Source organism: Boleophthalmus pectinirostris, unplaced genomic scaffold (genome assembly GCF_026225935.1).
Source record: "Boleophthalmus pectinirostris isolate CB_2022bp ecotype Guang Dong unplaced genomic scaffold, ASM2622593v1 HiC_scaffold_16, whole genome shotgun sequence".
Lineage (NCBI taxonomy): Eukaryota > Metazoa > Chordata > Actinopteri > Gobiiformes > Gobiidae > Boleophthalmus > Boleophthalmus pectinirostris.
Window position 1 is genome coordinate 27,846,935 of NW_026571095.1, and position 212,500 is coordinate 28,059,434.

General features: G+C 37.5%; 4 protein-coding genes across 6 annotated transcripts in view; 3 read left to right on the forward strand and 1 right to left on the reverse strand.

The window, feature by feature from the left end:
- Positions 1 to 21,868: 21,868 nt before the first annotated feature.
- LOC110174895 (cathepsin Z) lies at positions 21,869 to 42,832 on the forward strand. Its single transcript, XM_020941012.2, has 6 exons — positions 21,869 to 22,011; positions 23,920 to 24,083; positions 27,280 to 27,459; positions 34,945 to 35,095; positions 36,818 to 36,980; positions 38,431 to 42,832. The coding sequence occupies exons 1-6, from the start codon at positions 21,881 to 21,883 to the stop codon at positions 38,542 to 38,544; spliced, it is 903 nt and encodes a 300-aa protein (XP_020796671.1). The 5' UTR covers positions 21,869 to 21,880; the 3' UTR covers positions 38,545 to 42,832.
- Positions 42,833 to 47,603: 4,771 nt separating this feature from the next.
- Positions 47,604 to 79,544, forward strand: mppe1 (metallophosphoesterase 1). Of its 2 annotated transcripts, none has more exons than XM_055151884.1 (9): positions 47,604 to 48,172; positions 48,249 to 48,357; positions 55,313 to 55,416; positions 61,515 to 61,595; positions 64,426 to 64,534; positions 67,083 to 67,175; positions 69,515 to 69,637; positions 71,972 to 72,112; positions 73,000 to 74,347. In XM_055151884.1, the coding sequence occupies exons 1-9, from the start codon at positions 47,913 to 47,915 to the stop codon at positions 73,006 to 73,008; spliced, it is 1,029 nt and encodes a 342-aa protein (XP_055007859.1). In that variant the 5' UTR covers positions 47,604 to 47,912; the 3' UTR covers positions 73,009 to 74,347. The 2 variants fall into 2 exon arrangements, with proteins under 2 accessions (XP_055007859.1, XP_020796689.1); XM_020941030.2 differs by having other exon boundaries at positions 47,605 to 48,172; positions 74,204 to 79,544.
- Positions 79,545 to 84,028: 4,484 nt separating this feature from the next.
- On the reverse strand, positions 84,029 to 204,829 carry LOC110174910 (guanine nucleotide-binding protein G(olf) subunit alpha). 2 transcript variants are annotated; one of them, XM_055151825.1, is made up of 12 exons: positions 204,174 to 204,829; positions 182,758 to 182,830; positions 181,327 to 181,381; positions 180,940 to 181,059; positions 159,575 to 159,672; positions 98,572 to 98,626; positions 97,299 to 97,372; positions 94,826 to 94,884; positions 92,294 to 92,414; positions 88,423 to 88,553; positions 88,283 to 88,350; positions 84,029 to 86,191 (listed from the first exon to the last, which is right to left on the reverse strand). In XM_055151825.1, exons 1-12 carry the CDS (start codon positions 204,613 to 204,615, stop codon positions 86,045 to 86,047), a joined length of 1,443 nt encoding a protein of 480 aa, XP_055007800.1. In that variant the 5' UTR covers positions 204,616 to 204,829; the 3' UTR covers positions 84,029 to 86,044. The 2 variants fall into 2 exon arrangements, with proteins under 2 accessions (XP_055007800.1, XP_055007801.1); XM_055151826.1 differs by lacking the exon at positions 204,174 to 204,829 and adding an exon at positions 183,142 to 183,903.
- Positions 204,830 to 210,983: 6,154 nt separating this feature from the next.
- Positions 210,984 to 212,500, forward strand: part of LOC110174911 (serine/threonine-protein kinase MAK-like) — a 16,062-nt gene continuing 14,545 nt past the window's right edge. The window contains exons 1-2 of the mRNA XM_055151368.1: positions 210,984 to 211,050; positions 211,126 to 211,320. Coding sequence (XP_055007343.1) covers positions 211,220 to 211,320 — 101 coding nt within the window. The 5' untranslated portion in view covers positions 210,984 to 211,050; positions 211,126 to 211,219. The remainder of the gene's footprint in view (positions 211,051 to 211,125; positions 211,321 to 212,500) is intronic.

Below are 212,500 nucleotides of genomic sequence, written 5' to 3' on the forward strand. Positions count from 1 at the left end.
CCAATTGCTGCTATTTAGTCGTGACGTATGTAATGCACCAAATCCCGTAGGAGGAAGCACAATAACGTCTTTTCCCTTGAAAAAATCAAACATTCTCTTTGTTCCGGCTTTAAATCCTTGATCTCTGGAATTGTTGCCAACACAGAATGTATGTCTTCGTCTACATCCATCTTGACCTCTTTGTTTACTGTTGTGCTGTACCATAAAAGGGACCCAGACAGACGCTTGAGTTTGACGTCATGGCTTCACAGCTCTTCACTGATTGGCTGGTGCATGGTCTACAACTTCCAGGGTCCTTGCAAACCGTTTAGTGTGTTCCAATTCCTGACCTAATCTCTGGATCTCGATCCTATCCCTATACATTTGGCTAAAGGTCCTATATTGCACAAAAAGTGATTCTTGTGAACTTTAAACCATGATAAAATGTTGTTATCTCCTCAAAAACAGACTTGAAGTTGTGTTTTGTTTAATTCACACATTTAAGTAACACTTTATTATTCGACTATCTGCATCTTCAAAGCTCAAAATGCTCTTGTCCACCTAATCTATTCTTCTGAAATTATCCAAATGATTCTAGCAGAGGTGGGACCAAGTCATTGTTTTGCAAGTCTCAAGTCTTTGTCGAGTCCAAGTCGAGTCTTGAGTCACTGGCCTATAAGTCCAAGTCAAGTCCAAGTCATCTGCTTTGAGCTTCAAGTCATTTCAAGTCTTTAAACTAAAATACCAAATATAGCTTAGATTTTTGCAATTTATACGAATTTTAACATAAATTGTACTTTAAAAAATCATATTATATTTATATTTGAGTATTTATAGAGTATATAAGAGTTGTAGAAACGTAAATTTTTCCTTTTTAAATGTTTTGACAAGATCTCAATCAGTGCTTCAAAAGTGCTTCTCACATCTTCTCAAGTCACAGGCCCCAAGTCACTGATCTTCAAGTCCAAATCGAGTCCCAAGTCTTTGTCCATTTTATGAAGTCAAGTCTCAAGTCCTAAAAATAGTGACTCAAGTCTGATTTGAGTCCAAGTCCTCAACTCTGGATGCTGGTGGAGATGTATGAAGTTTAAAAACACAGTGGAGCACTTCCTCTACAGACCCTTTAGTACCATAACAGAGATACATTTCCAATATTCTGTAAATTATTTTGACTGGCTCGCGTCGTCATCCAAACATTTAGACTGTCTTTTGTTTCTCAGACCGCTGCTTTTATAACTCAAAAAGAAACCTCCTCCAGCGTGGAAAAACATTAGCTCAAAACCGTCTTGAAATCATTTTTATAAACCCACGGTGATTGTATTTGATTCTGTTTGGGTTCAGAGTTGGACGGCGATCTGAAGCGCTGAGACGTGAGCTCTTAAAGTGAAAGTCACGTCGGCGCGGCAGAGTTTGGCTGGAAAACACATCGGAGCGTTTGACCCCAGCTCTGCGTGAACTTTGACCTCTGACTGCACCAGCCCGAACGCGTTACACGGTCTGAGGTGTGCCGTGTCATTTTTTTTACAATGTTTTTTTTTATTTTTATTGAGACGTTTTTAAGATGGAAAACAGCAGCAAATTTTAAATAAGTTGCTATAAAACTATTTTCTAATCTGTGTTATAAAGTTGTTTCCTCGTCTCAAACAAACCTGGAGTTTTGTTTTGTTTCATTCACACATTTAACACAAACATTCTACATATTTACGCTGAATTCTTCTCTCAGACTGAACTTGTTGTTTTCTGATCCAAAGACACGGAAGCCGAGAGGGGTCACACCAAACGCAAACGCCGCAACAAATACAAATGCGACGACACAACAAAAAGCCACAACAAACCAAAAAAAAGCCACAACACATCAATAACGGAAATGACCGCGGGACTCTGTTTTAATTCAAATGCCGCAACAAATACAAACGCCACAAACGCAAATGCAGCAACACATTAAAAAGCCACAACACATCAAAAAGCCACAACAGAAGTGACCGTGGGACTCTATTTTCCGACAGACCGATCAAGCGGCAAGTGAAGAAGAACTACTACATGAAAAGTAAAGGAACGGAGAAGTTGGAAACATAAGTGAAAGTAATTTACTGTTTTATCATTTTTCGTTTCACGTTGTAGTTCTTCTTCTTCACTTGCCCACTTGATCGGTCCGTCAGAAAATAGTCCCGCGGTCACTTCCACTGTGACTTTTTAATGTGTTGTGGCTTTTTAATGTGTTGCTGCGTTTGCATTTGTGTTGTGGCGTTTGTATTTGTTGCGGCGTTTGCATTAAAATAGAGTCCCGCGGTCATTTTCCATTGTGGCTTTTTTTGGTGTGTTGTGGCTTTTTGTTGTTTCGTCGCATTTGTATTTGTTGCGGCGTTTGTTGTGACCCCTCTCGGCTTCCGTAAGCAGCAGCCGAAACACGTCAACAAGGTAAATACACTTTATTGCATTGTCTTTAAACAGAACCCAAGAACTTAAAGCCAGCTATTTTTGCCTAATGGTAGTGCCGCTTCTGCCTGGAAAAAAACAGAGTGAGAAATAGGCTGCGAAAGAGAGAAAAAAGACGATCAAGAGAAACGCAGCAAAGGTGTAAGGAAAGGACGTCAAACTTAAAGAAACGCTACTTAACTACCGCTGGTGATGCATTGGCAAACTCAGTACAAGATTTTAGTCAAAGTACATTGTGTCCTGATGTTTTACTGTTATTGTTGAGATAGTAATCTGTGAGACGACATTTTAAATATAAGATTTCTAAACAATTTCAGACAATCGGCCCCATCTTTACGCGTCTCAGATTTTTCCGATTTAGGATTCTGAAATGAGATGCTGTTTATGCTTGGAGAGACAATGAGCAAAACCGATTAAATTGTCTTTTCTATAAACAAAATGGAAGTACTTTTCACTCCCGCAAAGTGTTGTTTCGGTTTTATCTGGGGCTATTTACGACCATTGTTAAGTGCATTTTAAAGCAGGCCTGGGGACTGCTGAGCTCATATCTACAATGCAAAAGAACACTGGCCAAGCTGAAGCCAAATTACTACCATCTGAAAATAAGCAGGAATCAATGTTTATGTTGGTTTTACTGACATTATTGGCACATTGGTGATATATTAAAGCATTAGGAACAGAACAATGGGATTTTGGCTCCAACAAAGAAAATATATTGACCTTAAAGAGGGGTTTCATGCAAAATCGACTTTTTGGAGCTTTCTATCGTGTTATACAGTTGTTCCCTCATAAAAAAAATATTCTCGAGGAGGTTTTATATGTCTTCCCTGTATGTTTGAGTAATCTAGAGATCTCTCCTTGGTCCTTTTCAAACCCTCCTTATGTTTACGCTGCGAAAAACAAAATCTAGTCAAGTTCAGATGACTTGAATTAAGAAAGTTTTATCAGAATTTGAGTAAATTTCACTTGACGAGTAAAATGATCTGCCATTGGAATAAGACTTTTTGTAATTAAAATATGAAAATACATCTTTGTTACACTTTAAAAAAAAGAAAAACAACTACTTTTTGGACTTAAAATAAGAAACAAAACTGACTGTTGCTTGAATTAAGAAAAACACACTTATTCCATTGGTGGATAATTTTACTTGTCAAGTTAAATTTACTCAAATAAAGTTAAATGTTCTTAGTTTAAGTCATTTTAACTAACCTAGATATTGTTTTTTTTTTCCAGTGTAGCTGTACGATCCTGTGCAAGGCCTGCATCACTCATGTCATTTTTTGTGAATATTGTGTTTTAATACTTACTGTATCTCCAGAACCAGAGCCCGGACCACTCCCCCCCAGAACCAGACCACCACCCCCTCACTCCCCAGAACCAGAGCCCGGACCACCCCCTCACTCCCCCAGAACCAGAGACCGGACCACCCCCCCACTCCCCAGAACCAGAGACCGGACCACTCCCCACTCCTTTAGAACCAGAACTAGAGCCCAGACCACACCCCACTACTCCAGAACCAGAGCCTGTGACCACCCCGCGGTCCTCCGGAACCAGAGCTCGGACCACCCCCTCACTCCTCCAGAACCAAAGACCGGACCACCCCCTCACTCCTCCTCCAGAACCAGAACCACTCCCCTCACTCCTCCTCCTCCAGAGAGCTCTCACCAGACCACCACTCCCTCACTCCTTCAGAACCAGAACCCCAGAACCAGAACCCAGACCACACTCCACTCCTCCAGAACCAGAGCCCAAATCCCGGACCACCCCCCCACTCCTCCAGAACCAGAGCTCGGACCTGATAGAAGTGTAATACTCCTCTTAAAAATACACTTTATTCTGGGTACATTTGTCTTCTGCATTTGACCCATCCTTTAATGCTGCTGGGGCAACCTGTCAGGAGCAGTGTCCATCTCCAGATCTTGAGCTAGTCCTGGTTACCTCCGCCAAGGAGGTTATGTTTTTGCCGGCGTTTGTCTGTTTGTTTGTTTGTTTGTTTGTCTGTTAGCAACATAACTCAAAAAGTTATGGACCGATTTTGATGAAATTTTCAGGATTTGTTGGAAATGTGAAAAGGAAGAACCGATTTCATTTTGGGGGTGATCCGGAAGAAATCCTGGATTCTGGATCACTTTGAAATTTTAGTTAACATTGTGGTAAATGGGGCCAAAAATTTTGTTTCTCAATATCTCGGTTAATTATTGACCAAACCCCATGAAATTTGACTCAGGGATGGACAATGGGATCCTCTTTCATATTCCAAAGGCTGATCCGGATCTGATCCAGAAGACTGATTTTATCGCAATTTATATAAAAAATGGGGGTAGTCCTTGGCGGAGGTCTGCGCTCTCTGAGTGCTTTTCTAGTTATTAGTCTGTTTACATCTCCAAAGCTCAAAATGCTCTGTTCTACCTTGTGATGTCATGTAGTGGTAGGTTTCACGTTAACTTTTTACCTTTAATTCAGTAGAGATTCGCAATTAAAGGGCTGAAATCATCCAAATGATTCTATTTTCTGTTTTGAGAGAAGAACTAAGCATAAATATGCAGGATTTATGCATTAAACGTGTGTGAATGAAACAGAACACAACTCCAGGTCTGTTTGTGGTGAGGAAATAACATTAAAAAATAGATTAATAAAACAGCATAATACAGGACCAACAGTTATAGTAATAGTAAGTAGTAATAGTAGTAGTAGTAGCATGTACAAAGCCGTCTCCAGATTTACAGTCAATAATGATCAATACAGTCCCCACGTTGGAGTAGTTTCAGCTGTTTGAAGTGTGATCCTCCTCGCTTCACTCTTAAGTAACACATGTCTTTGATTTATTATTCACCTTAATCCTGAGAGCGCAGTATTGATGCTTAAAGGGGAGGACGAAGAGGAGGAGGAGGAGGACACATGGAGGCAGCAGCACAGTGGTACAGTTCAGCAGACGTGACTTGGACGCCGCGACTCCCCAAAGAACTGATCTGCCTTTAGTTTGACTTGGCGGCGGTTGACATGGCAACAAAACAACTAATTTCAGCACGGGAAAAAGACTGTGTGTGTATAATGTACAAGTTGAAAGATTAAATCTAGTGTAGTCATTTCAAAGACTTGGTGGATTTATTGACATTGTTGGAGTGAAAGAATGGAAAACTTTTCTATTTTTGCATCCAGATACACAACATTTCTGTATAAATATATCTTTAAAGGGTTTATATTATGCATCTATTTGATCTACGTTAGAAACTTTTAGTGTTGTAGTACTTGAGACTGGTCTTGGTCTCGAGACCGGCCTCTGGACCGTTTTTTCAGGGTTTTGGTCCCGTCTCGGACTCGATCGCTTTTGGACTCGGTCCTGTGTCGGTCTTGAAGACGCTTAAACTTGGTCTTGTGTCGGTCTTTTGTCGGTCTTATGTCGGTCTTATGTCGATCTTGTGTCGGTCTTGCGTCGGTCTTGTGTTGGTCTTGAAGGCGCTTGGACTCGGTCTTGTCTTGGTCTTGAAGATGCTTAGATTTGGTCTTGTGTCGCTCTTATGTCGGTCTTGTGTCGGTCTTGAAGGCGCTTGGACTTGGTCTTGTGTCGGGCTTATGTCGGTCTTGTGTTGGTCTTGAAGACGCTTGGACTCGGTCTTGTGTCGGTCTTGAAGAGGCTTGGACTTGGTCTTGTCTCGGTCTTGAAGGCACTTGGACTTGGTCTTGTGTTGGTCTTGTGTCAGTCTTGAAGAGGCTTGGACTTGGTCTTGTGTCGGTCTTGAAGACGCTTGGTATATAGTATATGTTCCAGAATAACTGTAAAATACAAATAAATGTTGAAAATTACAAAGACAGTCTTGATGGGCTCTGGTCTCGGTCTTGTCTTGGTCTCGACCTTTAAAAGTCTTGGTCTTGTCTCAGTCTCTGGACCCTGTGGTCTGGGACTGGTCTTGGTCTCGATTAGTGCGGTCTTAACTACAGCACTAGAAACTACGTCAGAAGCTTTTGTCACTTGTAGACTCACTCGCAGTGGGTTAAACTTTTCACAATTCTCAGAGGCCAGAGCGGAGTTTTGTCGTCATGGTAGTACTAACATCAACTAGCATGCTCACACACACTTCCTGATTATCTCAGCCCTGGAATTGCAAATCTGTACTTTTTTTTTGAGCTAAAAATAAAGGATTACTCAAACACGTGTGTCCAGGTCTGTTTTTGAAGAGGCAACAACATTATAACATGACTTAAAGCTCACAAGAGTCACTTTTGCGTAATACAGGACCTTTAATCTATTGCCACTTTTATCGTATTTATTTATTTATCTATTGTGATCTAAATTTAGCTCCAGAACACTCTCTCTCTCTCTCTCTCTCTCTGTCTCTCTCTGTCTCTCTCTCTCTGTCTCTCTCTCTCTCCTCTCGTGTCCCGGCCGTACCTCCCTCTGAGTCTGCAGAGGAAAAGGAAACTCAATGAGATTAAACTGCAGATTGGCCTGTTATTGATTGAAATGCACTCTGCCCATGTGTTTGGCCTGGACTCTCTCTCTCTTTCGCTCTCTTTCTCTCTCTTTCCCTCTCTCTCTCTCTCCCTCTCTCTTTCCCTCATTCTTTCCCTCTCTCTTTCTCTCTCGCTCTCACTTTCTCTCTCTTTCTCTCTCTCCCTCTTACTCTCTTTTCTCCCCTCTCCCTCTCTCTCTTTTTCTCTCTCTTTTTTCTCCCCTCATCCACCTTTCTCTCTCTTTCTCGCACTCTCTGTCCCTCTTTCTCTCTCCCTCTCTTTTCTCCCCTCACCCCAATCCCTCTCTCTCCCCCTCTCTCTTTTCTCTTCTCACCCCCCCTCTCTCTTTCTCTCTCTCTCCCTCTCTCTCTTTTCTCCCCTCACCCCCCTCTCTCTCTTTCTTTCTCCCTCTCTCCCTTTTTCTCTCTCCCCCTCTCTCTCTTTCTCTTTCTCTCTCTCACACTTACTCTCTCTTTTCTCCCCTCATCCCTCTCTCTCTTTTTCTCTCTCTTTTTTCTCCCCTCATCCACCTTTCTCTCTCTTTCTCGCACTCTCTCTCCCTCTCTTTTCTCCCCTCACTCCAACCCCTCTCTGTCCCCTCTCTCTTTTCTTGTCTCATCTCGCCTCTCTCTTTCTCTCTCTCTCTTTCTCCCTCTCTTTCTCTCTCTCCTGCCCTCTCTCTCTTTTCTCCCCTCACCCCCTCTCTCTCTTTCTCTCTCTCTCTCTCCCTCTCTCCCTTTTTCTCTCTCCCCCTCTCTCTCTTTCTCTTTCTCTCTCTCACTCTTACGCTCTCTTTTCTCCCCTCATCCTTCTCTCTCTTTTTCTCTCTTTTTTCTCCCCTCATCCCTCTTTCTGTCTTTCTTGCACTCTCTCACTCTCTCCCTCTCTTTTCTTCCCTCATCCCAACCTGTCTCTCTCTCTCTCTCTCTCTCTCTCTCTCTCTCTCTCTTTTCTCTCCTCATCCTCCCTTTCTCTCTTACCCTCTCTCTCTTTTCTCCCTCCCTTCCTCTTTTTTCTCCTCTCACCACCCCTCTGTCTCTCCCTCCCTCTCTCTCCTCTCATCTCTCTCTGTCACTCTAGCTCATCCCTCTCTCTCTCTCTCTCTCTTTGTTACATCACTCCTCTTTCTCCTCTTATTTATCTGTCCCCATTTCTCTCCTCCTCTCTCACGCACTTTCTCATCTCTATCCCACCCTCTCGCTCTCCTCCTCCTCCTCTTCCTATCTCATCTCCTCTCTCTCTATCTCAATCTCATCTGGTTTCTCTCCTCTTTTTTCTCTTTCTCTCCTCCTCCTCTTCCTCTCTCCTCATCTCTCACACATTTTCTCTGCGCTCTCTTTTCTCTCTCTGTCTTGATCTCATCTCTCTTTCCTCTTCTTTCTCACTCTCTCTCTCTGTTTCAATCTCATCTCGTCTCTCTCTCCTCTTCTTTCACTCTCTGTCTTCTCGCTCGCTGTTTTAATCTCTTCTTGTCTCTCTCTACTCGTCTTTCGCTCACTCTCTCTCTATCTGTCTCTATCTCAATCTCATCTCATCTCTCTCTCTCTCTGTGTGTTTCAATCTCATCTCCTCTCTTTTTCCTCTTCTTTCTCTCTCTTTCTCTCTCCCCTCCTCTTCCTTTTTCTCTCTCCTTGTCTCTAACACATTTTCTCATCTCTTTCCCACCCTCTCTCTCTCCTCTTCCTCTTCCTATCTCATGTCCTCTCTCTCTTTTCTCTCTCTGTCAAAATCTCATCTCGTTTCTCTCCTCTTCTTTCTCTCTCCTCCTCTTCCTCTCTCTCTCCTCATCTCCTCTCTCTCTCTCTTTGTTTGCGCTCTCTTTTCACTCTCTGTCTCAATCTCATCTTGTCTCTCTTTTGTCTTTCTTCTCACTCTCTCGCTCTCTTTCTCACTCTCTCTCTGTCTCAATCTCATCTAGTCTCTCTCTCTTCTCTCTCTCTTTGCTTCAATCTCATCTAGTCTCTCTCTCTTCTCTCTCTCTCTGCTTCAATCTCATCTAATCTCTTCTTCTTTCACTCTCTCTCTCTCTGTGTGTGTTTCAATCTCATCTCGTCTCTTTTTCCTCTTTTTTTCTCTCTCTAATCTCTGTTTGTCTCAACCTCTCCTCGTCTCTTTCTCCTCTTCTTTCTCTCTCTCTCCTCTCATCTCACACACATTTTCTCATCTCTGTCTCATCTCGTCGCTCTCTCTTTCTTTGTTTGCGCTCTCTTTTCTCTCTCTGTCTCGATCTCATCTTGTCTCTCTCTCCTCTTCTCACTCTCTTTCTCACTCTCTCGCTCTCTGTCTCAATCTTATCTCTCTTTTGTCTTCTTTCTCACTCTTTCTCACTCTCTGTCTCAATCTCATATTGTCTCTCCTCTTCTTTATCTGTTTTTCTCTCTCTATCTCTCTCTGTCTCAATCTCATCTCATCTCTCTCTCTCCTCTTCTTTCGCTCTCTCTCTTCTCTCTCTCTGTGTTAATCTCTTCTCATCTCTCCAGTCTTTTTGTGTGTCTCAATCTCATCTTGTCTCTCTCTCCTCTTCTCTCTCTCTCTGTGCGTGTGTTTCAATCCCATCTCCTCTCTTTTTCCTCTTCACTCTCTCTCTCTTTCTCTCTCTAATCTCTGTTTGTCTCAGTCTCTCCTCGTCTCTTTCTCCTCTTCTTTCTTTGTCTCTCCTCCTTTTTCTCTCTCCTCATCCCTCACACATTTTCTCATCTCCTCTCTCTCTTTCTTCTGTTTCCTCTTCTCTCTCTTGCTGTAGAGGGAGCGACTTAGCACCGAGAGCATTTCCACAACACCATGTTACGTGTTAGTAGCGAATACCCCATAGACGTGTAATACTCCTTACACCAAACAGACTCGTGTGAACTTTAAACTCTTGTTATAATGTCGAGAAAACAGCGTAACACGAGCTCTGTAAAACAAACTAAACCCCTCGTTATAATCGTGGGTTTTGACTTGTTTAATCCAGATTTGGTCCAGGACTGTGCTGTGATATTTCCTCGGAGTTTGAGACATCTGCGAGGTGTTTACTGCAGTCTGTGGTGGATTCTGGACTTCCTGGTAAACACGAGTAAACAGGAGGGCAGCTTGGTTTACACTGTTGAGACTGGGACCCGGCATGTTTGCAATTCACGGCTTTAAAAAGTGTTTCATGGAAGATTTAAACACATAATATTATTCCAGCTCGGTAAACTGTCTTTCGGTTTGGTTTAATTGTGTTTCGTTACAATTTCGTGCTTTGTTTTTGTTACTTATTTAGAATTTCGTGGGTTCGTGTGGCGCTATTTTCTGGTCTGTGTTATGATGTTGTGTTTTTGTTTCATTCACACATACTCCACACGGCTATATAATTTGGATGATTTCAGTCTTGGAGTTGCCAAATTCTACCGAACAAAAGGAAACTTGAAAACTAACACTTTTAGAGTTGTAGACAGACCAATAATAAAGGGTTACTCAAAACATAACTCCGGGTCTGTTGTTGAGGAGGTAAAAAGATTCTAACTTAAATCTTAAAAGAGCAATAACATTTTTTTTGGAAAAGTTGTATTGCTGACTACTTCTTTAATTAGAATACAAAATTGGACTTTGGTGTAAAAGTTTCATTGTGTACCAGAAATTGTTTGTTTGTTTATTGTTTTGTCTGGAGTGTCCCAAGATGGCACACTGCAAAAAACAAAATCTAGCCAAGTTAAGATGACTTGAATTAAGAAAATTTTATCATGGTTTGAGTAAATTTACAAGTAAAATTATCTTAGCCAGGCTGGCACCACCTAGTGTCTCCGTTCAATTTCATTTTTCTATAGCGACTAGATCAGGAATCGGAATATACTAGACGGTTTGCAAGAAATCCAGAAGTTGTAGACCGCACACCGGCCAATCAGTGAAGAGCTGTGAAGCCATGACGTCAAACTCAAGCGTCTGTCTGGGTCCCTTTTGTGGAACAGCACAACAGTAAACAGTAAACATTCTGTGTTGGCAACGATTCCCGTGATCGAGGATTTAAAGCTGGAATAAAGAGAATTTTTGGTGAATTTTATCAAGGGGAAGATGTTATTGCCCTTCTTCCTACGGGATTCAGTGCGTTACAAACATCACAACCAAATAGCAGTGACTGGTTAAATAAAAAAAGTTCCTGCCTACCGTCGAGCGAACAAATCCTAATGCTGCAAGGTCAGACGGTTTCCACGAAGTGAAACCGGTTGATGAATCAGGTAAAAATTATCTGCCATTGGAATAAGACTTTTTGTACTTAAAATATGAAAATACATCTTGCTACACATAAAATAAGAAAAACAACAACTTTTTGCACTTAAAATAAGAAACAAAATTGAATGTTGCTTGAATTAAGAAAAACACACTTGTTCCATTGGTAGAAAATTTTACTTGTCAAGTTGAATCCACTCAAAGTAAAATTTTAAGTAATTTAAAAAGTTACCTATATGTTGTTTTTTCCAGTGTAGACTTTATCAGCCATCTCCATTACCATCTGTTTAGGGACTGCAGATGAAAAATAGCCTCTCTGGCTAATTCAGGTACGTTTAAAGAAATGTGGATTAATGTACACTGTCCCTGCTAAATAAACCAAATAATTAAAATCAAAGTAGATTTTTAAAGACTTGCAGTAAAAAGTACTGCTTAAGGTAATATGGGCCTATTCAACTAGAAGCCTGAGGGCCAAAAAAGTTTGATTTGAGGACCTCGGGGTCATAAACAGGTATTCACACTTCAAACTCTACCCCTACAGCTGTAATCAGGGCAGTTCTGTGTGATGTCACCAACTACTTGACCTCACATTAGCCTCTTAAAGCTGCACTGTGTAACTTTTCTGGTGGAAAAGGAGGGCCCGTCAAATGCTTTTCTTCAAGGAGATGTTATTACTTTGTCTGGAATGTTTCACAGTGTGGCGTTAAACCTTTCTATTTTCAAGGAAACCAAACCAGACCAAGTTACAGGTCAGATCTGTGGAGAGGCGACCCCACTCACTGTCAGAATGTTGTTTTTCTATGTATTTTTGAGCTATAAAACCACCTGTAATTGAATAAATGTGAAGTAGAGCTGTTTAATGTCACACTGTGGAACATTCCAGCTAGAGCAATGACATTTCCATAGAAACAAGCAATCAAAAAGCTACGCAATGCACTTTAAAAGCAGCACAAATTTAGATTTAGACGTTTAAACCAGTTTGGAGCCAAAAAAAATGACCAGGAACTAACGATAAAGCTATTAAAACAACATAAACACAACTTAGCAGCGAAAAAAAGTTTATTAGCATTTCGTTTCTCTTCTGTTTTGCTCACAGCTTGTTAATATCACTCACGATACGGAGAAATGAACTCACTCCCCTGCGGTCATCAATACCCAACAAAGTTAAATCCATTTTAAGAGTGGATAATGCTATAATTTTATCATACATCAATTTCAGTAGCAGTTAGCTCACTTCCAGGAGTCCTACACAAACCCTTTCACTATAATTGGACATTACAAGACAGAGGACCACATTAGTACCCTTAATACACTGTTTTATTGTTACAGATTATAGGCTAGCAGGGAGATGTTTGCCGTTAGCCGCTAGCCGTCGACGCCACATAGGCTAGCTGTACATTAGGTTAGCATTAGCATTGGCGCGTTATGTTGTTTATACAGGAAGTGCTTTTAAAGGCAGTGACAGAGGGTTCACATTAGGCTGAAGGCTCTCCGCGCTGTACACACATGTATTATTAATTTTCTGAGCTTTTAGCAACAAGGTGAAAAGGTTAAAGATGTTTGTTAATTTACTAGCGTCATATAAATGCAAGATTGAGCCATAAAATATTTAAAAAGAAGCACTGTGTAACTTTTGGAGGTACGCGCGGCTGTTTAGAACGGCTAATTGTCGGAGTAGAAGCATAAACATTATTTTTAAGCGTCCCACTACTTTAACTTTTTGTTTTTTTTCATTGTTGGAGCGGGATTTTACTATTTTTCAAACATTCTGCTTTTCCGACATGAATAATATATATACTTTTTTGTCATTCACTTTTTATTGGATTTTCATCTTGTATAAGGACACACATTAAATATAGACAACAGTAAAACAGTAAGAACAAAACAAAACAAGACAGTGGGGGTAGATATACAGACATAACTACGTCATACAACGTCGGGTCTTTTTGTCGTTACATACCTCAACCATTTTGACCAATAGGCGAGTTTCATTGTTGACAAAAGCGCGCGTTGCATGCTGGGAATTATTTTGGTCGGCAGCAAGAAACACTAATTCAACATGACGGACGGAGCGAGAAAGTAAAGGGTATTGATCCCGGTTATTTATCCACTCTAACGGCAGAGGACCCAAGACAATTTGACCAGAAATTGGTCATAAGCATCGATGGACGCCAAATCACACTTTTCAACCCCTACAAAGCCTGGACCAAACCAAATTTCTGGTCGGAATCGCCAACTACCTGGACAAATATTCACTTTTCACAGAAAAGATGAAAGTCTACAAGAGTCTCGATGTGTTGTTGAACTTGTTGGAGTCCACGGTTTGCTCAGATCTTCTATGTTTGTTCTGCGAATGTTTGAAAGCCATTTAATTCGCCGTTAGCAGTTCTTTTCACTCGGAATACGAAAAAGACATTTTCCTTCTTCCATGCTTCTATTTGTGCATCCGATAATGCAGCAGGAATTTTGAAACTCGCCGATAGATTTCAAATATATCACTCTGTAGCTTCAGCTTAAATGTAATCCTTTCCATTTAAAAAAAAATTATATATCAAGTCAGTCCATTAATTTATTGTAGGTGTTTCCTGTCTAAGCCGTCTTCGAGTTATTCCTTTTTTGGCAGCCACCAGTAAAACTCTCATTAAGTATAAATCTGCTTTAGAAAGCTGCAATAAAACTAAATCTCCAGAATACATTATTTTAAAATTATATTGTATCTTCCTTTTAAAGACCACCTCCAGTACCCCATGAACTTGTCTCCAAAATGAAGCCACAGTGGGACAACTCAAAAAAATATGAAAATGGTTAGCTTGTACTTGACCACATAATCTCCAGCAGCAGGTTTGTTCAGATTGACATGAATAATATTAAACTGACAGCCTATTATAATTTGCGCTTCCGGAGGCTACGTTTATATGATGACGGTCTGAACAGAAGACGCAAAAGTGGCATCGTGTCTTCACTTTATATTCCGCGTTTAGACGAGCGTTTTCAGGAGGAAATCTGCGTGCATATGGTGACGCAAAAGTGTGTGGAATTTGATTGTGTATGCATGCCAGGCGGCTGGGTGGTGACGTAAATGCATATGCGACGTGAGCAGATCTGACCAGAGTTTTGCATCTTGGACAGTGTAGATGGAAACACTACGGTGGAGTGTATTCAGCTTTTCCGCTCTGGAGGGTGGTTTCAGATTTTTGCGTTTTTAAGCCCCAAAAACGCTGTCACCGTCTAAGCGAAAGGCACTTCTGATAAAATATTTTGTCGTTTTTACCCGCAAGGGTTCTCGTGTAAACCCTAAGTTAAGGCCCTAAGTTACCAGAACTTACTTAACGAGAGTTGATGAACTTAAAAGTCACATATTTGTTATTAGTTATTATTAGTTGTTATTAGTTAATATGACTCATACTTTTCTGTTAAGGCAACTCAGTTATTTTCATTTATTATGACTTAATAATAAAATACAGTAAAATTATGTATATGTACACTACTGGTCAAAAGTTTTACAACACCTTAATTTTTCCAGTTGTTTATTGCAATTCAGGTTGTGCAAGTCCAGTGAAGAGCTTGAAATGGTTTAAAGGTAAGAACTGAACAGAGGTTAAAAAAAGAAAAAAGATACAAAACACAAGTCCAAGCTCTGCCAAAACTACCTCAGGGAAAAAAGAACATGATGGTAAAGCGTGAAAACATGAAGTGTCCAGCACAGTCTCCAGACTTAAACTCCATCGAGCTGGTTTGGGATGAACTGGACAGAAAACTAAAAGCCAAGCAACAAGTGCCACTTGTTTATTGGAACTTCTGCAACAGACTTGGGAAGAACTTTCTGAAGAATATTTGATTTCTTTTGTAAAAGAATGTGTGTTCAGCTGTTCTATTTGCCAAAGGTGGACACTTTCATGAATCAAAAGTTTAGTAGCAGTACAGTAAACAGTAAAAAACTGGAAAAAGTGTGGTGTTCTAAAACGTTTGACCAGTAGTGTATGTCAGTGTATATATATATATAACTAATAACAATACACATAATAAAATAAAATAATACATTTAATTCCATGTGCATTTTAGACCATTTGCCTCAAATTATGTTGGGAAATTGCAATTTATTTGTTATGATAGATTTTAGTACTTATTTGGTGAAGTGCTTTGAAATTGTATTGTATTTAACATGTACTGTATAAACTTTAAGTTTATTTTTTTAAATCATCCCTATTTGAAACAATAGAAATAACAGGACTTTATCATTCCCAGCATTTAAATACTTCTAATACTTCTACTAAGTTGTACCTCATCTATGTTTTTGAGTTATGCTCACTTATACCCTCAAGAGCTCCCTTTAAAAAAAATAAATAAATAAAAAAGTTAAAATTATTCAAAAAGAAGAACCTGTTACAGCAACTTGACATAATTAAGCTGGTAGGACTATTTCTAAAACTTTGAGTATACACAACTTTATCTATTTATTTTGAACATTAGGGTTTACAGTGCACATATCATAAGACGTTTGTGCACTTGATCAGAGAATACTTCGGCCACAGCGGATATCAGAGAGTGGGAAAATGTCCTAAACGATCGCCATGGAAAACAGTCATGCATTTTAAAAAAAGAGTGTAGACCAACTTTCGGGAAAATATCTAATCTAAGAGCAGTGAGAGACGCGCCTGTATAGACTACTGCAACTCTCAAAATATATATATATGACGTGTCCGAAAACCGGCACGTCTAAATAGAGACATGTCGTAATGAAGGGATTTCGGAATAGGCGGCGGACCTCGTTTTGGGATTTGTCATTGCCACTGTCTCTGCTTGGAATGTTCCACAGTGTGACATTAAACAGCTCAACCTTACATTTATTCAATTACAGGTGGTTTTAGATCTCAACAACACCTAGAAAAACAAGATCTGACCTGTAACTTGGTCTGGTTTCGTCTCCGTGAAAATAGAAAAGTTTAACGCCACAGTGTAAAATATTCCAGTCTAAGCAATAACGTCTCCATGGAGAAGAGTATCTGACGGACCCTCTATTGGAAAAGTTACACAATGCATCTTTAAAGGTAACTCCTGTGAGCTTTAAGCCATGTCCTAATGTTGTTACCTCCTCAAAAACAGACCTGGAGTTGTGTTTTGTTCCATTCACATTTTGTTTGAGTAATCCTTTATCAGTCTGTTTACATCTCCAAAGCTCAAAATGCTCTGTTCCACCTTGTGATGTCATGAAGAGGTCATTTGGAAGTTAACAGCTACCAAGTTATTCCAGTGAAGGTGAAACAGAACTATGCAGGGTTTGTGTGTTAAACATGTGTGAATGAAACAAAATGCAACTCCAGGTCTGCTCAGAAAAATAGTCAAATTTGTGTATCTTGTTTTGATACTAGTTTTAGTATTGATTAGTATCTGATTTTTGATAGATCTACTTTTGACAAACTTACGGCAAACAAACAAATGCACTATAGACTGGCAATACCAGAGGTGGGACCAAGTCATCGTTTTGCAAGTCTCAAGTAAGTCTCAAGTCTTTGACCTCAAGTCCGAGTCAAGTACCAAGTCAAATACAGGCAAGTCCAAGTTGAGTCTCGAGTCACTGGCCCATAAGTCCAAGTCAAGTCCAGGTCTTCTGTTTTGAGCTTCAAGTAATTTAAACCAAAGCACCAAATTTTGCTTAGATTTTTGCAATTTATATGAATTTTAAGATAAATTTTAGTTATAAAGTCATAGTATATTTATATATGAGTATTTATAGAGTTTATAAGAAATGTAGAAATGAAAATGTTTCCTTTTTAAATGTCTTGACAAGATCTTAGTGTGAACCATTACAGTCAGAATAGAAAAAAATTCACATTTAAAAGTGCTTCTCAAGTCTTCTCAAGTCACAGGCCTCAAGTCTGAGTCAAGTCCCAAGTCACTGACCTTCAAGTCCAAGTCGAGTCCCAAGTCTTAGTCCATTTTATCAAAGTCTGACTCGAGTCCAAGTCACGACTTGCAAGTCCTCACCTCTGGGCAATACTAATAAATAATTATTTAAAACTGCAAGTCCCATAATTGCTTAAAGCCACAGTCTGTAACTTAGTGTCAAAATGATAAAATAAAAGTTTTTTTATTTGGTTGTGTTTATTGCAGTGACAAACATGTGGTCTTATTCTGAGCAGACTTACAAAACTCTTACAACCAAAATGAAACCCTGGACCAAGTTTTATCCAAAGCAAAATCCTTAAACAGACAAGACTTCTTCAAACGAAAAAAGTAAAAACACATCTATAAATCAGTTTTTCTCTCTGCAATACAGCAACTTTACAAACAATATAAAACACAATATTAATCAAGTCTGGGCCAGTTTCCAGACTGACCCAGCACTTTCCAAGGAGCCTCATCTTTTTGCAGTGACAAGAACCCCTCCCTGAAAAAAACAACTGGTTATAAATGACCTGCCTGGCAAAAATCAACACAAACATTCTTCCCCCAACCCAGAGACTCAAACCCAAACCCTCCTCGAACTTCTGCAGCCGCACCACCCGGGCAGCCACACTCCCAGACCCCGTGGTGTAAGGACATTTCACCATCCAAGACACAAAACCACAATTACCCAAGAGCACAACATCTGAAATCCTCTGGTGCAACATCAAACTTCTTAAAGACATGTTCTCGGAGGTCATGACCAAAACTATGAGGAGATGGACTAAAAACTCTGTGTCAAACGATGGAAACCACAAACTCCCAAGGTCTGAATGAGGACACTGAGTTTTCTGTCTTTCTCTAAGAGGTCATTGTGTACTGCTTATGTACTATTGGACGTATTTACTGTATTTATACTGTTTAACCTTCTAAGAAACTCTTGCATGGCATGCTTTATTGATTTAATTTTCTTATTTGGGCTGATTGGGATCTGGTAAGTGCAAAAACAAAGAATTATATTTTTTATAATATTTTGATATTTATATGTCCACATATGATATATCAAACATTCATTTTATGTTTTAATCATTTTGATGGAACACAATAAAGTCACAATAAAGTAATTAAGTTTTTATTTATATAGAAAGCTTTTCACAGACATGTCGCAAAGACACTTTACAGATCATTATTCATTCACTCCACACTCGGTGGGGGTAAGTTACTATTGTAGCCACAGCTGCCCTGGGGTAAACTGACAGAAGCGTGGCTCCCAATCTGCACCATTGGCCCCTCCGACCATCACCATTACTCATGCACACACCACTTTCATACTAAGCAATGTGGATGCCTTGCCTAAGGACACAACATCAGATTTTATGACTGGCTCCCCACTGTGACTCCTGATTTTCCCAGTGTCTCCCATCCAAGTACTGACCAGGCCCAGTCCTGCTGAGCTTCTGAGATCTGACGGGATCAGGCTTTGACAAGCCGGAATGGCCACGTAAATAGTTTTTGCAAATCATTCAATTAAGTTAACAGTTAAAAACATTCTAGCTCAATATATAGCTGTTAGTCTTAACGGGGAGCCACCTCTTACTGTATACACTGATGTCAAATAGAAGACAGAACTACGAGTAACAAGCAAGAGTTTATTCTTTTGCTGTTCTTTTTTGTGATAGGAAGATCTCTCAACTGCACATGACTTCCTCACGTGATGATGTTTTTTCTTTTTTTTATATTCAAGGCCCCCTGGTGACTTTTTAAACTCTTTATATCTGCCCTGAAGAAAACCACTCCCATCTAACCGTCTAAACGCATCAGCATGTCCGATTTGCCTAAATAAACAACTTTTACTGCACGTCAGAATGATTCAGATCTCCTACTGTTCTCTTCTTACAAACTATTTATTTGGACTGATTTAGTTCAGGGGTCACCAAACTTTTTTCTCTGGATTCTAGTTTGGGTTCTGATTTAGATTCTAGTTTAGGTCCTGGTTTGAGTCCTGGTTTAGATTCTAGTTTGGGTTCTGGTTTATTTGCCAAAAAGTAATTTAAAAAAAAAAAAAGGCCATGACAACTCTTATTGCCTCATGGGTTCAAGTGGTGGGGGCAGAGGGGCTGAGGGGCCGGTCAAAGGGGCGTGGAGGTCCGGAGTCAGCCCGCGGGCCTTAGTTTGATGACCCCCTGATTTAGTTTGTTAATTAGTTATTGCAAGTTTATTTTCCTTTTTTTTTCTTGAGTTGCAAATCTTCCAACATTATGTGACGTACAAAAGCCCATTTTATTTCCAATCCACTTTGCATTTTCTTGAAACTTAATTAAACGAGAAATAGGAAAGACGCATGACAAGTTTGAAGTAGTTTCCTGTTTACATCGCTTTTTGCTTGTACACTTAGCAGCCGAACCTTAATTTGAAGTCCAATTATCCATCAAATAAGCAGTGATTTATGCTGTCTCCAGTTGCGGGTTCATCATTTGGCTAATGCAAGTCTAATCTCATTCTAGTTTAAGTCATTAAAAGCACAAACAGCAGCGCGGCCAATACAAACACAAGCTTTAGTCCAGGTCTCTTAGTTGTAACCTTGTTTGAGCCGTGCATTATCAGAGCGTATAAACATTAGCCCGGTCATAATGAGATTGGTACTAAGTATGTTATTGAGAAGTTTCCCGCTGACACTGCCCCGTCAGCAGCTCCGCACCTTTAGTTTACACGGAAGTTAGACATCGATCAGAGTTTATTAACCAACAGAGGGCGCTGCCAAAGAGGAGAGAAGTTATTATGAAGTTAAATATAGAAACGTAATACATGACTCTAATATTTCAGCATTAAGTTTGACCATTTTCTCAACTTAAAGAGCCCATATTACGCTATTTACTACACTATTTTCTGATCTCTCTTCCACCTTGTGATGTCATGTGGTAATACAGGAAGTTCTCCACTGTGTTTTTAAACTCGAAACACCATCACTAGAATTATTTGGATAATTTCAGCCCAGGTGTAGTGGACCAAACAGAAAGGCAAAGACGAGGTATGAAAATAAGTTTAAATTTAAGATGCAATTTAACAAAGGCTTAAATTAGGTAAATCATTAACAAAAAGACTGCTGCCCCCACAACCCGGCCCCGGATAAGCGGAAGAAAATTAATAGATGGATTAACAAAAAGCCGGGCCCAACTGGAGTGACTTAAAAAAAAAATCAAAAACTGAAAAATCAAACTGAACAGGACAAAACTAACCCAACCAGACAAAAAACAGGGGTGTTTAATTAAATATATGAGGGCCAGCTAAAACTGAACACAAGAGAGACGAATTACACGAAATAATTAACCAAAACTACTAACTTAATCAAAGCAACAAAAAGGCAAATAAGTATAATACAGAAAATAATAAGTGACAATAAAGTAATCTTCAACAACAATAGACAAATGAACTTACACAAACTAAATTGTGCTCCCCTCCCCTTTGTTGATTCGTGGATGGTCTCTGACAAGGGTCCTCCACCTGGCTGCTCAAACAAAACAAAAAAAGAACAAGCGTAAGTGATAATTCAGACTTATATTAACTAAAATGTGTGCATCCAAATTAGAATATAAGTCTGAATAAAGGAATTAAATTATGTGCGCTGTAATTAACTTAATGTACATGAAATGAACTAATATGGATACTGCTGGAATTGTTGATCTCTACAGGTAAAACGAGCTGAACTGAAAACCACAGCTTCATGACATCACAAGGTGGAATACAGCATTTTGAGCTTTGGAGATGCAGACAGACTAATAATAAAGTGTTACTCAGACATGTGTGAATGAAACAAAACACAGCTCCAGGTCTGTTTTTGATTAGGTAACAATATTATAACATGACTAAAAGCTCACAAGAGTCAATGTTCCTTAATACAGGACCTTTAAACAGTATTCACTTTTTACATTTTACATTTTACTGAATGCCTAGCAACAATAAGGCATAAAGGGAATTCCCATTTTTCAATTCTGACTTTAAAGAGAGGGTATTATGTACAATTAAAGGGACAATCTGAAATTTCCTAGTTAGCCAGAGTGTTGGAGACGTGTGGAAACCTGTGCTCCCACATGACGGTTCAATTCAACTCAGTTCAATACACTGTGCAGTAGTTTCATTAGCTGATTGTTGCACTCTGAAGAGGGAGTAAATTTAACACGGAGAATAAAAGGAGACAGTATCAAAAACGTAACTGAATTTTATTAAACATGTTAATATGTTGTTTTCAGTTAATACTGTCAGCCTTTTCAATGGTAGGCTCATAGTTGTTCTCAAGATGTGTGAAAAATCCCTTAATCATCCAGGTAGAATCCACTTTGTCCAGCTGACAAATTGAATTTCTCCTTTGCCATATTTCAAAACAATGTGGAGATATAAGTCCGTTCACATGGACACATGTTTTTAATGCTTTTCAGTGCAATTAAAAAAACTAAAAATAAAAGTCTATTTTTAGGGCAAAATGTTACTCAGTAGAGTTATATATAGCAGGTAATTGATAAAACCTGTACATTTAGAATATAAAGTAATTTACACACTTTTGGCAACAACAATGAATGTTAAAAATGAGCAAAGGTTACACTAAATACATGGCTGTATGGCGTAGGCTTTTTTTATTTTGATTATCATAGTTACTAGCAATGAAAATATTAAATAAATAGGCTATGACTAACATTAAAAAAAAAAAAAAAAAAAAAAAAAAAACTGTGCATGACTGGACAATTATTTATATAGTTTTTGTGGAGTATATTGTACGACTAGACAATTATTTATATATTTTAGTTGCGTATATTGTACGACTAGACAGTTATTTATATATTTTTGTTGCGTATTTTGTGCATTTTGGCTCCTCTAACTAACTCTGACTGTGCTAAGTGTTGTCCAGCAGAGGGCGCTGTGACTCCTCATGACCACACACAGATCCAACATGGCGGCGCTGTTTACTCTCTGCCCGCTGCTCATTTGTTTATTCTTATATTTTAAGGAAATTACAGCTTTGAAACTTTTGACTGAGCCTTGTTACAAACCCATTCAAGACGACAGACCGGATTTTGTGAGGTAGGAAGCGGAAAACTGCATGATTTTCGAGAATAAGGGGTTTTATTGGTGCATTGTTATGTTTTTGAGATGATGAGAAACGATAATAGAAATATGAGCTGTGCAGGATTGAACTGTCATATAAAAGTAAACAAATCGTGTCATTAATTATATTTTAGCTACATTTTGACTCATTTAATTTAACTTAATTATTCAGAAGACACACATTTATAACTTTAACTTGTGACGTCTCTTTAAAACTATTTCCAAATGATCTTATCTCACTGGAGGGAATAGTTATCGTTAAAGGAGTTTTATGTATTTTTTTATTATTTATTTTAAATTCTATAAACATTACCTATCTGTTTAAATCAGATATAGCTTTTACTGATAACAACTGTAACACAGATTTTTAGTGGTGTGCAAAAATATCGAAATGTCAGTATATCGTTTGTTGATTAATTGTTTAATCTGATGATACAGTATCGATATCGTGGGCTGCTGTATCGATATATCTCCAAGAGTATTTTTTAGCATATTTTACTAAATTATTTTGTTACAGCGCTACAGTTTTGTTTGTTAAGAGGAAGAAAACTCATTTATGTGACACATTCAAAATATTCACTGTTTTTTGATGATTGTGTTTCATATTAACTTTGCACAAGAAGTGGTTTAACAAAGACTTTTAGTATCACAGCCATGATTTAGCCCTTAAAATATATTGTATTCAACCGAAAGTGCACTGTATCGAGATATGTATTGTATCAGCAACTTAATGATAACCAGCCCTTCTGATTTTGTTCCTAATTACAAAATAATTGGAGATGATGGTCAAGTTGTTTATTGTATTTTGGTGTTTTGGTTCTCAAGACCAATCAGAAGGCTCTCTCTTATTTGGGTTGCCAGTTTCAGTGCTGAAATCCAGTTGGTTTAAACCTAAAATGCCTCTCTTTGAGCTAAATGGTCACTCACTGCCTAAACCCCAGAACCTGCAGCCAGTCATGGATCAGTGCTAGTGCAGCCTCTCCAGCTCAGGGAGGGAATTCTGGAGGTTCTGAGCTTTCACATGAGGCCTGTCCAGATACTAACTATGAGAAAGGTGGTTGCAGGTGTCCTCTATCTGCAGGGCAAGGCAGTGGCAACACAGGTTCAGTTGTGATTGTAAGATGGTTAGTAACAGGCTCCATACTGTTCTTTCTTAATTTACTACTTCTACAAAACAATGTATTCTGGCCTTGGAGGATATTGAACAGTAAAACTTGAGCTGTAGGTAGGGTGACCATATTTCTGTTTGTGAAAACCCGGACACCTTACCAGGAGTGGGGGGGTGGGGCCTCGACATTGAGCTACACTCACCACTCTCACCTCACAACCTGTGCACATGGCCTCCCATTTGTCCTGACCATGTTGGAAAATGGAGAATTTTTTGTACAAGTCATTGTTAAATACACATTTGCGCTGTTTGTATCTACTCGCTCGTTCTGAGTTCACAGAGAGCTACAAGAGCCGCTCAATTTAATGGCCCCAATGAACAGTAATATGAAAATCCGGACATTTCCATCACTTTAAAAAAAAAAACAAAAAAAAAAAAAAACAGACACCCAGGACAGGATGCAAAAAACGGTCATGTACATGGAAAAACAGACGTTTGGTCACCCTAGCTGTTGAATAACTAACTTCTATTGTCAATTAAGAGTTCATTCTACTATGTATTTGTTGCAGCTCAGACCTTTTAATGATACTGTCTATTTAAAAATGGTTTACTGGGATTATCTTGCTTTATGTCAGTGGCTTTATGTTATCGTGACAGACCTAATATAATGCTCCAAAAAATCTTGCATAATACCCCCTCTTTAATAAGATGTCTAATCATTTCCCCTCTTTTCTCCTGAGATCTTTAACTCTATTGTTCTCTTCTGCTTCCTACAGGACCCACAGCCGCCCTCATGAGCTCCTGGCCCCTTCAGACCTGCCTGAGTCCTGGGACTGGAGAAACATCAAAGGAAAAAACTTTGTGAGTGTGACCAGGAACCAGCACATCCCCCAGTACTGTGGCTCCTGCTGGGCCATGGGGGCCACCAGCGCGCTCGCAGGTACTGTCTAATGTCTGCACGCTGAAATGTGTGGGAGAAATAAGGCACATTTTCTTCTTAAAGAGGGTGTATTGGGGTTTCTGCTGTTGATGTTGATGATGAAAAAACAAGCGCAGAGGCACGGAGATCGTTCTTACAGTATCTTTAATGGTGTTACAGCAGAATTCACAGCATCAGGGTGACGAACAATCAAAAAATGTTAGTGAGTCTTATGTATGTTTATGTATATTATTTATTTTTGGCAAGTAGAGATTTACATTTGTATACAATGGAACATATAACATAAGAGAAATCATAATAGAAATGAAAACAACCACAACAAAATATTGCCCAGAAAGGAGTGGGAAGAAGATAAAACATATTTAATCCCACCCCCACTCTTCTAATCTAACACAATGAGCTTTCTTTTGCATTTTTCAGACATTTTTAATTAAATTATATGATCTATTTAAAAGTGCGGACAAAGAGTAACTGTTATAGCTTGGTAGTATAACATAAGCATACCAATAATCTACAAGCATCTAGCTGAGGTTTCTGAGAAGTCTGAGAGTCTATAAAACCTTTGTATAGTCCAGTTATAACAGGGTAGCCGCAGGGTCTTAAAAGTCTTAAAAAGGTCTTAAAGTTCAAATTCTGTTGTCCAAACAATCAGTACAATGGAGGAAGATGTTGGATGGATCATGGGGAAGTGTAGGTTTAATCCAGTGGCTCTTAGATTCTAGATATAGTACCGTAGTTCACAGGTGTCAAACATACGGCCCGGGGGCCAGATCCGGCCCTCCGAGACCTTTTAATGTGACCCTCAGCTGATTTTCTACTAAAATATTTGTATTATATTTTCTATTAAAATATTGGTAATTTTCTGTGGTGTTTATCATAACAGTGTCTCCAGCGTCTCTGTACGTGGCCCCTCCCACCAGAGCAGCACAAATGAAGACTTGTCTCTTTCCAAACGCTCTTAAAGGACGATCGTTTTGACTGTTGACCGTGACACCCTCATCAGCAAAAAGAAAAGTGGAGCCGAGTGCAGGATTTTCCAAGAAAAATTGACTTATTCCTATTTGCAAACAAGTTCATGTTAAAACTTTGTGTTGAAATTGTATTTTTCAGGTTGTTCATAATGTTATAATATTTTGTAAAAGAAAGAGTTCATCAATTAAAAAAGATTTCTGTAATAGATTTGTGTTTCTCTGCACAAATATTTGAACTTATTGTTATTTTTGTGGTGTGTATGACATGAGTTTTCTGATCCGGCCCCTTTTGGGATCAAAGTAGGTTGGATAGGGCCCCCGGACCAAAATGAGTTTGACACTCCTGCCGTAGTTGGTTGGTCATTATTAGAACTGGATCTGGGATTTTTCGCCCGCATAATGAGTGCGATGTTGGTCTTAATTTTCATTTAAGTGGTCTTAAAAAGGTCTTTAAATGTTAAAATGTGTTTTTTTATCTGATACATAAGTCTTGGAAAGTCCTTTTAGCTGATACATAATTCTGGGAAAATCACGGAGCACCTGCAGTTTGTATCATTCAAGGCCACTGAAGAGAACATTTTGCACTTTAAATGTAGCGAGCATTTAGTATGAAATGAGTACAATAAGATTATTGTTCACACTACCATAACATTGAGTAATCCCTCAACTCTCCTTACAGCCCACAACCCTGCATCACCCAAGCTCCCGCACGCAATTTTCTACAAGCATCATACAAAACGATACACTACAACTTGACAGACCTGGTGCAATGTGCAGTAGTTTCATTAACGGGCTGCACGCTGACTGTGTGGTGTTAGCACTCTAAAGGGGAAGTGATGCAGAGAGCAAAAAGGTGCAAAGGGAGGAGGGACTCAAGAGTGTAAAAACAAAATGCCATTTTCAAAATTTCAATAATAAGTAACGTGGTGATGTAAATATGTTATGTGTTAGCAGTTAATACTCCATCTTTAATGAAAAGCTGCAGTAGTGGTTCTGTAGAGATAATAAATAATTTTGTGCAAAATTAGCGCAACATTTAAAACGTACAGATGATACAGAGGTTTGAATGATTTTTTTAAATAATATTCTCTTATTTAAAATATACATACCTAGTAATGCTGCTCGATTATGGAAAAAAATCATTATCACGATTATTTTGTCAATATTGAAATCACGATTATTCAAACAATTATTTTTTAGTTACATGGTGCATTTATTCAGCATCTTAAAAAAACACTTTTGTTATTGATAATTTACACAAAACTTTCAAAGTGACAATAAATATAGGCTACAAATATGAACCTTAGAACACTTTTGCGATGTATGAAACATAAAATAAATAAAATATACTTTGAACATGAAATAAAGCTTAGAAAAACATAAACGTATCCAAAATAAACTATATATCCAGCTGTTCTACAATCTCTACAAAAAAAAAAAAAAAACTTATTTATATAAACAAATCCCAAAATAAACTAATCCTAAAATAAACACAAATACTAATCGCGATCAAAATTCAATTAATTGCACATCCTTAATACCTAGAGTTTTGTTTTGTTGCATTCACAGCCTCTTTGTGTAATTCTGCTTTGTAAGTTTTATTTTGTTTTATTTTTTTATAAGGACAGTACTATTAATACTATTCCACCATCACACACCCTTTGTATATTTGGGAAAACACATTAACAAGGCAATCAGAATAACAGAAGAAGGGATGGAGAAAAGTAAATGGTAAATGGCTACACTCTCCTGCCCTCTGCTGGTTTATATGTTTTATTGCACAACTAAAGAATTTAAAGAGGGGAATTACACTTCTGTGAGGTATTAACGACTAACACAAAACATATTTAGATCACCATGTTAACTTTTGTTGGTTTGAAAATGTTATATTCACTGAAAACAACTTTTTTATGGTTTAATTATTTTTTGGTTTTGATGCTCTGTTTGGAGTCTCTCTCTGTCTCTTTAAGTCTCTGGTCTCATATGAAATAAATAAATAAAGACAATAAAGAGGGTTCAAATAGGATCTGTGAGAGATTGCTACATTACTCAGACACGATGCATGAATGATTCAGAAAAACACTTCAGGCATGTTTTAGACGAGGGAACAATGTTTTAACACTGTATAAATATTGCTAGACATCTTAATGAAGACTAGCAACTACTCTCCACCCTAAAAGTTCATAGTGCAGCTTTAAGTGTTTTGTGTTGTTGTTTTCTTGCAGACCGTATAAACATCAAGCGCGGTGGCTCGTGGCCGTCGGCGTACCTGTCTGTGCAGAATGTGATCGACTGCGGACATGCCGGGTCCTGTTTTGGAGGAGACCATCTCAGGGTGTACGCTTACGCCCACCGCAGAGGAATCCCAGACGAAACCTGCAACAACTACCAGGCCAAAAACCAAAGTAAGGACTGGGGTCGTCAAAAGTATCGAAAATCTGATCGAAACTAGTTTGAGCATGTATCGATTCTAAAAAAAAGTCACATTCACAGGATAGAAATGAATGTTTAGAATGATCTTGAGCTGTATCAGAACAAGTTTAAGAGCGCACAGACTAGTACACGCCCATTACACAGATATAAGGCCACATGGGAATATAAAAGAAAGTATGATTTGATAGGGATGTAACAATAAACGAAATATTGTGATATCGTATCGTCAGAAGTCTCACAATAATACCATGGGCTGTCACAATATAAAGAATTACAAAATCCTTTGCTTAAACGCATAGTTTTATAGTAGCAATTGCAAATAAACATCGGGAACTACATATCCCATGATTCATTTCAGTGCAGACAACATGAAGAAATATGTTTTTTTGAATTCTTGAGATTATTACAGTAATAATTCACACCTAATTTTTGTCAGGATATTTTAAAAGCAGAAAAGCGTCCTGTCTACAATTATATCAGCCTCTCCAAAATATTGGAATAAATATCGTACTGTGAGATGCATATTGTGATAATATCGTGCTGTGAGATTTGGATATCGTTACATCCCTAGTATTTAATCATAAAACATAAAACAATAAGTCATTTTAAAAATTATAATTGTGGTATCGAAAATCAGTTTTGAGGAGCAGAGTCTATTTCTTAAAATCAAGTCATCAAAATCCAGTTTGAAATTTTAATATCGTAACAATGTTTCACAATAATAATAATACATTGGTTTTATATAGAGCTTTTCATGGTAACACAAAGATGTTTCACAATAAAGTAACATTAAAACAAGGACAGGACAAACAGTAATGAGGAGCAGTCGTGTGTGGGGGCTGTAGGCTGTGAGGAAAAGGTGAGTTTTGAGCAGTTTTTTGAAGGTTTAGTTTAGTGAGTCTGAGGCTGGCGCTGGCATCACCTAGTGCCTCTGCTCAATTTAATTTCTCTCCAGTGACAAGGTCAGGAATCAGAATATACTAAATGGTTTGTGAAAACCCCAGAAGTGGGAGTCCAGGCACCAGCCAATCAGCCCCGTTAACATATGTCACGACCAAATATCAGCGATTGGTTAAATAAAAAAAGTACCCACCTACCGTCGAGCGAACGAATCCTAATGCTGCGAGATCAGACGGTTTCAGCTAATGAATCAGCCTAGGTGGAACCTGCACATTACAATGAAAACGTTTTTGCTTTTTGTGTGTTTTTCCACAATATGGCATTTAAATCTATCTGTATCTGTTTTAACCTACTTTAGCCTAGCGTCACCTGCTTCTCTATGGAGATATGTTTAATGCCATACTGTCGAACATTCCGGGCAAAGAAATACCCTCTTCTACCCTTTTACAACATTTTAAACCATACTTTGGGACATTATTCATGTAGATATTTTTATTGCCATACTGCAGGTGATTAGAGCCAAAAGAACAACATTTCTATTGAGTCAAGCAGGTGGAAAATCCGGGCTATATTTTTGTCTAGAAAGTTCCACAGGGGGGCTTTAAATAGCTTGTACCTTCAACATACAGCTGTTTGTGTTTCCTTTGAGGACTTATCCGTGCTTTATCCCTAAGAGCAGAGCAGCCATTCTTCCTCTTATTGTGACAGAGGCCCAGGGCAAAAGCAGCATCAGCTCTCTCTCTGTTCTCTCTTCCTCTCTGTCTGCCTCTTCCTGTTTCTCTGTCTTTCTGTCTCTCTGTGTCTCTCTCTCTCTTATTATCTCTGTCTCTCTCTGATTATCTCTGTCTCTCTCTGATTATCTCTGTCTTTTTCTCTGTCTGTCTGTCTCTCTTTTTCTCTGTGTGACTCTCTGTGTCTCTGTCTCTCTGTCTGTCTTCCTGTCTCTTTCTGTCTCTCTCTCTGTTTCTTTCTCTCTGTCTCTTTCTCTCTGTCTGTCTGTAGTTCTCTCTCTCTATCCCTTTCTCTCTGTCTGTCTCTCTTTCTATCTCTCTCTCTATCTCTCTTTCTGTGTCTCTGTGTGTGTGAGTGTCTGTTTGTCTCTCTCTAATTATCTCTATCATTCTCTCTCTCTCTCTTTCTCTCTGTCTGTCTCTCTGATTCTCTCTCTTTTTCTCTGTCTCTCTTTCTCTCTGTCTCTCTCTTTATCTCTGTGTGTCTCTCTCTGTGTCTGTCTGTTTCTTTCTCTGTCTGTCTGTCTTTCTGTCTCTGTCTGTCTCTCTCTGATTCTCTCTGTCTCTCTTTCTCTCTGCGTGACTCTCTGTGTCGGTCTCTCTGTCTGTCTCTCTCTCTTTCTCTGTCTGTTTGTCTGTCTCTCTCTTTGTTTCTCTATCTATCTGTCTCTCTTTGTCTGGCTCTCTCTCTGTGTCTCTCTGTGTCTGTCTGTCTCTTTCTTTCTGTCTGTTTCTTTCTCTCTCTCTGTCTCTTTCTGTCTGTCTTTCTCTCTCTGTCTCTTTCTTTTTTTTCTGTCTGTCTGTCTCTTTCTCTTTGTCTCTCTTTCTGTCTCTCTCGTTCTCTCCGTGTGTCTTTGTGTCTTTCTGCCTGTCTCTCTTTGTCGCTCTCTCTGTCTCTCTCATTCTGTCTTTCTTTCTTTTTTCTCTCTCTGTCTGTCTGTCTGTCTGTATGTCTCTCTCTCTCTCTCTCTCTCTCTCTCTCTCTCTCTCTCTCTCTCTCTCTCTCTCTCTCTCTCTCTCTCTCTCTCTCTCTCTATATATATATATATATATATATATATATATATATATATATATATATTTGTCTATCTCTCTGTCTCTCTTTCTTTCTTGTCTGTCTTTCTCTCTGTCTGTCTCTCTGTGTCTTTCTGTCTGTTTGTCTGTCTCTGTGTGTGTCTGTTAGTCTCTCTCTTTCTCTCTGTCTCTTTTTCTCAGTCTCTTTCTGTCTCTCTCTTTCTGTTTTGTCTCTTTCTGCCTGTCTTTCTCTCTCTCTTTTTCTCTGTGTCTGTCTGTATATCTCTGTCTTTTTGTCTGTCTCTCTGTCTCTTTCTGTTTCTCTATTTCTCTCTTTCTGTCTGTCTGTCTCTCTCTGTTTCTCTCTCTCTGCGTCTGTCTCCATCTCCCACTCTTTCAATGATTCATCTTTTTGTGTTTGTCTGTGGGTTTTTTTTTGTGGTTTTTTTTTTTTTTTTTTTCCAGAAGCTTTATTCACCAGCGCTGCCTTTGAGAGTATCCGTCCGTCACATAAACAGGCCTTGTGTTGGAGAAAAGTCATCTCAAGGACAATGGAGAGAAGCCGGTGTCACTTCAGATTATCTTATACACCACATGACACACGGCCGGGGTGGGCGAGAAGCTTCTGTCCAAGGCTTTCAAAATGCTCGCTGATACTGATACTTCTGCTGATGTATTCGACTTTCCCCCCGGGGTTGTGACGCTAACTGGAGGCTCTGCTCTGTCTGAGGCGTTTTAAAACTTTAATCTGAGCTTCATTTTAACACAGTCTGACCAGAAAGAGCTGACTTGGTTGGAAATACTGGTTGGAAGTCCCTCTTAAATAAAATTACAGTCACTAATAGGGGGGTGCAAAAATTTCGGAATATCGATATATCGTATCGTTTAATGTGATGATACAGTATTGATATCGTGGGATACTGTATCGATATATCACCAAGAGTATTTTTAGGTGTGTTTTACTAAATTATTTTGTTACAGAGCTACAGTTTTGTTGCTTGTGGAGTGAAAGGAATCTCATTTATGCAACACATTTGACATTTTTAGTGTTTTGATGATTAAAATGTTTGTGTTTCATATGAACTTTGCACAAGAAATTATTTAACAAAGCCTTTTAGTATCACAGCCATGATTTGGCCTTTATTTTTTATTGAACCGTATCGAATCGATTTGAAATATATCATATTGAATCAAAAGTGCACTGTATCGAGATATGTGATATCATGGCCTATATATTGAGGTATGTATCGTATCGGCAACTTCTTAATGATACCCAGCCCTAGTCACTAACATTATTCACCAGTTTTTCAATCATTCTCATCTTTAAAAATAAAAAAATCAAACACTTAAACACCTAAACAGGACCGTGAACTGTTAATTTGAACACAGCCTCTTGAAAATGTGCTGTTTAAATCCATTTTGTATCTGTTTTTTGCGTCTTCAGACAATCCTAAAACCTTTTAACAGTGTTTGCATTGCGTCTCCATGGCAACTGATGAACATTCCACCATACACATACATCTAGAGCACCCCCAGTGTGTTGTCACTAGGGCTGGGTATCATTAAGAAGTTGCCGATACGATACATATCTCGATACGTAGGCCACGATACGATACATATCTCGATACAGTGAACTTTCAATTCGATATGATATATTTCAAATCGATTCGATACGGTTCAATAAAAAATAAAGGTTAAATCATGGCTGTGATACTAAAAGTGTTTGTTAAATCACTTCTTGTGCAAAGTTCATATGAAACACAAACATTTTAATCCCCAAAACAGAGTCAAAATGTCAAATGTGTCACATAAATGAGTTTCCACAAGCAACAAAACTGAAGCTATGTACCAAAATAATTTAGTAAACCACGTAAAAATACTCTTGGTGATATATCGATACAGTAACCCATGATATCGATACTGTATCATCACATTAAACGATACGATATATCGATATTCCGATATTTTTTGCACACCCCTAGTTGTCACTGCAAACTATCAATAGCGATGAACAATTTAACACAGTATTTTTATTTTTTCCCACAAAAATCCAATCCAATCCAACTTTATTTGTATAGCACATTTCACCAAGACAAGCTTGCGAAAGTGCTTGACAGAGTAAGCACAATATAAATTAAAACATTAAATAAAATAAAGCATAAAATAAATAAATAAGCAAGTCAATAAAAAACATAAAAAATACTAAAATAGCAAATCAATCAATAAAACAACAATCAGAGGACCACACAATTCTCACGCCGCGTTAAAAGTCAGTGAGTAAAAGTGTGTTTTTAAACTAGACTTAAATAAGATGCTTCTGGATTTTACTCGTTTCTCGTAACCCAAAACATGCACAAGAGGTACAATCCTGCAGTCAAGGTGGGCCTAAATGGGTCAAATGCAGCGGGCGAATTTTCTTACAGGGACAAAAAAGTGTATCTTAAAGATCCAAAATTATACAAAAAATTTTAGAATGCATTTACCTCGTCAAAAACAAACCTGGAATTGTGTTTTGTTTCATTCACACATGTTTGAGTAACTCTTTATTAGTCTTCTGTCTACATAAAAAAGCTCAAAATGCTCTGTTCTTTTTTTTGTTCTGGTTTTATTTTTTTTTAGGATTTCTGAAAAGATAAACATTGGTAAAACAACATTGAACACGACACTGAGTGCAAAAAATTAGACAAATGACATCCTACATTCCCCTATGAGTCCCATTTTGTCAAAGAGGTCCATTTTCAAATTAAATCCAAACGTTATTTTTTCCATTTTTCGAAATTTAAATTATAATTTCTGATGAGTCTTTGATTGATGGTGCAGTTTGTGTCATCCGTTTTGTGTAATGGCCTTTTTTTCCTGCCACTAAAATTACGCTCCAGAGAAATCCATTGATTGTTTTGAGTTTTGGGGCCCAAGTCCATAATTTTGAGGACGAGTGGGATGGTCATATTAAAGACAGTTTGCAGTGTGAAGTGTAGAGATAATTATTCTTATTTTGTTTCATTTAATATTTACTTAAAATGCATGGTTTTTGGTCATTTTGGTCATGCTTTATGGTTAACATGATTATTTGTTGATTATTTGCTTAAGAATAATTTGATCCATTTGCATTTTTCTTTCAATTAATTATTGCTAATGTTAATAAAATTTACTTCAGTAATGGTCTATGGCTCCTTATTTAAGGTGAGTACAGGTGGACAGTGTTGGGGAGTAACAGATTACATGTACCGGAGTTACATAATCAGAGTACAAATTATGAGTAACTGTATTCAGTTTGGTAATTCCACTCATTGCCGGGCACTAAACCAGGTCTAAACCAGGTCTAAACCAGGTCTAAACCAGGTCTAAACCAGGTCTAAACTAGGTCTAAACCAGTTCCAAACCAGGTTTAAACTAGGTCTAAACTAGGTCTAAACTAGGTCTAAACCAGGACTAAAACCAGGACTAAAACCAGAACTAAAACCAGAACTAAAACCAGGACTAAACCAGGACTAAACCAGGTCTAAATCAGGTCTTGAACAGGATTTAACAGGACTAAACCATGCATTCTATCAATAATATTTTTCATACCGTCAAGGAAAGTCTGGGCTTTTTTATTGTCTTTTAGCAGAAAAAATATCTTATGTGAAGATTTCCTCGTCTTTGCTTCTCTACAGCAAATCAAGTAATCCAAAGTATTCAGATTACGTTACTCACTTTTAGTAATTTAATGGATTACGTTACAAACTACATTCTGGGGTGTGTAATCTGTAATCTGTAGGGGAATACATTTTAAAAATAACCTTCCCAACACTGCAGGTGGACCATTAGCCAGGTTGGCACCACCTAGTGCCTCCGCTCAATTTCATTTCTCTCCAGCGACTAGGTCAGGAATTGGAATACACTAGACGGTTTGAAAGAACCACGGAAGTGCGAGTTCGGGCACCAGCCAATCAGCGAAGAGCCATACATTCAGTGTTGTCAATGATTCCCAAGATCAAGCATTTAAAGCCGCAATAAAGAGAATGGTTGGTGAATTTTATTAAGGGGAAAGACTTTATTGCCCTTCTTCCTACAGGATTTGGTTTCCATGAAGTGAAACCGTCTGATAAATCAGGCTACTGATTAGGGACCATTAGTAGGGACCATTCTCAAATACAAAGTTGTTATTGTTCTTCTTCCTACGGGATTTGGATTTGAAAAGCTTAATATTCCAGTTATCCCCGTTAGCGGCGCATTACATACGTCACGACCAAATAGCAGCGATTAGTTAAATGATAAAAAGTACCCGCCAACCGTCGAGCGAAAGAATTCTAACACTGCGAGGTCAGACAGTTTCTAAGAAGTGAAACCGGCCAATGAATCAGGCTAGGTGTACCATGGGAGTGGAGCCAAACAGTTTTTGACCTCCTGTCACCAACCTGTTAAAGTTCCCCTTTTTATATGTTTTGTATGTCGTCAATTATGTGAATACTCAAGAGTTTTTAACTGCACTTGGATCGCTCTCTGTAGATTCTTTCACTTTTGAAGCATTTTAAAAGGTAGAATGGGGTGCACAAAGCATCAGTCTGGCTTCATAAATGTTTGGACCTTACAGCCACGTTTTACCTTTAGTTCAGGAGAGATCAGCAAATCCAGGGTTGAATTATCCAAATGACTCTAGTGAAGATGTGTGGAGTTCAGTTTAAAACATGGTCGAGCACTTGAGTGTGAAACAAAACACAACTCCAGGTCGGTTTGTGATGAGGAAACAACATTATAACATAGACCAGAGCGTAATAGAGTCCCTTTAACCATAACCTCATCACTTCCTTTTCTCGTTTGTTGTTTCAGAGTGTGAGGAGTTCAACCAGTGCGGCACCTGCTCCAACTTCCAGTCCTGCGCAGTGGTGAAAAACTACACGGCGTGGAGAGTGGGAGACTATGGAGAAGTTTCAGGACGAGACCAAATGAAAGCCGAGATCTTTGCCAACGGGCCCATAAGGTACAGAGACCCGTCCTCCTACAGCCGCGGCACCGTTTAAGACAGACCGCCCACACGCTACTGAACAACTGTTAGTCACCTGAATGTATTACCTTCATGCATATGCTAAAAAGTCTCCAACGAAACACAACAGCGCGACATCAGACCAAAGGCAGTTCAGATTTATAGCAAGTCCTCATAGTGCAGTGAGAGTGAATTCAGAAATACGATTTTGTGTAAGATGCTGATTATATTATAGTAGACTCTATACTGAATACCAGGACTAAACCAGAACTGAACCAGGACTAAAACAGGACTAAGCCAGGTTTAAACCAGGACTAAACCAAGACAAAACCAGGACTGAGCCAGAACTGAACCAGGACTAAAACAGGACTAAACCAGGTTTAAACCAAGACAAAATCAAGACTGAACCAGGTCTAAACCAGGACTAAACCAGAATTGAACCAGGACTAAAACAGGACTAAACCAAGATAAAACCAGAATTGAACCAGGACTAAACCAGAATTGAACAGGACTAAAACAGGAATGAACAGGACTAAAACAGGCTAAACCAGGACTAAAGGAGGACTAAAGGATGACTAAACCAAGACAAAACCAGGACTGAACCAGAACTGAACCAGGACTAAACCAGGACTAAACCAGGTCTAAACCAGGTCTAAACCAGGTCTAAACCAAGACTAAACCAGTACTGAACCAGGTCTAAACCAGGTCTAAACCAGGTCTAAACCAGGACTAAACCAGTACTGAACCAGGTCTAAACCAAGACTAAACCAGAACTAAACCAGAACTAAACCAGGACTAAACCAGGTCTAAACCAGGTCTAAAGGTCTAAACCAAGTCTAAACCAAGACAAACCAGGACTAAACCAGGACTAAAGCAGGTCTAAACCAAGTCTAAACCAAGACTAAACCAGAACTAAACCAGGACTAAACCAGGTCTAAACCAGGTCTAAACCAAGTCTAAACCAAGACAAACCAGGACTAAACCAGGACTAAAGCAGGTCTAAACCAGGTCTAAACCAAGACAAAACCAGGACTGAACCAGGTCTAAACCAGAACTGAACCAGGACTAAAACAGGACTGAAACAGGTCTAAAACATGACAAAACCAGGACTAAACCAGGTCTAAACCAGGTCTAAATCAGGTCTAAACCAAGACTAAACAAGAACTGAACGAGGACTGAGTGTCGGGACAGGCCTGTTGCACCCGCGTAGACCGTCGGGTGACCGCAGGCGAAAGGATCAGCACAGAACTCCGCGCATTTTTATGTTCTTGATTGGTGATACAGTTGGATTTTGGTACAAATACAAAAAATATTTGCTGCTCACTCAAACCTCATTGAGCTCTGTAATTTTCCAACTTAGAAGTCATTAAGCTCATCACCAAATACCCAAAGAAATGCATAAAACTAGTGAGTACATAACTCTCACATCCACTCGGAAGTTTGAGTTTGTAGTCATTTCAAATCAAACATATATTTTAAAGGGTCCATGATGTTACACTATTTTCTGATCTGTTGTCATGCTGTTTCCTCATCACAAACAGATCATATATAATGTAGGACCTTTAAGGAAAATAAACAATTCTAACCAGGTATCGGCCATGAAAAAAACATATCATTCTATTTCTACTGACACTCAAATGATCGTTACTAATGATTGATGATTGATGCTTTAACTTCCTTTTACAGTTAATTTCTAAATGTGTTTTTTTTTTCTTGCAGTTGTGCGTTGATGGCCACTGATGGTCTGGAGCTGTACTCGGGGGGCGTGTTCTCTGAGTTCCACCCTCTGTCTCTGCCCAATCACATCGTGTCCGTGGCCGGGTGGGGCGTGGCCAACGGGACAGAGTACTGGGTCGTGCGTAACTCGTGGGGAGAGTTCTGGGTAAGGCAGGCTTACATAAAGTCTGTAATGGTCTCTTTAAAGGTTTACTGTGTAACTTTTCTGCTGGAGGGTCTGCCACCTGCGTGTGTCCATGGAGATGTTGTGAAAAGCAGGTGATGTCCTGATGCCAACAGGACAAGTTACTGACCAGATTTATGAAGGGGAGTTAACAGTAAGAATGTGTGTTTTTCACTGTATTTGTTAGTAATAAAATAGATGCAATATAGATAAATGCCATACTGTGGAACATTCCATACAAAACAAGAACATCTCCATGGATACAAGCAAGACCTCACCAAAACAGTTTTGTAGTGCACCTTTACAGGGACTGAAACACAATTTGAAACAATTATTGTAAACTAGGTTGCTTGTAAGTACATGCTGTGACACTGGATACAAACATTGTTTAAAGGAATAAAATATTTGGTGTTAACTGTATTTAACTGTAGCTTACATCTACTACTGCATTACTGAAAAACTCTGCTCTAACTCTACTTAGTCTGTTACTTTCTCAAACGCCAACACAAAATCTACATGTATTGGAGGGCACATTAGTGTTGTCACATACTGATTCCAGTATAAAGATGATACACAAATTGCTCATCACGTACAGGTCACGCAGGCGACGCTAAGTGTTTTCTGCCTTGCGGGGGAATGGGCGCTGACACACTAACAACAGTTATTATATATAATGTTATAACAATGTTCAAGATGAATGGGCACACAAACAACAGGTGTGAACACTGAGCAGTGTTTAGTGTGATGGAAGCACAGACCAGAGTGAACGCTGAACAGTGTCCAACATGCTCCAAGTCTACAGGCACTAGAATTCCTACGGGCCTAACTCGATCCATATCAATCACGTAGCCCAACTTTAAACAGATGATTCTGCTCCAACTGAGCTTCTACATGTGAAATAAATTAATAATTAAATTAATTGCCTATGGACCTATAGGTATAAACTTTACGCATTATCTTAGGGAAGCAATTCATATCCCTTTAAAATGTGTGCCTTGTTTACAAGCAAAAACAAAGTCCAGAAGAACAAAACATGGATAACTTACAGTTTAGAGCCACGAGAGAAGGAAAAAAATCCATTTATATCCACAATAGCACGTCTTCTGAGTCATGTGCACTGAGAATTTCCTCAATCTGTTATTTAATTCCATTAGGTCCATAAACTTTATATTCCACTCCAGAATTTACACAAACAGACTATAGAAGAACATTTTATCTACAAATTGAGGAGATTATCCTGCAAACGGGGCAGACAGGCTGTCTGTGCTTTTATAACTTTGGTTGAGTGCCGTGTGCCCAGAGTTGAAGTCTCCAGCCGCTCGGACACTGCGCTGAAGAGCCCCGTGTGACTGTTTAGGAGTTTTAGGAGTTTAGGAGCACAGTATTATATTGCCTTTCCTGTATCTCAAACCCGTTGTGTTTTTTTTTACAGGGGGAACATGGATGGGCACGGATAGTCACCAGCGCTTACAAAGGAGGGAAAGGAAACTGGTTCAACTTGGGCATTGAAAAGAACTGTGCTTACGGAGATCCCATAGTACCATAAAAATACAGACAGAGATAAAGACTGGAGTTTATTCCAAGTCCCAGTGAGCTTTTCTCATTTTCAAGCAACATATCAAAACAAAAGAGCCGACTTAAAACCACTGAAGTACAAGGATAAATATTTTTAAAGAAGAAACTGCTTTTTATGGTATTGACACATGTACAGTTGTTCGTTTTAAACCAAGTTGGAACCAAGCACTAAATCCACTTTTTGACTAAACTGCATATGGTGTTTGAATAGCATTTATCCACTCTTTATAGTTATTGTTTTTGTCAAATTTACTGCAATTTAGGTCAATTTGCAGCTTTCTGGTCAAAAATGTCTAAAGCTAAGTTTGTGCTCCTTTCAGTGTTCTCTATAATATTCAGTAGTTGGTGACATTACACAGAACTACCCTGAGTACAGCCAGGTTTTTCTCATTACAAACACCACGGGAGGAGTTTAAAGTGTGGATTCCCGTTAGACCAATCACAGAGTTCTTCATAGCCCAGACCCCGCTCGTTCTCTCCCTTCGGTCTTTTCTTTAGTCCGTCCAGGTGCTGCTCAGTCTGAAATGTGGTTGTGGGAGGAGTTTTGGTGTTTATTCCGTATTCTACTGAACGTCCGTAGTCGATAAACCCGAGTTTGTTCTCTCGACATCTTTTTGTGAATGCGTTCCATTGCAACAGTCGGGGAAAATATGGATGCCTGAGAAAGTTTAATGCAACGTCACGAGCTTCGACTAATAAATTAAGGCCGTGTCAGTTCAGATCTGTTACCTAACTTTAGCTGTCGGCGACTTAATTATGACAGCTTGACTTTTACATGCTTCGAAAAAACAATCTACTGTCAAATAATGTGAAAGAAAGTCTAAATGCCACTGCAAAGTTTTTAGAAGACACTTTCTCTACACATATATAAACTTAATATATCAAAATGACAAAAAGATCATTCTCCACGTTTACTGTGTGCGCTGACATTTTTTGCTGTGACGTAAATCCAACCGACTCGAGGCCTGAGTTTATGTTTCTGAACCTTGATTTGATTGGCCGTTCCATTGCACTTTCTCGACGTGGAGATCGTTTTTTTCCAAGTCGCGAGCACAGTAAAAAGCAGCATTAGTCACACGTTAAATTGCAATATAGATCTGTGAGTCATTCATATTTATTAGTTTATTTATAGGGACAGTGTTAAATGGAGTAGGTCAACTCAATACATAGAAGTCACGTACAGTATTACTTATTTATATTTGTCAAAAAGCTTATGATGCCCACACAGTTCCGGTAAATGGGAATTGGGACTAAACTAGTGAAAAAACTCAACCAAACCAACCAGAACTAAGCAAGACTGGACTGAACAGGGCCAAGTCAAGTCCACATGAGGACTAAATAAACTCAAACCAAAGCCAAATCAGTGTAAATGTGTCCAGAATTTAGATTTACCTGAATACCTGATTTTTATTGTCTTCAAAACATGAAAAAATGTGCTAGTTTATTTTTTTTATTTTGATTGACTTGCCTTCCTAGCATTATAATTATGTTAACAGCACATCAGCGTTGCTTCCTGGTTCGCAGACAATAAAAATACTCTGTAATTAGATGTGGACAAATCTGTGTATCATTCGTTCATTCGATTTTCAATATAAAACCAAAAATAAGAAAGTGAAAAAAACAGCTGTTTTCTTCATTATTTGTCTCCAAACCTAAAATAAGAAAACAGATAACGATTAGTTTTTTTCATTTTTCAATTTTGTATTTAAATGAATAACGGAAAAAACGGATAATGTCCATTTCCCGTTTTCGTGACTTAAACTGCGATGCCGGACTGAATCAGGACTAAACCAGGACTAAAACAGGACTAAAACAGGACTACAACAGGACTAAACCATGACTAAAACAGGTCTAAAACAGGACTAAACCAGGACTAAAACAGGTATAACCAGGACTAAACTAGGACTAAAACAGGACTAAAACAGGACTAAAACAGGTATAAACCAGGACTACAACAGGATTACAACAGGACTAAAACAGGAAGGACTAAAACAGGACTAAAACAGGTATAAACCAGGACTAAAACAGGACTAAAACAGGAAGGACTAAACCAGGACTAAAACAGGACTAAACCAGGACTAAAACAGGACTAAACCAGGAAGGACTAAAACAGGACTAAAACAGGAAGGACTAAACCAGGACTAAAACAGGACTAAAACAGGACTAAAACAGGAAGGACTAAACAGGACTAAAACAGGACTAAAACAGGAAGGACTAAAACAGGAGTAAAACAGGAAGGACTAAAACAGGAAGGACTAAAACAAGATTAAGACAGGACTAAACCAGGACTAAAACAGGACTAAAACAGGACTAAAACAGGTAGAAACCCGGACTAAAACAGGACTAAAACAAGACTAATACAGGACTAAAACAGGAAGGACTAAAACAGGACTAAAACAAGACTAATACAGGACTAAAACAGGACTAAAACAGGACTAAAACAAGACTAATACAGGACTAAAACAGGACTGAACAGGTCTAAACCAGCTCTCTGTAAATGGGAAATGGACGTTATCTGTTTTTTCCATTATTCATTTAAACACAAAATCAAAAACTGACAAAACTAATTGTTATCAGTTTTTTATTTTGGTTTTGGAGACAAATAATGATGAAAATTGTTGTTTTTTCATTTTCTTATTTTTGGTTTTATATTGAAAAAAACGAATGAACGAACGACACACGGATTCAGACGGCACACAGTGGTTTTATTTTGACCCCACCAGCTGCTTTTATAACATAACTGCTCTTCTTAGGCAAGACACATTTACATCTAGAAACAGCCCCATAAATGCCATGTAAATACCACATATTATTGTTTATTGTTCGCTGTTGTTACTCGTATTATAGCCTGAACCAAACTGTACTCGAGTAATGTTACTTTAAAATAATATTACTCAAGTAGAAGCACAAAGTAGTGGTCCAAGAAATGTTTTAAGTAAAGTACTATTCAAATAAGAGTAATTTAAAGAGTAAAACTTTGACGTTGATACAATCTGATGGACAAAACATGCACAAAATCAGATATTTCCAGTTTTTTATTTATTATCAAAGGAAAAACATAAAAATGAGCCAAACTAAATCATATCTGAAGGAGCCGCTGCAAGAAACACAAATGTTTAAATCATTTCTTATTGTCACATAAAGCTTTTGTCACTTTAGATTTATTTACAGTGGGAAAAGGTACCACAATATTGTTATTTCAATAAAAATACGACTCAAGTAGGAGTAAAATTACATATGCTGCTAGAAAGTTACTCAAGCAAATGTATCTGAGTGTAACTGAGCTGCAGTTTTTGGCGTCACATTTTGCGTCAAAGTGTTTTCAGAAAATCTATAATCTTATTTAAATGACAGGAGAAGACTCATTTACATTCAGCCACACCTGTGTTCTGTTTGAGGAGAGACTATCTCTGAGAAACGCTGCTAAAACGAGGATTTGACCAAGAAACTAGAAGGTTTTATTGTATCCGTGGGTTTCATTTAAAGTTACAAATTAGGGTTGTTGCTTTAGTAATTAACACTTTAAAGAGGCTGTATTACAATTTCATTTGATTTATGTTTTAATGTTGTTTCCTCATCAAAAACAAACCTGGACTTGTGTTTTGTTTTATTCACATGTTTAACTCACAAACCCGGCACATTAAACTGCGTTCTCAAACTTAAAGCACTCAGTTACGCAAGAAGAGCTCCACTGTGTTTTTAAACTCCATACATCTTCACTAGAATCATGTCAATTTTCAGCCCTGGAAATGCCCATTTTTTTTAAGATACAGATATTGTTTTACCTTTGTTGAAACGTCTTCACTCCTTGGTACACCAGAAAATATTGAAGACTTTCTCTAGCAATCTCATCTAAACAAAAAGTAAAAAAAAATCTGTATTTAAAATGTAACAACTTAAGGTTATTCTAGTGTATTGTAGATTAAATCTGATTAATTGAGGTTTCATTGAGGAATTGAGGCTTCAAAACTACCCCTCTGGAGATGTAGACCGTCTAATAATAACTACTCAAACGTGTGAATGAAATAAAACACAACTTCAGGTATGATTCTGAACACGTCTGAAAGTACAGGAGTCAATTTTGTGTAATATAAAACCTTTAAAACAAAATCTTACATCTTTTGAATGGAGAATCGTCTTAAAATTGTCACAGGAAGCTGAGACAAATGAATATCAGACAGAGATATTATGTGCCATGTAAAATACAGTCACTTTGTTGAAGATTTTATGATTGCAAATAAAACATGTTATAATAGAAATCAGAGTTTTTTGTGTGTGTTTTCTTTTTCTCTTCCAAACCATGAGTCAGAAACTTACGAACCTTTAACCCTTTTTTTGTTTCCTTATTGTTCTCTAATCATTATTTGCTGATTTGCCACTCCTAAAAAAGGCCCCATGACAAAGAACCAAGTGTCTGCAATATTGGACGTGTCTCATTTCTCATTCTTTGTCTCCACCTCCTTGATTCCTCTCCTTAATTCTGTAGGAAATGGGCGAGGAAATCCTGCCCACAGAAGAGATAATGCGAGGAAAGAGGATCTAAACGCCTCACTGAGACCAATAAAGTTGATTATTTTCTCTGACGTTTGTTCCTGAAGTCTCCCTCAAGTTTACTCCTTCACTACGGTTTCTCCACTTAAGATGACACGTTTGATTGGCAGCTGAAAAATAGAGGATCGGCCCCTCCTGTGGACACTGCCGAATCCATTGTGTAGTAAAACAAATCAAGTACAGAGCAGTGGCTGTGCACTGGTGGCTGGGAAAACGGGTAGATCGGACCAATGATGCCGTTAAATACAGGAGAATTTCGAGAGGGTAGTCTAAATGAAAAGGGGAAACACGTAGGTTAACGTGACCAGATTTTCAAAAACCAAAACCGGCCCCCCCTTTCTGTGATTGGTAATAATAAAATTGTAAAACGAGTGCATGATTAAAGGAAAATTGTGATGCACTTGGCCAATTCATGACTAACTTGTGTCAGTGTAGTCACATTTTCTTTATGTTTTGGTGATTTTTAAGCAGCTTTTCTGTATTTTACCTAAACAAATGACAATTTATGCTTCTCTTTGCTGTAGCAGGGATCAAATTGGTCAAAAATATTGACACCAGGGACATGTCTTGTATAAAACTGAGACAAATCTAGTCTGACTCATCAGCCAGTTTCACTTAATCTGACCTTGCAGCATTAGGATTCGTTCGCTCACTTTTTTATCTAACAAATCGCTGATATTTGGTCATGACGTATGTAATGCGCCAAATCCCGTAGGAAGAAGGGCAATAATGTCTTTCCCCTTAAAGGTTGTATGGAGTTTCAAATTGTCAATGAAAGTTTAAAATACCATGACAAAGATGCAGCAGCTTTGTAATTATGATGACAAAAAAATAAATAAAAGAATGAAAATCTATCAACTGTGGACATAGTGAGGCCAGATAAACATCAGCCAATAGACAACAAGGCTCCCTCTTTATCTATTGGCTGTTAGGTTGTCAATCAAACTCCCACCATTTCTAGTGTAACTGACTCGCCGGCGCGCGGGGATTATGTGGTTTATGCAGCGGTTCTTAGAGGCTTTTTTCCAACTGTCGCTTCCTCGCAATTCGCACAAACTTTGTTCCGATTGCAGATGAGAATCCACGACCAGTTCGCCGCAAAAGAAAGTCAATTTTTGAGGTCGCTGAAAGAAGAAGAGAAGGGGAAAAGGAGCAAAACCAAAAAGAGGTGATTCTTGGAGATTCCTTCCAGCGATGGCGCGACTGAAGCAGACGAAGGGTCTACGTAGGGACGCGTCGGTTGCTAAATTACTTATTATTAAATTATAACAGCTAAATTATTTCTAGACAGGTCACTTCAACAGTAATTCTGAATGGCTGTAAACAAGCGTGATTTCTAGAGTAAGGAGGCGGGAGGAGGTGTTTTTACTGAGGGAGCTGTGGAGGAGAAAGGTGGTGTCATGTATGCATAAGGACTGTCGCTGTATTTCTCTTCCCTTAAACATTCTCTTTGTTCCGGCTTTAAATCCTCAATCTCGGGAATCGTTGCCAACACAGAATGTGTTTTCATCTACATCCATCTTGACCGTTTTGTTTACTGTTGTGCTGTACCACAAAAGGGACCCAGACAGGCGCTTGAGTTTGACGTCATGGCTTCACAGCTCATCTCTGATTGGCCGGTGCGCGGTCTACAACTTCAGGGGCTCTTGCAAACGGTCAAGTGTATTCCGATTCCTGACCTAGTTGCGGGAGAGAAATGAAATTGAGCGGAGGCACTAGGTGGCACCAGCCTGGCTAAGACAAATCAATGTTTTTTATAAATTTGATGGTATAAGGGACACAGGGCTCAAAACTGGGACTGTCCCGGGTACATAGACACGTCTGGTCACCCTAAACTAGGTCTAAAAGCTCAAAAAGTCGATGTTACACGATAGGTCCACTTTAACACCACAGGTCAAGTAATGTTTTTGTTCTTTTTCTGCAAAATGATCTGAATTATTGCAACATTAACTTAATTCCGCACAATAGATGAAGCAAAGCAATGACATTTCCATGGAGACAAGCGGGCGTACTCTCCACCAAGAAAAGTTCCATAGTGCACCTTTTAAAAAATACAATAATTTGATCATATGACTCTTTTGTCTGTCCTTTCTAGCATTCCCACATTCCCCTTTCACTTATTTTCTATGGACCAACGCCAGAACCAGCCCTCCACCCAAACGCACGTTATCTGTTTTAAGCTGCACACGAGGTTCTCTTTAACTATCTGTCAGAGCAACTTCCTCATTCCCTCGGGTCAACTCTTGCTCCGCTGACGTAGCAAATTTCTGAGGCATGCCGGGTGTCTCAGGTCAAATCCAAGACAAAAACTCCATAGAAACGTCTCCTTGTGCTGAGTGAATAAGCGGAATGCGCACGGACCAAGCTGTGCGCAAAGCCACAAGTCTGGAAGTAACCGTAGTCGTAAGCCATATTTAGCCCCAGTTTGTTGCCTCTTCGCGGGGATAGTCTGTCAGCAGTCTCGGGGTGATTAGATTTCGGCTCCTAATCATTTAATCTTATTTGAAGGAGCTTATTCCTGGCGCGTTTCCCACTATGTTGGTTAGAGTGAGCAGATTTTTTTGCAAAAATATTCAGATATATTGTTATTTATTACTGATAAACGCCCAAAATAAAACTAAGAAATGTAATAATTCCCCCAGTTAAATCCCCTCTCAGCTGCACAGAGGCATAAACACGTGTCAGTTTGACTAAGGTGAACAGGAAGTCAAGGCCGATGCGCTTTCAAAATAAAATGGTCATGGGTCGTAATAGAAAAATGGAGATGAACATTATGCCATTACATTGTCGGTGGATATATGTGTGATTAATACAGCTTATAAAATTAGAGAAAGGATATCCATAGATCTGTTTTTCATGTTTGATTTAATGTCGGTGTAATTATGCTGCAGTACAACCAACAGCGCTTGGCACTTCTCAGTTTTTTCTGGTACCAGGACTTAAATTATACCTCATTTTTGGTACTAGCGCCTGAGGGATACTTTTCATCATCATATAGACCAGGGGTATACATATTTTATGATGCAACCCACAGCCCATCTCCTAAAATGTGCATTCAGTGCCAGCGAAAGGCAAAAGTGAGGACTGCGGCGTGACGACCGTAGTTTTGTGAGGATTCATGTGGTTCAGAGGGACGTAGTCAAGGCAGGGGGCAATTGTTGTCAAGGCGGCGCCCTAACTATAAAGCGATGCGGGAAACACTGCCACCCCACCCCAGTCACTTGTGAATATTAATGAGCTGAGCCTTCCTTGTAGCCGAGCCACACAAATTGCATGAATTTACTCGTCCATAACCCTGCACTGAACAGAACGTCCCATATCGAAACAGTTCAGCACGAATACATGTACCATTGCACCCCTAATATTTTCTCCTGTTTACTGATTTAGTCCTGGTTTAGACTTTGCTGGTGAAGCCTTTTTGTATTTTGTGTTATTTCCAGGACCGACTTGGCTTCAAAACAAGACGTATTCTTTAAGTAACAATTTTAGGTTTTTCAGTGCCAGTAGTCCTCAAACCTTTTATTCGGTAAACTGGTACCCAACCCAAGACCCAGCTAGAAGACTTTTTTAGGAATTTTGGAAGTAGTTTGAAATTCCAGCTATCTCCGATAATATTGTACATGTTTTTAGTTGATTTGGAAACCAGCCAGACAAACAAACTCTACAAAGACAGGTGTCATCAGGAATCAAACCAGGGACCTGCTAGTCACTCAGGTACACTTTTTATTTTTTCTACAGCCGATACAACTTAAATTTACCTTGAAACTGTGGCAATCAGTTTGTTATAGCAGTGTCAATAAATGTGTTTTTTTTTTTTGTCTTCAAAACATGTTTTTTTAATAATAATAATAATAATAATAATAATAATAAATTAATTACACATAATAATTAAAAAATATTAAAAATTATTATTATTATTATTATTATATATTATTATTATTATTATTATTTAATAATAATAATAATAATAATAATAATAATAATGTGTTTTTGTTTTTTTTTTGCTTGTCTTGCCTTGCCTTGCTAGCATCATAATTACAGTAATCATTTTGAAGTCTTTGTTTTGCAAGTTTCAAATAAGTCTCAAGTCTTTGACCTCAAGTCTGGATTAAGTCTGAAGTCAAATACAGCCAAGTCCAAGTCGAGTCTCGAGTCACTGGCCCCATAAGTCAAGTCCAAGTCGTCTGCTTTGAGCTTCAAGTCATTTTTTTATATAAGAGTCGTAGAAATTAATTTATTTAAACAGTGGGAAGAGGAACCATGAGAACTGTTACTTCAATAAAAATATGACTAGAAGTAGAAGTAAAATTATATTGCTAAAAAAACTTAAATTTACCTTGAAACCCTTGCATTCAGTTTACTTTACCAGTGTCAATTATTGTCCATTTTGAGTTTTATTTTTAAACAACCGTGCACCGGAAACTCAGTGCGTATTGATCGGTATTGACTTTTGTGCGCGCAGCTCCGATTGTGAAACGCTCCGTCTCTTTGCAGCTGCACATCTTTCACTCTCCACCACCAACCCCACACGGCACGCGGAGGAGACTTGTCGCTTCCATTTCCCACAAGTCAATTCGCTTCTCGCCACTTTTTACGCGCTCCTCTTTTTACGCGCCATCATGAGCATCCCTCGGCGGCACCGCTAGAGCCCCGGCACCCGAGACGACCACCACGGAGAGAGAGAATAGGAGGAGGTAGCGGAGGAGGAGGCTGCGGGGACAGGGGGAAGATGCCTCATGGCTCGCCCCATCCTCGGCATCACCAGTCGCGGGCACTAACGCAGCCAGCATGCCGCGGTTCGGAGCCACATGGACGGTCGCCCTGCTGCTCGTAGTGGTACTTGGAGGAACCTTTCTTTTCTGCGAGTATCTTATTTACTTCCCCACCATCTTCCAGTGCTCGTGGCCCGTCGTGAGCCATGGCCGCGGGGGAAACGACGTGGACGGTCCCCGGGGAGGCGATGCGTCCGAACCGGTGCGAGCCATGGTGCTGTCCGATACCCACCTCCTAGGGGCCGTAGGCGGGCACTGGTTTGACAAGCTCCGGAGGTAAAAAATTGCAATGTTTTTATGTGGTTTTACGCGCTGTCAACACTCACTGTAACTCGCTATTGTTGTTGTTTAGAGAATGGCAGATGGAAAGAGCATTTCAAACAGCTTTGTGGCTATTAAAACCAGAAATCGTGTTCATTCTTGGTGACATCTTCGACGAAGGCAAGTGGAGCTCGCAAAAGGTAAATATCAAACCCAAAAATGTAAGAAAACCTAGCATGGATTGGCTGAATGCTGCCTTTGTGTCTGTGGCGAGGATGAGGAGGAGAATAATGATGAAGATAGGCGCAAAGACATGTATTTTAGCTTAAAAAACAAACCCAACCACGCGCTGCCATCCACTCCATCGTGGCACTGCAGTTGTAGGCTACCATCCGCGTACACAAACATGCCTGCATCATGTCAGAACAAAAGAAACAAGATGGAAGGGCAAAAAATTTATACAGAAATCCCACTGACCAACCCGGGCTTTCAATACCTTCTTTGTTTCCAGAACTGGCGAGGCAGATTACAATACATGGACTTCAAATGCAACATCTTGTATTTATAGTACATCTTGTTGCCATGTGATCCCACCTATAGTCTGGCATCACTTGATATGCAGAGAGGGTTGTCATGCCAGTCATATGCACAGGCTGTCCACATTCGGTTCAGTTTTCATCATAAAATGCGTCTAAACGTCACATTTAAACGTGGATAGCTTCGTGATTCTGTTACTGCTGAGGCAACCCTCCACTTCCTTCTTCCTTTGTTTACTGGTGAAATGTCACATTCGCTTTGCCGTGTACATAGTGTTAAGCTGTTTACATATAGAAGCTGTCTAAAGGGTAAGAGATGCTATTATTTCTGGTTAGTGTTGCACCGCTCTGTCTACCTAGTCTTTTGTTTTTCCACCTTATACCTATACATATATGAAACTGTATCATTAGGCTATTTAAACAAAAGTAAACACCATTTTTCTTTGGGTATTGGGTTGCCAAAAGTATCAAAAATCAGATTCTAATCAATTCTGAAACTAGACACTTATTTGAGCAGGTGTTGATACTAAAAAGTCACATTTACAGCACAGAAATGAGCCTTTCCTGAAGCTTTAGAATGATTTTGAGCTGTATTAGAACAAGTATAAAAGCACAAAGACTTGACTTCCTATTGTCTAAAGAAAGAGTGTTTTTTTATTATCATCATGGTATAGAATCTGTATTTAGTATCGATTAAATCAAGCTTGAAATCTTAATATTGTGACAAAACTAGTCCATGTCATAATACAGTTCCTATTATTTTATACAAATCACAATTATTTCAATATTATGTTTGCTTAAAACTACACCGCGTAACATTTTAGTAAAAAATTATTCATATTTTTGTAGAAATATAAACCCTTTTTCAGTATTTATTGCATTAAAAAACACTGAAAAACATCCATACTGTGAGCAGGCTTGCATCTCCACAAACCTGACTCTTATTTGGTCTCCTATGGCTATAAAACTCCACAATATGTCATAAAACACATCTATTTCTATGGACAAAGTAGTGTAGGTTTTAACTTTCTTTCAATTTCCCGTTGACGCGCCTCTTTCCGAAAGTTACACGGTGTCGCTTTAAGATTTTTAGGACATTATTCATATTATATAGCCGGTATGTTTAGTCATAACCATGTAGTTGCCCTTACAATGACGTTATAATTAAAGTTACAAAACCAGTCGAACGAGGTTGTCCAGAAATCTGCTTCCTCTTTCACACGGACTATCAAAGTGAATTAACAATGTGATTTTTTTAGGACTACATTTTACGCAAATCCGCACATCAGCGTTATGTTAAATAGCAAAGTAAACAGTGTATTTACATTGACAGTTTGCCTATAGTTTATTGGCAGCTGTTTATGGTTATAATTTGCGATAAATACACTTAAATTAGACTTTTTATTTATTATATCTATACATAAATATCAAACTGTCTATAATGGAGTGTTGTCATGATGCAAATATTTCTCGACACGCTTTCTTTAGACAATAGAATGTGATTTTCAGCATTAAATCATAGTAGTTTCTTTTATTTTTTCATGTGGTCTTGGGTTTATACTAGTCTATGTGCTCTTATACTTGTTCTGATACAGTTTTAAGTGTAAAAATTAACTCCAAGTAGCTGTAGTTATTTTAGTAAATCCTCCATCTGCTTTCCAAACTAGTATTTTAAATATTTATGTACATAAGATTAAATCACAGGTGTATTTCTTAAGATGCACAAGTCATGTTTCACAGCGTTGTTCATATGAAAGGCTGAGGTGTTCTCATAGTGACTGTTTCGACCAATCAGAGCGGAGACAGTGAACGAGGGCCGTGATTGGACGATACAGAGACATGGGGTAACACTAGATGCGTGGTGTACATTTTACAAGGGAATGAGTTTGATAAAGGAATACAGTGTAAAAATGTAAGCTTTCACTGCTCAATTTTAGTACAGTTTGAAATGAACCAAATAAAATACAAGATAATAAGAATTAAGCAGATATGACTGAATCTCAGTTTAACCAGGACAAAACTGGGACTAAACTCAGGAACTAGGGCTGTCAAAAGTATCAAAAATAAGATACTAATCGATGCTAAAACTAGTATTGAAACTAAATACTAATTTGAGCAGATATCAGTACTAAAAAAGTCGCATTCACAGGACAGAAGTGAACCTTTCCTGAACTTTAGAATGATTTTGAGCTGTATTTGTACAAATATAAGAGGACGTAGACTAGTATACGCCCATGGACCACTATGGAACCTACCTGGATTACACAGATATAAAACCACACGTTAATATATAAGAAAAAACTATTATCTAATGTTGAAAATCACATTATATTGTCTAAAGAGAGGGTGTTTTTTTATTTTCATTGTGGTACCATAATCAGTTTCTATTATCAAGTATCCTATTCCTTATTGTCAAAATCAAGTTTGAAATTTTAGTATCGTGACAACACTAATCCCGGAACCAAACCTAGACTAAACCAGGACTAAACCAGGACCAGAACAAGACTAAACCAAGGACTACATCAGAGCTAAACAGGCACAGAAAATTATTTAGTCATAAAATGCTTATTATAATATTTATTACACTTCATTACATTTCACTGTTTTTAAAATGTTTACAAATGAGATTTTAATAGCAAATTAGACATGAATACTGACAGATTAAAAAGCAATTAAAACTAATATGTCCTAACAATACAATGGCCAGAAGTACAGTAAGTAAAAAAAAAAATTAAAAAAATCTTCAAAATGTAAAGGTGCACTATGTATCTTTTCAGGTGTGGGTATGACACTTTGTCTTCATGGAGATGTTAATGCTTTATCTGGCATAACATGGCTAAACTACGGTGATTGTATTTTTTTCAATAATAGGTGGTTTTTTTAATTGTTGAGCAGGGTCGCCTCTTTACAGATCTTACATGTAACTTGACCTGGTGGGGTTTCTTGCTTTTATCCAAAGTTGTATTGGCACGTCAAGTTGTAGTTGAGTGAATGTAATGAAATTCTATTGTTTTTTAGTATACTTTTATTAGCCTGATTCATCAACCGATATCACTTCGTAGAAACCGTCTGAACTCGCAGTGTTAGAATTTGTTCGCTCGACAGTAGGCGGGTACTTTTTATCATTTAACCAATCGCTGCTATTTGGTCGTGACGTATGTAATGCGCCTCTAACGGGGATAACTGGTATAGTAAAGGTTGTATGGAGGATTTTTTTTTTGTTTCAAATTGTCATTGAAAGTTTAAAATACCATTACAGAGACACAGCAGCCTTGAAATTATGATGACCAACAAAGAAAAGAATGAAAATCTATGAACTGTGGATGTAGTGAGGCCAGATAAACATCAGCCAATAGAAAACGAGGCTCCCTCTTTATCTATTGGCTGTTAGGTTGTCAATCAAACTCCCTACGTTTCTAGTGTAACTGACTCGCCGGCGTGCGGGGATTACGTGGTTTATGCAGCGGTTCTTAGAGGTTTTTTCAAACTGTCGCTTCCTCGCATTTCGCACAAAGTTTGTTGAGATGGCAGACGAGAATCCACGACCAGTTCGCCGCAAAAGAACGTCTGGTTTTTGAAGTCGCTGAAAGAAGAAGAGAAGGGGAAAAGGAGCGAAGACAAACTGAGGTGATTCTTGGAGATCTCTTCCAGCGATGGCGCGGCTGAAGCAGACGAAGGGTCTAAAAACTGATGCATCGGTCGCTAAATTATTTCTAGACAGGAAACTTCAACAGTAATTCTGAACGCACACTGGCTGTAAACAAGCGTGATTTCTAGAGTAAAGAGGCAGGAGGAGATGTTTCTACTGAGGGAGCTGTGGAGGAAGAAGGTGGTGCACAACATTTGAAAAAGGACTGTCACTGTATTTCACTTCCCTTAAAAAATCCTCTATACAACCTTTAAGCTTTTCCCAAATCCCATAGGAAGAAGGGCAATAATGTCTTTACCCTTGATAAAATTCACAAACATTCTCTTTCTTCCGGCTTTAAATCCTTGATCTCTGGAATCGTTGACAACACTGAATATATGTCTCTTCGCTGATTGTCTGGTGCCTGAACTTGCACTTCTGTGTTTTTTGTGAACCGTCTATTGTATTCTGATTCCTGACCTAGTCACTGGAGAGAAATGAAACTGAGCGGAGGCACTAGGTGGCACCAGCCTGGCTATACTTTTGTATGAGTTAATCACATTTCTATCAAATTAATCAACACATGCATGGGGACAAGCAGGAAGTTCACCTGCCACCACAAAAATGTACTCATATACAATAACAATTCATTACATTCACTCAGCTACAACTAGAGATGTGTCAATACAGTGTTCTTTAGCTTCAATACCAATATCAATACTTTGGCTTTAAGTAGTTCTTGATACCCAATATTAACCGATACCAGAGTAGAGACTGAGAATGGTGTTTTTTTTAGTAGAAAATGGATCCAGTTGTGTTATGTAACTGTGATTTATCCTGCAAGTAACTACTGAAGTACTCAAGGGACTAATATCTGATCCAGGATCGGCCCCGATATCGATACCAGTATCAGTAACCACAGCCCATCCCTCCTCTTTTAAGTACAAACCATATCTATTAGTTCATTAAGTATGGAGAGCTTGTAATAGCATTATTCAGTCTGGATTAAAGCTTTGAATTTTGCACATTTCGTGACACGTTTTTCAAAAGTGTCACTCTCTTTAGCTTGATAGAAATGCCTTCAGAAACTAATTAGCGTTGACGAGCGGGGGGAGGGGGGGGTGAGCTATGTCGCTAATTAAAGGAGCACGAGGGAAGCACAAACACTGTAAAAAAAATAAATAAATAACGACTCTGATTTAATCACCAGTCTCCGAGGTGCAGCCAGAGAGAGACACGCAGGTGCACAATTCTATGTAGTGATCGAAGAGTGTCCCAGATGAGCACCCGTAGAGGCCCCGTGTAACCCGCGGAGACGGTTATAATGAGACACCGTAGAGAGATAGCTGTACTAGCTGAGGGATGTTTATTCTACGCTAAGGTTGGACTATTTTGTAAGAAGTGATTTCTTGTGGCTCGCATTTTAATTTGCGATTCGATTTGCGAGATTTAGCTCACAGTGCACATTTGAAACAAGTCCAACAGCATTAACATTCAAGACAAGACTGAGATATGAGCTGTTAAACTAATACAAGAAGCTCATGCAGGGTTAGCAGCTTCTATAAATATGAAAATAAGACCAGTTGGAGACATATAGATTTGTTTGCCTATCCCTAAATCAAATTAAAGAGGCCAAATTACACTATTTTTCTGATCTATGCTATAATGTTGTTTCCTCTTCACAAACATAAGTGGAGTTGTGTTTTGTTTTGTTTCATTCACACATATTTAACACTCTCATATCCTGCATGAGGCTGTATTCTTCTCTCAAAGAAAAGCGAGTGCTCCCTGCTTCCTGCTCAAACAATGTATGTGTGTGTGTATTAGGGCAGGGTATCATTAAGAAGTTGCCGATACGATACATACTGCGATACATAGGCCACGATACGATACATATCTCAATACAGTGCACTTTCGATTCACTACAATATGTTTCAAATCGATTCGATATGGTTCAGTAAAAAATAAAGGCTAAATCATGGCTGTGACACTAAAAGTCTTTGTTAAACCACTTCTTGTGCAAAGTTCATATGAAACACAAACATTTTAATCATCAAAACAGTGAAAATGTCAAATGTGTCGCATAAATGAGTTGCATTCCACTAAACAAGCAACAAACTGTAGCCTGATTCATCCTCACAGCGTTAGGATGCGTTCGCTCGACGGTAGGCGGGTACTTTTTAGCATTTAATCAGTTGCTGCTATTTGGTCGTGACGCATGTAATGTGCAGCTATCGGGGCTAACTGGTATATTAAGCTTTTCCCAAATCCCATAGGAAGAAGGGTAATAACGTCTTTCTCCTTGATAAAATTCACCAAACATTCTCTTTGTTCGGGCTTTAAATCCTCGATCTCGGGAATCGTTGCCAGAATATATGACTCTTCGCTAACTGACTGGTGACCGAACGCACACTTCCGGGGTTTTTGCAAACTGTCTAATGTATTTTGATTCCTGACCTAGTCTATGGAGAGAAATTAAATTAAGCGGAGGCACTAGGTGGCGCCAGCCTGGCTAACAAAACTGTAGACCTGTAACAAAATAATTTAGTAAAATAAACCAAAAAATACTCTTGGTGATATATCGATACATCAGCCCACGATATCAATACTGTATCATCACATCAAACGATATGATATATATTGATATTTTCATATTTTTGCACACCCGTACTGTGTATCTGTATGTATATGTAAGATTCTCCATGGAAATGACAATGCTTTGCCTAAAATGTTCCACAGTATGATATTAAATGTATCTATCTTGTCCAGATTCAATTACAGTGAAAAACATGCTTTTTTTACTGTGCTAGTTTCCATGAACGTAGATCAATTTAATTTAATACTGTGGAGCGTTCCAGGCAAAGCAGTGATATGTCTCATTTAAAAAATGCAGATCTCACTAATTGCAACACAAAATGTTGTAGCATACATAATGAGAAATAAAGAGATAAAGATATATTGCCTAATCTGTCCTCTGTGTGTCTCCTTTAGCACTGGGAGGACGATGTGCGCCGTTTCCACAGGATGTTCAGACACTCCCCGGACACTGAGCTTGTGGTGCTGGTCGGAAATCACGATATCGGATTTCACTACGAGTAAGACTCACCCCGACAAAGTAACTCAGACTTAAGTAAGACTGAACCTGACTATCTAACACAGACTTATCCCAACCATAACTAACTCAGACTTTTCCTAACTCAGACTTATCCTAACCATAGCCACCCCAGAATAACTAACCCAGATTTATCTTAAACATAATTAACCCAGACTTATCTGAATAATAACTAACCCAGACGTATCCTAACTCAGACCTAACCTAACCATAATTAACCCAGACTTATCCTAATCCAGACTTATCCTAACCATAACTAACTCAGACTTATCCTAACCATAATTAACCCAGACTTATCTTAAACATAATTAACCCAGAGTTATCCTAACCCAGACTTACCCTAACCATAACTAACTCAGACTTATCCTAACCATAATTAACCCAGAGTTATCCTAACCCAGACTTATCCTAACCATAATTAACCCAGACTTATCCTAACCCAGACTTACCCTAACCATAACTAACTCAGACTTATCCTAACCATAATTAACCCAGAGTTATCCTAACCCAGACTTATCTTAAACATAATTAACCCAGACTTATCCTAACCCAGACTTACCCTAACCATAACTAACTCAGACTTATCCTAACCAAAACTAACCCGGACTTATTCTAACCATAATTAACTCAGACGTATCCTAACCCAGACTTATCTGAACCATAACTAACCCAGACTTATCCTAACCATAACTAACCCAGACTTATCCTAACTAAACTAAACTAAACTATAGACTTGGTTGGTTGACATATCAGTACGATATTTGGACTTTTTTGCATATTTTAGCACGTTTCTTATGACACACTGCTGAGAAGTGTCCTTTTAAATCCAAGTGTTGTCTCCAAATCATTAGTATTACCAACACAACAATAAGTACCATCAAGTCTTAAAATAACACATAAAACTAGTTCTCCTCTGAGCAGCTGCTTAAGAATTCTCTCCCCCTAAAATCCCATCTGAATGAAACCTGAGCGTGATACCAGAGTGAGTAAAAGCTCTGCTGCGCTGTGCTGTGGAGCTGTAAATAAAAGAAACAGACTTTGGCCGAGTTGTGTAACTGTTGATTATGGCATTACTTACGAATGCTGATAAGTGACGCACAAAAATTCAAATCAGACATTTTCTATTATTACTGGTACCACTTAGAAATATAATTATGAAGTAACAGCGGTGTGAAAGAAGTGTCCTTATTTTATTTTATTATTATTTTAAACAGTTTCCTCATCTCCAAAATGTCTACACAACGTTTTCCATATCACATTTTATAATTGGGATTTCAATTATCACGATATTTAAATACAAAAAGTGAAAATAAAACTAATATGGATGCTTCTTCTGTCCCTAAAAACTAATCTAATCTACATGCCACAGAATATTGCTGATAAAATACATTTCGTTTATCCATACTTTCTCTATATGTTAATTTTGTAGTAATTTAGAGTAATTGTGATTATAATTTTTGCCATATTTGTGCAGCGCTGTCACTATGTTAGAGAGTTTATTGGCAGAGGGCAGTACATGATTAAAGGACAGACAATTTAACTAAATGCTAAGAAACCAAACTACAATTATAGCCTACAGATCATGTTCAGTATTTTTATGAAAGATGGGATTTTTCGTTGCCATTGCAGACACAGTTGGTCAATAAACTGACGATATTTTTGGGATGATATTAAGACTGATTTTGGTGATTTAGTGGCTTATGTAATTTAAACTTACCTCAAATTCCCCCCAGGCCCTTGTTTACCATCATATTAAAGTATTAATATAAAGTTTTGTGTGTACTTTTAGGCAGCAAATCGACCAAAACAAAATATCTGAGTGATATTTAAAAGTGCACCGTGGAACTTTTTGGCTGGGGATCTGTCACCTGCTTGTTCCTGTGGATGTGTCATTGCTCTGCATGAAATGTTCCACAGTATGACATTAAACAGCTCTATTTTACAGGTGGTTTTATAGCTCAAAAATATCAAAATTTCCACAGATCTGACCTGTAACTTGGTCTGGTTTGGTCTCCATGAAGATAGAAAGGTTTAATGGCGTACTGTGAAACATTCCAGAGAAAAATATTTAATGCACCCTCCACCAGAAAAGTTACATAATGTAGATTAAGGCCAATAGGTGCTGTGCAAATTTTTATTATTTTTTTGTTAATTTATGTATTTAAAAAAAATAGATAATAGAATAAAAAGACATCAACAGTGTCACAACATCAAACATACAAGAAATGAATGAAAAGGAGCAGAAAGAAGAGTAATCTTAAAAATCTTTTAAAAATTACAAGTATCAGGTCGATATATCAGCCAAAACATGTGAGTCTATCTCCAATGTTTAGTGCTTTTAAGAGAGGTAACAAATACGAGTTCACACTTCACTCTGATTGGTTAAATCCACCTGTCACTCACTCATTAAGCACTTTAAAAGTGCACTTAGTAACTTCTGTTGGAGGTTTTGCCACCTGCTTGTGTGTTATTAAACATCTATCTCCGTGGAGACAAGCAGGTGACTCCACCATGCCAAGTTACAGGTCAGATCTGTGGAGAGGCAAGCTCATTCACAATCAGGGCTGAGAACGCTTGTGGGTAAAAACGACAAAATATTTTATCGGAAGTGCCTTTCGTTTAGACGGTGACGGCGTTTTTGGGGCTTAAATCTCTGAAACCACCCTCCAGAGTGGAAAAGTTGAATACGCTCCGCTGTAGTGTTTCCGTCTACACTGCCCAAGACGCAAAACTCTGGTCAGATCTGCTCACGTCGTGCATGCGTTTACGTCACATAGCGTCACACTTTTGCGGCACCGTATGCACGCAGATTTCCTCCTGAAAACGCTCGTCTAATCGCGGAATAAAAAGTGAAGACGCGACGCCACTTTTGCTTCTTCTGTTCAGACCGGCATCATATAAACGTAGCATGTTTTCCAAGCCAATAAAACACCTGTAACTGAGCAAATACAAGATAAGCTTAATGCCATATGGTGGAACATTCCAGACACCTTTAAACATAATTACTGAATGGTAATTTGACTATTTCAAACATATATAGGGAGAGGATTTGAATCATCATATCATCCAGCCTTCTATAAGAGTACTAATAGTTGTAGTAAGTAATAATATTTGTTATAAGTAAGCATTTCGGAAGTAGTTTTACATCTGATTAAGTAATTTTATTGCCATTATAAAACATGGAGACCTTTGAGTTGCTATAAACTCCTCTCGTGCTGGCAGCAGAAGTGACAGCATTTGGTTGGATCAAGTCCCAAGAAACTTCTCCAACTGGTTTGACAATGTTGAGCTCAGCGCGGCTTTCGTGAGACAGAATACAGCACATGCGATGCACCTTGGATACGTTACGCAGGGGGAAAGCAAACTAAATGACAATCTACATGATCCTACTTATATTTAAAACGCAGTGTGGAATGCCTGGATTTCATCTTTTTCTCTTTGTCTTTCATTTGCTTGGCTTACTCCTTGGCATTCAAAGGAGTATTGTTCGGTTCAGCCCACACCCTTTGTTTAATTTAAGGCACTCAACCAGTTTTACAGTGAAGGCCAGTGCCGAAAGTATGTGCGAGTGTTACTGTCAGCTGGAATGAGACAGGCTTACACACACAAGGTGATGTATGGGTGAATAAATACGCTGACTCATGTTAAACCAGTCTGATAACTGTACTGTATGTCCGAAACTGTCCGTGCTATAAAAGTAATGCAGGACCGTATACACGAAAATTCTAATCTCATTTTATTGTTATTACATGATTACTTACACACATTTGGCTATGTAATTTTAAAAAAAAAAAAGTAATAATAATGTATTACCAGTTGTCTTTTTTTCTTCTTCCCTTTAATTAATGAACGCCAAGTGAAATTTAATTAAGTACCAAACACAGAGGATAGTACAGACATAAAACAGGATTAAACACGCATTGAACAAATAACAATATTGACAGCAGGTTTAGTGTATAAAAAGAGGCGGACAAACTAAGGAAAGCAAACATTTGATCCTTAATCGTCATAGTTTTATCTGAGAGTCTGAGATAATAATGCATTAGTCTTGTAAATCGCTCCAGACGCTCAAAGACGCTTTACAATTTCATGTCTGGGATAGTAATGTAACAATAATCGAAATATCCTGATATCGTATCGACAAAGGTCTCACAATAATATCGTGGACCATCACAATATATCAAATTACAAGTCTCTTAACTTAAATGAACAGTTATGGTGCAGGAATAGCTAAAAAAAAAACAGAGTGAACTACATAGACCATGATCCTTTGCTTCGTTTCAGTGCAGACTACAAGGAGAAATAAGTCTTGTCAAGGCATTTTAAGAAGAAAAAGTAGCATATTCACACTTTTGTTAGTCTCCACAGAGTATCACAATAAATATCGTACCGTGAGATGAATATCGTGAAAATATTGTACAGAAAGATTTGGATATTGTTACATCTCTAGCCTGGGATGTTTCATAGTTTAACTCCACTGCTTAACTCCACTGAGGTTGGTAAGTTTAATCGAGCATTCCAGACAAAGCAATAACATCTCCACGGTGACTAGGGATGTAACAATAACCGAAATATCGTGATAACGTATCGTCAAAAGTCTCATAATAAAATCATAAGCTGTCACAATATATCAAAGAATGAGAACTTCGCACATCAATTACTTGAGACGGGTGCGTTGGAGGAGAAGGAGCAGCCCAAGAAAATAGAGAAAAATCCCGCACACCGTCTTGCTTGCAAATTGTGAGATTTATTAGGACGAACAATATATCAAATTACAGAATCCTTTGCTTAAATGCATGTTTTTATAGTACCAAGAGCTAATAAACATTGGGAACTACATATCCCATGATTCATTTCAGTGTAGAAAACATGAATAAATATGTTTTTTACTTGAATTCTTGAGATTATGACAATAATAATTCACATCAAAATCTTGTCAAGGTATTTTAAAAGCAAAAAAGTGTCCTATCTTCAATTATATCAGCCTCTCCAAAATATCGCAGTAAATTTCGTACCGTTAGATGCATATCGTGATTATATTGTACCAAGAGATTTGGATATCGTTACATCCCTAATGGTGACAAGCAGGTGGTGGACGCGCCATTTGAAAAGTTACATAGTGCACTTCTAGTAAACATTATTAACCCATCCTAAACAAATTCAAGCTGTTTCTCTATGAGATGGTTTAGCCGCTATTGGTGATATATCGAAAGTTTCTCCAGATATCAGTACTGGTGCGATATTTAGCGAGATTTTTCTGTGTGTGACCGTGTGTCATTCCCAGTTTGTGCTTAGTGAATCAGCCTAAAGGGTAAAAATGAAAATAGAAGAGTAGGGATGTAACAATAACCAAAATATTGTGATATCGTATTGTCAAAAGTCTCACAATAATATCGTCGGCTGTCGCAATATATCGAATCACAAGTTCCTTTGCTTAAATGCATGATTTTATAGTAACAACAGCTTATAAACATCAGGAACTACATATCCCATGATTCATTTCAGTGCAAATAACATGAAATATATTTTTTACTTGAATTCTTGGGTTTATGACAGAAATTATTCACAAAAAATCTATTTTAAAAGCAAAAAAGTGTCCTATCTACAATTATATCAGCCTCTTTAAAATATCACAATAAATATCGTACAATAAGATGCATATCGTGATAATATCGTACTGTGAGATAACATTAGGCTAAAATATGGCTGTCTATTTAAACAAACATACAACAATTTTATAAACCAGATAAATAAATGTTAGTATTTTTACAAAAGAGAAAAGTTTATTTGTGCACTCTAAAAATCATTTTTTGTCCTTGCTATGGTTTATAAAATCTTAATATTGGTATCGTCAAATATCGATTATCGGCCACAGTAGCAGCCCAAATTTCAGATATTGGTTATGTTTTTAAAAAATCCATATTGGACCATCCCTGGTTTCTCAATCCACTGTACCATATTTAGACCGGAGTCGTCCCTGACCTCTGTGCTGTGGTTGAGTTCATGGTGTGTTTAAGTACAGTCCTGTATAATTTATGCACAGCTGTTTGACCCTGTGTGTGTGTGTGTGTGTCTCTGCAGAATGGACTGGTTCAAGCTGCAGAGGTTTGAGAAAGTCTTCAACGCCTCGTCCACAAGAATCGTCACCAAAAAAGGAGTCAAGTGAGTCAATCATTTGTTCATCATTTTTGTTTTTGTTCAGAAGGTTTTCTTGGACCAACAGTAAGCGAAGTGTAATGGGGCAGCGACAGTGAGGAGAGACATTCAGTAAACATGATTTTTTTCATGGTTCACGTGTATTGCTGTCAGCACACAGAGCTGATCGGTTGGAAATGGGACCTTTCCTTAAAAAAGTAGGGAATACAGCCTGTTAAAAAAAAAAAAAAATCACAATTGAACTTGGGTTGCCAGTGCCTTAAATGTTCTACATCGCACAAAACTGACTCTTGTGAGCTTTAAGTCACGTTAGAATGTTGATACCTCGTTTTTGTTTTGTTTCATTCACCCATGTTTGAGTAATCCTTTATTATTCATCTGTCTAAACCTCCAAAGCTCACAGTACCTTTAGTTGTGTAGAGATTGCCAAATCCAGGGCTGAAACCATCCAAATGAGGCTAGTAAAAGATCAGTTTAAGGGCCTGTTTACACGAGAACGCTTGTGGGTAAAAACAACAAAATATTTTATCAGAAGTGCTTTTCGTTTAGACGGTGATGGCGTTTTTGAGCCTTAAAAAAACAAAAATCTGAAACCACCCTCCAGAGTGGAAAAGTTGAATACACTCCACCATAGCTTTTCCATCTACACTGCCCAAGACGCAAAATTCTGGTCAGATCTGCTCACGTCACGTACGTGTTTACGTCACATACATACAGTACACAGAAACCAACACGTCAGATCATTTCCATGCGTCGGACCTTCAACCACCACCTAGCTGCCTGGCCTGCATACCAACTTGAATTCCACACACTTTTGCATCACTGTATGCACGCAGATTTCCTCCCGAAAAAGCTCATCTAAATGCAGAATAAAAAGTGAAAACGCAACGCCACTTTTGCAACTTCTATTCAGACCGTCATCATATAAACATAGCCTAAAACACAGTGCACAACTTCATGTATTACTACGTGGGATCATAAAATTTAACAAGACTATTTTCAAGTTTGAGAGAAGAATTCAGTCTAAATATGCAGGATTTCTGTGTTAAACATGTGTGAATGAAACAAAACACAACTCCAGATATGTTTTTGATGAGGAAACAACATCATAACAGATCCGAAAATAACAATAAAATAAAATATACACACACAGGTTTTTGTCATTCTCATGTGAAAGCTCAGACCCTCCACAATTCATTGATCTGACTTAAGAATTCAGATCAGACAGATTCCTTTCATTTTTTTCTAACAACTGGAACTGACAACCCAAGATAGCGACTCACGTGAGGTTAATTTTTTTGCTTTCTGTTTGGATACTCATCCTGAGAACCAAAACAGCTACTATTATGTCCAATGTTTTTGTATTAAGAATATAAACACTACAATAATTATCAGTAAAAGTGTATGTCATTTGAACACCTTATAGCTGGGGACACTTTTAGGTCATGTTTATGGAACTTAAAATCAAAATCTTACATGCATCTAGGCCTGTCACACTAAAAAAAATGTGAAGTGCGATATATAGCTGAATAAATATAGATGATAAACGATTATACTGAAACTAATCTATGACTTTGACTTTTGATACAGAAATCCTAGAGCAGATTTAAAGCACAAAAACTATTATAAAAATACAATATTGTTAATAAAACGTGAACTACAATAAATAAGCAGTGTTGGGGAGTAACAGATTACATGTACCAGCGTTATGTAATCAGAGTACAAATTATGAGTAACTGTATTCAGTTACAGTTACTGTTTCAGTGAGTGGTAATTGGATTATATTTACTGTGTTGAAATAAATGGACATTACATTGTGGTATTTTCCTGTTTTCACATTTTGGGCTAAACCAGGACTAAAACCACGACTAAAACCAGGTCTAAACTAGGACTAAACCAGGTCTAACCCAGGACTAAACCAGGTCTAAACTAGGACTAAACCAGGACTAAATCCAGGTCTAAAACCAGGACTAAACCAGATCTAAACTAGGACTAAACCAAGACTAAAACCAGGTCTAAAACCAGGTCCAAAACCGGGTCTAAACTAGGACTAAACCAGGACTAAAACCAGGTCTAAAGCCAAGTCTAAACTAGGACTAAACCAGGTCTAAACTAGGACTAAACCAGGACTAAAACCAGGACTAAAACCAGGTCTAAAACCAGGTCTAAAGCAGCACTAAACCAGGCCTAATTTGACACCTAACAGTAGGATGGACATAATTTAAGGCAGCAGTGATCTCATATAGAAATAATTTCTCTGTCAATAATATTTTTAATATGTTTAAGGAAAGACTGGGCTTTTTCTTGTCTTTTAGCAGACAAATGATCTCAAGTTAAGATCCTGGTCTTTGCTTCTCTACAGTAAACAATTGTCCATTCATGGAGACTTGGGCTCAACAGACAATTTGAAGAGAACAAACAAGAATTTTCAGGATGTGGTTTCTACATTCATGTAGTTTTAAAAAGCATGACAATATCAACTAATCCAAAGTATTCAGATTACTCACTTTAAGTAATTTAATTGATTACGTTACAAACTACATTTTGGGGTATGTAATCTGTAATCTGTTCAGGAATACATTTTAAAAGTAACCTTCCCAACATTGTAAATAAGCAACACTTTTATAGCTTAAATCGTACCCATTATAACAGTAGTGCAAAGAAAAAATTCCAAATAAATGAAATACTGATGCCAAAAAAAAAAAATTGTTCCTTCTTTCATATACTGAACAGTAAGTCGATATACTGTAGTAATTCTCGTGACAGGCCTATGTGCATCCTTAAATGAACTCTACTTCCCAGCACTGCTTAACAATAGTGTCCCTGTTGGTGTTAGCTTCCTCCTGGTGAACAGCGTGGCTCTTCACGGTGACGGCTGCCCCATCTGCCAGTCTGTGGAGAAGGAGCTGCTCCGACTGTCCAAGGACCTCAACTGTTCTCTGCAGGTGACGCTCAGCTCGAAACAAATGACACCTGCACTTACTCTAACACTCGGTTTATCGTGACTCTGATATAAATAGCTTTAGAATGATCTTGAGCTGCATCAGAACAAGTATAAGAGCACACAGACTAGTATACGCCCATGGACCACTATTTTAAGACAATAAAAATCAGGTGCAGTGTCTTTATTAATGATAATTTGTAATATCCAAAACAACAATTGGCAATATTCACATTTTTTTCTGATTCACCTCCCACTTTTTTATGCAAATTCAGTTAACCCAGTGTGATTATGGCTTTAAAATGAGACTAAACGCCTAAACTCTGCCCACAACCACATTTCAAACTGAGCTGCTAAACTGGAAAGTACCTGGAAGCCTAAAGGGGGAGTGTGAGGTGGGAGGAGGGCGATAAGGAACAGTGTGATTGGTTGAATGGGTATCTACGCTTCAAACTCCAGCCCTACAGCCTGATGTTTGTATCAGAAACATCTGGCTGTAATCAGGGCAGTCTTTGGTGATGTCATGTAGTACTTGACATTGCAGAGACCACAGGAGAGAGCACACAAACAGCAGAAACACTGGGTTTACACTGACTCCTGAATCGCTTTAGAATGATTTTGAGCTGTATCAGAACAAGTATAAGAGCACATAGACTAGTACATTGTTTCCGAAAGACTGGGTCACAAGAGATTTCTTTAATATCGCCTTGTCACGATGTGCATGTAGGTCTGTAATATACATATACAAACATCTCCATGCACGTCCGCTCCTCACTCCTTTCTTCCCGGCGCTCCTCTCTTTTTTTGGCAGCACCACCTTGCCTAATAAATTTTCTGTGGGAAACACTGATTACTGTTTTTCATTGTTTAAAATTTTAGTAATATGAATTGTTCAGAGAGACACGATCACTCAGTCAACAATAAAATATCCTCATTAATGTTCAATAATGGTCACAGATTTATTCTGAGATTTACGAATAATGTCTGTTGACTTGGGATGTGAAGATTTGTGACTTTAAAAATATGGGTCCCCACAAAAACATTTTGGGAAACACTGGACTAGTACACGCTCATGGACCACTATGGAACCTACCTGGACCACTGAAGGATTACACAGATATAAAACCGCATGTAATATAAAAAAAAGTACTACAGTTTAATCTTGAAAATCACATTCTATTGATATTTTGTAGCTGCTGTCATCATTCCCTGGGGGTGTGATACTGGGGTCAGCCCTATGTTCCCTCATTTCTAAGATTTTTCCTATTTCTAAGATTTTTATCCTGCATTTAAAGGGATGATTCAAAGTCATTTCAACCTAGGATCCTTTGCACCATGATCTCTACATTACAGGTCTGCGTGGGACAGAATTTTCAGTCCTCCTGCCCGCTCCCGTCTGCAAAGAATCGTAATTTTCAGTCTCGCTCCCGCCCATATCTGCTATACTTTGTCCCATTCCCACCCGCAAATCCCACAGGATGGGGACGTTCGCTTTCTTAAGCTCTATCGAACTCTGAAAAGCAGAAAGGAATTGTCTAAAATGTGCGTGAGATTAGACCACGTCCATAAGTTTAGGCTGCTTAAAATGTTCTTATTAATGTCAAATAAAATATCCAGCACAAATGATGTATGATAGGCAAACATTAATCATTTGTATATTTTACTTTACACTCATATTTAGTTTGCGGGACTGCAGTTTATCATCACACCCGCCCATGTGTCCCGCGCCGCACTGTTTTGCGTCAGGTCCCGCGGGTCCAGAGTGCAGGGCTCTACTCTACATTACATCTGTAGTCAACTGCTGCTGGGGAATAGACTGGGTGTAATTGACGACCAAAGTGAGAGAAATCTGAATAAAATCTGAGGCAAATTGAAGATAAAGGAAATGTGAGAACAAAGGGCCCAGTTTTGGAAAGAAAAAAAACTAAACTTAGAAATGAAAGAACATACGGCTGAGGGACATAGGCACTCACCCGTGATACTAACTGTAAGCACTACTCTGTTAGAAGCTCTTTTACTCAAATTAGACTTTAATTTAAGCTTTGTTTTAACACAATCAGACCAGAAAGAGCTCACTTGGTTGGAGCTACAGCAGGTGAGATGGTTTGTGCTGTTAAAAAAAGTCTCTCGCACATTAAATTCACTTAAATTCACAAGGGACCTAACATTAGCCAACAGTTTTTCAGTTAGTCACTCTCACCTTCAAAACAGGCGCTGTTTAAATCCATTTTGTATATTTTCTTTACAGACAATCTTAAAACTTTTTTGACTATGTTTGCTAATATGTCTCCATTGTAACTACTGAACATTTCTCTATATAAACATACATGTAGAACCCCCCAGCACGATGTCAATGCAAAGTATTAGTAGAAATTAACATCTTCAAAACAAAATATTAGGGTCAAAAGGCATTAAAATGTTATAAACACAAAGCTGAAACAGGAATAAGGGGTAAAATACAGTTCCAATACCAGTTTTCAACATTAAAACTGATTTGGCACCAGTACTTTAACTTTTGTTTGACCTGTTTTTTGTGTGTGTGTTTCGTGCAGAGTTCACAGACAGGGGGCAGTAGCGGCGGCAGTTTGACGGACGGCTGTGACGGGGCTCAGATGTACCCGCCCACTCCTCCAATCATGTTACAGGTAAGAGCCCAGAAACATTCAGAAAATGTTCACACACATTTTTGTCATGTAATAAAAGTAAAATTAGTTTGTGTGCTGTCTCTGCGTCTAGGTCAAGCTATTAAAGCGTTTTTATCATCTACGAACCAGGAAGTAACACTGTTAGTTACTGATTACAAACACCTGGCTGTAATCGGGGCAGTCCTGTGTGATGTCAGCACACACTCAGTTTTTGGTTGTTTTTGAACACCATTCAGCAATAATGTTGCCAAAAAGGGACTAAGAAAGTTATTAAAGGCCCCATATTACACTACTTTCTGATCTACGTTTTAATGATGTTTCCTCGTCATTCACACATGTTTAACACACAAACTCAGCATATTTACACTTACTCTCAAACTAATAATTACTAATAATACAGGATTACTCAAACATGTGAATGAAGGTAACAACATTATAACATCCCCTGGGGGATACCAAAGAGCCACTGGCGAGGCATGACACATGCAGTTTAAACCAGGACCTAACCAGGAGGACTAAACTAGGACTGATCCCAGGACTGAACTAGGACTAAAACAGGAGTAAACCAGCACTAAACCAGAACTGAACCAGAACTGAACCAGGACTGAACCAGGACTGAGTGTAGGAATGGCTATGGAGGTGCACCCGTATAGACTGTAGGGTGACTGCAGGCGAAAGTACTAGTGCAGAGCTTCGCGCCCAATAGGGCTAAGCACAGCTGTCGCCCGATTGCGATTTGTGGATACCCTGCTCCACAGGCTCAGTTCTCCCCTCGCTCTCTCTCTCAAGTCCAAGATTAGTCCTGATTTAGTCCTGGTTTAGACCTGGTTTAGACCTGGTTTAGACCTGGTTTAGACCTGGTTTAGACCTGGTTTAATCCTCTTTTAGACCTGATTTAGACCTGGTTTAATCCTGGTTTAGACCTGGTTTAGACCTGGTTTAATCCTCTTTTAGACCTGATTTAGACCTGGTTTAATCCTGGTTTAGACCTGGTTTAGACCTGGTTTAGACCTGGTTTAATCCTGGTTTAGTCCTGGTTTAGTCCTGTTGTTGTTCAGTGATGTAAAAGTAGCCTCAATTAGGCCTGCATGAAGTTGGAAAGTTTATGAATGCACTGCATATATATATGAAAATACAATATTAAAAAAATATATTATCCGTTGTTATTGAAATTCTTCATCGCAGTAACATAAAAGATGCATTTACTTCAAAGGCCTCGGTTGTTTTTACTTACTCTAAGGGGAGGCTCACATTCACCCAGTCTGAAAACCCCTAGTATACACAGTAGATTTAATGTTTATTTCCACTTTATAAATGACCAAAACACTGTTCTCCAACTGAGCTAAAATGGCGGTGGCTTATTTCTCAGTAAAACTAAGCAGGTTTGGAGTCCATTCAGGTTTAAAATGCCAAAGTCTGTCTCTGTCTGAATCTCACAAACTCTGTGCCCACTACAGCAATCTGCACCGTCCTTTGTCCAAACGCACAAAGTACAACAAGTATACACGCCAAGGAACTGCGTCTCCTCCAAACAGCTCCGAGGAGAACGTGTTCCAATACTTATCAGAGCAATAAATAGATTCGGTTATATTGAATTACTCCCTTTATTTTAAAAGTGCATTATGTAACTTTTCTGGAGGAGGGATGCACCTACTTGTCTCCATGGAGATGTTATTGCTTCTAGGGTTGTTTTGTATTGCTTCAGGCTAGAGATTTTTGAAACAGTGAAATGTCTATGTGATTACTATTTATATATTCATATTACTATTAAGTTAAATATTTGAGTCCAATGAAATTTAAAGTGCTGAATAAAAAAATATATATTATTATAGTCAGCTTTCAAACAATTTGGGTAAGATCTATCGAAGGTAAATAGATTTGATTAATTCTGAAAGTCTGCAAACTTCAAATTAATCAATTCTCATAAAAAAAAAAATCTGGAATCAAAAATTTTAAATAAAAAAGCCAGACACTTAGACTTGCTTGTGTCTTTATTCTGATTTTGGTTTAGTAATAGTGTAATCTTTGTTGTCATGTTAAAATTTGTTTAATAATTATCTTGAAAATGACTGCTTCATGACATCACAAGGTGCAACAGAGCTTCAGAGACGTAGACAGAGTAATAATAAACGATTACTCAAACATGTGAATGAAACAAAACACAACTCCAGGCATTTTTTTTGATGAGGTAACAGCATTAGTCAATTTTACATAATACAAAAACCTTTTAGACTAGAATTTTTTATTACTTTATATAGGATTACTGTATTGCACTTTGAATATAATAAACCTGTGTGTGTTTGTGTGCGTTTTGTGTGTTTGTGTGTGTGTCTATGCAGCACTACCCCCTGTACAGAGTGAGCGATGCCAGCTGCACAGGTCAGGACGCTGCTCCGGCCGAAGAGCGCCACCTGCTGTTCAGAGAGAAGTACGACGTCCTGTCCAAGGAGGCGTCACAGAGGGTCAGTAACAAGAGATTAAGAACGATAATAGATCTTAAATGAATACTTAGGAATGTTTGGAGGGACAGAGAATATATGGTACAGAGGAGGAACAGTGAATATAAGGTACAGAGGAGGAACAGAGGAGGAACAGTGAATATAAGGTACAGAAGAGGTACAGAGGAGGAACAGTGAATATAAGGTACAGAGGAGGAACAGTGAATATAAGGTACAGAGGAAGAACAGTGGATATAAGGTACAGAGGAGGTACAGAGGAGGAACAGTGAATATAAGGTACAGAAGAGGTACAGAGAGAACAGTGAATATAGGTACAGAGGAGGAACAGTGAATATAAGGTACAGAGGAAGGAACAGTGATATAAGGTACAGAGGAGGAACAGAGGAGGAACAGTGATATAAGGTACAGAGGAGGTACAGAGGAGGAACAGTGAATATAAGGTACAGAGGAGGAACAGTGAATATATGGTACAGAGGAGGAACAGTGAATATAAGGTACAGAGGAGGAACAGTGAATATATGGTACAGAGGAGGAACAGAGGATGAACAGTGAATATATGGTATAGAGGATGAACAGTGATATATAAGGTACAGAGGAGGAACAGTGAATATATGGTACAGAGGAGGAACAGTGAATATAAGGTACAGAGGAGGAACAGTGAATATAAGGTACAGAGGAGGAACAGATAAAATAAGGTACAGAGGAGGAACAGTGAATATAAGGTACAGAGGAGGAACAGAGGATGAACAGTGAATATATGGTATAGAGGATGAACAGTGAATATAAGGTACAGAGGAGGAACAGTGAATATATGGTACAGAGGAGGAACAGTGAATATAAGGTACAGAGGAGGAACAGTGAATATAAGGTACAGAGGAGGAACAGATAAAATAAGGTACAGAGGAGGAACAGTGGATATATGGTACAGAGGATGAACAGTGAATATAAGGTACAGAGGAGGAACAGTGAATATATGGTACAGAGGAGGAACAGTGGATATAAGGTACAGAGGAGGAACAGTGGATATAAGGTACAGAGGAGGAACAGTGAATATAAGGTACAGAGGAGGAACAGATAAAATAAGGTACAGAGGAGGAACAGTGAATATAAGGTACAGAGGAGGAACAGTGAATATATGATACAGAGGAGGAACAGTGAATAAAAGGTACAGAGGAGGAACAGTGAATATAAGGTACAGAGGAGGAACAGTGAATATAAGGTACAGAGGAGGAACAGTGATATAAGGTACAGAGGACAGTGGATATAAGGTACAGAGGAGGAACAGATAAAATAAGGTACAGAGGAGGAACAGTGAATATAAGGTACAGAGGAGGAACAGTGAATATAAGGTACAGAGGAGGAACAGTGAATATAAGGTACAGAGGAGGAACAGTGAATATAAGGTACAGAGGAGGAACAGTGAATATAAGGTACAGAGGAGGAACAGTGAATATAAGGTACAGAGGAGGAACAGTGGATATAAGGTACAGAAGAGGTACAGAGGAGGAACAGTGGATATATGGTGCAGAGGATGAACAGTGAATATAAGGTACAGAGGAGGAACAGTGAATATATGATGCAGAGGATGAACAGTGGATATAAGGTACAGAGGAGGAACAGTGAATATAAGGTACAGAAGAGGTACAGAGGATGAACAGTGGAAATATGGTGCAGAGGATGAACAGTGAATATAAGGTACAGAGGATGAACAGTGAATATAAGGTACAGAGGATGAACAGTGAATATAAGGTACAGAGGATGAACAGTGAATATAAGGTACAGAGGATGAACAGTGAATATAAGGTACAGAGGAGGAACAGATAAAATAAGGTACAGAGGAGGAACAGTGAATATAAGGTACAGAGGAGGAACAGATAAAATAAGGTACAGAGGAGGAACAGTGAATATAAGGTACAGAGGAGGGACAGAGGAGGAACAGATTAAAATTATATATGCCAGATAAGATATATCAGGAAATAGGGAGCCTAGAGGAAGATTCATGGATATAGTGAAAGACGTTGAAGAGCAGAGGAGGAGGGCAGATGGGCAGAGAATTTGCTGTTGAGAAAACTGATCGAGAGCTTATTAATAGAGGATACTTTTGGATTTTCAGTACTAATTCAGATGGATTGTGATGTTTTTAGTATCGATCCCTGCTCAAATCAGTATGTAGTTTCGATTCTAAGTTTAGGATCGATTATTATCTGATTGTCGACGCTTTTGACACAACAATATCATGTCTGTGCCACCATCACTGTCCCTTAACATGTGAATCTTGCTGTTACCCCACGATCATCTCCCGAGCGTTGATCATGTGACCGTCTCTCGTCCAACCAGCTGCTGCAGTGGTTCCGGCCCCGCCTCATTCTCAGTGGCCACACCCACAGCGGCTGCGAGGTGCTTCATGAAAACAAATACGTGGAGATCAGCGTCCCGTCGTTCAGCTGGAGGAACAGGAACAACCCCAGCTTCATCCTGGTGAGGGTCCATTCAAGAGGTTGTGTTGACGTTTTAGAATTTGATGTCGTGATTATTTCAGATGTTTGTGAAATATACAAACTTATGATCCACAAATGCTGAACTTGTAAATAATAGGTTCAACAAGATATGATTTTAGTCCAGACAGTTACTCTTTAAGTGCACTGTGTAACTTTTTAACTGGGGGTCAGTCACTTGCTTGTTTCTCCGAAGATGTCATTGCTCTGCCTGAAATGTTCCACAGTATGACTTTAAACAGCTCTACCTTACATTTATTCAGTCACAGGTGGGTTTATGCACAAAAATACCTAGAAAAACAGGCATTCTGACTGTGAGTGGGGTCGCCCCTCCTCAAACTAACCTGTAACAAATTGACTTTAAGTTATTGTTACTTATGTAGTACCCAGACACTTTTTTTTTTTATTTTTTGAACCACTACTTAGTACTTCTACTCAAGTAATATTAAGGCTGTGCAATTAATCGAATTTTGATCGTGATTTCAATTTGTGTATCAAACGATCTCCAAACTCATATAATCAAGTTGAAACGATTTAAAGTTTAACGTTTATTTTGGGATATTTTTATACAAATATGTGTATTTTTTTTTTTTTTTTTGATACATTTATGTTTTTCTATGACTTATTTCATGTTCAAAGTATATTTTATTCATTTTACATTTTATATATCGCAAAACTGCTCTAAGGTTCATGTTTGTAGCTTGAATTTATTTTCACTTTGAAAGTTTTGCGTATTATTATTTTTATTTTTGAGAGAGAGAGAGAAATGCAGCACTAACAGTTCCAGCATGAAGTTTTACTCAATCTTCATATTTTTGACCAGAAAAACCAACTTATCCACATTGTCTTGTCACACTTGTCCAAGTGCAGATCTGCTGACAGTTGGGGGGCGGAGATTCCGTGCAGGCGAAAGGCAAAAGTGAGGACCGAGCGCGATGACCGTAGTTTGGCGAGGATTCGTGTGGTTTGGAGGGACGTAGTCAAGGCGGAGGGCAATTGTGGTCAAAGCAGCTGCCCTAACTGTAAATCGTTGGAGGAAACACTGCCACCCCAATCACGGCTAAGTTCCCTTGTGAATATTAAAGAGCCGACCTTTCCGTGTAGCTGCACATGTAGTTGCGGAATGTAAACACACACAAATTGCGCAAATTCACTCGTACACAACCCTGCACTGATCCAAACGTCCCGTACTGAAACGGTTTGGCAAAAATACATGTACCTTTACACCCCTAACAAACTGTCATCCCTCTCTCAATAACTGCTGCTTTGAACATTGTCATTTTGGTTTTAAAATGTTCATATTAACCCGCTCCCCCATCTATAAAAAATATTTAGTTGAGTTTTAAAATTTCTTTTCATTTTCCACATAATTCCATATACCGTATTTTCCGCACTATTAGGCGCACTCTTAGGCCTCCAACCCCATCAAAAAACAACTGCGCGCCCCACAGTCTAGAGCGCCCTATATATGAATCCACTCGAGTGTCCCAGCACGACTTCAGTAAAATACAAAGCCACACCAGCCGCAGCACACGCAAACACACACGGAGCAGACAGCCACCGCGCAGCGAAAAACACCCGCAGCCACACTCATCACTCCACGCCGACGAGGAACGGAACGGAAGAACGAACCGAAAAAGCGAGTGCAATGTGCCACTTCTAACCACAACTGAACAACTGAGTCACTGCGAACACGCCGACAATCCAGCGGTCCCAGACAGCACCCTCCCTACACGCCACAACTGAACAAAGCCCAGAGTCACCGTGAACGAACAAACAAAGTCCCACTGACCCATCCAACTGTTGTGTTTCATTTAAAGTCCGGTGCCGTTTATTTATGAAAAAAGTTTGAAAATAGACCATTCTATGACAGTACACCTTATAATCCAGAGCGCCTAATAGTGCGGAAAATACGGTATCTTACTTCACATGTCTTCCGTATGTATCTAAAATGTAGAAATCATTAAATATAAAGAAAAAAGACAACATATGAGAAGGTGTGTCCAAACTTTTGAGTGGTAGTGGAGGTATTTATGTTACGTTATATTTACTGTGTTGTGTCTCTCGTCCCCAGGCCTCGGTGACGTCCCAGCACCACTCTCTGTCCAAGTGTTTTCTCCCGGAGGAAAGCACCGTGATCGGGGTGTACTGCTCGGCCGGAGCCTGCCTGCTCCTCCTGCTCCTGCTGCACTGCCTCTGTCTGAAGGGCCTGCTCCAGTGTCTAAGTCTGTGTCTGCTGGGCAAACACAAGTCCCTCTGAACTACAACACCCACAAGCCACCTGGAGCCTGGACTACAATACCCACAAGCCACCCGGACTACACTATTTACAATCTCTGAACCCGTACTGCGACTAGCCTGGCAAGTCAGAATGCCTTTTACATTGTATTACCCACAGAGAAGTTCGGTCTTTTGATTTGACGTGCCATCAGTGAATAGTTTGCGTTCACTAATCTACAAATGTTGCAGCTTAAAGGTCCAATATTACGCTAAATTAAGCCATGTTATAACATTATTTCCTCATCAAAAACATACCCGAGTTGTTATGTTTCATTCACACATTTGAGTAATCCTTTTTTATTCGTCATTCTGCGTCAAAATTCTCAAAATTCGCTGTTCTACCTTGAGATGTTATCAAGTTAACAGCTCAAATGAAACAGAAAACACATGCTAAAGTTTTTATAAAGGTGCAAATTCAAGGAGCAGCAATTTAAAAGTGAGAAAAAAATGCATAGCAAACTCAGATGGACAATTATTTTCAAATAACGTTTCGGCCAAAAGACTTCGTCAGATCGTTTTTCTTGCTTTGGACCAGTATACAAGTTAGCAGCTGCCTTTTATCTTCAGGTAATTTGGTAATTCCAGAGCAGTGGAGCGCCTTCTGTTTGAGAGAAAAGCACAGCCTAAATATGCAGAGTTTGTGTGTTAAATATTCTATGTGTGAATGAAACAAAAACACTACTCCAGGTCTGTTTGCGATGAGGAAACAACATTAAAACACAGATCCGAAAACAGCATAATATGGGCTCTTTAACATGAAAAGTCACAGGACGGACAATTGAACTTTTAACAGATTTTGCTGGACTATTTGGAACACTTTTGACAGTGCAGTGACACTTGTGGCCTCTAGGGGCGCTACACCTAGAGACTTACGGAAGAAAACTTGCAGTCGACAGTTTGGAAGAACATGGACTAGAGATGTTTCTCAGTTTTAGGTGATATTAAAGGTGCACTATGTAGCTTTTCTGGTTGGAGGTCCACTACAAGCTTCAAGTCCCTGTGGAAATGACATTGCTTTGCTTGGAATGTTCCACAGTACGGCACTATAGAGGTCGATTTTGCAGTATATATCTATTCACATACAGATGCTTATATAGCAGGGGTGTAACGATATTCAAGTCTCACGTCACGGTATGAATCTCACGGAACGATATTTATTGCAATATCGTGGAAAAGCTCACGATATGGTGTTAAGGCTCACGATTAGGGATGTAACAATATCCAAATCTCTCTGTACGATATTTTCGTGATATACATCTCACGGTATGATATTTACTCCAATATTTTGTGGAGGCTTACAAACAAAACTGAATAAAATGCCTTGACAAGACTTAATCCAAAGAACTAAGACTTAAAAGTGCTTAGAACTGTTATTTCTTCATGTAGTCTACACTGAAATGGAGCAAAGGATCATGGTCTATGTAGTTCCCGCTGTCTTTTTTTTAGCTATTGCTGCACCGTAACTCTTAATTTAAGCAAAGAGACTTGTAATTCGATATATTGTGATGGTCCACGATATTATTGAGAGAACTTTAACGATACGATATCACGATATTTCGGTTATTGTTACATCCCTGTTATATAGCTCAAAAATATCTTCTGTACTGTCTTACTGTGAGTTGGCTCGCCTCCCGCAGATTTGACCTGTAACTGCTTGTCTCCATGGAGATTAGAGTTGTCATGGCACTAAAATTGAGTAATATTCGTATTGAAGTAAGAGTACTCTGACAAAAGTTTTATGCTGACAATATGACATTATTTTTGAATATTTACGTTTCTTGCGCTGCTGATTTTAGTCCTGACAGTTACTTACTTAAGTCGTACTTTTCTCAAATTCTTTTTTACTAATATTTTTAATTACTTGGCCACTACTTTGTACTTCGACTTGAGTAGTATTATTTTGAAGTAACGTTACTCTTACTTGAGGACAATTTTTGCTACTCTACCCACCTCTTGTATCTAGTTTCAATTCATTTTAGTATCAATCACTGTACATTTTTTGATACTTTTTGACAATCTTAATGGAGAGCGAATTTAATGCTATACTGTGGAACATTCCAGGCAAAGCAATAACATCGGTAAAGACACTATAAAGTGACTGACCCTCGGCCGGAAAAAATTACAGAGTGAGTCTTTAACGGGACTTTTCAAAGAGGCTTACAGACTTCACCGCATCAAACCCACGCCACTGCTTTTAAACTGGAGGAATTGCACCACTGTGAAGCCAAGCGGTTCTTCTGAGGAGCGCTGGATATCTTCACCGGGGATGTTTCGGACGAGTGGAGCTTGTTCTGAGCGAATTTAAAAGGGACGGTCGACGGCGAAAACAGTGGAGAGTTCAGATCACTTTTACAAATGCACACTTCAAATCTGCAGGTACTGTACATACACGAGGACTGCTCAGAGAATGAAACTTTATTGTAAAAAAAATAGAGGATGAATTAGAGGAATTATAGCTGGGAAAAAATAGCATTTAAATCACTTAATGTTTTCTAGGTGTGACTTAGTTTGCACCAAAACCCTTTTCCAGCAATGAATGTAATATAATATGCAATTTAAATGTTAACAAACCCAATTTATTTATTTATTTATTTATTTTATTTTACTTTAGTTATTTATTTAACGAGGGGGTATCATCTTTCATGTTATAATGTTGTTCCCTCATCAGAAACATGCCTGAAGTAATTTTCAATGTCATCTATGCATGTTTGAGTAATATAGTGATCTCTGACTGGCCCTATTTACTTTTAGCTGTAAGATTCTAGGGGTGTAATGATATCCAAGTCTCACGATACAATATCGTTGCGGTATGAACCTCACTGTACGATATTTATTGCGATATCGTGGGAAAGCCCACGATATGGTGGGAAGGCTCATGATAAGGGACGTAACAATATCCAAATCTCTCAGTACAATATTTTCACGATATACATCTCACAGTACGATATTTATTGCAATATTTTGTGGAGGCTAAAACTGTTAATATGCCACTTTTTCCTCTTAAAATGCCTTGACAAGACTTAATCCAAAGAACTAAGACTTAAAAGAGCTTAGAACTGTTATTTCTTCTTGTAGTCTGCATTGAAATAGAGCAAAGGATCATGGTCTATGTAGTTCCCTGTCTTTTTTTTTTTTTTTTTTTAGCTATTGCTGCACCATAACTCTTCATTTAAGCAAAAAGACATTTAATTCGATATATTGTGATGGTCCACGATATTATTGTGAGAACTCTAACAATACAATATCACGATATTTCTGTTTATTGTTACATCCCTACTCGATACATAGACCACGATACGATAAATATCTCGATACAGTGAGCTTCAGATTCGACACGATTCAATACGGTATATTTCAGTTTGATTTAATACAGTTTAATAAAAATAAAGACTAAATCGTCTTTGTTAAACCACTCTTTGGGCAAAAATAATATGAAACACAAACATTTTAATCGTCAATACAGTGAATCAATTCTGTATCATCACATTAAACAATACTATATATCGATATTTCAATGTTTTTGCACACCCCTAGTGATCTAAATATGTTATGTGTTTGCAGTTAATACTTAAAATACCCCCTCTTTAACCATTATCTCGTACTTTTACTTCAGTAATATTTATTTAGGTACGCTATGTTACTTTACTGGTGGAGTTTTTGCCACTTGTCGGTATAAATGTTATCGCTTTTCTTTATTTCTCAAAAATATCTTCAAAAACCTGCATTCTTACTCCAGTTTCCATGGCGACAGATCAGTTTAATGCCATACCAGGTGGCGGAAAAGTCCCACGGTGCGTCTTTAACTCCATTACAATGGCCTTTCATTCTCTGAGCAGTTGATCTGGTGTTGATGGGTCACGTCTCTTGTTTCTAATGTTGTTCTTGTAAAAGCACTTCTTCTTTCTCGAAACCACAATGTGATTTTTGACATTACTGTTTTTAAGAAGCATCAAAAATATGTTTATCACTGAATTTCTGTGCCAAAGTAGCCTGGCCAGCCACTCCAAATACTTGCTACAACACTACAAATAAAGGTGTATTGTGTAACTTTTCTGGTGGAGGGTCCGTCAAGCAGAGGTGGGACTTGCGAGACAACGACTTGGTCCCACCTCTACCGTCAAATGCTTTTCTCCATGGAAACCAAACCAGACCAAGTTAAGGGTCAGATCTGTGGAGAGGCGATCCCGCTCATGATCGGAATACCTGTTTTTCTACGTATTTTTGAGCTGTAACTCCAGCTGTAAGTGAATGAATGTAAGGTAAATCTGTTTGATGTCATACTGCGGAACATTCCAGGCAGAGCAATGATATCTTCATAGAAACAAGCATCAGAAAAGTTACACAATGCACCTTTAAGAATGAGCACAGCGCTGCGAAAAGTGATTGCGTACGCGAGTGAAAAGACTTTCGTTCACAATTTTCATCTCTTTACGATGTCTTCTTCACCAGAGGAGCTGGAGGAAGCGTCTGGGGTGAGGGAAGTCTGTCTCATTCCGCTTTCTGATTGGACGATTGGCCTCAGAACCAAAGCACAAAACGGAAACGCAAGCAGCTTTTATCTTTTTTGCGAATTGTAATTTTTATCCTTGAAATCAGTATTAAAACTTATGGAATGTTTACGAAAATAAATTGTACTTTAGCTCTGAAATAATCAAAATATTCTGAATTCAAATCTTCTTGTGATTTTTACTGTCTTAAAAGTATGAAAAACAGATTCTCGCTTACTTTATGTATTCTGCGCAACTTAATTACTGTTTACGATGAGTTTATAAGCACTTTTCACAACTTTCAGAGGCTAAAGAGCACAACAGCTAGCATGCTAACAGCCCACTTATTGATTCTCTGACAGTAAAGCACTTTCTAATTAGTATGCCGCAGACTTCTTACCTGTATTGTGCCGATACAATTTAATAAAATATAGAATTATCATAATTTATTCACAATTTAGCCGAAAATTAGCCATTAGCAGCAGTTTAGCATTTAGCGAAAAAGGCTAACTGCTATGAAGCTAACCGTTCTTTTTAAAGCTGTGAATTGGGAGGGTCTGGCTGGTCAGGCTAGTGCCAGCTGTTTTTATGTGAATGTTTTTATTTTGAGAATTGTTCAGGTGTTTCAGATCAAATGTACATAATGAAATAAATATGACTCTTCACCTTTGTGTATTGTGGTGTTTGTACGTACGGTTGTCAAAAGTACCAAAAAAGTACTAAAACTAATATCGAAACTCAGTGGTTGAAGGTCACAAAGTACAAGTAGTAAATACCGTACTTGAGTTGAATTTTTAGGTATCTGTACTTTACCGTATTGGTACAGTAGGTACTTTTTACTATTACTTCACTACATTTGAAAGTAGGTATCTGTACTTTTTACTTCACTCCATAAATAAATACACAAAATTCCTAAGAAAAATTAAGAAGCTGATTACTGTATTTTTTGGGCTATAAGTTGCTCTGGACTTTTTAGGAGAAATTTTGAAAGGCAAATTATAGTAACAACAATAGAATAAAAGAACAACAGTGTGGTATGTTAACGTCACATATGAACAGTTCTTCAGATAACTATAGCATAAACAACAGAACAGAACAAGTTTACCAAACTCTCCATCTCACTTCAAATCACTAAATCCATTTAATTCTTCATCCTCGGTGTCACTTCTGAGCAACTCCGCACAACTTCATTTGTCACTGAAGTCCAGGCTTTGTCGATCCATCCAGTGACTTTCATGAATATTGTATGACGCACCTGGTTGCTGTGAAGCTGTGTTCTCCATCCCCGCTTTCCATCAGTCCCTCACAAGTTTCTTGCTCATTCTAAACTTTCTTTCGGCTGCTTGATTATCATTTTCTGCTGAATATTTCACCAGGACTTTTTCTGCAGGAGACAGAAAACTGATACAGAAGCCGAGAGCCTCTTGTGGCTGTCAGTCTAAAAATGTTAATACATAAGTCGTACCGGAGTATAGGTCGCAGGACCACTCAAAACATGAAAAAAGTACAACTTATAGTCCGAAAAATACGGTAGTTGCTATGAATATGTGTATATGTACCGAACACTTGTGTAAAATACTTTATAATTTTTAATCTCAAAGTACATTTTAAACAAGTACTTAAATTCTTTTACTTAAGTGGATTTTTTTCATGTGATACTAATGATTACTTTTACTTGAATAACTCTTTACCTTTTAACTTTTACTTAAAGGTGCACTATGTAGCTTTTTGGTTGGGGGACCATCACCTGCTTGTTTCCATGGAGATAGTGTCTCTACCAAAAATACTTTCTTGTGCTTTTTTTATAGCTACGTTTTCAAATATTTGTGAAAAATATATGAAACATATATGAAACGTATGAAATTTTCAGCAAGCTCAAAATTTTTTGACAATCTTGCTGTATGTCGCCGTATGCCAGCGTGATTCAGCGTGTTCAGAACTTATACAGTACTTACCTAGAACGTATCCGACGTACGACAGCATATTGGCCAAATTTTTTATACGTCAGCATAGGCTGGCTAAATCGTCAAGGTGTGACAGCCCCATCACATCTGAAGAAGGTTTTATCAAAGTTTCTCCAAGCAACACATCTTCAAAGCATGGTCAAAAATCCTAGTTTAGTCATGTTCTAATTCTGGTTTAGTCCTGATCTAATCCTGGTCTAGTCATGGTTTAGTCCTGGTTTAGTCCTGTTCTAGTCCTGATTTAGTCCCGGTCTAGTCCTAGTTTAGTTATATTCTAATTCTGGTTTAGTCCCGATTTAGTCCTGATCTAGTCCTGGTATAGTCCTGGATTAGTCCTGTTCTAGTCCTGGTTTAGTCCTGTTCTAGTCCTAGTTTAGTCCTGATTTAGTCCTGTTCTAGTCCTGATTTAGTCCCGGTCTAGTCCTAGTTTAGTTATATTCTAATTCTGGTTTAGTCCCGATTTAGTCCTGGTCTAGTCCTGATTTAGTGATGGTTTAGTCCTGTTCTAGTCCTAGTTTAGTCCTGATTTAGTCCTGTTCTAGTCCTGATTTAGTCCTGGTGTAGTCCTAGTTTAGTTATGTTCTAATTCTAGTTTAGTCCTGATTTAGTCCTGGTCTAGTCCTGGTATAGTCCTGGATTAGTCCTGTTCTAGTCCTGATTTAGTCCTGGTTTAGTCCTGTTCTAGTCCTAGTTTAGTCCTGATTTAGTCCTGGTCTAGTCTTGGTATAGTCCTGGTTTAGTCCTGATTTAGCCTTGGTTTAGTCCTGTTCTAGTCCTGATTTAGTTCTGGCTTAGTCCTGTTCTAGTCCTGATTTAGTCCCAGTCTAGTCCTGATTTAGTCCTAATTTAGTCCTGTTCTAGTCCTAGTTTAGTCCTGTTCTAGTCCTGGTTTAGTCCTGGTCTAGTTCAGGTAGTGCAACTGTGAACCCAACTTGAATCCCCAACGATCTGAAAATAGCCTCTTAAAGGATCACTGTGGAACTTTTCTCCTCCACTTGCTTATCTTGATGGAGACGTGATGTCCTGCTCGTCTCAGTAGCGATAGATAAGTTTAATGCCATACTGTGGAACATTCTATAAGAAACACAATTGTAGAAAACCCTCCACTAAAATGTTACATACTGTACATTAAGTTTTGGTTGTGTTCTAATGTTTTAAAGGTCCAATATTACACCAAACTGACTCTTGTGAGATGTGTTATAATGTTGTTACCTTCTCAAAAACAGACCTGGAGTTGTGTTTTGTTTGCTCTGATCCACCTTGTGATGTCATGAAGTTGTAGTTCTCAAGTTATCAGCTCCTTTTTACCTCATGTTCAGTGAAGATCGACAGTTCCAGGGCTGAAATGGTCCCAAATCATTCTAGTGAAGGTGTGTGGAGTTTAAAAACACAGTGGAGCAAATTTTACCATAGAATTCTGACCTGTCCTCCTATTTAAACTATAGGGATCTACAATGTTGTGATATTATATGATTCATCAGCTGGTTTCACTTCACCTGGATAATCATATGAACCAAACCTTTAAGATATTTCGTAACCATGGTCATATTCAGAGGTGGGCAGTACTCTACTTTTCAGAGTACAAGCATTTCTTTACTCCGACTTGAGTCATATTGTTATTGAAGTAACAGTACTCTTCCTTCAGTAAAAGTTGTGGTTCCTCTTCCCACTGTGAGTAAGTCTAAAGTGACAAAATCTTTATGTGACAATATGAAATGATTTGAAGATTTGTGTTTCCTGTACCGCTCCTTCAGATATGATTTAGTTGTTCTAATTCTTTGAAAATACCTGATTGTGTCTTTTATTTAATGTTTTGTCCTTTAAATTATGTTTAAATTATTCTTACTTGAGCAGTACTTTTCCCAAATACTTTTTCACTCTTGAGTAATTTCTTGGACCACTACTGTGTACTTCTACTTGAGTAATATTATTTTAATTATTTATAAACTAGATATTATGTCACAAGTACACAGTTACTCCTTAAAGATGCTCTGTGTAACTTTTCTGGTAGAGGATAGGGACTACTACTTCTAATACTACTACTACTACTGCTGCTGCTGCTACTACTACTATTACTACTATTACCACTACTACTACTGCGACTACTCTAGGATTCGTCACCAGCTTCTCTCCATGAAGATGTTGCCTGGAATGTTCCACAGTATGGCATTACACTTGTTTATCTCTATGGAGACAACAGGTGATGCTGCAGGGCCAAGTTACATGTCAGATGTGTGGAGCGGCGAGCCCACTCCTCACAGTAAGAATAGAAACGTTTTTAAGTCAGTAAAAACTCATTGTTATTGAGTAAAGGTTTAATGCCATACCGGGATATTCCAGACTAAGCAACAATATCTCCATGGAAACAAGCAGACGGTGGACCCTCCACCAGAAAAGTTACAGAGTGCATCTTTAATCTACTCTTACTTAAGTAGTACTTCACCCAAATACTTTTAAACTCTTACTTGGATCATTTTCACTTTAACTTTGAATGTTTTCAAATAACATTTCTCTTACTTTTTATTATTATGATTTTTATCTACTCTTCCCACTAGAGTGCATCATTTCATTTTCAGTTCATGTCAGAAATTCAACTTGTACCCAATTTAAAAATGTGACAATACCAAATAAAAGAAAATCTGTGGAATATTACCTCAATTGAATAAAATCTACTGGGTCCACCGAGCCTCTTAAGTTCCATCCTAAAGGTGTCCATAAAGCTCTGGCAGAAAAATAACTAATATCTTTTAAAAAATTATGTATTTTTAAAATAATATAATATTTTTGAAGTCCCAAAGAAATTACACTTTTGCCATATCTCAGAAACTAATGATGATAGAGACAAAAAAATGAACCAAATGATCCACAATGTCCATATTTCTATTCAACTTCCACTGGTACTATAGAGCTAAATTAAAAAAATGTTTTGATGCTATTAAAGAAAAACTGATTTTTCAGCTCAGATTTAAGGACCCAGTAGACATCAATAGAATTTCAAGAAATTTCTCATGGAAGTTTAAAAAACTGATACTAGGTACAGATTGATTTTCAAAAATTTGTCATAAAGTTGGGCAAATGATGCACCCTACTCCCCACCTCTGCTCATCCCATAACATTTGTAAAAATCAGAGAAAGAAACATAGACACCAAAATGGAAACGAAGCCACGTCCGCTAATGTGCCTCTTTATTTAGAGAAAATAAAAATGTCATTTGTAATCGGCCTGGTCAGTTCACTCTGTCTGCCTGTAGGGGGGGTGGACGTGCCGTAAGAGAGAAAGAGAAAGAGACAGAAAGAGAGAAAGAGAAGAGAGAAAGGCTGATGTTGTTTGTACACAGGAAGGGAAAGGACGGGGCAGGGCAGGGCAGGGAGGGAGGGAAGGAAGGAAAAACAAGAAGAAGAAGAAGAAGAGCTGTAGTCGGTGCTGCTCACACATTCATTTAGTGCCTGTGCCAGTAGAGGGCGCCAAAAAGGACCGAAAAGGGTTAGTAGTTATATTGCACGCCCTCATGTTCACCATTCTCTAGACATGCTTTCCTATCATATGCATACGTTTTCTTGTATACATATTCTATAGGCACACACATAATTAAACAGGTTGAATTGTACATTAATATTTATAATAGAGCTATAAATTTACACGTACATACATTAAGAAAAGTCTCTCTCACTCCGGCATAGAAACGCACCGTCTATGCCTATGTCTCTATATACACCTCACGCATACTGCAAAAATCCTATCAAAAAACAATGGATTTCCAATGTCTGTTTAAAGCTGTGAAGTTCAAATCATTATAATAATATCGTCAAATAAAACGAAAGGAGGAGTTCAAACCAAAATAGAGAGAGAAGAAAACAAAAAGGCATGGCGCTGTCTTCACTGCAGGTAAGTGGTTAATTTTGCATAATGTATACAGGTTTTTAAGGAGTTTTCCCTATTTTTTTATTTTTTACTAAACAGGATTTCAGTTTTTTTTTTTTTTTTTTATAAACCAGAAAAAACTAATTTCTACAGAGAAATTGCCCCACCCGCAGTCATTGTCGGCTGCAGAGAGGTTGACATCAAAGCTGTACAGCGCAGTCAAAAAAACATACTTACATGAGCTCATATTACAAGTACAGCCATATTCAAGGCACAAAGATCTACAAGTAGATTTGTTTTTCTTTCAATCAGGTTGTACAAAATAATATTACATTTTACAGTCTGTACAGGATAACCCAACCTTGCACAGTGTACAAGTTAAACAAAAAAAAGAAGAAAAAAAAAACAAAACAAAAATCGTCATCTTTCTCTTCGTGGTCCCTCCTGTCTGAAAGCGGAAAGGGTTGGGTGGTATTTTTGGAGTTTGTAGAGAGGGGGGCTAAGGTGCAAACTCAGTCCCGCGTTAGAATAATAATAATCCTTCAAAAAAAAAAAAAAAAAATTGTCAAAAAAAAAAAAAAAAAAGTCAAAAAAATCCACAAATTTCTCCTCCGTTCGCCCCTCGAGTTAACACCAGGGTTAATAAATATAGTGATGCTACATTGTGTGTGTATGCTTCCTCTGGACAAAAAAAAAAAAAAAAAAAAATTCAAAACGAAAAATTCAAAAAAACGAAATTATTAAGGAACCTGAAGCAAAGTGCATTTAAATCTTCATACGTTTGTCTTTCTCCTTCAAAAATATATATTGGGAAACGTTATGGAGGTTGCCAGACATTTTCACACAAAATCATCTTCATAGCACGCCTAGCCTCTACAATGAGGTCCGGTTGGTTTCAAGTTTCACACCCAACAAATTAGGTCCAAAGGAAGTCGAAAAATAAACTAAAATTATGAAAAAAACAAAAACGAAAAGGAAAAAGACACAAAAGGGGCAAAATTAAGGAGGTAGCGCGAGGCTCTTTTAGTGGAATGACATTTAAAATCAAGGCGTTTTATGGAAAAAAAAAAAAAATTAACCAGCGGCACACGGCAAACTTGTTCCCCGAATGTCTTCAAAAACTCCAACTATTCCGTCATCATTGAGAAAAAACGTAGAAAAAGCTAAGAAGAGGATTTTGACACACTTCAGTAGTACTTCATCGTCCCGGGGCAGGTGAGAGGTCAGAGGGGCGGGGTTTACGGGGGCGTCGGGTCGAGAGGGGCGGGGCGTTGGGTCGGGTTGAGAGGGGCGGGGCCTCGGGGGGGAGAGGGGGCGTGTCCATCACAAGAGTTCGTACTGGCGCAGGTGCATTCTCTGTATGATGTCTCTGCAGTCGTTGAACACGCGGCGGATGTTCTCTGTGTCCACGGCGCAGGTGAAGTGAGGGTAGCAGTAGTGGCGGCCGTCCCCACTCGCAGTGCTGATCCGCTGCGACACGAGACACACACAAAAAAAAAAAGCGTTTAGATAAAGTAATAAACATACACAGCAAAAAGTGGAGTGTTAAAATTGACTCTCACAGATCCAATTCTAATGACCATTACTCACTGCTTTAAATAACAAAACATACTTTCATTATAAAACTCATTTATAGTCAGTGTTGGGAAGGTTACAGATTACATATCCCAAAATGTAGTTTGTAACGTAATCCATTAAATTACTTAAAGTGAGTAACGTAATCTGAATACTTTGGATTACTTGATTTGCTGTAGAGAAGCAAAGATGAGGATACGTAACTGTATTAAAAATATTATTGATAGAAGAGGAGGAGACACGTCCACGCAGCATGGTTTAGTCCTGTTAAATTCTGTTAAATCCTGTTTTAGTCCTGGTTTAGATCTAGTTTAGACCTGGTTTTAGTCCTGGTTTAGTCCTGGTTTAGACCTGGTTTAGATCTAGTTTAGGTCTAGTTTAGACCTGGTTTTAGTCCTGGTATAGTCCTGGTTTAGATCTAGTTTAGACCTGGTTTTAGTCCTGGTTTAGACCTGGTTTTAGTCCTGGTTCAGTCCTGGTTCAGTCCTGGTTTAGTCCTGGTTTAGATCTAGTTTAGGCCTGGTTTTAGTCCTGGTTTAGATCTAGCTTAGACCTGGTTTTAGTCCTGGTTTAGTCCTGGTTTAGATCTAGTTTAGACCTGGTTTTAGTCCTGGTTTAGGTCTAGTTTAGACCTGGTTTTAGTCCTGGTTTAATCCTGGTTTAGTCCTGGTTTAGATCTAGTTTAGTCCTGGGTTAGTCCTGGTTTAGTCCTGGTTTAGGTCTAGTTTAGACCTGGTTTTAGTCCTGGTTTAGGTCTAGTTTAGACCTGGATTTAGTCCTGGTTTAGGTCTAGTTTAGACCTGGTTTAGTTGTGGTTTAGACCTGGTTTAGTTTCCAGCAATGAGTGGAATTACCAAAAAATAAAAATTAATAATAAAAAAACATAAAAAATAATGTGAAAACAGGAAAATACCGCCATGTAATCCATTTATTTCAACAAAGTAACTGTAATCCAATTACCACTCACTGAAACAGTAACTGTAACTGAAAACAGTTACTCATAATTTGTACTCTGATTACGTAACTCCAGTACATGTAATCTGTTACTCCCCAACACTGTTTGTAGTAGTATGAACTGCTTGTAAAATGGCCAAAAAATCATTTATAACATTCTAACAAGGCAAACTAAGTATTGTTTGCACATACTCCAAATTAGACGTTCATTCATGTTACATGATTTCACGTTTTCTGTTTTTTTTGTTTGTTTTCTTCCCTCCATTTAACACTGCACTACAGCTCGGTTGAGTATACAAAAAAATGCTAATGAAATTTAAGATTTTTGTGAAAAAAATAAGACTTGGACAACATAATTTAAGACTTTTTAAGGCCTTAATTTGGGAACATGAAATTTAAGACCTTTTTAAGACTTTTAAGACCCCGGAGCTACCCTGTCAATAAATATTTAGTTTGGCCCACGACTTAGTCCCAGTTTTTAATTTTGAGCCTCTGTGAATTTGAGTTTGACACCCCTGATTTATTACAACTCATGATTTTTTAACAATATTGTACCTTTAAGAACAGTTTTTGTGGTTTAAATCTGCTCTTGGGTTTTTGTGCCAGTGCCATAAAATAGTTTCAATATTATCGTTTATCATTTGTTTACATTTACTTCAGCAGTATATCACACTTCAGAATTTGTTATTGTGTCTCCAGCTGCAGTAAACGTAGAGAAAAATGAGGTCAAAGTTTGGAAGTGTTAATCATATTTTATATACGTGCAGACGCAAATCTGTGGATTAAACTGAAGGACCTACTTACAGAATTGCGTACATTCTAGTTGGTTACTTATTTCAAAAGTGCGTCAGCTGTGATGCAGTACACATTTATACGCAGTTCATATTTAACATACTGTAAGTCTTTGTCATTCCTCCCTGCAGCGAAACCACAGAGATGCCAGACTGGATTCACCGTAAGAAAATGTAAAACTATGTCTATGTCAGTACTTCTCTGTATTCGAGGCACTTGAAATACTTCGAAAATACTCACAAGAAACTCGTCCCGGATGAAAAACTTAGCTCTTGTGACTCTTGGGTCCTCGCCGGGTTCGGGGGTGGCTACGGAAAGAGCGCAGGGACAATCAGCCCGAAGCTCTAAACGTTACGACATGTGTATTTGAAAAGACTTACCTTCATTTGGTATGGTGTAGCGAGCATATTCAGGAAAGTAGTCTTCGATTTTGGATTTTCCAGCTAATACTTTCTCTGCCAACATGTCCTGCTTGTTGAGGAATAATATGACGGATATAGTGCGTAACCATCTGCACACAAACACAAACAATACAAAGTTTAATCACAATTCAGAATAATAAATACAGAATCATAAAATACACATTATTATTACAATATTATAACTTATTTTTAGGGTCAGGAATATTTAAAAAGCAAGAAAGTGTTAATCTAAACAAAAAGAAGCTTGTTGTTTTTTGTTTATTGCAGGCCAAACATGTAATTGCTCTCAACTGGAAGGAAATGGAGAGGCCCAAAATAAATCAGTGGATTAAACTAATGTGTAGTAATTTGGCACTGGAGAAGCTGAGCTACATATCTAAAGGAAAACCTGAGGACTTTAAAGACATTTAGTTGCCATTTTGACTTGTAGAAATCATAATTCAAATTGAGTGACTTGTGTGTTTTAGGGTGGGGGAGGGTCTTAATGTATGTATATATGTTTTTTTAAATTATTATTTATTTTTTTTTTCTGTTACATATCTCGATACATAGGCCACGATTCGATACATATCTCGATACATAGGCCACGATTCGATACATATCTTGATACATATCTCAATACACCACGATTCGATACATATCTCGATACATAGGCCACGATTCGATACATATCTTGATACATATCTCAATACACAGGCCACGATTCGATACATATCTCGATACATAGCCACGATCCATATCGATATACATATCTCAATACACAGATTCGATACATACTTGATACATAGGCCACGATTCGATACATATCTCATACACAGGCCACGATTCGATACATTTCTCGATACATAGGCCACAATTCGATACATATCTTGATACATATCTCATACACAGCCACGATTCGATACATATCTTGATACATATCTCGATACATAGGCACGATTCGATACATATCTTATACATATCTCGATACACAGGCCACGATTCGATACATATCTTGATACATAGGTCACGATTCGATATACATATCTCAATACACAGGCCACGATTCGATACATATCTCGATACATAGGTCACGATTCGATACATATCTTGATACATATCTCAATACACAGGCCACGATTCGATACATATCTTGATACATATCTCGATACATAGGCCACGATTCGATACATATCTCAATACATATCTCAATACACAGGCCACGATTCGATACATATCTTGATACATAGGCCACGATTCGATACATATCTTGATACATATCTCAATACACAGGCCACGATTCGATACATATCTCGATACATAGGCCACGATTCGATACATATCTTGATACATATCTCGATACATAGGTCACGATTCGATACATATCTTGATACATATCTCGATACATAGGCCACGATTCGATACATATCTTGATACATATCTCAATACACAGGCCACAATATACATAGGCCACGATTCGATACATATCTTGATACATATCTCAATACACAGGCCACGATTCGATACATAGGCCACGATTCGATACATATCTTGATACATATCTCAATACACAGGCCACGATTCGATACATATCTTGATACATATCTCAATACACAGGCCATATTCGATACATAGGCCACGATTCGATACATATCTTGATACATATCTCAATACACAGATACAATTCGATACATAGGCCACGATTCGATACATATCTTGATACATATCTCAATACACAGGCCACGATTCGATACATATCTCGATACATAGGCCACGATTCGATACATATCTCAATACACAGGCCACAATTCGATACATATCTCGATACATAGGCCACGATTCGATACATATCTCGATACATAGGCCACGATTCGATACATATCTCGATACACAGGCCACGATTCGATACATATCTCGATACATAGGCCACGATTCGATACATATCTTGATACATATCTCAATACACAGGCCACGATTCGATACATATCTTGATACATATCTCAATACACAGGCCACGATTCGATACATATCTCGATACATAGGCCACGATTCGATACATATCTTGATACATAGGCCACGATTCGATACATATCTCGATACATAGGCCACGATTCGATACATATCTCGATACATAGGCCACGATTCGATACATATCTTGATACATAGGCCACGATTCGATACATATCTCGATACATAGGCCACGATTCGATACATATCTTGATACATATCTCAGATACACAGGCCACGATTCGATACATATCTTGATACATATCTCAATACACAGGCCACGATTCGATACATATCTTGATACATATCTCGATACATAGGCCACGATTCGATACATATCTCGATACATAGGCCACGATTCGATACATATCTCGATACATAGGTCACGATTCGATACATATCTCGATACATAGGCCACGATTCGATACATATCTCGATACATAGGCCACGATTCGATACATATCTCGATACATAGGCCACGATTCGATACATATCTCGATACATAGCTCACGATTCGATACATATCTTGATACACAGGCCACAGTATCATGCATATCTTAATACATAGGTCACGATTCGATACATATCTCGATACATAGGTCACGATTCGATACATATCTCGATACATAGGCCACGATACGATGCATATCTTGATACATAGGCCACAGTATGATGCATGTCTTAATACGTAGGCCACGATACGATACATATCTCGATTCAATGCACTTTCGATTCAGTACGGTATATTTCAAATATACAAATCGATTCGATACGGTTCAATAAAAACAATAGGCTAAATCAAGTCTGTGATACTAAACGTCTTTGTTAAATCACTTCTTGTGCAAATTTAATATGAAACACAAACATTTTAATCATCAAACAGTGAATACGTGAAATGTGTCGCAAAAACGAGTTTTCTTCCTCTAAACAAGCAACAAAACTGTAGCACTGTAACAAAATAATTGAGTAAAATATACCAAAAAATTCTCTTGGCCATATATCGATACAGCAGCCCATGATATCGATACTGTATCATCATATTAAACAATATGATATATCAATATTTTGATATTTTTGCAAAGAGTGAGGAAGGAGGAGGGGCAGGTCTGGACATATAAGGAGCAATGTGATTGGCCTAATCCACTTCATTGGTATCCACGTCAACCTCCACCCCTGCAGCCAGGTGTCCCCATGTAGACTTGGTTTGGTCCTGTTCTAGTCCTGGTTTAGTCCCAGTTCAGACATGATGGGGAGTATCTCTCACATTGTAGGAACCAAAATCAATGGGGACCTGCCATAAATCCTCTATTATTAGATCAACATGATTTAAAGTTCAGATTTGGATTTAGGGTTTAGTTTAGGCAAGTAAAGACATAAACAGTCTACAGGAAATTAATGTAAGTCCAGTGTAATGATCCCTAAAATCACGTAAAAACTCAAACACATTTTACTGATGTAGTACTTTGTTTAAAAATGTCTGAGAATGACTGCTTTAACTATTGTATTTAGAGGTTGTATTTATTCTTGTGAGCTTTAATCCATGTTATAATGTTGTTACCACATCAAAAACATACCTGGAGTTGTGTTTTGTGTTATGTTTGAGTAATCTTTTATTATTAGTCTGTCTCTAAAACTCAAAATGCTCTGTTCCAGCTTGTAATGTGATGTAGAGAGAAAAACTCAGCCTAAATATGCAGGATTTGTGAATGAAACAAAACACAACTTCAGGAAACAACATTCTAACACAGATCAGAAAATAATAATAATACATGCCCTTTAATAATTACATTTTCGTATTAAATAAGTGTGTGAATTTTACATAGACTAGCAGACTGTGACAAACCTGTTGTTCCAAATGCTGCGGAAGAGGTCGAGTGCTTCCCGTAGTCTGTTGGTGTTGTTGTCTTCCCTTATTACCATGTTGTAGCTGCTGCTGGCCACCACGAAGATGATCGCAGTGACATCTACAGGACACACGGGGAATTACATCAGCAAAGAGCATTCAGTGTGACGGTTTCATAACATATAGATTTGGATTGTTCTAAAAGGCTAAGTTAGGTTGAGTTCACGCTTGCAGTTTAAAATAGAGACGAAACACAGGACTTGAGAGTGTTACTTGTCCTGGTTTGGTCCTGTTCAAGTCCTAATCTAACCTAGAGTTGATCCGAATTTAGCCAGCAGTAATTTAAAAAAGCAATATCCAAGCAGTAAAAAAACAAAATAAATTAAAACTTTGCAGCCACAATAATTCTACTTTTATACATATAAATTATAGGTTTTTATTAGAGGATGGAACTCATAAGCTTTGAATTCATACTCAAGTTTGCAGTAATTAATTCAAACAAAATCTTACAATGATTCTTCGATATGTTAGTTAAGAGAATTTGTTTGGTCTCTCATAGAAGAAATGTCTTAGGAAGAGGAGGAGCCGCTCAAAACACGACATATTCTTGTTTCATTGTTTTATTGAGTTGCTTACGTACTTACTGTCCCTCACTGTCCAGCACTTTGAACCAACTTTTAGCAGAGTTGCCAGTTGTGAGTCACTATTAGGGTGTGAGATTTGACTTGATAAAATAGACTAAGACTTGGGACTCGACTTGGACTTGAAGGTCAGTGACTTAAGATTTGGACTTGGCCCTGTGACTTGAGAAGACTCGAAGCTTCTCCTAAAAAATATGTTTTTATAAAATACTTTTCTCTTTACGGTTGATAAATGCGGTGATTAATTTTACAGGAACAAAGTGGAACATGTCCCTCACACTTCTCTGTTTGTTACTTTGGATAGAACTGAAGTATTGTGATGTGGTATCCTCAAATGTACTACAGTAATATAAAGTACAACACAGTAAAACAGAGGGAACTACATAGAACATGATCCTTCCATTTCAGTGCAGAATACATGACAAAATGACGCATGTCGTAAATACAAAGAAGGAAAAAACTGAGACAAATTTTGAAAAATGTTGTACTTTTTGAGTGCCTCAGTTTTTTCCTACTTTGTATTTGAGTCTGGCCCCTACACTGAAGAGCACCAAAAGGACAATTCTGCACAATTTTTGTATATCCAAGTAGCACTCCTGCCCCCAAAGACATTTAAAAAGAAGAAAAAAATGTATAACTCTTAAATAAATACACATATATAAATATACAATGGGACTTTTTAAGCACAGTTCAATATTAAAAGAATAAACTGCAAAAATCTAAGTTATATTTTGGTTTAAAGACTTGAAATGACTTGAAGCTCAAAGCAGACGACTTGTACTTGACTTGGATTTATGGGCCAGTGACTCGAGACTGAAATTGGAACTGGGACTTGAGGTGAAAGACTGGAGGTTTACTTGAGACTCGCAAAAAAACAACGACTTGGTCCCACCTCTGACTTCTAGAGAATATTTTACTTTCTCATTGCCACATGAAATTATATACAGTAAAAGACTGTTTATATAAATGGACATTTCTAAGCCGCTAAACGTCACATCCCAAACAGGAAGTGAGCATGGGCAGTGTGATAGAAATTTAGATTGTGGAAAGATTTCTCTCAGTCTGTCTTGTGTAAATTAATGTGATTTCTACCTGAAACCCAGACCAGTCATGAACATGTGTAAAGGTTCATCAGGCACAACTGTCTCCTCCTTCAGGAAGCCTTTTGTTATCACTGTATGTTAATTTAGCACCAGCCTCTGAAACCAAAGTCACTCTGCATTGATATGTATGTAACTTGTATTTCTGTATAAATACTGAGAGCTCAAATGCTGTGGGAGGGACATGGGGAGAGACATGAGAGATGGGGGCAGACATGGGAGACATGTGAGATACTGCTGGGGGTGAGAGGCTGTTGGGCTTTGGCCAGAACAGGTCTAGGCCCTGTCCATATCTGCTGTAACAAGAATAAACCTTGGTCTATATTCCAAAAACTCATCGGGCTTCGCAAATGGATTCATTATTTATCTTCAAGAGATATATCATTTTTTCCACAACAGGCAGCTTACGGCTCCATTGACTTTGGCTCCAATTCACTTTGGATGGAAAAAACTGCTGCTGTCAGGCTCATCATTTTGGGCTTATAATGTTTGTGTTAACCCACTCTACATGATTCTGGTGTTTTTATTTCACAATGTTGTCTGCAAATCTATTCCTAATAAGGAGCTGCCTGAAACTGTAACTCTCTTGCAGTCTATGATTTATTTACAGACACTTTATAATACTAATAGTAATAGTTTTTGAGAGTACTGAATTTCAGTGTTGTAATATTTTGACACCTCTGGCTAATACTATCTCTCTCTATGTGTTACGATTGATTAAAAACTGAAAATCATCATCAAGTCTGTCTCTGCACTTTACATTAAATAAAAACATATATGAAACATTTTACCGTTAAAGCATTGGATCCATTTTCTCCTCTCGTCTCTCTGGCCTCCAACGTCGAACATGCTGCGGACACAACACAATTCTGGTCAGAATAGCGCCTCGTGTGGTCAAAGTGTGCCAAAGACTTTTACATATTCATTCATGCCATGTTTACATGTTGTTACCTCATCGAAAACAAACCTGGAGTTGTGTTTTGTTTCATTGTGTGATCCTTTATTAATAGTTTCTGTATCGCCAAAGCTCAAAATGTTTTCATGTTAACAGTTGCCCTTTACCTTTAGTTGAATGGAGATTGACAATTCCAGGACAGAAATCATTCAAATGATTCTAGTGAAGGTAAATGGTGTTAAAAAGCACATTAGAGCACTTCCTGTATTACCATATGACATCACAAGGTGGAGTATTTTCTGTTTGAGAAAAGAACTCAGCCTAAATATGTGTGTAAATGAAACAAAACACAATTCTGGGTTTGTTTGCGATGAGTAAACAACATTCTAACATGACTTAAAGGTCATAAGAGGCAAGTTTGTGTAATATAGGACCTTTAAGTGTAGTTAAGTAGTAGTATTTGTATTTATAATGAGTCGTAGAAGTGATTTATCAGATCAGAAAATGGCATAATACAGGCGTGGAGCAGTGTGATTGGTCTAACAGGGATTAACACTTCAAATTCTGCCTCTGCAGCCTGGTGTTTGCAATCAGAAACACACCAGGGCAGTCCTACGTGATGTCACCAACTACTTGAAATCACAGAGCCCACTAGAGGCAGAACAGACTGAGAATTAGGCGATTTTGACCAGAAAGCTGCACATTTATTGGAACATTCGATAATGCTTCTCAAACACCATACGCACAGTGTTTAGTTCCACGTTAACTTGAGTGAAACCAAACTTTTTCGCTTCTTTTTTCCACTCCGATAATCGTATGAAGTTAGCGTATTTTCTCAACGACTATTCCGATAATATTTCATGAACAATTTCGCTCTTCTTTCTAAGCACATTTCTCCAGTTCCCTCTTTGACCCTGGTCACGCTGCGGTGGTCCGACTCCGAGCCCAAAGGGGAGGGAGCTGTGCCTGACACTAGTTTAAATCACAGATACCGTTTAATACAAAGGTTTGTTTCAGATGGAGTGAGCGCGCTGTGTCTGCTCTACAGAATCTGGGTCAAACGCTTATAAAACCAGCTGCCATTATCGGCTGCTTCTGTAACAGGAAGCTCCAGTCGATACCTCCGAATAGGACCAGAGCAGAGACAGAGAGCGTGAGGGGAGGGATGGAGGGTCAAAATGTCACGGTTATTTGTTTTATTTAAATTATATCGAAGTTTGTTTTATTTATTTATTCATTCATAGGGCAAAATATCACTTTTATTTAATGTGGATGGATAAAATTTATTCCTCACTTTCCAAATTTTTCAGCTTGAAGAGTTTATAAAAGCTTTTCACAACTTTAAGAGGCAGAGTTTTGACTTTTAACACAAATAATCAGGCACGTTGACAGAAATTTGGGAGCAGGCCCCCCTCTAATATAAATTAAAAGGAAAAGGGTACAATTCTGGGCCCCTAAAACCCTGGGGCCTCGGAAAACAGACCTATTTGCCCCCGTTTACTACCCTGCTAAGAATAACTAGAATTCTAATAGAACATCAGCCTTGGTTCCAGGTTCACGGACAGTAAAAATGCGTTATAATCAGGGCTGAAAAAAATATAACTTTAAGTTTCTATGTATGTATTACTCAATTTCCTACTTTTTCACAAGAACTTTTCATACTTTCAGAGGCCAGTGAAGAGTTTTGCCGTTTAATACTAACAAAAACTGGCTTTCTAAAAGAGCACAAGCCTTAGGTTCTGGTTTGCGGACAATAAAAATGCTTTATAATCAGATGCAGACAGCACACAGTGGTCTTATTTTGACCCTAAAAGCTGCTTTTACAATTTATACAAAACATATTTTATAAAACTTGTGTTCTACAGGCTTGGCAAATGACACAATGAATTATACAATATTAGTCTGACATAGCGCACCAGTCTTTCCTCAAGTCGTTTTTACAATCTTTTTACAATTTCATACATTACATTTCATACATGGAGATAAGCCACTGTATAGCTAAATGGTGTTTTAGCATTTTCTTCAGTTCCTAGAGCTTTTTGGGGGGTAATTTTAGTGCAATGCATAAAAGTGTGTTCTGCCTCCAGTGGCCTCTGCAGTTTTAAGTACTTGGTGACATCACTCAAGACTGCTCTGATTACAGCAGGGGCAGAGATTGACCAAAAACCAACCAAAAATATATTATATTTTATATTATATTTTCTCACAACTATTCTAATAATATTTCTTGGGCAATTTTGAATCTCAGCTTTTCTCAATTTCTTTCAGTTCTCTCTTGACTTAAACGATTATAGTCAAAAATTATTTTACTAGTTAATTACTCATGATTACTGAATTATTTGGTAAAACATATTCTGATTGAAACTTACTGAAAGTTGACTTTATCTACTTGGAACCGCGTCTCGAAAATCCCTGAAGTTAACACTCGGCAGCGTAGAAGGTCCTAGAACAGAAAAGACACCGATTTTAGTTCAACGTTTAGATTTAGACTTAGACTTTATTGATCCACAAGGGAAATTACTTGCACATAGTAGCTCACATACAGAATTACCTGATATTACAATAACAAAGAGTAAAAAATATATAAAAAAAAGTCTAAATAAGTAGCAATAAATAAAGAGACTGGTATCAATAAGACGATGTATGTACACAAATATCATAATATAAATCACAGTTATATACAAAGAGGTCGTAAGATGATATGATGATTGACAGAAACACAGATTTATATATTAAAGGTGCATTGTGTAATTTTTCTGGCAGATTTTTTTCCCATGAAGATGTTATTGCTTTGCCTGAAATGTTCCACAGTAGCATTAAACTTATCTATCTCACATTTATTCAATTATTGGTGTTTTTAGAGCTTAAAAAAACACGAGCAGGGTCGACTCTCCACAGATCTGGCGTCTAAAGAAGGCACAAAATTCCTCGTCCACGATCGCACCAAAACAAAAGGCAATGTTTTGATCGTAGGCGGTGAATTTTGAGGTTTGTATAAATAAACGAAAACAAAACTGGCATCGTTAAAAATAAAAATAAGTGATTGTATTTCTGTTCGAGGGGTTAGTGTATGGAACAATCTGAGTGATGATTTCAAAAAAGTCAAACACTGTAGAAGCCTTTAAAAGAAAAGAATAAAGCGTTATGTTTTTAAAGATATAGAGCTTTGGAATGAATGAATTATGTGTTAAATTTGTTGTTTGTTTTAATTTATATTTTGTCTCTTATACAGTATATACAGTAAGTTGTAAGTGAAATTGTAAATGCAAACTTGCTCTTCATACGTCGCTTTCTTTCTTGGATTTCTGTCGTTATTTCAAAGGGTTTGGCGTTATAAGTACTTTTTACTTCAGCCTAAACAGTAGCAGTAGTAGTATTTTTTATTTTTTTATTCGGTCAACCCCATGGATCATGACCGAATAAAAAAAAATTAAAAATACTACTACTGCTACTAACTTGGCATGGTGGTGTCACTTTTTTGTCTCCATGGAGATAGAGACGTTTAATGCGATACTGTGGAGCATCTTGGACAAAGCAAGCAACAACATCTCCATGAAGATGAGGAAGTAACAGACCCTGAACCAGAAAAGTTACACAGTGCACCTTTAAAAATAAAAACATAACAGTAGAAGAAGCACTTACCTGGTCCGTGGGTGTGTAGTCACTCTGTCTTACTGAGTCGATTCTGTCCAGAAAACTGTAACACACAGACACAGAAGATGTTTAGGTTTTTAAGATCTAAAATCCCAAAGTTACGAGAAAAATCGACAAAACATAAGCAGCAAAAAAGGTAAGTTGAGCTACATAAAAAGGTAGAATGGTAAAGGAAGAAGGAAGAAAGGAAAAGGAAGAATTTTAACATCATGTAGAAACCATAATTTCAACTGAGTGAACTGTGTGTGGGTGTTTTTTTGTTTTATGTCATTTTATGTTTTCAAAAATGTGTGTAAAAATCTCAATAAAAACATTTCTGACAAAAAAAATAAACAAAATATTTAAAAGGTATGAGCTAAATGCTACTAATTCAATGCTGGGTTTCATATGACATGGCAACATTTTACAGAATTTTGTTTGAATTTGATGAGTTCTTAGGTCTTCTCCTTAATAAACAGCTTCTAATTAATCACTTATGCATTTACTTTTGGATATTTCATGATAAATTACAATGTAAACACAAGGGAAATCTGGCTCTCACATCACAGAATCTGAAAACCACCAACTCATAACTTTAGACCACTGGAGATCTGGTAACATAAGTCCATCAGGTCAAAACAATAACCGAAATATCGTGTTATCGTATCGTCAAAAGTCTCACAATAATATCATGGACCATCACAATATATTGAATTACAAGTCTCTTTGCTTAAATTCATTGTTTTGGTGCAGTAATAGCTAAAAAAAAAACTGAGTGAACTACATAGACCATGGTCCTTTGCTCCATTACAATGCAGACTACATGAAAAGAAATAAAAATAATAATCAGAATCATAATTTTTAAGATTTTTTTTTTTTTAATTTTAATTCTTTGGTTTATGACGGAACAAAAGTCTTGTCAAGGCATTTTAAAAGGAAAAAGTTTTGTTAGTTTCTGTAAAATATCGCAATAAATATCGTACCATGGGATGTATATCGTGAAAATACTGTATTGAGAAATTTGAATATCATTACATCCCTACTAAATATACATACATATACCAATATACCCAATAAGATCCACTTTATTAGAGCCATTTTTATAAACAAGACCAAAGCACAAAGCAGGTTTCCAGTATCCAATTTCTCCAGCGATTAGGTCAGGAATCGGAATACACTAGACGATTTGCAAGAACCCCAGAAGTTGTAGACCGCGCACCGGCCAATCAGCGAAGAGCTGTGAAGCCATGTTTGGTGAATTTTATCAAGGGGAAAGGCGTTATTGCCCTTCTTCCTACGGGATTTGGCGCATTACATTCGTCACGACCAAACAGCAGCGATTCGTTACATTAAAAAAGTATCCGCCTATGGTCGAGCGAACGAAACCTAATCCTGTGAGGTCAGACGGTTTCCACGAAGTGAAACCGGCCATAATGGAAAAACAATATGGCCAAAAATTAATCATGATAAGAAAGAGAAAATGTATATTGGACTGTGTATTTTCTTTCAATGCTATAATTACTATTTTGACAACTCTAATCTAATCATGAAATAAAAAAAATGAACTGCCGCCATTAGGGATGTGAAAAGTATTGAAGATCAGATACAAATTGATACTAAAACCACAAAGTAAAATTATGTAATGTTCAAAATGAAATTCTAAATTAAGTTTTTTTTTCTTATCATTGTGGTATCAGAATCAGTATTGAGTCTTGAGTCTATTTTCTAGTATAGAATAGGCTATAAGTGGATACAAATGTAAAAAATAGATAGATAAAAGTGAAAAAATGTGAAAAGTAGAAAGATAAAAGTAGATAAGGAGATAGAAAAATATTATTAAATGGTGAAAAATATTATCAGATGTAAAAAACAGATAGATAAAAGTAGACAAGTAGATAAAAAATATTATTAAACGGTGAAAAATATTATTAAATGTGAAAAGTAGACAGATAAAAATGGAAAAAATGTAAAAAAAAAAAAAAAAAAAAAGAGATAGAAAAATTTTATTAAATGTGAAAAATAGATATAGTTAAAAGTGAAAAAGTGAAAAAAGGAGATAGAAAAATATTATTAAATGGTGAAAAGTAGATATAGATAAAAGTGAAAAAAGGAAATAGAAAAATATCATTAAATGGTGAAAAATATTATCAAATGTGAAATGTAGATAGATCAAAGTAGATAAGGAGATAGAAAAATATTATTAAACTGTATTGTGGTGGTTTTAGTCTCTCAGTTGTGCCTGGTCTGTGTTCAGGGAAACGCCATGTCTGCTGCTGCTGCTGAGGCCTGTGCAGTACCGCTCGTGTCCACCAGAGGACACAGCGGCTCAGTCTGGGCTATTTCTGTCCGTCTCTGACTGTGATTACATAAGGCCCAGAGAGTGGAGGAGATTCTGAGAGAGCAGAGCCACAGCAGCCGGAGCACAGAGACAGGGACGAACCCGAACAGGACTGAAACTGGACTGAAAGAGGACTGAAACAGGGCTAAGAAAGGACTGAACCAGGACTGAACCAGGGCTGAAACTGGACTGAAACTGGACTAACAGAGGACTGAAACAGGGCTAAGAAAGGATTGAACCAGGACTGAACCAGGACTGAACCAAGACTGAACCAAGACTGAACCAAGACTGTACTGGGACTGAACTAGGACTAACAGAGGGCTAAGCCAGGACTAAACCAGGGCTGGACCAGGACTGAAGCAGGACTGAACCAGGACTGAATCAAGACTGTACTGGGCCTGATCTAGGACTGAAACTGGACTGAAACTGGACTAAAAGAGGACTGAAACAGGGCTAAGAAAGGACTGAACCAAGACTGTACTGAGACTGAACTAGGACTAACAGAGGGCTAAGAAAGGACTGAACCATCACTAAACCAGGGCAGGACCAGGACTGAATCAAGACTGTACTGGGCCTGATCTAGGACTGAAAGTGGACTAAAAGAGGACTGAAACAGGGCAATGAAAGGACTGAATCAGAACTGAAACTGAACTCAAAGAGGACTGAAACAGGACTGACTCAAGACTGTACTGGGCCTGATCTAGGACTGAACTGGACTGAACTGGACTAAAAGAGGACTGAAACAGGGCTAAGAAAGGACTGAACAAGATTGTACTGAGACTGAACTGGACTAACAGAGGGCTAAGAAAGGACTGAAACCATCACTAAACCAGGGCAGGACCAGGACTGAATCAAGACTGTACTGGGCCTGATCTAGGACTGAAACTGGACTGAAACTGGACTAAAAGAGGACTGAAACAGGGCTAAGAAAGGACTGAACCAAGACTGTACTGAGACTGAACTAGGACTAACAGAGGGCTAAGAAAGGACTGAACCATCACTAAACCAGGGCAGGACCAGGACTGAATCAAGACTGTACTGGGCCTGATCTAGGACTGAAAGTGGACTAAAAGAGGACTGAAACAGGGCAATGAAAGGACTGAATCAGAACTGAAACTGAACTCAAAGAGGACTGAAACAGGACTGACTCAAGACTGTACTGGGACTGAACCAGGAATGAAGTAGCACTGAACCAGGACTGAAATAGGATTGAACCAGGACTGCAACTGGATTAAAAGAGGAATGAAACAGGGCTAAGAAAGGACTGAACCAGGACTGAATCAAGACTGAACGGGGACTGAAACTGGACTGTAGTGGGACTGAACCTGGACTGAACCTGAACTAAACCAGAACTAAATCAGGACTGAAACCAGGCCAAACCGGACTGAACTAACACATCTAAAACAAAACTAAAGCAGAAGTATAACAGGACTAAATCTTTCAAATGGATTAAAGCAGAACTGAACAAAACCTGATTAAACAGAAAAGATCTATGACTAAACCAGGACTAAACCAGGACTAAACCGAGGCTAAACCAAGACTAAAGCAGGGTTTATCCCAGGGTTCACCAGGACCAGCGGTGAAAGGTTAACAAAATAGAAAAGAAAATGTAGAATACTTCTGTACAATAGTAGGTATCTGTACTTTCTACTTCACTATATTTTAGATCTGGAGTGAAAAGTAAAAAGTACTTAGACTTATTTTTAGCACATTTAATTTGAGTTTCAGTCCCAACTTTGAGCAACTAAAGACACAAAACACCAAAAAAAACAAAAATAAATAAATTCAATCACTTATATAAGCTTAATTATTTACCAAAATCATTAATCGTTCTAAAAATCTCTGCAAAATACTTTTACTTTTTACTCTTAAAGTGCATTTTTAAACAGGCATTTGAATAGTTTTACTTGAATCATGTGATATTTTTATATTTTACTTGAGTAATCTTTACTTTTAGATACTTTTACTAAACTGAGTACTTCATCCACCGCTGACCAGGACTAAACTCCAACTCCAACTTACTACAACTAAAAAATAAAATATCTTACAGTAACTCGAACACAACAGACTGTCTACATCTTTAAGTACGTAGTTAAGATAGAGTGATTTTTTTATTTATTTTGGTCTAAACGTATCACAATCACAAGCAGGATTCCTTCAAATTACTGCGTTTTAGTCGATCCAGTTTTATTAGTAGCAGTTTTATTTTATTTAGATTTCAAGGATGATATGGAACAGAGTCTAAAGGACACAAAACGGACTCTTGTGAGCTTTAAACCATGTTATAATGTTGTTATTTCATCAAAAACAAACCCGGAGTTGTGTTTTGTTTCATTCACACACGTTTGAGTCATCTGTAATGTCAATTTGTGATGTCATGAAGTGGTAGTTTTCAAGTTAACAGCTCCTTTTACCTTTAGTTCAGTAGAGATTTGCAATTCCAAGTCTGAAATCAAGTTGTATGGAGTTTAAAAGCACGGTGCAGCGCTTCCTACCACGTGACATCACAAAGTGGAGCAGAGTTTTGTTTTTTTTGTTTGAGAACTTGGCCTAAGCATGCAGGGTTTGTGTGTTAAACATGTGAGAATGAAACAAAACACAACTCGGGCTTTGTTTTTGATGAGGAAACGGCATTGTTAACACAGATCAGAAAACAGTGTCATATGAACCCTTTAAACACAAAGTAATGGTGAATTGTGAGACAAAGGTCATGTTGTGCGAGGCTCCCTTTGCAGAAACAGTGAGCTTATAAATACTGGATGCTTTGTGACTGCCATGTGACACACGTACTATTGGGAGAGCAGAGTTAAAAATAGGACCATAAAAGAAAAGGGACGTGGGCCGGAGAAACGGTGATAAAATTAAAAATAATCGAACAAGGATGTCAAGATTACCAGGTTAAAAATCGATGTTATGCCTTTGTTAACACTATTATTACTTTGTAAAACCATAAACGAAAACAAAAAAAAATCCTTACATTCTTTCATTCTCATTGTGGTTTATTTTGCAAGATCATAAACCAGAAACTTTTGTGCCTTCAGTAACACTTTTTTATTAGTTTGTACAATTATAAACAAAAACAAAAAAATCCTTACATTTTTTCTATGATCATAAACGATAAACTTTTGTGCTTTCGTTATCATTATTATTAGTTTGTAAAACCATAAACGAAAACAAAAATATCCTTAGATTCTTTCTACGATCATAAACGATAAATTTTTGAGGCTTCATGAACATTATTATTAGTTTCTACAATCATAAACGAAAACTAAAATATCCTTAGATTCTTTCTACGATCATAAATGATAAACTTTTGTGCTTTCGTAAACATTGTTATTGGTTATTACGACCATAAATGAAAACAAAAAAATCCTTATTCTTTCTACGATCATAAATTATAAACTTTTGTGCTTTCGTTAACAATATTATTAGTTTGTAAAACCATAAATGAAAACAAAAATATCCTTAGATTCTTTCTACGATCATAAACGATAAACTTTAGTGCTTTTGTAAACATTGTTATTGGTTATTACGACCATAAACGAAAACAAAAATATCCTTACATTTTTTTCTAGGATCATAAATGATAGACTTTTGTGCTTTCGTAAACATTGTTATTGGTTATTGCGACCATAAACGAAAACAAAAAAATCCTTATTCTTTCTACGATCATAAATTATAAACTTTTGTGCTTTCGTTAACATTATTATTAGTTTGTACGACCATAAACGAAAACAAAAAAATCCTTATTCTTTCTACGATCATAAATTATAAACTTTTGTGCCTTCGTTAACATTATTATTAGTTCGTACAACCATAAACGAAAACAAAAAAAATCCTTAGATTCTTTCTACGATCATAAACAATAAACTTTTGTGCTTTCGTAAACATTGTTATTGGTTATTACGACCATAAACGAAAACAAAAAAATCCATAGATTCTTTCAACGATCATAAACGATAAACTTTTGTGCCTTTGTTTGAGCTCGTACTATTAGTTTGTACAACCATAAATGAAAAAAAAAAATCTAAGCTGGCATCTTTAAAAGAAAAAAAAAATTAATTAATGAAAAAAGTGACTGTGTTTCTGTTAGGGGGGTTATAGTTTATGGAAGAACCTGAGTGATGAGTATAAAGCGTTATGTTTTGAAAGAAAGCGCTCTGGAATGAATAAATTATGCATTAAATTTAGTTTGTTCTCATTTATATTTTGTCTCTTATATATACAGTTGTAAATGCAAACTCGTTGTTCATGCTTGGACTCTTTCTGTCATGATCCATGTAGTTGTGGTCTGTTTGGTTTTTGTTTTGTAGCGCTGCAAAATGACCCAATAAATAAAAACAAAACAAAACAAAAAACGATGTTATAATGTTGTTTCCTCATCATAAACAGACCTGGAGTTGTGTTTTGTTTCATTCACACATTTTTAACACACAAACCCTGCAGATTTTGACTGAGTTCTTCTCTCAAACGGAAAAAACGCTGTTCCACCTTGTGATGTAAAGTGCTCCACTGTGTTTTTAAACTCCACACACCTTCACTAGAATCATTTGGATGATTTCATTTGTGGAATTGCAGATTTCTACTAAACAAAAGGTAAAAAGTCAACGTGAGTTAACTTGAAAACGAAGGAGCGGGGTTTATAAGATTCGTCTTCTTCCTGTTCCTTTTGTTTAAGCAGCAAAGACAAGGCAAATAATGACAGAAATATGGATTTATGTTAACTGTCAGATTTGTTTAGTTGTTGTTGTTGTTCTCTTTAATTGATGCCAACAAAATAATAAAATGAGCAATGAATGAATAAATAAATAAAGGTGGAGTATTTTAAGCTTTGGAGATCTATACAGACTAATCATAGAGTTACTCAAACATGTGTGAATGAAACAAAACACAACTTCATCAAAAATGTAGAAAGTAGGAAGAAAAAAGAAAAAAAACTTGAATGAGTAAGAGAGTGTACAAAGTTTTGAGTGACGCTGTTCAAAAGTTTGGACACACCCTCTCATTCAGTGCTTTTTTCTTTTTTCTTACTACTTTTTACATTTTAGATACAAACAAAAGCATCAAATATATGAAACTCGATACATGGAATTATTTAGTAAAGAAAAAAGTAAGTAGAAAGTAGTAAAAATATGAGTTGTTGAGTTTCTGTCCCAACTTTGAGCAAACCAAATACACAAAAACACAAAAATGGAAAAAAACACAAAAAGAAATCAGTTCAGTCACTTATAATCATCTTAATTCTTTACCAAAATCACTACATTTGATGCTTTAATCGTTGTAAAAATCTCTGCAGCATATTTGAACTTTTTACTCTTAAAGTGCATTTTTAAACAGGTACTTCAATAGTTTTACTTAAGTAGATTTTTCATGTGATACTTCTACTTTTACTTGAGTAATCTGAGGTGCTTTTACTAAACTGAATACTTCATCCAACACTGATCAGGACTAAGGACTTTTTTTTTTTTACTACTTTACATTTTAGATACAAACAAAAGCATCAAATATATGAAGCGAGATATATGGAATTATTTAGTGAAGAAAAAAGTGAGTAGAAAGTAACAAACGTATAGAAAAAAACATTGAAAGAGAAGACGAGCCCAAACTTTTGATATAGTTTTCCCACCAAATTTCCCTCAAGATCAATAAAGCATCTTTCTCGCTCTATTGTCCCACCAAATTATGAAATGAACGAATGAAATAAACGAATACAGAATCGCAGCGTTACTTTCCATAGCGATATACAGTATCTATAACTAGGGATGGGCACGATTAGTCGAGTAATCGATAATTGATCATTAAGAATTTCATTGATTACGTTCATTTTAATCGACAAACCGAATGTAGGTTGCTGTGCGTAGCGTCACCAAACAGGGGTCTCTACATGTAGCTCTCTGTAATTCAGAAGAAGCGAGACACAAACAGTCGGTCAGTCTGCAACATGCCGAAGCACAAATGTGTATTTAACGATGATTTGTACAAGAAATTCCATGCCTTCGGTTGCGTTCGGGACAAGTGTGAGGCCATGTGCACAGTGAACAAAGCAGCACATATGTTTCTGTGTCCAGTGGGAAAAAGTTTTGCCAGGTGAGAGTCGCGCAATGTCGATGACGAGTCCCCACCTCCCTCCTCCCGTACGGTGTCCTGGTTTTGACAAACGCAAATATGGTCACACTAACCTGTATTCACCTGAGTCATGCCGCATCAGCGCACAAGAGATGTTTTTTTTCCCTTCGCTTAGTTTATGCAAATTAACCATGCGGTTTTAAGTTTCGTTTCTGTGAGAGTTGCGCAAAGCTGAATTAAACACATTATAATGTCAAACGGGCTGATGTGGCTCTAGAGTCGTTACGGTTTATATGTCGTAAAGATTAATTTATTTATGCAGATTAGTAGTGCAGATAGTAATAATAATGATGATAAATTTTAACATAAAAACATTAACAATTAATCGATAATCAATCGTTAATTCTCCCGATGATCGATTAAGAAAATTTTATCGAATGCCCATCCCTATCTATAACTATAAAATATGTTTAAGTGACGTGTATTTGAAACTAAAACTAGATATTCCTTAAAGCAAGTATCGATACTGAAAAAAAAACTACATAACTGGATTAAATTCGACCTTCCCTGTTCAGTTTCATCTTGAAATTTACATTATTGTCTAAATATTTCATTCTAACATTTGGGGATCAAGATTAGTTTCAAGAACAGTCTATTGTTTACTACTGCAATCAGCTTTGAAATGTCAGTGTTGTAATGTTTAACCACGACAAAGTATTTAAAAACTAGTTCTGTTTTTTGTGTTTTTTTAAGTGAGTATGTCTGGTTTGACTTCTCATTTTACTAACGTACTTTTTAAGATTTTCGCACGAACACTCACTCACATTTTCCCAATCTGGACATATTTTAGTTTTAAATTTTACGTCCCGGTTGGAAATCTTGACAAAAAAAACTCCTCTAATATAAACAGAAATGATTATCTGACAAATACAAGTATAAAAACATGTTTATTTTGCTGAAATCATTTTCTGACGGTCCGTGAAACGCTTTTCTCCATGGAGTTGTTATTGCTTTGTCTTGAATGTTCCACAGTATGGCATTAAACCTTTCTATCTCTATGGAGACCAAACCAGGCCAAGGTTACAGGTCAGATCTGCGGAGAGGCGACGCCGCTCACAGTCAGAATGCTGTATTTCTAAGTATTTTTGAGCTTTAAAAACATTTGTAATTGAATAAATGTAAAGTAGAGCTGTTTAAAGTCACACTGTGGAACATTTCGAGCAGAGCAATGGCATCTCCATGGAAACAAGCAAGTGACAGACAAAAAAGTATCAGAAAAAATATGTTTTCTTGCGTAAATTGTGTCAAGCTTTTGGACAGAATTCTCCCCAGACCCATGTACTTTATGTAATTTTCAGCACATTTTTCAACTTTTCTTCGCAATTTTTTTCTTGATTGGTGTAAAACTATAATTTATATTTACAATACTTATAATCTGATCAAATTCAGTCATAAAAATCTGTGAAAATCAGGTGGCCACAGAGACAGAAACACAGTGACAGTAGCAGCTCTCCTCATGTGCTCATTTGATAATTGGCTTGACTTTTTACAAATAGTCTTTAATTAGGCCGAGCAGAGGAGCGGTGGGTCAATACTTTCCATATTTTGAGTAATGGACTTTCCCCCGTGGACCGCGAGGGGGGGAGACCGCGCGGTTTCTAGGAACTACGGCTTTATTTAAACAGCGGTCGAACGAACCAGGAAGCACTTTTATTTGAACTGAGAAGCAGGAAGTGAAAGCGGTCCGGTCACTCCTCTGGCACTGAACGAGCGCTGTGTAAACGAAAAGTAGTAGCGACGTTTGGATTCATCATACTACAGCAGTGATATATGAAGTACTCGGGTTTGTTACTAAAGTAAAATTACTAGAGTTAGTCAAGTAAAAGTAAAAGTATCACCTGAAAAAATCAACTTATGTAGTGATATTGATTAAAAATGATGCAGATTTTTATTCATTTCTACATTTTCTTATGAATTTGGTGTTTATTTTTGTTTGCTGAAAGATGAAGCTTGAACTCAAAAGTTTTAGTCAGGATTTTACCGCAAACATGGTAAAATTAATCTCTAAAATCGTATCAAAAGTACTTTTTACTTCTCAGTCCAGTGCAAAAATGTAGTGGAGTAGAAAGTACAGATGCCTGCTTTCAAATGTAGTGAAGTAAAAGTAAGAAGTATCCACTTTAAAAGTAAAAACTAACTTATTATTTGAGACTGAAAGCTGGTCATTTTGAATTTTGAAATTTGAGAAACAGAAAATATTGTAGAGGTCTGGGCCAAAATGCTTCACTCAGTTCTGCAGAATATTTATTGTATTTCTTCATAAAAAGCAGTAAATAATCATTGTTTAGACGAGCTGGTAAAACTGTAAAGAGTTTATGTTTGACTAAGCAATGAGAAAGTGAGGTTCCCTTACAAAAAAATTTATTAATAAAACACCTCTAAAATAAAAGCAACACATGAGGTAAAATGATAAAATATGTTTATTTTGTAATTCCAAATGAGCATAAATGGGCCGGTCAATGTCAGACAAAGGGCTGGGAACTTTACAATGCCCAAAATTTTGATTTCGATACTAATTAAAAGACTCAATCCAGATACTACGATAATAAAAAACACTCTTTTTTTTTAGACCTTTGTGTCTCAAAGCCTCACAAGAGATTTTTTTGGGAGTCGCCTTGTCACGATCTGCATGTCGGTCTGCAATATACAGTGGTATACATGGGTTGAAATATTAAGACATGTTTTGTATAATTCCTAATTTTTCTTTATGATTTTATGGACTATTTTGTTCCAATATTGCTGCTTCGATTGAATGTTGAACAATAAAAGAAATGGGCGACATTTAATATCCAAATAGGCGACTTATGGATCCTTTTATTGCTGGTCCAATTACTGAACTTGAAAAATACTAACTGTCAGTCAACAATAAAATATTCCCATTAAAGTTCAATAATGCTCAAATCCACCTTTATTTTGTGATTTATGAATAATGTCTATTGACTTGGGTTGTGAAGGTTTGTCATTTTTAAAATATGTGTCAGAAGAAAAAAATTAATTTGGACAATAGAATGTGATTTTCAACATTAAATCATAGTATTTTCTTTTATATCCCCATGTGGCCTTATATCACTGGAAAAAAACTATCTAGGTAAATTAAAATGACTTAAATGAAGAACATTTGACTTTATTTGAGTAGATTCAGTTTGACAAGTAAAATTATCTACCAGTGGAATAAGTGTGTTTTTCTTAATTCAAGCAACATTAGATTTGGTTTCTTATTTTAAGTGCAAAAGCGTGATGTTTTTCTTATTTTAAGTGTAGGAAGATGCATTTTCATATTTTAAGTACAAAAAAATCTTATTCCACTGGCAGATAATTTTACTCGTCAAGTGAAATTTGCTCAAATCCTGATAAAACTTTTTTAATTCACGTCATCTTAACTTGGCTAGATTTAGTTTTTTGCCGTTCCTCAGTGGTCCATGTGCTCTTATATTAGTTCTGATGCAGCTCAAGATCATTCTAAAGCGATTCAGGAAAGGTTCATTTCATTTTCACGCGTTTTTCGATCCTTTTGCCGACCCTCTTGGACACGTGCGGCGCGGGTCGGTTCTCACAGTGTCATTACTGTAGTGGAACTGCAGTTATGGCTGATGGTGGATTTGAAGAGGAACAGTATATCTGGAAGTCTCTCGGTCCGACCTAAAAATAGCCCGGAGCGGAGACAGCGCTGAAAGTCAAAGCAAACGCAGAGTAAACACAGGTCTCTGCTCTGTCTCACGGCGGACATCTTTCCTCCAGCGTCGCCCCGGGTTACCACATGTATAAAGACGAGGAATACACTCCGACGCGCCTGTTTAACGTCCGAGAGGTCAGCCCGAAACACAGCCGCTGCCGAAATACATCCTTTAAATGTGACACCGTTTTCAGATTTAAAAGGTGCGATGCGTAGCTCTTCGCAGGGGAGGGTCAGTTACTTCTTTGTCTCTGTGGAATGTTCCACAGTACAGCATTATTATTAAAGGTCCTATGTCAGACAAAACTGTTATAATGTTGTTACCTTCTCAAAAACAGACCTGGAGTTGTGTTTTGTTTATTTTTCATTCACACGTGTCTAAGCAGTGTTGGGAGTAACGTGTCATAAAAGTATCGAATTTCTGTAATGCATTGCTTTTTGCTGTAACGCAGTAATGTTACGGCATTAAATGGAAAAAAATATAATATTTTACTCGGTACAAATGTGAGTAACGCGCATCACTATGCTTTTTTAACCTGGATTGAAGTGGTGGGTTTTTCTTCATACAAATTCGCTAAAATTACCGCGATATCAGCAGCGAGGAAATGCCGGAGACGCGCCCATGTAGACCGTCGGGTGACCGCGGGCGAAAGGACCCGCACAGAACTCCACGCTCCACGGGGCGAAGAGAAGCTGACGCTCAAACGCGCCTTGCAGACATCCTGTTCCACGGACTCGGGGTTCTCTCAGTGGCAGTCCTAGATTCCAAGTTCTAGTCCAAGATGAGTCCTGGTTTAGTCTTTGTTTAGACCTGCTTTAGACCTGGGTCATTTCTGGTTTAGAGCTGGTTTAGTCCTGGTTTAGTCCTGGTTTTGTCCTGGTTCAGTCCTGGTTTAGACCTGGTTTAGTCCTGGTTCAGTTCTGGTTCAGTTCTGGTTTAGTTCTGGTTTAGTCCTTGGTTCAGTTCTGGTTTAGACCTAGTTTAGTCCTGGTTTAGTCCTTGGTTCAGTCCTGGTTTCGACCTGGTTCAGTTCTGGTTTAGACCTAGTTTAGTCCTGGTTTAGTCCTTGCTTCAGTTCTGGTTTAGTTCTGGTTTAGACCTAGTTTAGTCCTGGTTTTGTCCTGGTTCAGTCCTGGTTTCGACCTGGTTCAGTTCTGGTTTAGTCCTGGTTTAGACCTAGTTTAGTCCTGGTTTTGTCCTGGTTCAGTTCTGGTTCAGTCCTGGTTTAGACCTAGTTAAGACCTAGTTTAGTCCTTGGTTCAGTTTTGGTTTAGTTCTGGTTTAGTCCTGGTTCAGTCCGGGTTCAGTTCTCCAAAGCTCAAAATGCTCTGTTCCACCTTCTGATGTCATGAAGCTGCAGTTTATTAGTCAAGTTAACATTTACTTTTTACCATTTGCTCAGTAGAAATAAAAAATTCCAGGGCTGAAATCATCAAATGATTCTAGTGAAGGTGTACGCACTGAAAAAAGTAATATCTAGGCAAGTTAAAATTACTTATATTAAGAAAATTTTACATTATTTGAGTGTATTGAAGTAAAATTTTCCACCAATGGAACAAGCGTGTTTTTCTTAATTCAAGCAACATTTGATTTTGTTTCTTATTTTAAGTGCAAAAAGTTGTTGTTTTTCTTTTTTATTTTAAGTGTAGCAGGATGTATTTTCGTATTTTAAGTAGTACAAAAGTCTTATTCCACTGGCAGATCATTTTACTTGTCAAGCGAAATTGACTCAAAACGTGAAAAAACTTGATTAAAAGTCATCTTTACTTGGCTAGATTTAGTTTTTTGCGGTGTATTGTGTTATGACAATATTATTAAGATTTAGAAAGCCTAAAGAAATACATTATCTAAATCTAAATTTGCTCAGTTAAAGTCCTAATGTGGGAGCAATAACTAACTTCTACAAATTTTCAAACATGATTTTGATACTAAGGAATTGGTTCGATGCTCATTTCCGATACCACAACGATGATAATAATAAGACCTATATAAGTTTTGATGAAGTAATAGTAAGTATTAGTAAAAAAAAAGGAAAAAATTGAAACTAAAAACTCGACTTTTGGCAAATTCAGGTACATATACTTTATTGTAACGTTTATTAATGCACACTGTCCCACTGAAAACTAAATAAATAAACAAAAAGTCTTGTTCAGCTGTCAGATAATTTTACTCAAATCACGATAAAACTTTTTAAATTCAAGTCGTCTTAACTTGCCTAGATGTTGTTTTTTGCAGTGTGGAGTTTGAAAACCTAATGGAGCACTTCCTGTATCACCGCATGACATTGTTTTTTTCAATTTGAGAGAAGAACTCGGCCTAAATGTGCAGGTTTTGTGCGTTAAAAATGTGTGAATGAAACAAAACACAACTCCAGATCTGCACTTACTCGAGTATTTCTTACTTTTAACCAATAAATCAGAAGTAAATTTGACTAAGAGATCGACTGACCGCAAAAAACTACCATTTCTAACTAACAAATAATAGTTCCTGAGCGCGGTGGGGACTCCGAGGTGCCAGTTTATGCCAGTAGTGCTCGTCACTGCCCCCTACTGGACGGACAGGCGTGTGTAAATCACATCCAGGCCTCGTGTCAATACAGACTGTACGTCCGCCGCCCAATCAGACTGATCCAGAAATAGAAGAGCAAAGTAAAAATAGTGTAATCAACTTCATCGAACAGGTTCCAGTACCCCTCCTCTCTCTTTTTCTCTCTCTCTCTCTCTCTCTGTTCTCTTCTTTCTCTCTGCCCCCGCCTCTGTCTGTGCCATCTTTCCCACTTTTCGCTTTCCCTGTTTTTCTACTCTTTACTGCGCCTCTTTTATCTCTCGCTTCGCTTCACTGTCCCCTTCTCCCTCTATCCCATCTTTCCTCCTCTCTTTCTCTCTCTTCCTCTCCTCCCCCTCTTTCTCTCTCGCTCCTGTTCACCCCGTTTTCCTCTCTCTCCCCTTTTTTCACTCTCTTCTGTCTCTCATGTCCTTTCACTGCCCCCTTTCCCTCTAGCACATCTTTCCTCCCCTCGCTCCCCCCCCCCCGCTCCTTTTCACTCCATTTCCCTCTCTCTCTCTCTCCCTTCTCTCTTTCCCTCTCTTTCTCACCTTCACTCCCCCTCTTCTATCCCTCATTTCCCTTCACTGCTCTCTCTCCCTCTACCCCATCTTTCCTCCTCTCTTTTTCTCTCTACCTCTTCTCCCCCTCCCTCTCTCGCTCCTTTTCACTCCCTCTTTCCCTCTCTCTCCCCTTCTCTCCCTCTCTACCAACCCTCTTTCCCTCTCTCCTCTTCATTCCACCTCTTCTATCTCTCGCTTCCCTTCACTGCCCCCTCTCCCTCTACCCCGTCTTTCCCCCTTCTCTCTATCTCCCCTTCTCTCTCTCTCTTCCTCTTCTATCACCTCGCTTCCCTTCACAGCCCCCTCTCTCTCTCCTTTTCACCCACTGTTTCCCTCTCTCTCTCCCTCTCTCTCTCCCAACCCTCTGTCCTTCTTTTTTGCTTTCACTTTCCTTCTCTCTTCCTCTACCCCATCTTTCCCCCTCTCTATCTCTCTCTACCTTTCTTTCCCTGCCACTCTCACTCTTCTCATCCCCCATCTCTCTCTCCTCTGTCCCAGGCTCTCCCTCTCTCCCTCCCTCCCTCCTCCCTCTCTCTCTCACACATACATAAATAGAGGACTTCATGTCAAATGAGTTGTTCCGGTGCGGGTCAAGCGCTCGCCCAGTGACACGAGCTGTGCCCAAACACCAGTCGATAAAAACACCGAGCAGAGCAGCCGAGGCTCAGGGCACATTGTGTAACCGTCAACTCTGCACGTTTGGTGAATATTTACTGTCAGAAATGTAACAAATTAAAAGTTACAAAGCTATATTAAGCAAAATTTACTCACAAGAACTTTAAGTCATGTTATAATGCCTCAAAAACAGACCTGGAGTTGTGTTTTGAGTAATCCTGCAGTATTACCGTAATTTCCGGACTATTGAGTGCATGTGAATATAAGACACAGTAACTAAATTTTAAAAGAAACAAAAAAATTGTACATAGGCCACGTCTTCAAGAACGTTTTCAACTTCAGGCCATGTGGTCACAGCTCCTTTAACTTTTTGTTTAGGAGAGACTGGAAATTCTAGGGATGAAATTATCTAAGTAAATCTGCAGGGTTTGTGTGTTAAACATGTGTGAATGAAACAAAACACAACTCCAGGTCTGTTTGTGATGACGAAACAACATTATAACATAAATCAGAAAAACTCTTTAAGATAAAAACAAGTCTCAGGTGAAGCTTAGAAGTGGTCAATCAAATGAATTATTATTAATCGTATCAAATATAACAAATAAATCGATAATATTGTGAATGTCTTGAGGATATTTATACTTTGGAGAGATATGTGTTCTGCACTGTGTTCTGCATGTATGTCTATGGCGGAATATTATGCAGTTACCATGGTGATAGGGCTGCGCGATTATGGAAAAAATTATTATCGCGATTATTTTGGTCAATATTGAAATAACACGAAATACATGACTATTCAAACAATTATTTTTTAGTTACACAATGCATTCTCTCTCAAAAAAAAAAAACATTGATATTGATAATTTATGCAAAACTTTCAAATTGAAACTAAATATAGGCTACAAATATGAACCTAGTTTTGCGATGTATAAAATGTAAAATGAATAATAAAATATACTTTAAACATGAAATAAGACATAGAAAAACATAAATGTAACTAAAATAAAACTGTATATCCAGGTGTTCTACAATCTCTATATTTAAAAAACTAAATAAATACACTTATTTATATAGAAAAATAACCCAAAATAAACTTTGTTACGCTTAATTGTTTCAACTCTATTATGTGACTTTGGAGATTGTTTGACACACAAATCGAAATTGCGATGAAAATTCAATTAATTGCACAGCCTTACATGATGATACAATGCACACTTTAGCAAACACTGTCAAGACAAAAAAATGTAGTTCTTTCTGTGTTAAATCAAATCTCAAATTAAAGTCTAACTTGAAAACTGATTCAGACAGAGCAGTGCCCTCAGTTAGCATCACACCTTTTCAGTATTTGACAGTCCTTTCACATCTGTCTTGATACATAATTCTCAACTATTACGACATTCAGGCCCCAGTTTAGTCCTTACTTAGACTTAGTTTAGTCCTGTCCTAGTCCTGATTTACTTTTACTCCTGCTCAAGACCGGTTTAGTTCCTGTTTTCATCTTTCAATTTTAAATTTATCTTCAATCTGTTATGTGAACATAGTTATCAGAATTATCCTCTAATTATATAATAAGACATAAAATTTTGCAAAATACCTATACCAAGGTTTTAAAAAGCAATAACTGTTTTTGTAATTACAGGGTTAACCACACCAAACCTCATGACGCTGCATTTTGTGTTATGAAATTATGTAAAAAATGACGCAATTGAAGAATGTTTGGTCTTGACTTGAGTAGATTTGACTGAAAAATTTAATTATATGGATAAAATTCTATTATTATTGCAACCAGCCAGGAAATGAAACAATGGAGTTAGAAAACATAAAGTAAAACAGCTTAGAATTCAATATTTATTTTAGTGAAAGTATTAGTAGTAGTAGAAGTTTTGACATGTTTTCTAGCTGAATAAAATCTCATTCCTGTTCTTTCTGCCTCACGTTGCTGTTTATGTAGTTCACCCACTGTCCTCCAGGTGGCGCCACTTTGCTCCCGAGCTCCTGAATCTGCTTGCTTTAACAGCTGGTCTCTATGGAAACCCCAGAGTTCACTCCTCCTCCTCTCTTTTTCTCTTTTTCTCTCTCCTTTTCCTCGTCTGTTTTGGCCAAAGTCCCGAATTCAGAGTTAAATTATAATGTTTTTATTTCACTGTATTCTATTTTTAGGAAGTTCACAATCTCACACAGCAGACTATTAAAACCAGGAACCATTTACGAGACTGCAACTAGGCCAGGAACTCACATTTGATCACTTAACTTCAACAAAAAAAAACAGACATATAGTTTATAGTTTTTATTTGACTTCTATGGGGTATTAACTGCGAACACGTAACCTTTTTAGATCACCATGTTACTTTTTATTGTTTTGAAAATGCTATATTTGCTGAAAAAGTAGTATTAACACGTTTTATACATTTCATTTTCGTTTTCTGAGTCAATCCAGTTTGTCAAGTTGTTGTAGTGCACAGTTTTGTATCACGCTTTTGTGTATTTATGGAGAATTGTCGTGTGAATCATAGAGGAAATGGATGTAAGGGATGTAACAAGAACCAAAATATCGTGATATCGTATCGTCAAAAGTCTCACAATAACACCGCGGGCTGTCACAATATACAGAATGACAAGTTTCTTTGTTTAAATCAGGGGTGTCAAAAATAGCGATAAGTTCAAATATTTGTGCAGAGAAACGCAAATCTATTACAGAAATCTTTTTTAATTGATGAACTCTTTCTTTTACTAAATATTATAAAATTATGAATAAACTTTAAGAAAAATGCAATTTCAACACAATGTTTTAACATGAACTTGTATGTAAATAGGAATAAGTCAATTTTTCTTGTAAAATCCTGCACTCGGCTCCACTTTTCTCATTTTTGACATTTTGTTGATGAGGGTGTCACAGTCAACAGTCAAAACGATCGTCCTTTAAGAGCGTTTGGAAAGAGACAAGTCTTCATTTGTGCTGCTCTGGTGGGAGGGGCCACGTACAGAGACGCTGGAGACGCTGCTAAGCACTGCAGAAAATTACTAATATTTTAATAGAAAATATAATTAAAATATTTTAGTAGAAAATCAGCCGAGGGCCAGATTCAATTTCTTGGAGGGCTGGATCTGGCCCCTGGGCCTTATGTTTGAAACCCCTGGTTTAAATGCATTTTCTTTTATAGTAGCAACGGCTTATAAACATCGGGAACTACATATCCCATGATTCTTGGGATTGTGACGGAAATAATTCACATCAAAATCTTGTCAAGGTATTTTAAACGCAAAAAACCGTCCCATCTACAATTATATCAGCTTCTCCAAAATTTCGCAATAAATATCATACAGTGAGATGCATATCGTGATAATATCGTACCGAGAAATTTGGATATCGTTACATCCATACTACATAGCATCAAAAATATCAAATAAAATTGCTGTTACAGGAAAAACAAAGCGTATACTGGACTGAAAATCACTTTATACTATTCTTTAGTCTTGACATATCTATTTTACCGTGTGATTATATCGGGAAATACGCACAAAACCACCCTAAAGCCACTTTTTATTTTACAGAAAAGAGCCCTGCAAAGTGTCTATAAGGTAAAATTTAAAGAACATAAAAATCCACTGCTTCTAAAGGCAAAAGTCTTAAATAGGGGTGTGCAAAAATATTGAAATATCGATATATCGTATTGTTTAATGTGATGATACAGTATCGATATCGTGGGCTGCTGTATCGATATATCGCCAAGAGTATTTTTTTGGTATATTTTACTCAATTATTTTGTTACAGTGCTAAAGTTTTGTTGTTTGTTTAGTGGAAGGAAACTCATTTATGCGACACATTTGACATTTTCACTGTTTTGATGATTGAAATTTGCGTGTTTCGAATGAACTTTGCACAAGAAGTGGTTTAACAAAGACTTTTAGTATCACAGACATGATTTAGCCTTTATTTTTAGTGAACCGTATCTAATCAAAAGTGGACTGTATCAAGATATGTATCGTATCGGCAACTTTTTAATAATACCCAGCCCTAGTCTTAAAGTTATTTGATTTACTAAAATGTAAATATAAATAATAACTTACTACCAAGCAGCATTTTTAATACATTCAAAGAGAGACAAGGGGATTGTGGAAAAAAAAAAGAAAAGACAGTTTGTGTAGGGCCTAGGAGAGATCGCTAAATTACTCAAACATGCACAGATGCCATTTAAAACCTCTTTAGGCATGTTTTTGATGAAGAAATGACTTTATAACATGGTAGAAAGTTAAAATTAAATAATAAATTCCACACAATACCCCTCTTTAAAGACTGAATAGAAAAAGACTAAACCAAATCCAGTACAAAACTAGGATATGGGACTAAACCAAAGCTAAAACCGTCTCGCATCAACTAAACTGATCGCATTTATAACTCCAGAACCGTAGAAATCAATTGGACACAAGTTAAAAGTTAAGTTGTGCGGAGATGAACTGTTTTACTATTACGGCAGCAGAATTGGATCATGGGACTAATTGATGAGGAAGTGACCGAGACTCGAGCAGCTTTGATTATGACAAAGGCGCAGTTTGGGTATTAAGTGTAAAACAGTGTCAAGTGTAAACAGCTGTTTGGTTACAGCAGCTTAAGTACAAATGTCACACATACACATCGGGATACGCACTTCACTATAAACCTGCGAAATCTAAAAATAGAAGAGACTTTATTTATACAACAACTTCTAAGGCTGTGGAATTAATTGGATTTTTATCACGATTTCAATTTGTGTGTCAGACGATCTCCAAAACTCCAAAAATATAGATTGTAGAACAGCTGGACATATAGTTTATTTTAGATACATTTATATTTTTCTATGCCTTATTTCATGTTCAAAGGTTTAGTCCTGGTTTAGTCCTGGTTTAGTCCTGGTTCAGTCCTGGTTCAGTCCTGGCTCAGTCCTGGTTTAGTCCTGGTTCAGTCCTGGTTCAGTCTTTTTTCCACAATCGAGCTGCCCTATCACCATGGTAACTGCATAATATTCTGCCACAGACATACATGCAGAACACAGCGGATATCACTGCAAACTATAAATTCAAAACATTCACAAAATTATTGATTTATTTGTTATATTTGATACAAATATAATTGTGATAATGAGCCCTAACAACTACTAACGTAATAATAAAATTTCAAACTCAATTATTTTCGATACCAGGGAATAAACTCGATACTGAATACCGTTTCCGATACTATGACGATAATAAAAAACTTTCTTTAAATAATAGTAAGGATGTACAGATGGCTTTTTCAGTTCTGATATGATTCTGATACTACAGTTTTAAGTAGGGGTGTGCAAAAATATAGAAAAATCGATATATCATATAGTTTAATTTGATGATACGGTATCGATATTATGGGCTGCTGTATTTATATATCACTAATTTTTACTTTTAGGTACGTTTTACTACATTATTTTGTGTAAGAGCTACAGTTTTGTTGAGTAAAATGGGTGATTTTCATATTCACTTTGCACAAACTCAGTGGACTTTTAGTATCACAGCCTTGATTTAGTCTTTGCTTTTCACTGAACTGAATCGAATCAAGTTGAAATATATCGTATCAAATCATATTGAATCGAAATTGCACTGTATCGAAAAACATATCACATCGTGGCCTGTGTATCGAGGTATGTATCGTATCAGCAACTTCTTAATGATACCCAGCCCTAGTTTTAAGTAGATACCGATACCCAGACAGAGATTCAACACGGCATTTATTTCCTTTATACAAACAAATTTATTAAATAAACTGATCCATGTGTGTTATGTAGCTGTTATTTATCTCAAGTAACTACAGAACAGCTTTGTGTAAATAAATGTTCAACGTTAAATCTTCAGTATTGGTGCAGATATCTGGTACTAGAATGAAATCAGTGCATCCCGAGACAATAGAATGTGATTTTCAACATTAAATTGTAGTATTTTCTCATATATTACGATGTAGTTTTATGTCTGTCATCGTATACTAGTCTTATGTGTTCTTATATTTGTTCTGATTCAGCTAAAGATCATTTTAAAAGGTTCATTTCTGTCCTGTAATGTGATTTTTTTAGTATCAACACCTGCTCAAATGAGTGTCTAGTTTCGATGCGAGTTTTAGCTTCGATTCGTATCAGATTTTTGATGCTTTTGACAGCCCTAACTGACAAAAAACGTGTAAAAGATCAGTATCTATGTGCAGTCGTTGGTAGGAGATAGTCTGAGCGCACGTCTGTTTGAAATGCAGCAGCTGAAACAACAGTTCAGGTGGAGACTGGAATTTCACATCCTAAAAGACAAAGTGAAAACAAAGGTGTGACAGTGCTCTTACTCTATGGATGAACTACAACCAGAGCTGCTACTTTCGATTCTTTTAGTAGTCGACATGTCACACAATTATTATTTTTATTATTAGGGTTGTCGTAAAGAAAAAAGGGGGCGTGGCAAAAGCTCTAGAAATTACGTTTTTATATGTATCTGATCCAAAGTGCACTGACAAGACGACACCTGCAGGGGGAGTTCATACAAAAACTACTAAGAAATCATTTTTTTGTGTAATGGGACGTTTCAGTGTTTCTCGCATCATTTAAATTACTCTTATTTTTCATACAAAACCAGTGAATGTGTGTATGATTTTGTAATAGATGTAAAAATATAACCTGGATGTAAAAATGATGTTTTATGAACGTTTTAGACTAAAATGTCAAATGTCTCTCTCTGATCTAGTGCCACGGTAGCCAGGCTGGCGTCACCTAGTGCCTCCGCTCAATTTCATTTCTCTCCAGCGACTAGGTCAGGAATCAAAATACACTTACGGTTCGCAAAAAAAAAAAAAAAAAAAAAAAAAAATTGTGCGAGTTCCGACAACAGCCAATCAGCAAAGAGGCATATATTCGGTGTTGTCAACGATTCCCGAGATTGAGGATTTAAAGCCGGAACAAAGAGAATGTTTGGTGAATTTTATCAAGGGGAAAGACGTTATTGAACTTCTTCCTACGAGATTTGGGAAAAGCTTAATCTATGCCCCGTTACCGTCACATTGCATACGTGACTACCAAATAGCGGTGATTGGTTAAATAAAAAAAGTACCCCCCTACCGTACCTGCGAATGAGGTCAGACTGTTTCTACAAAGTGAAACCGTCTGATGAATCAGGCTAGTGCCATGGTGTTCAGAAATAAGAATGTTCTATGCAGTGACAGAGTTAACAATTTGGGGGCCCTAGGTGAACTTGAGTTTGGGGCCCTCACTATAATACATGTTTCTTTTTTTTTAATTGGTATTGAGGGGTTGTATTTTTTTATATTTATTGTCGTTTTTTCCCGTTGTTGATGAGACACACACATCTTTATTTGAATTAGGGTGGATTGGAAACTTGTCTTATTAGTTTGGTTCCTACTAGATAACCGGAGCTGAAAGTAGTTTTATGTTTTTGCTAGTACAACTACATTTTTGTTTACATCCATTAAATATGATTACGATTATGCTGTGATTATGTTCAAATCAGGGTCAAGCTGATGACTCCATTCTAACATGAAATGGGGGAAATCCTTTGACATTTAAAATAGATTTGACAATCAGACACTCTTTTGATGGTGTTTTCTTGTTTTAAAGTAAAACTACTCTCATTTAATGTCATATTGAGAGAAAATCAAATTGCTCTGAGGCCTCAGTCATTAGTGGCACTGAGGGAAATTGGTTGGGGGCCCCTCCAGGTTCAAGGGCCCTAAGCAGCCGCCTACTTTGCCTAATGGTAGCGCCGCCTCTGGTTCTATGTGTATTTATATAACTCATGTTTTGGGTCTGTACATGGACGAATAAAGTCACACGTATATCAATCAACAACAATCAAGTAAATGTCTACAGCCCTAATTATTATTATTATATTGTAAATGAATGATTTTTAAATCTACAGCCAGGTAAAATATAAATATGTTGCATCTAGATAGAGAATAAATATGAAAAAAGCTAAAATTGTTGTTTTAAATCATCAATTAATACTAAAACTAGTATCGAAACTAGACAGTCATTTGAGCAGGTTTCAATACTAAAAAAGTCACATTCACAGGACAGAAATTAGTCTTTTGTTAATAGTTTTAGAATGATTTTGAGCTATATCAGAACAAATTTAAGAGCACATAGACTTAAATCTTCCTGGCCCACTGAGGGATTACACAAATATAAAACCACATGGGAATATAAAAAGAAAGTACTATGTTGAAAATCACATTCTACTCCCTAAAGTGTTTTTAATTGTGTTTGTGATTGTTGTGTCTCTTAAAATGACTTAAATTAAGAACGTTTTACTTTATTTGAGTCGATTCACCTTGAAAAATAAAATGATCTACCAATGGAAGAAGTGTGTTTTTCTTAATTCAAGCAACATTCGATTTTGTTTCTTATTTTAAGCGCAAAAACTTGTTGTTTTTCTTATTTTAAGTGTAGGAAGATGTATTTTCACATTTTAAGTACAAAAAGTCTTGTTCCACTGGCAGATATTTTTACTTGTCAAGTGAAATTTGCTCAAACCATGATAAAACTTTCTTAATTCAAGTCATCTTAACGTGACTAGATTTAGTTGTTTTTTTTTTTGTAGTAGATGGGTTTCAGAATGCCAAAAAATACACTTGCACAAAAACATGACCAAAATTAAAGATATAAACACTTAAATCTATCAGAAAATGACATATAAGTAGTGAAATTATCTGTCCAGGCAGCAAGATATTTTTACTTGACAAGTTATCTGAAAATAAACGACCTCTAGACGAGAATTAAGTATCTCAGAACTAGAAAGTAGATAATAAAGCTGAGCACAAGATGAGTAACCTCGTATAAAATATTTAAAATCTTTAGATCAGAGAAATTTGCATTGTAGGATTGTTGCCATAGCGTTTAATAAATGAAAACAGAATAGTCTTATCTTCTGAATGGGGAAAAAGTCCTGAACTTATGCTATAACAGGAAGCTGAAAACCATAAAGCGAGATACAAAAATATAAGTCTTTCTATTTATAGCTCTGTGTCCTTTAGCACATTCCTGCAGGGGTGAAAGTTGAGTCTTGTTTGACGAGGGACAGAGGTGCAGAAGACCTTTCCGTGGGTGTGGCTAAGTGTCGGCTTCGCGGGGTCTACGAGGTCCATACAGGCCCCGCACGGTTCAGCGCCAGAACAAAACATGCAACTGTCAACAGCGGACAGCGAGCTTAAGGTTAGCGGGGCACTGCAGGCACTGGAGAAGGCCACAGTGAATGTTACTGTATGTGCCAGGGTTTTGGGGTTTAAAAATGGGACTTATCTGAATCTGGTTGAGTTTAAAGTTTTTAGTTTTTAAAGTTTAGTTTTAGTTTAGTCCTGATTTGAATTTGGTTTAGATCTGGTTTAGTTTAGATCTAGTTTATTCTTATTCTTAGTCCTGGTTTAGATCAGGTTTAGTTTTGATTTGGTTTAGTTTAGATCTAGTTTATTCTTATTCTTAGTCCTGGTTTAGATCAGGTTTAGTTTTGATCGAGTTTAGTTTAGATCTAGTTTATTCTTATTCTTAGTCCTGGTTTAGATCAGGTTTAGTTTTGATCGAGTTTAGTTTAGATCTAGTTTATTCTTATTCTTAGTCCTGGTTTAGATCAGGTTTAGTTTTGATCGAGTTTAGTTTAGATCTAGTTTATTCTTATTCTTAGTCCTGGTTTAGATCAGGTTTAGTTTTGATTTGGTTTAGTTTAGATCTAGTTTATTCTTATTCTTAGTCCTGGTTTAGATCAGGTTTAGTTTTGACTGAGTTTAGTTTAGATCTAGTTTATTCTTATTCTTAGTCCTGGTTTAGATCAGGTTTAGTTTTGATCGAGTTTAGTTTAGATCTAGTTTATTCTTATTCTTAGTCCTGGTTTAGATCAGGTTTAGTTTTGATCGAGTTTAGTTTAGATCTAGTTTATTCTTATTCTTAGTCCTGGTTTAGATCAGGTTTAGTTTTGATCTGAGTTTAGTTTAGATCTAGTTTATTCTTATTCTTAGTCCTGGTTTAGATCAGGTTTAGTTTTGATTTGGTTTAGTTTAGATCTAGTTTATTCTTATTCTTAGTCCTGGTTTAGATCAGGTTTAGTTTTGATCGAGTTTAGTTTAGATCTAGTTTATTCTTATTCTTAGTCCTGGTTTAGATCAGGTTTAGTTTTGATCGAGTTTAGTTTAGATCTAGTTTATTCTTATTCTTAGTCCTGGTTTAGATCAGGTTTAGTTTTGATCGAGTTTAGTTTAGATCTAGTTTATTCTTATTCTTAGTCCTGGTTTAGATCAGGTTTAGTTTTTGATCGAGTTTAGTTTAGATCTAGTTTATTCTTATTCTTAGTCCTGGTTTAGATCAGGTTTAGTTTTGATCGAGTTTAGTTTAGATCTAGTTTATTCTTATTCTTAGTCCTGGTTTAGATCAGGTTTAGTTTTGATCGAGTTTAGTTTAGATCTAGTTTATTCTTATTCTTAGTCCTGGTTTAGATCAGGTTTAGTTTTGATCGAGTTTAGTTTAGATCTGGTTTATTCTTATTCTTAGTCCTGGTTTAGATCAGGTTTAGTTTTGATCGAGTTTAGTTTAGATCTAGTTTATTCTTATTCTTAGTCCTGGTTTAGATCAGGTTTAGTTTTGATCGAGTTTAGTTTAGATCTAGTTTATTCTTATTCTTAGTCCTGGTTTAGATCAGGTTTAGTTTTGATCGAGTTTAGTTTAGATCTAGTTTATTTTTTATTCTTAGTCCTGGTTTAGATCAGGTTTAGTTTTGATCGAGTTTAGTTTAGATCTAGTTTATTTTTATTCTTAGTCCTGGTTTAGATCAGGTTTAGTTTTGATCGAGTTTAGTTTAGATCTAGTTTATTTTTATTCTTAGTCCTGGTTTAGATCAGGTTTAGTTTTGATCGAGTTTAGTTTAGATCTAGTTTATTTTTATTCTTAGTCCTGGTTTAGATCAGGTTTAGTTTTGATCGAGTTTAGTTTAGATCTAGTTTTATTCTTATTCTTAGTCCTGGTTTAGATCAGGTTTAGTTTTGATCGAGTTTAGTTTAGATCTAGTTTATTCTTATTCTTAGTCCTGGTTTAGATCAGGTTTAGTTTTGATCGAGTTTAGTTTAGATCTAGTTTATTTTTATTCTTAGTCCTGGTTTAGATCAGGTTTAGTTTTGATCGAGTTTAGTTTAGATCTAGTTTATTCTTATTCTTAGTCCTAGTTTAGATCGGGTTTAGTTTTGATCAAGTTTAGTTTAGATCTGGTTTAGTCCTGTTTTTTTATTTGGCTTAGTTTAGATCTAGTTCATTCTTGGTTTAGATCTAGTTTAGCTTAGACCTAGTTTAGTCCTGCTTTAGTTCTGGTTTAGTTTTGATTTAGTTTAGATCTAGTTTAGTTTAGACCTAGTTTAGTCCTGGTTTAAATTTGGTTTAGTTTAGATTTGGTTTAGAGCTAGTTTAGTCATGGTTTAGATCTGCTTTAATTTTGATCTGGTTTAGTTTAGTTCTAAGTTAGTCCTGGTTTAGATCTGGTTTAATTTAGATCTAGTTTATTTTTGGTTTGATCTGGTTTAGTGTAGATCTAGTTTATTTTTGGTTTAGATCAAATTTATCTTAGACCTAATTTAGACCTGGTTTAGATCTGGCTTTAGTTTTGATTTGGTTTCATTTAGATCTATTTTATACTTGGTTTAAATCTAGTTTATCTTAGAGATAGTTTAGTCCTGTTTTAGATCTGGTTTATTTTTGATCTGGCTTAGTCTAAATCTAGTTTATTCTTGGATTAGATCTAGTTTAGTTTAGACCTAGTTTAGACCTGGTTTAGATCTGGCTTAGTTTAGATCTACTTTAACTTAGACCTAGTTTATTGTTGGTTTAGATCAAATTTAACTTAGATCTAGTTTAGTCCTGATTTAGATCTGGCTTAGTTTAAATCTAGTTTATTCTTGGTTTAGCTAAGAAAGCCGCAATCGATATATAAACTGAAAACACTCTATCCCACCTTGTGATGTCATGTGGTAAGACAGGAAGTGCTCCACTGTGTTTTTAAACTCCATACACCTTCACTATAAACATTTGGATCATCTCAACCCTGGAATTGCCAATCTGTACTGAACAAAAGGTAAAAAGAAGGTGTTAACTTGAAGACTACCACTTCATGACATCACAAGGTGGCATTTTGAGCTTTGGAGATGTAGACAGACTAATAATAAAGGGTTACTCAAGCGTGTGAATGAAACAAAACAACTCTAGTCATGTTTTTGATGACAGTTTAAAGCTCACAAGAGTCAATTTTGAGTAATATGGGACCCTTAAAAATTGCTGGTTAAGGTGTGCTTTTTTTGGATTTGCACAGTCTAGTTGAGTCCGGGTTTAGACCTGCTTTAGTCCACAAACTTTTAACCTCAACCCATCTTTTTTTTCATTTATTGAGGCAGCGTGATCCCGGCCCGAGCACATAATGAGACCCCTGTTGTTTGGACGTAACCGTATGGCGGCTTGTTAAACTGCTTTTGTCTTGAGATCTGGTTTAGACTTGATTGGTTTAGTCCAGGTTTAGGGCTAGTCTGGCTCTGTCATGAACCTGTTTGACCTGCTTTGACCTGGGCTAGACCTAGATTAGTCCTTACTTAGATAAGTCGTGGTTTGGTCCTGATTTGTTTGCTTGTATGCAGGGGTAGGCTTGGTTTGGTCTTGGTTTAGTTCTGTGTTTAGTTCCAGTTTAGCCTCAAAATGTGGTGTGGTTAGTGTGCACCCTCAGGCCAGGTTTAAATCTGGTACAGTCCTGGTTTAGTCCCTGGTTAGGCCGAGTGCTGCACTGGTTTAGTATCTGGTTTAAACTGGTTTGACATATCAAGGCCCTGATTCACTCGAAACATTTCCTTAACCAGGACTAGTCCAGGCCACGACTTAGTTTATTTCTGGTTTAGATCTAGTTTATTTCTGGTTTAGATCTAGTTTAGTTCTGGTTTAGACTGGTTTCAGACCTATCAAAGACCTGATTCACTTGAGACTTATTTGACCAGGTTTAGTCCAGGCTACAACTTGGTGTAGTCCTGGTTTAGATCTAGTTTAGTCCTGGGTTAGATCTAGATTAGTCCTGTCTTAGATCTAGTTTAGTCCTGGTTTAGATCTAGTTTAGTCCTGGTGTAGGTCTAGTTTAGTCCAGGTTTAGATCTAGTTTAGTTCTGGTTTAGATCTAGTTTAGTCTTGGTTTAGGTCTAGTTTAGTCCCAGTTTAGATCTAGTTTAGTTTTGGCTTAGATCTGGTTTAGACTGGTTTTAGACCTATCAAAGACCAGATTCACTTGAGACATTTCCTTGACCAGATTTAGTCCAGGCTAAGGCCTCGTTTAAGCCTGATTCAGATCCAGTTTAGTCTTGGTTTGGATCTAGTTTAGTCCTGTTATAGATCTACTTTAGTCCTGGTTTTAGATCTAGTTTAGTCCTGGTTTAGTTCTGGTTTAGATCTAGTTTAGTCTTGGTTTAGATCTAGTTTAGATCCAGTTTAGTCCTGGCTTAGACCTAGTTTAGTTGTGATTTAGATCTAGTTTAGTCCTGGCTTAGACCTAGTTTAGTCGTGATTTAGATCTAGTTTAGTCCTGGCTTAGACCTAGTTTAGTCATGATTTAGATCTAGTTTAGTCCTGGCTTAGATCTAGTTTAGTCCTGGTTTAGATCCAGTTTATTCCTCATTTAGATCTAGTTTAGTCCTGGCTTAGATTTAGTTTAGTCCTGGTTTAGATCCAGTTTATTCCTCGTTTAGATCTAGTTTAATCCTCCTTTAGTTCTGGTTTAGATCGAGTTTAGTCTTGGTTTAGATCTAGTTTAGTCCTCCTTTAGTTCTGGTTTAGATCTAGTTTAGTCTTGGTTTAGATCTAGTTTAGTCCTCCTTTAGTTCTGGTTTAGATCTAGTTTAGTCCTGGTTTAGATCTAGTTTAGTCCTCCTTTAGTTCTGGTTTAGATCTAGTTTAGTCCTGGTTTAGATCTAGTTTAGTCCTCCTTTAGTTCTGGTTTAGATCTAGTTTAGTCTTGGTTTAGATCTAGTTTAGTCCTGGTTTAGATCTAGTTTAGTCCTCCTTTAGTTCTGGTTTAGATCTAGTTTAGTCTTGGTTTAGATCTAGTTTAGTTCTGGTTTAGATCTAGTTTAGTCCTCCTTTAGTTCTGGTTTAGATCTAGTTTAGTCCTGGTTTAGATCTAGTTTAGTCCTCCTTTAGTCCTGGTTTAGATCTAGTTTAGTCCTTGGTTTAGATCTAGTTTAGTTCTGGCTTAGATCTAGTTTAGTCCTCCTTTAGTTCTGGTTTAGATCTAGTTTAGTCTTGGTTTAGATCTAGTTTAGTCCTGGTTTAGATCTAGTTTAGTCCTCCTTTAGTTCTGGTTTAGATCTAGTTTAGTCCTGGTTTAGATCTAGTTTAGTCCTCCTTTAGTTCTGTTTTAGATCTTGCTTAGTCCTGTTTTAGACCTAATTTAGTCGTGGTTTAGATCTAGTTCAGTCGTGGTTTAGTTCTGGTTTAGTCCTGGTTTAGTCCTGGTTGAGTTTAGCTCCAGCCCATGGTTCATTCCTGGTAATTCCCTGCTGCGTGGCTGTTTCCTGTCTCTCTCTGCGCTCTTGCCCTCCCTCTGCCATTTGGCGTGTGTGTTCTTTTATTGCTTGTATTTTGGTTGCTTTGTTGCTCAGTGTAAACATTATTAGTCCTGGTCTGGTCATGGTCTAGTGAAGTCCCAGTTTACTCAAGGTTTATGTCTGGTTTAGACTGGTTTTAGACCTATTGTAACCTCGATGTGCTTGAGAAATTTCTGAGATCAAGTTTACTCAAGTCTCATTTATTCCTGGTTTTGATCCAGTTCAGTCCTGTTTTAGATCTGGTTTATTTTAGATCTGAATTAAGTTCCAGATCTGATTTAGTTTAGATCTGGTTTAGATCTGGTTTAGTTTAGACCTAGTTTAGTCCTGGTTTATATCTAGTTTATTTTAGATTGAGTTTAGTCCTGGTTTAGATCTGGTTTAATTTAGAGCTAGTTTGGTCCTGGTTTAGACCTGGTTTAGTCCTGGTTCAGATCTAGTTTATCTTAGACCTAGTTTAGTCCTCGTTCAGATCTGGTTTACTTCAGTCCCCAGTTAAATCCTGGTTCAGATCTCGTTTAGTCCTGGTTCAGATCTGGTTTATTTTAGACCTAGTTTAATCCTGGTTCAGATCTGGTTTAGTCCTGGTTCAGATCTGGTTTATTTTAGACCTAGTTTAATCCTGGTTCAGATCTGGTTTAGTCCTGGTTCAGATCTGGTTTATTTTAGACCTAGTTTAGTCCTGGTTTAGATCAAGTTTATCTGGAACGTAGTTTAGTCCTGGTTTAGATCTGCCTTATTCTTGGTTTAGATCTAGTTTATCTTAGACCTAGTTTGTTCCTGGTTCAGATCTGGGTTATCTTAGACCTAGTTTGTTCCTGGTTCAGATCTGGGTTATCTTAGACCTAGTTTAGTCCTTGTTCAGATCTGGCTTAGTTTAGACCTAGTTTAGTATTGGTTTAGTTCAGACCTAGTTTGGTCCTGATTTAGACCTGGTTTAGATCTGGTTTAGTCCTGGTTCAGATCTGGTTTATCTTAGATCTAGTTTAATCCTGGTTCAGACCCAGTTTAGTCCTGGTTCAGATCTGGTTTATTTTAACCCTAGTTTAATCCTGGTTCAGATCTGGTTTAGTCCTGGTTCAGATCTGTCTTAATTTAGACCTGGTTTAGTCCTGGTTCAGATCTGTCTTAATTTAGACCTGGTTTAGTCCTGGTTCAGATGTAGTTTATTTTAGATCTAGTTTAGTCCTGGTTCAGATCTGTCTTAATTTAGACCTGGTTTAGTCCTGGTTCAGATCTGTCTTAATTTAGACCTGGTTTAGTCCTGGTTCAGATGTAGTTTAATTTAGCCCTAGTTTAGGCCTGGTTTAGAACTGGTTTGGTCCTGGTTCAGATCTGTCTTAATTTAGACCTGGTTTAGTCCTGGTTCAGATCTGGTTTATTTTAGATCTAGTTTAGTCCTGGTTCAGATGTAGTTTAATTTAGCCCTAGTTTAGGCCTGGTTTAGATCTGGTTTAGTCCTGGTTCAGATCTGTCTTAATTTAGACCTGGTTTAGTCCTGGTTCAGATCTGGTTTATTTTAGATCTAGTTTAGTCCTGGTTCAGATGTAGTTTAATTTAGCCCTAGTTTAAGCCTGGGTTAGATCTGGTTTAGTCCTGGTTCAGATCTGTCTTAATTTAGCCCTGATTTAGTCCTGGTTCAGATCTGGTTTAGTTTAGTCCTGGTTCAGTCCTGGTTTAGATCTGGTTCAGCTCCAGACTTGCCCGTGCGGTGGGCTGGTGGTAATTCCCTGCTGCGTCGCTGTTTCCTGTCTCTGTCTCTATGCTCCCGAAATAACCACACAGACCTAAATATAAAAACGTATAAAAGTACAGTACATATATATATATTTGTACACGTATCAAACATGTCCGCCGCGCTGCGTTTGTGGCGGCGGCCGCGCGGCGAAGGCTGGCGTCTCATCTTCCTCCGCTGACCTTCCGTTTGTTGACAGCGCATTGCCGGGATACTCCCTTTGATTCGGCAGCACACGTGACCCTCCGCCTGGTTCTGCAGTGCTGCCGCTAAAAATAGACCCAGCTTGCCCTGCTAGTTTACATAAGCTCTCCAGAGGGGGGCGGGGAAGAGGGGGAGGAAGAGGAGGAGGAGGAGGAGGAGGGAGGAGGAGGGGGAGGAAAGAAAAAGAGGAGGGAAAGAGAGAGAGAAGGGGTAGATGGAAGGAAGAGACGGGAGAAATTGAGGAAAAGAGGGGAGAGAAACATGGGAGAAATGAGAAGAGGAGAGATGGAAGGAGAGATAGAGAGAGACAGAGGGGGGGGTGAAGAAGAGAAAGGAGAGATAGAGAGGAGGTAGAAGGAGGGGAGAGAGAGAGACGTGGAAGGGGAAAAAAGAGGAGGGAGAGAGATAGAGAGAGGGGAGGAGTTGAAGAAGAGAAAGGAGGGATAGAGAGGAGGCAGAAAGAGGGGTGAGAGTGAGAGAGAGAGAGGGGGGGGGCAGGAAGAGGGGAGCGAGAGACAGACATGGAAGGAAAGAAAAAGGGGAGAGAGAGAAAAAGAGAGAGAGGAGGGGGTTGAAGAAGAGAAAGGAGAGATAGAGAGGAGGTAGAAAGAGGGGAGAGAGAGAGACGTGGAAGGAAAGAAAAGAGGAGGGAGAGACGGAAAGAGAGAGGAAAGGGGGTGACAAAGAGAAAGGAGAGATAGAGAGGAGGTAGAAAGAGGGGAGAGAGAGAGACGTGGAAGGGGAAAAAAGAGGAGGGAGAGAGATAGAGAGAGGGGAGGAGTTGAAGAAGAGAAAGGAGGGATAGAGAGGAGGCAGAAAGAGGGGTGAGAGAGAGAGAGGAGGGAGAAACACGGGAGAGAGTGAGAGAGAGAGGGGGGGGCAGGAAGAGGGGAGCGAGAGACAGACATGGAAGGAAAGAAAAAGGGGAGAGAGAGAAAAAGAGAGAGAGGGAGGAGGGTTGAAGAAGAGAAAGGAGAGATAGAGAGGAGGTAGAAAGAGGGGAGAGAGAGAGAGACGTGGAAGGAAAGAAAAGAGGAGGGAGAGACGGAAAGAGAGAGGAAAGGGGGTGAAAAAGAGAAAGGAGAGATAGAGAGGAGGAGGTAGAAAGAGGGGAGAGAGAGAGAGACGTGGAAGGGAAAAAAGAGGAGGGAGAGAGATAGAGAGAGGGGAGGAGTTGAAGAAGAGAAAAGGAGGGATAGAGAGGAGGCAGAAAGAGGGGAGAGAGAGAGAGGAGGAGAAAAGAGGGAGAGAGAGAGAGAGAGAGGGGGGGCAGGAAGAGGGGAGAGAGAGACAGACATGGAAGGAAAGAAAAGGGGAGAGAGAAGAAAAAGAGAGAGAGGAGGGGTTGAAGAAGAGAAAAGGAAGAGAGAGGAGGTAGAAGGAGGGGAGAGAGAGAGACGTGGAAGGGAAAAAAGAGGAGGGAGAGAGATAGAGAGAGGGGAGGAGTTGAAGAAGAGAAAGGAGGGATAGAGAGGAGGCAGAAAGAGGGGAGAGAGAGAGAGAGAGAAGGCAGAGGGGACAGAGAGAGATGTGGAAGGAAAGAAAAGAGGAGAAGAGAAGAGAGAGAGAGAGAGAGAGGAGGGAGGCTGAAGAAGAGAAAGGAGAGACAGAGAGGAGGAGGTAGAGAAGAGAGAGGAGAGAGAGAGAGGAGAGACAGAGGAAGGGGGACGGAAAGAAGGAAAAGGGGGAGAGAAACAGGATAAAAGAAAAGAGGAGAGACAGAGAGAGAGAGAGAGGAGATTGAGGAAGAGGAGGAGAGAGAGAGAGAGAGAAGGCAGAGGGAAGGGGACATGGAAAAAAGAAAAAGAGGAGAGAGAGGAGGGATATATATGAAGAGAGGGAGAGACTGGGCAGATTGAGGAAGAGAGGGAAGAGATAGAGAGGAGACAGACGGAAGGAAGGCAGAAAGAGGGGAGAGAGGGACAGACTGAGGAAGTGAAGACAGATGGAGAGAGAGACTAGACAGGGAAGGAGAAAAGAAAGAAAGAAAGAAAGAAAGATAGAGAGGGTCAGACAGAAGAGGAAGAGGGCAGGAAGAGGAAAGACAGAGAGAAGGGACAGATTGAAGAAGAGAAAAAGAGTGAGAGAAGAGACAGAAGTGGGGGCAGAGAGAAGGGAAAGAGAGGAGATATGGAAGAAAAGAAAAAGAGAGGGAGGAGAGAGGGAGGAGAGAAGCAGCCCAGGCCGTTAAACACTAAAACATATACGCAGTGCAAATAGATAGAGCCTGAGCTATTTTGGGACTTTAAAATTGTACCAAAAATACATCGGAATTCTAGTCATAAACTCGCTTTTATACACTATCACGGACAGAAATAACAGATTTTTACGAGCTCTAAGTTTTTAACATTGTACAAATATTTTTATTATTCTAGATCTGGTTTAGTTTAGGTCTAGTTCAGTCCTGGATTAAATCTGGTTTAGTTTAGATTTGGTTTAGATCTAGTTTAGTTTAGATCTAATTAAGTTCCAGGTTAGATCTAGTTCAGTCTTGGTTTATATTTAGTTTAGATCTAGTTTAGTCCTGGTTTAGATCCGCTTTAGTTTAGATCTGGCTTAATTTAGCCCTGGTTTAGATATGGCATAGTTTAAATCTAGTTTAGCTTCGACCTAGTTTAGTCCTGGTTTAGATCTAGGTTAGTTTTGACTTAGTTCAGTCCCGGTTTAGATCTGGTTTAATTTAGATCTATTTCAGTCCTGGTTTAGATCTGCTGTAGTTTAGATCTTCTTTAGTTTAGATCTGGTTCAGTTTAGATCTGGTTTAGTTTAGATCTAGTTTAGTTCTAGTTTAGACTAGTTTATCTTAGATCTAGTTCAGTCCCAGTTTAGATCTGGTTTAGTTTAGATCATGTTGATCTTACATCTAGTTCAGTCCTGGTTTAGATCTAGTTTAGTCCTAGGTTAGATCTGTCTTAATTTAGATCTAGTTTAGCTCAGACCTAGTTTAGTCCTGGTTTAGATCTAGTTTACTTTTGACTTAGTTCAGTCCCGGTTTAGATCTAGTTTAATTTAGATCTATTTCAGTCCTGGTTTAGATCTGCTGTAGTTTAGATCTGCTTTAGTTTAGATCTGGTTCAGTTTAGATCTGGTTTAGTTTAGATCTAGTTTAGTTCTAGTTTAGACTAGTTTATCTTAGATCTAGTTCAGTCCCAGTTTAGATCTGGTTTAGTTTAGATCATGTTGATCTTACATCTAGTTCAGTCCTGGTTTAGACCTAGTTTAGTCCTAGTTTAGATCTGTCTTATTTTAGATCTAGTTTAGCTCAGACCTACTTTAGTCCTGGTTTAGATCTAGTTTAGTTTAGATCTGTTTTAGTTTAGATCTGTTTTATCTTAGACCTAGTTTAATCCTGATTTAGATCTGCTTTAGTTTAGATTTGGTTTAGTTTAGATCTAGTTTAATCCTAGTTTAGATCTGTCTTAATTTACATCTAGTTAAGATTAGACCTAGTTTAGTTTAGATCTAGTTCAGTCCTGGTTTAGATTTGGGTTGGTTTAGATCTAGTTCAGTCCTAGTTTAGATCTAGTTTAGTTTAGATCTGGTTTAGTTTAGATCTAGTTCAGTCTTGGTTTAGATCTGTTTTAGTTTAGATCTAGTTTAGCTTAGACCTAGTTTAGACCTGGTTTAGATCTGATTTCTAAGTTAGGCCAACATTGTACAATTATTATTATTATATGTCAAAAGTGAATGACTACGAAAACACAAGACAATTACTTTTAGTCAAACACAAATATCAAAACCAAAACTCAGCAGGGTTACTAAGAGATCAATTTTATTTTTGCTTTCTATCATGTTATAAAAGTTGTTCCCTCATCCAAAACGTGCCTGAACAGGTTTTAGATGTCACCTATGCATGTTTGAGTCATCTAGCGATCTCTCTCGAGCCCTATTCAAACCCTCCAAAGCTCAGGCCGACGTCACCCAAACTCCCACACGACAACTCTCCATAAATATAAAAAAGTTTCATTAGCGGGATGCATGCTGATTGTGTTGTGATAGCGCTCTGAAGGGGGAGTGCGCGGTAGGGATGTAACAATAACCGAAATATCGTGATATCGTATCGTCAAAAGTCTCATAATAATATCGTAGGCTGTCACAATATACCGGATTACAAGTTCCTTTGCTTAAATGCGTGTTTTTATAGTAGCAACAGCTTATAAACATCGGAAACTACATATCCCATGATTCATTTCAGCGCAGACAGCATGAATTTATATGTTTTTTACTAGAATTTTTGAGATTATGATGGAAATAATTCACACCAAAATCTTGTCAAGGTATTTTAAAAGCAATAAAGCATCCTATCTACAATTATCTCCAAAATATCGCAATAAATATCGTACCGTGAGATGCATATCGTGATAATATCGTACCGAGAGATTTGGATATCGTTACATCCCCAGTGCGCGGAGAGCAAAGAAAGAGTCAAGAGCGTTAAAAACTTAAGTGATAAAACATGTTAATACATTGTTTTCTGCAAATATAGCATTTTCAAAACCATAAAAGGTAAAAAAAAAGGTGATCTAAACATCTTATACCCCCTAGAAATAAAATACCACCTCTTTAATGTCCATGAAAAATAATATAAACCTTATTATGACATGACACTGAATGCTTTCATGACTCAATATTTCGCTCAATAAACAACCAGAACGCAGATAGAAGTTTGAGTATATTTCAGATTAACCATGAATTTACCATCAGAATCTACAATCTACTCTTATCTTGTATCATATCATTTAGTTTCAGCTGTGAAGGTCACGTGTAGCCAGCCATTAACTTCAATAATATTGATTAGCTTGAGGCCATAGCATGGTTGAACTCTGCTCTCCAAACTACAGTAGCCTCAGAGGGCCAGCATTCAGCTCAACATGTCTGTCGAAACCAGATTCTCGGAATATGTGTGGGTTGTTGAGAGTAACAAAGTCAAAATCCGAAACTTTTTGTTATTTGAAAACACAGTGGAGAACTTCTTGCATTTCCACCTGACATCACAAAGTAGAACAGAGTGAGTGCGTTTACATGCAAATCAGTATCTTGTTATAATCTCGTTTTTTTTAATATCCCGGTTTTGTTATGGTGCATGTATTCCGGTTTCAGTATCCCGAATAAGCCAGTATCCCACTTATGAGAAACCAGGATACTGTAGCTGGGATATTCCGATAGTAACCGGGATACTGAGGCATGTTTACGCAGTAGGGCTGGGTATTATTAAGAAGTTGCCAATGCGATATATGCCGCGATACAAAGACCACGATACGATACATATCTCGATACAGAGCACTTTTGATTCTATACGATATATTTCAAATCGATTTGATAAGGTTCAATAAAAAATAAAGTCTAAATCATGGCTGTGACACTAAAAGTCTTTATTAAACCACTTTTTGTACAAAGTTAATATGAAACACAAACATCATTAATCATCGAAACCAAGAATATGTCAAATGTTTCACATAAATGAGTTTCCTTTCACTAACCAAGCAACAAACTTGTAGCTGTAACAAAATAATTGAGTAAAATAAACCAAAAAATACTCTTGGCGATATATCGATACAGCAGCCCACAATACCGATACTGTTTGTACCTTGTTTGTACATAAATATCTATTTTTATACTATTTTTAAACATGCGTGGACCTCTTGTTTGAACCCTGAGCCAGTTTGTAACATATCATCACATTAAACAATATGATACATCGATATTTAAATATTTTTCCACACCTCTAATACACAGTAACCCGAATATGGCAACGTAAATTTGAGTGCTCATGCTTCCAAAAGACAAACAAACACAGCTGCGGCAAGTCTGAAGAGAAGCTCGGATTTGTTAGACTGATTCATCAGCCGGTTTCACTTTGTAGAAACTGTTTGACCTCAAAGTGTTAGAATTCGTTCACTCGAGGGTAGGCGGGTTCTTTTTATCATTTAACCAATCGCTGCTATTTGGTTGTGACGTATGTAATGCACCACTAATGAGGCTAACTTGGTAAATTAAGCTTTCCCAAATCCCATAGGAAGAAGGGCGATAAAGTCTTTCCCCTTGATAAAATTCACCAAACATTCTCTTTATTCCGGCTTTAAATCCTCAATCTCGGGAATCGTTGACAACACTGAATATATGACTCTTCGCTGATTGGCTGGTGCCCGAACTCACACTTCCGGGGTTTTTGCGAACCGTCTAATGTATTTTGGTTCCTGACCTAGTCGCTGGAGAGAAATGAAACTGAGCGGAGGCACTAGGCGGCGCCAGCCTGGCTACGGATTTGTAAGATTGCGTCAAGAAACCGGGATACTATATTTGATCATGTACACAGGGATATTATGAGTATCCCAGTTTGTCAGCGCACATGTAAACAACATATCCTGAATACTGCCATAACCAGGATACGACTAATAACCGGGATACTGATGTGCATGTAAACGCACTCAGTGTTTTCTGTTTGAGGGAAGAACTCAGCTTAAATTTTGTGTTAAACATGTGTGAATGAAACAAAACACAACTCCAGATCTGTTTGATACATCAGAAAATAGAGTAATACTCTCAATACTAGTTTTTGGATCGATTTGTATCTGATTTTCGATACTTTTGAAAACCCTATTTACGTAGTTTGGAGTTTACATTTGTTTACATTAGCAACGAGAACCAATATGTGGGCAGGTGGCAAAACTCGATCCAGCATAATCAAACGTATTCCTTGACTCAGTGATGTTTGAAGTCAATGACTAAAGTGAAGCTGCCTCTGGTCTGTAGAAACAAAATAAAAACAGAGGAGCAGGTCTTGTGACATAGAGCATGCCAGGCTGAGCAGCTGTAGGCTCCCACTGAATCAGACCCAAGTATGAGCGGTTTACAGGGATGGAGCGGCCTGATCTGTCCGTAACATACAAGAAAATACAGCTGCTGAAGAAACTGGACTAACATGTTAAAGTGCACATATTACGCTATTTCCTGATCTATGTTATAATGTTTTCTTATCAAAAACATCCCTGGAGTTGTGTTTTGTTTCATTCACACATGTTTGACTCACAAATTCTGCATATTTAGTTCTTCTCTCAAACAGAAAACACTCAAAAACTGTGTTTCGACTGTGTTTTAAAACTCCGTGCATCGTCACTAGAATAATTTGGATGATTTAAGCACTGGAATTGCCCTTTTGTTACTGAACTAAATGTAAATTGTAGCTGTTAACATGAAAACTATCATTTCGTGACATCACAAGGTGGAGTTTTTTGCGCTTCGGCGATGTATACAGACTAATAACAGAGGGTTACTCAGACATGTGTGAATGAAACAAAACATAACTCCATGTTTTTGAGGAAGTAAAAGCATTATAATATGGTTTAATTGCCTTATGGTTCAATAAACGATAGATGGAACAGTATTTTTGGGACTCAGTATTTATCTTGCAGACGTTCTCTTTGTACAAGTGATATTTTTGTAGTAAAATAAGATTTGAGCTGCATAATAGGGGTGAAACTAACTAAAATATCGTGATATCGTATCATCAAAAGTCTCTCGATAATATCGTGGGCTGTCACAATATATCGAATCACAAGTTTCTTCGCTTAAATTCATTGTTATGGTGCAGCAATAGCTAAAAAAAACAGAGGGAACTACATCGACCATGATCCTTTGCTCTATTTTGGTGCAAACTACATGAAGAAATTAAGTCTTGTCAAGGTATTTTAAGAGGAAAAAGTAGCATATTCACAATTTTGTTAGTCTCCAAAAAATATTGCAATTATTATGTGCTAGTATAGCCTTAATTTTGGAGGTTTTGGGCTTTAACATGAGGCATGGTCTTGTACTGAGATAGAGCAAAACTTGTACGTGTCCTCTGTATGCAGGTCAAGCCACTGGCAACCCAGATACAGTTGTGACTGTCGCACCTTATCGTGTTCAAAAGCAGACTACTATACAACCCCTCTAAACCAATTTGAAATACTGACACTTTCTACGCTAAATGTAAACCCATTTATTACATTTAAGATGAGTAGTTTCTTTCTTTTAGCAGCGCCAATCGCAGCCATAGTGCTCCCTTTGACTCCCTCAGTCAGCTGACAGCGCAGTCATCTGATTTTAGCATCCACACAAAGCTTTCTGCAAACATGGGCTAGCCTGCAATGAAAAATGTGCACTGATAATAATAACAGTGCAACGGGCGACACATTTTCATAAATAAGTACATATGTAGCACCCTCAAGGATTTAGCATGAGCACGAGGTAGAGAAAACAGGCTTTTATTTTTGTCCTGACAACCCGTGAGAAGTGGTCACAAAAGAAAAGGTCTGCTCTGAGGTAGGTACACGTGCCACGTCCAGCTGCACAGTCATAATGCTTTGCTTTGAACTCGAATTGGAATGGAGCATCTTTGAAGTTTTACTCTTTCGGTTTCTAAGATCGAGGAGTCAAGATGCTCACTGAGGTCCAAGACTAAGGACTCAGGTAAAGTGTGGTCCCACCTGAGTTTGTCTCGAGACATTTGTTGCAAGATCTGCTTTCCTAGCAGGATGAAAGGTGACAGACCTCCCAGTGGATCTTCTTTGAGAGGGTGGACTTCCTTTGACAGTCACACTGAACTGGAACTGATCTGATTCCACACACCATTGTTCTCTCCATGTGTACTACACCATGTCCACATTTTTGGCAGTCACAGCACATTCTCCTTTTGGAAGTGAGGCTAGAGCCTTGGTGTTTAAGGTTGCTCGTACTGCAGAGTTCATGTGCCTCTTTGACACATATCGTATAGTATAGCCATTGGGCCTCTGTGGAAACAACACAGAACACTAAGCAGGGTGTTTGTGAGATCTGGGCTAGTCAGAAGATGGTCATTAAAGGATATTCCTTGAAACTCGAGACAGTGCAAATCTTTTCTGGTTTTTGTGGGTGGTCCAGCTCATGATGTGGGATGTACCATGCCAGGCTCATGTCAGTGTCTTGCACAGAAACCTCTCATCTCAGCGTCACCATGAACTCTGATTTCCTCCTTGAACTTCTGGTAGTTCATGTAATACTGCTTGTTCAAAATGTTCATCCTCTTATAACCTTCTAATAATTCTTTCCTTCCTACTTTTTCAGAAATCTGAGATCTTCTTGACAGAACTTAAAGTCTTCTGCAGCCCTTTCCACAAAATCAGACTCCAACATTTTGATTGCACCAGCATGCAAGATCATTTCTTTTATTTGAGTTCTGTACATGACACACACTTCACTGGTCATGTTTGAAGATGGCTGAACAGCTGGCACCACTTGCTTCACGATGACTTGGTGGCTCACTCTGAAAGCATCTCCGTGATCAAAACATGGATTGCGAAAGTCCACGATACTCCACCCCAGATCAGTTCTTTGTGGCTGATCTTCTTCGCCAGACACCACCTGACGGGGAACAAGAGTTTGAAGGCCTTTGCATTTCCTGGTGTTAGAATATGATCTTGATTTGCTGGAGTCAAGTTTCTTGCTTAGGTTACTGGAAGGAAGATTATCTTGTTTGAAACCGAAGCACTTGTGACAGGACACAAATGTATTTCTTGATGACAGGTTGTGTCACTCTGTCTACCAAGGAGTTCATACACTAGAACTTCACGCTCTGGCTCACTTTATTCTGTCTTGTGGAGTTGAATCTGGTTTCTTTTGTTTTGTCTCATCACCACACTCTTTCTTTGATTGTTCCTTGTCTGTTTTTCAATTTCCTTTATTTGATTTTCTCATTCGAGCAGAATGTCCAGAGGAGCTTCACTTCAAGCGACTTCAGCAGCTGCCTCTTGTCTTTTAATAGAATGCCTGCGTGAATGTCTGGAAGGAGTCTTTGGATGAGAAGAGCTACTGTGGTGAGATTTGACACTCATCTTTGCTGAGGCAGAAATCTGTGTCCTTCCAAACTTCTTCTTCTTCTTCTTGACTTAGGGTTAGGGACTTTTCCAGTTTTTGGGAGTTTTCAGCTGCAGAGGTACCCAAGAGAGAACACTGCTTGCGGTTCTTGGTACCTCAGTGACATGATCATGCGGAAGAGCCGTTGAGCACTAACCAGCTATGGCTTTTAACCTGACCGCCTTTGACTTCTCGTACGTTTGCTGAAACAATGTGGGGCCTTCTTTATATTCTTATTATGCAACTCTTTTCCGTCACTTTACGTACAGACTTTGGCTCTTTGGTTCAGCTTCTGGTGGTTGCGCTTTTGACGTGAGTGTTGAATGAGCTTGAACTTTCTGTGGTTGCTGCAACTCATTGTGCATTTGGCTGTTTTTCATGTAAAAGTAAAGTAATAGGGCAAATTTGGACGATTAATTATTTTATACAAAGATTATATACAAAGATAAACAAAAAAAAGAATAAGCCAAAAGCAAAATACTAAACATTTCCAAGAAGCATGAGGACAAGGCCAACGCAAAAAAATATAATAAAAATAGGACTGCTGCCAAGATTTATCGCCATCAAATTCGAAATTTTAAGTGCCATGTTTAGGCTGTAATTTTTAAGAACATATGCTTGTCTTAATCTGCATAAAAACAGCCAAGTTGTCATTTAGATCTGCACAAACATGTTCTATTTGTATTATTTGGTCAGTATTTTCAGTATTTTTGTCAATTCTCCAGAGTGGGCTTACAATCATAATCACAATGCTTACAAGATTAGACTTAAGTGAAAATGGATGAGTTTTTGTAGTTTTGTGTAGTGTGGAGAGGGGGTGGGGCTGTTTTTGTTTGCTTTTTTGCTATGTCAGATTTCAAAATTGGGGAAAAAATTAATAAATCGCAATGTTTGTCCGAAAAATCGCAATCAGACAGTTTCACCGAATTGTACAGCCCTACCCTAAACTTGGCCAAACCAGGACAAGCACCAGCTGCCATGGCAACAAATCAAATTGCGATTTAGATTTGATTGAGATTAAATGCTCGGTCCTATGTGGAGTTAACAGCGCTGCGAGCTCTGAGGCCTTGTCCGGAGTCAAAGCAGGACACTGGGGTGGGCACGTTAACCCCACAGCATCCAAAGTGCTCCAGATCGCAGATAAAAATAAAGACTGTGACTTTCCACAACTGTGTAGCGCCTCACACACAAAACAATCAGGTCTATTAACGTCCAGCACCAATCCAAATTATGTTAGCGCCTCTATAGGAAAACACAATGTTCGCGCTTAAAAAATAACCAGATAACCAACTGAGGACACATGTCAGCTAGTCAGTTCAATAATTACTAATGATAAGGTTAGGGCTGTAGTCGCTTAGTCAATGAAGTCGACTAATAATTTTTTTTTAGATTATAAGGATTTCTATGGGACAACAGAGGAAGTTAGTGAGTGAGCTGGCTCAAGATTTGGTATTCTTTGGTATTTATATGTAAAAATTAGATTAAACTCATGATTCTCAAATTTAATCTGTCTTTATGTTTATATACACTAGAAAAAACAGTATCTATGTAAGTTAAACTTACTAATATTATGAACATTTCACTTTATTTGAGTAGATTTAACGTGACAAGTAAAATTATCTACAAATGGAATAAGTGTGTTTTTCTTAATTCAAGCAACATCAATATTTGTTATAAATGTTATATATGTTATATATTTATATATATATATGTTAGAGCTCTATGTTACATTTATTCAATTACAGGTGATTTTATTGGTCAAAAATACCTAGAAAAACTGACATTTTTGTGAGCGAGGTTGCCTCTCCACAGATCTGACCTGCAGCTTGGTCTGGTTTGGTCTCCATGATGATAGAAAGACAAAGCAATGGGGATGTAACAGTAACTGAAATATTGTGATATCGCATCAACAAATGTCTCTAAATAATATCGTGGACTGTCACAATATATCAAATTAAAAGTTCCTTTGCTTAAATGTCTTGTTTTATAGCAGCAACAGCTTATAAACATCGGGAACTACATATCCCATGATGCATTTCAGTGCAAACAACAGGAAGAAATATGTTTTTTACTTGAATTCTTGGGATTATGATGGAAATAATTCACACCAAAATCTTGTCAAGGTATTTTAAAAGCAGAAAAGGGTCCTATCTACAATTATACCAGCCTTTTCAAAATATCTCAGTAAATATCGTACCGTGAGATGCATATCGTGATAATATCGTACCGAGAGATTTGGATATCGCTACATCCCCACAGAGCAAGAACATCTCCATGAAGAAACGCAGGTGGTCGGAAAAGTTAAATAATGCACTTTTAAGCTTTATTTGTTCATTCAAGACCAGATTTGTCATTGAGAAAAATCAAAGGCATGACTTCCACCCAGAACGCGTCGTAGCATCTTATAGCCGGTTAGCCTCCGCAGCTAGGTAGCATCAGCGCCGTGACAGTAGGCCGTTGTGTATAAATATGGCTCTTCTGTGAACACAAGAGGCTGCCACTGTTAGCTCTGTTAGCCCCAGTATCGGAGTGGAGCTCCAGGGGCCGGCTCTGCTCCACAATGAGGGCCATTCTTAGCACTTTACTGCCCCAGATGACTGTGAGTGGCCCCGGCGGCTGACAGGGTCCCATGACCAGCCCGGCACCCCAACCCTCCTCCAGCCCGCGCTCCAGTCCCACCAGAGAACCACGGATGTGCTCCGAGAGGGACGGCCCAGCGCTTCACCAGGAAACAGCAGTAAAATGGCAATTAGGGGTGGGAGATATGGACAAAAATGAATTCTCTTGGATTTTTTTCCAGCTGATATCCCATATTTGACCTGCTGCTGTGTATAATTTTTTGTCTATACCAATATTTTGTAATTTAAAGGTCCATATTGTGCTGTTTTTAATGTACTCTATGTTATAATGTTGTTTCCTCATCACAAACAGACCTGGAGTTGTGTTTTGTTTCATTCACACATGTTTAACGCACAAACCCTGCAAATTTAGGTTGAATTCCACCTTGTGATGTCACGTGGTTACACAGAAAGTGCTCCACTGTGTTTTTTAAACTTCACACACCTTCACTAGAATCACTCGGATGATTTCAGCCTTGGAATAATCAATTTCCACTGAACTAAAGGTAAAAGCAGCTGTTCACTTGAAAATTACCGCATCATGACATCACAAGGTGGAACAGAACATTTTGAGCTTTGGACATATAGACAGACTGATAATAAAGGAATACCGTATTTTTCGGACTATAAGGCGCACTGAAAATCCTTTTAATTCTCAAAAATCAACAGTGCGCCTTATAATCCAGAGCACCTTATTTATTAATTCTGGTTGTGCTTACTGACCTCAAACCGATTTTATGTGGTATACGGCGCTCAAAAATCTGTCAAAATGTTTTCGTACAGCTTTGGTAAACTATGAAGGTGCACCAATTGATGGATTGTTGGAGCATTACAGCTACTGTAGTCAGGAGCCTCGCGGAGTAACACACATTCCCCAAGACAGGGAGGCAACGCTGGTCGATTTACGCCACAATCTGCCAATGGATCATGAACACATGGGCTAAGGGATCAGTCTCAAGTGTCGTCCGAGCTTTCACGAAGGCTGGAATCATCACTGAACAGCTAAGTAACAGCAGCAAGACTGAGTTGGATAATGACAAGAGGGATCCGGGCTTGATGCCGAAATCGCCCAACTGTTAAACTCAGACACTGAAGATGAAGAATTTGATGGATTTGTAGAAGCGGAATGAACTGAAAAAGCGAGTGTTTGTGTTACAACTGAACAATGTTGAGAGTTATTGTGAATGAGTTGAATAAAGTTTGACTTATCTGACAGTTTTGTTTCGCTTAATGCACCTTATAATCCGGTGCTCCTTATGTATGAAAATAGACGAGAGAATTCAACATTATTGATATTGCGCCTTATAGTCCAAACAATACGGTACTCAAACATATGTGAATGAAACAAAGACAACTCCAAGCATGTTTCTGAGGAGATAACAACATTAAAACATGACTAAAAACTCACAAGAGTCAATTTTGTGTGATATAGGAACTTTAACATTCAAGTGAAAAAACAATTCCAGCCGTATCATCATGTTAATTATCTATATCTATAATCTAAACTTAAAATAAAACAGATGAAACACACAGTAGTTGATCACATTTGTATTAAATAAAAGGTCCGGTAGTTCAGATTTGCGTGTGGTAAAATGTTTGATTTTGCCGTTGACACATCCGAGGCATTGCAATGGAACCGGTTGGCAGCGTGTTAAAAATAGCTCATAATCAATCAGCTGGCAGACACATATCTGTGCTGTTAAAACGTATAAAAGGGAGAGAGGGTGGGGGCAGGATCCCACAGCATCAATACCGCCGTGCTCTTTGGCAATACCACCAACAACCACCGGGCTACAGCAGTTTCCAGGGTCTGTCCGCTCTCCTGCAGTGGGGAGAGTGAGGATTTCAAGAGCTGCTGTTGTGTCTGTGAGCAAGGCACTTTACAAACCTTGTCGAATTCAGTGTGATTGTGATTTTCTTGATGTGAAAACCGTACACAGAAGTGGGTTGTCAAGATATTAAAGTTCAAACAAAATTTCGATACTAAGGAATAGACAAAATACTCCAATACCACTACTGAAATGACTAAAAACACACTTTTAGACAATACAATGTGATTTTCAACATTAAATCATAGTTCTTTCTTTAATATTCTCATGTGGTCTTATATTTCTGTAATTCCTCAGTGTTAAAGTCTTATATTTGTTCTGAAACAGCGCAAGATCATTCTAAAACTATTCAGGAAAGGTTCATTTCTGTCCTGTGAATGTAACTTTTTTAGTATCTATACCTGCTCAAATGAGTATCTAGTTTCGATACTAGTTTCCGTATCTGATCGTAATAGTTTACGTATCTTTTCGTAGTATCTGATTTCTACATGTCTATATAAGATTCTTCAGGTTAATCAGCAACGATTAAGGACACAAATGGTCAAAGACTGGGTGAGGCAGGTTTAGTACAACTATCCATGAGTTTCAGAATGATTAAAAATTGTTTCAATAGCGATTGTGCACCCACTTTCTTCCATTTTATAAAGAAGTTTAAATGTTTAACATGAATTATGATACTTAGTTTGTGCTGTAGTACTTTGTTGTACTGTTACTGATTTGATTGTTTCCTCTTGCTGTATTTATGAAGCTGAACTGGTGTCAAGATGATGCTCTCATAAAGGAATAAACAGTAAAGGCATAATAAACTCAAGCTTCAGCCTGCACCTTTTCGGTGAGTGTATGTTAAATATGACTGTCTGTGAAATAACATTAGAATATACCTGTGCCCAAAATGAATTAATCAAATAAAAATATAAAAATAAACAACTAAAAACTAAATAAATATTATCTTTGAAATGAAAAAAAAACAACATCTTAATTCAGATAATTTCCTTTATAGGTCAATGAAGTTTGTCTAAGTCTAAGTCTAATTCATTTCCATTCATACCGTCTAAAGGATATTACACCTAAATTTTCTGTTTTTAAAAGCAAGATCTAAAAATTAGTTAAGAGTTCTACTGTGTTTTTAAACTCCATACACCTTCTTAAGAATCATTTGGATGATTTCAGCCCTGGAATTGCTAATCTCGACTGAACTAAAGGTAAAAGGAGAACAACAAGGTGGAACTGAGCATTTTGAAGTTTCGAGATGCAAACTCAAATGTGTGAATGAAACAAAACACAACTCCAGGTTTGTTTCTGATCAAGTATCAACATTATAACATGACTAAAAGCTTACAAGAGTCAATTTTGTGCAATATAGGATCTTTAACAATCAACTGATCTATAAAACTACTCAGGAAATGTCAGATTTTGTACTTTCTGTTCAACTATAATCATTTTCGTATCAATTAGTAAATGGACATCGCCTTTTAGACTCGCCTAACGCTGTTTAAAAGCTACATGTGCGAATGGAGAGTTCATAGAATAGACAAAGAACAAGGAGGAAGCCCATAAAAGCGCCTGGCTCAGATCATGGTCCTATTTACGAAAGGAGGGGCCCAGAGTCAACACCAGTAACATGTCCCCTTATAGCTGTGTTGCTTTAGTGATATAAGGAATTGTTTATTTAAAATGCTGCTAAAAATAGACAAAGGGCAGTTTGAATTTATGACGTTTGACCCAGAACGGGAAACACACAACGAATATTGTGTAAGTGATCGTTTAGAAATATAAGAAGACAAAAGTGCAAATTGACTTAAGGAATTATTGACTACAGCTATCAACTCTTATAAAGTCTTATCACGGTTTTTGCTGAACATTATAAAAGCTGTATTGTTGTATAATGTTATATAATTCTGTGATGTAACTCGATTTCGATACTGAGGAAGAGACTTGATATTCAAAACCGATTCTGATAATAAAAAAAACACTTTCTTTAGAGATTTTCAACCCTTGTGCACTGCTTTAAAATAATCACACCTGTGCTCCTTCGTGACAAAAAGAATACCACAATATTTTTATGCAGTACGTATTTTTGTCCAACTTTTTTATATCAGTGTCTTCATTTACTTCTGCCCTAATCATACATACCAAATATGATATAATATTTTGACATTTTAACCCCTTAAATGCCATTTTTAACAGTAAAAGTCTCAAATTATGTGCATGAAAAAAAAAAAAAAAGGTTTCAAGTCATTTTAATTTGTTTGTGTTGGGATTATCAGAGGCTGGAGGCTCCTCTAGAACACACCCACATCATTTTAACCTCAAATATCTACGTCTCTGGACTTCAGTGTGGACTCAATCATACAAATGTCTTTCTATTGATATAATCTTGTAATGGAAGAAACACAGTAAAAAGAAAAATATAAAAAAATTCAAAAAGACACTAAAACTAAAACATTCTGAAAGGTTTTCAACACCAAAGAATGAAAAATAAATCAAAAAATAAAAATATACATGGAAGTCAATGGGACAAAAATGTACCTAAGGACCACTGGTGTGATTATTTTCATTATAGACTGTTCAATTAATTTGATTTTGAGAGAAAACACAGAAATTAAAAATACATTACAAAATTTGGTAGCCAGGCTGGTGCCACCTAGTGCCTCCGGTCAGTTTCATTTCTCTCCAGCGACTAGATCAGGAATTGGAATACACTAGATGGTTCGCAAAAACCCCAAAGTGCGAGTTCGGGCATCAGCCAATCAGTGAAGAGCCATACATTCTGTGTTGGCAACGATTCCCGAGATCGAGGATTTAAAGCCGGAACAAAGAGAATGTTTGGTGAATTTTATCAAGGGGAAAGACAGAGTTTCTGCAGCAGTGAGCCCGTGTGTTACCGGTGCAAACATAATAAACCAACCTAGACTGTCTTCTTGTATGTTTTGGAGTTATTTTACAGATAATTATCACAACATCTGTTACAAGTTACATATTATATAAATGTATAATTAACATTTACAGTATCAAGCGCGTAATCAACAGTATGCGTCTTTTACGGTGACAAGAGCTTGTGTGTTCAACTGTTTACTTAAAATGGCAAGTATTTAAAAGTTAATTTAGAAATATAAAATTATTGTAACGATAATATTAACATTTAGAAAGCCTAAAGAAATGCATTATCTAAATCTATATCTAAATTTGCTCATAAAAAGTCCTAATGCTGTTGCACTAAATTTCAAAACTAAGGAATTGGTTCGATACTCAATTCTGATACCAAAACAATAATAATAATAAGGCCTATATCAGTTTTGATTAAGTAATAGTAAGTAAAAAGTTAAAAAAACAAAACAAAAAAACAACACTAAAAACAGAAAACTATCCTTTTGACTAATTCAGGTCCACATATGTTATTGTAATGTTTATTAATGCACACTGTCCCACTGAAAACTAAATAAATAAAGTGCTGATACTTCAAATTATAATATAGTTTCGATATTAGTTTTGTTATCGTTCGGTATCTGATTTCCGCTAATTCTGACACCCTTACAGTGAATGATTCCAGCACAATTTGTAAGCTGAACCAAGGTTGAAAAACAATATTGCTTCTTCTTCTTACACTGTGTACATAACAGAATATTCTGTTCTTCGAAGAGGACATTTGACTGATCTAAATAACTGCAGCCTTTTCCATTTGATAACTGCACAGACTCAGATTTCACCAGTCAAAAGTTTGGACTCACCCTCTCATTTAATGTTTACTACTTTCTACATTTGATACACAAACAGAAGACATCAAATATAAGAAGCAAGATGTATGGAATTATGTACAAAAGATACATTTGGTTATATTTTGGTTATCCTTAGTTATTTTTCTTTACTATTTAATTCCATATATCTTGCTTCGTATATTTGATGTCTTCTGTGTGTATCTAAAATGTAGAAAGTAGCAAGAAAAAAAGAAACAAAACAAAAAAGCACTGACTACTTTCGACATTTTAGAAAAAGAGGAACAGGAAAAAAGAAAAAAGTTAAATAACTCTACAAAATATATTTTTACACAAAAAAAGGTGAGTCATTTGAGGATTTGGTTACAAAATACATAAAAAAATTTAGTTATTTTACTTTTTTGTTCTTTGCTACATAATTCCATACATCTTGCTTTGTATATTTGATGTCTTCTGTATGTTTATTATTTATTTATTATGTATTTGTTTATTTATTTCATTCATAAAGTGTAAAAAGATATCAACAGTGTCACAACATTAAACAAACAAGAAATTAATGAAAAAAGAGTAACCTTATGTTATCTGCTCCCTTATGTATGTATCTAAAACGTAAAAAGTAGAAACAAAAAAACAAAAAAAAACTACTTTCAACATTTTAGAAAAAGAAACAGGAAAAAAGAAAAAAGTTACACAACTTCACAATTTTTTATTTTTTTTTACACAGGAAAGGTGGCTAGTTTGAGGATTTGATTATAAAATATATAAAAAGTGGAGTTATTTTATTTACATTACTACATAATTTCATATATTTTACCTCATATAGTTGTAGAAAGTAGTGAAAAAACACAGAAAGTGAGGGTAACACTGCAAAAACTGATATCTAAGTAAAGCCAACTAACTCAGATTAAGAAAATTTCAGCCTGATTTGGGTAGCTTTCATTTGACAAGAACCTTTTTTTCTCTTAATTCAAACAACTCACAATGGAGTTTCTTATTTTAGACTTGTTTTTGTCTTATCTTCAGTGTAACTAGGTGCACTTTCTTATTTCATCTACAAAAAGACTCGGTAGACCCTTTTACTCGTCAATTGAAACTTCAAGTCATTTCAGCTTCACAAAGATCTGATCCTTTTGCGCCAGACTGCGAGCGCATATTGTCGAACCCTTCTCAAAACCGCTGTTCTTCCTGTAGCTGTTTCTCTTACACAAACACATTACCACCATCACCTGACTCCTCTCCCCCTCCGCCGCCGCGCCTTTCAACGGAAGCTGCAGCCAATAAAGACTTGTCCCCCAGTCAAATTTATGTTAAAAGCAGAAAAAGCCCGAGCAGCACAGAGCCCGCTTGTCCTCGGCGCGTTCAAACAGGCCAGACAATGCTCACTCCGCGCTGATAAAACAGGCCTATATGACCCAGCTGCGGCAGATAACCTTTGGCTTAGGAGGGGGACCGAATATATGGCTTCCTCCGAGCAATAGGCCACAGTTCATTTACGAATAAGCACAGTAACAGGAAAAAGAAACACGAGTGGGATTATAGAGTTAGATAGTTTGTTAGTAGGGATGGGATGGGAAGATCTCGCGAGACAAAAGTGCACACATACTAAAAATTATCTCACAAAATCTTTTCCCTCATGTCATTTTTCAAGACATTTTGCTGTCATGCGTAAAAAGTCATTAAAGATGCACAACGTAACTTTTCTGGTGAGGAGTCAACCACATTGCTTTGGGGGAAATGTTCCAAAGATTGATATTAAACTTATGAATTTCCATGGAAACAAGCAGGTGATTAGTCTGATTCATCGGCCGGTTTCACTTTGTGGAAACCGTCTGACCTCGCAGCATTAGGATTCGTTCGATCGACGGTAGGTGGGTACTTTTCATCATTTAGCCAATCGCTGCAAATCCCGTAGGAAGAAGGGCAGTAAGTTCTTTCCCCTTGATAAAATTCACCAAACATTGTCTTTATTCCGTCTTTAAATCCTTGATCTCGGGAAACGTTGCCAACACTGAATGTATGACTCTTCGCTGATTGGCTGGTGCCCGAATTCGCACTTCCGGGGTTTTTGCGAACTGTCTAGTGCAGGGGTGGGCAAACTACAGCCCGGGAGCCATACGCAACCCTTCCATCTTTTTAATCCGGCCTGCCAAACATTAATAACAATCAGAATCATAATAATTTTGTCTTTAATTGTGTCTTAAGGATCTTAAATTGTGTCTTAAAAGTCATTTCAATAAATAGTAAATACTGTGGGACTTGAAAGACAGATATTGTGTTGTAATGCTTTGTAATGATTTTCAATTATGGGATATTTCAATAATTTGAGATATGTTTTCTACTTATTCCATATTATTTTTTTCTCTTATGAAGTGGATTACCAAAAAACTCCACCCATCTGCTCCTGGTCCGGCCCTTCTGTCAAATTTTAGAGCCCTTTGTGGCCCACGAGTCAAAAAGTTTGCCCACCCCTGGTCTAGTGTATTCCGATTCGTGATCTAGTCGCTGGAGAGAAATTAAAATGAGCAGAAGCACTAGGTGGCGCCGGCCTGGCTAATGGGCTGTTGCAGTTGAAAAAAAGTTTACGCTCTTAATCTTAATCAATGGTCCACAGTGTGTTTCTATGGTGCACAAACCAACAGAGTCAAGAAGTGATTTTTGGTGTAAAAATCGTCCTGATTATCCAAGGATGGAGCCAATGACACCTACAGATGGAGGAGGGTCTGGAGAGAGGAATTACTTAAATAACTCAATTTCAATAATATCAGAAACTAGGACTGCAAGATTAATCGCGATTGAATCAAAATAGCAATGTGGACGGACGCAATTAGCAAAGAGCAAAGGCTGCAATTTTTGTAGTACCATAATTTCCTCCGCAAACAACTAACTAAATCTGTCTTATTCTGCTTAAAACTGCAAACCCTGTAGTTTAGATCTGCACAAACATGTTCGAGTACTGAGCGAGTTATATTTTTGAGGAGCTGTAGTCCCAAAAAGCAGAGCTACAATAATGGTGGAAATATTAAATAAAGTAAATAAAAAATAGTGAGGCTAAAATTGGGAATTGAATAGCACAACGTATTTATTATAACCTAAATAATGTCAAAATCTCGTCTTGTCTCCTTCTCGTAGATCCAAACTCGATTCTTGTCTTCTCGTCAATTAACATAATCATTAATAATATTACAAAGATTTACCATTGAAATTATGCACAGCACTAACATTATTCTAGGTTGAACACTTATTTTGTCAAATCCTACTAACATATAGAATACAATACAAGACGATAGAACATCTATTTACAGAAAAAAATAAAATAACTTTCACTAGTGCAGGAATAAAAAGGGTCCGTGTACCATTTGTTCTTTTGAATTTCAATCAAGAACAAAAACGACCTCTATTTCCAATATTTAACTTAAAGTTTATTTCAAATCACCAATCAAAAAACAGTCTCGGTGCCTATTTTAATTTGGATATTTTATTTTCTCTGGTTTATTTACCTGAAAAATCATTGCAATTTTGTGGACAAACACAGCAACACGTTTACTTTCGCTTCCTAGAAAGTAATTGTAAACTCCATGACGAGAAACAAGTAGCAGCAATAAACTCCTTTGTTCTTTGTTGAATTGACATCATAGAACTATAATAAAAATAGTTTTATTATAGATCCATGTTTGACACTGCCGCAGAACCTCCGGGGCAAATAAACCAGAGAGAATAAGATATCAAAATTTAAAAAAGAGGATAACACGATGACTGTTTTTTTGATTGTTGTTGTTTGAAATAAACTTTAGATTAAATATTAGAAATAGAGGTGGAAACAACAAACTGTTTTCCCATTTTACTGTTTTTTGTTCTTAATTGAAATTCAAAAGAACGAATAATACACAAATCAAAAAGACCTGCTTAATTATATCTTTTGGTATATGCACATACACATTTACAGATCCACAATTCCACACATGCTGATATTCATACACACACACACACACACACAGATCCATGAAAATGTCAGTATGCATAAACATTCATACATACACAAACACATACACTTGGTATAATTAATTGCTGTAATTAATTTGTAATATCCATAAGGTAAGCTACATGATTTATTCTTTATATTTCCATATATAGTCTATTTAAAATGTAAATTGTGTTTTTCTTGTAAGAGGCGGGTTGTGTATTATTAGGGCTGAGGTATCAACAGTTCAATGTGATATTTGTCAAACTGATTCGATGCAGTTTGGTAAAAATAAAGGTGCTTCAGTTTATCTTTAATTTAGCTCTAAAGGTTCACAACATAACTACTAAATCAAGTTTGTGATTTGAGCACTGATCGCTATCGATAGTGGCAGGTAGCAGATATCGGCGTTGCTACTGAAAAATTAGTTAGATCTGGTATCGAATAGGGATGGGCATGATTGATCGATAATTGATCATTAAGAATTTCATCGATTACGTTAATTTTAATCGACAAACCGAATGTAGGTTGCTGTGCGTGTGTGTGACCAAACAGGGGTCTGTACATGTGTTTCTCTGCACTCAGAAGGAGCGAGACACAAACAGTCGGTCAGTCTGCAGCGTGCCGAAGCACAAATGTGTATTTAACGATGATTTGTACAAGTTCCACGCTTTCCGTTGCGTTCGGGACAAGTGTGAGTCCATGTGCACAGTGAACAAAGCAGCACATATGTTTCTGTGTCCAGTGGGAAAAAGTTTTTGCCAGGTGAGAGTCGCTCAATGTCGATGACGAGTCCCCACCTCCCTCCCCCCGTACGGTGTCCTGGTTTTGACAAACGCAAATATGGTCACACTAACCTGTATTCACCTGAATCATGTCTTTTAATCCGACAGAAATTGACTGCATCAGCGACACAAGAGCTGGAGTTTTATCTTCGCTGAGTTTATGCAAATTAGCGATGCAGTTTTAAGTTTCGTTTCTGTGTGAGTTGCGCAAAACTGAATTGAACACATTATAATGTCAAACGGGCTGATGTGGCTCTAGAGTCGTTACGGTTTATATGTCGTAAAGTTGAATTTATTTATGCACATTAGTAGTGCAGATAGTAATAATAATGATGATCATTTTAATATAAAAACGTTAATGATTAATCGATAATCGATCGTTAATTCTTCCGACGATCGATTAAGAAAATTTCATCGAATGCCCATCCCTAGTATCGAATTCCAAATATCGATCCAGTTGATTTCCTGGTTGGACAGCGGACAGATAAATTGATGTAATTAGATTATTCACTGGTTGAAGTTGGCCCAGAAAGTTTGTATTTACACAAAGTTGTTCTGCAGTGACTTGAGAGATAAATAACAGCTCCATCACACATTTGGATCACTTTTGTCTTCTTTATTTTTGTTTAAAGGAAATAAATACTGTTTTGGTATCGGTTAATATCGGATACCTGCAGATTCTTAAAACTATGGTATCAGAAATTAGGGTTAATCATGATTGAATCAAAACAGCAATTTGAACGGACGTAATCAGCAAATAGCCAAGGCTGCAGTTTTTGTAGTACCATAATTTCCCCGCAAACAACTAACTCTGTCTTATTCTGCTTAAAAACTGCAAACCCCATAGTTTAGATCTGCACAAACATGCTCCGAAAGTGTCAGATGCCCTCCCCGTCAGTTCAGTCTTTTTGTGAATTCTTCTAGATGCGTAAAATGTGAACTTCGACCAGAATCGTATTATTAAAACCAGTGATGGAAAGTAATAATAGCACTGTATTTTCATATAAAGTATACATTTTAGGTGTCTGTACTTTACTTAATAACATTTTAGAGTGGATACTTTTTACTTTTACTCTACTATAGAGTTGTCCAAACTTTTTTTTACTGAGGGTCACAAATTGAAATTTAGGCTCACAGACAGTAATGGATTTTTCTGATTTGTTTTAGCAACCACAGCTTTAATAAGGCTTGAGTTAAGTTTAGTTAAGTTATGTTAAGTCTGTACCACGTCAAAATAAGTTAAGTTAGGTTAGCAGACCTAAATTAGCAGTCAAAAGAACTACTTTTGGTCATTTGAAGCCTGAGAGCCAAAAAAAAGTTTGGACATGCATGCTCTACTACATTTGAGAGAGTCTAGTATCTGTACTTTCTTCTCCACTACATTTTTGAACTAGACTGAAAAGTAAAAGTATTTTTTATTATAGTTTGAGACCTGAGCTTTTTTGGATTTTTTTTTTTTAAACACATCTGTAATTTGAGTAAACACAATTCAGCGTTAATCTTTATCAAATTTGAAGCTTTATTAAACCTCAAAATCTGCTTGAAATACTTTTACTTTTATTAGTTATTGTAGATAGGACACGTTTAAAATACGTTGACAAGATTTGGGTGTGAATTATTTCCATCGTAATCCCAAGAATTCAAGTAAAAAACATATTTCTTCACGTTTTCTGCGCTGAAATGAATCATGGGAAATGTAGTTCCCTGTGTTTATAAGCTGTTGCTACTATAAAACCATGCATTTAAGCAAATAAACTTGTAATTTGATATATTGTGACAGCCCACGATCTAGTATCTGTACAATATTTTTACTTCAGGTACATTTTTCATGAGTAAAAACAACATTATAACATTTTAAATCCACAATAAAAGTAAAAGTTGCTGGTTAAAGATCATCTCTGGTGACTGTGCAGTATACATAGCCCTTTATTTTCATATGAAGAGGGAAGCAGGTAGGTCATTGTAATAACGGATTTGAACTTTGCATATTCAAACTTCCTTTTACGGTGAAACAGGGAACGCGTTTTTACATGAGGACCAAGCCAGGCCCTGGGTTACCAAACAGTACGAGGCGCCAATGAAAGAGCCTTGCTACAATGCACTATCAATATTTCCAAACAACTCTATCTGGGTTCTATTGTGTCACAAAGAAAGGCATATGTAGAAAAGAGAGAAGCCAAACGCCAGACCGTGACTAGCAAAGGTCTTGGTTTAGTTCTGATTTAGTCCTGTTTTTTTGTTTTTCCTTGTTTAGTCCTTAAAAATAGAAATAAACTCCATTAACTTCCTGTTCAAAACTACACTTCACTGCTTTTCTCTATGGAGATTTTATGGATTTGTCCGGAATATTTCACAGTATGGCATTAATTAAACCTTTCTATCTTCATGGAACCCAAACCAGACCAAGTTAAAAGTCAGATCTGCGGAGAGGCAACCCCGCTCACAGTCAGAATGTTTGTTTTTCTAGGTATTTTTGAGCTATAAAACCACTTGTAATTGAATAAATGTAAAGTAGAACTGTTTAATGTCACACTGTGGAACTTTCCGAGCAGAGCAATGACATATCTAGAGAAAAAACAGACACCCAACCATGAAGATACACAGTGCACCTTTAAATTAAACTTGAAAACTGCTTTTTTTTTTAGCACTCAAGCCTCAAAATGTGAACTATACTCACACATGAAGTGAACTGAAATACAACTTCGAGTGAGTAATAATGAGGGAAGACAGTTATAACATGATTTAACTCAATTTTACAAGTTTCCTTTAGTTCTTGATTTCGATCCTGAACAATAGACTTCATACTCAATACCGATTCAGATACCACAGTGTCAGAATAAAGTGATTTTTATAATTAAATCATAGTACTTTGTTTTATATTACGTACTTTGTTTTATATTACCATGGGCGTATACTAGTCTATGTGTATTTAAATCCTCACCTTCTAGCACTGTGGCGGTGAATTACTTCGAGATATAGACCTGGACGAAGACCCATAAATCAAAAACGACGGCGACAGTGTGCATTGAGTCGACGCAGAACTAAACTTCGTTCTTAAATTAGGCTTCAGGAGCAACTAAATCTGTGTATCATTCGTTCATTCGTTTTTCAATATAAAACAAAATATAAGAAAACGAAAAAACAACTATTTTCTTCATTATTTGTCTCCAAAACCAAAATGAAAAAACAGATAACGATTAGTTTTTTTCAGTTTTCGATTTTGTGTTTAAATGAATAATGGAAAAAACGGATAACGGCCGTTTCCCGTTTCCGTGACTTAAACTGCGATGCCGGATTTTTGTGCCACATGCAGAGTGAACCAGGACTAGAATGACATGGATTAAGGCTGAACGATCTATTGTGTAGGTGTATGGAGTTTAAAAACACAGCGGGACACTTCCTATTACAACATGACATCACAAGGTGGAACAGAGTGTTTTCAGAGAGAGAGAAGAACTCCTAAAAGCCTAAATATGCAGGATTTGTGAGTTAAACATGTGTAAATGAAACAAAACTTCAGATATGTTTGAGACGAGCAAACAACATTATAAAAAAGATCAGAAAACCGCGCAATATAGGCCCTTTAAATGAAATGTTTAAATAGTTCGGATAAGTTTTATGTGCTTCTGTTTACTACAAGTTAACCAAAATGAACACCAGTCCAGAAAACTAAATACTAAATGATGATTATTATGAGAATCCTGCTCTTATACTTGTTCTGATACAGCTCAAGAACATTCATTTCTGTCCTGTGAATGACTTTTTTAGTATTGACACCTGCTCAAATTAGTATCTAGCTTCCGATACCCATTCTAGCATCGATTAACATCAGATTTACGATACTTTTACCAACTCCAGACAGCATTTACATCACATTTACCATCTCACCAACAACAATCAGACTCGCTACTCGTTTCCATTTCAACCAAATCCCGTCATCGCGAAAAAGAAAGACAAACCAACCGAGATATCGAGAGAAATATAACATAATTTTGCGCTGGACTCTTTGACTCGCCGCCACGCCCAAAGTAAACAGTCTGAGTGTATGCATATAGGACAGGACAGGGCAGAGGCACAGAGGGACCACAGTTTACAGGCTGTAAAAGTGAAGCGCAGCACTGTGGACTTAAGACCAGGGGACAGCGGAAGGGACTGCGAGTACTTCACAAAGACCATATACGAGAGGTGGCCGAGGCTATTGCAATAAATGATATTAGTTAAGGCTATTTTATGACACCAATACAGCCAGCTCCAGTTCAAGTTCAGTGCGTTATGACTTGTGTGTACATATGTAATGGTTTACCTCATAAAATAAAAAAAAAAGACTGTGAGAAAAGTACAGATTGTGAAATATATAACTATAAATACTATATTGTTCAATTTAAAGGTCCTATATTGCACAAACTGACTCTTGTGAGCTTTATGTCAAGTTATAATGTTACCTCGTCAAAAACATTAAAACTGTCTACATCTCCAAAACTCAAAATACTCTGTTCCACCTTGTGATGTCATGAAGTGGTCGTTTTTTAGTTACTTTATACGTTTGGTTCAGTGGATATTGCGGGGCTGGAAACATCCAAGTTAGAGCTGAACAGTTTTAAGAAAAAAATGTAATTGCAATTTTTCTGGCAGATATTGCGATGTGAATTTTATCCACAATTTTCTTCAAATCAAGTTTCACTGCACTTGAACATTTGCAAACATCACAGAAACTTACATCATACCAGAGTCTTGCACCAATGATTTAACGCTGGACTGTAAAGCCCAATTTACGCAGTCAATAAGAGCTGTGATTGGTCGTCTCTACCACCGCTCTACACAAATTTCCTGTTCTCCGCTGTCCTTTCTTTCAATATACACTGAGTAATTCTGTGTTTAATGCAGCTTTGCGCACATTTGTTTACGTTTTACAGAAATGAAACTTAAAACCGCATGGCTAATTTGCATAAACTATAAGCACTGAAAAAAAACACTTGCTATTTGTGCCCTGATGTGGTTCAGCTTCTGTCGGACTAAAGGACACGACCCAATGGAATATGTGAGTTGTTTCTGTGACAGAGGATGTGCTGATGATGGTGAGTCTGTTCTGCGCTTCTGTCGCGTTGGAGATGCTTCATGTTAAACTTTACACGAATGCCAGGTTTAAATCCTCGCCTCTTAGTATTGTGGCATTGAATTACTTTGCGGTACAGACCTGGACGCAGACCCATAAATCAAAAATGACGACGACAAGGCGACGGCAGCAGTGTTCGTTGAGTCGCAGAACTAAACTTTGTTTTTAAACTGGGCTATAGGAGCACTGGAAAAAAACGCGGCTTTGACACTCCTAAAATCATGTTGTCTGAGATCGTGATTTTCGGTCCAAAACTATAGCAATTTTCAGCCCTAATCCAAGTGATTCTAGTGAAGGTGTATGGAGTTTAAAAACACAGCGGGGCACTTCTTTTATTACAACGTGACATCACAAGGTGGAACAGAGTGTTTTCAGTGTGAGAGAAGATCTCCTAAAAGCCTAAATATGCAGGAATTGTGTGTTAAAACTGTGAGAATGAAACAAAACTCCAGATATGTTTGTGACGAGGAAACAGCGTTATAAAACAGATCAGAAAACAGCGCAATATAGGCCCTTTAAACAAAATGTCTATAGTTTGCTTAAGTTTCATGTGCTTCTGTTTACTAGAAGTTAACCAAAACGAACGCCAGTCCAGAAAAACAATGATCGCTCCCTATTGAGTGGATACTAAATGGTGATTATTATGAGAATCCTAGCAGCACAGAGCAGCAGAAAGATCCAGAGAGACAGGGGGAAGAGAGAGAAAAAGAGGGGATGTATACACTTACTATTGTGCACAGTCGATGAGCTGGTACTCGTTTGACCTCTCGAAACAGGCCTTGACTCCTTCATCATCCCATAACTTCTTTGCGTGGTCAAAGAACTCCTGGACAAAACCAAAAAAAGTACATTAGGCAAGAGCGGGTGAGTGAAACAATGAATTAAATAAATGCAAAATAGACAGAGTTAAAGCAGAATTTGCCCGATAAAACAGCCGATACTTTGTGGCGGACGTCATCAACTGCAGGCACTGCTTTGTTAAGACTTTAATCTGATCTTTATTTCTACACAAGCTTCAAGTCCCTCTCAAAAATTATAGTCACACACTAGCAAATCTAACTGCATGATGGCCCAAATAAACAACAATTACAAATAAAAAGTAAGTAGACCTTATAGATGATATTTTACAAGGGAGTATTAAATTTTTATGGCATATTAAACACATATTTAGATCACCATGTTACCATTTGTTGTTATGCAAATGCTATATTCGCCCAAAAATAACATATTAACATTTTTAACTAGAAAAGCACTCAGAGAGCGCAGACCTCTGCCAAGGACTACCCCCATTTTTTATATAAATTGCGATAAAATCAGTCTTCTGGATCAGATCCGGATCAGCCTTTGGAATATGAAAGAGGATCCCATTGTCCATCCCTGAGTCAAATTTCATGGGGTTTGGTCAATAATTAACCGAGATATTGAGAAACAAGATTTTTGGCCCCATTTACCACAATGTTAACTAAAATTTCAAAGTGATCCAGAATCCAGGATTTCTTCCGGATCAACCCCAAAATGAAATCAGTTCTTCCTTTTCACATTTCCAACAAATCCTGAAAATTTCATCAAAATCGGTCCATAACTTTTTGAGTTATGTTGCTAAAAGACAAACAAACAAACAAACAAACAGACAAACAGACAAACGCTGGCAAAAACAAAACCTCCTTGGCGGAGGTAATAAGCTTTATTTTTGAAGTTCTGAGTCCTGCCTCTCTTTGCTCTTCGCACTAAGTCACTCCCCCTTCAGAGCGCTATCACAACACAATCCACGTGAATTTCGCTGATGAAAGTACCGCACATCGCGTTTGTGAAGTTGTAGTATATTGTTTTACTGCTGTTGTCTCATATGAATCCTTATAATCGAACTAAGCTGATTAGACGACAATACAACATTTACAACCGATTAATCAACTACAAAAACTACAGCCATGGCAAACAAACAAGTGATTCAAAATAAATAGGTAAGAGTGTTTTGAATTGTTATATAAACTTTAAAGGAAGAGCGACAAGAGCAGATGGTTCAGGTGAAAATTAGCTCAGAGTTGTTATTTTTGTGAAAACTGAATAATAACACTAATGTCTAGAGCTAGTGGACCTTTAATTCATGTCAAACTGAGTCACCACTATTGATGTTCAAGGTCAGATTTTGTCCTGGTGTAGCCCTGGTGTAGTCCTGGTTTAGCCCTGATTTAGTCCTGGTGTAACCCTGGTTTAGCCCTGGTTTAGCACAGGTTCACTTCAGGTTCACTCCTGGTTTAAGCCTGGTTTAGCCCTGGTTTAGTCCTGATTTAGTACTGGTTTAATCCTGGTTTAGCACAGGTTCACTCCTGGTTTAGCCCTGGTTTTGTTCTGGTTTATTCTTGGTTTAGCCCTGTTTTAATCCCAGTTTAGTCTCGGTTTATTCTCGGTTTAGTCCTGGTTAGTTCTGGTTTAGCCCTGGTTTAGCCCTGGTTTAGCCCTGGTGTAGTCCTGGTGTAGTTCTGATTTAGCTTTGGTTTAACTCTGGTTTAGTTTTGATTTATTACCAGTTTATTCGTGGTTTTACACCTTGTTTAGTCCTCCGGTTTGGTCCTGGTTTAGTTCTGGTTTAGTCCTGTTTCAGTCTTGGGTTAGCTCTGGTTTAGTCCTAGTTTAGCACAGGTTTACTTCTGGTTCAGTCCTGGTTTAGCCCTGATTTAATCCTGCTTTAGTCTTGTCTTAATGCTGGTTTAGTCCTGGTTTAGCACAGGTTCACTCCTGGTTCAGCCCTGGGTTAGTCCTGGTTTAGTTGTGGTTTAGCCCTGGTTTAGTCCTGGTTTAATCCTGATTTAATCCTGGTTTAGTCCTGGTTTAGTCCTGTTTAGTCCTGGTTTAGCCCTTTTAGTCCTGGTTTAGCCTGGTTTAGTCCTGGTTTAATCCTGATTTAATCCTGGTTTAGTCCTGGTTGAGCACAGGTTCACTCCTGGTTTAGTCCTAGTTTAGTCCTGGTTTAGCCCTGGTTTAGTCCTGGTTTAGTCCTGGTTTAGTTCCGGTTTAGTCCTGGTTTAGTCCTGGTTTAGTTCCGGTTTAGTTCCGGTTTAGTCTTGGTTTAGTCCTGGTTTAGATTCACTGCAGACCAACTTCCTGCATTGGGACAGATTGGTCTTGGTGAAGACTCTTATCAATGACTTTGAGACAGTCCCAGCCCCCCGTATGGAGCTAAAAATAGACTTGAAAGGATCACTGGAGCAGCACTGAGCAAATGGGAAAAACCACAACATCTTTTCTATTCTACTTTCATAAAAATGTGTTCGCAGCTCAAATTCATAGATTAATTTCATTCAACTGCTGCCTCTTCCTTCAAACATGACTATAAGAACACCAGAAAAGTAAAATATTTGTCAACACAAGTCTTACAAATACAAATTAAGTTATTAAGTTTGCCCCCGTAGTCTTAAAACAAGCTGAACACAAATAATACAATTGAGACTTTATGCTTGCAGTACTGTAAATATTTATTAGTGTAAGTATTTAATCCGTAACTGTGTTTTTGATCAGTGTAAGTGGAATATATTTATACATCCAAAAATGGTAATAAATGTGGTTCCTGCAAAGTTCCTGCAACATTTTAAGGACTCATCAGCACTCAAAAGAAAGATTATTGTAACCATACTTCAGTCCTACTACAGTAATATTGTTATTGAAGTAAAAGGACTCTTACTTGAGTAACTGTGAGAAAATCTACAAGTGAGAAAAGCTTTATGTGACAATATGAAATGATTTGAACATTTGTGTTTCTTGCAGCGCTCCTTCAGATATGATTTAGTTTGTCTAATTCTGTGTCCATCCTTTGAAAATACCGGATTTTTTTGTGCATTTTTTTTGTTTTGTCCTTTTGTACTCGAGTCATTTCTCTGCTTTCATGTAATATTAGTCTTACTTGAGTAAAATTTTTGGTTACTCTACACCTCTGCTCATGGATAGTCTTAGTATAAACCTGTGCTAAACACTCGACATATTCATTTTGTCACTAAGATCGGCTCCCATATTCATCCCTGTTTCCAGTTTCCTCTTTTTGACTTTCTTTTGCCCCTCCTCCTCCTCCTCCCTCTCTCCAGGACGGTCCCAGCACATGACTGTGCGCTGGGCCCAGGACAGAGCTGTGCGTTTGGGGAGAAGCTCTGAAGTCGCCCCCAACCAGAGCCGGACGAGGCCTGATAAAGAGTCACATGCTGCGGGAGCACTGCTCTCGGCAGATCCGGTGATTAGGTTCAACATGGAGGAAATCAACTGATACAAGGCGCTCTTAAAGGGACACGCACACGCTTTTGTGTCATGGATTTGAGGACAGACTCCGGGAATCACGTAACAGCAGGATTTTAATAGAAAATAAGGAAAAGACTTGAGGGAATGTGTCTGAGTAACACATGCTCTGATGCAATAGTTCGAGTCTGTATGGATCTTTATATTGCATTTGTAAACAATCAACCAAATAATCAGATATGCATTAGTGTTGTCACGATACTGAAATTTCAATACTAAGGAATAGACTTGATAATACAAACAAAAACAGTAATTATTTAGTCAATAGAATGTGATTTTCTAGCCTGATTCATCCAACGGTTTCACTTCGTGGAAACCGTCTGACCTCGCCACATTAGAATTCATTCGCTCGACGATAGACGGGTACTTTTTTTATTTAAACAATCGCTGCTATTTGATCATGATGTATGTAATGCACCAAATCCCGTAGGAAGAAGGGCAATAACATCTTTCCCCTTGATAAAATTCACCAAACATTCTCTTTGTTCCGGCTTTAAATCCTTGATCTCAGGAATCGTTGCCAACACATAATATATGTCTTCTTCTACATCCATCTCAGTCACTTTGTTTACTGTTGTGCTGTACCACAAAAGGGACCCAGACAGACGCTTGAGTTTGACTCAAGCTTCACAGATCTTCACTGATTGGCCAGTGCACAATCTACAACTTCTGGGGTTCTTACAAACAGTCTAGTGTATTCCAATTCCTGATCTAGTCACTGGAAAGAAATGAAACTGAGTGGTGGCACTAGGTGGCACCGGCCTGGTTAATGCTTTTCACCATTAAATAACAGTACTTTCTTTTATATTCCCATGTGGGCTTATATCTCTGTAATCCCTCAGTGGTCCATGTGCATATACTAGTCTATAGTTCTATTATACTTGTTCTGATACAGCTCAAAATTATTCTAAAGGTTCATTTCTGTCCTGTGAATGTGATTTTTTTTTTGTATCAATACCTGCTCAAATGTGTAGCTCGTTTCTTTACTAGAATCTAAATTAGTCACTGATTTTCGTAGGATGTAAAAAACAACATAACTTGAAGCAGACTTTCAGTCCATGTGCACTATACATGTTTCTGCTGCCTTTTAGAAACCTAGAAGCAGTGAACCACAATACATACAAAAGCATGCAGATCGTCAAACATGCAGATTGTCAAAACTGATCAGACTGCAGTAACGTTTTTATCACCCTATCATCCAAGCCAACACCTTTTTCAATTTGATCATGCACAAAATTTGACAAAAATTTTTGAATGAGGTAATTAATCTAAAAAAAAAACCCTCACTTCGACTCAACTTCCTGTGGAAAGTTGACACCTACCTCACCGATATTGGTGTAATGAACTCTCTGTCAACTCTGCTCATGGTCAGGGCCGGCACACTTAGCATTGTTCACTGTGTTCAAGTGGGTTTCAAGGTTTCTATAAAATCAGCACAGTTTCAACGAGTATAATATTAACTGTAGACTAAAGATCTCCCGACTAGTGCAAAGAAAATGTACCTACGTATCGCAACAATGGCTACTCTACCCAACTCAGTTTATGATAGTGTGAAAGCCCCTTTTTACATAAGTATAAATGTGTAAAAGCTGTGGTTATTTGAAATATATGACACCAAACTGACTTGTGTGAGCTTTTAGGCATGTTAAAACCTCATTGGTGTTATGTTTTGTTCGCACATGTTTAAGTAATCTTTTATTATTAGTCTACATCTCCAAAACTCAAAGTTGTGATATCCTGAAGGACTAATTTTCAAATGAACAGCAACTTTTTACGTATGTGTGAGATTGTCAGGGCTGAAAGTAACCTAACGATTCTAGTGAAGGTGTGTAGAGTTTAAAAACCCACCACATGACATCACAAAGTGGAAATGAGTATGCAGGGTTTGTGTGTTAAACAAGTGTGAATGAATAAAACACAACTCCAGATATGATTCTGATGAAGAAACCACATTAAAACATAGATCAGAGTAGTGTTATATAGGCCCTTTAAAGCTAGAGTATCATCCTTAAGTTTATTTATTTATTATTATTATTATTATTTTTTTTATCAGTGCCTTTTTCCCACCCCTCACCTTTTGTTCCGGCCAAAGCTGGTACACTATCAGACAGCAGTAGGGATGTAACGATATCCAAATCTCATGGTACGATATTTATTGCGATATTTGATATTTTCGAACTGTTAACATGCTACTTTTTCCTCTTAAAATGCCTTGACAAGACTTAACTCAAAGAACTTAGATTTAAAAGTGCTTAGAACTGTTATTTCTGTACCAAAGCGGAGCAAAGGATCATGGTCGATGTAGTTCCCTTGTTTTTTTTAGCTATTGCTGCACCATAACAATGAATTTAAGCAAAGAAACTTGTGATTCGATAAATTTTGATGGCCCACGATATTATATCATGATATTTTGTTTATTGTTACACCACCAGACAGCAGTAACACAGACAGCCTTTAGTGGTGATATGTAAGAATGCAACAGGGGTGGGTCGGTCAGTCTAATAATGGATGGTAGCTTTAATGGTAGCACACTTCAGCGACACACTCCAGAGACAGTTCCTGGAGCTGTTATCAAAAAATAGATCATATTGTGAATGTTGTTTTGAAAATGTGCTAAATTAGAATGTTGAGTATATTGCTTATAATAAAAAGAAATACAACAAAAAGTGCAGATTAAAAATGAAAAGCAGTTTTGAAAAGTCTTTTGTGAGTAACTTTTCAGTGATTTCACATTTATCTCACACTTAAATACATGTCTTAAAATGTTATAAGGTCTGAATTAGGGTTGTCAAAAGTATCCAAAATCAGATCTTAACCAGTATTAAAACTAATATCGAAACTATTTACTCATTAAGTATCGATACTGCAAAAAAAAAAAAAATCACATTAACAGTACAAAATTTGAGCTTTCCTGAACAGTTTTTGTCAGAACGAATTTCAGATCTCATGGTAAAATCTATCTAGTATTATTTCTTTGCAAATGGAAATAACATTCTAGTACTCAAAAAAGGTTGTTTTATCTTCATTGCGGTATCAAAAACAGTATCGAGTACTGATTTGATTCATTAGAATCAAAATCAAGTTCAAAAATTTCATATCATGACAAATCTAGTCCGAATTTTGCCAGGATAATCATCTAAATTAACTGGTTGAAGCTGACGTTGAAGAGGGCGTGTCATTTGGAGATGGGAGGTGCTTGTGTGAATGATGAAAGCGAGGGGAGGAGGGGGGTTGAGAGAGAGAGGCTCCTCGGGGTCCTTTTCCACAGAGGCGTGTGATTCTGGGCCTGTGAATAAATCCTGTGTGCTGCGGTGCCCTACAGTGGAGCAGATAACACACAGACACCGGGAGGGACCACGAACGCTGCTTTCGGCTCTAACTTCCGGGTTGAAATCAAATACTTTTATTAGCTACGGACATCACACAGCTGTATCATACTAACTTCCCAATTTCGATACTAAGGAAATCACTCGATACCGATTACGATAACACAATGAAGATGAATGAAAATGTTCCTTTTTTAGCATCAGAATCTAATTTCCATAAGCAAATAATAGTACTTTCTTTATGTTACCACGTAGGGATGAGACAAAATTGACACAAGATCGTGCACACATGAGAAAAATTATCTTGTGAAATTTTTTTCCCTCTGAATTTACCTTTGGCTCGGACAAAATAAGAGTTAAAAGCTGGTGAGTTACACAATTTGAGCAGCTGTAGTTACAAAAAGCAGCACTACAATGACCACTATATTATTATGAAGCGATTTAAGGTAAGAATAACTGAAAATATCGTGATATCGTATCGTCGAGCTGTCACAATATATCGAATTACAAGTTAATTTGGTTAAACGCATTGTTTTATAGTAGCAACAACAAAAAAAACATTGGGAACTACATATCCCATGATTCATTTCAGCACAGACAACATGTAGAAAATTTTGTCTGTGCTGTTTTTTACTTGAATTCTTGGGATTATGACAGTAATAATTCGCATCTAAGCCTTGTCATGGTATGTATCCTGTCTAAAATTATATTAACCACTCCAAAATATCGCAGTAAATGAACAAATGAAATGAATATCGTGATAATATCGTACTGTGAGATTTGGATATTGTTATATCTCTAGTATTACATAAAGTAAATGAAGCCAACATTGTGAAATGGATTGCACTACTTATTTATTACTTATTATAATAATGTCAAAATCTTGTCCTGTCTCGTTTTCACGGACCCAATCTCGTGGTGTGTCTTGTCTTGTGAAAATTTTGTCTTGTTCCACCCCTATTACCATGAGATCTTACAGTATATTCATTCTGATAAAGCTCAAAATGACACTAAAACCAGTGTTTCCAACTAAAATAGGGTAATGTGGTGTCCCTTTCATAGTCTAAAATAGAGCCTCATAGTCTAAAATAAAACTGGACTAAACTAGAATATTGGCATAACAAAATTAGACTTTGCTGTTCATTGTATTATCATAGACTCACATAAGAGACTATGCAGGTCAAAAAAAGATAAATAGGCTTAAATAAGAGACATCTATAGTCTACAAACTGAATAAGATGAAATTAGTCAAAAAATATATATACATTATTGCCACAAAATCTGTCGAAAACACTGTGAAAACTGTTAAGCAAAGCTCAAATTTTGTTTTTTTTGCAGTACTGATACCTGCTCATATCAGAGGCGGTGCTACCATTAGGCAAAAGAAGGCAGGTGCTTTGGGCCCCTGAACCTGGAGGGGCCCCCAACCAATTTGCCCTCACAGAGCAATTTGATTTTCTCTTAATATGACATTAAATGAGAGAGCTTTTCTTTTAAACAATAAGCATTAGAAAAATAATAATATAATCACATATAATGGATGTAAACAAATATGTAATTGTATAAGCAAAAAAATAAAACTACTTTCAGCTCTGGTTATCTACTAGGTGAACGAACTAAAAAGGCAAGTTTCCAATAAACCATAACTAAAAAAAATAGAGATGTGCATGTCTCAATAACAATGGGGAAAGCAGACAATAATTTTAGCAAAAAAAAAAAACCAAAACAAAAAACCCCAGTGCATTATAGGGCTCAAGTTCACCACCACTGGCTCAAATGAGTATCTAGTTTCGATGTTCATTTTAGTATCAATTAGTATCTAATTTTCTGTACTTTTGACAACCCTATCTGCTTTTTTTTTTGCCACATTACCCAGTTAGGAAAGAGCTGGTGTTTACATGTTCTCCCTGTGTCTGTGTCTGCAATCTGGTTTGGTCCATCAGACTCAAACAGGCTCTAATCTTTAGTCTGAGGCTCCTGAACAAGACCACGGCTCATGACCTCGAGGAGCTTTTGCCTGCTTCTGAAAAATTGCCCCCCGCAGGCATATCGCGTACTTGAAAAGCTTTTGAGAAGAAATTGTACTTCTAGGAATACGCATGTACTTCTCAGAGTAAGTTTCACAACCATACTTTGTACTAACCGTAGCTGACGTGTCGTAATGTTATTTTGAAGTAACGATTTTGGGTGAGTTGTATAAGCGTGAATTGTTTGTACCTTAGCTCAAAATATTTTCCTATTTTTACGATCTTTAGTAATATCAGAAATTTTCCAACTTCTTAGACTTTATTTCTGTCAAAGAATTTTCCCATTTCCTTTTTTCTTTTTTTACATTTTGCTTTGATAATGCCAATGTCCTTGTGATAAAACTTTTTTTTATTTTTTCTGGCATGTGTTTTGGATCCTGTGTAGCAAAAATACCAAATTATCAAAATACAATTACAATTACTTTAACAGCCTTAGTATCAAGATTAACCTTTTACCTCCAGAAGTGTTTATGTTATTAGGATCTTTTTTCAGACCAAGAGTTTGTTTTCATACCTGACCGTGATTTTGGCGTTGTCTTTCTACCGGTTGAGGCAGGACGACAGCGCCACCTGGACAGTATCCCAGGTGTGTGAGAGTAAAAAATCCCCCTCGTCTCGGTTTATAGTCCCGTGGGCATGTTTCCATATTTCCGGAAATGTTCCTTTACTTAAATGCATAGTTTTATAGTAGCATTTCCCACAGTCAGAACTTTCAGGTATAAAAACAAACTCTTGGTCTGAAAAAAGAACTTAATAACATAAATTATCGGAAGATTAAACGAACCTTATTGGACTATCCAGAAGCGTTGCCATGATTCAAACTCCATTTCAATACTAGGGAACAGATTAGACACTGAATACTTATTCTGATACCACAATGATAATAAAACACGACTAGTAAAGATAGACATAGTATATATCATTTGGATCAAAGAGGGTACTGCACAAAATGTGAATAAACAGGCCTTTCATCCAGTTTGTAGTGAAACAGGGTTGTGGATGAATTTGCAATTGGAAAATATAAAAAATCTGATTCACATATCGGCAAAAAATATATATATATATCGGCCAAAGTTTTTTCCTGGGTTTCAAACGATCGGTATTGGCATCAGTCATTAAAAAAATGATCTCTACTATTTACACAACACAATGTCATTTTCATCAATAAATCATAGTACTTTCTTTTATATTACCATGGGTCGTATATATAGTCTATGTGTTCTTATACTTGTTCCGATACAGCTCAAGATCAAGGTTTTGGTCCTATGAATGTGACTTTTTTAGTATTGAAAGTAGTTTTAGTATTGATTAGGGATGTAACAATAACTGAAATATCGTGATACTGTATCGTCAAAGTTCTCACAATAATATCGTGGATCATCACAATATATCGAATTACAAGTTTCTTTCCTTAAATTCATCGTTATGGTGCAGTAACATCTTAAAAGCAGACAGAACTACACAGACCATGATCCTTTGCTCTGTTTTAGTCCAGTCTACACCATAAAACAACTGTTACTAAGCAGTTTTAAATCTTAATTATTTGGATTATGACAGAAAAGTAGCATATTCACTAGGGCCGGGTATCATTAAGAAGTTGTCGATACAATACATACCTCGATACATAGGCCACGATACCATACACTTTTCGATACAGTGAGTTTTCTGTTCGATGTGATTCGATACGATATATTTCACATCGATTTGACACAGTTCAGTGTAAAAAAAGGCTAAATCATGGCTGTGATACTAAAAGTTTACTAAGTCTACTTACGTTTGTGCATAGTTCATTCAAAAAGCATAAATTTTACTCAAAATGTCAACACTTTTGTAGCTCTTACACAAAATAATTTAGTAAAATATATCAAAAATTACTCTTGGCGATATATCGGTACAGCAGCCCACGATACTGATACTGTATCATCATATTAAACAATACGATATATCGATATTTCAATATTTGGATACTGTTACATCCCTAGTAATGATACTTTTGACAACCTAAACATCTAAAAAAGTATTTGAAAGTAACATCCCTCTTTCTGTAGTAAATACCGAGTCTCGTACGTCTCGTCTCTCCACGCCTCCTCTCTGTGCCTGCCCTCGCTGGCTCTGCTCAGACCAGCTCTCCTTTCAGCCTGATAGAGTTACATGTTAATCAAACTGCTGTGGACCCATGTAATATTTCACCAGCATCCATATAGGTCAGCCTGACACGCAGAACAAAATGGCCTAAATCTGAGACAACTCCACTGAACTAACTGTGGAGCAGTGGGCTCTCGGTGTGTTCAAAAGGGGACACTTCCTCTCCTACGGCTGCTGTTCTGTCTCATACTTAAAGCTGCATTGTGTAACTTTTCAAGGTTAGGGGTCTGCTCTCATGGAGATGCTGCTGCTTTGCCTGTAATGTTCCCACAATACGGCATTAATCAATCAATTCTGAGTGTTTTATTCATCAAAAATACATTTAAATCTGGCATTCTTACTGTGGGGTCGCCTCTTCATGGATCTCACCTGTAAATTGACCTGCTTGTTTCTATGGTGACTGAGAAGTTTTATCCTATAATTTAAAATATTGGAGGTAAAACAAATGTAACTGTAACCAGAAAAGTTACACAATGCACCTTTATAGTTATAAGCTTGTAGATCATTATTATCATTATTTATTATATATTATTTAAATGTATAATGGCTCCGCAAGAAAAAAAATATTACCAAAAAGTGGGTGTGTATAGGCGGTAGGGGAAAACTGAATGTAGGAGAATAAATATTACTCAACCATGCACAAATCAAACGAAATACAACTTTAAGAGGTTAAACCACAAAGGAAACAATCATTAAAAGTTCTACTAAACTACTCCAAAACATATGGGGCTAGGTGTGGCTATTTTAAAATGTTCTTAAAATGTTAATATATTTCAGATGGTTGAACAAAATTACTGAATAATTATTATAAAAATGAAAATTATCAGCCAAAATCACCTCTCTCTTCTCTCCCTTTTAGAAAAATATTGGACTATGAAGAGTTTAAATGTGCTCAAATCTATGCGTTATCAAAAGTTGAAAAAGTCAATAGAATTATATCCATGACGTTACTTCGAAATGGGTCAAAATTCAACTCGATAATCATGAGTTTAGGAGATGACACAGCACTAGGGTTATCAAAAGTATAAAAAATCTGATACTAATGGATACTAAAGCTAGTATCGAAACTACATACTCATTTAAACAGGTATCGATACTTAAAAAATCACATAACTGGCTCAACTTTAACAATAATAATAATACATACATGCATTTTATTTATATAGCGCTTTTCAGGCCACTCAAAAACGCTTTACAAAACACTTCTTAATACAGTCAATAGAGTAATAATACAACAAATAATACAAATAATAATAATAAATTTAGACTTTTCTTGTATTTTATCAGATCTAGTTTAAGCCACGTTGCATCATAAACAAATATTAGGGATGTAACGATAAATTCAAATCTCTCGATACAATATTTTCCCGATATGCATCTCACGGTACGATATTTATTGCGGATTGTGAATATGCAACTTTTCTGTCCTAATCCAAATAATTAAGATTTAAAACTGCTGAATAACAGTTGTTTTATCATGTAGTTTGGACTAAAACAGAGCAAAGGATCATGGTCTATGTAGTTCTATCTGTTTTTAAGATGTTGCTGCACCATAACAATGAATTAACGAAAAGAAACTTGTAATTTTTTGTACTGTGACAGCCCGTGATATTATTGTGAGACTTCTGACGATACAATATCACGATATTTCAGTTATTGTTTAGGGATGTTGTGATATTATATCGTCAAAAGTCTCAAAATAATATCATGGGCTGTCACAATATATCGAATCACAAGTGTCTTTGCTTAAATGCTGGTTTTATAGTAGCAACAGCTTATAAACATCGGGAACTACATATCCCATGATTCATTTCAGTGCAGACAACATGAAGAAATATTTTTTACATAATTCTTGGGATTATGATGGAAATAATTCACACCAAAATCTTGTCAAGGTATTTTAAAAGCAAAAAAGTGTCCTGTCTACAATTATATCAGTCTCTCAAAAATATCAGAATAAATATGCATCTCACATATAAATATGTGAGATGCATATCGTGATAATATCTTACTGAGAGATTTGGATATTGTTACATCCCTCACAAATACTATTATGACGTGTTGAAAATTACAACATTGTCTAAAAACATGAAAATCGGTATCAAGTCGAAGTGTAACGATATCCAAATCTCTCGGTACAATATTTTCACGATATACGTCTCACAGAACAATATTTATTGCGATATTTTGTTTAGGCTGTGAACAAAACTGTGAATATGCTACTTTTTCCTCTTAAAATGACTTAATCCAAAGACTTAAAAGTGCTTAGAACTGCTATTTCTTCTTATAGTCTACACTGAAATGGAGCAAAGGATCATGGTCTATGTAGTTCCCTCTGTTTTTTTAGCTACTGCTGCACCGTAACTCTTAATTTAAGCAATGAGACGATACGATATCACGATATTTCGGTTACTGTTACACCCCTAGTATCAAGTTTGTTCTTTAGTATCGAAATCAAACCTGAAATTCTAGTATCGTGACAAGATTACACAACACACCTATTAAGAGCAACGTGAATGCAGTTGTACAAAGGGTGTGTCCTGCAGCACAATTAAGTAATGTAGCTTAAGGCCTGACTTTGAGAGCTTTGACAGATTCTAAAATTCATGGCTTGAGGTGCAATATTTCCACCGAAAGGACGCATCCTGTTTATTTCTCTTGGTACGAGAAGTCTCACATGTGTGTTTTTACAGCGGAGCAGAGGGAACAGAGCTTATTTGAATGTGCTCCACTCGACGCTAGCTTTAGCTTTAGCGACCGCTGCTGTGGCATTTGGTTCCATTTGCATAGACAACAGTTTGTATCAGCGCGTTCTTTCCGATGACAGTTACTTCTCAGCACTAAAGATAAAAACAAGCTTCAGCGCAGAAATTAAAAGACAAATTGTACCACGGCCTCCAGTCGGGCTGAGCTAATATGGAATAACAGCTATTACAACTGAAGATTTATGTTTTAAACGTCCGAAACTGACTCTTGTGAGCTTTAAGTCATGTTATAAAGCTGTTACCTCCTCAAAAACATATCTAAATACGAGTTATGTTTTGTTTTATTCACACATGTTTGAGTAATACTTTATTATTAGTCTGTGTCAAAGCTCAAAATGTTCCGTTCCGTGTTTTGTTGACATGAAGCAGTAGTTTTTTCAAAAAGAGATTGTCAATTCCAGGGCTGAAATGATTCAAAAGATCCTAATGAAGGCATATGGAGTTTAAAAACACAGTGGAGCACTTCCTGTATCACCACATTGCATCACAAGGTGGAAAAGAGTGTTGTCTTTGCGAGAAACTTGGCAAGATACACTTTACTTTTAATATATGGATGCATTTGATATTTCGGTAACAATAATCAAAATATCGTGATATCGTATCGTCAAAAGTCTCTGAATGATATGGTGGACCATCACAAAATATCGAATCACAAGTTTCTTCGCTTGAATTCATTGTTATGCAGCAATGGCTAAAAAAACAGAGGGAACTACAATGACCATGATCCTTTGCTTCGTTTTGGTGCAATCTACATAAAGAAATAGTTCTAACCATCACAATATATCGAATCTCGAGTTTAGTTTCTTGAATTCATTGTTATAGTGCAGCAATAGCTAAAAAAACAGTGAGAACTACAAAGACCATGATCCTTTGCGCTGTTTCAGTCCACTCTACATGTTAAAATAAATGTTATAAGCACTTTTAAAGCTTAATTATTTAAAATTGTGACGAGGGAAAAGTCACATATTAACACTTAAATATCACAGTAAATATTGTACTGTAACATGCATATCTAGAAAATATCGTATCGAGGGATTGGATATCGTTACATCCCTACATTTGACCCATTCTTCAGTGTTGGAATTAACAATGACGGACCCAGACACGGGGAGAAGATGCAAACAGTGCAGAGAAAGGCGCCACCTGGTTCGAGAATCAAACTAGAGACCTTACTGCAGTGAGGTGAGGGCACTAACCATTTCACCATCAAGTGCAATGTTCATTCATTCAATGTCTATTGGAAGGGCGTCCTGTATTTTGGGGCTTCCCATTAGTAAATATGCAATTTGTGAACACTAAAAACACATTACAGATAATTAAAAAGTTTATAACAAAACGTATATTACCAGCTAAGGTCTTATTTAAGTTCATGTCAGCTGTAGAGAAGTCACAGTTAAAAAAAAAAAAAAAGCCAGAGCATTTTACATTTAGCTTTACTTTGTGGAGTATAGATCGATTGAAATAACCAGTTTTTACTTTTCTTAAATTCAGTTAACAAAATCAGTTAACAAAATGGATTCATGTGAGTTTTTTGTCACATTACCTCGTCAAAAACAAACCTGGAGTTGTGTTTTGTTTCATTCACACATGTTCCAGTAATCCTTTTTTATTGGTCTGTCTACGTTTCCAAAGCTCAAAATGCTCTGTTCGACTTTGTGATGTCATGAAGTGGTAGTTTTCAACCTTTTCGAACTTTAACAGCGACCTTTACCTTTAGTTCAGTAGAAATTTGCAATTCCACAGTGTTTTCTGTTTGAAAGAAGAATTCAACCTAAATCAAACTCAAATCTAAACACAATTTTTTTCACTGGCGTTTAACAAGTGACATGTACATTTCTTGTTGTTGAGTATCTTATTTTTTCTCTGTTTTTTAGTAGTTATATTGTGTTTGTATTGTGCATTGTGTTGTACTGCGATTGTCCTTGTCTGTTCTATGTTTGTGTAGAGAACTTTGGCCGGCTGTAAAGTTATTAAAGTGGTTCATAAATAAAGTTGGTATGGTAAATATGCAGGGTTTGTGTGTTAAATACGTGTGAATGAAACAAAACACATCTCCGGGCATGTTTGTGACGAGGAAACAACATTATAACACGCCGGTTGATCAGAAAACAGCGCATCACGGACCCTATTCCACAACAATTCCAACAGCCTTTTTAACCTTTACCTACACCGAATGTTGTTTGAAAACGGAGCTGCTACAGGGCGCCTCGCACACAACACACTGGATGTCCTAGTTTTATGTTATATTGCAAAACACAGTGGCCATAGACTGGTGCAGACGGCGCATGACATAATACAGCCATAGCTCCGCTGCTTGTCTCCTTAATATTTGAATAAGCAGGCTCAGCAGACCACGCCATTGTTCACTCTCACGCTTTCTCCACTTGACCTTAACAATGTTACTATGACTCCATATAACCAGGGAGAATAGCCAGTATGTGCTAAAGGATTCCAGCCATATTTAGGCAGGCGTGACAAAGAGTCGGGCTACTTTAGTGGATGTAAAAATAAAAGGTATATACTGTTGCTCGTGTAGTCCTCCTGACTGCATGAAAAATGATTTGATAAAGAATAAGATTAGTCGGAACTTTTTGCGACTACGGTTGTCAAAGAAAAAGCCGAAAATCTGATACTAATTGATACTTAAACTAGTAAGAAACTACTTTGCTGCTGCTACTGCTTCTACAGATTTCCTACTGCTGTTACTTCTATAGCTACTACTTTTGACATTACTACTACTACTACTACTACTACTTATGCTACAGCTATTTGGCCTACAACTACATGGCAACTAAATACTAACACTGTTACTTCTACTATACTGATACTACTACTATACTGATACTACTACTACTACTACTACTAATACTACTACAACTGCTTTGGTAAACCTACTGGTACTACTACTACTACTAGTACTATTACTACTACTACTACTGCTACTGCTTTGTTAAACCTACTGATACTACTAATGCTACAACTACTACAAATGCTTTGTTAAACCTACTGGTACCACTACTATTACTACTACTACTACTACAACAGCTTTGTTAAACCTACCGATACTACTACAACTGCTTTGGTAAACCTACTGATACTACTACTACTACTACTACTACTTACTACTACTACTACTACTACTACTACTACTACTACTGCTTTGGTAAACCTACTGATACTACTACTACTACTAGTACTACTGCTTTGTTAAACCTACTGATACTACTACTACTACTACTACTACTGCTTTGTTAAACCTACTATACTACTATGCTACAACTACTACTACTGCTTTGTTAAACCTACTGGTACCACTACTATTACTACTACTACTACTACTACTACTACTACTACTACTACTACTACTACTACTACTACAATTGCTTTGTTAAACCTACTGATACTACTACTACTACTACTACAACTACTACTACTGCTTTGTTAAACTACATACAATACTAATAGGCTATTATCAAAGTAATATCAAAATTAGTATGAAGTTTCAAGTTCTTAATATCAAAATTGAGCTTAAAATATTAGTATTGTGATAAAGTTAAAGCTTCAAAATATGACAAAATTACGTAAAAATACTGTCAACAACAAAGTACATGTACAGTGTATCAGATCTCCATTTATATAACCGAGCCGTTAAAACGCCAGTGTTTTTGTTGTGATTCTGTAGTGTTTGATTGATGAGCTGGTTCGGCGCTGACCTCACCTTTTCCTACTCTGAAATACTTCCTGGGTGCGCACAGGTGAGCGCTGTGGTCCTGCCGTATCAGGTGTCATGGCTGATGGCTCTAGAGGACAAAGTACTGGGATGTGAAGCCTGAGACCAGTGACAAACAGAGACACTTCAGACATGCTGTGCTTACTGTTACTTCTAGTGTTGCTACTAACTAGTACTACTACTTTTTTTTATTACTTCTAGTAGTTCTACCGTTACTGTAACACAGACTGAGAAGAGTGACAAACTACTGACATGACTACTACTAACTACTACTGCTACTTTTACTGTTGCTGCTTCTACTACTACTACTACTACTAATACTACTAATACTAATACTAATACTACTACAACTTCTATCACAACCATAACAAGGACTGACACTAGTGACAGACATAAATACTTTAGATATGTTGTGTTTACTGTTACTCCGACTTCTAGTATTAATGCTGCTGCTACTTCAACTACTAACTAGTACTACTACTTTTTCTGTTACTACTACTACTACTACTACTACTAGTCACAACTGTAACAGAGACTGACACTATTGACAAGCATAAATACTTTAACTTCTAGTACTACAACTTCTGGTATTATTGCTCCTGCTGTTACAACATCTACTAATTAATACTACTACTTTTTCTTTAACTACTACTACTACTATACTACTACTACTAGTACTACAACTTCTATCACAACTGTAACAGAGACTGACATTAGTGACAAATATAAATACTTTAACTTCTATTACTACAACTTATTATTGCTCCTGCTGCTACTACAACTACTAACTAGTACTACTACAACTACTACTACTTCTATCACACCCATAACAGAGGCTGACATTAGTGACAAACATAAATACTTTAGATATGTTGTGCTTACTGTTACTCCGACTTCTAGTATTATTACTACTGCTTTTTCAGTAAGTACAACTACTACTACTACTACTACTACTTCTACTTCTATCACAACCGTAACAGAGACTGACACTAATGACAAGCATAAATACCTTAGATATGTTGTGCTTACTGTTACTCCAACTTCCAGTATTATTGCTGCTGCTCCTACTACAATTACTTACTAGTACTACTATTTTTTCTGTAACTACTACTACTACTACTACTACTACTACTACTACTACTACTACTACTACTTCTATCACAACCGTAACAGAGACTGACATTAGTGACAAACATAAATACTTTAGATATGTTGTGCTTACTGTTATTCCAAGTTCAAGTATTATTGCTGCTACTACTACTACTGCTACACCATAACAGCAAATACTGCGTTATATTGCTATTACTATTACTGTTACTACTCTAACACAACTGCCATTTCTTCTATTTCTACTGCTAATGCTGCTATCCTAACAGCTAATACTACTGCTACTACTACTTTTTTATTACTACTACTACTACTACAACTTTTACCAATAAAGTAACACCTTATACTACTGCTATTAGTCATAAAACAAGAAATACTACCACTGTTACTTCTACTAATACAATTGTTGCTATTCCTGCTACTCTACAACTACTGGTATTACTACTATTACTACTACTGCTTTGCTAAACTATTGCTGTTTCCTCAATGATTTTTGCTGCGTATTTTACTGCTACGTATTTCTATTATTGCTTCTACGACGATTCCTTAGAAATACTTTAACCGATACTGCTAGTAGTTGTATTATTAATAGAACTATTACCGCAGCTGTTAAATACTATAATTAGTTTAAAACACAGACTACGTTTGACGTCACCGCTCCAGTCAAATGAAGTTCATCGAGACCTGCTGAGTCGTTTTAGGAAGAGGAATTTATTTACAGACAAAATAGCGAAATAAAAGCACCAGGAACAAGTAGAGCAGGCTAATACGGACATTTTTTAAGACCAAAATGATGAGGCTCACTGTGATTTTACATTTATTACTTATCTTTCCATTTTATTTTGACTTGTACATTTACATTTATAGAATTACGTCTTATTTGACACTTGACTCTTGCTCTTTTTTGCTACTTATGTAGAATTTATTATTACCATTTACATTTTTGCTGTTTGTTGTTATATTTATTATGATGTGTGAGCTACTGTGTCCAAATAATTTCCAGTGTGGATCAATAAAGTTTGTCTAAGTCTAATGCAAAGTGAATTGGAGCCAGAGTCGATGGAGCCTGAAGCGCGCCCATGCTCACTTCCTATTTGGAAAGCAGTGTCCATTTAAATATACAGTCTATGGTTAAAAACTACAAACATCACATATTTGGATGTAATTAATTCAATCTGAGGTGGGTATTTATTTATGTACGATGAATATTTACGCAGACACAACTAACAGCATGAAGTAGTACCGCAAATATTTTAACCCAGAAGCTGTGCATTTTCACTCATTTATTAAATTAAACCAAGCTTAAAGTGTATTATGCAACATCTTTTTACCATATTATAACATTCACTGTCAACTAGGGATGTAACGATATCCAAATCTTTCGGTCCGATATTATCACGATCTGCATCTCACGGTACGATATTTATTGCGATATTTTGAAGAGGCTGATATAATTGTAGACGGGACACTTTTTTGCTTTTAAAATACCTTTTAAAATCATTTTGGTGTCAATAATTTCCATCATAATCCCAAGAATTCAAGTAAAATTCATATATCTTCATGTTGTCTGCGCTGAAATGAATCATGGGATATGTAGTTCCTGATGTTTATAAGCTGTTGCAACTAGAAAACAATTAATTTAAGTAAAGGAACTTGTAATTCGATATATTGTGACAGCCCACGATATTATTGTGAGACTTCTGACGATACAATATCACGATATTTCGGTTACTGTTACATCAACTACTGTCAACCCACCCATGCTCTCACAATTCTCGCCGCAAAACAATACACTACAACTTCACAAACCTGATGCAACAGTGCGCGCAGAAGTTTCATTAGCGAAATGCATGCTGATTGTAATGAGATAGCGCTCTGAAGGGGGAGTGACTTAGCGCAGAGGGGGCTTATTAAACATGTTAATTGGTTGTTGTCGTCGAATATAGCATTTTCAAAACAATAAAAGTCAACTTGGTGAGCTGTTAATACCCCATAGAAGTAAAATACCCCCTCTTTAAGTTAATCAGTATCTTGCATTTGCATTTGTCATTGAAGCGCGGCTGCAGTCTCCACACGGCCGCAGCGTCAGACAAGGAACACTTTCAAAATTATGTAAAGCATTATCTACATTTCCACCGCATGACCCCGCGCTATCGGACAGCCCATCTCAGCCTGAAAGAAATCCCATGTGTTTCTACCCGGTATTCAAATCCAGACGGGAACAAACTTCTCTTACAACCAGAACTGCAACCATTAACCTGAATAATCGTGACCTGTCAATTATTAAAGTGATTGTTTTTTGACTGCGAGGGCGCGTTCACACTTGCACAATCGCCACATCAAACTGAACTCGAGCCAGAAGTAAACCAAGACTAGACCAGGACTAGACCAGGACTCAAACAGGACCAAACCAAGCTACAAAAGGACTTAAACTGGACTCAAACCAGAACCAAACCAGTACCAATACAAATGTAAATATGACCGTAAATGCTCTGTTTGAATCCATTTCTTAAAACTTTCGGTGTTTCCTAACGTGTGCGTTGTGTCGCCACGGTAACTGCTGAACATTCCACCAACAGAGATACAAGCAGAACACCCCCAGAGTGATTCAACATTGCAACAATTCTGTATCGACATTTATCAAAAAAGCAGCTTGATTTTTTTTTATTTTTTACGCAGTTTCAATAAATAAAGTAATTAGAGGAGTCTTACCTGTGGATAGTCGAAGTCCGAAAGCGGTGCTATGCTTTTTATGTATTCGATTCTGAATTGGTCCTCTGGGTTGGCTAGCGGGACAGGGGGTATTAAAGTGCTCATCGCCGACACTATAGTCTAAAAAAGCGAAAATAAAAGAAAGAGAAAAGGATAATTATGTAAAACGTAACAATATTTTGAAAGCTAAGATACTGGGTTTACTATAATGCACTGGAAAAAGCAAAGGAAACTACATAGACCATGATCCTTTGCTCTATTTTACTGCACTTTAAATCATAAATGTGATTACAAATAACAATTACTTTAGGGAATAATAATTAGAACACTGTGAATCTGTAATATCATGACATCACTGTACCATGTAAGAGCACTGAGGAGACTTACCACTATTGCATCCTTCACGTTTTTCCGGATATCTTGGATTTTCTGTTTCTTTTCTCTGCATTGGGACAGAAAACCAAAGCATGAGGAGGTGGAGATTACAAAAGCGCTGTTATCAGAGCTGTTACAGTTAGCCATAGGGGTTACTGCCAGGTGAGACTGTATGCTAAAAGTCTTGCAAATAGTACAAAAAAAAAGTGGTAAATGGGGAATGGAAGGAAGGAGGAACTAGTGTTTGCGATTAATGTGTATTATCTGTAAAATACACTGTAATATGCATGCATAAATAGAAAGAAATGCCATATTTTAGCTCTCAAATCTCAGTGAATATAGTCCAAAATCATCTAAATCTTAATTTTGGGTTAATAAATGTACATAGAACAGCTACAAGACAATAGTTTTATTATAGATTGTAAATATATTTATAATGCTTTAGTTAAAGGTCCTATATTACTCAAAATTGATGCTTTGACTCATGTTTTAATGTTGTTACCTCCCGAAAAACACACCCAGAGTCGCGTTTTGTTTCATTCACACGTTTGAGTAATCCTGCATTATTAGTCTGTCTGCATCTCCAAAGCTCAAAATCCCCGGTTCCACCTCGTGATGTCACGAAGCAGTAGCTTTCAAGTTAAGTTTAATTTTACCTTTTGTTGAGTTGTTGTTTTCGGTTTGAGAGAAGAACCCAGCCTAAATATGCAGGTTTTGCGTGTTACAGATGTGTGAATGAAGCAAAACACAACTCTAGGTGTGTTTGTGATGAGGAAATAGCATTATAACAGATGAGAAAAAAAGCATAATAAGGGCCTTTTTCACCAAATTAACACTGTCTACTTTTGGCACAACTGTTTTATTACTGTAAGTATTATGTAATTATTAGACCAATGTCCAAACTGAACTGCAGATTTCTATCATAATCTATCTGATTAAATAAAAGCATTATGGAGTACTGAGATTGGACAACACTAAAAATAGGCAGTCTCCCCCTTCTGCTAGTTACGCCTATGCACCAGTGGCTTTCCATGGACTTTCAGGACATGTACCGGTTGTTCAAATGGAGCACTGCTAATGATCAATGCCGTGCAGGGCCTTGCAGCAAAAACAATTGGTCAATACGGGCCCAGAGTCGATCCCAACCTCTCACCCTGTCGCATCAAACAGGAAATCTGACATGACAGTTTGCTTCTGCCTTTAGATATATAACTGTACTGGTGCGTAAAGGAGGGGGACAGCCAGGGTACAACAAGGAAGGAGTGGAGCAGTGCTGGGGCTAGCCGCTATGCCATTGCAATAGTACAGGGCCCTTCCTAGCGCTACTGCAGTATGCATTGACAGCCTATGCACTTGCTAGCAGCCTTGTTATTAGCAGAAGGGCTAGTTGGATAGACATAAGGCAATAGTTAGCGTCGGCGTTTAGATTAAAAAGTCACTCACTCCGCGTTGAATCCATTGACGTGTAGGATTCTCATCTGCTTTACAATGGTGCTCTTTCCGGACTCTCCCGCACCTTGAGGAGGAAAAAAAAACACACACACAAATACGACAGAATATTAGCACATTTTAGATGCGATCAAGCGCGGACATCCCCGCTTTACGCACGTCCAAACGCGCAAATAAGCACCAAATGTGTCCCAAAAAAAATGAATGCAGTGGCAGATCGGATCGTAGGCTCCGGTGCTCGCTTGCTTTGCTTGCCTGCTTGCTTGCTTGCTTGGCTTACATCAATATCCACCCCCATGACATATTATTGCTAGCGCTGTCAAACGCTGCTACGTGTTCGCCAAACCACGGCCATGGCACATACGAGAGCACCCTTACCAAGCAATAAGAGCCTGTGCGTGGCTTTATACGCTTGTCGCTCCTTTTGCAGCTGTTTTTCGATCTTTTTATTAGCTTCTCGTTGTGCCTTTTCGTCGATGCGTTGATCCTCTGTCTTACTGTTGCCCAAACAACCCATCTTCCGTCGCCCTAACCCTTCCACGAGGAAACGTCAAAACGAATGAAAATAACAGTTAGATTAGTCCTCCCGAAATGACTGTAAATGTTGAAAAATAGAAAAAAAAATCTTCGTCGGAGGGGAGGGAGGGATATAGGTTCCCCCCGTTACAATTCCGCTTTAGCCGCAGCCGACCGTCATCCAAAAGCGGTCTCCTTTGCGCACCAACCAGCGGAGAAAAAACGACTCGATTCGGGCCAGAAATGTCCAAATTTACAAAAATAAAGGCGAGACAGAGAGAAGGGGGCTTCGTGGGATTCAAGACAACAGTTCGTATCGCGTCTCCAGCCCCTCTCGTCTCTCCTCTATGTGTTTTTCTGTGTGAATGTCTCTCACACTATTGCTCCGGTCGGTCTCAGCACTGCCTCTCTCTGGCGCACCAGGAAGTAAGCGAAGTGGCCGGTGGCTCTGGAAAACAAGCCTGCGTTAAAGCTCCAATATTAAAGGGGTAGGGAGCTCCGTGGGCCCGTGCTTTGGAGAAGGTATAGCGTGAACACAGGTCTCTATTTACCCGGGACAGTCCCAGTTTTGAGCCCTGTGTCCTCTTGTCCTTGCAGATTTATCCCAAACCACTGATTTGTCCCAGTTTTACACAAGAAATGACCCTATTTTGACCAATTTGATCCCTGACAACAGTAAAGACAGTCATTTGTTTAGGTAAAATACAGAAAAGCTGCTTAAAAATGACCAAAACACAAAGAAAATGTGACTATACTGACTCACATGTTAGTCATGAATGGTCTCTGCATAACAATTTTCTTAAATTACGCACTCTTTTCTCAATTTTATTATTACCAACCACCAAAAAAACAGGGGGATGTCCCAGTTTTTATTTTATTTTGAAAATCTGGTCACCCTAAGAAGGTATATTTTGAATACATTTGGTGAGGTGAGTTTTTTTGTCACATTGTCATAGAGTTTGAAGAGATAAAGACACATTTTTACCTTATAACGATAACAAATATGAATTGTTTAGCTAATAAGGTGACCACCGGAAGTTTTATTAAAAGAGGGGGGTTGTTGAATGCTATAGGACATGGGACTTGGGGAATTTAAAGTGTTATGTGTATGTAATTTTCAGTCAGCTGCATAATTCTACGTAAAATGACTATTAAAACTATACTTATGAACATTATCCATGGACTTAGACATGTTTTTATATTCACACTGTGGAATATTAAAGCCAAAGGAACCACATTACCATGGAAACAGGCAGGAAGAGGTCGTTCTCCAGACCAAATATAAGTCAGATTTATGGAGCTTACAGTAAGAATGCATGTTTTTCTATGTTTTCATTTCATTAAAACATCAATAATGAAACAATATGCTTTAATTTTAGCATATTTTTCGACAAAGGAGTGACATACTATGACTTTAACATCATAGATAACAATTAACGCATATAATTTTTTATTTTATCAGTCATAACACATTGAGACTGGAATAACAAATTATGTTTTGTATGTAAATGTAATTTTTTATCAAGAAAAAACTTTGAAATTCTTGAAATAATTGGAATGAGGGACAACAAGCCTAATTGATTATACTGTATAGGGCAGGCTATTGATAAAAATGTTGTAAAAGTATATTTGGTATATCTTGCTTTGTGATTGGTTTGTGTCTTAATGTTGTGAATCAATTAAGCTTGTGGTTCGCAAAAATCTCTTGTTTAATAAGTAGTTCTCTAGGCAAAGGCAAAACGAGTTCTAAAATAGGCCACTTGTGAGGTCGAACGCAGAGAGGGCTTTGATTGTAAATGAAACAAATTTGACCTGTCAGTCCCACAACATGTAATCATCAGAAAACATCAGGGCACCACAGTTTGAGAAGCACTGGTTTAGGGTAGGTCAGTGTAAAGGTTTTATATTATTGGAATACATCACACAGGAGGACTAATAACACTGGAATAAATTATAAAAATGGCAATAAATCACATTTGAAAACATCATCACCAGTACCATATTTGATCACAGAAAGCAGCGCCTCACTTGTGGGACTACTGGGTTGACGCTGCATTCTCCCCTCCACTGGTTTAGTCCCGAAACTAAACCAGGACTAGTTTCGGGGACTGGACCAAACCAAGTCTACACCAGGACAAAACTGGGTGGAACTCGACCAAACCAGAGCAAGTGTGACCACACCTTGAGAGATTAAATTTATAATACATTTGAGACGACAGTGGCTCAGGTAGTGCAGCTATTGAATTATCAGAGTGAAGTTGCAAGTTTGATTTTAACTTGGGCCATAGCTGCGGTTGTGTCCCTGCCTCAGTTTGAACGAGCTGCGTGAGGGATTTGTGGTGGTCAGACAAGCAGCCACAGAATGGTCAGTCCGCCACAGGGCAGATGCGACACCACTCCCGTCTATAAATCATATGATTCATAAGAATCATGCATAAAAAAGGAGCTTTATAAGACCAGTGCACAAAAGGCAAACCGCTTGGTCTGGTTTGGGCTATGACCATGATGAGGATTCACTTTACAGGGTTATTAAAAAAAGAAACTGTAGTAGTTAAGCTGTTATGTAATGCGCATTTCGAGGAATGGAAAACGTTGATAATATGCACCAAGACAAAAGACACCTGCACAAGAGCTTTTCACTTTCACTTTCCAAACATGTGTGACTGTTTTTCATTTAAACGTGTGTCGTCGCTCCTGTCTGCTTCTGCAACCTGGGAATGTGCTGACAAAGACCTTTTACACGTATTTAGACCTGAGCCTGGAGCTGGCCAGAGCTAATCAAACTGCTCAGGTTTCTTATTATGATTGTCATATGAGGGCCGAGATCTAAAATTGCGACACCTGCCTGTAGACTGATTTTGACCAAAACATAAGGTGATCAGGACTGTTGAAAATGTGATGGACGAACAGGACATGCCCAAAATAAAATGATTCATTGGACTGAGAGGCCAGTGAAATTCGGTTGAGTGATAGTGCACACTGACAAGCCTAAAATATAATTGTGGCCCCGCCCTTGGACCAACAGGAAGTCAGTCATATTGGATTAAAATTTCAAACCAGATTTCACTTGCCAAATATTTGAACTAGTCGTAGAACTAGTCAAACTCGGTCCGCACAATCTTGAGACATGGAGCATTAAGAATCATTGTCAGGTTTGAGCTACACTTAAGGTTTTTACATAGTGTTTCATTAAAAAATCTTCTTTTTGTATATGTTGGGGCAATGGCAAAGCAGGGGGTGTTTGCAAGATAGGCCAATACAAGCCAACACAAGGGCCTTTAACGCCGCTTGCAGCTTTAATTGTTCATTATCCTTTCAAACCATTTCAGAAAATATTGAGCTTTCAGTACAATCTAAGTAAACAGGTAAACCAATGCCAAACTAAACCATGAGAGACCAGGGCTTCATTGAATTATTGTGTCCTTGGGCAAGACACTAAAAATTTTTTCTATTTAAAATGAAAATGTTTGGGTTTGTAAATGTTACTTTATAGATTTTAGGTCTATACAGTAATTAAAATCCAATATACTAAGCTATATAAAAAGACAACAATGAACAATAATTTGGTCGTCTTGTCTGAATCTTTAGGTACGAAATAGAGGAGGATATAATTTTGAGATTAGAAACGTTTCCTCTTCACTCGACCAAAATAGAGCGAAGGTTTGAAAAACATACACTTAAAAAGCCACAAAACCAGTTTCACTTTGTCTTATGAAGGGAAAGTGGCTATTTTGGGTCGCACACAAGTTTAAATTTCAAGTCAATGCTGGGCAAAGTAAAAGTAGTAAAATATTGTACTTATTATAAATACACATTTTAGGTATTTGTACTTTACTTATGTAGATGCTTTTACTTTTACTTCACTACATTTGATATCACAACTTTCTACTCCACTACACTCCACGTCAAAGTCTATATTTTTGACTCATTTGCAGTTTGAGCAAAACAAAAATACACAAATAAAAGCAGCTAGAAAAAAAAACAAAACCAAAAAACGATAGATTCAGTTTCTATTGAACAAAATTCACACACAAATGCACAAATATTTATTAAAATCTAATTTTCAGACCTCAAAATCTGCATGAAATACTCTTTAAGCACATTTTTAAACAGGTACGGTAGATTTTTCATTACTTTCAATACTTAAAAAAAAATTTTACTTCTGTTTTTTTTTTTTTTTTTTTTTTTTTTGGCTCCAGTATCTCTGTACTTTTACTTTAGTTACAAAATTGAGTATTTCTTCCAGCTGGATAACTTAAACCACTAGTTGAGTTCTCGTTTACAGTCGGGTTTATAACTATATCAAAGTCCACTTCAGCCTGAGATAAACCACCAGTGTCTATTTTTGTCACAAAGAGCATTCTGTTACTGTCTGAATTATGCAAACAAAACGCAAATGCTCGTCTACATACCGAAATGTCAAAGTTTCACATGCAAATGCCTAAAAATCTGAATAATAAATACATTTAAATCCGATCTCATCCCACCTGACCCTGAAGTGGAGCGGGACAGAAGTACAGCTGCCCGTCTGCCTACCTCACGCAGCAAGGTCATTTATGGGACTGGACCACAGCGCCCTCTAGTGGCCGCACAGAGAATCGCACTCGTGTGGTCAAACAAAACAGCCATGTTGGTTTGGCAGCCTAAATGTAACCTGGTCTGTTCTATTTTTATCTGAGTTAAATAAGTGATTACGATCTTAGACGTAAAATACAATTAACTTGCAGAGGACTGAACAGATACCAAAGAAAGGCTGCAGAAAGTATTGAAAATCTGATACTAATCGATATTAAAGCTACTAGATACTCATTTGAGCAGGTATCGACACTAAAAAGTCACATTCTCAGGACAGAAATGAACCTTTAGAATGATCTTGAGCTGTATCAGAACAAATAAAAGAGCATATAGACCGAGGTGTCAAACTCAAATTCACAGAGGGACAAAATTAAAAACTGGGACTAAGTCGTGGGCCAAACTAAATATTTAGATATTTAATGTTGATATTTAATAATGACAAGATATGTAATGTTAAACTTTTTCTTATTAAAATAAATGTTTAATAATAGTTTTGTTTAAACATTGAATCCAGAACAAGCACAATATAAAACAATAACAACATTTTAAATAAATAATGTCTCTATAGTCTATCTGGAGCTTTTGAACTGCTTTTAAATGTTTCTTTTTTTTTTTTTTTTCCAGAAGCCAACAACCAGTCAAAAATAACAACTTGCTTGAACGATGAACAGTCAAAAATCATAAAACATTCATCCAAGCTCAATTTGCTAGACTCTAATTTACTCTGATTCACATGGGTCCAAAGCAGAAACAAATACTTGGCATCTCTTCTTAGATATATGTCCATCAAAGTAGTACTATTAGTAGTAGTAATAGTAGTGGTGCATGAGCCATACTGCTGTGGCAGCCGGCAGACCAGCTCTACTACATATTTGATATGAGCTCGCAGGCCAAATATAATTATATTGTAAGCCAAATTTGGCCCCCGGGCCTGAGTCTGACATGTCTGACATAGACTAAAACAGACTAAAACAGAGATAAGACTGTATGAAAAAGAAAATAAAGTACAATGATCTAAAAAGTTTTACTGTCATTGTGGTATCTGAATCAGTATTGAGCAGAGGTGGGACCAAGTCATTGTTTTGCAGGTCTCAAGTAAGTCCCAAGTCAAATACAGGCAAGTCCAAGTCGAGAATCAAGTCACTGGTCCATAAGTCCAAGTCAAGTCCAAGTCGTCTGTTTTGAGCTTCAAGTCATTTCAAGTCTTTAAACCAAAGTACCAAATATAGCTTAGATTTTTTGCAGTTTATATGGCTTGTAAGATAAATTGTACTTTAAAAAAATCATAGTATATTTATATTTGAGTATTTAAGGAGACTTAAAAAAAAGCATTTCTACAATTCTTATATACTCTATAAATCCTCATATCTAAAATATACTATGATTTTAGTACAAGTACACCTACAATCTGCCTTAAAAGTCATACAAATTGCAAAAATCTAAGCTATATTTGGTACTTTGGTTTTAAGACATTAACATTTAACACATTTAACATTATAAAAAACAAGAAAAATTAAACAATAAATAAAACCTTCCACACCCCACCCCTCTCTCTACAAAATTACGAGTTATTTTTACAGCTGTACTAATACTAATACTCAGTCATAAAGCATAAAATACCAACATAAAGATATTCAAAGCTGTTTGTTTTGTGCATGGAGATTTTGCATGGACTCTTTCAGATTACGGCATTAAACTTATCTATCTCCATTGAGCAAGCAGGTCAAGTTACCGGTCATATCTGTGAAGAGGCAACCGCACTCGGGATGACTGTATGTTTCTGAGCAATAAAATCACATGAAATGAAATAAATCCAGATAAGGGAGATCGTAAGGTTCCATGCCTGATACTGCGGAGCACTGTAAACAAATCAGCAGCTCCCTGAGAATGGCGTGATCTTAATATATATTTTGATACTAAGGGATTCGATACTCGATACTGATTCTGATACCACAATGATCATAAAAACACTCTTCGTACTAACTAAGTGGAAGGACGTACAACCTCAGTCCTTTATTCAGTGGGTGAGGGAGGTTATGATGTGTCTGCAAATGGAGTACTTCAAATATTTAGTGAACCCCACAAACTATAAGTACCATAAAACTTGGGCACCTTTTATTGCATATGTTGAGGGTTTACCATTTACATTAGTGGGGAGAGCATATCGCACAATTAATAATGCTGTGGTGTCTCTAATGTGGCCTTTTGAATTTTATTGTATTATTATTATTATTATTATTATTATTATTATTATTATTATTATTATTACATTTGTATTATTTATTATTTTATTTTATTTTGTATTTTTTTGGTTTGTTTTTGTTTTTTTCTACATCCTTGAGGTCAATTTGTATATGACATCCCAGTGGTTGGCATGGTATTATACATAGGTGAATATGTGTGTGTTTGAAGTTTTCTCAAAGTGTTTGTTTATGTACTTTTGTATAAAACTGAAAATAAAAATAAAAAAAGATTAAAGAGCCTAATATTACACAAATTGACTCTTGTGAGCTTTGCTAGAATCTTGTTACCTCCTAAAAAACATACCTGGAGTTGTGTTTTGTTCCATGATTGAGTAATAGGGATGCAACAATAACCGAAATATCGTGATATCGTATCGTCAAAATTACAAAATCCTTTGCTTAAATGCATGGTTTTATAGTACCAACAGCTTATAAACATCAGGAACTACATATCCCATGATTCATTTCAGTGCAGACAACATGAAGAAACATGTTTTTACTTAAATTTTTGGGATTATGACAGTAATGACTCACACCAAATTCTTGTCAAGGTATTTTAAAAGCATAAAAGCGTCCTATCTACAATTATATTAGCCTCTCCAAAATATTGCAATAAATATCGTACCGTAAGATGCATATCATGACGATATCGTATTGAGAGATTTGGATATTGTTACATCCCTATTGAGTAAACCTTTATTGTTAATCTGTGTACATCTCCAAAGCTCAAAATGCTCTGTTCCACATTGTGATGTCATGTAGTGATAGTTTTCAAGTTAACAGCTACTGTTTTTTTACTTTTAGATCAGTAGAGATGGGAAATTCCAGGGCTGAATTCATCGAAATTATTCTAGATAAGGTGTCAGGAGTTTAAGGTGTTGTCTGTTTGAGAGAAGAACTCATCTTAAATATACAAAATTTGTGTGTGTGAGTGTGACAAAACACAACTCCAGATGTGTTTTTGATAATGAAACAACATTATAACATCAGAAAATAACATACTATGGGCCTTTTATATTACCAGGTTCATTTCTGTCCTGTGAATGTGACTTTTTTAATATCAATACCGGCTCAAATGAGTATCTAGTTACATAATGCGCCTTTATCTGTTATAACACTGTATTGCCAAATGGCAGTGCAGCCCATTATCTCATTGGGTATGTAATACGATTATGTTACTAAAATCATTCCTATTGCGGCCATAAACAATAATTATTTGTCCTGCGAGAGCTCCCATTGGTCCGAGCGTGAGGTAGAAACTGTTGTAGCAAAGTTCAGCAGTGGTCAATGATAAAACTCAGAGAGGCAAAGTTCACCTCCTCTGTCCCGTGCTTAAAGGGGAGGTCCGACCGAATGGAAATACACTCAGAGCTCTTCGGAAACGCGACTTAAAATACAAATAAAATGCTAGGACCCAAAACATGACAAAGAGTGTAGCGTAAATATTGGCTCAAGTCTGCATAGTTGTCAGAAGTTGATAAGACGCAGATATGAAATTAAAGTTAAAGTAAGGACATTGAGGAAAGCAGTAAACCAGCGACAAACTGATCCAAGCGTTCTAACAATAAACTCACTTCCTCTCCAAGAAATAAAAGGAACTGGCCTGCTGTTCTCGTCCACTGCATTTAAGCTATAAACGAAAACAGGTTATGGTATTTTTACATGTGCTACAAATAGACTATAGATTAATGTTGTTTATGTTTATGTCTACAGTGTAAAGCTGTGAGGCTAAAATTATAGTTTGTGGGCCTAGTTTTAATTTTGGAGTCAGCAGTCCTGGTTTAACCCTGGTTTAGTTCTGGTTAAAGGTCCCATAAAACACAAAATGGACTCTTGTGAGCTTTAAGTCATGTTATAATGTTGTTATCTCGTCAAAAATATACCTAGAGTTGTGTTTTGTTTTGTTTTGTTCATGCCTGTTTGAGTAATCCTGCAATTTTGGTTTATTTCCAAAACTCAAAATGCTCTGTTCCACCTTGTGATATCATGCTTTTCAAGTTAACAAACAACTTTTACCTTTAATTCAGAAGAGATTGGCAATTCCAGAGCTGAAATTATATCAAGTAATTTCCGTTGTGGGCCATAAAGTTTATCTAAGTCTAAGTCTGTAAAAGGGTTGGGCGGTAATACGGTATTACGGTATACTGTGGTATCAAAAAGTAGCAACGGTATCAGTTTCATTACCGCCATTAAAAAAATCTGCAGGGCATAAGGACCTAATATAATATTATAATTTATTGATACCTAAATTTGTTTGCTCAACACAAATGAATGTGTGGTTGTATTTTCAGTATAATTCTATCACGATTTAAAACTAATAGTGTCTATAATGTTTCTTTTAACTGCGTGGGGAGATGACCTTCGATTAGTTTCTTTCTGTTGTCACGTGACGCTCATAAGGGAGACGAAGACATTACATTACAAGTCCGGCCTCAAGCGAGTTGATCCCAAAAAAATACTAGTACTTCTGTAATTTGGCAACATTTTGGCTTCAGGCGCCAATTTCTTTACGTTTTACAGAAACAAAACTTAAAACCGCATGGCTAATTTGCACAAATTGTAAGCGCTGATAAAAACAGCTCGCTCCTTGTGTCGCTGATGTGGTTCAGCTTCTGTCGGACTAAAGGACACGAATGGAATATATGTGTTCTCTCTGTAACAGAAGATGTGCTGCTGATGGTGAGTCTGTTGTGTGCGTGTGTCGTGTCGGAGCTGGTTCATGTGAAACTTTTCAGAGATTATAAGTTTGCAGGACATACACATAGACTGTTCAGCGATGCGGCTTCATATCTTACCAAAGTCGTACTAAAACATTTTGGTAATATGGTAATACCGTATACCCCGGTACAATCCTGAGAAGGTTTAATGGTATAAAAATTTGGATACCGCCCAACCCTAGCCTGTTTATACAAGAATGCTTGAGGGTAAAATCGACAAAATATTTTATCGGAAGTGCCTTTTGTTTAGATGGTGATGGCGTTTTTGGGGCTTAAAAGCGGCAAAATCTGAAACCACCCTCCAGAGTGGAAAAGCTGAATACGTTCTGCTGTAGTATTTCCGTCTACGCTGCCCAAGACGCAAAACTCTGGTCAGATCTGCTCACACCGCGTACATACAGTACACAGAAACCTGGCATGCATACACTATTGAATTCCACACAATTTTGGTGTCACGGTATTCACGCAGATTCAAGCTATAAATGAAAATGCTCGTCTAAACGCAAAATAAAAAGTGAAGACGCGACGCCATTTTTATGTCTTCTGTTCAGACCGTCATCATATAAATGTGGCCTAAGTCTAAATTAACCAAACGATTCTAGTGAAGTTGTATGGAGTTTAATATCACTTTCTGTATTACCAAATGACATCACAAGGTGGAACAGAGTGTTTTCTATTTGGGAGAAGCCGTGTGAATGAAACAAAACATAACTCCAGGTGTATTTGTGATGAGGAAACAACATTATAACATAACATAGATCAGAAAATAGTGTAATATGGGCCCTTTAAGGTTTCGTTTTGGCTTGATTTAAGTGCGATTTAAAGGCCACATTAAAATTTTCACACACACTGTATTCAAACTCTGAGCAAACAAAAATATGCAAACACAAATGGCTAGGGAAAAATGATTGATTCACTACAAAATCACAAAGTTTCACACAAAGTCCTACTCTTAAAGTACATTTTTAAACAGGTACTGATAATACTTTTACTTAAATAGATTTATTGAGGTGATATTTTACTTTTACATGAGTATTTATTTGCTTTGGTGTCTGTGCTTTTACTAAACAAAACTAAATATTTCTTTCACCACTGCTGCGCTCAAACCAAAACCAAAACAGGTGAATGCAAAAAGCAGCTTTAGTCAACTTTACATAAATTCAGATTCGAGTCAAACAACTCCAGAACTACTGACGTATTCCTCGTGTAGAGAGTAATACTTTTATAATTTGATTCCGGAGAATTCTATTACAGTTCTTAAGTATCAACATGCAGACGTCACTGTTTACAGCTAACATCATCTCTGTCAGCACAAACTCACAAGTAGAACGGATGAGACTGAGACTTTGCAGTGAGATCACCAAACACAGCCCCAAAAAGTTTTAAAGTCATGTGAAACGCAACAAAAAATACAAAATTGATTTAAACAACGCATTTTCAGAAGCCTCTAATCGATACGAGCGTTCTGTGAGCTGTTTAGGTGTTTGATTTTCAACAAAAAAGTGATAGTAACTAATTAAAAAACTCGCTTGTGACTGTAATGTTGTTTGAGAGGGACTTGTTTAACAGCACAAATCATCTCATCTGATGTATTTTTGTCTAAATCAACTCTTTCTGGTCAGATTGTGTTAAAATAAAGCTCAGATTAAGTCTAAAAAAAGCTTCAGACACTTAACATGACACCCCGAGGGAATTTTAATGACTAAAGTGACCAGTAGGGGTGAGCAAAAATATCAAAATATCAATATATCGTATCGTTTAATGTGATGATACATAGGGATGTAACGATAACCGAAATATCGTGATATTGTATCGTCAAAGTTCTCACAATAATATCGTGGACCATCACAATATATATCGAATTACAAGTCTCTTTGCTTAAATTAAGAGTTATGGTGCAGCAATAGCTAAAAAAAACACAGGGAACTACATAGACCATGATCCTTTGCTCCATTTCAGCGCAAACAACATGAAGAAATAACAGTTCTAAGCACTTTTAAGTCTTCTTCTTAAGGTTAAGTCTTGTGTCAAGGCATTTTAAGAGGAAAAAATAGGAAAATGTCCACAAAATATCGCAATAAATATCGTACCGTAAGATGTACATCGTGAAAATATCGTACAGAGATTTGGATATTGTTACATCTCTACTCGTGAGCCTCCCCACTATATCGTGAGCTTTCCCATGATATTGCAATAAATATCATATCGTGAGGTTCATACCGTGACGATATCATATCGTGAGACTTGGATATCATTACACCCCTAATGATACAGTATCGATATCATGGTTTAACAAAGACTTTTAATATCACAGCCATGATTAAGCTTTTATATTTTATTGAACCATATCAAATCAATCTGAAATATATCGTATCGAATCGAAAGTGCACTGTATCGAGATATGTATCTTATCGTGGCCTGTGTATTGTATCAGCAACTTCTTAATGATACCCAGCCCTAGTGACCAGATGTCCCTGTTTATACGGGACAGTCCCAGTTTTGAGCCCTGTGTCCCCTGTCCCAGCAGATTTATACAAAACCAGTGATTAGTTCCAGTTTTATACAAGAAATGTCCCTATTTTTGTCCAATTTTATCTAAATCAGGACTAAACTAAGACTAAACCAGGACTACATCAACTCTAAACCAGGACTAAAACAGGACTATCACATGTTTTGACTAATCTGATCCCCGCCAACAGTAAAGAGGAGCATGAATTGTCATTTGTTTAGCCAAATTACAGAAATCCGTGTTTGCGAATGACCATAAAGCAAAAAAATACATGAACAGAAGTCCCTCAGATCACGAGAATACACTATGTTACACGCTCTTTTCACAGTTTTATTTACATCAACCATTCCTACGCCGGTGTGTCTCAGTTTAGAGTTTTGGTCTGGTCACTGTACTTGGCTTGTCTCCATAGAGATGTTATTGCTTTGCCTGAACTGATCTGCAATAAATGTATCTATCTAACATTTATTTGATTACAGGCGTTTCCACCACCACGCAGATCTGACTCAGAACTCGGCCTGGGTAGACGCTGTGGGAGTTTCAAAGCAAATAACATCGCCATGGAGACAAGCAGGTCTCGGACCCTCTAACAGAAAAGTTACATAGTGCCGCTTTAAACCACAACAGTTAACAAATCGAAATAATGATAAAGTTCAACATTTGCTCGTATTTTATTTCAGTGGTGGAAGGTAAAGATGTAAAAGTAGTAAAGTACTGTACTTAACTTTACATTTAGGTACTTGTATGTATCTGTACTTTTACTTGTACTCTACATTTTTTATCAGAACTAGGGTAAAAGTATTTTTTTATTTTAGTTTGAGACCTGCTGAAAAGAAAAGGTTTATTTTTAACATGTTCAAAAATATACATATAAAAACAGCTTGGAAAAAATGATCGCTTAAATTGTTTGTACTGAACAAAATTCAGCTCAAATCTTTATCAAAATCAGTACATCTGAAGCCTTAAAACACCTCAAAATCTGCGTGAAATACTTACTTACTTTTTAACAGGTATGTAATAATAACCAAAATATCGTGATATCGTATCGTCAAAGTTCTCACAATAATATTGTGGACTGTCATAATATATTGAATTACAAGTCCCTTTGCTTAAATTAAGAGTCATGGTGCAGCAATCGCTAAAAAAAGACAAAGGGAACTACATGGACCATGATCCTTTGCTCCATTTCAGTGCAAACTACATGAAGAAATAGCAGTTCTAAGCACTTTTAAGTCTTAGTTCTTTGGATTAAGTCTTGTCAAGGCATTTTAAGAGGAAAAAGTAGCATATTCACAGTTTTGTTTGTAAGCCTCCACAAAATATCGCAATAAATATCATACAGAGAGATTTGGATATTGTTACGTTCCTAATCGTGAGGCTCCCCACCATATCGTGAGCTTTCCCACAATATCGCAATAAATATTGTACCGTGAGGCTCATACTAGGGCTGGGTATCATTAAGAAGTTGCCGATACAATACATACTTCGATACATAGGTCACGATACGATACATATCTTGATTCGATACAATATATTTCAAATCAATTCGATACGGTTCAATAAAAAATAAAGGCTAAATTGTGGCTGTGATACTAAAAGTCTTTGTTAAACCACTTCTTGTGTACAGTTAAAATGAACACAAACATTTTAATCATCAAAACAGTGAAAATGTCAAACGTGTCGCATAAACAAGTTTCCTTCCTCTAAACAAACAACAAAACTGTATTGCTGCAACAAAATAATTCAGTAAAATATACCAAAAAATACTCTTGGTGATATATCGATACAGCAGGCCACGATATTGATACTGGATCATCACATTAAACGATACGATACATCGATATTTCGCTATTTTTGCACACCCCTAGATCATACCATGACAATATCGTATCGTGAAACTTGGATATCGTTACACTCCTACTTTTTACTCTTCAAATACAAGATTTTTTCATGTATTTTTTCATACACTTTTGAGAACCACTGCTGTATTTGGAACTTCTGTAACTGCAGTACAACTTCCACATTTGTACCATCAAATTTAGGCAAATACTCCAAACATGTGACTGTTTAAATATTAAAACAGTTCACACGTACTTGCGCTTCTCCAAACTGTTCTTGCGTGTTTACAATCGAATGAGCGACTCAGAACTCAACAGCGAATCTAAAAATAGCCCGTACCATAAACAATATCGCCATGTACAGGTTTTGCTAAATAGTTGCTGAGAATACAAACAGATAAAGTGACCTAGATTAGCTCACGTATGTCGCCTTGAAATGCTACACCTTTGGAGAGGTGTCCGTTTTCAGAGGAACACTAACCACCTCAGTCTTGTGGCATGCAACAAGAATCCTACTGGAAAAGTGCACAGTATACGCTCCTTCAGGCTTCTCTTTTCTCAAGTGGGGCCACTGCTGATGCTACTAGAGCTGATAGATGTTTTGAAAGTTTCCGAAAAGTTTTATTCATTATTTGGTGTTTTAATGGGTCCCCAGTTTTCATATTAACTAAAGATTTGGTTTGTTTGTTTCATCTGATACTCTTAAAGGGCCCATATTACGCTGTTTTCTGATCGATGTTATGTTGTTTCGTCATCACAAACAAACCTGGAGTTGTGTTTTTTTTCATTCACACATGTTTAACACACAAACACTGCATATTTAGGCTGTATGTTTCTCTCACAAGTGCTCCAGTGTGTTTTTAAACTCCAAACACCTTCACTTAGGCGGACCAGATTTTCAAAAACCTGGACACTCCTGGTTTGTGGTGGTTGGTAATAATAAAATTGTGAAAGGAGTGCGTGATTAAGGAAAACTGCAGTTTGCCAATTCACGACGAACATGTGAGTCAATATGGTCACATTTTCTTTGTATTTTGGTCATTTTTAAGCAGCTTTTATGTATTTTACCTAAAGAAATTACTATTTATGCTTCTCTTTACTAGCCAGGCTGGTGCCACCTAGTGCCACCACTCAATTTAATTTCTCTCAACTAGGTCAGGAATTGGAATACACTAGACCAAGGGTGGGCAAACTAGGGCCCTTTCAATCGCCGAACTTGAATAGATTATAATAGTAAAAGTTGTAATGCTTTGTAATGATTTTCAATTGAAATTCAAGCACATGGTTTCTACATATCCCATGTTATTTTTTTCTCTTATGAGGTGGATTACCAAAACACTCCATCCATCTGCTCCTGGTCCAGCCCTTCCGTTAAATTTTAGAATCCTTTTTGGCCCACGAGTCAAAAAGTTTCATTTGTAGACCGCACACCGTCCAATCAGCGAAGAGCTGTGAAGCCATGACGTCAAACTCAGGCGCCTGTCTGTGTCAATTTGTGGCACAACACAACAGTAAACAAAGCGGTCGAGATGGATGATTCCCGAGATCGATGATTTAAAGCCGGAACAAAGAGAATGTTTGGTGAAATTTATCAAGGGGAAAGACGTTATTGCCCTTCTTCCTACGGGATTTGGCGCATTAGATACGTCACGACCAAATAGCAGCAATTGGTTAAATGAAAAATAGTACCCGCTTACCAAGCAAACGAATCCTAATGCTGTGAAGTCAGACAGTTTCCATAAAGTGAAACCAGCTGATGAATCAGGCTATCTCTTTATTGTTGGCAAGGATCAAATTGGTCAAAAATAGGGGCACATGGGACATTTCTTGTATAAAACTGGGACAAATCACTTGTTTTGGATAGATCCGCTGGGACAGGGGACACACGGCTCAAAACTGGGACTGTCCCGGGTAAACAGGGACGACTGGTCACCCTATACTCACTACAATCATTTGGATCCTTTCAGCTCTAGACTTGCCATTCTCTGCTAAACAAAAGGTAAACATTTTGTGCTTTGGACTAATAATAAAGCATTACTCAAACTCAAATGTGTGAATGAAACAAAACACAACTCCAGGTTTGTTTTTGAGATAGTAACAACATTATAACCTGGGTTTAAGCTCATCAATTCAGTCAATTTTGTGTAATTTAGGATCTTTAAAATTAAACTACTGTAAATTTTGTAAATTTGTGTTCGAAACTGTGACGGAGAGAAGGATTATATGTCAATTTGTACGTGTCTTTTCATTATTTATGGTTAATATCTGAAGTTTGCAGTGTCCTGTCTGCGCAAACTAAGGTGCAAAGTGGAAGATTACCACCTCAGTCTCGTGGCATGCAACAAGAATCCTAGTGGAAAGCTGCAGGGTATAAGGTCCCATGTGCTCGTCTATTCTCCAAAGTGAAGCCACACAGGGCCACGGCAAACGCTAATAGAGCTAATAGCCTCCCATGACAGGTGCCCGGCTAAGACAATAATAACAACAGTAGTAGTAGTAAAGTGTCTAGCTGTAAGCGCTAATGACAGGCTGAAGTCACACCGTATACACGAGCAGAAGCGCGGCTCAGGTGGAGTATGCTACTTCCTGCATGACTTCATTAGCCACCAGCTTCCTGTGCATCATGCTAAAAGATATTTACACAGGAAATTAAGCTGCTCACCTTGGGCTGTAGAACTGTCAATGAAAAGCAAATACAGCGGCGAGTGCACTGAAGAGCTTCAGCGGGGAATCTGGACTCTGAAGCTATGTAATTTAGTGGATTTGTAAAATGTTATTGAAGTCTACTGTTTTATATCTATCAAAATCAGCTCACTTCTATTATTTACATTAACAATATGGCGTTTCATTGATTTTGTTGCTATTATAATCATTCATATCATCCTTGTGTTGTAATATCTACATTAAATCACAATGTCACTCCAAAAAACAAAATCTAGTTAAGTTAAGATGACTTGAATTAAGAAAGTTTTATCATGTTTTGAGTAAGTTTCACTTGACAAGTAAAATTATCTGTCACTGGAACAAGACTTTTTGTACTTAAAATATGAGTCAATAACATGAGTCAGTATAGTCAGATTTTCTTTGTGTTCTTTTGTCATTTTTAAGCAGGTTTTCTGTATTTTTACCTAAAGAAATGACAATTTATGCCTCTCTTTACTAGCCAGGTTGGGGTCACCTAGTGTCGCCGCTCAATTTCAGTTCTCTCCAGCGACTAGGTCAGGAATCGGAATATACTAGACGAACCCTGAAAGTTGTAGACCGCACATCGGCCAATCAGCAAAGAGCTGTGAAGCCATGACATCAAACTCAAGCGATTGTCTGGGTCCCTTTTGTGGTAAACAGTAAACAAAATAGTCGAGATGGATGTAGATGAAGACATACATTCTGTGTTGGCAACGATTCCCAAGATCGAGGATTTAAAGCCGGAACAAAGAGAATGTTTGGTGAATTTTATCAAGGGGAAAGACGTTATTGCCCTTCTTCCTACAGGATTTGGCAGTGGATCATGATGTTATAATATGGACATTTTAAATCACAATATTCACTCCAAAAAACAAAATCTAGTCAAGTTAAGATGACTTGAATTCAGAAAGTTTTATCATGGTTTGAGTAAATTTCACTTGACAAGTAAAATTATCTGCCAGTGGAACAAGACGTTTTTGTACTTAAAATATAAAAATACATCTTGCTACACTTAAAATAAGAAAAACAACTTTTTGCGCTTAAAATAAGAAACTAAATCGAATGTTGCTTGAATTAAGAAAAACACACTTATTCCATTGGTGGATAATTTTACTTGTCAAGTAGAATCTACTCAAATAAAGTAAAACGTTCTTAATTCAAGTCATGTTAACTTACCTAGATATTGTTTTTTTTCCAGTGACTATAGTGTGAACTGTTATATATCTGACGGCTACTGTAGATGGTTAATAGCAGGATTTCAATACTGATTCTGATATCACAATCATAATTAAGAGCACTTTAGACAGTAGAATGTGATTTTCAACATACAGTACATTCTTTTTATATTACCATGTGGTTTTATATTTGTGTAATCCCTATGTGCTCTTATACTTGTTCAGATACAGCTCAAGATCATCCTAAAGGTTCATTTTTGTCCTGTGAATGTGACTTTTTTAGTATCGATACCTGCTCAAATAAGTGTCTAGTGTCGATACTAGTTTTCATCAATTTAAGTCATCTTAACTTGCCTAGATATTGTTTTTTCCAGTGTTGATATAAACAGAAGTCTGCTGATTTCCTGACATCAGCATGACAAACTGAAATAGCATCACAACCTCATTTGCACCAATTGGCCACACAAGGCTGCTGGATCTCACAGCTATCGATGTTTATGAAACTTTTCTTGAAGAACAAAGCAAGTACAGAACAGTTGGCCTGTACTGGAGGTGGAGGAGCGTGTCTATTTTCCCACAGCCCTATGTTAACTCATTTCTAAGTTTTTTCTTTCCAAAATTAGGCCCTATGTTCCCATATTTATCATCAATTTGCATCAGAATTTATTCCCATTTCTCCCAATTTGGTCGTCAATTACACCCAACCTAATGTAGAGGTCATGGTCCAAAAGATCTTAGGTTGAAATTAATCTGAATCATCCCTAAAATGATTTGAATTAGAGTTTAATTTTGAGAAAAATCTTAGAAATGAGGGAACATAGAGCTGTGGGAACATAGAGCTGAAGATGTGTGGGTGGGGTTGATCAGCAATTTGGCATCAAAGCGATTAAAATTAACTCAAACATGCACGAAACACGTATAACACGGTTAAAAGCTCTGAAAAACTCTGAAAAGTCGTTCTATTTTCTGCTTGGTTTAGTCAAGATTTAGACTTAAATCTCAAACTTTGGCGCTCTGTATGAAATTTCACTGTCATGACTTATTAATGTGTGGAATATTACCTAAAAGCCCAAATAAACAGAACTAAATCTTGCCCAGAATACAGCAGGTCATTATCAAGTGACATTGCGATATTGATTGGGATATTGATATAAATCTTAGTGAAAACGGTGCGTGTAACATTGACCCAAGCCCAAATTAAACATAAGTGAATTATAGCCATGTTGTTAACTGTTCCTCTTTAAGCAGACAGTGATAAATAACTCAAAGTGGGTGTAGCGTCTTCAATATTTAGTGCTAGCCTTGTTCACACAGCCCTGAACACTATGCCTTCTGGAAATGCTACAGAGCTAAATTATACAGTGCAAACCAACAGCTCAACATGGGCCGTTTTCAACAAAATTAAACCTCCTACATGACGCAAAAATGACTATTGTGAGCTTTAAAACAAGTTATAATGTCATTATTTAATCAAAAACAGACCTGGAGTTGTGTTTTGTTTCATTCACACGTGTCATAAAGCAGTAATTTTCCAAATTCATAGCTACTTTTTACTTTTAATTCAGTAGAGATTGCAATTCTAGGACCTAAATGATTCTAGTGAAGGTGTTTAGAGTTTAAAAACACAGTGGAGCACCTGTATTACCTGTGTTTTCTGTTTGAGAATAACTCCTAAATGCTTAAATATGCAAGATTTTGTGTGTTAAACTAGTATAAATGAAACAAAACACAACTCCAGGTCTGTTTTTGATTCAATAACAAAATTATAACGTAAATCAGATCGTAATATTTTTTACATTTTACGATTTGTGGTTGTTTATTTTCATGCCACAGCTGAGAAAGACCGAACATTACAATGACTTTCTATTATTTTGAGATGCTCGTTTAAGCTTTAAAAGGCACTGAGATGGTGGTTTGGGTGAAAAGTCTGACAATGACTGACCAAAAATAGCCTAAAATTTGTAAAAACAAAGCGACGACTAAACTATAATGACCTTGTTTTGGTCAGTACAAGTCCAATTATACTGCTACTAATGTTTACAGTGAGAAAATTCATCATTCACCATTCATTGTAGCAGCATATTTAGTCAACTGGGACTAGGATTTTTGATGTGGTATTTTTAAACATGGAGCTGACAATATTATAGACGTAGAGCTTTAGTAAATTACTGTACACAGGTGACATTGTGGCTGCATGCCTGTACATGTTATTCCATTTTAGAACAATTTAAGTGGTGTATAAAATGATAAACTCAGGGAATGATTCATTTGCATATCGTGATTGGTCAATATAGTACTTTATCGCCGGTGCAAATTCCACTAATCTTTACAACTTTTACAGATTTGGCCATGACTACAATCTATGAGATATAATAGTGTAATATCATACGCCGACTTAAATCAAAATAGACCTAGACTAGTGGTTCTTATCAGAGCCTTATTAGACTCTACAGTAGCTGCTTATGTTAGTGATATTCTTTAGTCTGGAGCTGGTACAGTAGCTCTAAGAAGAAGTGTTTTCTGTCAAACTCAAGATGTACCACAGCCTCATTCTCGTGTTGTCCCAAGCCTTTTGTCATCCTACACCTAAGATCACATATAGTGAGCAGCACCAAGTCCTCAGACAGGTGTCACAGCCCAAACCAGGCCTTAATATCTTACATAACTCTTGTATGACTATAAAAGGAATACACTGTTTTGCCATTGGCCGCTTTTCATGTGTTGATTTTGGTCTGCCTTCACTCCAGGCTGCTCCAGCACAGCCACAGGTGAGCTATTGTAGCCCCCATCCTCTGGCCTTCACATATACAAACATAGGGGCTGCTGTGTGTCCCCGTGAGGCACAGGCCACACTGCCTTCAGAGAAATGCTAGTGTTTGGAGCCACAGCGGGGTTGGTTGCTAGGCTATTCCACAGTAGCTACACAGGCTATGGACATAAGTGGCCCTATACATTAATAAACGAGCCTGGATGTAACATGGGGGAGTGGGACTAGCGCTGCCTTCATCATTTGTCTTTAGAGCAGCGGGGGTCTGCTACAGACACAGATGTGGCACAGGCCTCGGCTCTGACACAATTTCTGGAAGGCCAGTGCGCGTATGTTTCTATTAATAAACGCCTTGTCCAACAACAACAGGCAGGACGCGACCTACCGAGCAGCAGCAGTCGATGCGTCTGTTTGTACTCCCGCTTGAGCTCCTTCAGCGCCCTGTCAATGTTTTTACTGACTTTCTTCGCCTCCTTCTCGGCCTCCTTTTCCTCCACCAATAATTTGTCCCAGTTTTTCTGCTTCTGTGCGCTAGTCTTTTGGAGCAGCTGTAAGCGGCGGCCGCGCTCCTTGCCCGTGCCCTTTCCACTGCCTCCACCGCCTCCGTTTTGGATCAGCACGCCGTCGGTGCCTGTGTCCGCTCGGCGGTGCTCCCCGGGGCGCAGCGCGGAGGTCTCCCCAGTCCCGGCGGTGTCCTCCGGGCGAGCGGCCCCGGCACGGCTCGGTACCGCGGCGTCCGGCGGCTGCTCCGAGTCCGAGGTGGCGTTGGAGATAGAGCCGCTCAGGTCCCCGAAGAGCCGGGGACGCAGACTGTAGCACAGCCCCATGTTGAAACAATATGTGTCTGTGAATGGGATTTCTCATAAATTAAAAGATCCAAAAGTCGCAGTGGCGCCACCAGCCCTAACGCGCCATCGTTACATTGGAGCTCCAGCGGTGCGGTTTAATCCCAGTTTGAGCCCGAAACGTGAATGAATTACGCTCCGACATTTGCTATATGTCATTTTGCATTTTCCCCAGTCAGCCCTGGCGTCGTAGTTAGTGGATCACCTGATCCTTTAGTGGACACTGCGGGTCCACCTTACCGTAAGTAACCGAAAACACAGGCTGTGAGAAACAGGCGCCTGTGTGCTGCGCACGCACTCTACAATCTCACTGCACGCACTTAGGTGCAATGCACGGCACGTCATGTTACTACAGTATGGCCATTTGGAGAATGCTGCTCGTGATTGTCATTCCTCGCATTTCATGGCTCGGCGTGTGCAGCAGATTTTCTCTGTCTGAGTCTTGTCTTGTCATCGCCTCAGACTCGGTTCATTCAGCGGCGGGTCACATTTGCACTGAACCACTTCAGGAACATTATGTCACACGCTGCCATTGCGCCGCTTTAAACACACACGCGACCAGCTTCATCTGCTCTTATCTCAAAGTGTGGCCTCTTCACAGGTTATTTTCGATTTTTTAAAATGCCCAATTTACACTGTGTGCCAAAACATAAGCATGTCTATATTAAAAAATCAATGTTTTTTTACGCACATCCGGACTGGACTAGAATTATTCAGTATAAACAAAAAATAAGAAGCCGTGCGTATTTGTATACAGCATTAAAGTCTGTAACAAATAATTAACTATTATAAATAAAAATAAAAAGACAAGATACTTCAAAATGAACAGAGGAACTCAAGTCCATGCAGTATTTAGTTACAACACAAGATGGCGCTATTGTCAAACACATGCCTCCAAAAACCAGAGCATATAAATTATTAAGTGATTTTCTTTTTAAATAGATACAGTCGATGATATAGCCTATAATAATTATTTTTTGTTTTTAATTTAGTTAGTTTATTTTTAATATATATATTTTTTTATAACTGTTTATTATAAGACTAAACCAGTGTTAAACCAGGTCTAAAGCAGCGCTGGTTCAGTTTACATGTGTTGCCTCAGTTTATATTTTATTTAGCTTAATTTTGTCTTTATTTTGTAATTGTTTTCTGTAATATTATTTACATTTAGGCCTAACTTCATACTTGCCCAGATCATTGTTCTCTTGATCCTTGCTCTGGTCCAAGAGCTGGAGGAAACGTGGCAGATATCATGATTAATTTAAGATACATTCAGTGGTATACAAAAAATATTTTAAAATCTGGTGTAATATTATAATATATTGTAGCTGTCTGTGCTGTTCTCTGCTTCTGTACTGTGCAAAACTGAACTGGGTCACACACATTTATATATTTTTACAATGTGAAGGTATAGTTTACATTTCTTATATACTGATAGTAAATCATAGCAACTTTAGTATTTTATATGTGAATAATAAGTCGTGTTCAAAAGGTACATCTTTTATGAATTATAAAAGTACAAAAAGACATGGCATTTAGTGTCAGTGACAGGATCCTTTGCACCAGGTCGCATCATGATGGAAAGCAGAAATGAATGAAGGTAGAATAGAGGAAACACATGAAAACTCACAGCGATTGCAGTTATTTTTGTTAATTTAGCAATGGTTTATTCTTGTGCGTGTTTAGTTTAGTTGTCAGTGAAAATAAGAGGCTCAAAAGGTTAGGAGAAATGAGGCTGTAGGTCATTAGCACTGTCACTGGAGGAGGATGGGGCAGTCGTAAACTACTGGTCAAAAAAGGTTTTAGAACACCACACTTTTCCCACTTTTTTACTGTTTACTGTTGACCAAAACATATTCTAAACTTTTGATTCATGAAAGTGTCCACCTTTGACAGATAAAAGAGCTGAACACACTCGTGGCTCGTTCTTTTTACAACAGAAATGAAATATTCTTCAGAAAGTTCTTCCCCAGTCTGTTGCAGAAGTTTCCATAAATGTGTGGCACTTGTCGGTTTCTTGGCTTTCACTCTTCTGTCCAGTTCATCCCAAACCAGCTCGATGGGGTTTAAGTCTGGAGACTGTGCTGAACACTTCATGTTTTCAAACTTTCCCATCTTGTTCTTTTTTTCCTGAGGTAGTTTTGGCAGAGCTTGGACTTGTGTTTTGTATCGTTTATATCTTTTTTTAACCTCTATCTGTTCAGTTCTTCCCTTTGTACCATTTCAAACTCTTCATTGGACTTGCACGACTTGAATTGCAATAAATAACTGGAAAAATTAGGGTGTTATAAAACTTTTAACTGGTAGTGTATGTGTGGCCAGTGCATGTGTAAAACAGAGATGTGCTCATATCCAAGCTCTGCCCTGGACTCTGCTGCTGTAAAACAAAGTACTCTTCATGATGTAGTTTTCATCTGCATCCTCTTTTTCAGATTCATTAATTTGCTCTCTTGTTTCCGGAGAGCTCCAACCTCAGAATCCAGCTTTCCGCTCTCTCTACAATGTAATCCGATTAAAATACAAACGACATCAATACAGTTCATGTCCAGATTTTAATTGAACACTCAGAGTATGAATGGGATATGTACACAGTTCACAAAATATTCTTTTCATACACGTTTATAGAATGTTTTTATTTGTGCATTACAAAGGTATATAAAGCTGACATTATTTATTCACAGATATGTCAGAACACATGCTTCTTGTTTTTCATAAATAAAACACAGTTTAAAAGGCTGTCTTTGAGTTTGGACAGTGTAATTCCACAGTCCTCTGTCTGTCCCGTCAGACAATTTGTTGAAGTTGTTTGGCTGTACCTTGTTTCTTCCCGCACAACTCAGGATAAACAGTAGAACCATACTCAGGAATAGCTTTATTTTTTCCTCATTCATTTTCCATGGGGTCAGGCTTTGTCATTTTGGATATGACCTCTACGTTGTCTGGGTCCACAGCACAGTGTTTGTCTGTTATATGGCTCAAGAAATTCACTTATTAAATGACACTTTTTGGGACTGAGTTTGAGATTGTCTATCCTTAGCCACTGGAACACCACCTCTGACCTCTCAAAAGCCTCTTGCTCTGTTGGCGCAAAGACAAGTCCATTGTCCAGGTAACATAAGCTCAATTTTTATTTATTTCTTTATTATTATTTTTTTATTTATGCATTTATTTTGGGCAAGTAAAGATTTACATTTATATAGGGGTGGGATTAAATAAGTTTTCTTTTTCCTACTCCTTTTTGGGCAAAATAATAATAGTTAATTTTTTTTATTGTTATTTTTATTTCTATTATGATTTTACTTATGTTATATGTTCCATTGTATATAAATAAGCTCAATGAAGTTTAAATCACCAAAAAAGGCTTTTACAGGATCCTTACAGCATGGTTATTATGTGTAGTTCTATTGGACAGTCCAATGAGGTTCATTTGGTCTTTCGATATTTTATGTTATTAGGTTATTTTTTCAGACCAAGAGTTTATTTTCATACCTGACAGTTTCGACTACTCATTAGCGGTCTTCCTCAGAGTGGTCATGTGATGTTGCTGTGACGTGTCCAATCAGCTGATTTAACTTGCACTTCCTCAGGACCCCGAGGTGCCCACGGAACTATAAACCAGGACAAGGGGTCTTTTTTACTCTCACACACCAGGGATACTGTTCTGAGGAAGTTGGACTGCAGATGGCGCTGTCATCCTGCCTCCACCGGTAGAAAGACAGCACCAAAACCTGTTTAAATCAGCTGACCAGACACATCACAACAACATCACAAGACCACTCTGAGGAAGGGTGAGGGAGACGCCCAGAAGACATCCAGAACAGATGCCCGAGCCACCTCTGGCTCCTCTCGACATGGAGGAACAGCGGCTCTACTCCGAGCTCCTCCCGTGTGACCGAGCTCCTCACCTTATCTCTAAGGGAGCGCCCAGACACCCTGCGGGGGAAACTCATTTCAGCCGCTTGTATTCGCGAACTCAGACGCTGCATCGATCCGCCTGTCAATCTCACGCTCCATCCTCCCCTCACTCGTGAACAAGACCCCGAGATACTTGAACTAATCCATTTGAGATGTTTAATTTTGTCCCATAAACAACACTGAAAAAGAAGCAGTTTTAACTTCAACCTTTTCAACGGCAAAAATATTCAAGAAAGGAAAAACATGAAATAATCTGATCAAGAGAAAGCACATGTAGATCTGAGAGGGTGTAGCCACAGATCAGCTGCCACAGTGTGCTCCAGGGCACCAGAGCTAAAGCTAATGAGCCCACTTTAGCAGCGCTTCTTTTACCTGCGCCAAGGTTTGCTGAGTTCAAGAGCAGTGGGAACAATGTGTTAATTGGATATAAAGGTGGAGGGAAGTGTCTAATGAGTGACATGCAGACAGTGGAGTCAGCTCAGCCAGAGGGACATAAGCTAAATAGGCTGTATATACTCTTTATGTTGACGAACCCTACTAATATAATCTAGTATGGTGAGTTAGGGTGACCAGTCGTCCCCAGTTTTGAGCCCTGTGTCCCCTGTCCCAGCAGATTTATCCAAAAACATTCATTTGTCCCAGTTTTTTACAACAAATGTCCCAGGTGTTTCTATTTTGGACAAATTTGATCCCTGCCAACAGTAAAGAGAGGCATAAATTGACATTTGTTGAGGCAAAATACAGAAAAACTGCTTAAAAATGACCAAAACACAAAGAAAATGTGATTATACTGACTCACCGAGTGCGTAACAAATCTCCTTAATTACCTACTTGTTTCACAATTTTATGATGACCAATCACCCCAAAACCAAAACCGAAAGTGTCCCAGTTTTTGATTCTGAAATTCTGGTGACCCTTTGCAAAATATATTTCATAAATCCTGGAACTGCAGCAAATGCAAGCTCCAACTTAATAACAACAACACTTTAATTATAAGTCTAAACAGAGGATGAACAAAGACTTAATAATGAACAAATTGTCAATTAAGAATAAATCAGTAACCATTTAATTAAGGGATTTAGGTTAGGAGTACTAGTCTTAATCAATTTTTGTTCATGTCAAAGTGTCAAATGCAAAATTGAAATTATGTTCTTTTATTTTTAATTTAAATCTATTTTTTTTAAACACAATAGGCTAAAATGCACAGTCGGAAGAAACATTTTTGGAAGATACTATTCTAGTTTTCTTAGGTGTGATAGAGTATTGTTTCCCAAAGACTGGGCCGTGACCCTCGGGTGGGTCGCAAGAGATTTTTTTTTGGTCGCTTTGTCACGATCTGCATGTAGGTCTGCAATATACAGTTCTGCCTATGCCTGTTATACATGCTACGCTCTCCTCCTGCACCCCTGACTGGAATGAGCTACAAAAACGCAGAGAGGCCCACCTATCTCTAGCCTGATTCATCAACCGATTTCACGTCACGGAAACTGTCTGACCCCACAGCATTAGGATTCGTTCGCGTGACGGTAGGCGGATACTTTTTTTATTTAATCAGTCGCTGCTATTTGGTTGTGATGTATGTAATGTGTCAAAATCCTTAGGAAGAAGGACGATAACATCTTTCCCCTTGATAAAATTCACAAACATTCTCTTTGTTCCGGCTTTAAATCCTCAATCTCAGGAATGGTTGCCAACACAGAATGTATGTCTTCATCTACATCCATCTCGACCGCTTTGTTTACTGTTGTGTTGTTCCACAAAAGGGACCCAGACAGGCGCTTGAGTTTGACGTCATGGCTTCACAGCTCTTCGCTGATTGGCCGGTGCGTAGTCTACAACTTCCGTCTAGTGTATTTCGATTCCTGACCTAGTTGCTGGAGAGAAATTGAGCGGAGGCACAAGGCGGAGGGGCCAACCTGGCTAACCTCTCTCATTAGAAATGTTCAAATGTTAAGACATGTTTTGTATAATTTCTAATCTTTATTATTTTATTGACTATTTTGTTCCAACTTTGCTGCTTCAATTGAATGTTGAAAAGAAAAAGAAACAGGCCGCATTTAATGTCCAAATAGGCAACTTCTGGATCCTTTTGTTGCTGGTTCAATGACTGTTTTTCATTGTTTAAAACTTGAGAAATACTACTTGTTCAGAGAGACACGATCACTCAGTCAACAATAAAATATCCTCATTAATGTTCAATAATGATCAAATCCACCTTTATTTTGTGATTTATGAATAATGTCTATTGACTTGGATCGTGAAAGGTTTGTGACTTTTAAAAAATGGGTCCCCAGAAAAAAAGTTTGGGAAACACTGTGACAGAGCCTTCAACAGATACTGGGTCAACCTGCCCAGACTTTATTTTACAGACTTCCGGCTTTAGTCCGTCTCCTGGCTCTGAGCGTTTCACCGGGACACGTCATCTTAATCCTATTCTCTGTGAACCACTCAGGCTTATCCCCCGAGAGGTGAAGCTTCAAATCTCCAGTAGCTACCAGCCAGGTAAACAACGCTACACCTGTTCGACTGTTGGCAGAAATTCGAGCTAAATGCCTGTATTTTGTTTTATTTTTTCAGTTTTACGCAATAGAAGACACCAGAGCAATGCTGTTTTTGGTATTACTGGACTACGAGATGCGTTGAAGAGAAGTTGAAGCTTGGAAATTGGAAAATGAATCGATACACGACCCTGAAGCAGCTGGGAGATGGGACGTATGGGAGTGTGTTATTGGGGAAATGCAATGAGACAGGAGAGCTTGTTGCTATTAAAAGGTAAATATTACGTTCTTATATTATTCTATATATTGTTAAAATACAAAGTTAAACTGAGTAAACCGTGTTCTGTGACTTATATCTAATGTTAAAGGTCGTATATTACACAAAAATGACTCTTGTGCGCTTTAAGCCATGTTATAATGTTGTTACTTCATCCAAAACATACACAAAGATGAGTTTTGTTTCATTCACTAATTTGAGTAATCCTTTATTATTAGTCTGTCTATAAGATCAAAATGCTCTGTTCCACCTTGTGAGGTCATGAAGCTGTAGTTTTTGAGTTTACAGCTACATTTTAGCCTTTGTTTGGCACAGTTTGGCAATTCCAGATCTGAAACTATCCAAATTATTCTAGTGACGGTGTATGGCAGTGTCTCCAGAACTTTTTTTCTGGGGACCCATATTTTAAAAGTCACAAACCTTCACTACCCAAGCAACAGAAATCATAAAATAAAGGTGGATTTGATCATTATTGAACATTAATGAGGATATTTTATTGTTGACTGAGTGATCGTGTCTCTGAACAATTATTATTACTCAAGTTTTAAACAATGAAAAACAGAAATTTAACCAGCAATAAAAGGATCCATAAATCGCCTACTTGCACAATAACTGTAGCCCATTTCTTTTTCTTTTCAACATTCAATTGAACCAGCAATATTGGATCAAAATAGCCAATAAAGTCATTACAAAAAGATTAGAAATGATACATAACATGTCTTAATATTTCAACATTTCTAATGAGATAGGTGGTTCTGTCTGTGTTTTTGTAGCGTGTTCCAGTCCAGTCAACACGCATATCAAGTGACCCAAAAAAAATCTCTTGACTCTGAGGGTTGCGACCCAGTCTTTGGGAAACAATAGTTTAAAAACAGAGTAGAGCACTTCCTGTTTTAACGCATTATCACATGGTTTGAGAGAAGAACTCATCTTAAATAGGGAGGGTTTGTGTGTTACATAGGGGTGTGCAAAAATACTGAAATATTGATATATCATATCGTTTAATGTGATGATACGGTATCGATATCGTGGACTACTGTATCAATATATCGCCAACAGTATTTTTTTTGTATATTTAACTAAATTATTTTGTTACAGCGCAACAGTTTTTTTGCTTGTTTAGAGGAAGGAAACTTATTTATGCAACACATTTGACAATTTCACTGTTTTGATGATT

Bases quoted from the DNA above. Each gene is read 5' to 3' on its own strand.
- mppe1 (XM_020941030.2), top strand. From the start codon at position 47,913: ATGCCGCGGTTCGGAGCCACATGGACGGTCGCCCTGCTGCTCGTAGTG. The intron at 48,358-55,312 runs GTAAATATCAAA...TGTCTCCTTTAG, and splicing joins GCAAGTGGAGCTCGCAAAAG to CACTGGGAGGACGATGTGCG. The intron at 69,638-71,971 runs GTCAGTAACAAG...TCGTCCAACCAG, and splicing joins CCAAGGAGGCGTCACAGAGG to CTGCTGCAGTGGTTCCGGCC.
- LOC110174910 (XM_055151825.1), bottom strand. From the start codon at position 204,615: ATGGGGCTGTGCTACAGTCTGCGTCCCCGGCTCTTCGGGGACCTGAGC. The intron at 181,060-181,326 runs GTAAGTCTCCTC...TCGCTTTTTTAG, and splicing joins ACGTGAAGGATGCAATAGTG to ACTATAGTGTCGGCGATGAG. The intron at 97,373-98,571 runs GTAAGTGCTTCT...TTTCTGTTCTAG, and splicing joins ACTACACACCCACGGACCAG to GACCTTCTACGCTGCCGAGT.
- LOC110174895 (XM_020941012.2), top strand. From the start codon at position 21,881: ATGGCGGCGCTGTTTACTCTCTGCCCGCTGCTCATTTGTTTATTCTTA. The intron at 22,012-23,919 runs GTAGGAAGCGGA...TGCTTCCTACAG, and splicing joins GACAGACCGGATTTTGTGAG to GACCCACAGCCGCCCTCATG. The intron at 27,460-34,944 runs GTAAGGACTGGG...TTGTTGTTTCAG, and splicing joins CTACCAGGCCAAAAACCAAA to AGTGTGAGGAGTTCAACCAG.